This window comes from Candoia aspera, chromosome 3, assembly GCF_035149785.1.
Source record: "Candoia aspera isolate rCanAsp1 chromosome 3, rCanAsp1.hap2, whole genome shotgun sequence".
In the NCBI taxonomy this organism is placed as follows: Eukaryota; Metazoa; Chordata; class Lepidosauria; order Squamata; family Boidae; genus Candoia; species Candoia aspera.
The window spans coordinates 47,440,887-47,729,244 of record NC_086155.1 but is presented as its reverse complement, the minus strand read 5'-3'; the positions used below and the strand labels follow the sequence as shown (position 1 = coordinate 47,729,244).

At 40.5% G+C, this 288,358-nt stretch overlaps 6 protein-coding genes and 1 long non-coding RNA gene across 12 annotated transcripts; 4 read left to right on the top strand and 3 right to left on the bottom strand.

The window, feature by feature from the left end:
• Positions 1–68,601: 68,601 nt before the first annotated feature.
• Positions 68,602–80,525, top strand: TAF8 (TATA-box binding protein associated factor 8). Of its 2 annotated transcripts, none has more exons than XM_063297571.1 (8): positions 68,602–68,667; positions 71,161–71,317; positions 72,270–72,368; positions 72,872–72,934; positions 74,099–74,223; positions 74,541–74,688; positions 76,499–76,632; positions 77,640–80,525. In XM_063297571.1, the coding sequence occupies exons 1-8, from the start codon at positions 68,626–68,628 to the stop codon at positions 77,781–77,783; spliced, it is 912 nt and encodes a 303-aa protein (XP_063153641.1). In that variant the 5' UTR covers positions 68,602–68,625; the 3' UTR covers positions 77,784–80,525. The 2 variants fall into 2 exon arrangements, with proteins under 2 accessions (XP_063153641.1, XP_063153640.1); XM_063297570.1 differs by having other exon boundaries at positions 76,499–76,641.
• Positions 80,526–92,450: 11,925 nt separating this feature from the next.
• On the top strand, positions 92,451–101,605 carry LOC134493204 (acidic mammalian chitinase-like). Of its 2 annotated transcripts, none has more exons than XM_063297569.1 (7): positions 92,451–92,530; positions 95,849–96,014; positions 97,311–97,435; positions 97,768–97,891; positions 98,826–99,008; positions 99,829–99,945; positions 101,436–101,605. In XM_063297569.1, exons 2-7 carry the CDS (start codon positions 95,859–95,861, stop codon positions 101,568–101,570), a joined length of 840 nt encoding a protein of 279 aa, XP_063153639.1. In that variant the 5' UTR covers positions 92,451–92,530; positions 95,849–95,858; the 3' UTR covers positions 101,571–101,605. The 2 variants fall into 2 exon arrangements, with proteins under 2 accessions (XP_063153639.1, XP_063153638.1); XM_063297568.1 differs by lacking the exon at positions 92,451–92,530 and adding an exon at positions 95,649–95,723.
• Positions 101,606–112,394: 10,789 nt separating this feature from the next.
• CIMAP3 (ciliary microtubule associated protein 3) lies at positions 112,395–124,903 on the bottom strand. The gene is made up of 6 exons (XM_063297567.1): positions 124,734–124,903; positions 120,616–120,758; positions 119,200–119,298; positions 116,901–117,034; positions 115,575–115,692; positions 112,395–114,167 (listed from the first exon to the last, which is right to left on the bottom strand). The coding sequence occupies exons 1-6, from the start codon at positions 124,771–124,773 to the stop codon at positions 114,096–114,098; spliced, it is 606 nt and encodes a 201-aa protein (XP_063153637.1). The 5' UTR covers positions 124,774–124,903; the 3' UTR covers positions 112,395–114,095.
• An 11,796-nt stretch (positions 124,904–136,699) lies between these two features.
• On the bottom strand, positions 136,700–150,184 carry LOC134493201 (chitinase-3-like protein 1). Its single transcript, XM_063297564.1, has 10 exons — positions 150,021–150,184; positions 149,612–149,641; positions 148,230–148,431; positions 146,314–146,370; positions 145,102–145,252; positions 143,984–144,111; positions 143,342–143,477; positions 140,599–140,781; positions 138,585–138,701; positions 136,700–137,120 (listed from the first exon to the last, which is right to left on the bottom strand). The coding sequence occupies exons 1-10, from the start codon at positions 150,043–150,045 to the stop codon at positions 136,986–136,988; spliced, it is 1,164 nt and encodes a 387-aa protein (XP_063153634.1). The 5' UTR covers positions 150,046–150,184; the 3' UTR covers positions 136,700–136,985.
• Positions 150,185–160,248: 10,064 nt separating this feature from the next.
• On the bottom strand, positions 160,249–284,645 carry LOC134493202 (chitotriosidase-1-like). 4 transcript variants are annotated; one of them, XR_010067563.1, is made up of 13 exons: positions 284,638–284,645; positions 182,349–182,387; positions 179,214–179,243; positions 177,459–177,660; positions 176,840–176,896; positions 172,721–172,886; positions 172,018–172,142; positions 171,706–171,796; positions 169,722–169,904; positions 167,622–167,738; positions 163,350–163,494; positions 160,890–161,036; positions 160,249–160,858 (listed from the first exon to the last, which is right to left on the bottom strand). XR_010067563.1 is itself a non-coding variant. In XM_063297565.1 (11 exons), exons 1-10 carry the CDS (start codon positions 182,371–182,373, stop codon positions 163,354–163,356), a joined length of 1,137 nt encoding a protein of 378 aa, XP_063153635.1. In that variant the 5' UTR covers positions 182,374–182,515; the 3' UTR covers positions 161,009–161,033; positions 163,350–163,353. The 4 variants fall into 4 exon arrangements, 1 of the variants encoding a protein (XP_063153635.1); XR_010067562.1 differs by lacking the exon at positions 284,638–284,645 and having other exon boundaries at positions 182,349–182,515; XM_063297565.1 differs by lacking the exons at positions 160,249–160,858; positions 284,638–284,645 and having other exon boundaries at positions 161,009–161,033; positions 182,349–182,515.
• On the top strand, positions 207,512–212,504 carry LOC134494849 (uncharacterized). Its single transcript, XR_010067711.1, has 3 exons — positions 207,512–207,531; positions 208,439–208,546; positions 212,475–212,504. It is a non-coding gene; the product is annotated as an uncharacterized LOC134494849 (long non-coding RNA).
• Positions 241,326–246,308, top strand: BTG2 (BTG anti-proliferation factor 2). Its single transcript, XM_063297562.1, has 2 exons — positions 241,326–241,707; positions 243,341–246,308. Exons 1-2 carry the CDS (start codon positions 241,533–241,535, stop codon positions 243,676–243,678), a joined length of 513 nt encoding a protein of 170 aa, XP_063153632.1. The 5' UTR covers positions 241,326–241,532; the 3' UTR covers positions 243,679–246,308.
• Positions 284,646–288,358: the final 3,713 nt, after the last annotated feature.

Below are 288,358 nucleotides of genomic sequence, written 5' to 3'. Positions count from 1 at the left end.
TCAAGCTCCAGCACCACAACAAGGTAATGATCCTTTGCTGAAGCCAAAATGTAATAATTGATTTGATTTCCTTTTATACATAATTGAACAAGTAAAGGTATGAGAGTAAATAACTGGGGAAGGCTATTCTACAAGGAGAAATTCAGCTAAATAAACTGAAAATGAAAAAGTTTAGATGTTATATACACACCTAGCTTAGGAATAAAAAGTGCTGCCCTCCTTTTGATTGAGTGTACCTGTAATTGTGTATGTTGTTTTTTTTTGTGAGAGGGAATCTCTTTGACATAAAAGGATCATCCTTATATCAATATAACAATTGTCTTGAGAACCAAAGACTGGGTTCACATATTATGCTAAGTCATAGTGTGCTTGGTGTTTCAGCATAGTATGTGTACCCAGCCATTATGGTGTATAAGCCATGGCTTATGGTTATTATGTGAACCCAGACAGTTATAGTTTATGAAGCCATACTTAACACAATATGGGAAACCAGCCAATCTGGATAGAAAAAGCATCCAAGGGAACAACCAAGTCTGATAGAGTAGAGTCGGATGGACATTTGGATGAAGACTAGAATAAAGTTCAGTTGATTCACTTCGTTGGAGTAGCAACAGAAAATCTGTGCTCTAAAATAAAAAGTGGATTTACACTACCAGAAAGTTTTAAAAAAAATCAAGCTCCATTAACCACTGCTTAATTAGATTTCTGATTCTGAGACTCTTAATGGATTCCATTTAAAAAACTATTCCACAATGGATCTCCATGAAGTTGTCTAGATCCAGTATGGTTTTCCTTTCCTGTAGTAATACATAGTTAAAATATCACTGGTGATATATAAATGAAACTTCTTAATATAGCACAGGGACATGAAAACTTAGCCTACATAAGTCTTCATAACTACAAGCCTCAGATAGGAAATGATGACTCCTTTAATGACAGGTAGTTTGTAAAGTGACTTGTAAGTTTCCAGTTTGGATCTCAAAATGTTTACAAAGTTCAATTCATCTCAGCACCCTACCCCTCTTTCCAATTTCAGAAAGGTTTTCATGGACAAAGTCATAACTCTATGGTATGACCTTCCCCCCAAAATGCAAGAAATGTCAAATGGGACCCACCAGTTTATCAGGCTCAGTTCCAGTGAATTCAGAAACATTTACTGTTGGCAATTTAAGCTAATCAGCAACCTGGAATGCATACAGCCTTTGGTAACTGACCAAGCTGCAGGCAGGTCTGGGATGGAGCAGTAGAGATCAATTGTATACCGGCTGTAATACTGTGATATTAGGGAAAGCTTAGGTGGAATCCTTCAGCCTGACATCCAGGTATCTGTGTTCAGGGATTTATCTGTTTATTTAAACATGTTACACAGGCTCTGCAGAGGACAGCCAGGGGTAAAAGAAGACAACGCTTTTACATATTTGATAGCAGTGTAAAAGAGGACATTTTAGCACCCAATCAGTATCTACTGAAATTTCCATTCTACCTAACAGAAGCTGCTTGGCTGTCTCAGCTGTAGGGCATCCCCTGATCCCCCTTGAAAATTTCTTCTGACTGAATGAAGCAGCCAGTACATTTGCTACTTGCTTGATTCTGAAACCTGTTGATTGCTTCATCCCCATTAGGTGTAATATAACCAAACTTCTCTAAAAAGGTTCTAAAAGTAGCTGTCTTTCTGAAGAATAATTCTGGAAAGACTGATCAGAATTTGTCAGCAGTCTAGGAATGAGAAAGTATTATATCTATTTTATTGAAAACTAAGGGGAGAAATGACTAAGGTAATGACTAAAAACAGACTATATTCATATGCAATCTATATTGTCTGTCTATCATCCATCCATCCTATATATATACTTATAGTGATGCAGTTTTCCATTCAATTCTCAGTAAAAGTTTTCCTTATGCCTAATGGATGGATCCCCAAAATATGTTGCGTAAGACTCACCTCCTAGCAAGTGCCCTTAAAGTTTCATCCTAAAGTCGTAACTACTCCACTGCATGCCTTGACTGCTTCAAAGTCCTTACATCTTACTTGCCCTTTTTGCTCCATTCCCCATTCTGTCCCACTCCCTAAGTCTAAGAACCATAATGTCATCTCCATTTTAAAGACCTCAGCCAAAGTGCCTGGGGAAATGGCAAGACCAAAAAGTGTATCTCCTCTATCACCTTCATTCCGGTATCTTACTTAGTCCTTCACTTGTTAACTCCAACAGTGGGGGAAGCAAAGAACAGAGATGAACTCCTCTTCTTCTACTTAGTTTGAAGCAAGAAGTTGCCCATGCTTTTTAGTATGAGATCAAAAGAGTTGGAAAAGTATTTTAGAGAATATATACCATTTTTAGTATGAAAGGATCCTTTAAGGGTGATCTTTTTGGTTGTTTAACTTTTTGAGAAATCTGAAAATTTTAATGGAGAAGACAGTGATGCAAAATGGACAGAGTTGTGTCACATCCATAGAGTAGACCAGAGTTTTCCAGGCTGGGTCTTTGGTTTTTGTGGGGTTGTTTTTCTTTTTCCTTTTTCTATTGTCTTAAACATATGTTAGGGAATGCACAACAGTTTTTACACTTTCCATACCTCAAAATATCAGGAGACACACTGCTGAAGTTTGGTAGCATGATTAGAAAGGGCTCTAGGGCTGCTAAACCCAGATTTGGGGTCTATTTGCAGCCCTGAAGCTATACACTGTCCAACTTTGCTTTAAATTGTAAGGGGGAGTGCTCCTTTTCCACCTTCACTTATACATTTGTTCTTTGAGCATATTTCTTTTCATCCATAAGATCTTTTCAAGTTGCAAGGAGGATTGCCCTCTTGAAGCTGATAAAAATAATAAAAAGGTTTTTATAGTGTAGCTTTCCCAATATTGGTGCCTTTCAGACTTGTTGAGATTACTGCTTGTCAAATATATGAAAACAGTCTTAATCCAGCAAGGATTTTCAAGTGTTATGTTCCTTTTATGCTGCAAACATATATTTAAACATAAAACACACATATACATAGGAACCATTACATTCTACTTAAATTTGTCTTGGCTTTTTTATGGCATTAAAAGAATTATTTAAATTGTTTGCTGCTTTAGTGTATCTGATAAACAGAAATTGTAAACAAGATTTTTTAAAATGATGAAATACAAAAAAAAATACCAACAGAAAAAGAGATAGTGATTATATAGTGAGGAAAGAAAAGCTAGATATATTATAGTGATTAAAATAAACAAAACATGGCAAAAGTGAAAGAAAACTAACCGAAAAATTTCCAGAAAATAACTGTAAAGAATATATAGTTATTTCAATCCTTAAGTTTATCATTAAGTATAAATCATATAGAAACATACTGTATCATCTCATTTTCAGAATACAGAGAGTTTTCAAAAATTTATTTATTTATTTATTTATCAATCAAATTTATTCTCCGCCCATCTCACCTGGAGAGCAACTCTGGGCAAACTTGTCTCCTGGATCCATTCCTTAAAATCAGGAAAGTAAGTTACTTTCCAGTTACATAAAATTACCTTCTTTGCCATGCCCCAAATTCAATGTTACTTAAAGTTGTCTCAGCTATTATGGCATTCACAGGATTATTTAAATTGTTTGCCACTTTATTATATGTTTGCCACTTTATTATATGTTTTGTTTTATACTTTTCTGAAATGCCCAAGGAACCTGGGCATCTCAATAGCTTCTATTCTTCAGATGTGTTTTACTGCATTGATCAGTATCAGGGTTGCCAAGGGGAAATAGGGTTCTATCTAGACCTTATGCAACTGAAGGTAAGTCAAATTGTATACATATGCACCTATGGCACATAGGTATTGCTCATGTGGAATAACACCACCACCACCACTAGCCTTGGTTATTCTAGGTCATTTTTGGTAGCCAGTTTGTAATCTGAACAGCAGTTTTACTATAGGAGGCCAGAGGTCCCCAAGCTCTTGGGCTGGTAGGCATATTTGGAATCTTGAAAATATGTTGTGGGCACTCTGATATATGACTGCAGTAGAGCTTTTGGGCTCATAGAATAGTGGTTGTGGGGGACATAACCAGTTACAGTGCACTAATTTACAGAAAGTGTAAATTAGTTCATACTAAATTAAGTATGAACTAACTGCCCAGAGTCCCTCATTTTTGGGGGAGATGGGCAAGGATAAAATTTGATAAATACATTAAATAAATAAAGTGCCTGTGACTCTCTCTAGTCCTTCTCCTGCAGAATGTTCCATGCTACTCATGCTAATTTTGTCAAGCAACTCAGCATGCTTCCAGAGCATTGGTCATCAGTGTCCTATTGTTTTTATCTTTCAAGAAAGTTTATAGGTCTCATTTTATGCTCAGAGCATTACTGGAAATAAGATGATACTGGAGACCAGTACTTTTCTTAGCGGTATGCCAACTTCCTACTACTACTACTACTACTACTACTACTACTATTATTATTATTATTATTATTATTATTATTTCAGATGATTGAGCAAGGAGACTGGCAGGCTCCAACTGAAGCAACTGCAAGGAACTTTTATATGTAGGGTACAGTACTGAGAATCTGAGTGCTAGTTACTGTGCGGCTTCAGAATGCAGAACAGTTTAAAGTCACTGCTCATTTTGTGGAAAGGATTGCCCCAACTTGCTTTAAAGCAAATACTGTATTTCTGAGAGAAACACACTTTCACAGAGTTAAAAGCAATATATTTGGTTTCAGGAAGCCTGAGGTTCATCCTTTAGATACCTCCGCTTCTGCGATGCAACTGTAACATGCAGTGTGTGGTTGTAGGAATTATCATTGACCTTGCTTGAATCATTTCTGAAATAGCACCAGCAGCACCTGTGATAATCACAAAAATCTTCTTTCAGCAGTGTTTAAAACAGGACTTCTAAGTGCAGCTTTTGTCAAAATACTGGGCAAACCGCCCAGCATCCCCCGTGCGGGGGAGATGGGCGGTCAAAAAAATATGATAAATAATAAAAAAATAAAAATAAAAAGTTATAACAAAATTGTAGTAAACAGGGTAAAGCTCTGTTGGGTTCACTATAGATGCAGCACCATACAACTCACAGATATTCTAACTTGGTTCACAAATTGTGCAAAACTATAACATGGGTTTGTTTTGCTTTGGCTTAACGTATAATGTAAACCCACTTGTTATAGTTTGTAAATAATGGCCTGTGGGTTAGTGCAATATGTGTGCAATGTGTGAACTCAGCCTGTAAGTGACTTGTTGTTCTTCCTCTTTTTTGGTTTACACGCACCCATAGCTTTATAGGCAGGTGGAGAATGCAGGACTCTGTCAACTTCATATGGTATTGTGTGAATGACAAAGCAGATCCAGTATGTCCCAGAGGAAATAAACCAAACAAAACATACAAAGTGATGCACAGGAGTAAAACAGCAGCAAGAATGTGAATAATAAAAATAACATGTTCCTTAGTTTTTTAGCAGATGATTGTATCATTCCACATTGGGAATTCAAGATCTAGCCTTTTGTTTAGAAACAAACACTGGTAAAGCTCTGTCATTCCTCATAGCAGTGCTGTATGATTTTAGTAACATTTCTTAAAACTGCATATTCCTTTCCTCCAACACTACAACATCAATTTAATGTTTGAGACTGTGATGTAATATCCTTGTTGTACTATTGCAACATCTTGGTTGGGATGTACTAATGTAGCAATCAATGTTCCCCTCCTCAGTATTTATTTGCAAGTATTGCAAATCTCAAGACCAGGATATTCAACTTAAGAAATATAACAACTTCTCTCATTACAAGGAATAACTGCAGGCAGTTAATTTTTCTATCTAAAGGAGGTTGAGTCCAGTCCTACCCAACTGCTTCCTAAAAATAAAAAAAAGATATAGACTAGTCAGATACAGACTATGTAGAGTTCCACTGATATATTTAGGAAACATGAGTTTATACTAAAGTTCTCTCCTCAAATCAAGGACTTAACTAGTCTATGCTACACATCCTGAACACATACTCTTGATAAAAGAAGGTAAGAAATGCTCTTCAGGATCAATTTCAATTATCTAGAAGGTGGTGGTGGGGGGGTTCAAGCAGAGGTTAGACAGTCATTTGTCATGATTATTTTAATTTGGATTCCTGCACTAGGTAGAAAGTTGGACTCAATAGCCTACATGGTCTCCTCCAATTCTATGATTCCTCCTAATCTACTACTCACCACAGGAAATCCACAACCAGCCATCAGGAGCTAGGCAGAAACTGGCCAATGATCTATGGTCTACTTGCTACCTGTTCCTTATTCTCTATAACATCTGCAAAAACCAGTTAAATTAAACTAGAAACTGTAAAAGCTGAATGAGCACTGGAAAGCCCCTTGAGTATTTTTAGTTAATTAGGGAGCTTTCTGGTAAGTTTATGCAAATTTAGAAAGAGTTTTCAAATAAGGAAACATTTTTAAAGTGCATTCCTTTCAGTCCATCTGGTTCTTTTTTTCCTGGGCATTAGATTGAATAACCTCCATAAAGAATGAAAGAGAGTAGGCACTGACATGATCTTACAGTTCTTTAACTGCAGTTGCAGTTGTAGAAAGATCACTTTGCAGTCCCATATTGTAATATGTAGAACTCAACTCTTCTAGCTATATTTATTGCAGATGAAAGGGCTATTGATCTGAATGGGACTTGCAAGTTTCAAGGCTAAGTATATGAAGTCTGATAAGGTTCATACATCATACAAAGCCATGGCTTGTTTCATCCATGGTTTGTTAAACAAATCACAATGACCTGTTTCACACATAAAGCCAAACTATAAATCATGATTTACAAACTACAGTGGATGGTTTTCTATAGTATGCTAACCCAAAATTTAACTAGTGACATTATAGCTTATTTATGTGTGAACCAGCAATCTCCTACACAGGATTAGTACAGTATGTCTAACTTTGTTTATATCAATTGTCTGCAATGCATATTTCTTCATTACGGTTGCAGAAGGAAAATACAGCCACAATGAATTATACATTGAGAAATAGGTAGAATTGCTTATGGCTTTTGATTGGTAGCGTAGAAACCCTTAGTCTTAAGGATTGCTCTGTTTACCCACATCCAGATGCTTTCACCTGAGCCATCCACTATAGGTTTTGGAAGATAGGATATGTGAAAACAGGGTGAGGACAGTAAGAGCTGATCTATGCCCTAAATCTAAGTACTGTAGAGATTTAGCCCTTTCCATAATCCAGCAGCAACTACAAGGCTAAGGAAAAGCATTGATAATCAGCTCCCAAAGATGTCCACCAGGCCCTATCCTACTTTCTGTCACAGATTCTGTCTTCCATTTTCAGTGAGAGAGTAAAATGTTGGACCTTAAATTGGGCAGCCTTATTCTTTTCTTTTGATCCCTCCACTGAAGCTGCCAAGGGAAGCAAAAGGAGATCATTCCTCCGTGATGATACACCAGCTGTGGAATAGCCTTCTCTTAGAAAAAACACCAGAAGAAAAATTACCTGTGGCTTTTTTAGCACCAGATCAAGGCCTGTTAACTGCTTGGGCTTTAAATAATACACAGTTTTTAAAATACATTCTTAATGTCTAATCTGTGATTTACTCTTCAGTTATTCTGTCAATTGGTTTTTCCTTCTTGTGGATTAAAAAAAACCCCTAAAAATAACTTAGGTTCCTTTATTGCTTTTTTATATTGTAATTTCTATCTTTTGTGATCTTTCTAGAGAACATACGTTACTGCATAGTTTAGGTAAATATGGCACATACATGCACACAAAGGAAGATAGACAGACAGCATATACATAAACAGATATTTTTAGCTAGTAGCTTAACAAAATTCAAGGCAATTGAACATGGAAACTTTGGATTTCCAGAGAAAATACAAATTTATCTTTTGTGAGCTACAACTTCATGTTTTCAGAAATAAATTGTATCCTCAAGAAAATCCCAGTAATATACTGTATGTCAGTCCCTCCTCCAGCCAGGGGTGTTTGCACTGGAGAGGTGGGAAAAAACCCCCAAAATGGTATTGTTGCAGCATGATCAATCTTCACCCCTTTGTCCATGCATACATACAAAAGGGTCTGCTGCAAATGCAATCTTGACTTTTTTGGCCAACATTCCTAGACTGCTACCTCCAGCCATCCCTTTCCCATTAAATCTGTTTGTTCATTCAAGCTGATCTGAAGCAAGCACTGATTCAGTTTGCATCTTGGATGAAAAATACCATTTGGAAATTAAATTCCATGGTTGAATAATCATGCAGATATAGACAAGCAGCAGCTTTACTTCTTAGATTGTGACACAAGTATTTTGCCACTTGAAATGAATGGGCAGGTAACTTTGTTGCATGGATATGCAGAGAGGGAAATAATCAAACTGTTATTTGCGACTCTTGAAAAATCAGAGCGGCAGCATATTGTTGATTATGTATTTTTCTTACTGCACAAGGTTACATGATTTTTCATAAGAAAGCTTCACTAGATTAAATGGCACTTACTGAAAGTCAATATATGTAAGTTCATAGCCTGAGCACTACATTTTTCATTCCTTAGATTTTCCGTCTCCTGCATGAAATGCCTTAAGCTGTTTAAGTAGCTTGTTGGTTTTTGATCTTCAAACAATACAAAATCAATCACTTACTTTGAGATGGGGATGATAGTAATATATCTAGACAAAAGAGCAGGAATGGGGAATGATTGCACCATTACTGTAGCCCTGTATTATATAGGCATAATAATAAGAAATAAGGATAGCTTATGGTTTTGTGCTGGGCATGTGAAAAAATTGTATTATCTCATTGTTTGTGTTGCCCCAAGGACTATTTGGTAGCTAAAATTCATAAAGCCTCCTTACAAAATGCTAATTCCAAAATATAAGTAACGTAATGAGAACACACTGTTCTGCTATAGACAAAACATATATAATTCATAATCCTTTAAGTTTATGAATAACAATAGTACTGAGTTAAAGGTCAACTGGAGAAACCTGATGAAAAACAGAATATGATCAGTATATATGATCCTTCCTCAGCTACTGCTCTTGAAATGTGTTGAGTTTCAATTCCTATAATCTCTATCCACACAACAACAAATGGTTAAACTATGGGAATGGAAGATGAACACAACTGGAGGATACCAGGCTGGGGAATGATCACCTATACCATGTAAGAGTGATAAGTATTAGCTGTTAACAAGACTTTTCTACCTTGTTTTCCTTTTTCTCACATTTAGCTATTGTTTTATATGAAATGTGTAATCATGCACAGCTACACTTCTAAGTATACCATACTATTCCTGCAGTGTTTGATGTGTTAAATGATTCCATGCTGAACCATTATCAACACAAAGGGTAGGTGTCAATGGTTCCCATATGTGCATGGTCTGGAGGTTTACGCTTCAGCACTAGAAAAGTATACTATGTTCAAAGGGATTTCCAAAACTTCAATGGGGTATATTTTATATAATGATTCCACTAATTCCCACCCCCACAAAATCCACCAGTTCCTGTAACTGGTAAGAGCTTGAATTCAGATTAAATTCAGAGTGGTGTGGCTTTAATTAAAAACATTTGTGGAAATCCAGAATTATTTTGCTTAAGAAAAATGTTGCTGAATTCTTCAGAAAATCAAAGGATATCTGCCTCATTAGTATATTTCTGTCAGAATTTTTCCAGCATGAATCTGTATTTCAATTTTTTTGTTCTTTTTTTTACATTGCAGTGGTACTCCTCAACTCATCTTTGCCAGGCCCTCAAACCAATGACATTTTTATACACTTGGCAGTGCACTGCCAAGTAACACTTTCCACAACCACACCCTGAAGTTCTCCTAAAACCGAATCTAGTCATTACTCTAATATGTGAGGAATGTCTCATTCTTCTTTAAACAAAAAACAAATTAAATGTCATTGTTGACAACACCACTCAATTGTCTGAACAGGAGAGAAATTCCAAAGAAGAGATTAGTGTTGTCAAAGATGACAGTATCAATGGCCTGTTTATCACTGCATGTAATTTAATATGCCAGTTAGTAAAAAGAGTCACATATAACTGGCTGAATGCAAGAAACCAGCAGTGGAACTATGTTCATAGCAGTACTATGTGTTTATGGAAGATTTGAAACACACATGAAGGGTGTCACTTGCTGAATTAGAATTGTAAAAAGGCATAAAGTACACGCATAGAACATATACACAGTAAAATAAAAATAAGCATTTCACATACCAAATTGTTAATGTAACAGAGGGGGTGGGGTGGGGACACAGAAAGAGACCTCTTGTTTTCAAACCTACTAGTTACAAATATTATTCTATATACATTTGGAAATAAGGAAAGGTTCAGTTTACACAGCTCTTACAATACAATACAATATCACAGACTGATGACCAAACTTTAAAGAATGTGAACATTACCATTTCAGGAGAGCCCTGCTGGACCAGGACAAAGACTATTTAAGTCACGCATACCCACCAGAAAGGCTGCCCAAAAAGCTCAGAAGTGGAAGATGAGCTTGACCCTCATGGCCTTGCAGAAGCAGATGCAAATATGGTTCTTCTGGAGGGCCTTTGGGGATTTATTGCACATGGCGATACAGCTTCTTACAGTTGTATAATGTCTCAGCTTTGTATTCTTAATTATATTTTAATCATTTTATTCTGATTCTGTGCCCTGTTTTTGACATGTAAACTCTGTAAGCCACCTAGAGTCTGGCCAGTTTCAGGCAGTCAACTAAATTTCATAAATGAATAATAAATAGCCCCCCTGTCAGTATTGCTCCCCTAGCAAATAGCATAGGGCATGCTGCCTACAGCTGTCAAGATTAGTTAGGTGCCATACTGATGTCTTGTAGGACAAGAACACTTTCTTCGTTAAATGTAACTATAACCCATAAGTGCCAGGATGAGGACAAAACAAACAAAAACAAAAAACAAAAACCAGAAACTCTGAAAAAAACCTTCCCCCCACTGACAACAACCCTTCATAATTCCTTAACCCAACACCAGTTCCTTTTGGTGCTAATGACTTCACCAGATCATCTAGAAGTATTTCTCTCTCTGAGCTTCTTTTTAGGCTTTCAGGATAAAGCTTCTGAAGAAAGTACCTTTACTTTATGCTAATCAAGACATCCCAGTTTTTGCATTATCTAACTTCCCCAAGGACACCCTGCAATGTGACACCCTTCTGTCACAGAAAGGTTTGTGATAAGCAAAAGGGGGGTTGGTGCCTTTCCTTCCCCTGCCCATTTGTTGTCACTGTTTCTTAGAACCCATCTGCTTTAAAAAGAAGAAAGTAAAACAAACAGCACCATATTGACAGGGACTGATAACTCTTCAGTCAACTGTTGGTTGTGTCCCTTATAGCACCTCCCCTCCAAGACTGAGAGAGGCTTTCTTCTTTTGCTAGCTGGTGATGCTGTTAAGTAATTTTAATATTCTTATGAGGCTTCCCTTAAAACAGCCATATTATGTAACTTTAGTTGTGAAACACACTATTCATATTTCTCTTACCTGCCTCCCCAACTTTCCATGCTTTCAAACTTCTTCTAATTCAAGGGAAAGAGAACAATACACTGCTTGCCAATCTTTAAAAAAAATAATCTGAGGATGTATATATCAATAGTTTAAACTCCTATGTCTCCTATTTGTATATTGGGCATAAGTCCTGTTTTGTGGTACAAAGTTACAAGACCATTTTAAAATTATTTTAATCCTTGGTATCTGTACGCCGCCTAGAGCCTGCTTGGATTGACGCATGGATAAAGCTCAGAAGTGAATAAAACTGTTGGCATCTAACCACGTACACACCTTCTTTGGCTTCACTGTGATCAGCGCATGGATTGCTGCCTTGACAGCTGTTTGGCAATTGGTAGGTGACACAAGTGGACTGAAAGAAGCCCATCCTAGTCTATAGGATGTCCTTATTTTTCCTTCTGTGGAATTTAAAAGCGCAGATAAGGATTGCTTTGAATTCAGTAGCAGCAGTTACACAAGACATGTAAAAAAAAAGGGTAGGGCTTTGATTGTGTGGTTGCAACTGTCATCTTGACTTTTTTGCTCTCTTCCAGGGACGTCCTGACACAGGAGACTACAGACAAAAAGTTAATCAGCACCCCAGTAATTGGCATGGCATATGTTCAGTTCTAGTTGGTAGGCTTACAATTTGATAGTGGCTTTTTGAATATCCTTTTTTCCCCCTTCTACTTTCTATTCTGGAATAGTCTCAGTTCTTGCTGCTGCAGGATTGGTTGGTGGTGGATGGTTTTTTAAATTTCTTCCTGTTCTGTGTTAAATTCATACTTGATTGCATGTGATTTTTTAAAAATTATTGTATGCCTTGGGGCTGGGTAGAAAAGTAGAATATAAATCTAAAGAACAGAGAGACAGACCTGTGTAGGAAGGCATTATAACTGGGCATCCCTGCAAACTGAGGCCATGAGATACATAGTTTAAGTACGTGTTTAGGGATAAATATTTCTTTTTATGAAATATGCAAAGTCTGAGTTACCTGGCTTGTGGAAGAAGTTTAGTACCACACCTGTAGCCAGATTTTTCTCTGTGATGGTGATGGGGAGTGAGTGGGCTCATGTGTAAGGGATAGGCTGGACAAGCCATTTAAGTCAATGCAAAAGAACAAGAAAATTAATACAAGTTGCTAATTTATTTAGACACATGTTTAAGTTAATAAATATATTCATAATATATTTTAATAATAAAACTTTATACTACCATTTCAATACTGTTCTAAAGTGCCAATTGCTTTCCAATAATTTCAGTGTTTCCACATTAACTGGCTATTATACTAGATCATTGCACAAAATATTGTTGAGTAACCAGGTAGAATATTAATTGCTCAATTTCCTTTAGATCTTTGTAAGAAAACTTACCTTTCAAAAAGTTAAAGTTCCAACTTCACCATTTTTAAAAATAACAATACCACAGAACAAACCTGACTTATTTCTAACTGATTGCCAAACGCAGATGGTACCACCACTCTGGTAGCCCTACTTGGCCCGATTCCTAGATGTCTCTGAATGATTTAAATTAATTGATACATGTAGAGATTATATGTAAAATGTATCCATGTAAGTTATCATAATTAAATATCATTTCCTTGCCTGATTAACACCTCAGAATTAGTACTCATTTCAATAAGCATCATCTTATTGATTTTCAATGTCCTATAAATTATCTGGACAAATGCTTTGTAGCTTTTTTTTTTTTTGGCTTTGGCATTATATCCCTCTCTCTCCTCCTCCTCTTCCTTTTCCTATCATCTTTATCATGCTTTTAATCTGTTTGTTGTTTTGTTACTTAACTGTGTGAATGTTTACCTATTCATCACTCAAGGTCTATTTAGAACTTTGTTTTCTTTTTCTGACTTTGAATGGGGGACCATGTATCTTGTTTGCCCTGACTTCACCAGAGAGTTCTTTCTTTAATAAATCCTACAAATCCTGCTCTTCCTTATGAAAATGGATGTATGGCACAACTATAACAAGAAGAAAAAGGCTTGAGTGAATATACAAAAGGATTAAAATGAATTTGGGACAAGCTTTGACTGATTCTATGGAAAGACCATGTAAAAACATGGGCAAAACCCAATTTACCACACTGTCATATCCTGATTCATAAGTACATTATTTGTGCTTTCAAAACACTTGAAATTCAAGTGTACCTGGAACTTTTCAGAAATGGTGAAAACCTCTTACAGTATTATACTTGATAGACTACAAATATATTCCTGATCACTCCTCCAACCATCTCACCTGAGCCACACAACTGTCCAAGAAGTGAGGAGGTCTAAAAAGTGACATGTATCACTTAACTTTCTTGATCTGCTGAATCATCTTCTAGCATGCCAAATTCAGGTTTGAGGTAGGATGAAGTACTTGCATGAAGTTCTTTCTCCTGATAAGCTGATCTGGTGATGTGAAAAACAGAGAGCTAATTTTCTGAGTCTCAGACCCACAATTCTGAAGTTATATCTATGTAATACACATTATAGATATGTCTACATACATATGTCTGACCACATGCAAAGCCCATGCTTCAACTACATTATTACAAGCAGAACTAATGTGATTTCAGATTAATTATTAATACACATTACTGAAGATCACATAGATTTCAACTAACTTTTCAGAATCAGTTTCTTTGTGGTAATCTGAGCCGTTGCTTGCTTTTTTTTAATTAAAGGAAACCCATGCTGCAGTAGCTTGATCACACTTGTGGTTTACTCCAAATATCATATATGCTACCTCAGCTCAATCTGAAGTCTGTAAACTGAACCTAGCTACTCACGGCTAATATTACTGTTCAAAGGACAAATTAAGCTAAGCATCCTGAAAAGTAACATAGCAAGACCTTTCTGCTGATGACTAATCTTTCTGGAGATTGCAGATGTAGTTCAGCACATAGTGAGGGTACTGGGTTGAAGAAGGCAGGCCTATTCAGTGTAGCTTTTCAGTTCCATTCATAGACATAAGAAACCCAACATTAAGTACCCCTTATGAACAAAGCTAAGAATTTAATTCTTAGTTTTTCCATATGGGACAAAACAGTTCTTTCCCTGCATTGTTTATTCAGCTGAAATAATTCTGATAGCTGTTATTCTGTTCTTTTTCTTCCAGGGTTTCCATGTGGTGTGATGAGGATTGCTGCTTGAATCAAAATGGGACATGTAAACACTTGCAGTTGTTTTCAAACTGAGAAAGTCAATTGCATATTTGTTGTTTATCAGATTATTTTAGTCTGAGCTGTCTGATTTTATGTTTTCAGTTGTTTTTATGATTTTTCTAGTTTTCTACACTGCCCAGAGTCTACTGGAGTTGGGCGGCCAATAAATTTGATTTTTTTAAAAAAAATATGTCCCATATCTCCTTAAAAGCAGAGTATCATAAAATAAACCTGTCAATCTACCATCCTTCCTTCTGGAGAAAGATAGATAGGTGGCAATGGAGAAGAGAAGAAAATTATGGGAAGTGTTGTTGTTTATTCGTTTAGTCGCTTCCAACTCTTCGTGACTTCATGGACCAGCCCACGCCAGAGCTTCCTGTCGGTCGTCAACACCCCCAGCTCCCCCAGGGACAAGTCCGTCACCTCTAGAATATCATCCATCCATCTTGCCCTTGGTCGGCCCCTCTTCCTTTTGCCTTCCACTCTCCCTAGCATCAACATCTTCTCCAGGCTGTCCTGCCTTCTCATTATGTGGCCAAAGTATTTCAGTTTGGCCTTTAATATCATTCCCTCAAGTGAGCAGTCTGGCTTTATTTCCTGGAGTATGGACTGGTTTGATCTTCTTGCAGTCCAAGGCACTCTCAGAATTTTCCTCCAACACCACAGTTCAAAAGCATCTACCTTACTTCTCTCAGCCTTCCTTATGGTCCAGCTCTCGCAGCCATATGTTACTACAGGGAACACCATTGCTTTAACTATGCGGACCTTTGTTGTTAGTGTGATGTCTCTGCTCTTAACTATTTTATCGCGATTTGTCATTGCTCTTCTCCCAAGGATTAAGCGTCTTCTGATTTCCTGACTGCAGTCAGCATCTGCAGTAATCTTTGCACCTAGGAATACAAAGTCTTTCACTGCTTCTACATTTTCTCCCTCTATTTGCCAGTTATCAATCAAGCTGGTTGCCATAATCTTGGTTTTTTTGAGGTTTAGCTGCAAGCCAGCTTTTGCACTTTCTTCTTTCACCTTCATCATAAGGCTCCTCAGTTCCTCTTCGCTTTCAGCCATCAAAGTGGTATCATCTGCATATCTGAGATTGTTAATGTTTCTTCCAGCGATTTTAACTCCAGCCTTGGATTCCTCAAGCCCAGCATGTCGCATGATGTGTTCTGCGTACAAGTTGAATAGGTAGGGTGAGAGTATATAGCCCTGCCGTACTCCTTTCCCAATCTTAAACCAGTCCATTATTCCATGGTCTGTTCTTACTGTTGCCACTTGCTCGTCATGCAGATTCTTCAGGAGGCATACAAGATGACTTGGTATCCCCATACCACTAAGAACTTGCCACAATTTGTTATGGTCCACACAGTCAAAGGCTTTAGAATAGTCAATAAAACAGAAATAGATGTTTTTCTGAAACTCCCTGGCTTTTTCCATTATCCAGCGGATATTGGCAATTTGGTCTCTAGTTCCTCTGGGAAGTACATTTCAAAATAAGAGCCTTGTGTGGCGCAGAGTGGTAGGTGGCAGTACAGCAACCGGAACTCTCCCCACGACCCGAGTTCAATCCCAGTGGAAGCTGGATTCTCGGATAGCTGGCTCAGGTCGACTCAGCCTTCCACCCTTCCGAGATTAATAAAATGAGTGCCCAGCTTGCTGGGGAAGGTGACTACTGAGGAAGGCAATGGCAAACCACCCCGCTATAGTCTGCCAAGAAAACATCACGAAAGCGGCATCCCCCCAAAGGGTCAGATATGACTCAATGCTTGCACAGGGGGCCTTTCACCTTTCACATGATTCAGAATAGGGATGCTTATCATTCTGAATTCTATTTTCCAAACAGAACTGGATCTGCTTCTTCTTGCAAATGATGCTCAGGTTCCAAAGTGTATTTATAGTTTATTTAGACTGTAGCCTGTCACAGAAGCTTAGGCATATACAGGTAATGACACATTAAAAATAAATATTAAATATTAAACTAACATACTTCTAGTTCTATGCTTTGTTTTGAACTGTGTGGGGCAATAGATCTATCATATCCTCTATGGAAAGGAATTCCAAAAATTAAAAATAAACTATTATTTTACCATAAAGACCTGACAGCCACTAGCCCAATCAAATCTTACTTTTGATTCTAGCAGTACCCAAACACACTTAGTCATCAAGTGCCATTTAGGATACAGAGTTAATACCCAATTTCCCCCGGAAGTGCCTAACATCCCAGGAACTGTAAAACAAAGAGTTTTAACAAAATCTCATTATATAACTAGTCACTTCCCCATTGGCCAGGCAGATAGGAATAGGGATGGCATTGCTTGGCTTGGCAGCTGGTCCATCAGTGCTTTCAAAATGCGTTCCAAGCTTTCACACTTTGGCAGTAAGCTCTCAATGGATAGGCTTGTTTTTTCAGCCTCTCTTTCTTTCCAGCTCTTTTTCTTGGAGGACTAAATAGGTAAAATGAGGCAATTTAGTAGATTTGGATGTTCCCATGAAACAACTGACTGGATCAACTTACTTTAATTCCGTTTTGGGTTAAACCTAATCCCTTTGGGGCTAGTTGAGTAGTTAAATGAATCCTTGTTCAATATTCTAATACACTCTAGTGCCCTGCCCACAAACACACACTAATCAAGTTAAGCATTGTATGTAAACTGGAACTAATGGTGCAAGGAAAATGTTATGACATAAACTCTCTTTTCTTAACCCAGTGCTCCAGATGTGGACTTGAATTTTAATTCTCAGAATTTCTACACTAGCCTGAAAGTTGTAATGATCAATTTGTCACAGGGAACTCTGGAAGCAGTAGAGTGGATTAGAGGAAGGAGAAACCTGAAATCAATTAATCTTCCTTCTTATAAGGAAGGATATGGTCTTTCTTCCAAAGTCAGTGGTATATCTAGGCCATTATGTTGATACACAGACTGAGCTAGTGATCTGCATCATAGCTTGAGACTCCAAATGTTTTTAAAAGCTGGGAGTGGAGGGCTGGGTGTGTGTGAAGGCAACCCAACATTAAGAACACGGAGAAGCCTAATATTGAACTGAAATCTACATTCAAAATGGATCCCAACTAAACTGAAAATATACAATTCAAGAATATTACAGAATGATAGAAGTTCAGTGTTTAGGATTCCATCTGTTCACTCTGAACCTGAACTGTTTCTTTTTTCAGCTCTTCCCAATGAAATCTGTTCCCAAGGTACAGTAATTAAGATGATCATTGGGTCTGTCAGGCCCAGCCCAAGAACAACAAAGAGTCGATCATTCAAACTCCAGTTCTTTATTTGCTCACACCGTAAAGACAGAATCTTCCCAGACTAAAGCTACTGTCCTGACTAAGCAAGAACCACGCCGAGATGAGGAAGAAGTCTCTAGTGCTTTATTATTGCTATAGTAAAGGTAAAGGTTTCCCTTGATGTAAAGTCCAGTCGTGTCCGACTCTAGGGGGCGGTGCTCATCTCCGTTTCTAAGCCGTTAGAGCCGGCGTTGTCATAGACACTTCCGGGTCATGTGGCCAGCATGACGACACGGAACGCCGTTACCTTCCTGCCGAAGCGGTACCTATTGATCTACTCACATTTGCATGTTTTCGAACTGCTAAGTTGGCAGGAGCTGGGACTAGCAACGGGAGCTCACCCCGCCACGCGGTTTCGAACCGCTGACCTTCCGATCAGCAGCTCAGCAGACAGAAAATCCTATCAAACTGAAGAAGCGTGGGAAAACCCAGACAGATAAACCCCCAAAAGTCAAGGCGGGTCTGTTCTGTGTCTCTTTGAATGACAGCTCAAAGTCTCTAAACTACGCCTGTGTTTTTGCCCCTGGATAGTGGCCCCCTCCTGTTCACCATCAGTACTCATGACAGCTACCCTACCTAACCTAAGGGGAAATAACCTGGGAGACTCTAGGGCAGGGCTATCCTGAACCTTTTTATTTTCCCACCATTGCCTCCTGGACCGTGCCTCCTCTTATCTCTTCCACCTCCTTGGGAAGTGCTCCCTCCTTCCAGAGAACCAGCAGCACTGCCGAAATCCACCTCAGGTCTTAGAAAATGGACTGTAACTCTTCATCTCCTTCATTAATTAGCCTTGACAACAATTGTATAAATTTTTGCATAATGGTCCCTGGGGAGCTGTAGGTGGACAACTGTTACTCTGGACCCTTCTTCCAGCATGGTTTCAACACACAATGCTTCAAATGATGTTCAGGATTTAAACTCCACGCTGGAAGACTTACTGATGCCATTGTCTTGCAGTCTAGGTAATATTATGATATTTCAGCTTCAATATCACCCTTGTATCAATATTCCATAACCTTCTTCCCACATGCTAAAGCAAGAGGGGTAGAAAGAATATGAAGGAAAATACGTATTTTCCTATGAGTGTCTTCTTCTCATTTTCATTACTGATCATTTTGGCCACATACAGAATTCATATGGATCTCACCCTTGATCCACATCACCCTGCTAAACAGGAACATTTTATTAAACAACAGGTCCAGTAGAACGTATATAAAATTGCCAGCTGCCTCCTATGTCCTTTAACATTTTTGATCAGTTAAAAACACCTGTTATTTTTTTCATGTTTATGGCCCAATAAATTAAATTTCTTCTGCAGATAGAAACATCTTTTTCAAACACCTGCTTACTTAAGAAATAACATGTGAATGCAGAAATCAGACAGTAAAAAAACCAGATTAAAAATATTTGTTTATGAAACACACCATTGCGTATAGCCATATTGAGCACCTATTTTCTGCTTCTTCATTTGCACTCCTGGAGGAAGTAAATTGAAAAATAATGCAAGACCACTGAACTGAACATAGTTCTGCTTTTCTTTGCATCAACTATCAAGTTGATGGGGTTACATGTAATTGATAGCCAATTTTGGTTTGGTACTTTATTCCTTTGTATATAAGTCTGCTTCCCCCAACCTGTTGCCCTCCAGATGTGTTGGACTTCAACTCCCATAATTTTCAGCCAGTATGTCCAAAGGCACCAACTTGGGGCAGGCTAATATAAGAAACTCCTTTTCTTATGTAAGAAGATATAAGAAACTTCCTTTGGTAAAAAATAATTCTCAATACCTGAAACAACAGATGTACACTGCAACCAAGATTTTGCTGACTATTATTAAGCAGATAATATATGTCAACTAGATTACACATTGTGTCAAGCCAGAATTAAGCTTACTTGTCTCTGCTAAAAATGAAGTTAACGAACTTCCAAAACAGAATTCTGATTACATTGCACCATGCAAAGACATTGGGAAAAGAGAAAGAAGTCTCTTAAGTTACTTTCTTCGGAGGGCATATCCCACACTGTACCCTTAAACTGTTCATGTCCTATGTTGATGCTGACTAGACTCTGAGCTGGCTTGAGAAAACTGTCACCTGATCAGGATGCCTTGGCAGCTACCTGCCAAATGTTCAGTCTGGATTGCAAACAGCCTTGGCTACCTGTTGGACAATTCCCCTGCTGCTGTGTCCTCCCAAATTTCCATGCCAGGAATTCCTTTCCTTTCTGTGGGCAGGTCTTACTGGACATATGTGCTTTTCTATGTATAAAATTACATGGAGTTAAATTAAATGTATATATACAAAATTAAAACAGAAAAATGCATATATATATTTATGCAGGCACAACAACCATAATTAAAATAAAAATTCCTTTCTTGTATTTTTTTCAGGTGTGGTTCAATAATGTCTATTGCAGTTACTATTACAGGAGTCTTTCAGTAGTATAATGATTATAAAGCTTGCCTGATGTGTAGGACATCACTAGTTTGAAACCCAGCAGAACCTTTTTAGTACTAATTTTCTTTCCCATTGATGTATATATCCATACTTTTTCTTTTAATTAATTAAACATAAATAAATACAAAAAACTAAGTTGTTATGATTTTTAAACCATAATTACAGATAATGTGCTGCAAAAATTTTAAAATTGTAGATTAATCTACAAACCTTGGTTAAGCAAATCATGGCTTAGCACAATGTGTGTACAGTCATTCTCTATTGTCCTTAGATATATTCCATATGAAAACAAAAATAAAAATGCAGGATTCTTGCAAATATTTCTGTAAGAAAAATGATGAAAAAACCCAAATCTTTAAAATCTATTCAGTGTGCAGTGTGATTTGAATAAGAGCCTGTTCAACTGTGAGAGAAAATCTATCTATGTGGTCGCTAGGAGTTGAAAACAACTTGATGGCACATAATCAGTCATCTGTAAGAAGTAAATTACATATCACAGAACAACTGGAGGATATGAACTAAGTGATTATTACAAACCATCTTTGATCTACACAACATTTAATAAAGCCAATAACCACTTCAAATTTTCAGCAAGAGCAAAGCTAGTTAAATTGAAAACAGGCCCCAGCATCAGAATATACCAATTTTTATAAATATAATCTGAGTAAAACATCAATTGTGAAATGAGAACGCTCTCATTGGAAAGAATTCTTGGGAGTTTCCAGGTCATGCATTCAGCGAGTTTAAGGCTTTTGATATAAGGTATATAGTTATACCTTATATCAAAAGTATACCTTATATACTTGACCTCCCAGAGTCCCTCTGGTGGGAGGAGATGGGTGGTCACAAATTTAATAAATAAATAAATAAATAAATAAATAAATTCAGATAAAGAGCTCTACTGTATGTTCAACATGCCAAGCCAATGCATGTAGTATAGGAATCAAATGTGATGCAGAAAGCCCTTCAACAACCTCTTTGTGCTTTGTTTTTATTTTCACTCCTCCTTTACTGAAGAATAAAGTTTTGATGGGAGAAAGAGGAATTGAGGGGGTGGGGTTAGATCAGAAAAACTCTGGCTCTAAGACCCTTCCTCCAAAAGCTTCTGGTAGCCTCATATATGGGAAAATATCACTATCCACCCTGAGAATTTTTTCCCCTAGTAAGCTGGTAGACAGGCAATAGATTGGTAAATGGCACCAAAAGAAAAGATGCCTCTTTTTCCAACAACTCTTTCCCAGCCAGATTAGTAGTACGCTGCAGTTGCTCTTGGATCAAGTAATAGATTACTTGCATCACAGATAGTTTGGCCCAAGGTGTTGTGCAACAGAAAGAGGTAGGCTTAAACTAGGAACATTTAGGAACAAATTTCTTTTCAACCTAAGAAGCACAGAGGGAGACTTTGGGCCAGGAACATTCAGCCTTACAGGTAAGGTGAAAATGGGGTTTCTTGATCTATTTTAGAAATATTCTCTTGCCAGACCTGTAGATGAAATGATGTACAAATGATGCAATTTACATTTTGATCACAACGGAGTGATTATTAGATTAAAAACAAAAACTCCAGTAACACTGTAGTAAAAAAATTACTTAATAGGCAGTCATGTTAAAAAGTATAGTACTTTCCAACAGAAATCGAGACAAAGTTGCTATACTGTACACTACAGTCTCAGGGGGCAGAAATCCACCGTAAAGTAAAAATTACCCTGGAAACTTTCTTCCCAACAAGTTTTAAAACAAGAAAGCTAAACTTGCCCGACAGCACTTACGCAGTCTTATTTATTATTTCAGTTTATACCAAACTTTTTATCCGTGTAGACTCAAGACAGCTAGTCACCTACATGAAAAGAAATCATTACATTAAAATATAAACAAATAAAATTGAGTTAAAAACTGCTAAAATGATTATTAGTCTGTTTCAAAGATCAAGGCTGAAGGTCTTGGTTGTCTTCCTGAAAGCAAAAGAACAGGCTGAACTCTGTGAGTGCTTTCCCTAGCTTTACTACAAAGCTGCAGGTAGACAGCTGGAAGCAAGCATGTTCCGTGAGTGACCGAGGAAAGGAACATATAGAGACAAAGATCTTTCAGATAGATAAGTCTTAGAATACCAATCCAATCTGGAAGAAGTGACAGGAAAAAACAAGAGAGTTACTAATGAAAAGTGATATCTAAATTGCTTGTAAAACTGCACGAATGAAGTGTGGTGACTGCATTAATAAAACCTTGCCTGGAAGTATCCCAAGTCTTTTCCATCTGTGAAGGGTGATTAAGAAGTAAATGGCTGTTGCTGTGAACTTAACTTCCCAAATAAGCCAGTGAAATCCTTCTCCCGCCCCTCACCTCTCTTTCTCTCTTTGGGTAAAAAATCTACATCTGATCTAGAGGGGTATCTGCATTTTACCATGCACAAATTAGCAGGTCATTGTGTAACTGCACCTAGCTTTCAAAGTACAGATAAGGAAATTTTTAAATGGTGACAATGGCAGCTCTCTTTAGCCTCACAGTGGAAGAGGAAAAACACAATGCGTGCTTGAAAAGCTCATCAACCACATTTTAAAAAGCCCTCGTTCTTTAAAGATAATAATTTGTTGTTGTTGTTCAGTCATTAAGTTGTGTCCGACCCTTCGCGACCCCATGGACCATAGCACACCAGGCCTTCCTGTCCTCCACTGTCTCTTGGAGTTTACTCAAATTCATGTTCATTGCATCGGTGATGCTATCTAACCATCTCATCCTCTGCCATCCCATTCTCCTTTTGCCTTCAGTAATTAATGGTCATTAATTATTTCTTGCTATTGACAACTGGTACTCAGGCATATTCATATAAAAAATGCAAGATGAAGTCCAAATCCATGGACCCACTATTAATTGAAATCATAGGCTTATGGGACTTAATTTTTTTTAAGATTGGAATTGTGAAAATAACACCAGGAAATGGAGTCCAATGAAAAGTTGTGGTTTTTATATACCTCCTAGACTTCATCCTAGACAGCCACCAATCTCCATCACATTTACTACAGGTTAGGGAGTTTATTTATTTATTTAATTTATAAAACCACCCATATCACATATGTGACTCTGGGCAGCTCACAAACAGTATTAAAACATCAAGAACAATAAACAAAATGCAAATAAAAAACAACATACAAACCATGTTAAAACACACAAACACCATCAGCAGTTGAGTACAAACCATTCATAACATTCAGTACACCCACTGAGCAGGCTCTACATCGAAACCAGATTCCTAAGAGGAATGGCAAAGCCTTTTTTCTTTAAAGCCTTGTGAAAGGCCAGTAGAGTTGGGGCCTGTCTAAACCCTGGGGGGGATGATGTTCCAAAGGGTGGGTGCCATGGCAGAAAAGTCTCTCTTCCTGGGCCCCATTAGATGGCACTCTTTAGTGCAGTGTTTCTCAACATTGGCAATTTGTGTGGACTTCAACTCCCAGAATTTTCCAGCTGGCTGGAGAATTCTGGAACTTGAAATCCACACATCTTAAAATTGCCAAGGTTGAGAAACACTGCTTTAGAGAATGGGACCCATAACAAACCTCTCCTGCCAGACCTGATGGGATAGGTTGATGTAACCAAGAGAGGCAATCCCTCAAATAACTGATTCTAATTTAGACAATGGAAGCCTTTTAATTGTTGCTACTATAAAACCATTAGCAATGTAAAATCCTTTCCAATCTACTCTTGATTACCTGGCAATCTAGAAATAGTTTCCAATCCATCTTTTGCTCACCCCCAATTATAGAGCACCATGCTTTTTCTTAGAATGTTAATGTCAGATCTCCAAACACCTGAAAAAAAGCCACCCTGCCACAGCTGTTACGATGGGGTGGTATATAAATACCTTAAACCAAACCAAAGAAATATGGATGCTTGAGGTTTTACTATTTTTAAAATGAAAGGCTACACAGCCATTGATACTTATTCAGTGCTAAGGCAGCTCTGTGTACAGTTCTGCAACAGAAAGCAATTTCAATGTGGCCTCACCTCTGGTATAGTAAGAAACTTAATGTGGCCTTACCCTGAGATAAATGTTAAAAAGGGAGCTGAACCACAGGCTTTATTTTAAAGATAAGAGGCTATTTGTTTCTATAAGCATTTCCAGCAGAAAGGTTTCATCCCACACACCTGCGTATGTCTCTACCCATGATGCCTATGTATATGAAAAACTGGGGCCATTTGGGCCCGCTGATCCCATCCTCAACATCCTGCTGCTCCAGCCCTGTCTTCTAGGTCCCTAGTCTGCAAAAGATGCATTGCCTTCTGTTCACTTGGATGTGAGTAGACGTTTCTGCGTCACCTGGGATTGCTTCTACTACCAGGGATTAAGTTAACACAAATAATACAGGGAATCTGGAGTGGTGATGGGGTTAGGCAGCAAAACAGTGGACATACGACCTTGAATCTCTTACATACATTTCTGTATACCCAGTTGAGGCATTATGCCTCAACTGAGGCACTGGGGGCAGGCCTTGAATAGGTAGCCCCATACTTACATGCTCATCCATATCCTATTCATGCATACCTCTGCCTCTCTCTCATGGAAAATATTACACTCCCTCTCTAGAATGCAGGCCATGTAAGGATTAACCAGTCTGATATCACTATTTTAACCATGAGAAAGATCCAAAACAATATTGGTTTTTCAAGCATGCAATAGTTCATGTATATATTGCAGTGTATATGAGTACTTCAGATGTTCTCCATAGAGTTTGAGTACAGATCTCTTTTCTGGGTTGGAAAAATCAATTGCCTAGGGACAATATTAGGGAAACCTGGCTTGGTAGGTTTCCCTAATAATGTGAAGAAGAGCTGGCAACACTAATGAATGCCATCTGAGAATGAACAAGCAATGCAGTGCAGCAGCTAAAAACATGAAATTTTGGGCTATATGAAGAGAAGCATTGGACCTGCACCAGCAGGAAACATTCCAGTGTACTCTGCTAGGCCCCACCTGGAATACTGTATCCAGTGATGGCACCATACTTTAAAAGGGACATAGAGAAGCTACAGCAAGTTTAGAGGTATTCCAGGACCATAAGGGGTCTGGGAATCAATGTTATTATGAATGCTTAAAGGAGGTAAGCATGTTTAGCATGCAAAAGAGAACATGGAGGAAAGCACTGATAGCAATCTACAAAATCTAAGGGTCTTCCACTTGCAAGAGGAGATAAATCTGTTTTCTGCTGAAACCAACAAGGACCAGTAGGTGAAAATTAAAAGAAAGGAAATTCAGTTGAATATTAGGAGGAATTTCCTGATGATAAGCCCTGTTAAGTGGTGGAACAGTCTGTCTACCTCCTGGTAGACTTTCTCTCACTGGAGGATTCATCAGGGGCTGGATGTCTACCTGTCGGCAGTAGTTTAGTGGATTTCTGCACTAACAGGGGTTGGATTGTGACCTCTAAGATCCTTTCCAACTCATACATTTTTCAGTACTGTTAATTAAAGTACCACTGTGTTTTTTGCTATGCCTACTTACAATGTATCTTTATAGTAACAAGGCTTCTGAATTGCCTTGTTACTATAAACATATCAGCTTTCTGTATAAAACAACAAAGCAAAACAAGAGACAAGTATCCATTGCAGCAGAAGAGTTTTAAAACATCCTTCAAATGTACCCCAGAAATCAGGATACAGACCACCATGACAGTAGTTGTAGACATTTAGACAAATCTACTTTAGAGCAGGAAGGCTAAAGTAATACTTCTGGAATAATGACAACAGAACAATGACCAAGGGCTAGCATGTGCACAAGTCTGCCCTAACTGGGCAGGAAGAGGGCAGAAGAAGCTATTCCAGAAAAAAGCACTGAACAGTAAGGAGTGTAGCAAGGGAAGGACCAGAATGTGCCGTACCAGGGAAATGCAGGTCTTCACACTTGGGAGATCTCTGGGTGACTTTTGGTCAGTCATTCTCTCTCAGCACAACAAACCTCATAGGATTGTTATTTTGGGGAAAACTTGGAAGAAGGAATGCTACGTATGCCACCTGAAGTTCCTGAAGTAAAGATATAAATTATATCAAATTATTTATTCTAACAAATAAATACATGAATTTGGGGAAAGCTGACTTGGATTATTTATTGTAACTACAGAAAGAAAGAATCTTGCCTATAGCCCTACTGTACTTCATCATCGTGTACTTCTGCTCTCAGATAGGAAGTTGATTAATCTCTATTGCAGAAAGAAAATCAGATTTCAAAACTTTACTGAACGTTCTCCAACCTTCAAAGCCTGGTTAACTCTTTAAAAGTGATGATATGTCTTTGCAGAGAGCTGCCCATGAGCCTTTCAGGGCAAGAAAGAAAAGTCAAGACAGATGACAGAGCTAAAGATAACGTTATTCATAGCACTGGCCCAGACAGAAGCATTGTATGAATATAGCCATGGGAGGATTCAGTTTGCCTTTTTAGTAATGTTGGAATGGTAGCCATTTTTCCCACTTTAAATGAGAGGTAGGAACCATTTTTTTTTGCCAAGGATCACATTCGTCCAGGGATAATCTCTTGGGGACTATCAGAGGGCTAGGGGCAGAGACAAAATTGGGAAGAGTCACCACCCTTCTTGCTCTGATGTCTTCTCCCTCCCAAGCACTCGGCCTCAGGAGTATGAATTGATCTCTTGCATAAAGGTTTTGTGCTTTGGCCCAAGCTGCTGTAAAAATTTAAATTGGCAACCCTGTGATTTAAAATATAGATGGTGCTCTCTAATGCCACAGAAGCTGCAGAACAACTGTAAACTATAACATTTTAAAAAAGGGAAATAAAAGAAGACCCTGAATGATAATGTAATATAATGGGGAAGGGAATATCATTGCTATTTTTTGCAAGGTATATTTCTTCGCATTGTCATAAAAGGATTAGGTAAGGGCTTTTGATTGAGCACTAGTGTCAAGAATAATGATTTAAAAAAAAAAACCTAACTTAAAATATTTCAAAAATGATTCAAAGAGTTTGTGCTATTATGTTCCAGGATACCCTCATGCCATGGCTTAAATCCACTAGGAGTCTAATTCATGCATGTTCATTCCATGTAGGGTTTGCACACACACGTTACACTATCATGTAAATGGCAATTAAGAGTGAAAAAATATCAGCACTTGTTTCAGTACAGTGAGATATGATGAGATCATATCTTAATTGGGCTGAAACAATTCCATTGGCTTCTGATAAGTTTTCAAGTTTAATTCAGACTGATAATTTTAACTCTGATAACCTACATGCCTTTTTTTTAAAGCCAGTATGGTGTAGTAGTTAAGGTGCTAGACTGAGAGTGGGGACACCTGAGTTCTCCCTCAGGGACAGAAGCCAGATGGGGAACTTTGGGCCACTCACTCTCTCTCAGCCCTAAACTGGGAAGTCAAAAACATCCTGGAAAAAGGCAACGGCAAACCACGTCTGCAATGTTATCAAGAAAACTGCACAGGCTTGCTCATAAAGTTGCAGGAGTCAAGACTTGAAGGCATTTCCCCTCCCACCCCGCCAGTATCTGGCTTAGGACACAGGTATCTCATGAACAACCTTCTCTGATTATCATTCTACTGTTCATCAGAGACGTTTTCCTCAGTATCCTTGCCATGTAAAGAATAGTAGTTGGCAAATGAATCAAATCAGTGACTCATGCAGCACAGATTTATTTATTTATATAGCCATCCATTCATTTTATTACTGAATCTATATCTTGTTTGTTTATTCCAACAATCAGTGCAGCTTGCAACAATAAAAAAATACAAAATATGAAGCAAATCAAAATTATTACAGTTAAAACAAACATTAAAACCAGCAATTAAAAATAACCATTAAAGGGCTGGCAAAAGAGACACATTTTTATCATCCAAATGCTGGGTGAGCAGGAGCCAAACATACCTCCATAGGGTGCACATTCCTTAGCCAAGGGGCTGCTCAGCAGATGGTCCTTTCCCATGTATCTCTTGGTGAACTTTTGGCAAAGGGGGCATCTTTAAAAGGTCTTTTCCTGCTGATCTAAGTAATTAGTCAGATACAGAGTAGGTAGGAGAGATGGATGGACCTTCTAGTCAGTGAAATAGAGTTCCTATATATTACAGCAAGGCCATCTTGTGTCCCTCTAGCTCTAGGCTACTGCATCCCAGGGTAGCCCAGTGGACAGATTGGAAGAGAATGACTTGTATTACAGCCTTGTTTCTGTTATACATGCTGGGTCAACATTTTCATCATGGATTAAATCGTGGATAATAGATGTTTTGCCAGAACCTGAACTGGTATTAAGCAGCTTTATGTTGGAGTATTCACCATCTATATCACCTATACTTTCTTGGTTAGACTGTTAGTGGCTCTCCAAGGTATTGGTTCCTATCCTACTTAAAGATGCTAGGAACTGAATCTGGCATCTTTGCATGAAACAAGATATATTATACTGAGGTATGACTCTTCCTCAGGTTTATTTGAGCCATTTTACTATCTTGATGTTCCAGCTCCCAACCTTTGTTGTACTACTATAATACTATCAGGGAAAATTCAGATACAACCTCATATAACATGCCTGTAGTTTAGCCCTTTGTCTTGTTTTTGACAGTTGTTTTCTCTATCTACCCTAAGACCATTCTACTGTGCCAAGCTTCCACCTGCAGTACAGTCTGATCTACATAGACTCCTATGTCTTACCTCTTCCCCAACAAAAAAAACAAAAAAAAAACAGGCAAACAAAAAATGGGCTGCTAATTTCTGTCCAGATGCCTTCTGTGCCAGATGTGGCTTTTCTTGGGTGTTCACAAGTATTTGGTTCACTAAGAAGTAAGCTCACTGTCTCAAATGGAACAGGTGTCTGGCCGTCTCACCCAAGATGCATTTTTCTTTTGATTATATCAACAAACTTATTTTAACTGTCAATGCCAGATGAGAAGACCTCATTTGTACAAAGAGGAAAAGAAACTGAGCTCATCAGCAGTGGCAGTTGTTCACAGGTGAAGCACTAACTGAAGCATCTTGCTTAGTTGTAAAAATGGAAGACCTGTGAGTTTTTTGTAACAGACAGATAAATGAAAATGTGGACAAAATAGCCAGTCTCATTGAAAGACAAGCTCTTCACCTCAAAAACAGTCTGAAATAGCAATATAGGAGGAGAGCTGTCTTAGTTTAGTAGTCAAAAAAGCAGAAGGAGCCTGGTAGCATCTATTTAGACAAGCACATTTTATTAATTTTATTACAATTGTATTATTTCTAGTATTAAGAGGCATAAGTTTTTGTGAGCTATAGCTCACTTTATCTGGTCAATAAAACTATGAGTCTGAATAGGTGATACCAGAATCCTCCTGGTTTCTGAATTAACAAGCAACCTCCCTGCCAACTGCTTGCCCGTTCACATCTGTGTATATTCATTGTATTCTTGACATCTTTTGCATCTTCTGACAAAATTGACACAAACCATGAGCATTTATCTTCGGTCTGACTACATATGTATTTGCTATAGCTTGTAACACAGCCAGATAATGGAGAAGAATACCCTTTTTTACTGGGAGCCTGTTCTGACAACCACTGATATGGCTGACATGAAAACAGTAGTGAAAATCTGTCAGTGTAAGAAGCCTGTAGCTGACTTTTAGTATACTAATGCCAATGTCAACATCATGTTTTTTGATGTTTATAATTTAGTTCACCAAAACAAGACAAATCATGCACAGACGTTTGGATATTTAGGCTTTGCCATTAATTGATTGCGGCCCTCTTCCAATTGACAGTGTTGATACTCGGATGCAACTTGTGCATAAATATACTGATATCTGTGCTTCTCTGTACATCATTTCTTATCTTTATAATTTTCTGTTAAATCCTTTCTTGATAGCAGACTTGGCATTTAAAACGGAAAAACTGCTGTACCTAATGAAGTCACTTCAGTCACTTCTTTAATCAAACTAGTGGCTTTGCTGTTATGTTTTTAATTGCCTTCATACTGAGTCCGCCCACCCCCCGCTTTTCTTTGGTTTTCTATGATTTCTGAGGAAGGCAAAGAATGATTCGAGACAGGCGATCTGTAGTGACAGCATCTTTGGAATGCTTCTCCAGGCAACTCAGCCTCATGTCCCCTGAGCAGTAGAATGAATATGTCCCATTTTTTGTAACTTTTTAATTTCATATCCTCATGACATCACTTTTGTATCATCCCCAATCCAGAATTGAGGCCAGTTAAATTTGGTTTTAGCTATTCCAATTTTAAAGTAGGGTTTCCCTCTTCTCCCAACATCAAGATAGCCATAGATAAATCTACCATGCTTCATTAATGATTTGGTTGCTGATGCAGTCATGGCTGGGATCTGTCCTGGCTCAGCTCCTTCTGGCCATGGTAGGCTGTTGTGGGCATGCCCCTTCCCTGGGCACTGACTTCCCTGGCCACTTTGGGCTGAGCTGCAGAACAAACTGAACACCTGGATTCCATAGTGGCATCCACCCACATAGAGACTGGCTGGCCCTTCCCAAGTCCTTATCAGGTCTTAAACAACACTTGTCCCATTCTTATAAACTTGGGTTTGGTATTAGATCTCTTTTTTCAACATGACTTTAGCACAATAGAACTTTGTTTAAAAAACAAGACTAGGACTCTCTTGAGAGTGCACTTCTCCTGTGCTGCAAAGAAGGTTGATTTAAATCCAGAAAGAGAAGAGATTCTGCCAACTATGGGTTGCTGATTCTTTCACCATTGTCTGCATTAGAGGTTGTTGTTCTAATTATTCTTATTGCTTCTGCCAACAAAGGGCATTGTGTGGCCATACCGTTTCGTTTTTAATGGGGGGACCATCATTGTGCTGTTCCGTTCTGGTTCATGGCTATCCTTTTTGACTTCTGGGAACTGCTGGTCATGAAAATAAAACTATACTCACTGCCGGTGCTGCCATTGGCTTGCAGCACTAGTCAAGGATGGCCCCCACTCGTTACTGATTGCTCCCTCACACTTAATTCCAAATCACTCATCCATGCCTGTGACCAGTCAGCTGGCTAATAATATGGGTTTAGCACTCTTTCAGAAGCCTGCCAGGTCACAGGCATGCACTTCTGCATCTGCCAGCTATTAGTTGGGCAACTTGACAGGTGGCTAACCATGCCATTCCCAGCATCTGCCTAGACTTGCCCAGCTCTGCCCAACCCATATTAGTAGGAATAACTAGTGGTTCTTTTTCTACTGGCAGGTAATGGTGGTGAGAAAGGAAATGAAGCCAGGAGAACTCTTCATTCAAGTTCCTTAACTGGTTCCGCATTAGACTAGTAAAGATAGCACATTGTTCCTGTGGAAGAATAGGGTTTTGCAATCAGAGCAGCAAATTTTATGTCAGCATACTTTCCTGCTGGCTAAAGAACTAGATTAAAAGTGTTCAAGCTTTTTCAAGCTGTGGAGCCTGGAAGTCCTGATTAAGAGGCAAAGCACTACAGAGAGCAAATTGGTTGAGTCTGAGTGAACCATTTTTTTTTCTTGTTCTTAGTCTCTCATGAACCCCCATCAAATTTTCATGGAACCATAGGGGGACAATTTGAAAAACCTGGACTACATGATAGCACCTTAATGGAGCCACCCATAGTACTGCCTTGCTACTTCTGACCAACAATCTCAACTTTGACAGACCTTTCTGTTTCTCTGCTGTGCATACTCCTTGTATTTTTGATACTGGCTTGTAGACTACGTACCATTGGACAGATAAGAATAAACTGATGTCTACAATATGTTCTGGAGGGGACAACACTTCTCCCTCAAAGAATTCAATTTGTAACTTTAGGATGCTTTTGGACCCACCTATTGGAGTCTTTATCAAGTGGAACTGTTATTTGTGGCCCACAGTGCCTATTAACATTTTAAGATGATATTCTAGTTAGGAGACTACCAGGAGATAATTTGGCAACAGAAATACATGCTAGAGCAATCTGACTGAACTACTATTATTAAGTTGTAAACAGAATTGCCATCAAATATGGCATCAAATATGGATGTGTGTATTTTAATTGGGAATGTGTGGTTTGGAAATAACATACTGGTCCCATTTCACCTGCACTGCTTCAAATTTCCTATAAGCTGTTTATAGCTTGGGACCTTGGTATCTCATAAACTCTTCCCATTTGTGCTTATAGTACCCTGGAGTTCACTCTGGCATTTGCCAGATATCCTTTGAAGTGTTCAGGTTGGTTTACTGTGGAGATAGTCTTTTGTGTTCCAAGAAAACTGATACAATAAACACTGGCTTGTTTTTAAAGTCTTTTTTTTTTAAAGATAGTAAGTTTATAGTTAAATCTGTGCAGTTCTACTTCACTGACTACTCAGAGTCCAGAAGTATTTCCTATATTTCCCTTGTTTCTCACATTGAAACTCTTGTTACTGAGAAAATGTGATTGTTTCTTCAGCTAACTGGGCCATCATGAGTTGGTGACCTATCTGGAATATGGTTCCAAAAATATCACTAGAACCTATTGACCATTGCTTCGTTTTGTTGAACACCATGCTAGGCTTCTTCATGAAAAAAGTGGCATAAAATGCAGTTAGTAATAATATTTATTAATTACATTTTTATTGTTTTACTGCTTTTCTTTTTAAAAATGTTTTAAGTAATACTCTACCTTGAAAACATTGATTACAGAATAATGACTGTACAAATATAAATAAGAAGTGTGTGTGTGTATTCATTCCTAGTCTTAATAGCTGAAACTCATTTTTTTAAAAAAAAATATAACAAACAACAGTGTGGGAAGTTAGGAATCTCTCTACACAAACCACCAAAGATGCCCAGAAAACTGGCCACTGAGATGAATCTCTAAAATTTAAGAGAAAAGAATCATGGCACTTTCAGAGACCCGCTAACAAGGTCTAAGGAGACAAATATAGACCCAGAGAGGAAGAGCAGATGATATAAAGGGGGAGGCACAAAGAAAAGAAGGATGAGATACATTTACCACAGTCCCCTGAGTGGTGAGGGTAAACAGACAAGTCAATGAAGCTTGTCTTTGTCTCCCAGCTGGTGCAGATCCCCAGGGTGGCTTGTGGGCTGCTGTCTTGACAGCCGGGCTTCACAAGGCTTTATTGGAAACTATTTTCACCCTTTCAACTGACTGTATAGCTCCCAAAAGGGCGGGAATTTGGCTGTTGTGGTGTGTTCCTATATTTGCCTGTTGTTGTCCTTTCATTCTTCTATTGCTGTCTGCAAATGACAATGCATACTGCCTATCAAAGGAGCAGTTATAATGGTTGGTGGCATTGACTCACAACTTTTTCTCTTTCCTCTCTGCACCCATAAGTACTAAATATTTTCTGACCCTGTCTTCTCTTGCCATTTGCATTGACACCCGAACACCTTGGCAAACTGAGTGCTAGTCCTGTACTGTATTTCATTCCTAGTCCAAGGTTTAAATAATCTTATGCCAATATTTTCTGCACTGTAATACAATTCCTGCTTAAGCCAACAGAAAGCTAGGGTTTGCAAACTGCAATGCACATTCTCTCCTCCCCACTTTTTGAGATGGTGTATACACATGTAAGGTAATGCTCAAGATCCTGCAAGGTAGACTTCAGCAATTCATGGAGCGAGAATTGCCAGATGTACAAGCTGGGTTTAGAAAAGGCAGAGGAACTAGGGTCCAAATTGCCAATATCTGCTGGATAATGGAAAAAGCCAGGGAGTTTCAGAAAAACATCAATTTCTGTTTTATTGACTATTCTAAAGCCTTTGACTGTGTGGACCATAACAAATTGTGGCAAGTTCTTAGCGGTATGGGGATACCAAGTCATCTTGTATGCCTCCTGAAGAATCTGTATAACGACCAAGTAGCAACAGTAAGAACAGACCATGGAACAACGGACTGGTTTAAGATTGGGAAAGGAGTACGGCAGGGCTGTATACTCCCACCCTACCTATTCAACTTGTACACAGAACACATCATGCGACATGCTGGGCTTGAGGAATCCAAGGCTGGAGTTAAAATCGCTGGAAGAAACATTAACAATCTCAGATATGCAGATGATACCACTTTGATGGCTGAAAGCGAAGAGGAACTGAGGAGCCTTATGATGAAGGTGAAAGAAGAAAGTGCAAAAGCTGGCTTGCAGCTAAACCTCAAAAAAACCAAGATTATGGCAACCAGCTTGATTGATAACTGGCAAATAGAGGGAGAAAATGTAGAGGCAGTGACAGACTTTGTATTTCTAGGTAGAAAGATTACTGCAGATGTTGACTGCAGTCAGGAAATCAGAAGACGCTTAATCCTTGGGAGAAGAGCAATGACAAATCTCAATAAAATAGTTAAGAGCAGAGACATCACACTGACAACAAAGGCCCACATAGTTAAAGCAATGGTGTTCCCCGTAGTAACATATGGCTGTGAGAGCTGGACCATAAGAAAGGCTGAGAGAAGGAAGATAGATGCTTCTGAACTGTGGTGTTGGAGGAAAATTCTGAGAGTGCCTTGGACTGCAAGAAGATCAAACCAGTCCATCCTCCAGGAAATAAAGCCAGACTGCTCACTTGAGGGAATGATATTAAAGGCAAAACTGAAATACTTTGGCCACATAATGAGAAGACAGGACAGCCTGGAGAAGATGCTGATGCTAGGGAGAGTGGAAGGCAAAAGGAAGAGGGGCCGACCAAGGGCAAGATGGATGGATGACATTCTAGAGGTGACGGACTTGTCCCTGGGGGAGCTGGGGGTGTTGACGACCGACAGGAAGCTCTGGCGTGGGCTGGTCCATGAAGTCACGAAGAGTCGGAAGTGACTAAACGAATAAACAACAAAAGTACATGTGTCTAGACCAGCCTTGATCTGCCATTGGTTAATTCCCTGGGGAAAATATTTTAAGTGGGAAGATGGCAGATATTTGCCATTTTCTGCTAATCAGCCAATAATATCATCGAAATATTTTCTCTCCTCTTGCTAACCAATGTGGACAGCAAAAGTCATTAACTATTCAGGGTGATAAGGAAAGTCACCCTATTATTATCTTATTTCAGTACAAGAGTTGAGTTCTCTGGTGAGGAAAAGCTCTCAAATGCAATCTGAAAAACAAGCAACCCCTCCTCTATTGTCATTTATTCGTTGAAAAGTAACACTTTTAAGGATATTTACACCAATTAGTGGTGTAAATGGTTTACAAAAACCTATAGAAATACAATATGCCAAGGAGTAGCTGTAGCAAAAGCAATGAAGAATCTTGTGGCTCATTAGTCTAACTTGTCATGAGTGCCGTTGAGCTGAAGACATCAGCGCAATGGCACACATGACAATAGCAAGGAAACAGGGGAAGGGGCTCAAGATAAGTAGCCATCAACTCACAAAGACTGAAGGACAAGAAACAATGGCTAAACGGATCGCGAGGCACACCCAAGCTGTTAGCGCTAACGCAACGGAGATCGCCCAGCTGACAGCAATCACCGGAGGAATAGAGAAACCGATGATGGGCGATCCCGGAACGCCAGCGGGGCCTCGCAACCCCTCACCTACCGGCAGGACAACGTGTTGGACAAAGGGGGGTGACGTAACCGCGAGTGAGGGGGCGCTGACCGGCGCGGGGTATTTAAACCCCGCACCGGTGCGCTCCTGTCACTCTCAGCTTTTTTCCTATACTGTACCTACACTGTGAATAAATCAGAGCCTGTTCCACAGAACCAGTGTCTGAGAATTATTCAGAGGTAGGCAGCGCATGACATAAAGCTGAGAGTCATAAACTCAGCCTCGCCGAGCCCCACCGGACGACAACGAGCCGCGGGAGGAGTAGACGGTGAGAAGACCAGGAAGATGAGGCCGGCGCGACGCGGACAAGGAGGGCGAGCCGCACGGCAAGAAGCAGAGGAGGACCGACCGAGGCCAGAGGCACCGCGGACTCCCGGAGCCATGGACGCCCACCCGACCCAACCCGAGCCTCAGCTCCAACCCCAAGGGGAGATGGCGACGGAGGCAACCCGACCACGGGAGGGAGCAACATACCTTCCGAAACCAGCGGAGAACCCCGCGCCCCACATCGCACCCCAGCAACGGGCGTGGAGCGACAGCCCAACGGCGGTAAGCACGGAGGAGGACGATGGAGACACCCAGCAGACGGCGGAGGAAGCGGACCAACGGCCGAGAGAGACTGAACCCCACCGGCAACCCACCCCCGCCGACACACCGACAGAACCGGCCCCAGCGGCGGCGCGGATCGTGGACGAGGAAGCACGAGCTGGTCTCGCGGCCATGCAGACCCAACTGGAGGAACTCCGGACCATGCTTCAGTCGCTCATGCCCCCTGCGCCGCCCAACGACGTCCCCGCACAGGTCCGCACCCCGAGCGAAGCGCCGAACCCCCACGGGCCAAATGAAGGTCAACAGACGGCCCAGGCGGACGACACCACAGGCCGGGAAGCGAGAGGAAGGGCCGCACAAAACGCCCGGGCCCCAAAAGACTTCCCCATCTTCTTTGATGGGAACCCCGCGAAACTGTCGTTCTTTATCACGAACGCCAGGGAGTTCATGGGGAGGCACGGACACTCCTACGACTCCGAAGCGGACAAAATCGCTGCCGTGGCGATCAAATTACAAGACCAGGCGGCGGACTGGTACGTCCAACTGTACGAGTCCAGCTCCCCCGCCCTCGCCAACTTCCCCGCCTTCATCAAGGAGATGAGAAGCTACTTCGAAGACCCACTAGCCAAAGTGAGGGCGAAGAGCGCACTCCAAAGACTTAAACAGGGCACACGCACTGTCCCAGACTACGCCCTCGAGTTCAAAGCCCTCGCGGGGAAGGTCAGTGACTGGTCCGAGACCACCCTGCTGGAAATGTTCAAAAGGGGGCTCAACCGCGACGTACTGCAATGGGCCCTCTACCGCGACGACCCAGAAACTCTACATGGGTGGATCCACCTCGCGGGGAAAGCCGAACACGCGCACCGCACCTTCCTCATGACAACTACGGAAGACGCGAACTACAGCTGCAAAAAGGTACCCGCACCACACGTGGGGACGGCCGGCCCCACATACCCAAAGAAGAAATTCAATCGGGAGCCCTGCGGGAGGTGTGGAAAACTTGGGCACAAGACGGCGGATTGCTTCGCCAACCGACTGCCGACCAGTGCACCTAAACCCACCCCGAAAGCTAGCCCCAAACCACCTAACCTGGTGCCGCCCCCTCACCGCCGAATGACCGTAGCCACAGCGACACCAGAGGAAGGCTGGGACGCCTACTGGGGGGAAGAGGACAACGTAGACCCAGACCAGCCGGCGGGAAAAGCCCCCCACCTGCCCTGAAACGCGTTGCGAGGCAGGCGGTGGGACAGCAGCGCGGACCACCCCGACGGAACGGCGAAAGCTCCGTGATAATGGCGGCAATTAAACTCTCTGCCGGCAACGGAGCCACCACGGCCGCGGCACTAGTGGACTCGGGGTGCTCAAAAAACCTCATCCACCCCGACTTAGTCGCCAAACTCAACCTCCGCTGCTTCCCCCTCCCCACGCCGCTGGCATTCCACCAGCTGGACGGCTCTACAGCGGGAGGGAAACCAGCTACGATGCAAACCAAGCCGGTCACCCTGCAAATGGGCACTCACACCGAACGCACATCGTTCGTTGTCACCCACATCGGACGGCCCATTGCAGTCCTGGGAATGTCATGGCTCGCGACAAACAACCCGCGCATCAACTGGGAGACCCGCACCTTCACATTTGGCGACGGCAAGTATCGGGCACCAGTTCCAGCAGGCAGAACCAACCCCACTGTGGGACGAGCAGAGGCGACTACACAGGACAACGCCGCTACCACAGCAGACCTACCGGAACAATACGCCGACTTCTCCGAGGTCTTCGGAGAGGCGGAAGCTGACCAACTACCCCCCCACCGCAAGACGGATTGCCGGATCGACCTGCTGCCCGACGTCCCCTTACCTAGACCGAAGATCTACTCGATGACCCCGAAGGAGATGGCAACCCTCCGGGAGTTCATCGATAAAAACCTAGAGAGGGGATTCATAGAGCCAGCATGCTCACCGGTCGGAGCCCCCGTCTTATTCCGGGAGAAGAAAGACGGCACCCTACGGCTCTGCACCGACTACCGGGGCCTAAACGCGGCTTCCCTGTCCAACAAATACCCCTTACCCCTGGTGAAAGACATGCTCGCCCACCTGTCCACAGGCAAAGTCTTTTCCAAATTGGACCTTCGCGAGGCGTACTACCGCATCTGAATCAGGGAGGGGGACGAATGGAAGACTGCGTTCAACTGCCCCCTAGGCGCCTTCCAGTACAAAGTGCTGCTGTTCGGACTCGCGGGGGCCCCCGGGGTGTTTATGCAGCTCATCAATGAGGTACTGCATGAACACCTGTTCAAAGGGGTCCTTGTCTACATAGACGACGTCCTTATCTACACTAAAACGCACAAAGAACATGTGACCCTAGTCAGGCAAGTCCTCGACAAGCTCAGAAGGGCGCAGCTCTATGCCAAACCTACAAAGTGCGAATTTCATAAAGCGCGCCTAGACTACCTGGGGTACCGAATCTCCGGCGAAGGCATAGAAATGGACCCCGCAAAAGTCGAGGCGGTGCTGAACTGGGAACGCCCCCTCAACAGACGCCAACTCCAGAGCTTCCTCGGCTTCGCGAATTTTTACAGGTCATTCGCCCGGGGGTTCGCAGAGATAGCCCTCCCCCTAACGGACCTCCTCAAAACCAAAGGGGTGGGGGACACCCGACGCGCCAAGAACCCGGGCACAGTATTGAATTGGACTCCCGCGTGCCAGACCGCATTCGACAAGCTGAAAGCGCTGTTCACCACGGAGCCAATCCTCGCACACCTGGACCCAGAACGGCCGTTCGTGGTCCAAGCCGATGCTTCAGACTTCTCCCTGGGGGCCATCCTACTCCAAAAGGACCCCACGGGACTCCTGAAACCATGCGCCTACCTGTCGAGGAAATTTTCCGAGACAGAAAGGCGATGGCACGTCTGGGAGAAAGAAGCCTTCGTGGTAAAATCGGCGCTAGAAACATGGCGACACCTACTCGAGGGAGCCACCCAACCATTCGAGGTCTGGACCGACCACCGGAACCTCGAGGCCCTCCGAACGCCCAGACGCCTTAGCCCAAAACAGGTCCGATGGGCCCAATTCTTCAGCCGCTTTAATTTCCAGCTGAAGTTCATGCCGGGCAAAAAGAACTTCCTGGCCGACGCCCTCTCCCGCCTGCCCCAGGACGAAGAACCCGCCCCAGACACCATTGGGACGGTCCTATCCGCCTCGCAACTGGGGATGGCCGTGACCACCCGAAGCGGCGCTCGGAGGCAGCTCGACTCTACGGCGCAGCCGACGGCGGGACAACCTGCGACCAGACGAAGCCAACCGCAACTACCAGGGGGAATACGCACGGACCTCGCCGCCGCCCTCAAAACCGACCCCTGGTTCCTGGCAAACCCCGACAAGGTAACGATGGCACAGGACCTGGCATGGGGGGAAGGCAGAATCTATGTCCCGGACTCGCAACACCAAGCGATCTTGCATAGGTCACACGACGCCAAGCAAGCGGGACACTTTGGGTTCCTCAAGACCCTACACCTAACAAGGCGTCAATTCTGGTGGCCCGCGCTCAGACGAGACGTGAAAGCATACGTAGCGTCCTGCCCAACGTGTGCTAAGGCCAAACGGGCACCAGGCAAACCCGCGGGGCTATTACAACAGGTGGCAGAACCCTCCCGCCCATGGGAGGAAATCTCTATGGATTTTATAGTGGACCTCCCACCCAGCCAGAAGAAAACGGCCATTTGGGTGGTGAAGGATTACTTCTCGAAACAGGCCCACTTCATCCCCTGCACGTCGGTCCCGTCCGCACAACAACTAGCCAAACTCTTCCTCATCCACGTGTACAGGTTACACGGATGTCCCGCACGTTTGGTGACCGACAGGGGCACACAGTTCACCTCTAAATTCTGGCGGGCCTTCCTAAAGCTGACGGGGACCCAACAGGCCCTATCTACTGCCTGGCACCCCCAGACGGACGGAGCCACAGAGGTCCTTAATGCCACCCTAGAGCAATTCATACGCTCATACACCAACTATCATCAAGACGACTGGGCCGAACCGCTCCCGTTTGCCGAAGTCGCATACAACAACGCCGTCCACACGAGCACGGGGAAAACTCCGTTCGAGGTAGTCTTGGGGCGTGACTTCGTCCCCATACCGGAGCTACCACAACCCCCGGAACCCCAGGTGGACGCTAGCGACTGGGGACGGAAGATTGCGGAATCGTGGCCAATAATCACGGCAGCGCTGAAGGATGCACAGGCGGCCTACAAAGAGCAGGCCGACAAGCACCGGCGCCAACAACCGACGTTCCAGGCGGGGGATATGGTCTACCTATCCACCAAATTTCTAAAGTCACCCCAACCCTCAAAAAAACTGGGGCCTAAGTACATCGGGCCATTCCGAGTCACGCAAATAGTGAACCCGGTGGCAATACGCTTGGACCTACCACACAACCTACGGAGACTCCACCCGGTGTTCCACACCAGCCTCCTGAAACCGGCAACCACCTCACGATGGCACCCAAGCACGCCACAGCCCTCACCGGTGATGATCGACGGGCAACATCACTTTGACGTAAGGGACATACTCGACTCTCGCAGGCAACGGGGAACTTTACACTATTTGGTCAGGTGGAAACACTTCCCCCACCCAGAATGGGTGGCGGCGCACAACGTTAACACGCCTGACCTGACCCGGGCTTTTCACCGGGCATACCCCGACAAGCCAAAACCAAGGCTAGTAAGCCGTCACCTGCAAAACCCCTCCCCCGCGGGGCCCCCCCGCCTACCATGCCCCAAGGGAAAGGGCCCCCCCAAGCCCGCGACTTGGGTGGACCTCCCCCCCCGGGACTCACTCCCCCTGCCCCGGGCCCACGAGGCAGTAACAAGCGTTCGCCAGCACCCTCCCCCCGCCCCGGGCCCACGGGGGAGTGGCAAGCAAGTCAACAGGGCATCCTGGGGGCAACGCCCAGGAGCACACAGAACAAAGGCGACGCACTTGGAATAAAAAAGAAGGGCCCTACCTGGAGCCGATAAGCACCTGACCAGCCACGCCTCTCTCCTCGCCGAACTGAGCCAAACTAACAGGGTGTGGCCGGAGCATGCGCACGCCAGGGCGTGACCTGGGCATGCGCACTAAGGACACACCCTAGGAAGGCACGTGGCAGAGGGCGGAACAAAGGGAGGGGCGAAAAACACTCCGGCGGGAATTTTTAAAAAGTTACTTTGACAGCTCCCCTGGAAAAAAAAAAAAAAAAACCCAGAAAACCGGGGGGGGGGGCACTATTCGGACAGGGGGCAGTATGTCATGAGTGCCGTTGAGCTGAAGACATCAGCGCAATGGCACACATGACAATAGCAAGGAAACAGGGGAAGGGGCTCAAGATAAGTAGCCATCAACTCACAAAGACTGAAGGACAAGAAACAATGGCTAAACGGATCGCGAGGCACACCCAAGCTGTTAGCGCTAACGCAATGGAGATCGCCCAGCTGACAGCAATCACCGGAGGAATAGAGAAACCGATGATGGGCGATCCCGGAACGCCAGCGGGGCCTCGCAACCCCTCACCTACCGGCAGGACAACGTGTTGGACAAAGGGGGGTGACGTAACCGCGAGTGAGGGGGTGCTGACCGGCACGGGGTATTTAAACCCCGCACCGGCGCGCTCCTGTCACTCTCAGCTTTTTTCCTATACTGTACCTACACTGTGAATAAATCAGAGCCTGTTCCACAGAACCAGTGTCTGAGAATTATTCGAGGTAGGCAGCGCATGACATAACTAATTTATTATGCTGTAACTCCTCAATGAGCAGTATGATGCCTGGCAACATCAGTGGATCCACCAATATATTCCTTGGTGCCTAACAAGCTCCTTGCTTTATTCACTTTTATTTCTTTAGATCTTTTAATTAAATAAAATGAACTGGAAGCTAGTAGGCTGTAAAGCACCAGTCTCAAGCATAACCAGTATTTCCAATGAAGTTTTTGGGGCCCAGATGGACTACTGAAGCATTCTTTGAAAACAAAATGATGGATGGCTGCATCACAGTGCTGGGTTTGCCTCTCGGTAAATGTGATTGGCTTTACCTCCCGTGGCAACTGCTTTGTGAGTGTGCCTATAACACACACTCAAAAATTCTAATACGCCCACAACCCTCAAAAGAGGACCTCTGAGAGAACTAACAGGAAGGGAGGAAGAAAATACAGGCAGCAGATTTAAGGCACTTCTACATCTCTGCTATTTCCATGGTCCAGGCCCTCCAAACACCTCATCCCCATTGTCTTAACTTCTGCCAGACTTGAAAAACAGAAAATGGGGAGAAATCACCATAAGCCAATCAGCCCTCCCTCGTGCTGACTAATGAGTGGGTTCAAAAAAAAAAAACACCCTTCAGTCTTCTGAAGAGAGAGAAAGAAAAAGAGAAAGAAAGAAAAGAAATCCAAGCTGTATTGCTACTATCCCTCGTTACTTGTAAAATCCTCCAGTTAGCTGTGACAGCAAAATGATCAAATGTGAATGGTTCTCCAATTAGGCAAAACTGTGGTATTAGAAAGTATAAAGTCCAAGAGCTGGAAGGCAGGATGAGTCATGAACTCCTTCCCACTGGAAAATGGATCACCCGAAAACTCTGTACATAGAGCTGCAGCACAAGAAAGAAAATAGAACTTGCTCCCATTTCAAATAACAGCAGCACAGAAGTAAAAGAGGACTCACCTTTCCAACACGTCATGTATGACCACACAGCTGTAGAGCTGGTTCCAAACTGACATAACTCTGGAGGTGCCCTAAATTACAAAGCTTTTATAACAGCAACTGGAATGCCAATAATTTAAGGAACATCCCCCTCCCCGATTGCTGGTCTCTCAGCAAAGCCGATTGAGCGGCTCTACTTTCCCATCTATTCCTCTGCTGAATCCTGTAGAGGGACTTTGCTGCTATGTCAGTGAAAGTCCTAGGCAGTCACAGAATCACTGCAATGGAAGGAGCCCTTTAAGCCATCAAATCCAACTCCGTGCTCAGGAATCCAGATTAAAGCATCCCAGCCTAGGCAATCTAGCTTCTGCTTAACATATCCAGTGAAAGGAAGCCCACCCTCTCCCTGTATAATTAGTCCCACTGTGAAACTGCTCTGAATATTAGGGGGAAAAAATCCTAACAGTAAATCACAATCTGTCTTCCTCTTCCTGTACCTTAAATCAATTATTCTATGTCTTACATTCTGGAACAATAAAGAACTGGTCTTTTGACTCTCTTTGTAACTTCCTTTCAGTTGTCTTTTCTCAAGGCCATAAATACGGAGGTCCTTTAGTGGATTTATTTTTACAGGACTTAGTTTCTAATCTTGTAATCCTTGTTGCCCTTTCCTGAACTTATTCCAATTTATTTGGTTCTTTCCTAAAGTATAGTGCTCAGGTCTGGACACAGAACTTGAAATGATATACGACTAAATTTTAAAAAGTGCAATGATTATTTCCCATTATTTGGTGCCTATTGTTTGTTGTTGTTGTTTATTCGTTCAGTCGCTTCTGACTCTTCGTGACTTCATGGATCAGCCCACACCAGATCTTCCTGTTGGTTGACGCCACCCCCAGCTCCCCCAAGGTCGAGTCCATCACCTCTAGAATATCATCCATCCATCTTGCCCTTGGTCGGCCCCTCTTCCTTTTGCCTTCCACTTCCCCCACCATCAGCATCTTCTCCAGGGTGTCCTGTCTTCTCATTATGTGGCCAAAGTATTTCAGTTTTGCCTTTAATATCATTCCCTCAAGTGAGCAGTCTGGCTTTATTTCCTGGAGGATGGACTGGTTTGATCTTCTTGCAGTCCAAGGCACTCTCAGAATTTTCCTCCAACACCACATTTCAAAAGCATCTATCTTCCTTCTCTCAGCCTTCCTTATGGTCCAGCTCTCGCAGCCATATGTTACTACGGGGAACACCATTGCTTTAACTATGCGGACCTTTGTTGTCAGTGTGATGTCTCTGCTCTTAACTATTTTATCGCGATTTGTCATTGCTCTTCTCCCAAGGATTAAGTGTCTTCTGATTTCCTGACTGCAGTCAGCATCTGCAGTAATCTTTCTACCTAGAAATACAAAGTCTGTCACTGCCTCTACGCTTTCTCCCTCTATTTGCCACTTATCAATCAAGCTGGTTGCCCTAATCTTGGTTTTTTTGAGGTTTAGCTGCAAGCCAGTTTTGGCACTTTCTTCTTTCACCTTCATCATAAGGCTCCTCAGTTCCTCTTCGCTTTCAGCCATCAAAGTGGTATCATCTGCATATCTGAGATTGTTAATGTTTCTTCCAGTGATTTTAACCCCAGCCTTGGAGTTATCAAGCCCAGCACGTCACATGATGTGTTCTGCATACAAGTTGAATAGGTAGGGTGAGAGTATACAACCCTGCCGTACTCCTTTCCCGATCTTAAACCAGTCCGTTGTTCCATGGTCGGTTGCTACAGCCTAAAAATTGCATTTGTCTTTTTTGTAGCTACATCCACTGGCAGCTCATATTCGGTTTGCAATCATCTATTTCAAGATCTTTTTCATATGTGCCATTACCAAGCTAGGTATCTCCCATTCTATACCTGCACGTTTGTTTTTTTCCCTAAGTAAAGAACTTTGCACTTGTCTGTTAAATTTCATTCTGTTAGTCCATTTCTCTAACCTATCAAAATAATTTTGAATTTGATTTCTGTCTTGTAGGGTAGTAGCTATCCCACTCCATTTTGCATCATTTGCAGATTTGACAAGCATTCCCTCCACCTCTTTATCCTTGTCATTATAGAAAATATTGAAGAATAGAGGACATAGTGATCCTGGAGGCACTTATCATTCAATACCTATCTCCAGCTCTGTATCTATTAAATTGTCATGCCATTCAGCCCATAGTTGCTAATCAGCCTGCTAATCAGCATGTTATGTGGTACTTTGCCAAATGCTTTGTCTACATCATTCCTATAATCCTATAATCTATTAAAGAAGTTACCCAACTTGTCCTTTTTGACCTGGTTTTCTGTCTGTCTATCTGTCTGTCTATCTATCTGATAAGTATCAGGTCAGATCAAATATCAGGTCTTCTTATACCAGTGTTTTCTTTCATTCTCTGAAGGAGAAAGTTATCAGTAAGAGAAGTCGGGAATTTCATGGAAGGATAATGCTCAGCAGAGTTGTCTCCCAATGGTCGTTATGGTAATTGAAGTTCCTTCTCACAATGATTTCATATGTTCTAAGAGAAACAGTTTGCTTCTGGAAGTATTATCTACATCTTCTCCTTGATTTGGCAGGTCATAGGCACCAATTCCTATTCTATAGTCCAAAGTCTAAAAATTTATTATATGGACTGGAAATTATCTTGAAACAGGAAGAACTTCCTTTCTTAGTATGATTTTTTCATCTGCTGTAGTAAGCCATTATAGGCTTTTATTATATGGAAGGAAAACTACAATTGAGAAGTAAAACACATGTTTTTCATAGTGTAATGAAGTTGATGTAATGCCACCTAACCTTCACAAGAAAGACAGCTACATCCCAGAAAGAGAATACACATCTCTTTATTTCAAACAGATCATCCTAAGGAAAGATGCTTACTTTACATGTAGCAAAAGGAGAGATCCTTCACAACCTTTCCCACTTCAGGAAGACCATTTGTTCTTCTGAAAACTGCAGGCAGTTCTTTGAGAAAAGAGAGAAGCAAGAAGTTGAACATTGGGGTAAGGGAACAGCATTCCCGAACTTTGAAGATAGATGCAATCAACAAGAAACTGAAAAAAGTCCACGGATATGAGAAAGGGACTTTAGCGTCAGGTATCAAGTCATCCTAGGAAACAGGAAATAAGTTTAACTAGAAATATTCTGTGAAATATTCTAGAAATATTTTTATTTTGACTACATGTGCTTTTAGTCTAATTTCTTGTCTCTGTACAAACTCAGTGATTCTGTATTTTTATGCAACTTGGACTCCCTTTGCAGCAGAGTTTCCTCAAAGCAGGAGGAGACCAACATTATCTTGTGGTCTGCTACAGCTTTATATTTTCCTGTATGTTTTCCTATTGGGGAGCCCCATAAATCACTGTCTGAGATTTGAACAACTCTATATTTTTATCTCCTTTGCCAGTAAACATTTTTGCATGGTAATATTTAAAGTTAAACATTTTTATACTCTCTCCCTTTTATTTTTAAAATAAAATTGGATTCTATTTATCCCTTGTGAGATTGATCTATCATCCCACAAAGGAGGAGAGGAAAGGAGGGGCTGATTTCCTTAGCCAAAAGGTTTAATGCTATAATGCCAGGAACAGGCACTATAGAATTTATTTTATCACTTTTTTTCCTTTTAATTTGCCAGAAAGCAACATGGGTTCTAAGGATTCTATCTCTGTCACACACTGGGCTAAGGGGAGAGGACATCACCTTGCCAGTTTTCTAGAAGATAGATGGTGGCAAAGCTATGGCACGCTACTCAGAGGACTTTTGAGAGAGGATGGTTCAAAGCTCCAACTTTTTACCATATGGGCCCAGCTGCGCTGCTATACAAGTTTTCAGATTTCTTGTATCATCTTCTGTTAAAAGGAGTGTGACTGGAAAAGACCTAACATGAAACTCTAGTTTCAGACATGGTGCCAAGCAGAGAAGACAAACTTATTCTGCCTCAAAGATAGCTTTTCATCCCAAATAAACATTAGAAGAGAATAGTCTTTTAAAACAAATTTGCATTACATTGTTTAAATCTCAAGACTACAAGTTCAAAAAACTGTATTTGAGAATTCAGTTTTATTTTATTAAGTGCAAGCCAACATCACCTGTTCTGCTTCATTGAAGAAATAAAGAATTTTCCAGCCTCAGTATCCAACAAGAAAGGTTAACAGTAAAGGTAATAGCAGGAGGGGCAAGTGACAAAACGTGCATCATGAAATTGCATCACAAGCTGCTCCTTACATACTTGCATACTGCACTGCAACACAAGTGCAAAAAGGTGGGACTTGTATTGTGATGTCTTGATATATGTATTTTTTCATTTTGGTATCACTGTAGTTAGGAACAGACACCTACAGTTAGCAGGACTGAAGGACCTCCACATTTTTATTCATTAGAGTTGATTTCACAGTAGATTCTTTAATGTTAACAAAGTGTTGCTTTTTCTATAACCTTCTGGAAGTGGAATTACAATCATGGTTCCATGTAACACCTTTATTTTCCTGATAAAAATCCAGCATTTTTTTCCCTTATGAACAAGATCTACTTAAAAATATATGGAAATATCTATTACACTTGTATCAGTCCCTCAGTAGCTTTCTCCTTGCTTCTGTGTTTTAAGCAAACTAATGGTTGCTTCCTTTTGTTCACTCATAATAGCTGCAGTGTTACTGAACTGGTGCAAAGATTTAAATCCTATACACACTAGTTTGAGAGTGAAAAGTAAACTCTCCTTTCAGTACAACTAAAACCCTGGTGACCTTTGAGAGTAAGCCCCCCCCCCCGGAGTTTTCTTCAGGATCAACATGCCTCAAATGATACCATTAATTAATTAGTTCCTGACCTAGCAGAAACAGAATGGCTGGTTTTTGCTTTGCTGCTAGAATTGCCTTTTATTGCTTGTCATTTCTGCAACTGTAAAACTGCCTCCTAAAAACAGAATGAAACAAAAGTGAGGAGAAACTGGTCTGACTCTAAGGAAGGATTTAATTATTAAAATCTTTACAGAGATGCCAGAAATAGAAACTGATGAAGGGGACTTCAAGTATGCAGCGGCCACATGGGAGAGAGCAAGAAGCAGGCAAAGAGCCATTTCAAAAGGAAAGGGCAAGGCAAAAAATACTACACTGCAAAGACAGCCTTATAAAGTCTCCGTGGCACTCGGTGCCGGAATAAAACTAGTTAGCAACAGCGATGTTATCTGGGTTCTCAAAGAAGCCAAGTCCTGTAAGGGTCCGTTTCAGACTAACCACTCATTTGGAAGCACTAAAGTCTCTCTTTTCTTCTGCCTTAGAGGACAGGCTTCAGTTGCAGGCCATGCCTGTTGGGAAGGATTCCCCCCTCCCAATGAGGAACACATACCCTGCCGGTGCTCCACCCTTTCTGTGGTTTCCTGAACACTTTGTCGTAGATTTGCTGAAGATCATTGTGAGAAACCCAAATGTGGTAAAATGCAAAGATAAGTGACCCTTTTTGAGAAAGAAGGCATGTCAATAAATACAGGTTGTGGGAGCAAAGCTGCCACTTCTGTAGCCTTGCAGCACCTTATTTGCAAAGCTTTCGCAAGCAATGCAAGAGCACCGCAGGAGAGCGAGCTCCCCACCCATCATTTCATCTGTGATGATGCAGAGGATACCTCCCTCCTTTCCACACTCCAGCAAAAGGCAATACTGCTTTGGCCTTTAAATAAAGATGCCCATTTAATGCTCTATATCCATCCTATAGCAGAGGGAGGAAACTGCAGGCCTACTTGTAACGTCACTTGCACAAAGTTGGCTCTTCTTACCTGCTTCGCCCGCTTGCACCGCTGTGCAAGATTCTCATAGCTGTTCCCTGGAGACTGGAGAGAGGAGAAAGGGGAAAAGGCAAAGGGCATCCAGATGGCCATTGGGAAGAGAGTGGGAAGATAGGAGCCCCGGCCTTGCCCCTGCACCGCTTTATTTCCTCATTGCATTTCCATTGCCATGAGGAAAAAGATGGGGAGCTGAAAACCTCATCCCTTCAATTGCCAGTGCAGAGTTAGGGATGGGGCAAGGAGGGGGAAACTCCAGCGGGCAGGCAGCAGAACAAGGCCGGAACTCCTGTCAATGGGAAACTGCTGGATCCCCTAGCTCCAGAGGAAAGACAGCAAAAATGTTCCAAAGCAGGAACTGGGCCAATAGTTAACCAATTTAGTTTCTCAAACCCCAGAATCTTTTTCTGTATTTGCTATGCTCTGATAACTATAAAAAGATTATTATTTTTTAATTCTGTAAATGAAATTGCATGAAGAGGATGTTAGGTTAATGTTATGAGCATGAATACACTGGTATTTGTAATCTCCAAATCCCAAACTCCTTGACAAGCAAATGAAGCCACTCTTTGCGTGCTGATCGAACGCCTTTCTGGAGCAGCCTGTATTGACTCTGTCATTACGCCTAAGCAATTTTTGGTGTGTAAATTTTAATCTGACATCCAGGGTAGATCATTAAGTAGCCAGTAGCATTACATTCATTGACATGTCGAGAACTTTACCATGTCAACTTGTCTTTCAAATATATTTCTTGACTAACGCTGATTTTCTTTTCCCCTTCCTCTTATCCACTACTTTGCATGTGAATGGATGAAAATTTATTGTATGTGTAAATGATATAACAGATTATCACCCTTAAATCCCCAAAGAAGAGATAGGATAAAGAGCTATTGCTCTTCTGACACAATTATTGCTACCAATTATTACCCAGACAGCTGAGATTTGGGGCCTTCTGTAGAAAAGGTAAGTCCACATATTTGTCTGATCAGACATGAATTTTTTTATTTTATTTTATTTTATTTTAATTATTTATAGAAATGATAGGCTTTTCCTCATAGCTGGATTAAAATGCTATCCACCAGTCCTGTATCTGGCAGAAAAGTTTGCTGGCATAAATTGTGCTGTCCCCATTGCCAATCTCTATTCTGCCACAAGCTGTCCTAACTTATTTACTGCAGGCCAAATTGAGAAAAGGGATTGATGGATTTCCCTGGAGCCTGTCATTCCTACTACAACTTCTGGTAAAAAAAAAAACACATCTGTCCCCATAATGTTGTGTGAGGTGGGCTTAAATGAGTATAGGTGGGGAGGGTGGAACAGCAAGTTTAGCCACCTGCCTATGCTAGCCCTCCTCTTACCTGTCAGCTGGGCTATTTCTGAAAAACATATAGTGCTCTTCTGAGAGAGTATTAAACATATTCAAAAGTAGCCCAGCTAATAGGTTGTAGATATAGAGGAGGGGTTGCAAGAACTATTAGGAACATTTGGGGGATCATCCCAGTGATTTTCAATGGCGTGTGCTATTCTATTAGCATGTTGTGGATTACCTTCCTTGCAGACTCATGCTTAGGAAGAACTCACATCTGCCTGTAGCCTAGGAATGAAGAAGGACAACTGAAAGCATGGTCAATAGTGAATGAGCTCAGTCCACCTGGAAGTAGCCAGGGGACAGACATGGAGAACAGGTGTGCTAGAGCAAACTTCAGAACTGCAAGTTGTAAATGGCCCACATGTAATAACAACAATTTTCACCCTGACATTTTGTGCTGCCAGAACCAGAATGGAGGGGGCAAAATGGTGTCCTCCCCCAAGTGGGACATAAATAACCAAGGTGCATTGAACAAACAGCTCTATGACATTGGTCCTTTTTTTTTTTTTGCCCAGTCAGGGTGACAGTTTTTTGCACAAATTCTCAGAAATAATTCAACTAATAAAAACCATTAAAATACAGCCACACAAACTATCCAAAGAAACTAAAAAAACTTGTAATGCATCCAGTTATGTCAGAACATTGGGATGGCAAAGTCCAGCTCTCTTTCCTGTTCTAATCAACCTTCTGTGTGGCACAGGAATGGCACTCTTTCCAAAAAGGGCTAAACCTGTGTCCATAAGGAGCCCATTTAAGACTGACATGTACTATGAAAGAATCAGCCAGGCATTTTGCAGGTAGAAGCCTGGCGTTTGTCTCTCCTGCAGCTCAAGCCACAATGGCCCCAGAGGACAGTGACCAACCACTGGAAGGGAGGGGAGCTGCTTTACAGCTGCCTAAAATGGCCAACAGGAGCTGGGCAGATCCCAGCCTCTGACCACTGCAGCAAACAAATGGTCAGTGCCATATGGTATCCACAGAAAAACCTGTGTTGGGATAAGAGGGAAACCAGAACATAACTTTAAGGTGCTCAACTATAGGCTGAGGATGAGATGCAGGCAAGATCATTACCATTTTGTTTTTGTACCCATGTGTGTAATCTATCACAGTATCACTAGTGAATGGATGATCTTGTCTGATTATGAAACACATGATGTATCCTGGACTTCAGAAGCTACTGGGTAAATTTCTCTGGCTGTGGAATGAAGGTCTTAGTTAAGATGATATAAATGCAAGTTATGGAATCAGGAAGACATGCCAGGGAATATTTTATTCATTTATTTATAAATTTATTCACCGCCCATCTCTGCCTCATGGGGGACTCTGGGCGGTTTACAATAAGATGAAGTTAAGGTTTAAAACCATTCCAATACAACAATACAATAAAATAAAAATATAATAAAAACTAAGTGGCAAAATATTTTAATCAGTCCACGAGTGTAACAGGCCCCTCAAAATCACTTAGGGTACTAGCCGTCCCCAGGTATAACTATTCCCCCTCCCACTCCAAGCCTGCCAGCAAAACCAGGTCTTTAATCTTTTTCGGAAGTCCAGGAGCGAGGGGGCCTGTCTCACCTCTGGGGGAAGGATGTTCCAAAGGGCAGGAGCTACAGCAGAGAAGGCACGCTTCCGAGACCCCGCTAGATGGAACTCTTTTATAGATGGGGCCCGTAACATGCCCTCCCTGCATGACCGGGTGGGGCGGGTCGATGTAATAGGGATGAGACAGTCCCTCAGATATCCTGGTCCCATGCCATGTAGGGCTTTAAAGGTGTTAACCAACACCTTGAATTGGACCCGGAAGCAAACTGGGACCCAGTGGAGCTCACGCAACAAAGGTGTTACGTGTGCAAATCTTGGAACGCCCAAGATTGTTCATGCGGCTGTGTTCTGGACCAGCTGAAGCTTCCGGATATTCTTCAATGGTAGCCCTATGTAGAGCGCATTACAGTAGTCTATATGGGAGACGACCAGGGCATGAGTGACCGTTCGAAGGGCTTCTTGGTCCAGGAAAGGGCGTAACTGGTGCACAGCCTGAAGTTGTACAAAGGCCCTCCTGGCCACGACTGCCACCTGCTCTTTGAGCAGGAGTTGTGAGTCCAAGAGGACCCCCAAGTTATGCACTGGCTCTGTCTGGGGCAGTGCAACCCCATCCAGCACTAAAGATGACAAGTTCCTGGCACCCAAGGTGCCGTTAATCCACAGCCACTCCATCTTACTAGGGTTCAGTCAAAGCCTGTTGTTCCCCATCCAGGCCCCCACAGCCCCCAGGCACTCAGAAAGGGTGGTCACGGCATCACTTACTTCACCTGGGATGGAGATATACAATTGAGTATCATCTGCATACTGATGATACCTCATGCCATGGTGACGGATGATCTCGCCCAGCGGTTTCATGTAGATGTTAAAAAGGAGAGGGGAGAGTACTGATCCCTGCGGCACCCCACAAAGAAGGGGCCGTGGGGCCGATCTCTCCTCCCCTATCAACACCGATTGGGACCGGCCCTGGAGGAAGGAGGTGAACCAGTGCAAAACTATGCCGCCCACCCCCAACTCCCTGAGCCGACCCAAAAGGATACCATGGTCGATAGTATCGAAAGCCGCTGAGAGGGCAAGAAAAGCCAGGATAGATGCACTCCCTCCATCCCACTCCTGCCAGAGATCATCCATAAGTGCGACCAATGCCATTTCCATCCCATAACCAGGCCTGAAACCTGACTGAAAGGGGTCTGGATAATCTGTTTCATCCAGGATCCTCTGGAGCTGCAGCGCCACCACTTTCTCAACCACTTTCCCCAAAAAGGGGAGGTGGGAGACTGGGCGAAAGTTGTCCACTACGCTAGGGTCCAGCGATGGTTTCTTGACAAGGGGGCACACCAGCACCTCTTTGAAGGCTGCTGGGAATACTCCCCTCTCAAGGAAGTATTTACCCTCGCTTGGACCCAACCACACGTCCCCTCCCAAGCTGCCTTCACCAGCTAGGAGGGGCATGGGTCTAGCTGACAAGTGGTGGCGTTTACAGTCCGGAGGATCCTGTCCACTTTCTTGGGCTCCACAGGCTCAAACCATTCCCGGATAACAGAGTAAGAACGTCCCCCAGGCATCTCCCCAGACACTGCCTCACGCTCAGAGTCCAACTTGGACTCAGAATATCCATTCTGAAAGAAATGTATAGGAGGAGGGGTACCTCCTGTAGGAAGAAAGGTATGTGTGTGTGTCAAAAAAGTCAAGATGGTACCTGTGCAATCAAAACCTTGCCCCGTTTTTACATGCCTTGCATGAGTAACATACATGAAAAAAGGACAGGACTTCAATTGCATTGGTGCAGATGCTATCTTTACCTTTTTGACCCCTCTTGGGCGGATGCCCCTGTATATGTGGTATGAGTACAGTGTAGAGATATGAGAAACTGTGGTGTGCTAGAACACCTCTCACAGAAGCCAAAAAAACAGAATGGTGTGAACAACAGTAAGACAGAAGTTACTAAGAACAAACTTTATGGGATTTAAATACCGTAAATGGGTAAAACTTTAGTGCTCTAGACTTTCATTTAGTGCTACATTCAGAGGCCATCCTGTTTTGTTGTTACTCACTGGAAACTTCTGTGTTCGTTTTATGTCTGTTTTTACTCTGCTCACTGGGATGCACAATTGTCCACTAAGCAGTTTATGACTAAGTATTTGGTAGTGGCTGGTTATGTAAAACTATAGTCTCTTGCTGTGTCTCTGCATACAAACTACTAACCTGATCTTGTTACTCAATCTATGCACAGTATTTATAAACAGGTTTCAGTTACAAGTGGTAGAAGTTTTTAAGCCCTGTATTGTAGTTGATGGAATCAAAATGTGAACAGAGGAACACTTTTCTGTGTCAAGATGTCCCTCTAGTGGTAAATATTTGTTAAGGGTAAGAAAGATAAACCATCCCTGTGAATAACTGCTCTCCTTTGTTAGCTCACTTTTTAATAGCAAATCCAAATAGCAATGGTGTTTCTGTTCTAATCTACAAATGCAATTACACGATTCTTTGTATGTCTTGGAGTTGACTGCCAATTCAGTACTGTATGTGCATTTTGCTATGTTCTATTCACATAGGACCAAGTTAAGGGCAGATCCAGACAGCTGGTTGAATGTGGTATCCTCCAATCCAAGAGGCAGCCCAAATACTTCAGCACAAGTGTGCTCTGTCCATACCCCCCCCCCTTCTTTTCTCCACCTCCCACTCTGAAGTAGGTAGTATTCCCTTTTCTCACCCCATCTCTTCTGAAAGGGTTGAAGCTGCTGTTTTGCCACTTAATACCTTGTTGCTTAAGGACTGAGCATGAGAAAACGTTCATATTTTCAACTATGAGCTACCAATGAAAATGCACAAAGCATCTTTAAAAAAGCCCTTGTGTTAATTCATTATTCTACTATTTTGAATTTACTTTTAATATTTTAAGCGCCAGCAGGGTTGCTGCTAACCTTACTTATGGATAAACCTGGATGCAAACTGCCTGAACTGTAGATTCCATTAATTTTCTCTGAAAATGCCTTTCTTTAATTTCATAACTGATTTTACCAAAGAATTTAATGCAGTCCTCCTTACAGGGCTGATAGAAAAATTCTCCAGGTTGATTTTCTCTGCTTATGAAAATGGTAGGGACCTCCCCATATTATTATATCTGATTTCCAGGGAACTGCTCAGGCTCCCAATTTCCTACCTGGTTGGGCAAATAACAACTTCTCTCCTTAAGCATTTTGTTTTGGGAATTCTCCCTCATGACATGATGGGGAGGAGACTCTCTGATATTGGCATATTTTCCTTTTAACTCCTGACGGTGAATTGTTAACTCAACCTCTTATTTTAACCAAGAAGCCTACAATATTTCCCCTCTCTAAGTATTAAAACAAAATTCTAATGATTTTATATTGTCACATATTGCATTGCATGTATTTTTTCCCCCAATCATCTGCCTATCCAGGGACAGTGCATACTGATGGTTCACCAACTGGGTGTTTTTCTTCCCTCCCTTCCCAACTGCATCTTCTTCACTGGCAGGTTGTCTACAGAAAGAAAAACGACAGGACAAGTGGTGGAAACATACAGGAAGATTATAAATGACAGACATCATCATCTGGGATTCTCCCTAAAGCATAGGGAACAAGGCATAACCATTGCATAATACAGTAAAACGCTTATCTGGAAACAAGCCAATAGCCATAATCTGTGCACTCAAATTTTACAGATGTTCCAAAACCAGCTTAGGGTCCAAATATTTAAAGATCACCTCCCTCAATATTACCTTACTGAAGCACTAAATTTCAGCTGAGGAGGCCCTGCTGATAGTCCCATTCATGACAAGGGTAGGGCTTTCTCAGGAGCAATTCTCAGCTGGTGCCCATCCTTTGGAATAACCTACCACCTCCAGAGATGTAGATGGGCCCTAACCTGCTGTCATTTGGAAAGGGTGTAAAAATTATTCTGTGTCCTAGAGCCATTGGGGTTTAATGTAGTTTTATTACTGGATTTCATTTTTATTGCTTTTATGGTATTATTACAATGATTTTATGATACGGTTTTATTTGGCATTTTTGTGGCTGTAAACTGCTGAGAGTCACTTTGAAGCCGGCAGAAAACAAATTATTTAATAATAAACAAACACTGGCATAGACTATTTTGCTTTCAGTTAGGAACTTCCTCCTTCTGGCTTGGTCCTTTAATCCTGAGACACACAGTTTAATAGCCTGGGGCTACATGTGACTCGCTGAAGCCTTCAGTTTGGCCTTGCACAGCTCCCTAAAGGCCCGGAAATTTAAAAGTCTGATGTGATAGAAAAGGAAAATGATTAAATCCATTAGGGTTAATACTGCCTGCTGTGTTTAATCAAGTAATATAAATTAATTCAATTAAAATTTATCTCTTGTCTTACCACTATCCTTTATCCTGGCACTGCCTACCTTTTGGAGTGTGATCTCTGGTATCCCACTCAGTGTGGCCTGTAAACCCCAGACAACTGCATGCTCCTTCTGTAAGCAGTCCTCAGCATGCTTGTTACTTGATCACTACATGTCTACTCATGAATAATAATAATAAAAACCTATCCCAGATATAGTAGTGAGTTAATGAATATGATTAGAACACATAAAACATGTTTTCTTTTTTTGGAGGGGGGAACTATATCCTGAGGTTATGCTGCGGGTGCTGTGGGTTAAACTGCTGAGCTGCTGAGCTTGCCGATCAGAAGGTCGGCGGTTTGAATCCCTGTGACGGGGTGAGCTCCCATTGCTAATCCCAGCTCCTGCCAACCTAGCAGTTCAAAAACATGCAAATGTGAGTAGATTAATAGGTACCGCTTCGGTGGGCAGGTAATGGCGTTCTGTGTAGTCATGCCAGCCACATGACCACGGAAGTGTCTACGGACAAACGCCGGCTCTTCGGCTTTGAAATGGAGATGAGCACCACCCCCTAGAGTCGGACACAACTGGACTTAATGTCAAGGGAAACCTTTACCTTTACTAACTATATCCTATAGAACAAAAAAGGTTCTAGTAAATATGTGTAAGCATAAATAGATGACGTGCTTCAAGTTATTTAAAGCTGGATCCCAGAAACGAAAATGCTGAAAACTATTGTTCTAAATAATTTGAGAAAAGGGAATCACTCACCAAGAGTGCTAATAACTGTTTCTATGTAGGCATTCTACATGAACCAGCAGTTTTCTTGCAATAATATTTACTACTAAATTTAAAAACCCAGCCAATATTCAGGCAGCTAAAGAAAAACACACACAGCTGTAATGCTTTGAACACGTTTTTCTCCACAGTGCACCCTTCTGATGCATGAAATGAGGCACTCACCATGAAATCAAATCAGACAATATGAATTGCACACAGTGTTTCTAGTAACTCACATACCTTAATTTATGAGAATATTGTAGAGAAGCTACTGAAAGACAGTGAAATGGGCATCAAGACTCTCAAGACCAGCTCAAAGTTGTGACAGCATGTTTAAATTTTTGACCTTAACAAACAAACAAACAAACAGAAAAGGAAGAATGGATAGGAGGAGAAAGGAAGAACAATTTTAAAACAGTTAAGTTCTTAAAGGTCAGGATGCCTGGTCAAGATTAACCTGAAGGTAAATTTCTAAGTATCTTCTAAAAGGAGAAAAATTCAGAAGCATAACAGATAAAAGGTTATGAATTCCATCACCATCCGAAAACTCCAAAAGGGCAAATGAAATAGGGATGCATGACTCTCCCAAAAGTCCTGCCGCACATTCACAATGAAATTGTATTTAACTGTTGGGATAGAAAGATAGAACATAGGCTATTTTTTAAAACTCTTTCACCAACATCACACAAGATCCTGGACCCTTTCTTTGCAGCAGTTCCTAACAGCACAAGAAATCACTATCAATCTCTATCTCCAATCAACCTCTTCTTTCACAGCAAAATAATATAGAAAAACTACAAGCAATAACTCTTTTCAGCTTTATTCCACCAGCTCAGCAAACACAAATGTTTGATCAGAAAGGATACCAACTGACTAGGTCCAAGGCAGCAAGAGTATGCAATACAGCACAATTTAGGAGTTTCATATTTTTATTAAAAATCAGTTATAAAATACAAAATTATCTGTGTGTATGTATGCATGCTGTGTAAATAATGCCCTGTATATATAAACCAGGATTTTGATGTCTAAAAAGAATGAGAATGGGCACATCATCCTTTTCAAATTATCTGTATTTTTCAGCAAACATCATTATGGATAATTTCATTTCTTATACCCAATTATTGAAAATGTAAAAGCTTTCTTTCTTTTTCTAAAGTATTTCACAAAATATTCATAAATATTTTACATGCAGGAGGGAGCAAACACAGACATAAGACAATACCCATAAATGCATGAGAATAGCATACCCAAGCACTTTAGTCTGGTATTCATTTAAGATACAATTGATTATGAGCTGCATCTAAACTTAATCATACTTAAGAATAAGCCTACCCAAATGAATGGGACTTAAATTACTGATGACTTAATATTGCAATAACTAATTTAAGTCACACTGATTTCAATGGTTTTACTATATCACTGGCTCCAACCTAATTATATACAGTATTACAATATCTAGGACCAGCCAATGTCAGATCTGAATATAGAAAATGCACACTCTTTTTTAATGAATCTATGCTTCCTAATTTCTTGGAAAATGCACTCAAGTGTTTTGCTATTTACAAGTTAAAGAAACTGAGCAGCTTCCTACCTTATTGTTGACTGTCAAGAACGGCAGTTCTCTGATGCTGTTTTTTTTTTAAAAAGCAGCATTTTCTACCTTTCAACTTACTTTTCAAAGTTCAAGCTTCCTAATGTTCTTGCTGCTACAAAACTTGTGTTGTTTGGAATCCTGCTGCAATTTAAATCCACCCAGAACACTTTCTCTGATAGTTGTTTACATTTCCATGTCTCAGCACTATCATTGGTTGGAATAATACCTTCTCTCTGCCACATGTGATAGTTAAACAGGAAGTGGGCTGTTGAGGGGCTGTAGGAGGTTTCCTGTTGTACAGTCTGTAATATACACATACATGCTTTGATACTCAGAAGGGCGCTGATAAAACAATCACTAACCTAGAAGAAGGAAGCAAAGCAGAAGAAAATATATTTGGCTTTGAAAGAGAAAATGAAACAGCACTGCAATTTTCCCACTGCCAGAATGATCCAGCCAAGAAAAAAGATGAGGATGTTTATAGAACAACATCTTTAAAAATTGTGCATTTATACTGCAGAATGATGGACCTGAACTGCTACTACTGCATTGTGAGATGTTATGAGTCCATTCTGAGCAATGGGCATTGGAGACAGATGATGCAGCATATGAGACTGGATGGGGAATACAGTGTAAGAAAATCGGCTGAAATAAGTAAACCAAGCCCAAATGGGTACAGTATTTACAAACTTGAGCAAATGATGAATGGAAGATAGTAAGTTTTTAGCTTGAAAAATGCATTCATCGGAACTACAACTGTGTTTTTCACTTAGCAAGTGGCTCAGGGACATCAAATGAAACTATGATATATGGCAGACTCTGATCTCCTGAATATACCTGGCTCTTGGCTTTGTATATAAATGACCATGGCAGCTTTTGCCAAAAGTACTTGAGTCTTTTTTCAAGGCACAGCTGACCAACTGGGAAAGAGGGTGCTATGCAGCACCATCATGCCAATTCCTTGAATTCCCTTTATGCTTTGGAGCCCAGCAGTAATTGAAAAGACAACCATCTTTTCTGCACCAGACTGCCTGCATACAGAGGTACAGAACATATAAAAATTTCAGAAACGGCTGTTTCTTCCCCTCATCCCTACGTTAAAAGCTTTTGAATAAAAGTATTAAAGATAGAGGAGCTCTGACCCTCTGTGCCCTGGAATATCCTAAGCAGCTGCTCAAAAAAAACCCTTCTTTAAATGACTGTGGGAGGCAGGTAAAAGTATACTCCTAAAATATTGCCACAGTTCTCTGCTATTTGCTCAACAATCTTGTTCTTTTCTGTGTTTGTTTTCCAGAAATTCTGAACACACAAAGAGAAGCCTACAGAGTGGGTAGGATGGACAGCCATATACATAGGACTCTTTCTTGAAATAATTCTTGAACACTGGCCAGTATCAATGGATAGAACACTGTCCTGCTGCTGAACTAGTGAAACTTACATTAGCTACATTTATGTACCGAACTTCAAAATACCATCCAACAATCCATGTTTCTTGTAAACTTCAAAAGATATCCCAAAATATGTATGAGAGCAAATGTGTATTAGGCAGCCAGCGTGGTTTAGTGGTTAAGATGCTGGATCAACACTGGGGCGTGCCTAATTGTACTGTATTCTTAACCACAGAAGCTCCCTGTGTGATTTTGGACCAGCCACTTTCTCTCAGCCCAATCTTATAGGATTGTTGTGGGGAAAAAGATAGGAGGAAGAACTATGTATGCCACCTCCTAAACTTAAACAAAAAGTGGGGTATACATCTAACATACAAACAAATAAATATTGTGGGCTGGAAAACAAGAGATAAGAAGCAGTGAAAATATCAGAGAATTATATAAATAGATGGAATTATCTGGACCCCTCTGTAAAATCCAGGAACAAGGCAGGGCTATTACAAAATAAAAGCATTAAGTGGACACATTCCAAATCATGGAAAATACTGAGAATGAAATATGTTCCTGAATTTTTTTTCCATTGGCACTTCCTCACAGAGTTTTGCACAGCTCTAGCATCAATCCTGAATCACTTTTCAAGCTCTTGAGCTTCAGTGAGGCTTCAGACATCTTCATAGTTCTTTCAAGAGGAAAGATGGCTTCATACCTTTGCAGCTGCCTCTCATAAGACCTGCCTGGAATTTTTGGCTTGCAACAGTGTGGAAGAGCAGGCTGCTTAGCAAAATTGCAGGTGCCTGTGCTGCCTTCTTTCCCTCCCCAAGCGTCAGCACAGCAGAGTTGCCAATAAAGCTGCAACCTTGACACAGGTTGGGGGGGAGATGTGTGTTTTGGAGCTCTGCAGCTACCAGCAAACAGAGTACAGCAGCCAAACAAAAGAAGGTGTTTTTCCTTCAGGAGTGGATGGTCCGAAAGAGAGGAAAAGAAGTATAGCAGCACAGCAAGACAAAGCACAGTGTAAAAAAGGTGTAAGATAGGAGGAAGAACTCTACATGCTGGCCATTAACAGAAAAAGAAGAAATCTCAGAGAGAGGGGAGTTAAGGCAGAACAGGCAGAACACAGTATATAGGTAATTGTAAGAGAGTAATAGTAACAGTATTGTCATGTTCATCGTTCCAATGTTCTGAATACATCGTAACGTTTCTCATGTCACTTTCCTGATACGTGTTTGCAGAGTGGAGATTTCCAGCCGTGCCAGGCTGTAATCTCATTACTGTAACTGTGGAATGTATGTTTGGGTTATGGAATGTCTTCAAGGTTACTTTCTCAGGCCGATGTGGGCAACCGTTGCTAACACCGGGGAGGGGGTGGTTGCTAAGCGGGAGCGGGGGCGGAACTGGGTTTGAAGCGAGGGTTTTTAGTTTGTATTTGGTGCGCTTTTGCTCATTCTCAGCTTTCTTTGTATTTGCACACTATTCTTTCAATAAATCAGTTTTCATTAAGAACCTGCTTGTGAGGCTGAGTATGTCAGAATAGGCAATCATTACATAAAGCTGAGAATCCTAAAACTCTTCCCACTAACCTCCTTCCAGGAGGTTACTGTGAGGAAATAAAGTTAGTGATGACTGAACCTACTTCTCACTCGGGAGAGAGTGAGGATTCCAGCATGGGGGAACCGGATTCCATGAGGCAAAGAAGGGAAAGGACCCTCACGCCGGAGTCGGAGGAGCTGTCAGAGACCTCAGACGCCAGCTCAGCTACTGCGAAAGCGGTAAAGTCCAAAGTGGTCAGGAAGGACGAGGGAACCTGGTCCGGAACGCCCCAGGCACCTGGGAAGCCAAAGTATCCGCTGTCCCCAGAGGTGGCCATAAGGGTGAGGAGTGGGTCGGACGTCTCTGAGGCCAGTGAGAAATCACAGAGATTGGAAGCCAGGGTAAAGTCTCTGGAAGACATGATGGCAAGGATGTCATTTGCAAGGGGCAGCCAGGATAGAGGAAGGAAGGAATATCGTTACAGATGGTTGTCTCCATCTGTTTCTCCTTCCCCCCCCCCCGAGCGTGAGGAGGAAAGACCGGAGGAGGTACTGGGGGGGATCACCACCGCGCAGTCCCCGGCGGGCGTCCCCGTCGCCCCCGCGGCGGGCCAAGGATGCCGGGAGGGAACGAAGCAGAGATTGGAGGAAGAGTCCCAAAATCGGAGCTGCAAGTCCCCTCCCCCCTTGGGAGAAGAGGTCTCCAGAGCCCAGGAGGAGGGCTGGGAGGAAGGAGAGGAAGAGCAGCCCGCAAAGAGCCAGGTATAGGGATTTCAATGTTAAGTTTGATGGGGATCCCACAAAACTGTCCTTCTTCCTGACTAATGCAAAAAGTTATATGGAGGAATTTGGGAGGCTGTTCCCTTCGGAGAGGGCGAAGATAAACGCTGTAGCTACCCAACTGGAGGGGAGGGCAGCTGACTGGTTTGTCCAATTAACCGAGATGGACGCCCTGGAGTTGGATGATTTCAGAGACTTTCTGTGGGCGCTAAAAATGCATTTTGCTGACCCGTTAGCAAAAGAAAAGGCTAAGGTGGCTTTGAGGGAACTGATCCAAGGATCAAAGTCCGTGGCAGATTATGCCCTAGAATTCCAAGCCCTAGCGGCCAAGGTGGATGATTGGTCGCCAACCACGCTAATAGAAATGTTCAAAGACGGAATGAGACCCGACTTACTGAGATGGGCGTTAGGAAGGGCAGATCCGCTCACCCTATATGACTGGATTCAACTAGCGGCGAATGTCGAGCAAGCCCAGGCTAGGTTCGCACAAACCAGGAGCGGTCCCAAGCAAACGGCCATGGCAAGGACAGCTAAACCACCGGCCACCACTGGCAGAGCGGGACGTATGGGCTGGCAGGAGGAGAGGGAGAGCCGTCTTGCGAAAGGGTAATGCCTGCTATGTGGGAAGGAGGGGCACCGAGCAGCGGCATGCCCACAAAGGAAGACCGAGGAGCATCGGGAAAAGCAGTCAGAGAAATCCCCCTCCGGGCCCAGGAAGATGAAGGCAGCGATGGCTGAAACCGAGGCTGAGAACGTTCCTTTCTATGGGGACGAAGGGGAGCTTGAGCCGTCTCAGCCGGCGGGAAACGCCAGCCACCTGCCCTAAGAGGCGCCGCTGGGCAGGTGGTAGAGGAGGGGCGCAACCACGCTTCGGTGAGTGGAAACTTCCCTACCCTGACCATGAAGGTGAAATTGGGGTCACGGACACGGACTGTGGAAGTGTGGGCAATGGTTGATTCGGGGTGCTCACGGTGTTTAATGCACCCTGACGTGGTAGCTGCATTAGAGTTACCCACGTTCCCTTTGAAACGGCCCATGATCTTCACCCAATTAGACGGATTATGGCGGGGGGGAAACCGGTGACCCACTCCACAGGGATGGTGGCATTGCAAATGGGGAGCCACTGGGAGAAGCTGCCTTTTGTGGTGGCGCCTATGGGGGGCCCATTTGTCATTTTGGGGATGCCTTGGTTTGTTCAGCAAAACCCACACATAAATTGGGTGCACAGGACTGTGACTTTTGCAGATGGATTTTACAAAGCCCCTGAGGGGGATGAATTGGAAAACGGCAAGGTGGGGAGGGCGGCAGCAACAACTCCGCATCTCCTTATGGGTCCACTGGACGGACTGCCGGAGCAATACCAAGACTTTGCAGATGTGTTTGGCGAAAAGGAGGCGGATCAGCTACCACCACACCGCAAAACCGACTGTGCCATAGACTTTATCCCTAATGCAAAGTTGCCTAAGCCAAAAATTTATGCTATGACCCAGAAGGAACTGGCAATGCTAAGAGAGTTTATCGATAAAAACCTAGCCAGGGGTTTTATCGAACCAGCCAGTTCCCCAGTGGGTGCTCCTATTCTATTCAGACCCAAGAAAGATGGGACTTTGAGATTATGTACGGATTTCCGTGGATTGAATGCAGTGTCAATATTAAATAAATATCCCGTCCCATTAATCAAGGACATGTTATCACATCTGGCGAAGGGGAAAATATTCTCTAAGTTGGACCTGAGGGAGGCATATTTCCACATTCGTATACGAGAGGGGGATGAATGGAAAACTGCTTTCAATTGTCCTCTGGACTCTTTCCAGTATAAAGTGTTACCTTTTGGGCTGGCGGGAGCACCAGGGGTTTTTATGCAACTGATCAATGAGGTCTTGCATGACCACTTATTCAAAGGGGTCTTGGTATATTTGGATGATGTGTTAATCTATACTGAAACAATGGAGGAACATATAGAACTGGTCAGACAGGTGCTCAGCAAGCTTAGGAAGGCTGAACTGTATGCTAAATTGTCCAAATGTGCTTTCCATAAATCTCAAATTGACTATTTGGGTTATAGAATTTCAGACAAGGGTATTGAAATGGATCCAGCTAAGATTGAGACCATTCTGGCATGGGAGGCACCACGCACATGAAGGCAACTTCAAAGTTTCCTTGGTTTTGCGACATTTTATCGGTCATTCATCAAGGGGTTCGCAGAAATCGCCCTGCCCCTCACTGAGTTGCTTAAAACTAAGGGGCAGGGGGACACCCGGAGATCAAAGAATCCGGGGGCATTACTAAAATGGACGCCTGCATGCCAGCTGGCTTTTGACAAGCTTAAGAAACTATTCACTGCAGAACCCATTTTACAGCATCCAGATCCTAACAAACCATTTGTGGTGCAAGTAGATGCCTCTGATTTTTCCGTTGGAGCACTCCTGCTACAAGCAGATGAATCAGGATGTCTAAAGCCTTGTGCTTATCTCTCTCGTAAATTCTCTGAGACGGAAAGACGGTGGCACGTCTGGGAAAAAGAGGCTTTTGCTGTTAAAGCTGCTTTGGACACTTGGCGCCATCTGTTGGAGGGGGCTACCCATCCTTTCGAGGTTTGGACTGACCACAAAAACCTCGAAGCACTCAGTGCGCCTCGTAAGCTAAACCCAAAGCAAATCAGATGGGCTCAATTCTTTAGCCATTTTGATTTCAAGTTAAAATTTATCCCAGGGAAAAAAAACTTTCTGGCTGATGCACTGTCCCGTAGACCCCAAGATTCCAGCACTGTACCTGATGTAATAGGAACTCTCTGGACGGAGCCACAATTGAGTCTGGCAGCTGTGACTCGCAGCCAGACTCGTGCGCAGCAACCAGACACTTCAATTTCAACCCCTCCGGGACGGTTGCCAGTTCCCTCAGATTTGCAACACCAGTTTCTTTCCCAATTGAAATCTGACACTTGGTTACAAGCAAATTTACACACTGTTGCTTTTGACGAGGGTTTGGCTTGGAAGAATGATCGCCTCTATGTACCTGAAGTTTTACGCAAAGACGTTTTGCTCCGTTGCCATGACAACAAACTAGCGGGGCATTTTGGATTTGTTAAAACACTTCACTTAGTTAGGCGCCAATTCTGTGGCCAACGATGAGGCATGATGTTAAAGACTATGTTGCCTCCTGCCCTGTTTGCGCTGCTTCCAAATGGAAGGTGGGGAAGCCTCAAGGTTTGCTCCAACCAGTCGCCAGTCCCTCTCACCCCTGGGAGGAAATCTCTATGGACTTTATCGTGGATCTACCTCCAAGTCAGAGAAAAACTGTGATTTGGGTTGTAAAATACTTTTTCTCAAAGCAAGCCCATTTCATTCCATGTGCTTCCATTCCCTCAGCACAGCAACTCGCCCGCCTCTTCTTTGTACACGTGTACAGGCTCCACGGAAGCCCCTCCCGTTTGGTGACTCACAGAGGCACACAATTTACGTCGCAATTTTGGCGGGCTTTTATGAAATTGGTGGGCACCAAGCAAGCGCTCTCCACCGCGTCGCATCCTGAGACTGACGGAGCCACGGAGGCACTTAATTCCATACTGGAGCAATATCTGCGGGCTTTTGTGAACTATCAACAAGATAATTGGGTCAACCTCCTGCCATTTGCTGAAGTCGCCTACAACAATGCAGTGCATCAGAGCACTGGTCAGGTGCCATTTCGCACTGTCTTTGGTCGGGATTTCGTGCCCATCCCTGAGCTGCCGCAACCAACATCACCTCCTTCTTCCCCTGCAGGCTGGGCAGCACATCTGGGAGACTCATGGCCTAAAATCAAACAAGCTCTCGCCAATGCCCAGGCTGCTTACAAACGCCATGCTGATACCAAACGGGCACCTCAGCCACCCTTCAAAGTTGGGGATAAAGTTTTCCTCTCCACAAGGTTTATCAAATCGCCCCAACCATCTAAGAAGTTGGCACCAAAATTCGTGGGCCCCTTCCCTATTGTGGCTCAAATTAATCCTGTTACTTTTAAGTTAGATTTGCCTCATAATCTTAAACGTTTGCATCCCGTTTTTCATTGCAGCTTACTCAAACCCTTCCACCAGTCGGATCGCTGGCACCCACAACCCGCGCCACCTCCCCCCATTATGATTGATGGCCAGCAACACTTCGAAGTCCAGGAGATTCTGGATTCTCGTCGCCTTCGTTCTACTTTGCAATATTTGGTCCGGTGGAAACATTTCCCTCATCCTGAGTGGGTTGCTGCCCGCGATGTTCACTCCCCTCTTCTAGTTACCCATTTTCATACTGCCTATCCTGCTAAACCTGCTCCTTAATTTCGCAATTTTTTTAAGGGGGGCGGTATGTCATGTTCATCGTTCCAATGTTCTGAATACATCGTAACGTTTCGCATGTCACTTTCCTGATACGTGTTTGCAGAGTGGAGATTTCCAGCCATGCCAGGCTGTAATCTCATTACTGTAACTGTGGAATGTATGTTTGGGTTATGGAATGTCTTCAAGGTTACTTTCTCAGGCCGATGTGGGCAACCGTTGCTAACACCGGGGAGGGGGTGGTTGCTAAGCGGGAGTGGGGGCGGAACTGGGTTTGAAGCGAGGGTTTTTAGTTTGTATTTGGCGCGCTTTTGCTCATTCTCAGCTTTCTTTGTATTTGCACACTATTCTTTCAATAAATCAGTTTTCATTAAGAACCTGCTTGTGAGGCTGAGTATGTCAGAATAGGCAATCATTACAAGTATAGAGTATAAACTTGTCATAATATATTGTAATAGTAATTATCATAGTAATAGTATAGAGATAGCAATAGAATATAGGAAGCACATATCACTTTTATATGCTTGCTTTTACAAAATAAAAAATCTCCCCAACCCTTATAGGGAGGTATAAAGAAACTACAGGGTCCACTGCTTTTGTGTTTCTTGAGTCTGGATCAATCTAATAGGATATAGTTTAAAAAAAACCCTGTGATCACTGGTGTGAGAAGTGGGATTTGCTTAGACTCAAAGGACTCATTAAGTACTGTGCATGAAAAGTAAACGTATTTTAGTATAGAAAAGATACAGCTGCCTCTCATAAGACCTGCTTGGAATTTTTGGCATCCAACATGAAGAAAGGACATGGTGTAGGGGAAGGGGATGCAAATAATTTATTTTACTTCTATTTATGTGAAGTGGGTAAGGAGAATTTTGTTGGGGACTTGCTCTCTGAGCTTGGTTGTTTTCTTGCAGATCTTTCATGACCAGGCTATGTAACATCAGCGTGAAGAAGAGGGGGGTTTGCTGGATGTTCATTTTGGACTACATAAATAACAGCACACAAATTATAGCTTCAGGAAGTAATTGAAACAAACCATGACTCCAGAACACATAAAGGTGCTGATAACGGCCATCAAAATCACATTTCTACGACAAGCTGAAAGAAAAAAAAAGAAAAAACAAAACTGAACCAAATTGCTCAAGCTAAATCCTACAGGTAAAGATGTAGCTGAATCTGAACGGGCGGTAAATATCTTCAGTTGTCTGTTATCTGCCCCAGAATAGAGAATTCTCCAGAAAGGACTCAACTACAACATAAAGAATGCAATCCAATTATAATTTTTCGCAGCCTTGGAAGCAGCGTTCGAAAGAACAGGACTGACCGCTGAAACACAAGAAAACATAATGCACACACAGCTTTTGATGTCCTGGCAAGTAGAAACAATGGTAGTGTGGAAGTGTCCTCATGTTCTCTGTAAATATACATGGATAAAGTCATATTTTATTAGAGCAACAGTCCACTTATATAGTATAATATAGATGTAACAGATGAATGTAGCAAGTAACTTTTAAAAATTGAGATTCATCTGGTGTTAAATAAATGAATAGATTTAACGTGGCACAAGCTTGGGAAGCTACTTTCTCACAAACATGATGTTATCTTCAGTTTGTAGATGTGTATTGGAGCTTTCAATTGACATTTCACGACAGTGTATTTCAGACTTACTGTTTTATTGGGACCTCTATTTACATCTGCCCCCCCCCCGACAGATAATACTTCAGGAATCAAATGGATAGTTATAAATAACATAGTTATCGATCAAATCATATACGCAAGGCACCAGTCACAACTCTTCCTAATCTGCGGTCCACCAAACGCACGGAACGGTCTGCTGAGAATTCCGGGAGCTGCACTTCCACGGGGCCGGATTACCCAATCACAATCACGTCCATCTCGGTTCACTTGGATTCACACTTACTGGAGAGGTACAATTAAACCTGCTTATTGCTGAGTTTCCTTTCTCAGCACATTCAGATTCCGCGTTTTACTGGCGGAGTAACAGCTATTACGTGGCAATTAGCATGAGTTTTAAGCCATCCCAATTCCCTGTAGGACCTAAAATGCACGCTTTCAGCCCGCCTTCTAAGTCTCGGAACTACAAGTCCCACAATACTCTTCGCAGCAGCGCATGCTCATATATTCTCCTATGGGTCCAAGATGGCAGACCCGGGGACCGGTGGATCTAGTACCTTCAGCACGGTAAGGGTGGATCCCGGGAAACTGATTTCCTTTTGGGGTACATTCCGTACGTTAATCAGATTGCAGTCGTGTGACTGGGTAGCCTTCTCGGGCTGACCTCGCAGCGTCTCGGTCGGGGTGGCGCGGGGTCCCGAGTGGAGGGAATTTCTGTTCTGAACCGGAGAATCTCTAGAGGCGGGCGGTTTATGATTTGCGGAATCCTTTGATTCTGATTGGCTCCAGGAGCTGCCTATCCACCTTTAAAACGGTTCCGAGTTGGGGGACGTAATTAAGTTGTTCTTCGGGAGGTTTCCTGAGTGTCTGCACAACGTGTGATAAACGCCTGGTGTGTACGACGGCATCCCAAAAGTGCACCGAGGCATCTGAGATCGGGGACAAGCATGCATAGGAGGCCAAGACTTAAAATGCATACCTTTTCTTTCCCACTTTTATTTTGCTAGCCCTTTACACAAGCGTTACCCACCTGGTGCCTTCCCGATGTGTTGGATTATAGCCCTCATCCCAGCAAACATAGTTGAGAGCAATTGGAAGTATAGTTCAACACATCGGGAAGGTACCCGGTTGGAGAAGATTATCAGTTTGCAACTGTTATTTTATTCCCCAAATTGAGGATTGATTCCCCCCCCCCCGCCTTCAGCAAAAATTCTGCTAGATTTAATGCACGGTCCTGTAGCGATGCAAGCTCTGCCCCTTTTGTACATGTGTGCAACATGATGCGTATACAAAAAGGGTGAAATTTAGATTTTAGCGTAGGGACCTTCGCTGCTCCTTTTGGCACATTCTGAAAAGACCAAATATTTTCTTGGGATTGCATAGTAGTCATGTGAGTTCAGGAAAATACAGGGTATACCAAAAGTTAGACCCCGTAGGCCAATCACAATACCTTTTTTATTTTTTTCAGAGGAAATTATGATACTTAGGAACGTTCAACAGTCGTGTCAAATGACTAAGGAAGTGTTTAGAAGAAAATGGCAACCAATTCAAATGTTTATTGTAATATGTATAATAAATTGTCTGTGGGGCCTGACTTTTGGCACACCCTGTATGTATCAGCATTTAGGAGGTGGTAAAAGAGTGATGACATATGGGTGCACCCTGCCAAATACCTCTAAACTCAAAATGAGTATATTTTGCTGAGCCTGCAAGGCTACCATGTAAGATCAGAAAAAGCTACAGCTCCAACAGGTAAGAGAAGGTGTCCACGCTGGGTCCAAAGGACCTCTAACTTCTTTGGATCTGAATAGTGTACATTCCCAATGTGCCCCCTTGAAACTTTTTTATAAGTGCACCCTCCATTCTAGAGTGAGAGCAGAGTTGTCATAGTGTTGAGTTCTAGTGACTAAACTGCATGGGTATTTATATAACCTTCTAGAGTAATAGGTCACCTGAACCTGGTATGAGAAGAAGAAAAAGCTTCTTGTATTTTACTGTACAATACTGTACTTATTGTAGCAATGTGTTATGGTTCTTATATCAGGTTCATGGATGAGGAAGAGAGGAGCATTTATCAGGGCGACTGTTGCCTTCTCTAGTGATTTGATGGTATCTCATTCAGTAGTCATCCAATGAGTACCTTGCTAATTCTTGTTAATTCTTGGTAATCACCGGAGAGCCATAAAAACATGACTCTTCAGAAAGGTATAAGTAACTGTGGAGTCCTTGGTGCTTTCTGGGCCTTGTTGTTTTCTTGCAGGCGTTTCATTGCCAGACTAGGCAACATCTTCAGTGCAAAGAGGGAGTGGGCCTTGCTCTCAGTTTATATACTGTGGCTTGCCCTGCTTGTGTTGGTAGGGGTGCTGTTCTCTCCTTGGGAGTTCTTTGATTATATAAGTAAGATCCTGCTATCTCCAAATGGCACATTGGATTGATAATTTGTAATCCATTGATTTTTGTTTTTAATCTTACATTAATATTGTAAGCCATTCAGAATACCTGAAATTGGAGTGGTGTGTAAGTTATGTAAACAAACAAAGTTTGCAGCTATAGTCACTGAAAATCCTGTTAAAATTGGGTTGTGAGAGAATGCCTGGGTTTTCACATCAGAAGGACTCTGGGAGCACCTTTTCTGACTAACAGCAGCTCATGAAAGTGTATGCCTTTTAATAAAATATTAGTTAGAAAAGGTGCTGCCAGACTCCTGATTTTTTGCCACTCAGACTAACATAGCTCCTCCTACAGTGGGTTTTCACATACTGTATAGCACTAAACCATAATTGGCTTTGCAGGAAGATTGGGTTAATAGGATGTAAAATATACACCCACAATGGCTTAATATTATGTACAAGTTAATCCAGTATGTCTTGTTCAGCAAATCATAGTGAAAAATCCTACTTTAGTGTGATGTGTGAATCAGCTCCTATACTGGACTCTTGTAGGCCAAGGATTTCTTTGGTTAATACCAAAAGTAACTCAGTAATTACTCTTGTCAGTTTCTGCATAGTTTTTGTGTGCTTCCTTCCTTCACCCTGTTTTGCTGGGTTTCTCTTTTAACAGCGTTCAGGTAGTAAACATTCTACAACCCCGGCAGATAATTACTATCTGGCTCGAAGAAGGACTCTCCAGGTAGTGGTCAGTTCATTGTTGACGGAGGCTGGATTTGAGAGTGCAGAGAAAGCTGCTGTGGAAACCATGACAGAGATGCTTCAGAGCTGTGAGTATTCCCAATTACATAATAGTGGCTTAAATGATAAGTTTTTCCTGTATGAAATCCATTAGTGTTTGAGAACACAATCATCCAAAACTGAGTGAATAACAAACACAGGCACTTCCACTTTGTGTAGTTGTGTTTATTTTGGAGTGTCTCGAAAGGAAAAGGTTCAGCAGTATTGGCTATATTTTCTGTGATGTTGCAAACATAGGAGCACAGTTCTGCATAGGAGGACAGACAAGGCATATGAGAAGAAGACTGAACAATCTTCCTACTCCATCTTGTGGGAAGCCCAACTTCAGTTATTCTCTCTGTCAAAACTTACTTTGAAAAACTTGAATTCTTTTGTCAATTTCTTGACATTCTTACTTAAAGGAAGGAAACTGTTATGGTCTTCTTTTGCCTCATAGGTCCTTTAGGAAAATAAACTGAAGCACCTGGTTGTTCACATTTCTGTTTGTTGGTGGCAAATGGATACTGGGCATTTTATCTTCTTACAAATGTTCAGTGTACTATATATATTTTTTGGGATTTGTAATAGTAGGAAGTGTTTCTGCCATTTAATAACTTAAATTGTTGTAGACTTGTTGGATCAGAATATAGAATGGAGCTTCTTTACTGTGTTTGTGCTACTATGTTTATAGAACAATTATCATTGTTTATTATGATGAACAGAAATATTTATTATGAATAATCATAGAATCCATAGCTTGCCTTACTTTTCTTTGAGAGCATAGGAATATCTCTGATACATATCACACCAAAAGGTTATCTAGTCCAGCATTCCATTTCCTATTCAGCCAACTAGATAGCCTGCTAACTGAAGCTGACTCCTGCTGTGGTTCCTTTGCTTTTCAGAGATTCAGTTTCATTAATTCAGAATTGGGCTGACACTGAGCATGTAAGTGACTCTAGGTTTCAAATCTAAGTACTGTGATGATCTCTCTCTTGTCAGATATTTCTGAAATTGGGAGGAGTGCCAAGTCTTTTTGTGAACATACTGCAAGGACTCAGCCAACCCTTTCAGATATTGTTGTCACCTTAGTTGAAATGGGTAAGTGCCAAGACAGTGGGTTTATTTTCATGTTCCTATGCTGTAGATCTGGGGATAGATTAGTAATTATGGCAATTGATATGGCTTACCTACGAAGGATATAGAGTTGGTTTCTTCAAAATGAATCCCAGATCCACTGGATCAAATCATGAAGATTAGCAGCCAGAGAATTTTGGGGAAGTTTGGGATGCCTTTCTTCACTCTGGGGTCTTCTATTTCCTGTAGAACAATGTTTCCTAACTGGGCAACTTTCAGATACATGGACTTCAGTTCCCAGAATTACCCACCAGCACAGCTACTGCTGAGAATCCTAGGAGTTGAAGTCCACAAATCTGGAAGTTGCCCAGGTTGGGAAACACTGCTGTAGAATCAAGGAGAGGAGAGTGAATACTGCTGTATTTTCCCCCAGTCCAACTAGTGTGTCAGGATCTCATTAATGGATTAATTTCAAATGCATTCTGGATCTGGCTTGCTAAAATGCTTTTTCTTTTTGTGTATTTCAGGCTTTAACGTGGAAATGCTCCCTGCGTATGCTAAACGTTCCCAGCGGATGGTGATCACTGCACGTACGTGAGCGTTGTCTAGTATGCTGTTATTTCTTTGTGTATTTCCTAATTGTGGAGCATTAGTTAAAAAGTATGTTTAGGTGATTTAGGATTGTGCTGTGTTAACATCTCTTTAATATGGTATTGTGTTATCGGGGTAAGAATGATTTCTACAGCAGGCATATACATTGAAGAAACATTTCATTATTTACCTTTTTTCCATTTGGGAGCCTGCTTTCCATGGAATAATTCTTATTAGCTATTCACACAGAATGAATGGTTAGCTAACCTGACTTAGGTCTGTTGTACATTATATGGCTTTTCAAGCTGTTGCATTATGAATACTTAATTAAAATTTTCTGTGGTATTCTTGAGCAATATATGTTTGCAGTTCTAAGCAGATTTAGTGGCAGCCAAACTTCTGTTGAAATCAGTGGTTGATGGGGCTTCTGCCAGGCGTTTTAAGAATCTCTCATTGAAATCAGAGTATCCATGTCTGGGTCGGACTATTTATGCCGGTTCAGGGCTGGCAATAGATGAGGGATCCAAAATCGGGCTGCAACAGAACAGAAGGGTTTGGTTTTCTGGGATTTTAAATTATCCCATTTCTAGAATATCCCGTTTTAGGAGCCATTACCAGGAAAAACAATTTGAAGTAGAAGGAATATTTTCCTGGACCTCTCTCAAACTTTTCTGGCGGGTGTGCTTCATCCACTGGCAGAGCTTTGCTTAGAAGACCGCCATGCCCCATGCTGATCACCTGCCATGGCCATTTTAGGATTTAGGATGGTGCCATTGAGCCCTGAATATGAACAGGTTGCATGTGGATCATGTTACCCATTTCCTTGTCCTAGTTCCTGGTTATTGAACTTGAGAAGACAGGAAAATGTACATGATGACATAGTGATCTGATATATACGGAAAAGAGGAAGACAGGAAAATGTAGAATTTTCTATGGTTTTGAAGGATTCACATTAGTTAGCATGTGATATTTCAGGATTGGTCTGTGTTAGAACTTTTGATTTTTTAATATTCTGCTGCCTGAAGGATGCTGTAATTTATTCCATTTGTGTAAACAAGTTTGTGATATTAGTTTGCACAGCCATTGTGTTCTCTCTCCTTTCAGCTTGACTGATAGCATTGTGGTAGAGGTTGTCATTATCAGATTTCCCTTTTTGATTGCAGCGCCTGTAACGAATCAGCCTGTGACCCCAAAAGCCCTGACAGCTGGACAGAACAAACCTCATCCTTCTCACATCCCGGGCCATTTCCCAGAGTTTCCAGACCCTCATACTTATATCAAAACACCAGTAAGTCTTACATAAAACAGTCATAAAGTATTGTTAAAAAAAGTACTATAAAATGACACAGGACTATGTGCAGTTGAAATTGCCTGGAGTGTTAAATGTGTGGTTGCATATTTCAGCCTCCTAGAATAATCACAGCATTTTCATTCTACTATTTCATTCTACTACTATTTTTGGAAAAGGCGCTATGAATAAAAAGCTTTGATTCTCCAATAGATGTGCATGAGTGGCTGGCTGTTTTGCCCCCAGTGAGTGTGAGGAATGTAAGTGTGAAATTAATGCATGTTCGTTATGTCTGCTTTCCCTTCTTTTGCCTGCAGACCTATCGGGAACCTGTATTGGATTATCAGATTTTACGAGAAAAAGCTGCTTCGCAGAGACGAGATGTTGAAAGAGCTTTGACCCGCTTCATGGCAAAAACTGGAGAGACGCAGAGTCTTTTCAAAGATGATGTCAGCACTTTTCCTTGTAAGAGGTGGCTAAGCTGCAGCTGGGGGGAGAATGCATTGTTTCAATAGGAAGCTTAGTGCTTAGGATCAAGGGCAGGTAACTTTTTTGTAGCTGACAGCCATCTGTAGACGTTAGGATGATGATGCTAGTGGAGATAGCGGGGGCTAGAATTTTCAGAAGGTTTTTTTTTTGTGCGTGTTCTTGAGGTATATGTGATATTTTAAAAATAAAAATATAAAATAGGTTTATTAAGCCTAGCGGAGCAAGTTTGGTCTAGAGGTTCAGGTGCTGAACCAGAAGTGGGGAACTTCCATTCCTGCCTTTAGCGTGGAAGCCAGCTGGCTGATTTGGGGCCAGTCACTTTCTCCAAGCCCCAGAAAGAAAGCAGTGGAAATACTTTCTATTGCCAAAAGGGGTTTAAGGACTGCACTACTGGCCTTGATCTAAGCATGGATCTGCCATTGATGGGTCAGTTGACTATGGGCAAGGGGAAAAAAACCTTAAAACAACTCTGTTGTGCTGTCCAAACCCAGTAGTCAATCAAACAAAAGCTATGGAAGATGCTCTAAAAGCAATACAGAAACAAGGATACAATAATATTACTAAGAATTTATCCTGCAATAAACTTACCTATCCATATTTAGCAATCTTTGTAGATGAAACAGGATTTGAACTTGGGTTGTCTTGATTGTACCACTGATACCAAAGAAAAATATTTGCAAATTGTTTTGGATATAATAATAAATGTAATATTTTAGTACTTTTATCATAACTTTAATTTGTTAATTTGCCAAGTCATTCTCTTTTCTGGGCTTTAATTCCAAAAGAAGTCAACTCTCAACATTATAAGATAGCACTATCTGGGTAGGAAGTATAATAACATTCACATGGAGGTATTTTTGACACATTGCAGGAAAGAACGTGAAATAACTTTTGAATATTGAGTATACTTCCATGTATGAAAATGATACTTATCCTGACTTCAGGTCACAGATACGAGAACAGTTTAGTCCAGGAGCTGGAACATTTTGGACTTAAGCCCCATCCTCACCAGCCAGCAGAGCCAATTCCAAGGAATTATGGCAATTGTAATTTAAAACTTACAGGGGATAATCATGTTGCCTATTCCTTGGTTTAGTCACAAAATGAAAGTAATGTTCTCCTCTTCTGTAAAGCAGCTTGGGATGTTGACTAAAAGTATTAACTAAGTGTTAGCTAATGGTACTTGAAGAATAATATTTAATTTAATTAATTTATACAATTAGGCAACGCCTGACTCCAAACAACTTTGGCTCATCTCACGTCCTTGGCCATTTATTACTTCTGGATAGAGATCAGAATGATTTCTCTCTAAATCATGGTTTACATTTTTGAGGGGGGGTCTCTCCTGCCATTCTCTCAGGCTCTATTATAACTCACTTATCTCTGAACACTGCTGCTATGCATGTGTACATTTCCTTAAAATAACTGCACCTCTTGTGTCCTTGCACTTGTTTCTGAATAACTTCCTTTAAAAGATCAGCATGTAGCTCAACATAGTCTAGTTGCCACTATGCCAGATAACAACCTTCCTGCTTGCTAGAGAAGGATAGTTTTAAATTGAAGCTGCTGACTGATTAAACATCCATTACACACAAAGTTGCAGTATATCTATTCACAAATCCTGCAGCTTGTATGGTAGTAAATAATCTGTTACTTTCTTTGTAAAATCAACGTTCCTCCTATGCTGCTTATATTTTAGGATGATTATCTGAGAGAAGGATCTGGAATCACTTTTTTGTGTTTCTTTGGTCTCTAAAATTATGACTTTTTCCTTCTTTATCTTCAGTGATAGCTGCCAGACCTTTTGCAATACCCTACCTGACAGCTCTGCTTCCTTCTGAGTTGGAGATGCAACAGATGGAAGAGACTGATTCATCTGAACAAGATGATCAGACAGACACAGAGAACCTCACTCTACACGTGAGCATGGTAGAACCCAAAGATATTTTGCTTAATTCAGTGTAATATAAGCTGTAGATTTCGGGAAATTCTGTATTGAATAGCCACGCTCTATGTAAATGAAATCTTGCAGCTGGAAAATGTGGGTCAAGTCCAAATTAGCCACATAACTCTAAGTGCTATGCTTAAAAGTTAGAAGAATTTTGGAGCAAGCCTGCCATGTGGCAGTGTGGCTTTCCTCTGTGTAATGTCACTTCCCCGCTTTTGGGCAGCTTTTGCACCTACAGAAGAGTGAACCTATATAAGGGAGGAGAAATGTGGAAGAGAGAGGACACATGCCCTTGGTGTTCACTGGAACAGGCTAATGTTACTGCAGTCTGATCCAGGCTTATACTGATGATAGATGAGAGCTATGTTCCATCTTCATTTGGCAGGAACCTGTGGCAGGTGGATTAACGGATGGATTAGATTTCAAGTTTTCCAGAAAAGGACTTGTGAACAATTAAATGTATAGCATTGCAAGATAAGGATCACTGGTTCAGTTGCTTGAGCAAAGATGATGTATATTTTCCATCTCCCTTAGCAGCTTGGTGAGCCTTACTTGCCCATGGCAACATCATCCGTTAGCAGAAGCTATCTGGTTAAATGCTAAAGTGGCAAAAATATCCATTTTTTTTTTGAAAAAGGTGCTAGATCACCAGGAATCAGGGAAACAGGGACTATGCACATCCTCCAAAATACATGAAAAAGTAGACAGTGGATTATTTTGCGTGAGTTTTCCCTCCTTCTCAACAGCTTTTAATCCTGAAAATTGAACCTAATCAGAGCTCACTCTTGTATTATTTTGATTCCAGAATGTTTTTTCCATTACTTGGCAGAGGGCACTCTGCTCTCTGGGATGTACCAGGGTTGTATGCCTGTTGCATGGGCTCCTGCATGTCTGTTTCTCTTCTGTCTTGCTTTTTCTTGTGGATACTGATTTTTCAGCTTTGAATCTGATATTGTTCATGTTATGTCTTACCTGCCAGGATGATTCAGGAGCTGAGAAGGAGAATGCATCAGTACTTCAGCACAATACCTCCCTTTCTGGCAGTCGAAATGGAGAGGAGAACTTGATAGACAATCCATACCTCCGCCCAGTGAAGAAGCCCAAGATTCGTAGGAAGAAGTGAAGTGAAACAAATTGATGGAGTGGAGTAAGAAGAAACAGTTTCTCGTGGTCCTTGTGCAGTTAAGATTAGGCACTGGAAAGGCAGAACAGCACTGCTGGTTAAGAGCCAAGTGGAAATATTGGACTCCCCAGTTGCTGTTTTCTTCATCTCCAGCAATTTGTGATAACGTAAGGTGAAATCTGAGTGTCTTAGAAGCACTGATGTCCACATGGTCTGAAATTTGTCCCTGCACAAGAATAGTATGCTGCTAACTTCCAGTATCTGCAACAGCTCTTCATCCTCAGGAGAATCTTCTTTCCAAACATTGCAAATGGATCAGAAGGCACTGCAGAAGTTTTTCCTCTCATTTTGCCAAGTGTAGAACCAAGTATAGAACTTAAGAACTGGAATCCCTTCTTGTTTTCCAGCTGTTTGGATTCAGGCCATCCCTCATTGTTGAATATAATTTACTAGGATGAGAGGTAGCCACTGGTGCCAATTGGATATCCACTGTTGTGCCTTTACAAAACTGAGGCTGTTCAGAACTACTCAGATGACTATTTTCCAAGATCTGTGTATACCTGAAACTGAAGGTTTTGGCTGATCCTTTATCTAGCATGAGCTATTGGGAATGGAAAGAAGGGCAAGTCCTGTCCAAGTGTAAACTCAAAGTTGCTTGCACATTTACCAGCGGCAGGGTTTAAGAATAATTTCTGCAAGTGTGTTTATACTTCAGCACATTGACTGTGACTCTTCTGTCTGGCTTCATCTTTTTTTGTTTTATATTTTGTTTTGATTCTGCATTTTTGTAGCTTACAGTCTTCAGTTTGTATTTTCTATAATTTGTCAGTAGAAGTATTTTATATCCATCTCTTATTTCCAATGTTTCTCTATAAAGCAAGGTACACATGCAACAATGAAGTTTCAGGAATCCCATTTGCTATCTTACTATCTTTTTAAAATGTCTTTCAGAAAATGCAAATACTTTTCTGGTAGGAAGCAAAAGAACAAGAAATACAGAGGATACCTTTTCCCTTCATTCTGAAATGGCAGCAGCTGCAATTTTGTTGAAAAGCTTTAAGTGTTGATCTTTCAGCAACTGGTGCTTGAAGTCCCTGAGATCTGTGGTTTCAGCTTGAGTCTTCACGTTTAAAAAAGTATATGGAAACAGCTCTGTTAACTGGCTTTCACTGGCTGATAAGCCTTGTGGCCCAAGAGGATTTTCTGCTGTTTCGCTGATTGAAATGTAGGATGTGTACTTAATTAGGGTAAATACCACGACTTCTGTCATTACATTGCAGTGTTCTTCAAAGCATGTTTTGCCTCTGAAATGAAGGGACCATTCCTTATTCAGTTTTCTCTCAGTGCTATGATTTTTCAGCATTGTGGATGGTGGCCGTGGGGGGGGGGGTGGACTGATTAAAATCTCAGTAAAGAAACCTAGATTTTACTGACCACATGTGTCTTTGTATCTGCTTTCAAAAGTAAAGTAATCTTACACATTTAAACTATTAAGAATCTCTCTGAAAGATTTTCACAGGAAAAACCAAATGCTGGAGAAAAAGTTGTCATTCTGAGCCAACAGAGGCTGCTACCCTCAGTTCACTCCTTTTTATTTGCTTAGAGAAGGTGGTTGTTAAGACACAATGTACATACTACATGCTTATAATTTATAAATTATATGCATATTAAGTTCTTGACTGAGTAGGAAAAAAATAAAACTATCTTGCTTTTGTTTTTTTTTCTAGTTTCTGACTGAATATGAGAATAAAAACTAAAACTTCAGATCAGTTGGATCTGAAAGGGAAATAGGAATAACAAAATCACCTAAAATAACCCGACTCTGCTCATGCCTTTATCGTCCAGACTATTCCACCCCCATCCTCATCCCCAAATATGGCAAATTGTGAGCAAGAATATTCAGATCATGAATACAATTGATTTGCACTATCCACTGTTTGGAAGACTATCCTTGCTGGTTTGTTCTACTCTGTAGTGATTATTGGCCCTTCTTTGTTTGGATGGTCTTCTGTTCTAACTGTGAAAACTCAGGTTAATACTAATTTTCTTTAACTATAGCTGGTAGGAAAGACGTGTTAATTTCCAGGTATAATGCTGAATTGCAGATTTTCCAGTGTAAGACAAATTGCAGTGAATCATTTGGAAGGTATTCTGAACCAGATTCATGATTATGACACTTTGTCTGCAGTATATTCCTATACTGCAAGTGTGAATTTTAACAGTCATTGTCTCTAAATCTCTGGGTAACAGTAAAGCATTTTTAGCCCCCAGTTCATGATTTTCTCTTAGTCAAAACAAAACAAAAATTGTTTATTTTGATCATTTTCCTCATTTTCTTCTGTGTTCCCAAAGTCTAAATTACATTCAGAGATTCTGGCTAATCCATCATTCTGCGTCTGATGCTTGCAGTCATTAGTAAATCAGCTGGAGCTCCAATGTTTTGCGTTGCCATTAAAAGGAACCCTTTGCAGATAGAAACCTTCCATAGAGGAAGACCTTGGGAAAATAAGTCATAATCATTTTCTTTGGCCCAAAGATATTAAACATTCCATGGTTAATAATGCAGTTATAATTGTATAGCCATATGTAAATATAGGTAACTGTATATTTATGCATTTACATATTTTTGGTCTTGGGTTAAGCATTTTTGTGATTTTAAAAAACTTGACAAATGCAAAAAAATAATAGCAAAAACAGTTTTTTTCCCTCCGGTTCATAATAAAATAGTACTTGAACAAGCCACTTTCATGTATTCTATTTCATTTTAAAGTAGTTGTTGGAATTGGTAGTCCATTCTCCTCAGTTACTGATTTGTTTTACTGTAAACGAGCTATGGAAGTTTGCTGCATGTCTTCTGTTTCACAGACTTTAAATTTTTTTCCTACAAAGAAGGACTGTTGCTTCCAGTTGAACAATGTTAAACCTGTAATTATAAATCTTTAGTTCATTCGCCTCAGGTAACTTGCTTTCTGAGGTCAGGATTAAAGTGCAGAAGATTAAGCTCTGTTAGTTACTTTAATGCACAAGATTATCTAGAGGAAAACTGCTACTGATTTAACTTCAGCTAAATGTATGCAATGCTGTACAAAAAAAATTAGCTTTCCATTGGAAAAATGCTTTAGGCAATTCATAAGAATATGATGAGTTAAAAGGACCCCCCCCCAAAAAACATCACAAATTAATTATTAAAATACATGATCAAAAGTGAAATGCTCAAGAGTTCTTCAAACTATTCAATGCTTGAAGGAATGCAGGGTGTATATTTTATTTTTATTAATTATTAAGAAACATGTAAAACATAAATATAAGAAAGAATAAATAGTAAAATACAGATGAATAAATGAGGGACTTAAAAATGCCATGGAGGCTATAATTTTCCAGTATAAATTATAAATGTATTAAATTGTTTTAACAGACCAAAAAAATCACAAATTTTAATGTAAGAATATCAAGAGCTGTGGTCAATACAGTATAAGTCACCAAGTAAAATCGTAGGCTGTAACAAATTCTATCCATATTACTAAAATCTATTTTAGATATCCAAATCAAAATACAGACTCCACACAGAGAAATCAAAATTTGGATGTAGGAATACATTTTTGTTCACTTGTCTTTCTCAAGCCAGAAAATCGTCATGCAGTATCTCCTAGAAGGAAGTTCTAAAGCTGCTGTTTTGTCAATAATAATGATCATAATAGCCATAATAGCCATTCCATTCAGGCACCTGGACAGTTTCAAAGGGTGATGGGGTTCAGAATATTTACTTTTTATGCTGGAATATTAATGTAGATTGTTTCTGAGTCCTTGTTATGTGTCCTACCTTTTGGAACAGGACAAACTGAACATTTTCAACTTACAGAAGATTTCAGTTTGAGTACTGAGAATGACTCCAAGGATGGTCAGTGGTTACCAAATGCGTACCTTGACGATCTGACCTGTGAATTGTGGAGTTGCTTTGAGAATAATACAGTCTGAAATTCTTTGGTCAGTTGAAGAGTTTGGTTCTGTTCAGAGAAAAATCACTAGTGGATTCCTTCTATTAAGACATTCTGTCAGTTCTGTGAGCGTGAGAGAAATGCACAAATTAAAATAGGCAGCATTGGAAATGGCGCTATTGGAGATGTTAGAAGAGTTAGGTTTTAGGACTTAATGAAGACAATAAAAAGCTGTAAATATAAAGACAAATAATGACATTTTGTGATTTGTTTATTCGTTTAGTCGCTTCCGACTCTTCGTGACTTCATGGACCAGCCCACGCCAGAGCTTCCTGTCGGTCGTCAACACCCCAAGTTCCCCCAGGGACGGGTCCGTCACCTCTAGAATGTCATCCATCCACCTTGCCCTTGGTCGGCCCCTCTTCCTTTTGCCTTCCACTCTCCCTAGCATCAGCATCTTCTCCAGGGTGTCCTATCTTCTCATTGTGTGGCCAAAGTATTTCAGTTTTGCCTTTAATATCATTCCCTCAAGTGAGCAGTCTGGATTTATTTCCTGGAGGATGGACTGGTTTGATCTTCTTGCAGTCCAAGGCACTCTCAGAATTTTCCTCCAACACCACAGTTCAAAAGCATCTATCTTCCTTCGCTCAGCCTTCCTTATGGTCCAGCTCTCGCAGCCATATGTTACTACAGGGAACACCATTGCTTTAACTATGCGGACCTTTGTTGTCAGTGTGATGTCTCTGCTCTTAACTATTTTATCGAGATTTGTCATTGCTCTTCTCCCAAGGATTAAGCGTCTTCTGATTTCCTGACTGCAGTCAGCATCTGCAGTAATCTTTGCACCTAGAAATACAAAGTCTGTCACTGCCTCTACATTTTCTCCCTCTATTTGCCAGTTATCAATCAAGCTGGTTGCCATAATCTTGGTTTTTTTGAGGTTTAGCTGCAAGCCAGCTTTTGCACTTTCTTCTTTCACCTTCATCATAAGGCTCCTCAGTTCCTCTTCACTTTCAGCCATCAAAGTGGCATCATCTGCATATCTGAGATAGTTAATGTTTCTTCCAGCGATTTTAACTCCAGCCTTGGATTCCTCAAGCCCAGCATGTCACATGATGTGTTCTGCATACAAGTTGAATAGGTAGGGTGAGAGTATACAGCCCTGCCGTGCTCCTTTCCCAATCTTTAACCAGTCCGTTGTTCCATGGTCTGTTCTTACTGTTGCTACTTGGTCGTTATACAGATTCTTCAGGAGGCATACAAGATGACTTGGTATCCCCATACCGCTAAGAACTTGCCACAATTTGTTATGGTCCACACAGTCAAAGGCTTTAGAATAATCAATAAAACAGAAATAGATGTTTTTCTGAAACTCCCTGGCTTTTTCCATTATCCATCGGATACTGGCAATTTGGTCCCTAGTTCCTCTGCCTTTTCTAAAGCCAGCTTGTACATCTGGCAATTCTCGCTCCATGAACTGCTGAAGTGTACCTTGCAGGATCTTGAGCATTACCTTACTGGCATGTGAAATGAGTGCCACTGTTCGATAGTTTGAACATTCTTTAGTGTTTCCCTTTTTTGGTATGGGGATATAAGTTGATTTTTTCCAATCTGATGGCCATTCCTGTATTTTCCAAATTTGCTGGCATATAGCATGCATTACCTTGACAGCATCATCTTGCAAGATTTTGAACAGTTCAGCTGGGATGCCATCATCTCCTGCTGCCTTGTTATTAGCAATGCTTCTTAAGGCCCATTCAACCTCACTCTTCAGGATATCTGGCTCTAGCTCACTGACCACACCGTCAAAGCTATCCCTGATATTGTTATCCTTCCTATACAGGTCTTCCGTATATTCTTGCCACCTTTTCTTGATCTCTTCTTCTGTTAGGTGCTTGCCATCTTTGTTTTTGATCATACCCATTTTGGCCTGGAATTTACCTCCAATGTTTCTAATTTTCTGGAAGAGGTCTCTTGTCCTTCCTATTCTATTGTCTTCTTCCACTTCCGCGCATTGCTTGTTTAAAAATAATTCTTTATCTCTTCTGGCTAACCTCTGGAATTTTGCATTTAATTGGGCATATCTCCCCCTATCGCTGTTGCCTTTTGCTTTCCTTCTTTCTTGGGCTACTTCTAGTGTCTCAGCAGACAGCCACTTTGCCTGCTTGGTTTTCTCTTTCTTTGGGATGTATTTTGTTGCTGCCTCCTGAACAATGTTGCGAACTTCTGTCCATAGTTCTTCCGGGACCCTATCTACTAAGTCCAGTCCCTTAAATCTATTCTTCACCTCCACTGCATATTCCTTAGGGATATTAGTGAGCTCATATCTAGCTGATCTGTGGGTCTTCCCTAATCTCTTTAGTCTGATCCTAAATTGTGCAAGAAGTTCGTGATTGGAACTACAGTCAGCTCCAGGTCTTGTTTTTACCGACTGTATAGATGTCCGCCACCTTTGGCTGCAAAGGATGTAGTCAATCTGATTTCGGTGTTGTCCATCTGGGGAAGTCCATGTATAAAGTCGTTGCTTAGGTTGTTGGAAGAGAGTGTTTGTTATGCAGAGTGAGTTGTCTTGGCAAAATTCTATCAGCCTATGTCCTGCTTTGTTTTGTTCTCCCAGGCCATGCTTACCTGTAATTCCAGGTGTCATTTGACAGGCCACTTAGCATTCCAGTCTCCCGTGATGAAACATTTTGTGATACTTTGCTTCAGATGAAAGCAATTAAATATACCAGTTTAGCTCATTGTATCAAGAAGTATTAAAACACAGGAAGGAAAGGCAGATATTGCTTATTGCTTTCTGGATCAGGAAGCCCTTCAGTCAGTCACTCATGTGTTGGTCACTTCATGACTGGATTACTGTAATGTATTCTACATGGGGCTGCTCTGGAAGACCATCTGAAGCTACCACAGGTCCAAACTGCGCAGTGCGGGCAGTGATAGGAGTGCCATGTTACAGGTATGTGCATATGACCCTGAGCTGCACTGGTTACCAGTTGGCTTCTGGGTGCAATTCAAGGTGTGGTTAGCACCTTTAAAGCCCTTTGTGGCATACAGCGTGGTTTTCTGAGGGACTGCCTATCTCCAGTCATCTCTGCTCATCCAGTATGGTCCAGCCGGGTGGATGCACTCCAGATCCTGTCAATTAAAGAATGTCATCTTGTGGGAACCAGTAAATGCACTTACTCTGTTACAATTCCTGCTGTTTGGAACAATCTCCCTCCAAAGGCTTCTGTGGCTCCTACCCTTACATTGTTCAGGAAATTACAGATGACCTGGTTGTTCTCCCAGGCCTCGGGAACAGGGTGACTGTAGACCCCCTTTTGTTTTGATATGATTTCCTTAATTTTGCATTGGTATTTTGCTGTTCTACTCAACTGTATTTTATGTTGTTGTTTTTAGTTGTAAGCCACCCAGAGTTGTTTGGCAGTTAGGCAGCCTGAAAAAAATAAAATATGCAGGAAAAAAAGTACAAATAAATTTTGTACTCAGAAATTTAGTTCTGTGCTAAGACATACTGAATGTTTGCATCTGATAGATTATGCCACTTTATACACACACACACCTTTGATTCATTTGCATAGTTCACTTTGGTCCTGTGAATTAGGTGGAGTTATGTTAATTAGGCAGATGGGCCTAATTAACTTAGATCTTACTATCTGCCTAATTAAGTCCAGTTAATTAGGCGGATGGTAAGATCTTGTCCTTCTGATCCAACTTAGCGCATGATGCAACTCAGCCTGTTTAGATCAAGTATCACATAACATGTTATTCTTCACACAGCAAAGTTTTCTTAAGATTATTCCAAACAGGAAATATTGGATGCCTTTCTGTTTCAAGAAGGCCAGTATCTAAGCCTGAGAACAATAGACTGCTTTTTGTTTTGCAGGAAGTGAACAAAATGAAGGTGAGGAAAGAAGCTCTTCTATCTGCTACCTTTCATGCAGAATGTCAGGTGTTTGAAAGGTCATCTAATGGCAGCTTTGAGTGTTGAACTTCAAGGGATTTAATCTCTTCTCCACCAAACGCAGCTCTTTGAGCACCCGTTGAACAAGGATCTACACAAAATGGCCTGGCTGCTTTCATAAAAACTGCTGGAAAACATTGTGGGCTGCAGCTACCTGATGGGTTCAAGCCTGATCCGCTAGCAGCAGAAATGAGGGTGCTCATTCTCCTCCCATGTGCTTACTGGTTATTTGCTTTGGTTTTCCTTCTCAAAAGAAGTCCATTGCAATTGTCTTTGGTTATAAGAAAAGACTTTGGTTCTAGCTATTGAACAAAGACTATAGTAAGAGTTTTCTGTTGGCAGAGTGCTGGGAACGCCTTTAGCCCAGGAGAGATCAGAAAAGTCACACACCAGGCATTTCTATAAAAATAATTTATTTACAGAAAGCAAAGCAAAAGCAAAACATATTTAAAGGACTTAGCTCTCATTGAGAGCTACCTGGCTTGCTACATGCCGGCACAGAAGAGAAAAAGGAACTGAAACAAGTCTGGGCAGGTTCCTCCCCCCAGGTGCAATAATTAACATTCGAAAAGGGGGCAGTTGAATTCAACCTCTGCACCCGGCCAAAATGATTAGATACAATAGCACCTTAATCTGTTAGTAGGAAAACCATTAACATTTTCATCCCTCTCTTCTTAATAAGCCCATACATTTAACCCAGTCTCAGAATAACCATGTAGGACAATAAACCTTTTGACGGTGCTTATTCAAGAAAATGTGTCAGGGTCAGTCTCACTTCGCAATAAGACACAGACTCACTTAATGGGTATTAAGGATTTCTGGTTTATTGGAATGATGGCTGACAGAATGAAAAACGGGAACGGGGGTTGTGGTGTGGAGGTGCCCCTTTTATACCCTCTCGTAGGGCCCCGGGCTCCTCCACCCTTCATTGTCCCAATCCCTCTTGATGGGATCCTTGATGGCTGCATGGGCGTTTTCCCGGTGTCTTCCTTTGTCCCCTCGAATCGGGAGTGTCCTCCAGGGCACCAGGTGTGGCTTATCTCTGCTCGTCCGATGTCCTCCTTTTCAGCCGTCTATGGGTCCATGGGTGTGGGTGCTTTGGGTGCTTGTTTTAATCCCTGGTTTAATTATCTTCTTCCTCTATTCCTTAATGATCATGATCTACATTGTGAGGCTCTTTTGTGCCTTGCAACGAGGTCATGACAAAATGCTACTCTTGAATATGCCTTATTATTTATTTATTTTTAAATCAAGATAGCAACTGCAACCATCTGATTGAAGCCCTCTTCTTTTTTATGCATGTCAGTGCATTGCTCCTGGGTTTGTGGGCATATAATTTGGGAGATTGTCCGCCACCTCCCAGCCTGAGTTCACAGTTCATTCTGGGGACAAACTTGGAAGTTGTATGGGGTAAGGGCAAAGCCAGAAGAACATGTACCAGCAGTACCCTCAAACAGGTGGTGATGTGGTAGCATGATCATTGTTTATATTTCCTACAACAGATAAAAACTTTTTGCATAAAAATCGATTCACTTTCTGTTGTTAGGAGCCAGATCTGTTATTGTGAAACACCAGCAAATGAAAGCACAATTGTCGTTGAAGGAAATTTAACAATGACAATATTTCATAAATCCCATATTGAAGAATAGGTTTAGCCCTATTTGAGCACCATTTGCAGGTTGAGAGGTTGCCTCCATTGGCAAAATACCATTTTGGATATTATATTCAATGTTGATTATCTGCTACCTTTCTCTATTATCCTCATTTATATTTTGAACTCCTAAGGCAAAAGCAGTGTTTCATATTTCTTCCTTTCTTCCCCTCCTCCTCCTTCCTCTTTTTGGTTTTGTTTCTAGATTTTTTGTTTTGTTTTGTTTATGTCTTCATATTGTGTGGGAATATTGTTTCTGCTGAGACCTCCAGAGAAACAATTTTCATTGGTATTTTCTGCTTAGAATCACAGAATCATAGGGTTGGAAGGGACCTTGAAGGTTTGTTAATCTAACACCCTATCTAGGATAGGAATCATCAGACCATCCTATCCAATCTTTGTTTGAAAACTTCTAGTGATGGAACATCCATGGCTCCAGGGGACAGGCTGCTCCATTGCTTAATAACACTCATGATCAGGAAATTCCTACTTAATTTGAGTTTGAATCTCTCTCTGTAAGGCTTCCATCTATTGATTTTTATCCCACCCTTGGGCACTACTGAGCATAAATCCACACCCTCTTCCCTGTGACTGCCCTTCAAGTATTGGAAGAATGCTATCATGTCTCCCCTTAGCCTTCCCTTCTTTAGGCTCTACATGCCAAGTTCCTTTAACCATTATTCTTCATAGAATTTAACTTCTGAGCCCCTCATCATTTTTGTTCTTTTTCTCTGTAATCTTTCCAGTTCCCCAACATCCTTCTTGTATTGTGGTGTCCAAAACTGGATACAGTATACCAGGTGGAGGTGCAGTCTGACCAGCGCAGCGTAGAGTGGAATTATCCCTTCCGGTGATCTCCACATTAGATCTCTCTTGATGTAGCCCAAAATTGCATTGGCTCTTTTGGCAGCTGTGGCAAACTGTTGGCCCATGCTTAATCTGTGGTCTGCCAGGACACTCAGATCCTTCTCACGAGTACTATTGTATTGTACCTACTGTATATATCTGGTTTTTTCAACCTAGGTGAAAAACCTTACATTTCTCATCACTGAACAGCTTTCTGTTGGATACAGCCCAATATTCAAGCCCAATATTCAAGCCTATCAAGATCTTTTGAACCTTGACTTCTGAGGTGTTAGCAATGCCCACTTTCCCCAGCCTTAGGTCATCTGCAAATTTGCTGAGTATCTCTTTTATATCCTTACTGAAGTAATTTATAAAAATGTTGAAGAGCATTGGGCCCAGGACAGAACCCTGAGGTTCATCCAACTATGAAACCCTCTGGCAGTAGGACCATCCATTCCACATAGTTCCATTTTGTAAAGGAACAGCTATGGTCAACTTTATCAAATGCCTTATAAATGGATGCCTAAGTATGTGGCATCCATAGCATTTCCTTGGTTTACTAATCTAATCAAAAGAGCAGTAAGATTGGGCTGGCATGACCTGTTTTTAACAAACACATGTTGGCTTCTAGTAATCGCCTTATTTCTTTCTAAATGCTTGCAAACCTGCTGCTTGATTATTGTTCTAGGATTTTTTCAGGTTTTGATGTCAAGCTGATATGTCTGTAATTTCCTGGGTCTGCTTGACTTCCTGCTTGATTTGTGTTTACTTATTCAGGACATAAAGAGCTCTTTAAAGAAAAAAAACAATCTGGGTGTGGAGAATGACATAGTGATTTCTATAGATAGGAGAAGTTCCTTCCTTTGCATGGCATGGGCAGCAACATAACAGCAGAGAAGGTCAGGCTGCTTTAACTGCAGAGATTTCCTCAGGCTGATAGGTATGCGAAGAACCATTTAAATGGAATTTGAGTGTTTAGGGATTTATTCTGCATGTTGATTATTATGCTGAATGCACAGAACAGCTAGATTACTTTCAGTGTTAACAGCATTAAACTTGAATGGGGTGGAAGGAATCATTTTTCCAACTCTGTAATTTTATATTAAAAAGAACTAGACATTAAATGGATAGCATTAAATGCTGTAACATTTATAAGAATGTGGTTTTGATTTTTAAGAAAATGCAGAAACATCCATGTATTTATTTTATTTGTATGCAACTGATTGGTTAGGAGCAGGTGTCCATATGAGGAATCAACGACTTGGGGTTGGTGAGTAAACTTGCATATTGGTTTTTCTGTGCTGCAGCCTTCACCTGCTTGTCTCCCATGTGTAAACTGGCTAGAAAGGAAGCCAGTTTAAGGAATCCCTTTCTGGATTTCAGTGCCTTCCTCCCCTTTGGCCATAGTGATGGCCAGGTTTTCTGTCTAGACTATGGTTAATGTGGTCCCTGATTGGTAATTCCCCTTGCTCCTTTTCCCCTCCTCCCCATGATCCTGGTGGCATTTGCTTTCTCTTTGGTGAGCAAGCCTTTTGAGGACTGAAGAAAACAAAATGACGACAGTTTTACAGTTCTTTCTACCTCTTGCAGCCATTTTAGAGTAGAGCAGCACAGGAATATCATAATAAAAATTATTTAAAAAGGGGAAATTTGGCAGAACTCTGAAAGTTTCACTTAGTTAAAAGGAGGGGGAAAAAGGAGGCCAGGTTGTCACAGTTCCACCACAGACTGTGTTTAAAAAAAGAAAAGAAATCAAAAACCCAGATCACAGATCCAGCCTTTCACAGCAGGCACCGCAGCTACCTGGATGAAATGGCCATTGAAGGCAAAGACCAGGGATTCATGGACGGGAGCCCATCACAGCACAGACCAGCCAACTGGAACAGAGGCATCTGTGTAGGATGGAATGAAGAGCAGAAGATAGACAGTAGATGCCCTCCTTATGCCAGCATAACAGAAAAAATGCTACTTTTGACACAGAGCCAGAAAATTCAGGTGGAGGTCCCCTTCCCAGCAGGTTGTGGGAGGGAGGGGCTGAGGGTGAAGCCATTCATTCCCTCTGCCCTCCCAAAATGGTAGAAGTGCCCATCCTAGCACTGGGCAAGTGGGAAGTATGGATCAGCCTTATAACAAATCAGTAAAATAGTGCTATAGAAATGAGAATGTTTTTTAAAATCCTGGACTTTAAAACTATAGTTTTAAAGATAATGAGTAATTTATTGTTGAATTTAGTTGATCTCAAATATTTATTTTGTCATGTTTTATGGACCTGTTTGATCATCTGTCTACATTTTGGGAAGTAAATAATAAATGTTGTCTATTGTAACCTCTTATCTACTTCTGATATTGAGCATTTTTGCTTTGCAGGTTTTGTTGTTTTGCTGAATCTGCAACTTGGTAAGAATATCTTTACTTTAGTTTGTTAGTTGTGGAGACCTATTCTAAAAATCTTAAGCAGGTTTTAATCATTTCTCCTTGTGGTGGCTCCTAGGAGTAGATACCTGCCCAGATCCCAAGCCCCTTTCATTTCTTACAAGGAATGCAGAGTGATACTGTAGCTTGTGGCTACTACCTTCCCCGTAATGCCCATACTTTTTCCAAAATATTCCTGTTTCTTAGCTAAAACTGCCAAATGTCTCATGTATGAAAAAAGTCACTTATCTTGTAACAAGCCACTTATTTTGAAAAGCTCATTATTTCAGAAACCTTTTAATCTGACTCAATTTAATCTTACAAATGAGTCAGCAATGCTTTTAAAAGTCAAGCGTGTATATATGCATGCTTTATAATCTACCATTTCCCACTATTTCAAATGTAGCAATTTGTCTTTTATATCATGTAGAACTGTGTTTCCACCTGGGAAGAAAGCAAATGTTGTGGTCAATGCAGATTTACCCATTCCCAGCATCACCCAAAGCTTCTTTTTCCAGGTTCTGCCTACAAACTTGTCTGTTATGTCACCAACTGGGCTCAGTACAGGGCAGGACCAGCCAAGTTCACCCCAGATAACATAGATCCATTCCTGTGCACCCACTTGATTTTTGCTTTTGCGGGTATGGAAAACAATCAAATTACCACTATAGAATGGAATGATGAAATACTCTACAGGAAACTCAATGCCTTAAAGGACAGGCAAGTAACTTTCAAGTAAATATATTTGTGTAGCAATAATTTTGCCTTCATCAAGACCAGATAAAACAGGAAGAAGTGCTTAATTCTGATCTTAAGGTTCATAGCTTAAGTTAGCTGTTGTGGACAATCTTTTAGCTATTGTTAATATTTTTGAGTGAGTCATGGGCCCAATGCCCAGGACAGATCTAAAGTAGGCAGGGCTATGTCATGTATGAATGAGATCCGTCTCCCCCAATTCCCAGTTCTGGATTGTGGGTATTTTTTTTTCTTTTCAAATTATGTTAAGGATATTTTAGAGCTTTCTCTACAGTTTTTGTGAGCTTCCTATCTGCGGTCCCTAAGGCTCCTTTGATACAGTCTTAGGGACCCCAGTTTGGGGAAGATTGATTCATGGACCATCTTTTACAAGCTGTAAGTTTTAGTCCATCCATGTTTTCTTGATGAAGAAACATTGGGTATTGCTCTGAGTGGATGTATTTCCTAGCAATCAAACCAATATATGCAAATAACTCATTGTTCCATAAGTCTTCTGCAGATATATCCTTAGTACATATTCCATATGGAAGAGGGAAATAGAAGGTCTTAGGTTAGAAGCCAGGGGTTCTCTTCTCTCTTTCTCTCTTTTAGCATTAAGAAAATGCAAATGTTAGATATAAGTGCTTATATATTTGTTTAGCCTATTACAAACATAACTGGCCAGCCAGAGGGTTTGATTTTTTGAATGTGAGATCGATAGACGCAAAGCTCCTTCATCCAGAAGAAAATAATAATTTAATGAATCATAGTAAATCATAATCTAATTAAAATAATGCTAGCACAAGCCTTGAGCTTTTAGATGTCTGTGAGAAATCCAGGTTATGTTGGAAATATCTGTGAGAAAGAGAAAGGGGAAAAGTTCTTCTCTATCTCTGCTTGGAACTGCCAGAGAAGCTCGGAGCATAAAAGCCTTTATGTTCTGCTCTGCCATGTATGATTCCTTTTATCTCTACTGTGGCAATAAAACCTGGCACAAAGTTTTCCCCAAAGGCTATTAACTTATGGTACAAGTATAAAAGGGGAACAAATAAATGATGGGAATCTTGGGATATTTTTTCAAGACATAGATTATTTAGTTGGTTGTTCATATACACAGAATGTTTATATTATTTTTCCTGCTTTCCAGAAACAACAACTTACTCACACTGCTGGCTGTTGGAGGGGGAACCTTTAATAACCAGAAGTAAGATTTTTCTCCCAATCCTTTCCACTGAAAGAGGCAATGTAGATGTAACTATGTGGTTTCTACTTCCAGTCTTAATCTGGTCTAAAACGGGATAGGAAGGGATAGAGATTCCACTTCTGCAATTGAGAAGGAATTCTACTGGCAGGAAGGTGATGGAGGCCACATTTACACCCACAAAAAGTTCTATGGGGAAGTCAAGCAAACTATGTTTCCTGCTCAGTCTAAAATGTCTCTGTTTCTCCATTCATCCTATAAGGCTTGGAGTTTGCTCCTCAGCCTGGAGCCTTCATAGCTACTTTCCCACCCCTTTGCTTTCACTGGTGGAAAACAAAACAAAACAAAACAAACCCAGCTGAAAACCCTGGCAGAGCCACACTTCTGACCTTCTGCCTTGGCCAGCTTAAGCCAGCCAGGCTTTGGAAGCAGCAGTGGACCTATGTGTTACTCCTCTTTTCCTGCAACAGCCCCTTACCTCCATTTCAAATTGCTTTGTGGTTAATTTGTAATGTCACATTTAAGGCACGATAGAGAAACTTGAATAAGAATCTTTCCTTAATTGTTACAGCATAAAAATGTTCTAACAACCTCTTTTTTTCTGCTGCCTTCATGACTTTGCCTTCATTTGATCTCCAGTCCACACCTGAATCAGTCTGACGTGCCTTTATTGTACTGGTCTTTGTGTTTTTCCCCTTATCCCAAAACGGATTTTACCAAGGATACAATCTCATATGCTTTACCATCCATTCTGTTGGTGACTCAGCTGGGAGGCCCCTACTGAGTGGGATCAGCCTGGCACCCATTGGCCATTTTATTGAGGTAGCACTTCTCCTCCCCTCCAGTCCCTGGGCACTATTTTCCAGGGCCAGTCTGCTCTGGGCAGGACAAGACTCTGGATCTTTCATATCAGACTTTCCTCTTATACCTGCTACAACTTTGATCCAATCAAGTTATAGATCAGCCCTAACAGCAGCTGATCTGTTTGGCAGTGGTGGTGGTGCATGGTAAAGAGGGAGAGAGAAACTTGCTTGTCTGTCTGATGTTGCATGGCATAACTCTCCTGTCTGCTGTTATTTAGTCTGCTTTTGAACACAAAGCTCTTCTAAAATAGCACTGACTCTCTGTCCCAAATGAACCCAGTTGATACCAGCTGTTTGTTAGGCTCCCTTTGGAAGCATCAGCAAAATACTTGCATGAAACTTGGCAGTCCAGCCATCTGTCAAAATACACCTTCTTACCCAGTCTATCCTCATTCCACATTAAGGAGAGTGAATGGCAGATGTTTTTCACTAACTGATGTTATTTTGTGGAAGGAGAAGGAAATAAAGTTGGAAAATCCACCAGTCTCTGTCCTCAATGTGTCCTATACATGGTAAATATGAGCAGCACCATTTTCCAGCATCATGCCTGTGGCAGGATAGGGACCACTAGTAGGGGCAGCAAATTTTATGCAGGTATAGTTTTCAGCTGACTGAAGGACTGGTGGATAACACTTTAATTCAGCCATGAGGAAGAACCCCAAGGCAGGGAGAATAAGTTTCAGTTCGTTAAATTCATACATATATACTTTCATACTCACCATGCTATTTCCTTTCTGGGCAAGCAGCGTTACACAAAGCATAGAAAAGGAAGAAGTAGTGACAAGCAAAAGGCATTCAATGTACTTTTATGTATCTCCTGACATATCCTCCTCTTATTTTCCTATAATCAAGTGGATAGGAACACACTCTTGTATACAGCCATTTTTGCTTATTTTGATAAAAATTCATTTGTCACAACAGACTAAACAATACCCACTATCTTTCTATGATCATTTCCTTGTTTTAAAATTTATCAATACATTTCCCCATCTTTAGTGAACATTCTATCTAGGTTCAAAAATTAATCTACTTAGTCTAGGTTTTGTTTTTATTATTTATGTATAACTAGGCATTGTTCATTCCATTCCCCTTGTCAAACACAGTTATCGTGGAATCTAATGCTATCTTAGGCTCAGCACTATATTCTTCATTATATTGTGCAATTTATATAATATTCACTGCAAATCATTTGAATTCTCAGACAACAGTAAGTAACAGTAACATCATGCATGCAGATGTATACATACATTCACATCCCCAGTCAGTGCATCTGTAACATCACCACACATATTTGTTTATGCATTAAACAAATAAAGGGACATCCAATGTTCTTGTCTTACTCCTGCTAAAAGTTGAACCATTTGCTAAACATTCCCTATATCTTCATGCATGATTTACTTCCATCATATACTGTCCTTGTAGCATTCAGCAACCAACCTTTCATTCCATTTTCACCGAAACATTCTATAATTCAAGCCTATTCACTTTATCATGTGCTTTCATTAAATAAATGTACAACAATGGACATCCATACACTTGTTAATGAACTGCTGAAGAGCAAAAATCTGGACCACACAATCCCTACCTGGCAGAAAACCACACTGTACTTCCCACATGTTGCTCATTGTCACCTCTTCTACTCTTTCTGTCAGAATTCTGTCAAACACCATCCCAGACACACTTAACAACCCCCCCCCCCTCCATAGTGTTTGCATTTGCTCTTCTTACATTTTATTTGGTAGGGAACAGTAACAGCATCCTTCCGATTGTCAGGCACAGATGCAGTCTTCTCATACATGTGAAACAGGCTGCGCAGCCACTCCATAGCAAACCACATTTGTTTTTTAATGTTTTCCCAATCTTATCCATGCATGATCCACAAGATTAGACTGTACATCATTCCCCTTCTCTAAATTTCCTTCCATTATACCTGTATTCCATTCCAAATTACAAAGTTCCATACACCACAACTGTCGATAGATAGGCCTATGAATACTGACCTCCACTGACCATCATGGCTCTGATCAACTGAGGCTTTCACAGAACACTTTTTAGTAAAATAGTTTACCATCTTTAACGGTAAATTGGGACATACAGCTTTCCCTGCTAACTGTAAGGACACAATACCAATCAGTTTTGGCACATTTTGGCCAGTATGCCACAAGAAAGAAGAGAAGGGTGATTCAGCAAGAACACCCGCACAGTAATTATAAACTCAATCCCCTCCTTATTTCATTTCTCTTTTCATTTTGCTACAGGGAATATTCTGAAAATGCTTCCTAGATCTGGTTGAACCTGGAAGCAAAAGGGGCCGTTCCTATTATTTATTAAGGGTGGGTAGGTGCTGGATTTTGTCTATTTCTAACAATGGTTCATGATGTCCTGTGAAAATAAAGGAGAAGCCCATGGCAATGAACATTAAAAATTAGGCTGTCCAAAAACAACGTATTTCTTCCAGATTTACTACCATGGTATCGTCTTCAGCAAATCGCCAGACATTCATCTTATCAGTGATAATGTTTCTCCGTGAGTTTGGTTTTGATGGTCTGGATCTGGACTGGGAATATCCTGGTTCCAAAGATAGCCCCCCAGAGGACAAACACCTCTTTACCATTCTGACTCAGGTGAGAGACTAGAAGCATAAAACTTTGATTGAAATTTCAGTAAAAGAATGTTGACATCCTACAGTGAACACCATTCTTAAATCAACAACAGTGAATCACTGCAATACTTATTTTAAGATTAAAATTGAAAATCAATGTCCAATTGATAGTTGCCATTCAGAATTTTGCTCTATCAGAATTTTGCTTTAGAACTCAGTCCTAGAACACTATGGATAGAATATACATATAAAAGGATGGCATATTTCTGAGCATGCGTGAAGTACATATGTATTTACAGCTAGCTCCCATTCATTTAGAATGGCAAGATATACAGTAAGAGCAAAGGTAGAAGTTCCAACTAAGCCTCTGATTTAATATTCTTTACAAATATTAAGCTCTTATACTCTGACTAACAGTACAACTCTGTGCATGACTACTTAGATATAAGTTTGACTGAATTCAGGGATGCTTACTTTCCAGCTGCTATAGGATTGGAGCTTAAAGCTACAGTCTGAAATACACACCATTGTTCTTCTCCTGGGAAGCTGCCTTAGAAACTTTTCAACCATCCTGGAATCTCTCATGTTCCAAAAGAGATTCCAGTATGCCTCTATGAGTCCAATATGCCACCAGAGATAGAGAGAAAGGAACATGTTGGAGCCATATTTGGATCCACCTCACTCTTTCATTCCTTGTTTAACACACCTCTAAAAGAGCTAGGGAGAGCCAGTTTGGTGTAGTGGTTAAGGCATCAGCTAGAAACCGGGGGACCGTGAGTTCTGTCCTACCTTAGGCACAAAGCCAGCTGGGTGACTTTGGGCCAGTCACTCTCTCAGCCCTAAGAAGAAGGCAATGGCAAACCACTTCCAAAAAACCTTGCCAAGAAAACTGCAGGGACTTGTCCAGGCAGTCCCTTAGAATCAGACAAGATTGAACAGATAAAAAAAAAAAAGGGGGGGGGGGCTAGAAGCTTGTATCAGTTAGTTTTCCTATGACAGATGTCAAAGGGAGGAAAAGGAAACAAAATGTGCATGCAGATGGTTGGGATGGCAGGAGCTACTCAGACGTTTTGCTCTGCCTGCACTGAGAACGTTAGTTGTTCCACCATGAAGAGCCTCCATCTATTGCTCTTTGACTTGATGTAAAAAGAAGATTCACTTATTTAGGCTATATATACTGAGCTGCATAGTTATGACTTAATAATTGGTTTGTATGGAAAATTTCTAATATGAGAAAAAGCAGCTTCCCTTTGAAACATACCCTGGTCTCTTGCAACTGAGCAATATTAACTGCTGCTGCTTCTGTTTCCCTCTCCAGGAACTATTAGCAGCCTTTGGGGAAGAGAGTGAAAAAAATGGATTCCCACGGCTCCTACTTTCAGCAGCTGTATCTGCAAGCAGAAGAACCATAGATGCTGGATACGAAGTTGCTGCACTGGGGAAGTAGGTCACATAGTCTAAGAGAAGTGGTTCAATGTGAAGTCATTTTGCTTTGGAATAATAACTGCACAGTCTGGTAACGGACTGTAGGAGGATGAGATGTTGTATCTGTCCTATCTCTTAGGGACCAGATTGGGAAAAATTGGTATAAGGTATTTCAATCAAGATTCCTGAGGGCTTTGTAAAGAGCATTAACAACACCCTGCATTTACAACAAAGAGCATTTACAAATATGTTTATTATATAATAACAAAATAACTATTGTTATTATCACTGCTACTGGCTATTTGCTTATTGTTCCTTAACCTTGACCATTATTTTTAATTTGCATTCAGGAATCTTGATTTTATCAACGTGATGACTTATGATTTCCATGGAAGTTGGGCTCCAGAAACAGGACACAACAGCCCCCTGCATAAGGGTTTAAAAGACTATGACCCAGTTCCCTTCTACAATTGTGTAAGAAAAATGGCAACATAAAGATCTGTGATGACTTTTACAGTACTTACAGTGAGAATTTGATCAGGCGATGCAAACATATGTAGAATAACTGATGAAACTCAAGATATGTGATGTATGTTTGTTTCAGAATCGAAACAAGTTTGAATTGACTGTGTTTCTGCAGAAGAAGCAGGATGCTAGCCGAAGGGGGTTTTTTTGAAAACCCACCCAGCTAAAATTGCCGTATTGCTGACAAAAGGCAAAAGATATGCAGAAGAAATGGAACTCTTTTGAATTTTCTAAGTATAAGACAGCTTGAGTTGGGTAACGGAGAGGGAAAGGATTAAGTAGGCTCTGGCTGTAGCATGATTTGCACCATATGATAAGACACCTAGTAACTAAGCCTAATGGATCCCTTGAATCTTGGCCACAAGTTATAGTTATCTATTTGAATTATCCCACTCTTTTACTTAAGAAGCACTAAGCGTGAAGTGCAAAGAGGAGTACTTTAACCACAGTTTGAAAGCATTGTTTGGTCACTAATTTACTCATTGAAACCATGGTCTGATTGATGATCTGAACCTAGAAAGAGAAGTGTATTAGTCTGTGGTTATCTGTCCCTTCCAGCCCAGAGAGAGAAAAAGGAGTCTGGAACCAATCATTTATATTATTTACTTGTCAAAGACATTTGCTCCAGTCACAGCTTCTTCTGTTTTCATTTCTATAAAACATCAAAATCAGACACTGAAGGACAGGAGTGTCTCCCTCCCTCCCTCCCTATGGTTTGCTATATTGTTTGTGGCCAAAATGAATAATAAATGACCATACTGTGTTTGACCTTCCTCTACCCTGCCTTGTACTGTGAACAGACTGTTGTGCAAGAACAGACAAAATACACAAACTCAGAAGGAAACATGCATGCATACCAAATTTGTTTATATCTATACTGCAGGAATACGCAATGAAATACTGGAATTACAGTGGAGCACCAGCTGAAAAACTCATGATGGGATTTCCAACCTATGGGCGTACTTTTAGCCTTTCTACTTCAAATACTAATGTTGGTGCTCCAGCCTCTGGTGGAGGTACTCCTGGAGTCTACACCAAAAATTCTGGTACCTTGGCATATTATGAGGTAAATGCCCTTCCTTTGTTTTATTAAAAGTTTTAATATGCCCAACTAAGTGGCAAACCCTGGCTCTCCGTTGCTGATCTCCAGAAGCTAAGAGGGTTTGGACATGGTTAAGGCTTGGATAGGAGATTACCAGGAAATTCCAGGACCATATGCTAGCCTGGAAATTAACTAATTTACTAATTAACTAACTTGCAGAAGAAGCCAGCTTCATGCTACTGTCAAGATAGACCTAAGTCTGAACATTCCACAGGTATAGAGATCATAATATGGTCTTGGGTAAATCATTCTCACTCAGCCTTACCTGCATTGTGAGTTTGTTTAAAGAATAAACAAGAATGATGTGAACATGTCCCAACACTTGGAAGAAAGATGGGATAGAAAATCAAAACCTAACCGCAACAAGAAAATCTTAGCATATAATTCTGTTCATGTTTATTGGGAGCAATGTCACAAGTTAGCGGAATTTACATCTGAGTAAATATTTACAGAACCAAATTGTATCTCTGGAATTCTGAGTACTATAATTAAAAAATGTTACTTAAATTGGGATTTTTTTCCAAACTTATGATCAGAACATTTTCTTGGCTATCAATTATCCCATCTTTTTCCCCCTACTATGGTACTATAGAGGTCTGTTTTTAGGAAACTATATACATTTGAAAATAAATAAACTGCTGTAGGAGACAATTTGAGCACACAAACCACAGTACTCTTTAATAGCAATTAATCCCAATGGGGAAATATTGTAAAAACAGTTCCGCTTTATTTTGTTCTCTCTCCTGAGCTGCTTTGTCTAAAAGGATCCTAATCATTTTGATAGGTATGTACTTTTTTACAAGAAGCTAGCAAAGCATGGATTGACAAACAGAAGGTTCCATATGCTTTCAAAAATGGAGACTGGGTTGCATATGATGATGAAAAAAGTTTTCAGTTTAAAGTAAGTTACCATTTTGTGCAATAGTTATTGGGTTAAATCTAGTTTTAGCCAATGAAATAAAAGTATGATTAACTCCCAACATACAATGTACATGAGAAAATTCCATCTGCTTGTCAAAGTTATCTTGTCATGCTCTCTTACACAGTATAAATTCATAACTGAGCCTGATGCCATTGAATAATATGATGAATTTTTGTCAATAGAGAGTCAGAGCATTAAGGCAGGACCATCATCTCTGGGTTGCAAAAATCCAAACAACTAAAAGGCTATAAAATGACAGCAAATGCTCTTTGTGGCTATCTAGTGATAGTCAGGATTTTTGCAGCTCAGATGCACTAGCCACAATTAAGTCACAAGTAGAACCGCTAAACTTTATAACAACATGTAGCATGGCATATTCCTGGTCAAATGTCCAGCCAACCACTTATTCTCTCCCCATGTCAGATCTAGACATCTTTGTATTGTTGCACAGTTTAAACATGCTCCTCTCTTGTTTCTCAGTGGTCCAGTTTTGACCACAGTATTTGGAGCACTTACCTGTTGAATACATCAGTAGTGGAATTATTTATTTATACATATATACATTTGCATGCCACCTATAGTACTCACAAGATTCTAGATTATTTATATTATAAAAGGTTGAAAGATAATTGCTTATTTTATTCATTTCATTTTTGGTAGTAAGAGAAATGAAATTCTTTTTTTTCTTTAGACAAAATCTATTGGTTCAGCAACAAGAAATGCACTGTAATATTATTCAGTTAGCAGTTCTGAGTGCTTTATAGCCAGCTGCTCTGGTGCATTCTAAATGTAGTGGAAATATTTCTCTCTTCCATGAGGAAGGTGGATTTTAAAGGGTTTTTTTCTTAATATTATTCACTCAATATAAATTTCCTTCAACTCAGCTAATTCTAAAAGCTGCTACTTACAGTTTGTTCACTTAGATGTTCATTCAGTCACCAAGACTATGACCTGTTTAAAGCAGTTAAGATGGAATTTGGAAAAGAGGAACCAAACTGTTAACAAATAGTTTCTGTTAAGCCTGAGGACCTGCATGTATTCAGATGAAATGTGGGCAGGGCTGCAGATGACATGGGAGGGAGAACGGTAATTGACTGGGGCAGCAAGAATACAATAATTGATTGGCGTGATTGGGAAATATTTCAACATTAACTTGTATTGGACAGACAATAGCAATCTAGTGAACATGACAGAGAGAATTCAATGCTTATTTGAATTTGTGTTATATTGTGACAGCATAGACTTGGATAATGTCATGAACTATTGTGGAAAAAGTCTTAAGCCTCTGTACATTGACTTAAACTGCATTTTATTTTAAAGAATAAGTAGTATATATTTTATGTGTGCTGCTTATCAGCCAATTCCATTGTTATGGAAATAGTATTCTGCCCTGGAACACCAAAAGTAGTCTTGGATTGTAGTTTTTTTACAAAGTTGCTGTTTACAAGATTTTTTGTTTTTCTTTGCAGACTGAGTTTTTGAAGAGGAAAAAGTATGGAGGAGCCATGGTTTGGACTCTTGGCATGGACGACTTCTCTGGCACCTTCTGTGATCAAGGAATAAACCCCCTTGTGAATAAACTAAAGGATTTTCTAAAGAACTGAGGTAATTTATTAATACTTTTATGTCAATCTTTCCATCTGCTCTTTAGCCAGGTAAACTCTCACTAAGAAGAGACAGTCCCTGCCCTCAGGTTTAAAATCTAAAAAGATATAACACAAAAGAAAAGGCTGGGGAGGTACCAATTCTTAAAGACAAAAAGGTCATATAATATCCAGCTGTAATGCAGATAGAAACCATTTTCATCTGCATTTCAGCTGGTTGCTATATGACTCATATCTCATTAACAAGAATATTAAAAATAACCAACATTAAAATATCAGCAATAACAAATGATAATCAAGATAGATGGCAGTAAGAGGTGAATTCCTAGATCATCATTACAAATCACTGCAATGTCCATTAAAGTTAGAAGCAGATGAAAGTTTAACCTTCCATTGTCTAAACCTTATTGCCAATTTATATTCTGAATTTAGTCTCAAGAGGATTTACCTGAGAAAACATGACTATTGTTAATGTCTTTCTAGCAGAAAAAATGTAAGCCAAGAAAATACAATACAATACAAGTTAATACACTGAAAGTCCTCAAATTAAAACACATAAAAAAATGAAAAAACCAACCCCTGGAGTAATTATATGCAAGCTAAGTTCTCCAATGTAGAGAACTTAGCTTGCATATAATTGTGTGAGTATGCATGGGACAAAACTGACCATTAGCAGACAGTCCTGCATAAGATATACTGTAGGTCTGACTAAGGCTAGTAACCATATCTACACATTTTCCTTTTTAAAGTGTAACATGAAAGCCTCAATTGAGAAAAGCCATGATGGGCTGAGGTCAGTATTTACCGGCCAATCTGGGAATGGTCATGACATATGGAAGATGGTGACTTAGAATGTAACAGGTGTAAATAGTAAAGAACTTGAATGTATGAATTAAACAGTTGAAAGAAAAATAGATATATTGTGTCTGTGTGAGATGCAGAGAAACTGAAAGGATGAAATAGATCTGAATAAATAGATCTGATGGTGTAGAGCTGAGTTGATAGACATATGCATAGAAGTGAAGGTGTATAAATGAAAGGGCTACAATGACAGAAAGTATGAATTGGTGTCACCTAGGTTGTTGTGGATGTGTATGAAAAGTAGGAACCCATAGTTTGGTGATAAATATTTGGTATGTTCCAGTGAATGGTGATAATAAATATGTTTTGGGGGACATTGTGCAACATTCTGAATGAATGAATGTATGAATGCGACCCAGGAGAAAACATAATTTTATTACATGACATGAATTTGTGGATAGAGACAACAGAAAAAGTGATTGGGCTATTCAGAGACCCAAGAATGAATAGGAATGATTGATGAATATCTGCTTAGAAAAAGGCATGCTTGTTTCAAATAAGTGACTTACACGTAAGTCTCATCATGGCATTGCACAGGAATGATTATACACATGGCAAAGTAATTATAAATCTGCAAGCATGATTGATTTCATAGCTTATGAGGAAAGACTGAATTAGTGAAGGATACGAGGGTGAAGAGTTTTGAACATGGGATGCACTATTATTTAGGCAAGAATGAATCTTGAGGGAAAATGGACATACTTAGAACTGATTTCCCCCTTATTGGCTCCAGACAGAATTCGTGGTTTTCCTATTATGAAATAAATAATATGAAATTTCTGTGAAAGTCATGGAATTCTTTGCCATTGCAACTATTACTAGAAGATGCTGGGCCTTACTGAAAAAGTTTTTGAAACATACACTGATTATGAATTTGGAATGATTGTCTTTCATTATTTCTATTGTTAAATCATTATGACCTTTATGTTAGCTCTTTATGACCTTTGGTCCATGATTGTACAGCAAATAAAATAAAAACAACAGAATATGCAAAAGCAAGGTCAATGATTAAATGTTTAATATGGACCAGCAAATAAATTTGAATGTAAATAATACTTTAACTTTGAGAAATCAGATCTATGCCTTTAAACCAATAAGATAATTGCCATTGCCCGGTTGTTGATTGATTGTGGAGGATGTGTGAGTGGAGGAGGAGACCCTTATTTCCACCCAGGGTTTCTGGAGGTCTGGGAGTGGAGGCAACCAGGCCTGGAAATTCTGGGGGCTATAGAGCGGGGTGTCCCATCGAGGTGGTGACGGGTCGGGGATGTTATGACGGGAACTGGAGGGCGGGCTGTGGGGGTCTGGATGGGGAACAACAGGCTTCAACTGAACCCTGGTAAGACGGAGTGGCTGTGGATTGATGGTGCTTCATCTTCCGGGAAATTGTCATCCTTAGTTCTGGAGGGGGTTGCACTGCCCCAGACAGACTCAGTGCGTAATCTGGGGGTTTTCCTAGACTCACGACTCCTGCTCAAAGAGCAGGTGGCAGTCGTGGCCAGGAGGGCCTTTGTGCAACTTCGGGTTGTGTGCCAGTTACACCCGTTCCTGGATCGAGAAGCCCTCCGAACAGTCACTCACGCCCTGGTTATCTCCCGTATAGACTACTGCAATGCGTTCTACATGGGGCTACCCTTGAAGAGTATCTGGAAGCTTCAGCTGGTCCAGAATGCAGCCATGTGGGTTATTTTTGGTGCCCCTAGGTGGGCACATATAACACCGTTGCTGCGCGAGCTGCACTGGGTGCCAGTTTGCTTCAGGGTCCAATTCAAGGTGTTGGTTATTACCTTTAAAGCCCTACACGGCATGGGGCCAGGTTACCTGAGGAACCATCTCATCCCTATTACATTGGCCTGCCCCACCCCACCTGATCATCCAGAGAGGGCATGTTGCGGACCCCATCCATGAGAATTTCATCTGGCGGGGTCCAGGAAATGGGCCTTCTCTGTAGTGACCCTCACTCTCTGGAATATCTTGCCCCCAGAGGTGAGGCAGGCCCCCTCATTCCTGACCTTCCGGAAGGCCCTGAAGACCTGGTTCTGCCATCTCACCTGGGGTGGGAAAGTGAATAACCATTCTTGGGGGTGGCTCGCACCCTAGAGTCCCTCCCACCAGCCTGGATTTTATACCTTTCTTGGATTTTATTTATTTACTGTATTTTATTATAACTGTTTTATGTGATTTTAATGTTTATATTTTGTGCTGGATTTTACCGTAAACCACCCAGAGTCCCTCTTTTGGGCGGTGGCTAAATTTGAGCAATAAATAAATAAATAAAAATAATGCTGAGTGTTTTTGCTGGCCCACTTTGTTGCACTATGTATTGTGATGCTGAAAAGAAAACTTTAAAAGGTGCCATCTGTTGAAGGTTATTGCCTGTGAAACATTGAAAAAATGGCTCATTTATTGTATAGTATTTTTTAATAGAGACATCCACACTCATTATTTGTTGTCACTCCTAAAAAGCAATCCAGACAGGTTGGGTAAGATTTATTTAGGCTTTTTTAAAATCAGACGTAAAGAACATCTTAGCATTACAAGATGAGTTGAGGAATAGATAAGCACAGTTGCAACTAATAAATTTGCTGAACTTGTTTAAAAGATCTACTTGTGTTCTGTCATGCCCCGTTCTAAGGCATGCATGCCTCACAATGTGATCATGCCTTCCTGTTGGAAGGGAGGGGTAGGAAGTATGCATAGGCTTATCCCCTCAAGAACAAATTGCAAGGGTGGCTCGCCCAAGGCCAGGCGGCCATCAACATAATCACCGGCCACTCCACAGGGCCCCAGAGTACTTGCCTGGGCCGCCCACAGGAGGAGGATAATGACAGTCGGACGGCACCCACCCTAATCGCCCATCAAGGTTATTGTCTCGCCAGGATCACCCATCAAGAGGGCCGGGAACAGACACATGGACAAGGGGGGGGGGCAGGAAGGGGCAAAGCTGACACACATGTGTATAAAGGGAATGAGCCCAACACGTGCTCATTCCCGTCTTTCTCTCGTGACTGTATCCTTTCCATTAAACCAGATTTCCTTAGCCAGTCTAAGTTCGAGTCTGTGCCTCATTGGGGAGAAGCTGCACATCACATAAAGACGGGAATCCAAAAAAATTTTTTTTCTCGCTAGCACCTTTCCAGGTTCTCCTGTGAGGGAAGAATGCAGCGATGACCCATCTCCCGACGCGACGTGGCGGAGACCCAGGAACCAGCGACGGCACCCCAACCCTCGCAGAAAGGGCCAGCGGACGCCTGGCGGGGGAGGAACCGAGCCGCAACGTCACCTTGACGTCCACCGGCGAGATGCTGCCGGAATGGGTCACCCTCGACGCAACGGGGGATTCCCTGCCCGTGATCTTCAGGGTGGTGTGGGAGCCATTGCACGCACCCACAACCAGTGGCAGGGATCGGTGACGGAGCGATCAAGCCGTGGGAGGCCTCCCGGACGACGCGGACTGCGGACCCACGGAAGCGCGCCTGGTGAGGATCGAGCGGCTACTCCACGACCTGGTGCAGGAACGCGGAGGCAGCGAACAGGGCGCCAGGAGTGCGTCCCCGCCCCCGCGCATTCCAGGAGCATGGCGGCTGCAGTGGCAGGAGGAAGCTGAGGACGCCGATGCGCACCGCACAGAGCTGCTGGGAAAGGGTTCCCCCCCCCTCTTTTGCAGAACGTCAGCTGGGAAGGGGCTGCCGACGAGTCAAGGGCAGCGAACGGGGTGAGTACAAACGGGGCACTGGTGGCGCATCCCCGCCCCCGCTCATTCCCAAAGCATGGCGGCTGCAGTGGCAGGAGGAGGCCGAGGACGCCAGCGCACACCGCGGAGGGCTGCCGGGGAAGGGTTCCCCCCCCCTCTTTCGCAGCGCGTCAGCAGGGGGAGAGGCTGGAGATGAGCAGAGGTGGAGCCGGCGCCACCCGGAGCCTGTTCGAGGGAATCCCCACGCCGGGACCACAGCGTCCTACCAGAAGTGGTGATGGCGGCGCGTCCAGCGGGGGAATTCCTGCCCGCAATCTTCGGGGCGGCGTGCGAGCCTTCCCACGCGCCCACAGCCAGTGGCAGAGGCCGGCGGCGGAGCAAGCAAGCAATGGGAGGCGGCCCAGAGAACGCGTGCTGCAGAGCCGAGGAAGCGCGCCTGGCGAAGATCGAGAGGCTGCTCCAGGAACTAGCGCTGGAGCGTGGAGGTAGCAAATGGGGTGAGTGTGAATGGGGCGCCAGAAGCCTGCCCCCACCCCCACCTGACCCCGAAGCATGGCAGCCACAGTGGCAGGGTGTAGCGCAGCAGGAGGAGGCAGAGGACACCGGCACACACCGCGCAGGGTTGCCGGGGAGGGTTTCCCCCCCCTCTTCTGCAGCGCATCAGCTGGGGAGAAGCTGGAGACGAGGGGAATCGCAGCCGGAGCCACCTGGAACCTGGCTGGGGGAACCCCCGCATCGGTACCACAGCTCCCCACTGGAAGGGGGAGTGAACACGCATCCGGAGGTGCCCTGGAATCCACCAACGATGGCAGTGAGAGACCTCGCGGCAAGATTCAACGGCGACCCAGCCACGCTGTCATTCTTTTTGATCAACACGAAGAACTACATGGCTGACTACGGACCCTGCTTCCGGACGGAAAGGGGAAAGATCAACGCTATTGCAAACAGACTCAGAGGGAGGGCGGCTGACTGGTATGTCCACCTATGCCAGGCAGACACCCCAGAACTCAAGCACGTGGATGCATTTCTCAGTGCCCTGGACTGCCATTTCCGGGACCCCCTCGAGGCCGAGATAGCGAAGAGAGCTCTACGGGGAATCCGGCAAGGGCAACACTCCGTGGCTGACTACGCCAGCGAATTCCAAGCGCTTGCGGGCAAAGTGCGGGACTGGTCACAATCCACCCTCACTGAAAAATTCAAGGAGGGACTCAACTTAACCATTTTAAGGTGGGCGCTGAATCGGGACGACCCCGCCACCCTCCGCAAATGGATTGGACTTGCGGGAAGGGCGGAGAACGCCCAGGAAACCTTTCGGCACGTCCAGAGGTCCCGGCAAGCTGCAGCAACAGCGAGTGGACCCCGACCCAGCGGCGCTCCAGCGAGACTGACGCCCCAGCCATGGGGGGAGGAACGAGAGCGCCGGTTTGCCCAGGGACAATGCTTCCAGTGCGGCAAAACGGGCCACGAGGCGGCAACTTGCCCAAACGCAAAGCCACCAGAGTGGCAGAGACGAGCAGCGAACAAACCGCCCGCAACAGAAAAAAAGACCGCAGCAGCCAGTGGAGTAGCAGGTGTAAAAGCCCTACATTACCCCACTGAAGAAGACGACAGTGAGGACGGCAGTTACATGGCACCCACAGGGGAGCAGGTCCCCCGCGCGGCAGTGGGGAGGGCGACCTCCACAACGGTACACCCAGTCCCAGAACCCCTGGAAGGCCTACTCCCCCCAGTACGCAGACTTTGCAGACGTCTTTGGGGTTAAGGAGGCGGACAAGCTCCCACCCCACAGGAAAACGGACTGCTCCATACAACTGATCCCGGACGCACCCCTACCTAAACCGAGGATCTACCCGATGTCCCAGAGGGAGCTGGCGACATTGCGGGAGTTCATCAATACAAACCTGGAGCGGGGTTTTATCGAACCCGCGAACTCACCCGTTGGGGCCCCGGTCCTCTTCAGGGAGAAAAATGATAGCACCCTGAGGCTATGTATGGATTACCAGGGCCTCAACACCATTTCTAACAAATATCCCATGCCAATCATAAAAGATATCCTCTCCCATTTGGCCAGGGGTAGGATTTTCACAAAACTGGACCTGCGCGAAGCATACTATCACATCAGAATAAAGGAAGGGGACGAGTGGAAGATGGCGTTCAACTGCCCATTGGGAGCATTCCAGTTCAAAGTCTTACCCTTTGGCTTGGCAGGTGCACCAGGGGTCTTCATGCAGTTGATCAATGAAGTCCTGCACGAACACTTATACAAAGGCGTCCTCGTCTATTTAGACGACGTATTAATCTACACAGAATCAGAGGAGGAACACGAACGCCTAGTGAAACAGGTGCTCAGGAAACTCCGCAAGGCCAGACTCTTTGCCAAACTCTCCAAATGCGGGTTTCATCAATCCCAGATTGACTACCTGGGGTACAGAATTTCGGAAAGAGGCGTCGAGATGGACCCGAACAAAGTCCAAGCCATCCTGGCGTGGGAACGCCCACGCACAAGAAGACAAGTACAAAGTTTCCTGGGTTTCACGAACTTCTATCGGGCGTTCATACCAGGCCTATCAGAAATCGTCCTTCCCCTCACCAACCTGTTACGCACTAAAGGTTTAGGAGACACGCGCAAGTCACGCAACCCAGGAGCGCTCCTCAACTGGACTCCGGCTTGCCAGACGGCCTTTGAGTGCCTCCAAAAACTCTTCACCACTGAACCAGTCCTCCTACACCCTGACCCCACAAAGCCCTTCGTGGTTCAGGTCGACGCCTCCGACTTCTCGATCGGGGCAATACTCCTGCAGAAGGACCCCAATGACCAGCTGCGGCCCTGTGCGTACCTCTCCCACAAGTTTTCCGAAACAGAACAGAGATGGCACATGTGGGAGAAGGAGGCTTTCGCCGTCAAGGCCGCCCTGGAGGCATGGCGACACCTATTGGAGGGAGCTGCCTGCCCCTTCGAGGTCTGGACGGACCACAAAAACTTGGAAGCTCTCAGTACCCCAAAATGGCTCAGCCCCAAACAAGTCCGATGGGCGCAGTTCTTTAGTTGTTTTGATTTCAAACTCAAATTCATACCGGGGAAAAAGAACTTCCTAGTGGATACCCTCTCCCGTCGGCCGCAAGACGCCAGCCAGGCATCTGACATCGTCGGAACTGTATGGACTAACTCGCAACTGGGCTGCCCAGTGATCACACGCAACCACACGGAAACGCGACGCACCAAAGCGCAACCACCAGCGAAGGGGGGGAGAGGCCCACATATCCCCTCCGATATGCAACAACAGTTCGCCCAGGCACTAGACACGGACGCCTGGATGCAAGCAAACCGCTCCAACGTCACCCTCAAAAACAGCCTGGCATGGCAGCACGACAAGCTATACGTCCCTGAACAACTGAGGCCCGAGATCCTGTGGCGATCACATGATGACAAAACGGCCGGCCACTTCGGATTTGTTAAAACCCTGCACCTCGTCAGACGGCAATTCTGGTGGCCTCTACTGTGGAAAGACGTAAAAGACTATGTCGCAGCTTGCCCCTCATGCTCCAGGGTCAAGCGCAAACCGGGGAAAACTCAGGGTCTCCTACAACCAGTGTCGAAACCCTCACGCCCATGGGAGGAAATCTCCATGGACTTCATAGTCGACCTACCACCCAGCCAGCGAAAAACTGTCATATGGGTGGTAAAGGACTATTTCTCGAAGCAGGCGCACTTTGTACCTTGCGCCTCCATCCCCTCCGTGCAACAGCTAGCACGCCTCTTCCTGACCCACATATACAGACTACACGGGACCCCCTCCAGAGTGGTCATGGACAGAGGGACACAATTCACTTCCAGGTTCTGGAAGGAATTCCTAAAGTTACTCGGCACCAAGCAAGCACTGTCCACTGCTTGGCATTCCCACACGGATGGGTCGATGGAAATTCTGAACTCCACCCTGGAGCAGTGCTTACGTGCCTTTGTAAGCTACCAACAGGATGACTGGGTAGACCTACTCCCCTTCGCAGAGGTAGCGTACAACAATGCCGTGCACCAGAGCATGGGCCACACCCCCTTCCGGGTGGTATATGACAGGGAGTTTGTCCCCATTCCAGAACTCCCACAGGCAGACACTCCGCCCTGCTCCCCTGACGATTGGGCGACGCAGCTGGCCAACGTTTGGCCAGTCATTCAACTGGCCCTCTCTGAGGCCCAGGCAACATACAAGTGCTTCGTGGATAACCACCGAGCAGCACAGCCAGACTTCAAAGTGGGAGATCAGGTCTACCTCTCCACGAAGTTCATCAAATCCCCGCAGCCCTCGAAGAAACTGGGCCCCAAGTTCATCGGCCCATTCCCGATCCTGGAGCGACTTAACCTAGTGACGTATAAGCTGGACTTGCTGCACAACCTGCGGCGTATACACCCGGTTTTTCACTGTGCTCTGTTGAAACCGGTCATCCCATCCAAATGGCACAGCGACCCCCCCCCCCCGCCTCCTCCCATTATGATCGATGGACACCAACACTTCGAGGTGAGGGAAGTGTTAGACTCCCGCAGGCTCCGCGGAACCCTCCAATACCTGGTCCGCTGGAAACACTTTCCCCATCCAGAGTGGGTACAGTCCCGACACGTCGCAGCACAAAGACTTGTAAACTGTTTCCACACAGCCCACCCGGACAAGCCAAAGCCATAGACTTCCTTGAGGAGGCAGTATGTCATGCCCCATTCTAAGGCATGCATGCCTCACAACGTGATCATGCCTTCCTGTTGGAAGGGAGGGGTAGGAAGTATGCATAGGCTTATCCCAATAACAAATTGCAAGGGTGGCTCGCCCAAGGCCAGGTGGCCATCAACATAATCACCGGCCACTCCACAGGGCCCCAGAGTACTTGCCTGGGCCGCCCACAGGAGGAGGATAATGACAGTTGGACAGCACCCGCCCTAATCGCCCATCAAGGCTATTGTCTCGCCAGGATCACCCATCAAGAGGGCCGGGAACGGACACACGGACAAGGGGGGGGGGGGCAGGAAGGGGCAAAGCTGACACACATGTATATAAAGGGAATGAGCCCAACATGTGCTCATTCCCGTCTTTCTCTCATGACCATATCCTTCCCATTAAACCAGATTTCCTTAGCCAGTCTAAGTTCGAGTCTGTGCCTCATTGGGGAGAAGCTGCGCATCACAGTTCTGTCTTTGCTTTAATACTTCTGGACAGTGGCTAAAATAAAAACAAATAGTATGGGTTTCATTATTTTTTTTAGTTCATCAGTTGCTCTCAGCTCTTGCTTTTCTGGCTCATCTATTAGAATTGTGCAGCACTATGGATTTGAATGGGAAAACGGGATTTGGAGCACACAGGATTGCTCATGTAGTATCTGTCAGCAACTCCTTAAAACACGTTTAGTATCATATAATGTTAAAAGTCAATGTTGGGGCCATCTATTAAACTCACAAAGCTTCATTTGGCATAGCAGATACATATATACATACATATATATTATTTCCTGACAGTGGGTCAGACTAAATTAAGATGATGGGATATCTATTATTGTGTTCCCACAGTTGAATAAAACATAACTGAACTCAGGCATAAACTTAGTTTCCCAAACTCATACATCTTTAGGAAGCTGCCACTTTGCTTCTGAGCAAAAATAACTTCGTGCTTATTGTGATTATCTCCCCAGAGCAAATACCAACCAGCAAGACAATTTAGATATTATAGTGTGGGTAAGCAAAAGGATTAATTCCTTCATGCTACAGCCCAAACCTTATATAGAAGGTTGCTATTAAACTTAAAAAAATTAGAAGGTCCCTCCTCCATTCTTCTCTCACTTCAGTTATTTTGCCCTGAAATTCCAATTCCAATTCATTTTTTTTACTTGTTCCACAGGCCTCAGCAAGAAGAACAGAGAGCCTAGCTCATCCCCATCAGCATATAACATCTTTGGACTATTTCCTGATTATAAATACTTCTTATAATATAACAGAGAATGATTTTGGTAACTAAATAAGCAGTTACATATTTTAATACTCAAACTCAAAAATTACTTATGAAGATGTACTGTTGGGGAAAAATGTGGTGATACCTTCCTATGACCACTTCTAATATAAAATGTATTATCTGAATCTTATGATAATATCAGCAAAAATTAAACGTGGTGCAGGCTACTATTACACAAGTTGAAAGGATAGAACAACATTAAGTGGAAGATTAACAGTCTTAAATTCTTCCTGTTCAAGTGATATCTTTCTCTGAAAAAGAAACATTAACAAATAAATGACTCAGAATCAGTTTCTAAGTTTATTTCACTGCAGTAATATAAAGACAGATGTTTAGTTTTTAACAGTAAGTTACCAGTTACTTTAATAAGTGGGTGACTGGATGGAGACATGCAGGATTTATGCTGTAAATATGTTTTCCCCAGTGTTTTTTTCATAGTTTGGGCCAAAACTCTCCTCATGCCAGACAGTTTGGTGAATGGGCAGGAGTTATGGGAGTTACATAATCAACATCTAAAAGACAGTAGGATGGGGAACACTACTGCAAGATTGAAACTGAAGGTTCTGCTTGCCAACCTATAAATTCATTCCATTTTGTTATAAGTGCTTCTATGTACCTTCTAGTTTAAATCCACTAGTTTACAGGATATACAAAGGATTCCATTGGAATCATAAGACTCTCTATGAAACTTCTAAGTGAAATCCAGTTTTTTGGAGAAATCAAGAGTATATAAAGGGAACTTTAAAACATTTTAAAGAGTGGTGAGCAGAAAAGTATTTAAGCATCATGCTGCATAGAAGACATCAAGAGCAGAAATTGCCTACTAGACTGGTTTAGTAGACTAACAAAACTGAATAGAAATTGTAACATGTTTTCTATTACCCATGTGTTTTCTCCCATAATGCAGAGCACAGAAGGAAAAAGATTGTACAGCCCATAACTCTTCATCTGCTAGGAGTATAATGTATATAAAAGGTACAAATCTAGTTCCTAAATATAATAGCTATAGCTCAGTTCAGACATAGCAAAGATGAAAAGCATGGTTTTCTCCTACAAGAATATGCCATGGAAGTCTTTCCTCACTTCCCATTTTGTGACAGAAAAAAAACGGAAAGCTTCTACTATCAAGTTTAGGAAGCTTAAACTATCAAGTTTAAGGCCAGAATTTATGATGCTGTGATTTAACTTACTAAATCATTGTTATTAAGAATGGCCAAAAACCTTGGCTTGTTTTAAATCCAAATTTGAATGTTACTGAAATGCATACCAATACATAAAAGATGAGAAAGTATGGAATATGAGTGGGAAATCTGTTTCTTGTTCAGTGTGAATCAAGCTTCGATCTTTTCTGCAGCAGATAGCTAAAATAAACCTCTAAAAATGTCACTGCACATATATTCCATGAAATTTCCACTCCCATGTGCAGGATATGCAGTGCAAGTAGTATCATATGATACATGACCATATCAGATCATATGGCACGTACTTCTAATACCCTTTGTGTTGCAAGTAATACTGGCCAGTGCAGTGGAACAGCAGGGCAAAATATTTTCAATTCCAGGTTTTCACCAGTACGTGCTTGCTCCAGTAATAATTTCTCCAATTTGGCATGCCTTTTGTGAGCATTGTGATCTTAACTCTCAAACTGGCATACCAACAGAAATGACACTTTGAAAATCTCAATTTCTCTTAAGCATTTCTCTAGCCGAATTATTCAAAACCATAAACATCTAACAGATGTGGTTGTTGGCCTAGTCCAAACCCCCTCATCTGAAGCAACTTCCAGATAGCTAATATTTTATATTGAATCAGTGGAGAGCATTAGTAAAATAGAAACATCTAAAGGGCTAACTCAGTCACCATTTATGAATAGTCTGGTTACTGAATCCAAGTAACAAATGAATTAAAGATGCTCTACTTCTAAGGATAAAAAAGTAAATAAGTGGTCTAAGCATACAGGAGAGGAAATAACTTCAGCCAGAAAAATTAATCACTATAGTATATGCTCAGATAGGCCACCAGGTTCCGATGTTTCTTGAATTCTTTATCTGTAAGCAACTGAAATAAACCCAAAGAAAAAATATTAAATATATGATGACAATTACTGTACAAATAATGAAAAAGTATCAATTAACTTGGAGGGCAGTTTGCTTGGCATATATGGATATAGTTTGTCATTTTCTTGTGGAATATTTTTTCAGCTTCCTTGTCTAGGCTGGGAATGTCTCCTATCCAAGTAGTAATCAAGACTGTGCCTTGTTTAGCTTTCTAGGTTGGCTAAGTGCTTCCTCCTAACTGTGCAAGAGAAAGCAAACCTATCACCACAAACTACTTCAAGCAAAGAAATTCTACAGGGACAGAAAGGAGTGATTATTAGCTTTTAAAAGATAACTGCCATAAAGAAATTATGAGCTAAATGACAAAGATTTATATTACTGTAATTTACAGTATGTACCAGAGCTAGCAAGGTGTAGTGATAATGTGCTGGACTGGGAACTGGGACACCTGAGTCCTAGTTCTCCATTAGGCATGGAAGCCAGCTGTGTGGCTTCGGGCCACTCACTATCTTTCAGCCCTAGATTGGAGAGTTGAAAAATATCTTAGAAGAAGGTAATGACAAACCACTTCTGCAGTGTTGCCAAGAAAACTTCATGGATCTGTCCATGAAGTTGCAGAAGTCAAGTCTGTTTCAAAGGCACCCCGCTCCTCACCAAAAGAGGTATTTAATTTCCATATCAGTTAGAGAAGTGTCAGTCAGGATCATGACTATGCTGCACAGTATAGAAACTTGACCCTTCCATCCCCTCTTCTCCCTCTCCTTTCTCGCTGTTGGTGAGAAATTGCTGTATCCATAGATCCTACCCAGGGAGCAGCACAGTTGGCAGAATCTCTATATTCCCTTCCCCAGCATAAACCTATTTGTTATGGTTCAAACATAGAAGGCAGAGGCCTAGAATAAGCATTTTCTTCTATTTAATCTTAACCATGCTGGGTTGTAGGACAAGAATGTATCAAACAACAACAAAATCACATAAAGGCCTGTAAACAGAACCATTTTAAGATCCTGTCTGAAGTGAGTAGGCCAAACATTTTTGGGGGGGAAAGAGGAAGTTCACAAAAGACGTGGGGCCATTATGGCCCTCGTTTGGTATCCACCAACCTGTTGGGTTTGTAAGGCAGACTTGAGAACAGGGCATCTATAACCAAACTTAGGACTTATGTCAACAGACCTTCAAATAATCTGATGCCAAGCCATTATAGCCTTTAAATGTTAAAACAAGAAATGAAGAAAGTAATTGCTGTATAATACCCAGAACATCTTACCCCCAACAAACAACTTAGTAGTTATAGGCTACCACTGTTGTTTTTTGTAAGCAGTTGCTCAAAGGATAGCATTAGTCTATTTCAAGAAATTAGCATTTCTGTCATTCCAAAATGTAACATTCTTAACCCAAAATTTCACACCTCAGCTCTGAAAGTTCTTTTCTGTGGCATTGGTACTAAAGACCAGTCTGGGGGACCAAACTTCCCTGGCCAGGTGACATGCCTGTGTGGCATCTTGTATGGGTTGTAAGTTCCAGGTCTGAAAAGACAGAACAGAGAAGTCTTTATTGTAAACTGCCCAGAGTCGCTCTTTAAGTGAGATGGGAGGTGACTAAATTTGAAATATAAACAAACAAACAAATAAGTCCTTCAATACATATATCACTTTCTCTTATATACTGCAGTTTTAATGCTATATACTATATAAATTAAAATAAATATATCATTGCATATTGTGTTCTTTCTTTCATAGTTGTGCTGGACTGGGTAAATTGTGAAAAAAATTGCTATAAGCTTCCATTCAAAATAGCTTGGATAAGTTATATAAATTAAAAAAAATAAAAATTTTGCTGTAGTACTTCATTTGTCTTTTCTTTTCTTTTTATAGCAATAAACATTAAAGAAATAAGATTATAGTGGGAATGGGGGTAAAAGTTTAAAACTTCATGATGAAAAAGAGTGTCTTATTTGAAGCATTTTTATTTAACTTTTTAGACAGAAAGGCTCCTAGAATGACTTACTCTATTAAGCAATCAATTAACAGAAAAGCAGTCTCTGCCAATAATTTACAATTGAAATGACTTCTTAATTTAATGCAAAAAGTATGCCTCATTATAAACAGATTAGCAAAAAAATATTTATATTTGGGTTCTGTTGATTTTCCCCCCACGCTGTTTTCAAATGAAAAATCCCACATGGCTTGTACAGTAGTAATTCTGCTGCTGCATTGGGGCAATTTTTGCATACAGTCACTGTCAAGATATATCTGTTTTCAGTTTCAACATAGCAAACTTTGGGAGAGTTACTAACATTTGTTAAAAGACTAGCTGAAGAGCCACCAGAAACAGTGTAAGTGGAGAATGTGGCACAGCAGCATGATGGCAGTTATGCTACCACAGCTTGCCAAGTACCTCCAAGGAAATCTGCAAGTACAGGAGTCCCACTGGCAGTACTGGGACAGGGGTGGGAGCCCCAGCTAGAATATGTTCAAGCATGTTAATGATGCCTAAAGGTCCTTTGGACCCAAGTCCTCTTGTTCCTCCAATGCATCCATGAGAAACTAAACCACACAATTTCCAGCTTTTGCATAGTTAAATCCTTTCCAAGACTTAAATGAACAACAAACTGAAACCCAAACCAAATATAATAGGATTTTCCTGCCCATCCTCCTTAGCACTGGACTTCTGTCTACTTTTCAGGTTCCATTTCTAATAAACAGTTTTTAACTCAAGAAATGAAAAATAGTACCCAGGAAAGAGCTCTCTGTCCTGAACCTGCTCTGAAAACCGGGGTATATTGCTGTGGAACGGGAAGTGTGAAGGCTTGTGCTTCTGCTCTTTGATCCATATTGACTGATACGTTGTAGGCGCAGGAGTTACGTGCTAAAAAAAACAAGCATAAATAATGAAATTACGAAGAACTTTGTCTTTTGAAATCTATAAACACTCCAATTACATTTCAGTTCTAAGCTAAGTGAACAGTCCTGATCTTTATCTTTGTCAAACCCTATCAGAATAGAATTAATAACTTCTATTTTGCAAATAAATCAGAAATGGTAATTAAAATTCAATTTAATATTTTTGTGAACTTTCATGCATTATCAATTACTCTAACACACCAGGGAATGGCTATGCAGCTGGGCAATCTTGGAAAAAGACACAGATGCTTTAATAAGTTCAAACAGGTAGTGTGTTCATGCTTCTGTGCATTATGAAGGATCTCTGTCTAAATGAATTCAAAATACTGTACAGCCATATTAGAGATTCCTTTCTAGTTTGATGAGTCTCACTAGCATAATTTAATGTTTAATATGTGGTTAGGTGTTTTGGGCATATGAAATTACCCAACATGGATGTTGCAAAATGGCTGAGGCAATGTCACACAAGTAAGTAAAGCTTGATTCTCCTTTTCTTTCTGGGGCTTTTCGGAAGTGGAATTGGGATGGTTCTTTGTTCTTTAAAAACTGTGTTCTTCCTATTGTCTGTTTGCTCAGTGCATTAATTGCTTAAACCCTAAGCATAAGAAACCTTTTATCTTTTCACTTTCATATGCTCAATGAAGATGCACAAAAACTGTTTTTTTAAAATTATTGTCTGTGCTACTGCATTCCATTATGATGAATTTATTTTTAATTATTTTATCTCTCTACAGCACAGTGTTACAGAATTTCATTTCAACTTACTTATGGGTAAACCTGGATAGAAGCATTAATTTGCCTTGAGCATCTCTCTTCTCTAGCCAATTTCACAACTAGGTGTATCAGCAAATCAAATTTTGTCAGCTTCACAGGAGAAAACGTGACAACTCGTAAAGTATATCTATGTTTACTATTTATTTCTAGAGAAGCATGAAACATGAATTGTGAAGGGTTAAATTTCCTTCTCAGCCACTCTGGGTTTTATTGCTGGTTTGGTGGTAGAAATATTTTGGCATTCTATTTAAATTGAAAGTCTTAGGGTACAAAGAAGTCCTTCCTTAAGCGGGATCCACAGTATAGGACCTGAAATTCCTATACGTATGCAAAGAACAAGCCATGCACTTCTGCATAGTATTAGAGAAAATTTAAATTGTAGCTGGTATAGGGTTATATTGCCTTCCCTTACTCTGGCTTTTGTGGGCACAGGATGCTTTACTTCGTACCCATCAGTAGTTCTACTGTAGATCTTCTTGCTGGTACATTTATAAACCTGAAGAGGCATTCACTAGCATAATAGCATTATAGAAGCTATGAAGCTGGAATCAGCGCCTTCTTCAATACAGGCTTTCAGTCTCTTTTTCAGCACCAATAATGAACATTAATGGATTTGACAAGGATTATAAAGTTAGAGATGCTTGTTACTTTACAGCTACAATATACGGGCTGCAAATATGCACCCCGGACAAAAACCTCATGGCCCTAAGCCTAGGAACTCAGCATAATGGAGGATGAAATCACAATGTACCATGAAAATACAACAAATGCATGCAATGATAACAATATCTCATCAGTTTAAAATATTTTGATCAACTATGAGATATTGAGTTAATCAACAGATTTTTAAAAATCATTTTAAATATTACCTATAGCCTTTAGCTACAGTTTCTTCCAATTTCTTTGAATTCAAAACCATACCAATATGACTGCTTTTATGAGCATGACATAACTACTTTGGAATTATTGTTATGGTCTATCAAGTTCATCTGGACTTCTAATGCTACAAGGATAGATCCATGCCATAGTTTTTCTTGGCAAAATTTTCAGAAGTGGTTTGCCAATATCTTCTTCCAGCGAGTTTTCAGCTTCCCAGTCTAGAACTGATTTAGGGAGACAAGCCCAAAATCATTCAGCTGGTTTTTGTGCCTAAGGAAGGACTAGAACTTGGATCTCCAGCATCTTTAACCATTAGTACACCAAACTGGTGTAAACTACCCTACTGCTCCTTAAAATGTTAGCATACATTTATAATGTTATTTGAGTATACATACAAATGGTTTTTAAAAATGTGCTTTATTTTAGCAATCTGTAAGACTAGAATTTGTAGAACACACACACTGAAAATGTTTTTACCTTGTTTATTAGTACAAAACGTGGTGTTGTTCTTGCTCCCATGGTGTAACCTTTAGTACTCTCTGGTCTGTGAGCCAAGTGATATATAAGGCAGTTCCTCTACATATTAAAAAAAAATGCTAAAGTTATTCTACTCTATAATAACAGAAAAAGCCATGTGTAGCAGCATAGTAGAGTCTGCAAAATGAAAGTCCTTAGGTTTCAAAATAGTAATAGTAGTAATACTAACTGAAATCATTTCTATATTCAGCTTGCTAGCTCTATAGCATAGAGCTATGTGACTAGAAGTTTCAGCCCTTCCTCATCCTTTAAGAGATAAATCTGACCTGAAGGAGATGAACAAAATCAAACTGTATTTAAAAGAATAAATAAAATGACCTATAAAACCTAATTTGCAGTATTCTCAGCTGACTATAGGATGATATGGTCTGCTTTAATTAATGAGCTGGGGCATGAACTCTATTTCCAGCTAAGATTTCTGCTCAGAAGAAGTTAATAAAAAGTAAAATAAATCTTGGGCACAGCCAGAGAAAGCACTCCTTGAGCAAAGAAAGAAGAGAGAATAAGACTTAATTAGAATACACAGACAACGAAAAAATCAACACTGGAGTTGGACGGTCAATACATTAAAACAAAACAAAACAAAACATAATGTAGTAACCCACCTAAACTTGATTACCTATTTTTTTCTTAAACAGAATTGTCTCAAAGCAATTGCCAAATTTTTTCCCCAGCTTCTTGGGATAATTCGAGCCACTTATCAGAGCTGTTGAGGAAATGGTACACCTTACCTGTTTTCCCAGTACAGTAACTTCCTGCACCATTTCCCCAGAGTTCTTCCCTACTTTTTAAAAGAACAAAACTTTTTCTGATCTAGGAGAGGGATGAGTTGAGGCATCTGATTATGTCCATTTGCCAAAGACATCTCTCTTTCCCATGTGACAGAAGACATTTTCCCCTCTTGAATATGGACTGAGACTCAGACAGTGGCCATAAACTGCATGTCTGTCAGTGAACATTGGGTGGGGGTTTGCAGCCTGCACATTCACTACACAAAATGTTAGGATTTGTTAGTGTAAATGACAGAACTTCTATCCACGGATTTTTGCTGGAAGCAATCATGTGAAGTAGGTGGAGCTGGAAGACAGTATCAAGCACAGGGTCATCTTGTGAAAATAATAGATGAGTGGGGTTCAGCTGTGGCCTCTCAAGTCCTTGAAATATTCTCTAATCAGCTATACTCTTTTGCAATATTTTCCAAGACAAGGGAGATTGCTTTTATTTACAATATATTCAAACTTTGGAAGCAACTCAAAAGGTAATAAACAGAATCTAAAGAGTAAATGTTCTTTCTTTACTTCAAATTAAAGATCTCTGGGGAGAAAATAAACAAAAATGAAAGTCAGCACTACTTACCTCTGCATGGTTATAAGCTCCTGGGCCACGATCAGGATCACCTGTAATTGGTGTATACTCATTACCTAATCGGTCTGGTGCATGAAAAAAGGGGAAAATTTTCTTGTCCTGACATGACCCAAATGAATTTCGCTTCTGTACACCTGCAAACCCCAATTAGAGTTTATGTCAGTCAAAACATTATGCTTTAGAATGTGCTACAAAATTAAGATACAAAAATGGCAGGGTGACACCTCTTATCTACTGGACTAACCCTTCAGTAAAACACAGAATAGTGTCAGCCAGTCAATTTCATTTCATTCAACCACCAGGAAATTACATAAAAACATTAATTAAAAGGTAGAGGCAGTCCACACTTACCGACTGCCTCATTCAGCAACCGTTTGATGTTACAACGGCACTGAAAAATTAGGTTTACGACTGGTCCGCAAACTTGCAGCCATTGCAGCATTCCCGCAGTCACATGACCGTGATTCAGGCACTTTGCAACTGGCCACATTTACGATGGTCGCAGTGTCCCGCAGTCATGTGATCATCATTTGTGACCTTCACAGCCAGCTTCCAACAAGCAAAGTCAATGGAGAAGCCAGCAGGAAGTTGCAAGTTGTGGTCATGTGATGTTGAACTTAATGACCTGCAGTGATTTGCTTAATGACTGCAACTGGAACTCATGTCTTAAGTCCGGCATGGTCATGTGACATTTCACTTAACTATCACGTTGCTTAGTGATGGAGTTGCCAGTCCCAACTGTGGTTGGTAAGTGAGAACTACCTGTAACAGTATTCAGACTTGCATCGACTGTTGTCTCAGCAACACAAAATTTAGCTGGTTGACAGATAATTTCATATCTGAGAGGAGGTTCATATAATAATTATCTGTTCTTACAGAGTATTGATGCAGCAGTGGTATATAACTATTCCAAATATCCTTATAGAAGATACAATATACAGTAGTAGTATACAGTAAGCTGTTTTTATATCCCTGGATCCGCATGTGCTTGGCCAATGAGGTTTTAGAATACCTACCCCACAAAAGTTCAGAGGGATGTTGTGCCTAACCTTTCCTCAGCCTGGGAAAAGTAAGAATGTTTAAATATTTTTGCAGCTTCTCAAGTACCATTTGCAACCCAAGTTTTATTTTTCAGTGACAACCTGTTCACCTCAACCTGATCCTCCGTGTCATTTAATCTTTGAGAGAACATTTGTTTCACCTGATCGTATCCCCCAAATATTAAAAATGCTGTTGGTAACCCATGTGATGCTAGTTTTTGTTTTATTGCAAAAGTAGAACAGTTTTGTTCTACTGTTCTATTTTTGTTTTCAAAAATTCCAGTTTGAAAAATAATTGGCTACAAAACCCAAAAGCAATAAAGCTGTGGGCAAATACTGGATTTTCAGATATGACCTAATCATTGCTCTCCAAATCTAACTTCAGTTTTGGGCATTTCCTCCATTAATTTGAGCAGAGCACTAGCTACCCCCTAGGGGCAGCAACTACTGTATAGACCTAAAACTTATGTTAGCTCTAATGAGTCTTTCTTAGGTCACTTGTGCACCATATAGAATTTAGGTGAGGATTTTAGCCTCAAAGTGGTACAAGTATTAATTTTCCTTCTTTGGTAAAAAAAGAAACACTTGACACAGTTGAAAATCTTGAAGCCAACTTGGGAGATGTGCTGTGATGTGCACTCCAAATCTCTCTGAAATGGAAAGATCCCTTTCAAGTGAAAACTAGAGCCAGCTCACTTGCTGTCATTAGCATACAATTTTAAAGGTGTTCCCAGATAAATCTAAATGCTAAAAGTTACCTTTTTAGAACTACTGATTCTAGAGTCTACATTTAAGTGATCACTGCCATCCATGGCAGTTTCTTCTGGTTCACCCAGCTGGCATAAATTGGCATAATAATGGAACAAGTATGGGGCTATATTATTTATTTTATTTTATTTATTTAATTTTTATCCTGCCCTCATTATTTTTATAAATAACTCAAGGCAGCGAACATACCCAATACCCCTTTCTCTTCCGCTTTTCCCCACAACAACAACCCTGTGAGGTGAGTTGGGCTCAGAAGTAGTGACTGGCCCAAGATCACCCAGCTGGCTTCCATGCCTCAGGTGGGAATAGAACTATATGATGTGCACAACTGCTTTTCCTCATAAAGAGGATAAGGACAGCTTGAAAAAATGTCTTGCTTTCCTTTGTTGTACTGAATTGAGGCTATGTGCTATAAGACCTGGCATGGACGAGACAAAATTGGAAACAAGTCATTTTGCAATAATGGAGGCAATGAAAGACACTGAACTCTCTCTCTTTCTCTACAGTGAGATTTGGTTATTAAGTGTGTATTTGGTAATTTTTAAAGGACCAGGAAGACTGGTAAAAGAAATGTGTTTTCTTTTAAAATATTAGGAAAAAAAATTCTAACAGTACAAGTGTCAGTCTTATTCTTGGGAAGCAAAATTTTGTTGAAACTTCCCAGAAACTTTACATCACACAGGGTTGAATCTTTATTGTAACTTATGCACAAAAGCCATTACATTTGACAATCTCTGTCCATTCAGACTTATTCCCAAAATTATACCCTTCTTGGATTCAGATTTGGGCCCCTTTCTTCCTATGTTTTCCTAAATACACATGTGTAAACTGGCTTTTTGTTTACCACACTCACTTGTTGGTGGCGACTGCCTGTTTACATTCTTTGCATTTTTGCCCTTGGAAATTCAACAATGAGGAGCTCTTCAACAACTGGGAGATAGCAGACTCTCCTTTTTGGAAAATAGTTAGCAGAGGCTGGGCAACCATCTCTCAGGAATGCTACAGTTAGAAGATTCCTACAGTAAATGGGGTTTGAACTAGATAACCTCCAACATATATTCCAAGGCCAACTTTCTATGATCTTTCTCTGCAGTGACTTAAGCCTGTACTCTAACAAACATGTTAGTTTGTCTCCTATGGTAATTTACTGATGAGAGAGAGGGGCACTCCATGGAAGTTTAGGGTACTGTACTAATTTCTTCACTTGTTCTAGGATTAAGCCCTGATGTTCAGATCAATTTCTTGATTACATCTTGGAAAGTCAAGTAGATTTTTCCCCCCAATTATCTATTCTGAGATAAACAATGGTGTCTATTTGCCAAGAAAGAAAATATATTGTTAAAGGTCCCATAATTTGATACTGGAATTTGAAACTCTATAGCAAATACATATTTGGCAGACAGGTGTTATATATCCATTTAATTTCATTACTTAAATGATGGGACAAAAGAACTTTGTTATCTTTAGTATTGTAACAGTCCCTTTAGATCAGGGTTACTCAACCAGGGTTCCACGAGAGGTCACAATTTATTTAAAAAATTATTTCAAATTCAGGCAACTTCACATTAAAGAGGTAGGTTTCATTCTTTATTTTTAGTTTAAGAACACTGTTAATGCATACATACATGCCTACACATGAAACGAATATAGTAATTTTGTAACTTCTGGCCTATATTTGAGCCTGAATGTGCAAGGGTTCCCCGAGGCCTGACATTTGTTCAAGTGTTCCTCCAGGGTCAAAAAGTTGAGAAAGGCTGCTTTATATAGTATTATTTTTAAAGAAGGCTATATAGAACCACTGCTTATCTACATTTATTCTGGAACCCGAAGCAGACAATTTCAGAAATGCTTTCCTCTTCCTTTCAAATTAGCAGTAAAAACACAGTAAATTAAATGTAATTGGCAGCAACCCCTTCATAAAACCCCAAATCGCTTGACTGAAGCAACTGCTCACCGCCCTGCTCAGAGCTCTAACTTTATATTGGTGCTTACTGCTCAGTTCCCATCCCGCGTCCGGCAATTTCGGAAATCCAACCGTGTCCACACCCGCACGTCAGAATGGCCCAATGTCGTGTTCCCCAGCTGAGTCTTGGGAATCCCGAAAAACAAAGTTCGCAGGATCGCGAAAATTACAGGACTTCCCTTTCTTCCACGCGACCATATCTCCGCAGAGGAAGAAAGCGCCTCGGGCGACCCACACCCCATTCCAGCTGAGCCACAGCGCTCCTCTCCGCGGGCTCCGGCGGCGGGGACAAAAAGGATCGCCACGAGCGCCTTCTGGCCAGTCCCCGCCCGACTCACCTGTGAGCTCCCACGCGAGCTGGCGGTAGCTGGGGACCATCGCGAAGGGGCCGATCTGTTTAGCATCCGGCGCTTGCCATGGAAACAGAAGTGGGCCGGGCCCCACATCAGAGTATTGACGTAAGGAACCTCCTGCCGCGTGTTGAGAGACGGTATCTGCAAAGGCGGGGAGAGAAACGCTGGAGAGGCACGCGGCGTGCTGTGTGGCGTCCTGGGGTTGGGGGTGGGGAGCTCAGGCAGGCTGCGAAATCCGGGCGACTTCTAGATCGCAGCAGCACGATTACTGTAGTTCTTTACTGCCACCTAGTGCTCGTCCGGTTTTTTACAGCGCGGTTATGGCTAACCCTACCTTTGCCTGGCAGCGGTAGGCGGCTAGAGTATAGCCTCGCCCCTATAGCTTTCGTGGCGGACTCAATGCCGAGTCGTGCTTTCGGCGATGGGGCTCAGCTCCGCCTGGGAGGGAGAAGCAGTACAGTCCAGCAAAGAAGCGGGCTATAAAGAAGTTCCGTGTTTACACTTCCCTCGCCCCTTTGGCAGCTAACTGTAACTCCACACCTTTGAGGGCGGTGGAGGAATACTCCCCAGTCTTTCTTGGACAAGGAAAAACAGAAATCGCTCTCGCCTTTGGAAATAAAGGGCTGGCTGGGCCAACGGAATTATTTTTCTTATTATTGCATCGTTATTTTGAAGGCCTTCTATACAAAGGACAGTGAATGTTGAAAACGGCTGCTCAGCTGGTTCAGAAATGCTACAGCTTGGCAGAAGGTGAGCAACAGAATTCCTGCCCCTGAACAAATTTGTTTGGTAGGTTTGAATTCCCAACCAGAGAGCTGCTTATCTATAAAGCACTATCTTCTCTAGCATATGCTCAACCCTAAACTATTCAGCTATACAGTACTTAAAAACAAGGGTAAAATGACAGGTCTGTGTTTAATTAATTAAATCAAGTTGTATTCTGCCTCAATCACAAAGCCACCTCTAGGCAGTTTATATTTTAGGATTAGAAACAACAGGATGATAATAAAAATAAACAATAATACCCAGTGGCAGATCAGAAGAAGCAAACAAAAAATTCAGTCCCAGTCATAAGACATAAATCAAATATTGATTATAACCCCCAGGGCCTTTTGCAAGAGCTAGGGATTTAAAGATTTGAGAAAGCAGCAGGGTCAGGGTCATATGGACTTAAGGGACAATGTTGTTCAGTGGGGCAGGTGCAACCACAGTGAAGGCCTAAGTCCCAGAGGATGTCATTGGTTGGGCAGAAACAATGGGAGAGAGGCTGTTCGTAAGCCATGAACAGTTGTACGGGTGACAACTAGCAGCTTGAATTGCAGCTAGAAGTCCACTGATAGCCAGGGCAGCTCACAAAGTAGAGGTTTCATGTAGGCAAAACGAGAAGTGCCCATAGCTGTATTAGCTGTAGCTAACCATTAGCTTCTGAATGGTTTTCAATATTAGCCTCAGGTAGATTGTGTTACAGTGTTCAAATGAGAGATGATTAAGATATGAGTGCTTGTGAGAAGCCCCTCTCCTTCCAGGAAAGGTCATATTTGGTACACAAGATGGATCAGTACAAAAGCCATCCTGGCCACGGCTGCTACCAGCTCATAGAGCTGAAAGTCCAGGAGGACTCCCAAATTACACATGAGTTCCACCTGGAGGCATGCAACCTCACTGAGAACTAACAATAGTCCTTGGAAATAGAAGGTCCTTGAATCCAAAGCCACTTGGACCTGCCTAAGCCTGTTCCTCCCCTTCCAGATCCTTTAAAGCCTCCTGGCACTGGGACGAGACCTCCACAGCATCACCTGTTCAACTAGGTGTAAGATGTAAAGCTGGGTACTGTCCATACTGAGGATACTTGATCCCAATGGCCTCATGAAGATATTAAATACAGGTAGTCCTCGCTTAACAGCCATTTGTTCAGTGATGGTTTGGACTTATGACAGTGCCGAAAAAATCGACTTACAACCGATCCTCACGCTTATGACCGTTGTGGTGTCCCCGTGGTCACATTATCACAATTTGGGTGCTTGGCAACCGGTTTACATTTATCACCATAACAGTGCCTGTGGTCACGTGATTGCCATTTTTGATGTTCCTGGCCAGCTTCTAGCAAGCAAAATCAATGGGGAACCATGTGATTTGCTTAACAACCATGTGGTTTGCTTAATGCCCATGGTGATTCACTTAATGACCACTGCAAAAAAGATTGTAAAATGGGGTCAGATTTGCTTAATGACCACTTCGCTTAGCAACCAAAATTCCAGTCCTAATTGTGGTCGTTAAGCGAGGACTACCTGTAAAAGTGGGAGAACCTTGAGCCCAGTGAGACCCTGCAGAAGAAAGGCCTCAAGCTTGATCCCTTCCCCCACCTACTGAAACCAACCCCAGATGAAGGAGGAGGACTACTGCAACAGTTTCCCCATTCCCAATCTCTGGAGTTGTTTATAAGGATACTATGATCAGTGATATTGAAAGCTGCTGAGAGATTGAGCAGGACCAGGAGAACTGTACCACATTTATCCCAGTCCTGCCAGAGATCATCCATAAGCACAAACAATGTCAGTACTGTACATGGGCTTAAAGCCTGACTAAAAAGGGTCCAGATAATCTGCTTTCTCCAGGCCTGTTTCATGATTGTCGTCTCTGTTAGTATATATACATGACTATACATGTGCTAGAAAGCCAGTTTGGTGTAGTGGTTAAGGCATCAGGTGTGAAACTAGGAGACCGTGAGTTGTAGTCCTGCCTTAGGCATAAAGACAGCTGGGTAACCCTGGGCCAGTGTCATGAGTACTGATGGGGAGCTGGAAGGGGCCTCTATCCAGGGGGGAAAACGCATGCGTAGTACTGAGGAATTAAGCAGCCATTCAAAGAGACACAGATCAGACCCGCCTTAACTTTTGGGGTTTATCTGTCTGGGTTTTTCCCACGCTTCTTCAGTTTGTTAGGATTCTGTTTTATGTAGCAGTAATAAACACTAGAGACCTACTCCTCGTCTCAGCGTGATTTCTGACTGTTAGGACAGCCAGTCACTTTCTCTCAGCCCGTGGAAGGAGGCAATGGCAAACCACTTCTGAAAAAACTTGCCCGGAAAACTGTAGGGACTTGTCCCGACAGTCTCTGGGAATTGGACACAATTGAATGGATTAAAAAAAAATACATGTGCTATCTCTAACTATGTAAGCTCCTCAATTAAATAACATTTATCTAGCAAATGCTGAAATGTTTAGTTTCTAAATATTTCCTTCACTAAAAAAGAAAGCTTAAGTACAATTGGATTGGATTGAATTTTCCTTCCCCATACTGATTTTGGTCAGTTACTTTGTTGTTCCTCATCTTTTCTATACACTCATGTTTTACAGATCCATTGTTGTCAGACTGCTTAATCTCTGTGTTATCTCTCCTTGGGGAGATGGGCAGTGATAAAAATTTAACAAACAGACAAATAATTAAATAAATAAGTAGTAGTGGGGAAAAAAGAATACTGTATTGGGTCTGATTGTGAGCTTTGAGATACTGAGAGAAATGAAACCACTTGGATAAATAGAAGCATTTTAAATAGAACCCATTATTCAATACTTCATGCATCTTCTCTGAAGTATGTTCTAGCTAAGGTGATAAAGAATTTCACAGTAGCAGTACTTATTGTACTTACCTGTATTGTGTTCTGGCATGGTACAAACTGTTTTGGGTGATCTAGGACCTGAATGATAGAAAATTTGATGGGAATACATCAGAATAGTGTCTCCCTCATCACTTTTCCCTCAAATTAGTGGTTATAGGACAATATAATCTCCAAGGTTGGCATAATATAAACTATATAGCTATAAGCCTAGGTCACTTTGGTTTAATTATGACACATAAACTACATCATATTTTTAAAACAGGACAGGCTTAAACTACCAGATTTAAAGCTTAGTTTTATTCAATTAATATCACAATTTCTTGAGTTCTGAAAAAAAATTACTTGTGCTACAAAACAAGTCATTATACTGGGAGAAAATCTGGTTTCAATTATTGGGAGTATGAATGAACTGTGCAGAAATTAGTCTGAAAGTATTCTGGATACTTAACTGTTGTGAATGGCAACTTTTTTGAATATTATCTGATCTGTAATAATTAATCTGAAGCTTTATCCAATATCTTTCTTTGGATTTGAGCAGAATGTTAATTTGTAATAGACCAATAACTATTGTACAATGACCTTAATTACTAGCAAAATAATACTTAGGATCATCCATCACAGATTAAAACTCTACATGGAAAGGGAGATGCCAAATGTTCAAGTTAGCTTTAGAAAGGCAAAAGAACACAAGACATTATTGGTGGTGCACACTGGATAATTGAAAAAGTCAAAGAATACAAAAAAGAAGTCAATATTGGCTTCATTATAGAAAGGTGGCACTCCCTGTGAGCTGTAATGGTGAACTGACATTCCTCTGAAAGAGAGGAACACATTATGGCTGATTTGGCACCTGACTGCAAGAATTGGGCTGCTGTAATCTCTCTGGAGTTAAAGAGAGATCATCAGATAACCCATATGCACTCTGAATAGCTGTTTTTTTGTGAGCGGGCAGCAGGAACTGTGTTTTTGTGGTCAGCTTGTGATTAGCTGGGAGTTGTGGGATTCCATCGTGCTTATAACCACTAATGTTGCCTATAGGGATTTTAAGTTTGGCTCATGTCTTAATCTCTTTGGACTTTTATGTTTTTTTGTCCCTTTGGCTTTTTTTAAAGAATGAGAACCTTCAGACTGGCAAGTTTTACTGAAATCACAGGGTGATTCTCCTTCAATCCTTTTTTGAAAAAAAAAAGTTTAGAATGTACAGCAAAAGGATGATTATTTTGGCTTTAGAAAGTTTTATACATATTAAGGGCTCAGATGGGCTTGATTTAAGACTTTGAAGTTAATTGAAAAGATCCTCTCCCATGGGAAAATACTTTGTTTACATCCTAAAAGACAACAAGACTTTGAAGATTAGGCACTAGAGGGCACCAGATGGCTACCTTAAAAGAAACGTTTAATTTATGGTGACAGGAAGTTTTTCAACTATTTAACTCCTCTGTAGCATCAGCCGGTATTACTATAGAGGAACAAACCCCATTGAATAAAACTGAAACTGACTGACAGTTAGAATTAAAAATTACAGCTTACAAGAAGGAGATCAAAATAATGAATTTACAAATGAAAGGTGATGACTTAAAAATTGAAAATGAAATACAAATTATAAATCAGATGAGTGATTTGGATTATTTTCTCACACTGGATACAAGAGGGATTTGCTGGAGTTGCTGCATTGGGAATGCAAAGGGGGTTGATAAAGATGAAGACAAGAATTTTGAGAGAAGAGGAGAGTATGAGAAGGCAGATACTAGAACTTTCTTTGAGGATTTTAAAGATTGTTTGCAGGAAGAAGAAAGAATACAGAATTAGTTTATTCGATCAAGGTTAAAAAAACAGGTTGTTATCTTGGGGGATGTTTAATGGTTTTTTGACCAGGACTGGATGATGATAGTTATTTCTGGTAATGTTTAATTGTTTTTTGAGTGGGACTGAACTTTGATTATTAGAAGAGAAGAAACAGGGGGATTTGCTTGAAGGGAAAGGATGGATTCAGACTGGGGGTAATAGATATAATTTGTAATATTTATGTTATTTTTGATAACCCTTGCAGGACTTTTGCTGTTTAATAGGCAGAGATGAGGTTCTAGAGGTGGGTTTATAGCAATTGGGGTGAGAAATGGAATGAAGAGATGTTTGGTTATATTTTAAGAGACTGTGATAAGTTATTAATGTCGATTATACTTGCTGGGGATGAAGGGGAAGTTTCTCTTTCTTTTTCTTTTTTTCTTTTTCTGCACTTTAAAAATTTTTAAACTTCTTAAAATGTATTTCTCTATTTGGTAGTTGTGTAAGTTTTACTTGTATAATATAATCCTAAATAAAATTATTGGAAAAAGATTATAGAAAGGCCTTTGATTGTGTTGATCATGTCAAACTGTGGAATATACTGGGAGCAACCTGACCTGAAAAGCATGGACCAGCTGTCCTTAGAACTCTCCACGGGAAAATATGACCTATAAGCATCAACAGCCTGAAGAGAAGCTGAAAATCACCACCATTTATACCTAACAATTTCTGATTATCTTTCATCCTATTACCAATAAAAAGAATGGGGATAGCTATGGTTAGGGTGTACAAGGATTTCCCAGTTTCCTATTGTTTTTTATAGAGAAAACATCTTCCATTTATCACATGGTTTCTTAATACAGTTAACAAAACTGGCCTTTTGTTTTGAAAAAATGAAGAACTAGAACCAGAAGCTGGAAAACAGATAAAAAATGTATCACATGGCTTATATGTGAGAACTTAAAATACTGGTGCTGATCCTAAGTACTAAAGTAGATAGGGTGTTAAATTTATTGTAACATACAGGTTTTTACATATGGAAATGTGGTTAGCTGGGTGAAGGGATTGTGATAATTGCAATCATAAAAGGAAGAAAAGGGAGTTCAGTTGTTTCTCACTATATTGCTGAGAGAATCCTTTCACCCAGAGGTATTACTTGCACTGGGACAAGTCCTCCAATGACCCAGCAAAGCCAGAAAGGATGAAGCTGGGAACAAGATAGGAATCACTTGCAGTGTTTTAAATAAGGAAGTTACTGAGGCTTTCTGTATGAATCTCTCTAAGTGCTATCCAACCACTTTAGTGCAGTTTAAAAAGCAAACCATTTGGATCTGTCTGCAGGACTGCTAAGATCTTAACTAGTGTTTCTTTTTTCTGGATGTATGGCAGGAAAGAGACTGAGAGTGGAAATGAAAAATAAGAGGCATTTAATGTCCTTACCAGCATAGCAGTTAACTCCTGGAGTATAGAAATGATGCTGATAACTTGTAAAACTGGAATAAGTTGGAAGGTGGAATTACTCACAATCTCACTGGGCCTCCCCTAATAGAATAATGACTCTCCAGGGAAATGCTTGTAGAATCCCACAAATAAATTTATTGAGGAAAACCGTTTTTTCCCCCAAATATAGGAAAACTGACTGACCAACCTAGTTTGAGCTAGGGTTAGAGGCCACATCAAGGGCATGGCACACAAATCTAAGTAATGAAGCAGTTCTTGTTATGGGTGTTTGAAATGGCATGTTTAGCTGCCTCTCAAGTTACCTGACTAGCAGGTCACAGGCACAAAGGCAAAAGGGTGCTCCTCCCAAGTAATAAAAAATAAATAAAAGCATGACCATATGAAACCCTTCATTGGCAGAAACAGTTGCAAACCTGTAATGCGTCCAGTGGTGACAGAACCAACAACTGACAGCTGGCAGAACCTTGGTCTCTTTTCCAGTTTAAATCAGTTAGAACAGGCTAGCTCAGGAATTCTGGGAGTTGAAGTCCATCTAGCTTGAAGTTGCCAAGGTTGAGAAACACTGCTCTAGACTGCTTTTTAAATACAGGCCTGACACTTTCAAAAAGGCATTAAACTAGCATTTAAGCATCTCAGCACTTTTGAAAGTGTTGGTCAGTTATGATGTAGGCAGATGTCCAGTCTACCCTGCACTTGAAGCTAAAATAGCTTTGGAGGGAAATTCCCAATTAGCAGAAGGGTGTGCATGTATAGGCCTGCAGCAGATTAAATGGCTGATATGTGCAGGCGGATCCCAACTTCTTCACTGTTTCAGTAACCACATCCAGGTCAAACAATGTGTTAGGGGAAGTGGGAAATGTTATAAAGAACATTTATCAGGTAGCCTTTTCTCTGCCCTGCTAATCGGCTCATAGATTTCATTCATTTCACCTGAATAGCTTCACATCAGTACAGTTTAGAAATCAGTCAAAAATACCTGTAACAAATAAAATAGTCCACATTAAATATAAATAAAGCAACCAATAACAATAACTAATCAAAGTTACAACAAAACAACAATAAATTATGATATCAATAACAAAAGATAAAACAACTAATGACAAATAAAATAAAATCATATCAATAAATAAATAACTGATAAGTAACTGCAAGTGAAAAAAATTAATGATGGTAGAATATTCAATCAAATGCACTTTGGAAAATTTCTGTCTTCTCTAACTTCTGCAATACTGGAAGGAATGGAGCAAGTTTCAACTTGAAACTGAAATTGTGAAAGCAGCTCGGGAGGTGACATGTGGTTGGGTCCAGGCAATGGTTAATACATCCTTGAGAGCGGGGGCATTTCCAACTGCCTTTAAGGAGGCGTTGGTGTACCCCCTCCTCAAGAAACCATCGCTGGACCCTACTGTGCTGGACAATTTTCGTCTAGTCTCCCACCTCCTCTTCTTGGGGAAAGTGGTTGAGAAAGTGGTGGCATTGCAGCTTCAGAGGGTTCTGGATGAAATGGATTATCTGGACCCCTTTTAGTCAGGTTTCAGGCCTGGATATGAGACAGAAACGGCATTGATCGCACTTATGGATGATCTCTGGCGAGAGTGGGATGGGGCAGTGCATCCATCCTAGCTCTTCTTGACCTCTCAGTGGCTTTCAATACCATTGACCATGGTATCCTTTTGGGGTGGCTCAGGGTGTTGGGGGTGGGTGGTGTGGTTTTGTGCTGGTTCACCTCCTTCCTCCAGAGCCGGTCCCAGTCGGTGGTGATAGGGAGCGAGAGATCCGACCCTCGGCCCCTCCTTTGTGGGGTGCCGCAGGGCTCGGTGCTCTCTCTGCTCCTTTTTAACATCTACATGAAACCACTGGGTGAGATCATCCGTCACCATGGGATGAGGTATCATCAATATGCTGATGATACTCAATTATACATCTCCATCCCGGGTGAAGTAAGTGATGCTGTGACTGCCCTCTCTCGGTGTCTGGAGGCTGTGGGGGTCTGGATGGGGAACAACAGGCTTCAGCTGAACCCTGGTAAGACGGAGTGGCTGTGGGTTAATGGCTTCTCTGTATCTGGGAAATTGTCACCTTTAGTTCTGGATGGGGTTGCACTGCCCCTGACAGACCCAGTGTGTAATCTGGGGGTCCTCCTGGACTCACAGCTCCTGCTCAAGGAGCAGGTGGTAGTCATAGCCAGGAGGGCCTTTGCACGACTTCATGTTGTGCACCAATTATGCCCTTTCCTGGATCAGGAAGCCCTTCGAATAGTCACTCATGCCCTTGTTGTCTCCCATATAGACTATTGCAATGCGCTGTACATGGGGCTACCCTTGAAGAGTATCTGGAAGCTACAACTGGTTCAGAATGCAGCCATGCGGGTTATCCTTGGTGCCCTGACATTGGCACAGGTAACACCCTTATTTCGTGAGCTTCATTGGGTACCAGTCTGCTTCTGGGTCCAATTCAAGGTGTTGGTTATCACCTTTAAAGCCCTACATGGCATGTGTCCAGGTTACCCGAGGGACTGCCTCGTCCCCATTACATCAACCCGTCCCACCTGATCATGCAGAGAGGGCATGTTGTGGATCCTGTCGGCAAGGGAGTTTCATTTGGCGGGGTCCAGGAAGCAGGCCTTCTCTGCAGTAGCTCCTGCCCTCTGGAACATTCTGCCCCTGGAAGTGAGGCTAGCCCCATCACTCCTGACCTTCCGGAAGAACCTGAAGACTTGGCTCTGCCATTTTGCTTGGGGTGGGGAGGAGAATAGTTACTCCTGGGGATGGCTGGCGCCTTAGAGTGCTCTTCATACACATTGACTGTGTTAGATCATCTGCCACTTAGATTTTATTCTTATTTTTTTATTTATATTTGATAACTGTATTTCTATTTTATGCATTTGTATTTGTATTTTATGATTACTATTTAACTGATCACTTTTATTGTAAACCGCCCAGAGTTCCTTTTGTGGGGGAAGATGGGCAGTGGCAAAAATTTGAATGAATGAATGAATAAATAAATAAATAATAAGGGGAGTGTATTCCAAAACTAGAGCAGCAATTGAGAAACAATGCCCCTCCCCTGGCCACCATTCTCCTTACTTCACAAAAGTAAAGTGTGACTGAAAGATTTTCCAGGAAAAATTTAGTGGATTCTTCAGGTAGAAGGTGGTCCTGTAAGTTCCTTGGTGGTAAGCTATATAGGGCTTTATAGGCCAAAACCAGCACTTACACTTGTACTCAGAAATCTATTATTGACCAATGTAGGGCCCAACACATAGGTATAATGTGGGTATTGGTGAGTAATGCCTGTCAGTAATTAGATTGCTGCAATTTGCACTAACTGCAGTTGCTGGACTTCAGCAAAGGATCGTTACCTTGTCGTGGTGCTGGAGCTTGAGCACCTCAATGATGCCATGAGCTAAACCGTGAAGGGCCACCCAAGACGGGAAGGTCATGACAGAGAGGTCAGACTAAATGCGATCCCTGGGGAAGGTAATGGCAACCCACCCCAGTATTCTTGCCGTGAAAACTAAATGGATCAGTACAACCAGTGAAGTCACGAAGAGTCGGAAGCGACTAAATGAATAAACAACAACAAAGCAGTTGCTGGATGATCTTCAAAGGTAGCTCCATGTAAAGTGCCTTTTGCAGTAGTCCAGGTGAGAGAGATAAGGACATAGTCACTGTTATAGTCCCACCTTATCTCTTAGTGGGAAGGCACTGTCCCCAAGGAGTAGGTCTCAAGGATTTGAGACAGATCTTTTCCAGTCATACTTGTAGATTAGTGGATATTGCTGTTGGGATCTTCAATGTGTTCTGTTCCATAGAAGCTAAGGCCATAATAAATGCCATAATCCTTTATGTTGTAAAACTCTTCATTGGTTTAGCATTCATATATAGAAGCATATGTTCTATATAAGCAATGAAGAACATGTATGAAGGAAGCTTGGGGCTCATATGCCATTTTGGCCTCCAGCATCTACATTCCCACTGGTGCTATCCCAAAACTTCCTTCTTTGACTGAGAACTCAGGGTGAATTTTCAAGTTCTGCTGGATGTGCTTAAAAACCTTTCCACACCTGGGAATTTTTCATGGATAATTTTAATCCACTTTCAGATCCTCTTGCTCAAAAGATCAGTTTGCACTTGTTTTAAAAAAGCTTGCAGGTAAATGGGTAAACACATTTGTTTCTAGTCTTCCTGATACTTGTGTTTTGTATATGTTTTTTTCATACCAAATTAATTTTTGCAAACAGAGCTTATATAGAACTATAAATAAGGGTTTCATGGGAACATTTAAGCTAGAGCTGAACGTTGCTGATGGTCAGTAATTAGGAACCATTTTGTCATCCATTTGAAAAAGGATATACGTGAACTCTCTGGGATTGAGAGCATTTACCACTGTATTATGGAAAAAGCTTAGTGTAGTTGCCCACTATGTGTTTAGTCATGCCACCAAATTTTATGGGCAGCTTATGCTTTAACTTCAAACCAATTAATTAGAAAACACATTGTCCATGTGCTCTGACAGTAGCCAATTCTTCTCTTCAACTTCAATATATCATTAGCCCTGTAACATCATGCACTTTTTCTCTCACTGGTATATTCTAATATGTTGAGACCAAAGATGTGGTCAGAGGGAGAGATTCCCTTTCAATGATACTGAAACAGTTAAATGCAAGAGATACTTGTAATAAATCCAGCCTGATAAAATAGCATTTGTTGCAGTGTCTAGCTTTGAAAATACTTTCATTCTATAAAAGTGATGTAGTGTTTTTCCTTAGCTCAGATTGAATTAATTTGCTGATGTTCCTAAAAAGAGGGGCAGCTGAATTATCCAGGGTGATTGTTTGAAGGTCACAAATGAAAACAGAACTATTTTGGAAAAAGGTGTGTTTTAGAGAAAAAATGTTCCACTTCCCCATCTTCCACTCATTACAAGAACAAACATAATTTCTGAGATATAAGAATATCAAAGTAAAAGTAGGCAAATCTTTTATTGAAAGTATTAGAAATTTTTTTGGAAACCACACAACTAATGAACCTTTATCAACATTTTTAATATAGTAAGAGCAAAATGAACCATATATTTATATAACTAAAGGCCTAGGCAATAATGTCAAAAGTCCATATAGTGCATGCAGAAATAGGTGGAAGTAATGGGAATATTTAATACTTAATAGGAAAAGAGTAATAGTAATCATGAAATAATGCATGTAGTAACTGGTTATTTGTAATATAACTTTTAGCACGTATCTAGAAACAAGCATGATAAGCACATGATAAGTTGATCATTTGTTTACATCCCTAAAAAAAGGCCTAAATTTGACCAAACCCATAAGATTCTACTGATACTTAAAATGGTCTTTTTGCAAATACAGGTTCTTATTTATTTAGTTCATTTTTAATAGCAGCAAGTAGTGGATAATTGCCCTTCTTGCAGAAAGTACCTGAAAAATCATCTTGATCAAGTGACCAAACCATAACACCTCCTAAATTGTTGTTCTTTGCATACTGAACCTAAAGGAGAAAGAGAAAGGAATGAAATAAAATCCCAAGCACAATGTCCACTTTGCAACAAATAAGAGCTTACATGAACTTTCTATCTCACAAACCACACATTAGTAGTGTGTCAGTCCTCACTATGTCTCAAATCTGCAAAAGGGCTTACTGTTTCCCAAGTTTGGATTTGTTTGCATGTCAGCTGCTAGAAGATCAAGAAGCAGCATTTTGACAGATACACTATTGGGCTCCTACATGGTACATTTTCAAATATTTTTAGTAAGGAAAGAATATGTTTTGAATGTGCAAATAGGGCTGTGCAGTGCTTCAGCTTGGAAAGCAAAAAGGTGCTTAGGAGTGTTCAAGGGTGCTTACGTAACACCAGTCTGCAATACCTTAAAGTATCTGGGTCTTTTCTTAAGATTGCATGACTTCCCTCTGCAGGAGCAGAGCAATTCTAGGAAAGGACACGTTAAGAAGTTGCAGACAAGTGCTACATGCATGCCCACGTGCACTCTGAAGCACCTTTTTGCCTTCAAAGCTGCAGCACTGCACAACTCTAGTCCTATTCATTCTAGTGCTTTGTAATTTTGTATTTGTAAACCACTCTGTGATTTTCCAACGAAGACAGATTTATAAAATAAATCAGTAGAAGTGAACATTGGTGCAGTGCATGTTCATTCAAGCATGCACAACATACAGTAGGTTACACCATGAATGGCCTCATTGTGTTATAGCACAGATAATAATGCTATGAAAATTCCTGCTTTTGTTTTTACCCAAAATGATTTTGCTACAATTTTTATAAATTACTTTTTCTATTTTTTGATGTTGGCATTCTGGCAAGTGGACAGAAAAAAGCCTAGGTTTATACATGTCTTAGTAAATCAAGATAAACTGTCTAATGGCCACATCACCACTTTGAAAAGTGGAGTACACACATTTTGAGTATTGTGCCCTGATGAAATCGAAGATTGGATTGAATCCATATTAATAAACTTCTTTTTTAAACTGATTGCCAGAGCTGTAGTTCTGATGCCTCTGGCTAATACCTATATGGAGATCTGGGGATTTCCAACAATTAAGCTTTTTTATCTATAATTTATTGTATTTGTAGCTGTATTTTTAGATACTGTATTTTAGATATTGTATTTTTATTGTTTTTGTTTGTTGTTGTGAGCCGCCCAGAGTTCCTCTGGTGGGAGGAGATGGGCGGTGACAAATTTGACAAACAAACAAATAAATAAATATTTTGAATAGGGTTCTGTTTTTCTGCTTGTCTATCTATCTATCTGAATGGGGTATAGCTCTGAATAAAGTTGCCATAATGTACAGCAGTGAGATTTCTTCTACAATATTTTTGTCTTCTTTTTTGAATAAGTGGAGTAATTCTCATCTTGCTGCATACCATCTGTATCACCTCCATTGGTATATCATATTACTTAATGAATAAGTAACAAATAATCATTCTGCAATACTTGCCTTAGTCTGAACACTTGTCTCATCTTCATATCCCACCCATTGGTTCCCTTTATAGGAATAGGGGACTTCTTGTTCTTCAATCCTTTCTTTCTTGGCATCATGATTAAAACTACAAATCTGTCAGTAATAAATTAGAAAGCATAAACATGTGTCAGTAGATTGTCTGGCTCTTTTTCCAAGTTAGGGAGGATTGTTATCAGGTTACCTACATTTTGTCTTGAGCATCTTTTTTATCTCCCTATCTTTATCATATTGGCAAAGGCTTTGGATTGGTGAGGAGATACAATGGATTGATCATTTCTAGATCTGGGAAATTGGTATATTACCTATTTACAATGGGAGATGTGCTTCCTTTATATTCAGCTTGTAATGTGTGGGTGTCACCACTGACATTGTTGTCACATGCTCAAGTGACCTCAAATTATTTAGACACTGTTTACCAATGTCAGATGGTTCGTCGTCGTCATCTGCAGCTTTTTCTGGATAAGAAAGACTGGTCAGCATGACCATGCTCAGATAATTCCAACTGGATTGCTGTAATTTTTTTAATGTGTGAGGCAGCATTTAATAGTAGTTTGGAAGCTTCAGTTAGTACAGAATTCCGTACTAATTCTGATTAATCTATGTATTTGTAACAGTTTTATAATACTTTTGAAATAGTTAATTTGGCTGCCAGTCTACTACCAATCTCAGTTTAGTTACACTTTCCTCTAATGTCCTAAATAGTTTAGGCCCCAAATATCTGAAAAAGTCTGATTCCATACCAATCAGCCTATATATTAAAATAAACAGAGGAGGACCATTTTTATATTCCATCCATAGGAGATGTACATTATGCACGTACAGAAGCAAGGATCTTCTCTGAGGAAGTACCCTTGCTTTAATTATTCAGATTTTATTGATGCTACCTTGGGAATGTCTATTCATTCTCTAATTATCAATGAATCAATCAATGTTAGCAGCTTAAGGCAATTTAACATGGTTCCCAGAACTAGCACATCCCCTAAAATAGCCCACAGTAATGAGTGTGTCCAAGCACATGGAGACTGTGTGCAAAAGAATTCTTAGAATGGATATGCAGATCCAGTTTTTCCTGATATTTTCAATAGCTGTCTTTCTAGCAGCCAAATGGCTCAAGTGTTTTTTGGAACTCCAGTCAGCTGTTTCTTCTTGCATCCTAAAACACAATATTCTTGCTTCCTAAACACTATGTAGCCTGAGACCTGATTTTTCCTTCTTTTGATCTAACTATCAATGGGGATTTCTTCTTCATGTATTGTCTTAATGCAACAGATTAAGAGAATTATCAAGCCACCCTCTCCTCCTTGTTTAGTATCTGCCTCCTTTAATGTTCCCCTTCTGTGCTTCCTTTAATTTGGAAGCAGTTCTCAGACTTTTCCCTTTGAACACAATGTCTTTTTTTCTCTAACAGTTTCCTTTCCCAGTGGAGGTCAGGGTTCTAATCAGAATGGAAAATTACGCAAATATAAAAGGTGCCTTGCTGCAGATGTTCATCCTCAGCATGGGAGGGTTTATGAGAAGCAAGACAACTATAATGCCAGGATTAAATATGGTACTGTGCACTATAACCCTGCCAGATTCCTGTTGTTCCTTCACATGAATAAAACTCAGAGTTAGGTGTTTGTATGTACTGTATGTGTGTGTGTACATATGTAGGATAATGACTCAAGGATAAAACTATAAAGGCATGAAAGCTGCTGTCCCCTTTGCCAATCCTGCCTCTGTTTCAAGTCATTGCAGTCACTTGACTTCCCTTCCAGGTTATAGATGACTAAGCCTAACAGATTTTACACATCTTGAAGCGATCCATAGTGTTGGAATAAGGGAGAAAATACTGCTTTAAACACTAGTAGAGCTAAGGAGAACCTAAGCTTGTCTCATTCATGGATTGGGAATGAGATGAAGGCAAGATCAAGGGGACATAGCAGAAAAAGGATGTTGCCATGATACCATGCTTAGGAGCAAGTAGGAAAAGCTGTAAAATGATTTTTACCTCATAATAAGCCAGTGTTCCTGCTACTTTTGTGAATGTGCCAGGTAACCCAGGGCCAGAGGCGGGGGCCCCAATCCCAGTCTGTGCAGAAGAAAGAGTGAAAGTCTGCCCATAGGTAGGAATTCCCATGATGATTTTCCCACTAGGGGCACCTTTGGTCTTCAAATATCTCACAGCATAGTCCTGGAAAAGAAGAGATTGATTATTCACTATGTGCTGTAGACAGTGTCAGCTACACAAGGTAGACCAGATCCAAAAAATCAACTCCACAGGAAGTCTAGGACTATACAGGTAGTTCTCATTTAGTGACCACAATTGGGGCCAGCAACTTGGTTGTTAAGTGAAGTGTTGCTAAGTGAAACTGTGACTGTGCTTATGATCTTCCTTCAGCTTTCCTTTGCTTTACAAACCTGAGAAGGTCGTAAATGTGAGGATTGGTTGCAAAGTTACTTTTCATCACCATTGTAACTGCAAATGGTCGCTAAACAAGGACTACCTGTACTTTTTTGGTAGCCTATAATAACAGAATCATGCCAGTCTGTTCTGCTTCTGCTCCCCTCCCTCTTATACCCCAGGGAGTCAGGGAGGGTCCAGCCTGAGTCTCTTCTTAATATTATCTCTGATCCCAGGACTTGAGAAATGGTTTGGTCTTCTTTGTTTACATCACAATATCAAGGCTACCTCTTTGCATCTCTACAGCCAGTTACTTCACACGGGTTAGTTCTGTTATACTGCTATTACTATTACATCATTTATATTACCAAATACTTATTATAGATAATAGATGATCAAGTGCTCTAAATGTTCTAACCTGTGCTGAAATAAATATGAAGGTGGCAAGTTTTATTCCAAATTTCAAATTAACATACAGTATTTCTCTACATTTTAGATTTCATCACTAATCTAGTAATAATTTCCAGAATCAGATATTGGCATCAATATGCTAACCGAAATTTCTATATTCAAGCTATGGATTAATTAAATTGTTTAATGTTTTATAATCACGTTTCCCCCAAAAAATAGTTTATTCCCTCCTGTTTTTGCATTTGTGATTTTTAAAAATCTCCATGTGAAAATCCATATTTTGCATGTACTTTTTTATCTTCAAAGTTTTGTGCATATCCTGAATATGCATTATGTATTCAATATATGCTTATTTTCTAATATATAAATGTTTGCAAGCATTATCTATGCAAAATGCTTTTTCCATGTTTGGATGGTCAACATTTTCCAGGTCTGTGGGCTCAACTCCTTTCCCAAGCAGTTGTAGGGCCACATATGATGTTACTGAAAGGATGGTGATATCATAAGCGTTGGAAGTGTTAGCAAATCAACATGCCTCAATTAGCATGTAAATGAGTTGATCCCAGGATGCAATGCACCGTGCTTCTTGAGGAAGCTGATTTGTTGTCACTCCCACTTCCTCTCTCTCTCTCCTCTCCTTCTTCCACAGATTGAGCAGGCAGCATGGATGCTGCTCTCTTCATCAGGGCCACGTGCTTAGGCCTTGATGAAGAATTCTGCCCCTATCCTGCATGCAGCTCTTGGCAGCTATAGGGCTGAGGGTTCATTATGTTTAGAGACAAAAGAAGAACAAAGATTTCATCTTTCCACCGAAGATGGATGTAACTGAACCAAGAATAAAAAGTCAGTAAGATATTCTTTTTACTTCTTAACCTACTCTGTCTAAGCATGTGGTTCTTTATGTTTGGGAGGGCTGAGTGTGTAAAATCAGTAACCTGTGTTTCTCTGACATGCTCATTGAAGCTATTTAAGTTAATATTCTTTTTCTGTGTGCAGCTTCTCAGCTGTGTTAAGCTCTACTCCATTAGGTGGTTCTAGCAGGCCACTAATGGCTTCAATAAGGAGGAGTTATGACAATTGTGAGGGTGTTTTTTTTCCTGGTTTTTAAGGGTAGAAATGGAAGCAGGGAACATCTGGGAGTGAAACTTCAATTTCCATTCTTAAATAGCCTCATCTCCTACTTAAATAGACTCAAATAACATGATTTCAGTCTATGCAGGATGTCATGGTTTCTTAATGGGTGGAAATGAGACCAGTTTGCTTCCTAGTGGCCTCCAGCTTACATTTACACATTAACAAAAATTTAAAATAAGAGAACTACAGTGTAAAATCTGTCATTACATAGGACATTAGATAAGATGATGTAGTGACAGCATGTCTCTTCTTCCAGATACGGCAAAGAAGATGTAGCATATGAACTCAAGATATAGCATATCAGCTAAAGTTAAGAACTTTAAAAAATTGGGAAGTATGACTTCTGAAGACTGAATATTTATGTGAATGTCCCTGCTCATGAATATACTTGGTGGCCAAATGTAGGGCTACAGTTCCCATCATTCTTCACTATTGGTCATGCTAGGTAAGGTTAGGGAATGTGGAATTGAACAACAACCTAACTTTCTCTGTCCTTACAACACACCATCAGGATAACAATAGAAAGATGAATTACTCCCCAGCCAAACAAAAGCTTGAAGATAACTTAGGCAGCATGCTTTGGAATTGCAACCCACAATTATTTTTCAATCTGCTTAATGGGATTGAGGTTGCAGGTGTGGGGTTGAATCTGTTTGTGTTGCCTTTAACTTCATCAAGTAAATTAGATAAGGATTTCAATATATCTATATCAGTACAATGATTAGACTAGCTATTGTATCCTTAGAGTCAAGGTCAATTATAACATTTCAAAGATACTTGAAAAGTTCATGGCTAGAGAACTTACAACATTATAAGAGGATGCAGATCCTTTGTCAGCTTTGCTCTTTCTAAGGGGACTTCCATGGCCGGTATAGGGGTGACTATGATCTGGCCAATAACCATGAAAATCAAAGGACTGGACATTAAGGAAATCTGCAAATCTACAGGGAAAAAAATAAATAATAATTCAATTCATTTTAGGCAATGACTATATTTTTATTTGGTATCTGTAAAGGGCCTAAAAAAAAAAAAAAGAAGAGCCATTATATCACATCAGAATTCCAGTAGGAAATCTGAGTGTACCACATTTAGTCTTTATGAGTACAACCAGAGATAAGATCCACATATTTTTGGAATTTGAATTCTTAATTAAAACCTTAACATCATTCTACTTAAAGGACTTTAAAAGAGAAGATTGTGCAAGTAATGCAAATTAGCTGTTTATTCTCCTTGCTGCACATCTTGAAATGGCTTTGAACCATTTATTTATTTTGCTTTGTTTCATTTATTTAAAAAAGTCCTGTTTTCATTGGTAAAACAAATTCATCATAGGCTTTTGAACTAGGCAAGTATAAAAATAAGGAATTGGAAATGTTCATTTGGGATAGCTTACTAGTGTACTTGTATTTGTATGTATTTTAATGGTCATGATGATAAGAGTACTTGCCTAGAAATATTCGGGATATCATAGCCCGTATCAATGGCTTCTTTTCCAGCTGGTACTGCTACACTCAATGTGAGTTTCTGCTTCTTTGGATTCCGCTGGGCCTCATTGTGAAATGCCATATTCAGATCCTAAATGACATTAACAGGTATTATTGTGATTTAATAAATGGTAAAAAGATTTAATTTGCAAGTTCTTGAGCTGTATAGAAAAGCAGCAACAGTCTGTAATATTGCAAATATTTACACTTTTTCAGCACCTTTCCTAATAATTTCTTTCCTCCAAAGGGCTATGTTGTCTAATATTAGGAACATCTCTGGATAATCTGCTCACGCTGTTATTTAAACCCTGCAAACGCAGGGCAAATGCAAAGGAATTAGCTTTGAGGAGTCAGCAAGATTTCACAATTGTTTTGATATTTACAGCACTATATTCCACCCATGTGAGACTGGTGACCAGTCTGGCCAACAGCTGCCCTCACAGCCTGTCTGCAGATCCCTTTCCCACTGTATCAAAGCATGGATGAATCCTGGAGCTGCTGAACTCCACAGGAAAAGAAGAACACAGCTTGAAAATTGTTTGCTTCTTTCCCTTTCCCCTACACAATCCTTCTAGATGCCTATGGAAAACAAATTCTTTGGAAGCCAGAGGATGATCACTTGAGCCCTAAAGTATTACATGTGAGGGTGGGAGGAAGGACAAGTGAATTAAAATGTGAGGGAATGGATTCCTTGGACATAATATCATGTAAAGACTGCCCATTGGGAGTAGCACTCTGAAAGTTTTAACCGCCCAGAGTCCCCACTTTTGGGGGGAGATGGGTGGTGATAAAATTTGATAAATAAAATAAATAAATAACTTTGCAAATTTGAATGATGCCAGAAATGTGAGTTTTTGAAGAAAACCTACTGTATATCATCTTCATGAGGAAAAAAGACACCAGAAAGTGGAGACAAACATTAGAGGAAACTGGCATCATAAGACAATCAGTGCATTTGAATAAATGAGGCATTCTTCTGGTGGAATAAAATGGCTGTACAAGTCTCTGATATGTATAGGGAAGGGGAAAGTCACATCCCGACACTATTTACAAGGAGACAATTTATAATACTTTGATGTACCTGAACCAGGTTAACCAAAAGCCTTTTATCATTCTGGCTTGCCCCATGCCAAGCAATATCAAGCCCATCGAAACTATTGCTCCGAAGAAAGCTTATCACAGACATCACAAAATCGGAGCGTGTTTTAGGAGAGGCATTTATATTCCGGAAGCTATTATAAATGGGAGAGAGAAAATCAGATTTTAAAAAGACAACTGTTTAAAGGAATATAATTGACTCATTTTAACCAGATGTGTGTCATTCCCTCTAATAGCTAGCATAGTACTCCAGTAGTAATGGAAACACAGCCACATTCAGCCCAAATTGTACTCTCAGGCTGGCTTTTTTACTGACCAATAAAATCTCTACCTTTTCTAAACTAACTTGCCAGTTCCCTTCCAGTCCACTATTGTATCCAAAAACCTCTCAAAGCTTCCACAATATCTTTGGTATTAGTGGAAAAAGAATTTAAAAGCTGATCATCATCAACATCATTAAAAGGTGCCAGAGGACATGAATTTTAAAAACCCAGAATTCTAAAGATCCAAAATTCAATAGCTTGTCTATTAAATTTTGCACAGGTACAAAAGATCTATAATGTTCTCTCTCCCTTTTCATTTTCTGTCTAGCATTGTATAGCTGTAGAATAGTGGTGACCTGCTATACAGCACAAAACGGCCTCAGTTCAGAATTACCCTTTGTGGATAATTCAGTAGAGGTAATTTATTTCAACCAGAAGCTTTTGTTAGGTTGGATATAAATTCTCAAAGTTGCAGTTCCAGCACATTTAGACACCACTTCTCTACATGTGAACAAGGTAGAGACTAAGGGAAGTGAGGAAGAACAGGTATAGGTTAAGATTTCTATTAAAAAAATATTGTATTTATTTATCAAATTTTGCCACCGCCCATCTCCCCCTGACATACATATATGTATGTATGTTAACTTTAAGGGATCAGCTCACTGTGAGAGGAAACTACATAATGACCAAACTATACATTAATGTACAAATATAGTTTGCCATTGTATATGCACATTTTTTTCCAATGGCAGTTATAAAGACCCCTGACCAGAGTTGGAACTGGTGCACAATAAAGAACTAACTCTTTCTCCTTCTGCTGCAGTTACCATGAAAATCTCACTGGAAATAGCAACTGCCTCAGAAGGTTAGCAATTCAGTCACATCTGAGTTGGGGGTCAAACAAACAAACAAACAAATAGTTCTACACTTACGGTACAGGGCCTATGTTATATCCACCAACAGACAGAAGAATCTTCAATTTGGCATTCCTGAAGAAGGTAAATGTAAATTCAATGTAATAATATTTTCATTTCTGGCCCTCTACCCCTTCGTAACTATTACGTTCAAAGTAAAAGATAGAGGTATACAGTATTCTGCCTATAGTGCCAATGATCTTTTGGACAGCTGTCTGCTAGATTGCCTAGTTATTTGACTTTATTATTATTTTAAATCTATTCAAGTAAAAAATAAATAAATGGGAAGCTGGCATCTGCAATGCAAAGCAGTGATTCTTCCATTATCTTCCATCATCTTTATTTACAAGAATGCTTCTACACTCAGCAAAGACCCCTTCAGCATTGTTAGAAAAGAGAGCAGTACTCGTAGCCTATTGCTTTACTTGGAACTACCCACTTGCTCAGAAAAAAACAAAAGAAAGATGTTTATGTGAGAACATCCCTGTAGGCTTCAAGAGATGGAAAAAAAAATAAACCTGGTTGGCTTCTGGTAAATAGATACTTTGTGATTAGCCATGTTCACCATGGCAGTCATTTTGTGCAAATACCCCATAAAATACTTTCAGAATTCTAGATGCTGGCTTACATTGCCTCCCTTTGATCTAAGATTACCCATGCACCACTAGTAGCAAATTTTGAATTTTATGAATAGTGTGGGTAAATAAATAAATGCTCATCCTGTCATATACTTCAGTACAACTTATGCACCTTTAACATTAGGCAAAGAAGAGAGACTGACATTGGTCAAGACATTCAGACACTCAGTCCTAAAAAACAGAATTAGTGCACTTGATTTTATATTTCTCATTATACCTCAATAAATTCTTGCTACTATTTGTAATAAAATAGTAAGTTGAAAAATAACAGGATGCAAGAGTTAAGCAGAACTTGTCTATATATTCTTCACTTTTTCTTGATTCAGCTTTATACATGATTATTTTGTCAAACACTAAAAAATCATAGGATTCTATATAATATAACATTTGTGCCCCAAGCTCTTCTCAGCTACAGAAGTTTATTCATTAAGTTAGGACTTCTTTTCTTTCCACAAAACCCCTCCATGTTACTGATTCTATTATACTGTGAAAACTAAGATGGCTTTTGATACAGAAGTTGCCATGGGATTTGATAAGTAGTAGGAGATGCATAAAATGGAGAGCTGCATTACAAATATTTAACATTTATTGTAATATTACAAGAATATTTGTAATTTGTGCTGTGCATATCATAGATATATCTACGAAAAATGCCATTCATTGTCCAGTAATCCTTCCAGTGGTTTTCAGTTTCCCCTCCCATTTTTAAATTAAACCCCAAGGGTAGACTTTTTGAGGGAACTCAACTCATTGTGACTTTTTAGATTGAGAAGTGTAATAGTCAGGAAATGATGGGAAGATGTGTAGAAAAAAAAGAGAAAAAGAACCTCAACATAAACTGGGGATGGCAATCAGGATTAGAACAGTGCTGGGCAGGGTCAAGCAGTTGAACCAATTCATGGAAGAAGTCGATCTTTTTCCTCTGCCATAATTCTTACAACACCCGTTTCCCTTGCCGCCAAGCAGTTACAACATCAGGAAGCAAGCTTTTCCTTCCTGATATAAATACTGTAACAGCATGAAGAGAGGATCAGGATCAAGGTAGAGGAAAAGGATTGACCTCTTCCATTACTGCTCTTGCCCAGATGCCAATGGCTTCTCCCAGGAGCAGCTATTCTGTTAGAAATGTTGATGTGAGGCTAAACCACATATGTAATGTCTCTCAGTTTAAGAAAAGCCTCACCTCAACAAGTGTCCTATGAATTGAGCACCTCCCATCTCAATGTTAGCAGCTGCTGTGGATATTGTTATCTTTGGGTGCTTCAGATACTGTATGAGCCTCCCTTCTGTACCTACCTAGTTTTAAGTTCCCTGAGATTTGCATAGGTACTCTCATCGTTCCATTCAAAGGTGGTGATTCGATTGTCTGATATTTTAGCAAAAGCATAAATGAGGTGGGTACAAAGACCTGGCTCAATGTCATCAGTGACAAAGCGCCCTGGGGCTTCCCTGTACTGGGACCAGCTGGTGAAGTAACAAACCAAGTTAAAGGCAGAAACTGTTATAAAGAGAAAGAAAACAAAGTTATAAATCTTAAACAAAAGGCATGAGATATTCACACTATCTATAGAATGCAGACATTAAGGTCAGGTCTACTGATACTATCCTGCTTCTCCTATGTTTGCACACTTGCCCTGAATTGAAGGTACAAAGGCTATTGTTTGCATACACTTAAGACAATTCCAAGCACATTAAAAATAAATGGTGAAATACTTTTTCTATTAACCTTACACTAGTTATGAATTGTAAGCAGGAATGAGCAAAGAGTTATAATTGGGACTGGAATTTCCATTGCTAAGTGAGGCAGTCGTAAAGCGCAACATCATGTGACCACACCACTTTGTGATGGAAATTCTGGCGCTTCTGATTGCCATTGTTAAGCAAGGATGTTATGTGGTTGCCGTTTGCGACCTCCTGCTGGCTTCCCCAATGAGTTTGCTTGTAGGAAGCTGGCAAAGGAGGTTGCAAATGACAATCATGTGACCGCCGGATGCGGCAATGTTGTAATTGTGAGCTAGGTGCCGAGTGCCAGATCACAGTCATGTGATGCGGGGGCATTACAGCCAATATAAGTATGAAGACTGGTCATAAGTACCACTCGTTCAGCCCCATTGAAAGTTTGAACCGTTGCTGAATGAGTATTCATTAAGCAAGGACAACCTGTATTCCTGGGTACTGATTTGACAGGCCTATGCAAAGCAGTACAATTTATTTCAATGAGACACTTCGTGCAGCAAAAGTGATGCTATTCACTTTGTTGGGGAGCAGAGATGACATTATTTGCTTTGTTGAGATACTTCACATTGTTCCAGTTGCCTCCTTTGGTATACTCAGAAGCCTGTGCCAGCTATCATTTGTAGGTAAAGCGACACAAAATGAAGTGATGTGTTGCTTCACCTTTCTCTCTAGAAACAGGGTCTTATTCCAAGAAGTGTATCACATGAAGCATCGTTCGAACACAAGCCCTCTCTAAAGTAGTTCTCACATTATTTGTTCAGCTGTGCTATTTAGCAGCCAAAGTTCCATTAAGATATTTTGCTTTTACTTTTTCTTTCCTCATGATGTTTGAAAGGGGAAAGTGAGAGTTTCTCATTCAAATAAAGCTTGAGAGAAGATATTTTAAATTTAAAATTACTTGAAATGTCTCCCCCACACCACTGCAGGAAATAGTGACATACCATTTTGAAGAAGTATCAGCGCAGCTGTGCCTAAGGCAGAACAAACAAAGCCAAGAGGAGAAAATTTAAGTTCCAGCAAAGCAACAAATGATTGTAATGCTCAGTTCACAGAAGGGGAAGTTCCTCAGATAATAAAAGCACCTGAAATTAACTGGATCATCTTAAACTAGGCACCAAGACATTTCAGACTTCCTAAGCTAGACAGTCTCATGGGACTTTTCCACCCATGGCAACAAATTTTCTTTTGGCAACTTTAAAATATAACATCATCAATGTTTAAAAGATTATTTCATCTAATCCATGACTTGCTCATATAATGAGCATGAAACCATAGTGTCACCTGAATTGCCAGTCTAAATCATGGAGATTTTGCAGATCAGAATTTTAAAGGACAAGACCAGAAACTTACCAATCCACATCGACATCTGCCCCATCCTGGTTCCAAATGTGCAGCTGTGCCACAGTTGTTGCTTCCTTTACAAAACAGTACCTATACTGTTGTCCTAACCTAATTTATAGTCACTGAACAGACTTGTAATCTCTTTTAGGAGAGATCGTTTCTCTGTTCCTGGAATGATTGTTGTGCAATTGCTGTTATGTTGCAATCACGGTTGTGGAGTTAGGATTCATTTAAATTTCTTTACATCTGCCTAAATGGAAAAACACAACAGAACAAGCTTCAAGACTTTACATCTCTTCCACCTTCAAGTCCATGTCAACTTCATCCTTGATCCCTCTTTTTATTTTATGCTTTATTTATATTACTTATATTAAGTAAATCTGATAAAAATTACAGATGCTATTAAGCTCATCTGAAAAGGCCTGGCCGAAGAGAAGAGCCTGGAGTGCATTCCGCAGATTCTGGAATGCAGAGAAGTCCGTTTTCTGTGTGACCAACAGATGACCCCTAAAAAGCAAAGGCATCTTTAAGAAGACTGATCCTGATGGTCTTCACATTCAGACACATTCAGAGCAAGATGAGCAGTCCCTCAGATAATCAAGCTTTAAAAATTAAAAACCAACTCTTTAAATTATGCTCAGAGAATACTGTAAATGATAGCCAATTCAGTCATTAAGACTCGAAATCAGTCTAGGATTTGGGCTATGCTACATAGCCAGGTCCCTTATATCCTGGGCTATGCCCAAAATGTATATGTTGATATATCCATGTATAGTTGCCTGAGTGAAGACACGACTGGAGCCCCAGTTATGCAGGGTGGCTGATTGTGTGGAAGCTTTCATACAGTAGCTGTAGATAGAAAGGCCTCCCCTTTGCAGGTGGGGTAAGGAGAATGGAGCTGTTGCACATACAGCAACAAGTCAAGGGGAAGGAACAGAGCTATGGACAGATAGAAGCCAAGCCTTCGCTAACAGCCTTAAGCAAAAAATCAGGAGAGACAAAAGCTTTGCTCTGTGCTCTGATGGCTGTTCTCTCAACGCTGTGTTCTTCATGGCTTTGGGAAACATTCGGTTTCAACTTTAATTTTGAAATTTTATTGGGTCTTTAACTTCTGAACACCTGTTTGCAGCTCTTATTTTTGCCCCAGGTCAGGCCTGCAACTAGGGTCTGTGTCACCTGGGGCAAACATGGATTCCGTGCCCATTTCGGTGCCCACCCACACTCATTTTGTCACCCCTCCAGTGCGGCGCCTGGGGCACATGCCCCGCTTGCCCCCCCACCCCCCAGTTGTGGCCCTGCCCCAAGTTCACCCAGTTTACTGTCAAAGACCTGCTCACTTTGCATCATGCCCCAGCCCACTGCAGCCCTCAATCCCTTCCCCCAGAAATGAATAAGCTTCTGTACATGGAACAGATCCTGCCACCCTGTCTCTTGCTTGTGGCAATAACTCAAGAAGCGAAACTGAAAAAGCAAATTAGGGAAGTCAGGTGGAGAAGTAGGTCAATCAGCAGAGAAGGATCTGTGGAAACGCTGAAGTTCTTTGGATGGCTACAGATGCAGGACAAGTTCAGAAAACTTCCATAAGGATTTCAAAGTGAGACAGCACTTTTCCTGGCCCAACTAGTGACAGTCTGTCCTTTTGCCAGCAAATGATTGTCAGAAGATGGTACAGAGCTACACCAGTCCAGCCCTGCCCCACCTGCCTGATGGAAGATGCTGATGCTTAAATGGCAGAGACATGTCTGAAGCAAATGTAATTATTTGTTTTAAGAAATTGTATGCTACTTTAAATCATAGATGCTAAGCAGCTTACAACTAACACTGCAAAACAACCATAGCAGAATAACAACCAATAATGATTGAACTAGCAAATCAGTCATCAGCATAATGCAGTGAGATCCACATGTGTGGACAGGCCTAGACGTATTTAGTTAAAGGAGACTAAAACAAAAAGGACTGTATTTTTAACTTCTAACTTTGGAATTATCGCTCATTGCTTAGTACTTTTCTAAGAAAGAAAACTGCATTGAATGAGAATATTTTAAAAATGCAAAAATAAAATAAATAAATGTGGAGATGTACCCCTGACACAAATTTCTAGAAAAAATGTTGCTTTTTTCTTTTCTTTTTTAAATAGCTGCATGAAAAACAGATCTAAAAAATTAAATGTCACTGGAGCTGGTTTGGTGTAATGGTTAAGGCACCAGGCTAGAAAGCAGGAGACTGAGAGTTCTAGTCCCACCTTAGGCATGAAGCCACCTGTCCTTGGGCCAGTCACTTTCTCTTAGCCCTAGGAAGGAAGCAATGGCAAACCACTTCTGAAAAACCTTGCCAAGAAAACTGCAGGGACTAGTCCAGGCAGTCTGAGAATTGGACATGATTGAATGGGAAAAAAAATCAGTGGTATTTTTAAAAGATTTTTTTTTATCCTGCCTTTATTATTATAAAAATAATAAATAACTCAAGGCAGGGAACATACCTAATACTCCTTCCTCTTCCTCCTATCTTCCTCACAACAACAACCCTGTGAGGTGAGTTGGGCTGAGAGAGAGTGACTGGCCCAAAGTCACCCAGCTGGCTTTCAGGCCTAAGGTGGGACTAGAACTCACAGTCACTTGGATTCTAGCCTGGTGCCTTAACCACAGACCAAACTGGTTTTCCTTTATTAATAGTCTCTGTGATGAAGACTTACATAATCAAAATAATATGTCATTAATGTTCTTTTGCAGCCTTTATTAATTTTGTGTTCTCCAAGTATGTTGGATGACAAGAAATTCCATAATCTGCCAGTTCTGGCATGCTTGTTTGTTTGTTTGTTTACAGTGTGTGTGTCTGTGTATGTATATACACACACACACACAAACACATCAAATTTATATGGCCGCCCATCTCACGAAAAGTGACTTTGGGTGGCATACAACAGAGTTATAAAACAGTAAACATATAAAACACATTATTTAAAAAATGTTAAAAATCACAAGGCATAAGAGATAATAGATATTAACAGCAATAATGGAGCTACCTCAAGATCTCACCGGTCCCCTGGGAGCCCCAGGCCTGATGACATAGCCAGTTCTTCTGTATGGCCTTTTCAACTGCATTCCTATGCAGATATGCATAGAATTAGATGTTTTTGCCATGCAGGAGAATATGCATTTCTCTGTCCTACAGATAATTTACTTAATATATTCCACTTTCCCTTTTTAATAATCATCCTTTTTTATGTCCTTAGGTCATATGGCTGGGAGTTTTGGAATCTGTCAGCCTTACCAGGTAGACCAGATAGGAAACACGACCAGATGAGCTAATTCTACTTTACTGTAAGGCTGCATTAACAGAATCTTGCAAATCTGAAAGTACAATTCTCCCCCATCTCCTTTACACCCCGAGAAATCAGGGAGGGTCCCTTCTGAGCCTCTTGCCCCGCCTACTACCCAGCTGCAGGCTATGCTGGCTCTTCTCTGACTGTTCTGTAGGCAGCATCTCTGGGCCCAGCCTCCCAAGGCCATTTTCACATACTATTTACATCATCTGCAGTGAAATGGGAATGTTCAGGCTCAGCGAGGACAATAACTCCTGTACTTTCCAAAGGAGGACAAACAGTAAATGTATGTTATTGAAACAAAGATACTATGTGATGTTTTTAGGCCATTTATTTAATAACTTATAGAAGATCTGTGTTGTTGGGTTAATTATTAAGCTTATTCTGGCAAACTAGGATAAGAGAGCCAGTCTGGTCTAGTGGTTAAGGCGCTGGGCTAGAAACCAGGAGGCCGTGAGTCCTAGTCCCGCCTTAGGCATGAAAGCCGGCTGGGTGACCTTGGGCCAGTCACTGTCTCTCAGCCCAACTCACCTCACAGGGTTGTTGTTGTGGGGAAAATAGGAGGAGGAGGGAGTATTAGGTATGTTCGCCGCCTTGAGTTATTCATAAAAATAATAAAGGTGGGATAAAAATTAAAAAATAAGACTAACAAATGTGGTAGTTGTAATGCTTATTCTGGCAAAAGTTGCCCTTTTGTCTTGGACAGAAACAAAATCTGTTTTTTGTTAATAAATAAATTAGGTATTAAGGAAAAAAAAACTGCAATAAATACAAGTCAAAACAAATTATTCATTGCCAATCCTTTTATGGCATTCCTTTCTTTGCTCTTGAGTGTGTTGGTGTACTGCCCTATTCCTAGTTGGTAGAATACAGGCAACAGAATGGTTTCTTGATGGGAGATCCTAGCTTGCATAGAAAAACTTGAACATTCTTGAGATAAATCTGGGCGTTGGTTGTACTTGTGGCATATTGGCCAAAATGTGATGGGTTTGCCATTAGCAGTGAATGAAGCACGTGGCATGGATATCACTAAGGTTGATAACCTAGACTGCTCTTGCTTCCTCTTACTGAAGCTGATCAAAGCTACAATGGGCAACAGAGGTCAGTATCTGTGGGCCTATCTGGTGAGGACCTTGGCCTATGAAAGATTGAGAGTTGGAATGTTAGAGAAATAAATGGTAAACGCCACAGATTAAGGAAAGAAATGAAAGAAGAAAAATAGATACAGTATGCTGGTTGTCTCTGAAATTAAGAGAAAGGAGAAAGATATATTAGATCTGAATGAAGGTGGTCTGATCTGGAGTGGAGGTGGTGGAAACATCAGTGGAAGTGAAGTATAGGCTTTATTATGAATTAAAGGGCTAAAATATATGGCAGAAAGTATGAATTAGTGTCATCTAGATTGCTGCTTAATAGCACACAATTGTAGATCAAATGGTGGGGCTAACACAACTCCGTCATTTGTAGAAATCAAATAATGTTAGAGAGCAAACCATGTCAGATATTAGTTGCTGTAAATTGAGCCATATACCTTTTTTTCTTTTTCCTTAAAAAGCACAATACATACCATTGGAGCAATTGTTTGTGTGATCCAGGGACCACTGGTGATCTATGAGGCTACTGCAGGTTGTCCCTGCTTCGGAAGCCTAAACCACATTTTTATAATGGCAAAAAATTCAGACCACCAAATGTTACAGAAATTTGATGTACCAACTGCAAGGGTCCAGATTAAAACACTGAAAGCTCATTACATCTGATAATCTTGGTAGATTTCAGAATTCCATTTGTTAATTAATTAATTTTTACTTCATATTGGGCTCCCTTTCTTCCTGTCTGGGAAGAGGTGTGATACAGTGTCTGCTGGTAGCACATTGTTGACCCCAGCTTATGTTCCAGCCCTCAAGAGCTTTCAGTGGTGATCTAGAGGTTCACACAATGGGGAAACATCAGGGATTCTGTTTTAGAAGATATTGGCCTCATTTAACAAATGAGGAACACAGACTTCAGAGATAAGTAACTTGACCAATGCTATTCACTGAATCTGTGGCAAAGAATTCTTAAGCAGAAACAATAAGTATGCCAGGGACTTTTCATTCATTTATTTTAAATATGATTTATGTGATCTTTGATAAAATAACTTTGGAAAAGTAGAATGATAAACATTATCCAATATCCACCATCCATCCAGACAAGGAGTCATTTAGAAATGGAGCAGACAATTTATCACAGAAGATAATTGGAGCAGACAATTTATCACAATATCACAGAAGGTATCACAGATATCTGTGATATCTTACAATAATATCTTTCTAGTAGTGAATTGGTAAACCAGTGACTATTGGTAAGTATACAATATAAGACAGATTTTTTTCTTTTCCTTCTTAGTTTGTATTTTTAGTTTGTACTTTTAGTTTTTAATTTTTTCCCTAAAAGATTAAAGATTGTTTTGTTGCAAAAAATAAAGATATTAAATAAAAAAATGAATAACAAATAAAGAACATCAGTGTTTCTGGAGTTCTCCATGCAACTATGTTTAATTAAATGAAAGTGTATAATTTAAGATGGAATGTAAATGAAATGTCTGTAACCTCATAGTTCCAAAGAACATGTTGCTTGCCACCCTAATCGTAAAATAATTCAGTACTAGAGAAAAGTGGCCAAGCCCTTCTCATCTCCTTTCAATGGAACTCTCTGCATAACGATTTCCCAAGACTGGAATACTGACAGTTAGGCCTGTCCTGGGCAAATAGGTATAGTAGAAGGGCTAGGACGTAACAGTTAGTTGATGCATGTATACATTTTCCATTCCTGAATGATATACCAAGAGAGAGAGAATCTCCATCTAGTAGCAGCTATATAATAATGCAAATGGGCATTCCGACATGCATTTAGTAAATGTACTGAAAAGAAGAAAGACTGCCTCCCTGATTCCTGTGTGTTGAGTATAGATGACTGCAAAGAGGAACCTATGCCTGAGCTGCTGCTGCTTGTATTAGGTAGTCTATATAATGGGAAGACCCAGCTGTGTAGGAATCCTGGGGTACCTTTGTATCTTTAATTGCTCACATGTTGGTGCCTATTACAGAAGAAGGCTACTCCCTTACATTGGTGGCTTTACTCCATCATCTACACCAGCGTTTCTCAACCTCAGCAACTTGAGGATGTGTGGACTTCAACTCCCAGAATTCTGGGAGTTGATGTCCACACATCTTCAAGTTGCTGAGGCTGAAAAACACTGATCTACACATTTAATAAATGTTTATGGAAGAATGTCCAAACGTGGCTGAACTCTGAATGGATTGTGAGTATTTTGGTTTAGATCAAGACAGGTGTTTCCTTATGACTGTTTTTCCGTTTCCACCACAATTTCCTTGTTACAGTTTGTTTGGTTTCCACCATTTCTTAACTTCCCTATGATATAGTTGGGGTGCTTCCGGAGCTGTTGCCCTGCTTCATTCCCTGAATTTCTCCCGCTGCTTCTTCCTTTAGATTAAGGAAGGCAAAGGGAATCCCGTTTGGAGTGGTAGAACAAGGAGCCCCTGTTCAGAAGCACCTGGGAAACAGGGAGAACTACAGCGTGTTTAAATGCAGTCTGATCCTGAGGACCAACTCAAGTTTTGAAGAAAAGGAGGAAAAGCACCAATCTAAGAGCAAGAGCATGATTTTGGCCAGTGGAGCTGGAGTGGCCCTTAAGCTTTTGCCAGAGAATAACAAACTCACATATTACTGTTTGTCTCTGCCAAGACTTGCCACCTCCTCTCTTCTCTATAAGTCATCTTTGTGTGCGTGTGTGTATACACAAGAGAGAATGCATTAAAGAGAACGGGTTTTGCTCACATTATGAAATTTAGGAATCCCTGTTCATGATGTATGTGTGTTAAAAATTATAACAATTATATAATACATTGATTTCAGTAATAATAGCATTTAATTAATTTAATCCGATTTCATTTCCTCACTTCCTTTTAAAATCTTTTTATGAGGTACCTCCATTTTTGCAGGGCAGCTTCTACTGTATCCTTTTTATGTCCCATTCCTGAGTGGGAGTGACATATATTTAGGGTATGGTTCTTACACATTACTTTAGGCTTTAAGAAGTTACCCAAGGATTCCTGGTTCATAACAGTAATCCTTTAAAAGTCTGGAGTAGAACCATTTTGGCATAAGTTCAGTAACTTGTTTTTTGAATTCATAGAATCATAGATTTGGAAGGTACCTCAGAAATAATCTAATCCAATTTCCTGTTCAGTGAAGGATCTGCTAAAGCATATAGCAAATCTTATTCTCTAGATAGTCATATGTGAAAGTAATTTCTGAATCACCTTGCAGTACTCTCTTTCACTCTATAGTATGTGTCTGTCTGTATGTCTCATGTGTTTTTAATTGTCACTTGAACAGGAAAAGTATGGCATAGTTCTGTTCCTCGGAGGTAAAATTCTATATACATTGCAAAACCAAATGTGAACAATTGCTAGAATGCTCAGGATATAATCAAGAGCCAGATTAAGTATAGTATCACAAAGACCTTGGTTCTTAAGTTCTATTGGCTAATTGCCTTGGGAATTTACAGGGCCAGCTACTATTTTTGCATCACTGAAGAGAGGTGGGTCAAATCCTGTCTCTTACTAGCATCTATGGTTGAAATGCACCTTGCACCTACAGTAATAAAGACTGTTCCACAGTTAAACGTAAGCAATAAGCCTCTGTGATATGGGCTCACCAGTTAGGGAATTGCTTCCTACGTGCCAGCCTGCTTCCCAAACTAATCCCACAGGACTAGATCCATTCAGACAAGCTGATAAAAACAGGGTGCTCTAGCCCAAAGTTTCTCAACCTCAGCAGCTTTAAAATGTGTGGACTTCAACTCCCAGAATTCTCCAGCCAGCACTGGGAGTTGACGTTCACACATCTTAAAGTTTCAGAGGTTGAGAAACACTGTGCTAGCCAAGCCTCCAGAGGAGAAGCCTACTTCTTTCATGAAACCTAACCTGTATCTCAGGGATGTCCGCAGAGTATAGTCAAAAAAGTAAAGATGGCAACAACACTCCAATCAACCCTCCTCCTGCTTTTTTGACACATATAAAGGTGGATCATCCATCACACTCTTATGGCCACCATCTTGACTATTTTGACTACGCCCTGCAATCACTCCTGTTTCATCTACTTTTGCGGATGTGGAATTTGGAAATGGCATATGGAAGAATAAATGGCTGAGGGCCACAAAAGCAATAATATAAATACTTTAAAGCTGTAATTTTTTGTTTTACAACTTATTAGATGTAAGTCTCATTGAGTCCAGGAGGGAGTTGCTTTTTACTAAAAATGTATAGGATTGTGCAACATGTTGTTACCCTTGCTCTTAGCCAACAGGCTGAGAAGCAATGCAACATGTTAAAACAGGTCTCCAAATATCTCCTCAAAAAAAAAAAAAATTGGTATGATTTCATAGAAGGTGGAATGAGCACAAAGAGAAAAGGTACAGACAGGGCTGCAACTGAGAGGGGGCAAGTGGGGCATGTGCCCTGGGTGCTGCATTGGGGGGGCACCAAAATGAGCGTTAGGGGGGGCGTCAAAATGGGTGCAGAATCCATGTTTGCGCCAGGTGACACAGACCCTAGTTGCGGGCCTGGCCTCAACTGGGAGGGGCAAGCGGGGCATGTGCCCTGGGCGCTGCGCTGGGGGGGCACCAAAATGAGTGCTGGGGGTGCCAAAATGAGCACTGGGGTGCCAAAATGAGTGTTGGGGGGTCGCCAAAATGGGTGCGGAATCCATGTTTGCCCTGGGTGACACAGACCCTAGTTGTGGGCTTGGGTACAGATGAGGAAATGATTCAAAAGGATTTTTTAATTTTAATTCAAGATGTATGCCATATGTTTTTCAACCCACACAACTCTATTACATATTATGAAACAGAAGGAAATTTATCTTCTGAATCTGTGACCTAGTTCATACATCACAGTAAGCTTATTTAGTTTTGTCCTGTTGTGTTGTATGAATCCAGCCCTTATAGTTTATGTATGGCTGAATATGTTTTGTGGCGCTAATACGTTGTGATTGATTCAATAAATTATGGTTACCAAGCATGACCAAGGTTTAGTGCTGTGAACTCAATCTTTTTTAAAGAACTGTTTGATTCTCTTTTAGAGAATTGTAAGCAGAACATTCACAGACACTGCTTCATTGAATACAGTAACATTTTTGACTCCTGCAAATTCCAGGATGAGAACAACACATAACTGAACGCTATTCATGGACCATTTATTGACAGGGCCAAATAACTATAGAAATTTTTAAAAATTGTCCACTCATAATTAAGGTGCAGTTCAAATCCTCATTGGCAGCAATTATGCAAGTTCTGTCGGGACTTCCAGGATGAATTCAGCTTCAATAATGAGTCAGTTACTGTAGAATAGGCAAGGAACTTTTAAATACAGACACTCTTTTTAAGGAAGTAGACTTGACCTATGACACAAACACAGTTGAAGTAATCCTAATTTCAACATCAGGAAAGCCCATGTAGCCCACAGTTTATTCTAGAAACTAAAACTCAGGTTGTGCTATAAATGTAGAACTAAATAAGTGATGATTCTCTTATAACTAATCAAATAAAATAATAATGAAAGGAACTAGTTGGCCAGATATACTACCAAGAGAAAAGTAGACTTGTGCATAGTTTAATGTCTATATACTGTATCTCAGATTGGGTCTGGACTGTTTTGTGCCTGCGATTCTTGTATGTCCCACAGCGTCCTCAGATAATGTGGTTGGAATTGGTTCTTTCATTTGGAAGTCTAGCAATAGTTTGTGCAGCCATTGATGCTCCCTGCATGCTTGTTCCTCAGCACAGTATTCAGCTTCTGTAGATGACAGAGCTACAATGCTTGATTCCTTGCTGCACCAGGCAACCGTCATGCCCTTGTAAAAGAATACGTACCCCATAGTTAATTTTCTATCAGATTTATCTCCAGCACAAATTGGATCTTGTGTATCTGTTTATCAAATTATCCTACTTTGGACACATTATGCAAAGACCTAGCTCTCTAGAGAAGTCTATAATGCTGGGAAATGTGGAAGGAAAGAGAAAAAGAGGATGAGGAGAAGAGCAGCAAGGTGGATGGACTGAATTACAGAGGCCATTATTGTTTAGTGTAATTTGCTGTCTGTAAGGATACAAAGAAACATATAACTGCCAAGACTGAAATTAGTTTATTTCTGATCCATTTTAGCAACAGAATATTACAAAATAAAGACAGAGGGTAGAGTAAGTGACAACAAATACTGTTCTCTGAAAATTACTATGAAGTACTATTATCTTGTTGTATACACATTGGAATAAAGAATCAAAGGATAATATGCATTTATTAAAGGTTAGAGAGATGTGTTGATGAATACATTGGAAAGAATGGATAATTTAATTTAGAGATAATACACCGCTAGTTACGTAATATGCCTATCTTCCGGACTGGTGGGGGCCAGTGCTTCAAGGAAAATAGTTGCAACATCTGCACCAATTGTCAAACGTTAGCTTTACTGGGCATGGCATATGGAAATGGTACTTGTTGGACCAGAAATAGTACTTTTCAGTACCTTCTAATTCAGTGTATTGTAGATCCCTTTAGCCTTGTCAAAGTCAAAAGCAGTTTGCTGCTGGTGAAGCAGGTTGCGTTGGACCCAGGCGTGACATTTCATCTTCAGGAATGCTACTGAAATTGAAAGTGAAACATAACAGTTTAGCAATATTTCAAGTTACATCTCTCTCTCTCTCTGTCTGTCTCCTTTATTTCCAGCCCCCATCTAAAGACTCTGGGTGGTTTACAGCTTATTAAATGCTTTCTCTGTCACTACCCCCACCCTCTGCAACAGTGTCCCCCTCGAGATACATATGGCACCCAATCTGCTGGGTTCTGGAAGGCCCTTAAGACCTGGCTCTGTGTTTATGGAGCTCTCTCATGTTTTTGATTGTTATGGCTGCTTCTTAGTTTGGGCTGTTATGTTTTGTTGTCATGATTTTAACTTTTTAAATTCTATATTCTGCTGTTGTAAGCTGCCCAGAGTCTTTTGGAGTGGGTGACCATAATAACCATCATCATCATCATCATCATCATCATCATCATCACCTACTTACCAACAACTGCATGAAATAGCATTCCAAAATTCAAAAGCATGAAAAAAATGATTCATTAATTTCTATATAGTATAATACAGTTGTAACTTATTGTTCAACCCATTTATTTGGGTTACATTTACATTACCCTTAAGAGGGCAAATATCATTTAATAGTTGTTCTAAACTTGGTTTTCTGGATTAAGCCCAACAAATGGATTATGGGCGTAATAAACCTGGATAGACCTAAAGTAAGACTGAATGGGATTGTTTTTCAGCAGTTTGGAGATTTTTTTTTGAGAGAAAGATAGTTGTAAAGATAAAGGTAAATATTTGCCTATTCGGATAATGTTTCTATCAACCTCGCTGGGTTTATTTGTTCTCAGTGACAATAGCAGGTGGCTAAGTCTGATTTGCTGCCAAAGCAGCAAGAAAGGAAAAAGGGGAACAGTAACAGTAACATCTTTACAAAATAGTAGTATAGTTAAAGTGGCATTTTAGAATTATTTATGTTTTTCCTCGAAGTATATTTATCTCAAAAATCAAAATGGGAGGACGTAGTATACATACCACATTATTCATCCTAGCCAATCCTTTGCAATGAAATAGGCTCCTCTAAACTCAAATTTTGCTCTAGAAACTTTTATATAACTTCAACTGCTGCAATTTCATGAATCTCTCAGAAATAATGTGTTTTGATTACCAAGAATGTTGGTGCAAAAACTATGTCTTGACGTTTTAATTGCAATTATTATATAGCAAGATCTTAGTAAACTCAGAGAAATCAATGTATAATCTATCCTTGATTACTTATATTCTAATACATAATTCATTTTAATGCAATGCTTTGAATATGATTACATATGCTTCTGTATAGTCTACTACAATCTATTGTTTTCCAGTCTTGCCCATGATATTAAAAATACAAATCACTTGTTCATTTGTTCTTTGAATAACTTGGACAATAGAGTTTGGCCAGCTGGCAGCCTTTTCTTGCCTGTTCATGCTGCGTTGACAAATATTGCAGGCACCTGGCTAGGAATGTTCTCTCAACAGAACATGCAATCATTATTTTGTGTACTGATGCCTTTTGTGTGGATTGTACTCAATGGGGGCAATGATCCCGAGTGGAAAGGGAAAAGGTTTCCTATGCTTTTCCCCTCCCAGCACCCGACTTCTAACCAGCAATGCATGGAGGTTGTGCTTCTTTGCTTTTCTCAATAACAGGAGCTTGTGCGCATGCAGATGCAGATGCATGCACAGAAGCCGCTGCTGCCCCTTTTGTGAAGTAAAGCAGGTGATCAAGGCAGATTGTCTCCTTGTTAATTTCTTGTCAAGGAAGAGTTACTTGCCTCCATGAGAATGAGTGTCTTGTTAAGGTTTATCATGGCCAATCTGCGCAAGTCTAGTAAATTAAACATAGCAAGTCTCACTTTTGAGTAAACATTGTTTAGGACTGATTGTATTTAAATATCTCCAGTACAGGAAAGCAAAATCTCACAGACTCAGCATATGTCTGTGATGTTCACAAAGTAAACGGAGATTTTTCTTTCTTTCTTTCTAATACTAGACTCCAGAGTCATCCAGTGAAGCTGAATGGTGTAAGATTCAAGATTGTCAAAAGATGTGGGTTTTTTTTTTCTTTGCATAGCATAGTTGTTCCATTGGAGGACAAGATAACAAATACTTACTAGTAAGGTTTACTATTTAAGATGGCTATAGATGTTTGTATTGGGGAAAAGTGCTAATAAGATCTTGAACGTTATGGTAAAGAAAACACTTCCCTTTTACAGAAGTGTCAAAAGTTTACATGCCTTGACATTGCTATATAATGGGAAAAACCAGTAGAATGAGAGTGCTTGGTTGGCCTTGTGGTTAAGATATGACTTTGAGGAAAAAAGGTACAATATTACCTAATTAACTGGTGGAGCCCATCTGTTTCTTCAGGGTGTGAAGAAGTGGGTATCTTCCGTCTTTGCAAAAGGAACCACTGAAGTCATCTAGATCTAAGGCCCACACCATACCACCACCCAGGTTTTCTTTCTTCAAATACTGGACCTGAATGAAACAGAAAACAGGGATTCAAAGGCTTGAACTCAAATATAAATCATGTTGTTCAACAGTTTCAACTGTCATTTGCCTAGGGTGGCAAATTTTAGGGGGCTCCAAAATTGCAAAGACTTCTGAAATACACAATATGAATATGTTTGTTGTTTATTCGTTTAGTCGCTTCCGACTCTTCGTGACTTCATGGACCAGCCCACGCCAGAGCTTCCTGTCGGTCGTCAACACCCCCAGCTCCCCCAGGGACGAGTCCGTCACCTCTAGAATATCATCCATCCATCTTGCCCTTGGTCGGCCCCTCTTCCTTTTGCCCTCCACTCTCCCTAGCATCAGCATCTTCTCCAGGGTGTCCTGTCTTCTCATTATGTGGCCAAAGTATTTCAGTTTTGCCTTTAATATCATTCCCTCAAGTGAGCAGTCTGGCTTTATTTCCTGGAGGATGGACTGGTTGGATCTTCTTGCAGTCCAAGGCACTCTCAGAATTTTCCTCCAACACCACAGTTCAAAAGCATCGATCTTCCTTCGCTCAGCCTTCCTTATGGTCCAGCTCTCGCAGCCATATGTTACTACAGGGAACACCATTGCTTTAACTATGCGGGCCTTTGTTGTCAGTGTGATGTCTCTGCTCTTCACTATTTTATCGAGATTTGTCATTGCTCTTCTTCCAAGGATTAAGCGTCTTCTGATTTCCTGACTGCAGTCAGCATCTGCAGTAATCTTTGCACCTAGGAATACAAAGTCTTTCACTGCTTCTACATTTTCTCCCTCTATTTGCCAGTTATCAATCAAGCTGGTTGCCATAATCTTGGTTTTTTTGAGGTTTAGCTGCAAGCCAGCTTTTGCACTTTCTTCTTTCACCTTCATCATAAGGCTCCTCAGTTCCTCTTCACTTTCAGCCATCAAAGTGGTATCATCTGCATATCTGAGATTGTTAATGTTTCTTCCAGAGATTTTAACTCCAGCCTTGGATTCCTCAAGGCCAGCTTGTCGCATGATGTGTTCTGCATACAAGTTGAATAGGTAGGGTGAGAGTATACAGCCCTGCCGTACTCCTTTCCCAATCTTAAACCAGTCCGTTGTTCCGTGGTCTGTTCTTACTGTTGCTACTTGGTCGTTATACAGATTCTTCAGGAGGCAGACAAGATGACTTGGTATCCCCATACCACTAAGAACTTGCCACAATTTGTTATGGTCCACACAGTCAAAGGCTTTAGAATAGTCAATAAAACAGAAATAGATGTTTTTCTGAAACTCCCTGGCTTTTTCCATTATCCAGCGGATATTGGCAATTTGGTCTCTAGTTCCTCTGCCTTTTCTAAACCCAGCTTGTACATCTGGCAATTCTCGCTCCATGAATTGCTGAAGTCTACCTTGCAGGATCTTGAGCATTACCTTACTGGCATGTGAAATGAGTGCCACTGTTCGATAGTTTGAACATTCTTTAGTGTTTCCCTTTTTTGGTATGGGGATATAAGTTGATTTTTTCCAGTCTGATGGCCATTCTTGTGTTTTCCAAATTTGCTGGCATATAGCATGCATTACCTTGACAGCATCATCTTGCAAGATTTTGAACAGTTCAGCTGGGATGCCGTCGTCTCCTGTTGCCTTGTTATTAGCAATGCTTCTTAAGGCCCACTCAACCTCACTCTTCAGGATGTCTGGCTCTAGCTCACCGACCACACTGTCAAAGCTATCCCCGATATTGTTATCCTTCCTATACAGGTCTTCCGTATATTCTTGCCACCTTTTCTTGATCTCTTCTTCTTCTGTTAGGTCCTTGCCATCTTTGTTTTTGATCATACCCATTTTGGCCTGGAATTTACCTCCAATGTTTCTAATTTTCTGGAAGAGGTCTCTTGTCCTTCCTATTCTATTGTCTTCTTCCACTTCCGCGCATTGCTTGTTTAAAAATAATTCCTTATCTCTTCTGGCTAACCTCTGGAATTTTGCATTTAATTGGGCATATCTCCCCCTATCACTGTTGCCTTTTGCTTTCCTTCTTTCTTGGGCTACTTCTAGTGTCTCAGCAGACAGCCATTTTGCCTTCTTGGTTTTCTCTTTCTTTGGGATGTATTTTGTTGCCGCCTCCTGAACAATGCTGCCAACTTCTGTCCAGAGTTCTTCCGGGACCCTATCTACTAAGTCCAGTCCCTTAAATCGATTCTTCACCTCCACTGCATATTCCTTAGGAATATTAGTGAGCTCATATCTAGCTGATCTGTGGGTCTTCCCTAATCTCTTTAGTCTGATCCTAAATTGTGCAAGAAGAAGTTCGTGATCTGAACTACAGTCAGCTCCAGGCCTTGTTTTTACCGACTGTACAGATGTCCGCCACCTTTGGCTGCAAAGGATGTAATCAATCTGATTTCGGTGTTGTCCATCTGGTGAAGTCCATGTATAAAGCCGTCTCTTAGGTTGTTGGAAGAGAGTGTTTGTTATGCAGAGTGAATTGTCTTGGCAAAATTCTATCAGCCTGTGTCCTGCTTCGTTTTGTTCTCCCAGGCCATACTTACCTGTAATTCGAGGTGTCATTTGACTGCCCACCTTAGCATTCCAGTCTCCTGTGATGAAAACAACATCTCTTTTAGGCGTGTTGTCCAGTAGGTGCTGCAGATCCTCATAGAACTGCTCTACTTCAGCTTCTTCAGCATTTGTGGTTGGGGCGTATATTTGGATCACTGTGATGTTAGATGGCTTGCCCTGAATTCGAATTGAGATCATTCTGTCATTTTTTGGGTTGTATCCAAGCACTGCTTTAGCCACTTTACTATTAATTATGAAGGCTACTCCATTTCTTCTGTGGTCCTCTTGTCCGCAGTAGTAGATCTGGTGGTCATTTGATGTGAAGTGGCCCATTCCAGTCCATTTCAGTTCACTGACGCCCAGAATGTCTATCTTTAATCTTGACATCTCACCAATAACCACATCCAATTTGCCCTGGCTCATAGATCTTACATTCCAGGTTCCAATGGTGTGTTGATCCTTAGAACATCGGATTCGCCGTTCACCACCAGCACCGTCGGCCGCTAGCCGTCCTTTCGGCTTTGAGCTAGCTGCGTCATCACGTCTGGGGCTAGTTGAGCTCATCCTCTGTTCCTCCCCAGTAGCATTTTGACCATCTTCCGACCTGGGGGTCTCATCTTCCGATGGTATACCGACATATCTCTGGTTGTACTGATCCATTTAGTTTTCACGGCAAGAATACTGGGGTGGGTTGCCATTACCTTCCCCAGGGATCGCATTTAGTCTGACCTCTCTGTCATGACCTTCCCGTCTTGGGTGGCCCTTCACGGTTTAGCTCATGGCATCATTGAGGTGCTCAAGCTCCAGCACCACGACAAGGTAACGATCCTTTGCTGAAGAATATGAATATAAAATCTGAAAATCTTTCCTTGGTGCTTTAGAACTTTTTCTTGCTACACTTTTTGAAAACACCTACAAAGTCAGTCGAGCAGTAATGAACAGCACACTAACCAGACATTGCAAGTCATGAAAAAGAAATTAGTATTACACCTATAGACCTCAGGAAGCTGATAATATTACCAAAGCAAGACCAAGGTCTGATAGGAAGGTATTGAGCGAGCGAGTCACATGATACCAGCTAATTGAAGTTATACCCATGTACCAGCATGCCCACTCAAGGGTTAAATATCATTTCACAGAATTGTTGCCATATGACGACAATGGGTGCTGATGTAATTTAAATTATTTATTGTGATTCAGCGTAAATAGGGTGAAAATGTCCAAGAAAAGAGAAAAATAGTCCAGGGCTGAAAATTGTAAGTGTGAAGCAAAAAAAACCCGGAAGAAAAAAAGAAACAGGACACATTTTACACAGGGGCGCCAGAATACAACTTTCCCTAGGGCTCCAAAATGTCTTAAGCTGGCCCTGCATGGTTACAGGGTTATATGCCTGAGGAAAGCATGATTAACCATCGGTTTTCATTGCATATATGCTTAGTAAAAACCAGGATTATTGTAATTTCTGCAAAAATGCCTTTCACATATAAAGGACCTTTAAGCAGTCTATGTTGCTACCATCTTGTGATTTATGAACACAATGGTTGCTGAGCTATGCTGGAAGAATAAATGAGCATTACATTAAAATATATAATCCTTACCTTAGTGGTAATGCTCTTGACATCATCGTATCCTACCCACTGGTTTCCTTTGAAGGAATATGGAACCTTCTGATCTTCAATCTCTACTGTGGTAGCACCATTTTTAAAGTCACAGATCTGAAACAAAGCATATATTTGACCTGAGACAGATGTATTTTGGCTTGGCAAAGGAGTATGAATAACCCAGGATATTCCAAGGATGCATCTTCAGAACTTGGCCAAAGTTTTCATCAGAAACTTTTCAGACAAATTGCAGGAGAGAGGGAACAGCAAAAGAGGTCAGAAAATTGGCAATGTTTTTGGAAAGAGATGGCTGAAACTGTGTAATTGTTGCAGGCAAGGATCTTGATAATGGTAGCAAGAAGCCTTTTGGCTAAGATCAGGTGTATCAGCAGAAGCTTCACAGATGCCATGCTGCTAAAGTAGTTGCTTTATTGTAGGCCAGAATAAACATATACAGGTGACCCTAACTGTCTACAGTCTTGTTATTTGTGGTTGGTAAATAGACCTTGTTATCTGTGGTAATGGATTTTATGCATCTATCATTTTTCCTGCATCTGCCATTTGGGGCATTTATAAAAGTTTTCATCAGGTCTCCACACATGCATCTTCCCAACAATCTGTTGCTGAATTTCCCATCAGCTGGCCCAGCTTCACTCTTCCAACTGCACACCTATCAATCTTTGCGGTTCCTTTTTGGTAACTTTCTGGGAGTCCAAAACTTACCTCCCCCCACCCCCACCCCATTCCCATAGACTGTCATGATCACCGTTGCGATGCTTGTGACATCGCAACGGCTCACATAACAATACAGGGAAATGGGTACCGGGCGGATTAAGGGAAAAGGCAACTAGCTAACAAAAGAGAGCAACAGGTGCTGGCAACAAAGTATCGACTCTAGCCGGAGGCAGGAAGAGAGAGATACAATGTTGCAAAGAAGGCAATTGACAAGACCAGACCACGAGGCGCGCCCGAGCTGTCAAAAGATTAGGAACCTGATCGCCCGGCAATGAACCATCACCGGCCGGGAAAACAGTCAAGGAAACGCCCGAGGCACAGGAGGGGCTCCACGACCCCTCACCTACCGGCAACGGAACCAACGGGGCTCAGGGCGCACCCAGAGTAAGAAGGGGTGGAGCGCTGACCGGCGCGGGCTATTTAAATCCCGTTCCGGCGCGCTCCACTCACTCTCAGCTTTTCTAAGGGCATGCATTCTATACTCAAATAAAACCAGAACCTAAGCCTACACTAGCGTCTGTGGTTTTACTGGGTAGCAGGCAGAGCCTGACATAGACTCACAGTCTCATTATATCAGTATTTTGTTATATGGTTGTAGACCAGAAGCTCTCTCTTTCTGTCTACACACACACAAAACTAGATATATATATATACACTCAAATACACACATACATACACACAGAACATGCACATACATGCACATACACACAACATACACACACACACACACACACACATACATATGTTGGGCACCCCAGGTTTAAGTCTAAGGCCTTTTCCTCCCACCCTTTTGAGTAAATGGATTTTTGGTTGTTCTTTCCTGGTCTTGAAACTTAGAGATGCCTATTCTTTATTTATATAATGGTTCTGTCTGGCCTGAGAATGGTTGATTCCTTTCTCCCTGATTTCACCCCTTATATCTATTAAGATGTGAAGTTTTCAATAGAAAAAATGAATGATAAGAGAAGGCACTCTCCTTGCAACCCCATGATAAGGAAGTTGTAATCTAGGACTTTGTTGGTCTGCCCAAAGGAATCAAGGGGCTGATTTTTAACTTTTTTCAAGGGGGCAGATAGGGAGGGAGAGGAATAGTCAGATCTATGTCAGTCCTTTGAACTCTATCCACTGACAACATCATTCTAGAGATCTGTTTTGGAAGCAATAAGTATACTGATATTTTTAAATGGCCTTTTCACCTATATCAGTCTGTATATTTGTAAATGTACACAAATATTGTAAAACACCAGAACATTTCGTGCAATATCTTCAAAAGGGAGCCAAACATGGGGAAGTGTTGGACTTCTTGGAATTTATCCTTGCTTAGAGAAGTGAAAAGGGCATAACTATATATCTTTTCCTTACCTCATAATAAGCCAAAAATCCCCTCTCTTTTGTGTAAATACCAGCTGTCCCAGGCCCTGAGGTTGGTGCCTTCACTCCATTCTGTGAGGTAGAAAGGGTGAAGGATCGTCCATAGGCAGGAATTCCCAGAATGATCTTTTTAGATGGTGCTCCCTTGCTCTTCCAGTACTTCACAGCATTGTCCTTTGGTGCAATAAATGAATAAGCATGATTTCAATCAATTTTGTCTGGTTTTGATGCTATACCCTTTTATGGTCCAAACAGTTATGCTATAGTCCTAACATAAATATATTGGGGAAGATACAGTCTCATATACCAGGGAGAATGCTTCCATTCTGAGACATTCAGAGTGCCAATTTTCCTTTCCAACTTTCACTTCATACTGTGGAAAAGTTTATTCCATTCCTTTGCTTCCATATTTATGTGGCTGCTAGCCAATCAAATGTCACCTTGCATCAGCCTGCTCTGTCATTGTCTTGTGACTGTCTTGTGCTGGACATTGCATCAGACATTGCTGGACATTGCATCACACCATTAGACAGCACTTTTTCTCTGCCTCGCATTCTTACATTTCCCAGATTGCTTTGCCATGGAAATAACATCCCTGTGAGGAAGTTTTAGTTCAGAAACATCTGGAGGGCCACAGATAACATGTTATATTGATTCCTACTCTAGAGGATCTTATGAATTTATGCAGCAGCTTTGTAGGAAATGCAAGAAATGATAATGGAAAGGAACTGGGGATAAAAACTCTACTGTCACTCAAACTCTCTGGATCTCACTCACTGTTATAGTTATGAAGTAGCTGGAGTGTGCAGGAAACAAATAGTACTGCTTTAGGAGAAAGGTTAACAGCTTGATATCATAATATCCTATTTCTGTTTACAAATGCTAAAAGTATAGATAATAGGAAAATAATATGGCATTCTGAAATTATATTTCACACACATTATCACTGAGAGTAATGTATAGGCGAAGTACAAACATTATAACAGATAGATATATTTTTCTGAGATGCTTTACATTATTTTGAAATCTGTTTTTCTATCTGACACTGAACTATAGTTTTATGTATTGAGAATTTTTCTCTTCACAAAAATACTCTGCTGTCGGAAGGAATAGTGTATGTTCCTTAATTGTCTAGAGAATAGTCTAGGTATTTCTAATTCTAACAGGTATGATTTATGAACAACAGTCAATATTTTGGATTCATGTGTACAAATGAATCTAGTATAGCTAAGCACATTTTGAAAACAACTGGAAAGTATTTTGGGAGGAGATGGGTGGTTACAAATTTGATAAATAAATAAATAAATAAAATAAATTTGGCATAACTACAATTGGGCTCCTTAACGCAGAGACCCTCACCTCATGCAGAAGCCTGAAAAGAGAGGAGGGGCTGCCTTAATAAATAGTAGAGAGGTGCTGTGCTTACATTTGCTTGAAGTCCAAAGCACTTCTTCCTAATCATTTTTGAAGTATGCACAGCCCTAGGATCTTTAATACATTCAGTTTAAATATTTACCACATTAGGTTTATACTGTGTTCTAATACACCTTTCCTGCTGGTATGTCTGAATTAGCAATCATTGCTGATACTTTAGCAGCATTCATGCCCATTTAGATATTCACAAACATCTCAGCAAAATCAGTTAGCTTGACTCTTTAGAAAGAGAGTGATAGTTATTAAGAAAAACACCTCTAACAGATCTTTTCATTAGCGGTTTTATGGAACTAGAAATTGTTGAGAGTCACTGTTTAGAGAACCAAGATATAATTTTTCAGGTACACAAACATGAAAATAATTAAAGGGAAAGTGTTGGATAAAATGTTTTAAACCAGCATGCTGACTCTCAATTTCTCTGTTTATAAAACTGTTTTCTGGAAGTAACATAACAACTGTTGAATAGGTAATTACTTTTGATCATTTATCTAAATCTAAATGTAAAGAGTCTCTGTCAGGTGAAAAGGTGTTTATCACATACAGTGTCAGGGAAGAGGGGGCTGACGTGTCCTGTGACTCCTTCTGAGGCTCCATGAAAATCATAAGCCATGAGGTTGATAAAGTCCAGAGATCTACAAGGAAAGTAAGAAAATATATCTGTGAATTCCATCTTTAACATCACAATTTGAATGGCTCCACAAAGCATGAAGATTCACAACTAAGAGATAAGAATTTGTCAACTTACGAAGTTGGAGCTAATGGATCAAATTAATTTAAATGTGAGCATGCTTGCTTTAGTCACTTATGGGTGATTTTTCCATTTTAGTTAATAATTTTTCCAGCATATACTCACTCTGAGATCTTGTCCACTTCGTAGGCATTATCAATAGTTTGTTTTGCAGCTGCAACAGCAGCACTAAGCAGGAGTCTTTTCTTTCCTGTCCTCTGGGCTTCTGCTTTAAATTCTTTTATCATTTCCTAAGACAAAAAGTTGGACAAGCAGACAACAACATCATTAGTTTTGCTCCGGTCATCCTTTATAAAATAAAATATAAACTAAAAATGTAGAAGAGGTTACTCAAAAAGATACAGGGTGACTGAATGAGCAGATAGTGATACTGAGTCAATCACTTTTGTCTCCAAAGTAATTGAAAATCCAGGATACTTGTTGTTTGAGTTATATTTTTATTAAAGAGATTTTTAGTTACCTATTACATATTGCTTACTTGCTATGTTTATTAGAGGGTTTACACTGCACATCTGATGTGTGCCATCCTGTTGTGGGGTCTTGGCTTCTGATAAAAAAATGTGTCCTTATATTACATTTTGGAATCTAGTGACATTGCATATGCAATTCAACTGTCATGACTTGATTCTAATAATAAAGTAACTAATAAAATAGCATTCATCCTGTACAACTTTTGGGATACTCCCAGATGCTTCGATTCACTAAGACATAGTATCATGCATAGAATTTGCTAGTGCAAAATAACACTGCAGCAAGAAACATCAATCTGTGATTTGCATTCTATGATCAACTTAAGGTTTTCCTGTACCTGAACTAAGAAGGTAAAACGTTGTTTATCCTCTGGAGGGCTGCCTCTGGCACCGGGATATTCCCAGTCTAGGTCTAAGCCATCGAAGTCATGTTTTCGGAGGAATGAAACCACAGAAGAAATAAATGTCTGGCGGTTGGGAGCAGTAGCTACCATTGCAGAGAATCTAGCAAGGAAGTAACATATGAGCATATCAAATAAACAACATACCAACTGACCTTGTCTGATACCTGTATCAGATGTGTTTCCATCCAATATCAGTACCAAAACTACAGAATATAGATTACCCTTTCCATAGAAATTAACCTGTTGTATTAGTCTTCAGATGAGGAAGACATAATTAGTATCTTTTTTTTAAAGTTTTTAGTCTTCTGACTTGCAAGGATACTTTGTCCCAAATAATATATTCCCTATCCAATCTTCCTTCAGCTTGATTCTAAATTTTTAATTTTAGATCCAAACATTATTCGGTGTATTTTAAACAAGGTTTGAAACATATACTGTATTACTACATGATTAAGTATGTGCAGTAGGCAGTCTTAGGCACATTTGCCATCTTTCCTTATTCCAATTACATATTTTTCATTTTGTGCAGTCATTGTTATTATCAGTATGATATGAAATGCACAAACCATGTACAACAATAAAAAAATTAGGACATTGCGACAATAAAGTAGGACCCTCAAGAGGGCCTGTTCTGCCAAGTGTCCAAGCAGTGATTAGGTGCTCAGGCAATTGGTTCTTTAGATCCAGAGACAATAAGCATGCCAGTGGATAAAGAAACTTTAAGCTTTATTATAAACTTAAGCAAACAGAGTTAAACACAACACAGTTTAAACCAGAAACACAGTTTAGGCAGATTAAACAAAAGCATAAAAAGCATAGCATAAAGAAAGAAATCATACCTAAGCAAGTTGATAATCCCTTTTATGTTGCCAGGAGCCTCCTGACCAAGGCAACAGGGATGCCCCTAGGGTGGCAAAATTGTTCTACAGCACCCAGTGCACTGGATCTGTACAGAAGCTCCCAAAACCCCAAAAGCAAGTCCAGGGGTTTTATCCAAGTCTGGCCCTTAAACCTCGTGACCATGTTTCCATGGTTGCAGGCTATGAGACCTGACCTTGACTGGCCGTTTCTCAGGCCAAAAACACCTGTCTATAACATCATCCAAAAGCCTGGGAAGTTTTACAGATAAGCTAGTGCTTAACAAAACAATCTGGGGGTTTTCTCTTATCTCTCCCCTCCTACTCCACACTCTCTGGAGGGCTGTTGGAGGAGTGGGCTTACAAACTTTCAGTCTTGTGGTTTTATCTCCCCCCTCCTCATGCCAAGCAGAAATAAAAACAAGCCAATTAAACATCAGCATAACTCCACATACACTCTAATCTTCTTTGTGTGAGGGAGAAAATCAACATATGTCACTTAACTCCTCGAAATAACAAAGGTCTTCTGCATACTTCCACTACACGGCCATAGCAAGAACATCCCAAGAATATGTCCCATGTTTTGGCAGTTGCCACCTAGGCATTGTTCATCATAGCATAATGAACAAGGTCCCCTCCATAGATCTCCCCAAGGCCCTGATATATTTTCAGTAGTTATATAAATATTAGGCTTTAGAACTTCCAGCATATATTTGAGTCAATTAATCCTATCAAGCTCCTTGCCTATTACATCATCTAAAACATATTCCTAGTTTTGCCCACCTACAGCAAGATTTATTATTTCTTTGCAGATGTGTATTTCAGCCTCTCCTAACTTGGTGTACTTCAGGTGTGTTTTGGTTTTAGCTTCCAATAGGAACTGACAGAGATACCTCCACAAAATGAGCTTGAGGCAGCTTGAAGCTAATTTTGGACTTTGCATATATTGGCTCAACATGACTGGCAGTTTGTGTTTGTGTGTGTGTGTGTGGCTTCTATGCCAATTTATCTGAAACCTGAGTGAGCTGGAGTTATTTCTGCAATTTTGTGACTAAAAGAAACTTGTGAGTAGTTTGTGTTTCTACTGCTGGGAACTCCTCCCATACCCCATCTCCTGTTTTCTGCTTTAAGCCAGCTTTAACACAAATATGGGAATTCAGCAAGCTTTTCTTGAAGCTTGAAATACGCTTTTGTCTCTTCCTTTCCCCAATTCATCTGTCTGCTATTATGGTTAAAGATATTGAGAGAGATGCCCAAATGTTAAACTACCAATACTGTGATATTCACTTTCAGGGGCTGTTCATTACAATGAAAGAATACAGTCAAAGAGATTTGGATGTTTCCATTTTTGCAAAACATTTTCCATCATAAGGGACGCGGTGGCGCTGCGGGTTAAACCGCTGAGCTGTCGATCGGAAGGTCGGCGGTTCGAAACCGCGCGACGGGGTGAGCTCCCGTTGCTCGTCCCAGCTCCTGCTCACCTAGCAGTTCGAAAACATGCAAATGTGAGTAGATCAATAGGTACCGCTTCGGCGGGAAGGTAACGGCGTTCCGAGTCGTCATGCTGGCCACATGACCCGGAAGTGTCTATGACAACGCCGGCTCCAAGGCTTAGAAACGGAGATGAGCACCGCCCCCTAGAGTCGGATTCGACTGGACTTTACGTCAAGGGAAACCTTTACCTTTACCTTCCATCATAAACAGCAACTTCCCAAACCTTCCTCATGCCAATCCAAATGGAGAGGTGCTAGCATTTTTAAAATTTATTTTTCAGCATGGAGTGGAGAATTGGAAAGTTTTGGTATCCCAGAGTTCCAAGAGGTAAGGACTGATCGAATAACAACAAAAAACACCCAGCAATAATAACAGTAATTATGTTGGTCAGTTTGAAGGAGAACTGATTGGTTTATAGTGTTCCTGGCATTCTGTAAGTGCCCAGAGGTAGGCAAAAGTTAAGATGATTGCACAGCTGGCTTCAAAACAATTTTGAAGATTTGGGAGAATGCAAACTGGACTGTCTAGAAATGCCTTAAGATTTCTTGGAGTAATATTTCCAACTTACTTAGAAGGTACCAGGTTACGGAAGAATGGTATACTTGATTATGCACAAATGGAAAAAACAATGTGGGTATTTTATATATGCATAAACAATCTCTAAAGAAGAATGGGATTCTTCTACCTGTTTTTTAAAAAAATATGATTAACAATCTAGAGAACATGGCTGGAAAGAGCAGAATTATCAGTTATAAAATCACACATTTAACCAGGAAATATCTAAAATGTCCAAATAGAACACATGTGCATATAATATTTCTTCTGGTAACCAGCAAAGAATCTTTCCAGGCAAAGGTTTTACCATGTTTTCCTGCTACCTCATTTATAGAATGGAGGGGATTCAAATGTAAATTCCTAGGCTTCTCTGCACGTCTACCTTTTTTCATGATCAGGATAAAATGTATTAATTGGGAATGAAGAGGATAATTTTATGATGCTTTTTGGGGGGTTTTGGTAGCACCAGATTCCATCCATCAGGGTGCTTCCAGTTCTTCAATGAAGAACTGAACTGTAATTGGCCTTGTAACAGTGACAAGATCATATACAGTATATGATCCAATCGCTTTTTATTGTTTCATACTCCAGAAGGAACACCAGAGTTCAGTCTCTTCCTTTGGGTGATTTATTTCCATAAAACGTACCTCTGCTCTAAATTGCCTCCCGTATTTTTTGTTTCAGATGTAATGTTCCATTTTAACATTTATTTATTTATTACATTTGCTAGATGGATTTGAAGGATAACCATGGGTACTGTTTTTGTAGTAATGTTAACATTACGCTTATACTGTACTGTATGTTGAGATGGAAGCTCTTATCCTAGTATGCCTATTTACCGATACTTCATTTTCACGGTCGTAACTTCTGAACTTCTGAAACTGTTGGTCTCTCAGAATGACCAAGAACTGATGATCCTAATCTGTTGACAGTATTGTTTCTTCCTTACCTTACAGTGTTGCTACCCTATTTAAAAAAATACCTACATCCATAAAAGTTAGAATTTAGCTTTAATTAACAAAACGCCAGGATCTAGGAATTGGAGAAAAGTCTCCTACTTGCATTTAAATTATCAAAGGAAATGCACGTGCTGGACATTTATGAGAAAACTCCTCTTATAGAAAAGAAATGTTTACCCAGGTCTTACTTTGTACTACCGAAAGTCCATCCACCAATAGCTAAAAGTGTATTCAGTCCTGGATTCCTAAATGAGAGAAGAAAACTTTTAGTTAGTAGAATTCAGTTTCTTTTCTTAACTAGCTGATCTTGCATATATGTTTTTTCATGCTTAGAAAACTTCATTGGGCCTATTCCAGCTTGGTGCATTACAATGTACATAAAATAGGCTTCTTGCAGTTTTTCCCAGCTGCATCAGTGTATACAAAAGGAATTAAAAAACAAACATGATTTTCTGGTTCAATCCTTGGGGCTGGAAGAGAATGAGGACAGAGCTGTATTCACTTCCTGCATTGCATTCTCTATTGAAAAGTCTTGGGGATTGTAATCTTTTTGAATAAGCACCTTGCCTACAATTGCACTATTCTATATTTTTATTTCTCTTCTTTAGTAGTGATTAAAACAAAGATGATTCTATATGGAGACTTCTGCATTATGTCAAGTGGTTGACTTAATTACATTTCCTCTTCAGCTCCCATGAAGTTCCCTATGTAGAATTTTTATATACTTCCTTCTCTTATCATGTAATGCAAGGTCCCAGTTCCAGAAATTTCTAGCAAGACCCCTTTTCTCCCCAGCACGCTCCATACATTTTTTTGAGGTTATTGAAATCCTTGTAGAGCTGTTCATCATTCCACTCTGCTGTTGTGATCTTGTTGTCTTTCATTCCCGCAAATGCGTAAATGAGATGAGTGCACAGTTTGGGATCAATGTCTTCAGGCAAGAATTTCCCTTTATCTTGCCTATACTGAGCCCAGTTGGTGAAATAGCAAACCAGTTTGAAAGCAGAACCTGTGGAAATGAGACTGTATGTGAAAGACATCTTGGTCTGTTTACTTAATCACTCCTCCCAAGAAAATAAGATACTTCTCTTGTTTTATCTGTTTAATGACTTATTACCAAACTAGCAAAATCCAGATATACTGAATGACAACTCCCTAAAATCCCAACCAGGATGGTCAATGTTGCCTGGGAATTATAAGAGTTATAGTCCAACCTATCTGGAAGAAAGCAAATTAAGAAACATTGGTTTTGTAGTTTTTTTTATCATGATCAGTGATCAAAATTAAATACAGGTTTAAAACAATTAGGATAAAAAGAAATATAATAGGACATTAAAAATACCCCAACCCCCTAAAATACACAGAGCTAATTTGCTAATTACTAAAACTATTCAGCAAATTACTAAAATACTTAAATTTTAATGCAGTAGTGACTAGTATTTTAAGCTACTTAAGGGTAATTAGTAAGATAGATATAAATGAATCTCTCTCTCTCTCTTTCTCCTCACTGTCTGTTATTTAAACTGTAAAATCACATACTGACAATTTAAAAATTCTATAAGTTTCTAAACATGATGAATAGCAATGGTGATAAAGCAGAATGTGGCCACTGTCCTGGAGTTCCTTTCTGAAGTGTCTGCTGGAAGGGGGAGAATAAGATCAGCATCTGTTTTATTTTGACTAGTTCTTAAAAGAGGTATGGTTAAGTTTTTAGGCCAATTTGAATAAAAGAGACAACACAAAGCCACTGGGTGAGATCATTCACTGGCATGGGGTACAGCATCATCTGGGTCCTATTTATTTATTTACTTTTGATATCACTTCCTATATAAAAAACATTTTGGTGTGTTGATTGAATAATAACATCATTAAATAACAGTATAACAAAACATAACAGTATAAAGCACTTACATATTTTAAGACTAACAATATTTATCCAAAGCATTTATTAAAATGCACACATATATCTATATATACTATTCATAAAAAAGACCTAGATGATGAAAAGATGGGTCTTTAGGAAGTGTCTAAAAGATATCAAGGTTGGCTGCTCCCATGCGGGGTGCCACCATGGAAAATCACAAATAGGTAATGACACAAATAGCAGAACTTCCAATAAATTACTTCTTAATGAAGTTGAATATACAAAGTTCTTTGTTCAGAGTATGTTCCTGAAGAGATAGTTCAACCTACCAGAATGTGTTCTTCACTGTTGCTTATTATTTCTCTGATTCAAGAAACAGCTTCTATTGGGCCCTCTCCCGATCTACCTTTCCTCTTTCTACACCTGCCTCCAGGTTTGAGGGAGTCCTGAGTAAAGTGTCACTTGTCAATGAGTCCTGCTTATGTTGCTGCAGTGATTGGGGAATGTCTAGATCTAACTCCTCATGCTGCTTGGGGTATCAAACAGTGGGCCCATGAAGGGTACCAGCTGTCTTCATGCTCTTTTCATTGTTGATTCCTTTATGAAATATTTTATTAGAGCCCAATAAATTGAGCCTTAATCTGTCCTGTTTTCTCATGATTCATTAGGAAATAAGTTGGTATGATTACTTTACTTACTGCAGTGAAGGAACAGCAAGACAGCTAAACCTAGAATAAAAGGAAAATAGAAGACAAATTAGCTAAATATATAGTGTCTTCGGATCTAAGATGATGTTGTATAACACGATCAATATTTAATATCAGTGCTTCTATTATATTTTACTTAGAATGTGCCAGTAAACTGCTTGTATTTCCTCTGGTGGGACACAGGCAACTGTATGTTGGCCCTGCAAGGTAGTCTGTAGATTAGAGAACTTGATTTGCACAGATTAGTGTGAGTGTGCTTGGTTAAAATTGTGGCATCTGGCCAAGGTGTGTCAAAACTGAGTTGTACTTACCATTAGCAGTGCATTGTACACATAACACAGGTATGACTAAAGCTGGTAACTTAGTTTACTCTTTCTTTCTGTTACTGCATTATGTGAACACCTCAATCGGTTGGGCAGCAGAGGTCGATACTTATGGACCCATCCAGTGATAGCCTTGGCATAGGGGCGATTGTGACTTGAAATGTATGATGAGCAAATGATAAAGGAGATGAATTAATGAATGAAGTGAATGCAAGAAAAATAGGTGAAACTGAGAGAAAGGGAAAGGAGTGCTTGGTGTAATGATGAAATGAAAGAGAGTGAATTAATAAAAAAAGCATATAAAGATTTCCACAAAAAATGTGGATAGAAGGCTATATCTCATTGTGTGTGTGTGTGTGTGTGTGTGCGTGCATGCATCTATCCTTCTTGTGGGAAAATGCTTTTGTTTTAAATTCTTTTTAAAAAAATCATATGGGATGGGACTTTGAAGGTTGGACATTAGAGGAAGACAGAAGGAACTAAAGATTACAATTTAAGGAGAAGAATATTTAAATTTGACTTACTAATTCAGAATGGAGTATTAGTATTTGGAGTATTTAACATTGGACGTATTGAAGGATAATTGTGAACAATAGACTGAGAAGTTAATTTTAAGAGAGTCTGCCATTATAGATACTGTGTTGAAAAGATGTTATGGAAGAGGAAGAGGAACAAATTATACCAGACAAGACTGAGACTGAACTGAACTGAAAGTGGATTTAGAAGTGACAGGCTGCAAGAATGATATGGAACAAGATGTTACACTGAATATACAAATGAAACCAGCTGATATCTTCATAATTAAAGGGATATACAAATGGCAAACCAAAAGAGTGACCTGGATAACTTTCCTGTACTGGATTTACAAAAGGGACTTGTTAAAGCTTTGAAGAATTTTATGAGAAGGGACAAAGAAAAGTAATCAAGTTCTAGGAACCTATTTGAAGGGATTAAAGGTCAAGATTGTTAAAAGTAAAAGTTGGTTTATTTGATCAAGGTTAAAATAGATAAGTTGTTATCTCTGGTAACCCTTAGTGGACTTTTGCTGATCAGGACTGAACGAGGCTTTAAGGATTTGTTTATAGATAAGTGATGGGATATGGGAACAAGAGACCGTTTGTTGTATTTTAAGAGAAGGTGGTAACTTACTAAAATTGTTTATACTTGTTGTGATGAAGGGGGAAGTCATTTCTTTATATATTTCTTTTCTTTTTCTTTATTATATCCTTATTTTTTCTTCCTTTTCTATTTTTCTTTCTATTTTTTTCTTTTCTGCACTTTCTATTTTTTCCTTTTATTCTTTTTTTAGTTAGTATTAGTTTTTATCTTTTTAATTGTAATGTTTAATAAAATTACTATAAAAACAATGAAAAAACAGTATCTTTTGGGTTCTTTGATATATTTATGTCTAGAATCACTGGAGGGATGTTAGCTTGGGATGGAAATGTATGTCTCCTTTTCTATGCAGACAGTGCTGTGACTGAAAACCTGAATGATTTGTGGCAGATGTAAGATAGCTTGTTTGAGGCATAAGAATCTGAAATTTAATATATTGATGACCAAAGTTCACAGGAAAAATGGATTAACTTTTGCAATCTATTCATATCAAAAATTTAGAGCAAGTAAATGAATCTGTGTGCTGTGGAGAAATGTTTACTAAAGATGGGGAAATGAATGGATTCATTTTAAGATGTGCAACTGCTAGTTCAACAATAGTGGGTAATATGAGGTCTCTTATATGGAATGTTTGTTGAAAGAAATGAAAATGTCTGTGTATACAAAATGCTTCTACCTGCATAGGAAGTGAGAGTTGAGTATGTCAGGAGAGAAATTATATGGAAGTGTAAGTGGAGTATGTCACTGGATGCATCCTTAGCCTCTGCATGTCACTTCAGATCCTCTCATCTATCTTGCCTAACTTAGAATCTCCCATATAGAGTAAAGGCTATAACCAATCCACACCACAGCTACTTAAAACCTAAACTCCTTGATGCTGCCCATGCCAAGCCTGGATAAGAACCTAATTGTCAAGTCCCATAGGACATAGGGCAAGATCAAGGAAGCAAGAACTACACAGATTTCACTAAGGTAACTTTAATGCTAGTCTGGGATAAATACAGAATTTTGGAAACTCTTACAGGAATTTCCCAGCCTTGTTTATAGTGAGTTAATTAAAGCAGAATCTCTTTGAATGCTTTTTCCCAGATTCCTCTCCATCTGGACTAAGTTGCTGTTTACAAGATAAGCTGTCAACTGACTCAACTGCTATCTCTTGATGTCTTCATTTTCTTCCGTTCCTTTCCCAGCCTCCCTACAATCTCTCATACTGATTTATAGACATCCCAAAGTACACTGATTGTACCAAAGATCCTATGGTACAATCCTTTGGCTCCTGGGCCAGGAAGGTGAAAGACTAGCACAAATATCTTTTTGCCTATATTTTTAAGATCTATGGAATCTTGGATGCTTCATCATTAGAACCCTGCAAGAGAGAGCTGCGTAGATTGATCTGCCTAGAGTAAAGCAAGCAAGCAAGCTGTGCCACTACCATTGCTAATGGTGAACCCCAGACCAGCACTGTACTTCTTCTACTATTCCATTGATAGAAACACTTGAAAGTACAAATAGTGGCCTTTATGGTAGAAATAATTATTTAGAGTAAATTAATGTATCTTCCCATTAATTTCATACAGAAAAAGTATATTGCATAGTTGCATAAGAGCACAAATAAGTGAATGAAATTTTGTGAAGCAACACAGCATCAACACCCAACATAGAGACATGCTATTGAATCAAAGGTTACCTGTCCAAATAAATGCTTGACCCATGCTGAGTGCAGATGATGTCCAGTTCTATTTGCAAAGAAGCAGATCTTTGTGTTCACCTATGTGTTATATATATACCAGCATAATATCAATCAAGTGTGATGTCACAACAGCATTTCCTGGCTGTCCTTTTGTCATTAATGTTGCAATAAAATGACAATCACAATGAGAACAGCAACTTTCTTGGGAGGCACTAGCATAAACCATATTAGTTGACTTTACACAAGAGTTTTGATGCCAAAAAAAAAAAGAAAAAAAAATCAGAGGAATTGAAGAATGAATATACCCAAATCTCAGTACTGTACCGGAAAGTAAATAAGGGCTACAAACTGAGGAAAAGTAGAAACCTGGGACAAATGCAGAAGCTGTAATCAGTTTCTATTCTTACTAGATACAAACAGTATTTTAAGAGAGCATTGGGTTTGCTGGCCTTGACCTTCATTCAACTAAACACGTTTTTTAAAATCTTTTCTGGATTATTGTGCTATCATCTGGCAGGTTTGTATGAGCTGTTTATCGTATCCAAATCATAAAAAATGTTGACCTATGGTGAATTTAGTGCGTGTGTGTGTGTGTGTGTGTGTGTGTGTGTGTGTGTGTGTATGTGCATATGGATGTGTAGTACACATGTCTGCATATATGCACACTCAGTTAATAATGATAAGTTCTGTGATCTGCAGGTGGCAGATAATCAACACTGATAGGGTTTGCTTTTTTTTTTTAGCTATTACTAGGCTAGAAAATATAATCCTTGTGTATAAATCTCAAAGCTATGGGCTTTTCCTCACTGGTGAGTTAAAGAGCTCAAATCAGAAAACTATAGCAGCATGAATTTGCTGCCCTCAACTAGTCTTTCTCCTGCCTCTAAAGCTTCTGTGTTGTCTTGCTGTCAGATGGAGCAATTCTGATGCAGCATGTGCAAGGCCTGTTAGGCCAAGTTGTAGGTTAAACCCTTTGGTTTTGCTGCCCTGCTCCTTTCTCAGTGTCACCCCTGGTAGTAGACCATCTGCCAAGCACAGCCCTACTGTGTTTGGTGGAGGGTTTTCACAGATGGCTAGACCCTGTAGATAACCATCTGTTAAAACCTGGTACCAAGATAGCTGGTGCACAGGCTGCGTGGGGACTGCCTGGTAAGCAGGAGAGCTCTGATGCTTTACTAGGCAGCCCTCCCTCACCTTGCAGATAAGGTCCGGAGGTTGAAGCTGATCCACAGGGTGGTGGAGGCTGCCCAGTAAAGCAGGAGTTTCTCCTGCTCACTGTACAGTCTTCCCCAACTGCAAATGACTTGTAAGGTAGTAGAGGCTGCCTGGTAAATTAGCAAATCCATTTCCTATCATGAGGATCAGATGAATTATCAGTATTCACAGGGTAGCAATGGCTGCCCAAAAAAGCAGGAGTCTCTTTTTTTCCGAATGGACAATCAATCAATCAATCAATCAATCAATCAAATTTATGCAGTCAATGACCAGAAAAATTTAAAAGGACAAAAACAGAGCGAGACAAAGAGATACAATAATATACTATCAACTAATAAAATAGACGTGGTGGCGGTGGGACGCGGTGGCGGTGGGACGCAGTGGTGCTGCGGGATAAACCGCTGAGCTGCTGAGCTTGCCAATCGGAAGGTCGGTGGTTCGAATCCGCGCGACGGGGTGAGCTCCCGCTGCTAGTCCCAGCTCCTGCCAACCTAGCAGTTCGAAAACATGCAAATGTGAGTAGATTAATAGGTACCGCTTCGGCGGGCAGGTAACGGTGTTCCGTTTAGTCATGCCGGCCACACGACCACGGAAGTGTCTACGGACAAACGCCGGCTCTTCGGCTTTGAAATGGAGATGAGCACCGCCCCCTAGAGTCGGACACGACTGGACTTAATGTCAAGGGAAACCTTTACCTTTACCTAATAAAATAGATCATATAATAATATAGCATTCACTCCTCTATTACTATATTGATACATTTGTTACCCAGGTAGTGTGAGTCTAAAGCATTAATAAGTATAAAATAAAAAATAATAAAAAAATCCCCTAACAATTTATTAATTATTTCAATTTAAAAGTAATATTTAAAACAAGGGTAATTACTTCTTTAGCTGGTTTTGTCTTATTTTCATTGCAGCAACACAAAATTTGGCTACTGTACACATAACGTATGGTTTTAGATCCTGAAGAAGATGGTTCACGTAAAAATTATCTGGATTCCCAGGGAATTTATCTATTAGGTTTTTCCACTGGACAACCTGCCCCCATCCTACAGATGGTATGCAAGGTGGCAGAGGCTGCCCAACTTCTGCTATCCAGAATGGCACTAGTAAAAAGGGAAAGGGGCATGCCCACACCACATAAAGAGACATTAGATGCTGAGCTGATCTCACCTGCTCCCCACAAGGGTTCCCTGACTACAATGCCAATCAAATAGTTGGAAGAGCACACCAGACTGTACCTATGGCAAAACTGCAGTGGTTTGTTGCTTGCTTATGGTGGACAACCCAACTTTAATACCAGAAGAGCTAAGAATATTTTAAGCTACCTCTTTATGGGTTGGGGGTGAGATGAGAGCAGTTTATGAGGACATTGTAGGACAAAAAAGGATTGCTGGGACATGTTTCTGTCACGTTTAAGCCCAAGTGAAGAAAGGCCTACTTATAGACATGAATATAAGGAAAGGGATGAGTTATCAGACAATGCTAACATTGTTGAAAGATTTAGCTAGTCCATGCAATACTGTAAATGGTTTGTAAAGAAACACACAATTGTATGCAACACTGATTTACATACAGATACTAATGATCACAGGGAGGCTCTGTGAAATAAGCATGGCTGGAATAGAGCAATTTTATGACAGGAAGTGTGAATGTACAATGTGGCAATTATTTGCATTCACAGAGAAACATAAGCTTCTTTTTTAGAATGCCCATTACTCTGCCATTTTAGATCTGAACTTTATATTTCATAATGGTCTATAAATAATTTCAAACTCCTCAAGCAGAATCATCCACTGTACTTCAAGAGAAAATTCAGACAACCTGTCCTTGGAATGACTAATCTTGATTATCTGGCATCCCATCCTTAGCCAGCATATTTGAGAATGGAATTATAGACTATGACATTTGATATTCATGTTCTAACACTTTTTTTTTTGGCTGATGTTGGAACTCTGCAGAATGAAAAATAATTAAGCATATAATTATGTACACACACAAGCTCAATTTTTTCTACATTTCCCTTTTCAATGTAGTGACTAGGTTCTCCTCAGTGATGCATCTAGGGGTTGGGACATCCTTGATTGCAGAAAGGAGAAATTGGTTGGCAGAAATTGGACCTGCTCTGTCTGAATGTATGGAAACCTAAGTGAACTCTTGCAATTCTATTGCTAGATGTTCTGTGCACACCCTTTCAGATTTAAGAGGCCCAAACCACTTCCAGCTTTTGGGCTCCTAACTATAATAAAAATGAAATATGATAATGCATGAATTCAAGACATGGCCAAATAATCAAACAGACCCCACCCCACCCCACCCACCCATTATTTGAACATTTAAAAATACAGTGATCTAAAATTGAGCTTCCTTTGAGCATGATGCTCAGGATAAATGGCCCTCTGGCCTCTAGTTCTGACTGGGTTTGGTGCCATATTCATATATGCATGTGCAGACGGATATGCATAGATATGGACTCGCAGACATCAGAATGAAGAATAGTTTTATGGAAGTAAGTCACACAAACAGCATACCTGTTCATTGTTGTTCTTGTCAGAAAGGCAGCCACACTTCACAAATGGTCTATTTTTTTTTCACTGGGGCTTTAGATCAGTAATCAGTATGAATTTCTCCATATGAATTTACTGGCAGATGCAGACTTGCAATTACAGGCAGATCCTGGAACCTCTCTGGAGATTTTCTTCTAATTAAATTAGTGGAGAAAGCACAGCAGTTTCCTTAATATACCCACTAAAGAAGCATCAACAATGACACACCTTTTGTACCTAGGAATTTCACACGCCTTTTAGCTTGGCTACCTTTTCTAGAACAAAACTGGAAAGGTTGAGCCAAGGCATCTGAATAATGTCCAAAGAAAAATGCACGGTATGAATTTCAAATAGCAGAGAGTAGCATACCTGAATTCCTTTGAAGCAAATCTCAGTAAGCAAGGTACAGAATTATGGGGTTAGTTACCAATTACCTTCTGTTTTATCCAAGTTGAAAAACAATCTGCCTGTTCAATTCCTTCTGAGCACCTGGATTACTTGGACACACCAGAAGAAGAAAATGTTGCAAAATAAAGATGATTGCAACGTGTAATGTTGCAATTGCAACGTATAATTATCTGCATGCATGAATATTAAGCAAGATGCACAATGGAGAAATCCACTACTATATTGTTAAGCAATAATCTTAAGGAAGGGACTAATTCCATGCTGGGTGATGGGAAGGGATGGAGAGGTGCAAAGGGATGAAGTTGTTCCTCATAACATGGAAGGAGCCCGTGAGTATGATTCATCTGTCTTTCTAAAAGGCACTTTGGGAGTTCCCCAGCAATCTGGCAGGCAATTTCTCTACGCATTTAGTCGGCATCTGGAATATGGAGACAATGAAGGAGGTGGACAGGATTGCCCTGAGCAGCATCTTCTTGAAGCATTATGTAAAATAAGTTTGGCCCGTTTGGGAATGATGAGCCTGAAGAACTTCCTTCTGACCTCTGTGATCTTTTTGCTAGACTTGGAGATTAATCAGATTTAATCCGTATAGTGGCAACATGGAAGACTATTGTATTTTGAGGAGTTTAAGTGACATATTTTTATTTTTCTCCCTCACACAAAGAAGCTTAGAGTTTATTTTGAGTGATACTAATGTTCAGCTGGCTTGTTTTTTATTTCAGTTCAGAATGGGTCAGGGAAGATAAGAGAAAACCTGAAGATTGTTTTTGTTAAGCACTAGCTTATCTATACAGCTTCCCTGGCTCTTGGAAACAGGTGCTCCAGACCCTGGGAACTATTCCGTCAAGTCAGATCCTGCAACCATGGAAACAGGGTCACAAGGCTTTAGGGCCAGACTTTGATAAAAACCTTAGGATTTTTTTTCTGAGTTTGGGAGCTTCTGCACAGACTTGAGTGCTGGGTGCTGAGGAAATTGAGCCATCCTGGGGTATCTCTGCTGTCCTTATTAAGGGGCTCCTGACAGCCTATGGGAGATTGGGTTTCAACTTGCTTGGTATGTTATGACTTTTCGTTCTTTATGCTATGCTTTTTATGCTTCTGTTTAATCTACCTAAACTATGTTTCTGTTTAAATCTGTTTGCTTAAGTTAATAATAGAGCTTAAAATCTCTTTATCCACTGGTGTGCTTATTCTCTCTGGATCTAAAAGAACCAATTGTCTGAGCACTTGATTGCTGCTTGGATACTTGGCAGAACATAATTGGCAACGAAGGTGGGATCCAGTGACAACGCCCTGGTGGGAAAGGAAATCTGCTAAGCAAGGTGATAGTGGCCAGAGCTGTATTCCTGGTTGGCCCAGTACAAGTGTCTGGGGACCAGTAGCTCAAAAATTGAACTGGCTGACCCCACCGGTGTCATGTGAGTATGAGTAGACAGAATTTGGAGGTTCAACTCCCAATGCATTGCTTAAAGGCATGCAGTTATTGGGAGTGGGAGAGAAAAAGGGGCAGCATGCAGAGGGGAGACTTGGACGGATCTTTCTTACTGCACTCCATAATAATGTTTGGGAATTCAGAGGAAAGTGCAACAGGAGGCTGAGCAAGTGACTGCTTTGAAAGATCAGCAGGCTCTTCTGGAAGAAGTTGATGGGGCTCAGGGAGACATCCTGGGTTGGCCATCCACGTTATACTGGAGTTCAATTATGGACTGGCTTGACCAGTTAGAGACCTTGAGAGATTGGGGGGGCACTCCCAGTTTCCTGGTAGAGACTGGGCAGTGCCTGGAAATTTTAAAAGTTTCATCAGTAAAAGTTGACAGGAGAATGCTAGTTGCTCGGACTGGATGGCTTTTGCCCTTAAAAGGGTAGGTGATGAAAATCAAAGCCTGAGGGTAGAAAGTAAGAAACTGCAGGAGGAGTTGGAGCAGGAGGAGATTTAATTGTTCAGTTTAGAAATTTTGAAATCAGTGAGCACATGTCTAAGTAGAAACCTGGTTAATTACTGTTGTACACTCTTCAACTACTGGTGGAGGATTCTCCCAATGGAACATGATAGACTACCAAAAATGTGCCTTGAAGAACAGATGGGCACACCTCAACCCTCCACATGGATCAACCAACTCCTCCAAACTATCGCATTCCTCAGCTTTTCATCACAATACTTACTTTCAGCCAGAGACCAGGCCAAGGCAATATTCAAACAAAGAGTCTTGGATGTTAATGCTCAAACAGACATTGAGTCACTTGCACACAATAGGCTGAAATGGCTGGCCAAGAATAAACTGTCCTTTCAAATAGAAAAGTACCTGACAATGGGTCTGATGCAATACCACAGGATAGCTCTTACTAGAGCAAGATTTGAGCGGTTAGATTCTATGGTCAAATACGGACGATTTCACCAAGTGCCTCACCTTGAGAGGACATGTGTTTGTGGAGCACCTGAAGTAGAAGACATTGCACATGTCCTATTTAACTGCCAACTATACACCCCAGCAAGGGCTCAGTACCTTCAGACACTTATTGACAGAACCACATACTGGGATCGTAACAAAAGACTATGTTACTTCCTTCAGGGCACAAATACATATGTGGTCAATAGAACTGTTAAGTTTATAGTTAGGGCTGTCCAACTGAGAACGCAATTTATAGAATGCATTGGGGTGGCATGTAAAGGTGACAAATTCATTTAAACTCACATTGTTTCTGTATTTTATCACTTGTTTTATCACATCCTGCATTTTTATCTTACAATTTTATCTCTATTTTATCCTACCGTATTTTATCGTATTTTATCTCACCATAGTATATTCTAGTTAATTTTCCTGTTTTTAGCTGTTTTATGGTATCATATTTTATATTTTATAGTGGCTGATGCCCAACTTTCTGATATGGTCATTTGACTATATGTCAGTAAAGTTATTCATTCATTCATACTGTTGTTTGTGTTTCTGTTCTGTTCTTAGTAATGCATTTGAGGGCATTTTAGAAAAAGAACAAAATGGATGAAGTTTGATATGCTTTTGTTTTGTAAAGTTTATAATTCAATGTGTGCGTTTGAAACTCCTTGCCATTGCAAAAGGAATGGCAGGCTGTTGTCAAATGTGTGTATTTTGTTCTTCTTTTCTTTCTTTTGAAGCCAGGGAAAGGAAGAGCTAACAATTGTTTAGGGAGAGTCAGTTTGGTGTAGTGATTAAAGACACCAGGCTAGAAACCAGGAAACTGTGAACTGTGTTCTAGTCCTGCCTTCGTTGTAGGGCATCCAGCTGGGTAACTTTGGACTAGTCACTTCCTTTCAGCCCTAGGAAGGTGGCACTGGCAAGCCACTTCCAAAAGAGTTGCTGACAATGCTAGGAGTCAAGACTGACTCAAAAAAAAAAAAAGCAAGAGAGGTTAGGAGAAAATCCCCAGCCTAATGTTCTCAAAAGGAGGTGGGAACAGAGCAGGAAAAGTAAGCTGTTTGCAAATGTGGTGGGATTTGTTAGCTGCAAGGGAAGCAGCTGTCCCCAAAATGCAGTTGGTGAAGCAGCAAACCCCACCTGCTCTGCTAGCTCAGAATGAGGATAGGGTCATGTATCTGTCTTTGAGTACATGGAAACATCCCTCTCCTACAGACTGAAGGGGTGGCCAAAGTCCACCTGGGGAGACAATTATTACCCCAGGGGACCAGAGGTTGTATATTGAATTAGCCATTTATTGAATTTTTTAAAAAATGGCTTTAGTGAATACAGGAGGTGAGTGCACCGTTGTGCATGGAAAGCCAGCAAGATTTCAGGGACCTACAGCTTACACTAATGGCCCTGGAAGTTCTGGTTCCCTGGAAATAGCAGAATCCCTGAAAATAATTGCTTTTTAGTTTGTTAGACTTGAAGGGGTGGGGAGAGGCTTGCTTCCTACTCTAGTGTAAAAATGATTGTAATAAATGGGCTGGACTTTAAGCCCTTTATCAGAATGACATCTGAATCTTAAGTTTTCTTGTAAATGTCTTTTCCCACAGCTGTTACTGTTAGGGAAAAGTGATTGCTCCTCTTGAGCAGACCTAGGCAGTCTCAGAGAGCAATCATTTGCTTATTGCCATTGCTTATCTGTTGTGCTGCCCCAAGAGTGCTTTGCATTCCAGTTTGTACTCTTTCTCCAGTATTAGCAAACTGTCATCCAAGTACAAAGTTGTCCTGTCCCATGAAGTAAGACTACGAAAGATGAAAATGAAAGGAGTTGAGATGAAGTTGTCCACAAGAGAAATTATAGCAGAACAGAAAAAACCCCTTTTTCTTATAACACAATGGTGCCACCTACTGATGCTTTATATGTTCTGTAACAGTTGAAGCAGGTTTTTTTTTTTTTTTTTTGCCGAAGGGCAAGTGATGGGCAGAAGGGAAAACAAAATGGATCTGTGGGTAGATCTACTGGGTGTTTTGCAGCAGATCAACCACTACTACAACATTCAATTCTCCAAAACAGCAGCACGATTACTGGAAATTTATTTTCCTCAGTAATTTAACATATGTTAAGGAAATGAAAATAACCTTAGAGTCACTAAGGGAGAATATTTGAACTGAGAATTCTTTACCTGTTCCAGTACTTATAACAAATTGATTATTCCAAACTCTTTAAGTATGTGTTGTTTGTATCAGGCTCCAGCTGTGAGTTGTGAAGTTTTAGGAAAAATTAAAGTAGTTCCTGCAACCCAGAAGCCTGCTTGTTGTTGTTTATTCGTTCAGTCGCTTCCGACTCTTTGTGACATCCTGGACCAGCCCATGCCAGAGCTTCCTGTCGGTCATCACCACCCCTAGCTCCCCCAAGGACAAGTCTGTCACCTCTGGAATATCATCCATCCATCTTGCCCTTGGTCGGCCCCTCTTCCTCCATAGGTAAAGGTAAAGGTTTCCCTTGACGTAAAGTCCAGTCGAATCCGACTCTAGGGGGCGGTGCTCATCTCCGTTTCTAAGCCTTGGAGCCGGCGTTGTCCGTAGACACTTCCGGGTCATGTGGCCAGCATGACGACTCGGAACGCCGTTACCTTCCCGCCGAAGCGGTACCTATTGATCTACTCACATTTGCATGTTTTCGAACTGCTAGGTGAGCAGGAGCTGGGATTAACAACGGGAGCTCACCCCGCTGCGCGGTTTCGAACCGCCGACCTTCCGATCGACAGCTCAGCGGTTTAACCCGCAGCGCCACCGCGTCCCAGTCTTCCTCCATACCTTAATGTAATCCTTGCTTTCTTACAATGCCCTAGCAATTTATTTTTAATTATGTTTGTGTGTGTGTGTGTCTCAGCTGAAGCAAAAAGCCTGCAAAATGACAAAGGGGAAATATCAATCAATATCAAATTTCTCTCCTACAGCTGTTCACTTCTCTGGTGGAATTGGGAGCTGGAGTTGGGCCACTTTAAAGACTTCATGGTCAAATAGAAGAAAGTAGTCTTTCAATCAGGTTGGTCCAAAACCTTTTAGATAAACATTTAGTCCATAGACTGTATTCTTTTCCCACCAAAACTGTACATTTTCCCCTATGGGTCAAGAAAATGGAAGTTACATGCAAAAACCCCTTCAACAATGCCCTCTTAGAATAGCTGACCCCTGCTGAAATTCCTGAAGAGAACTGAACTTCTATTTTATTTTGGTTTGGTTTGAAGCTGAACACAACTGACTTCATAATCTTTACTTCTGTCAACACTGAAAGGCTGAGAACAACATTATGGTCACTGAGTCTCTAAACAGGTGATGGGAGTCAAAAAGCCAGTGATTTCCCACCAGTGGGAGGATGGAATATCCATAATTTCTGCAGAATTGCAGTGTTTCAGGTGAAAGGTCTAGCTTTGCGGTGTTTTCAGCAACACTGCAGCAAAATTAGCAGTATATCAACGTAGCTGATGTCATGAGACAAATAAGTCTAGACCTTATTCTGAATTGGGACCTCCATGTTCCAAAGTATACCTCAGACATATTTTTTTAATCTCTCAGAATAATTTATCCAGGCAGAGCTGGCAGACTGCTTTTCATTAACTGTAAAGTCATCAAGAAGACAGTATATGAAGTATCATTATTTCAAGTATATTCGCTCATTCCACTTTTTGCTTTGATAAACGTATTTTTTCAGGTTTCACAATTCTCCTCTTGCAAACCTCTCTGACCAGAAATATCAGAGGAACAGAACTGATGCTTCTTCTCATACTCCTTTTAATTCTTTTTAAAATTATTATCTATCTACAGTGGCAGCAGGATCAATGAACCCTAAGAAAAGACTGCAGAGCCTGTTTGTATTATTAGCTGGGGAGACAGCAACTTATTAACTGAATAGAACAAATGTATGTGTGTGTGAGGGGGTGGTTCTTGAAAATACTTAAGCTTGGTGCATCATACGAATCAAAGCCTTCAACTCTCTTGTGATGAACCAAGGCCAAAAGGCTGAACTAGATGCAATAGATGCTTGCTTTGTCTGCATGAATTGATGTGTTTACAATCAATCAACTTTCTGAGAGGGGTCAGTGAATGGATGTGTTGCTGAAGGAATAGAAAGGTCTTGTATGTGCAAAATACAGTCTCAATTCTTGCTTTAATTAATTTTAAAAGTAGCAGCCCAGGTGAAAAGTTAATCAAGAAGAGGGTAGGCCTGCTATCACCTTCCACTGCTGTTCATCTCTTAAAGTGATGCCACTATAGTTACTAACTGAAAACATAAACTTCTTGTTGACTCTCCCTGTAAGAATAGAGACCTTGGAATGGTTAAGATCAGAGTGTTGGCATGTTGAGAGAAATAAACAGCTGCAAACAGCATTTTTATGTCAGAGGTGTTCATTCCTTTTTCTAAATATTTGGGGGGAGGCTTTGGAGAGTAGGAGGTACAGTATGTTGAATGTACATGCCTAATACTTGTAATTCACAGCTGACCTGAACTGACTCCTAGACTAACAATTGCATCCAGCAACCATAACTCAAAACAAATGGCAGTAACGGTACATTCTTTTATTTATTTCATACAGTGTTTATATAACACCTTCACATAAACAACACCAAAATGGTGTAAAGCAAGTTAAATAAAAAAGGCAAGACATGAACATTTGATCTATATACTTATAAAGCCACTTAAAGCCCCTAACTGGCACACAAAAGGCATATGCATTCATGTGTGCATTGTTCGTAAAATTCTTTCTTTGCTTACCTTCATGTTTTATTAACACAGGGCCATGGTCAAAATCGTTTGGAAAGCTTCTGAATGCAGGTTTGCACTATGTTGCCTCCACACCCACTCAGAAAGTATTTTTAATGCATTTTGTTTACATTTTTTAAAAAAAATATATAACTCTTCTCTTATAACTTCTTATAGCAATCTTGTAGAAAGGTTTTTTCTTTTTTTTGCAAACTACCAAACAAATATGCCAGGATAGAGGATGCTACTGTGTTATTTTATTTTTGTGAATTCATAATCATTGCACTGAGTTCAAAGGATACTCAGTTATTGTCCAGCCTGGAGTCAGCTATGGCTAATATTGATTGGCTGATGTTCTCTGCAAGCTCTAACCCACAAAAATGGAGATATATCCAGTGATTATAGCACTATAAATATTAGCATACTGTAGGTCTGAAAGACAACTTGGAAAGTTTGGTGGCCTGGAAAGTAATATCAGCTGATTTGTGTCAACACCACATTTGAATAAACTAATTTGCAAATGGATGAACATCAATTTAAGCATACAAGCTTGGCATCGTTCATTAGGGCTGTGCATAGTTTTGAAGGTTGAAGAGGTGCTTTGGAGCCTGTTGGGTCACAATTGTACCACTTGTCTGCAACTCCTTAAATGAGCCACACTTTCTCCTGGGATCATATAGGTACTTAATGCTAGGGAATTTCCAGCCTCATCCTTGCTTGAATAGTTCAGCTAGGGCCAATTCCCCACTATAGTGATTTACAGCATCTTATAGCATCACCCAAGCAGTGCTGAGGTGATATAATGCCTGACCTCATGGTTGCTGTATTGACATAACAATGATTGACTAAAAATCTCTATCCCATTCATGAGGAAGAGTCTTTGCCGTACATATACATGGTCAACCCCGAGGCAGATGACAGACAGGAAGACTTAAAGAAACACCAAAATCTTCCTCTCTTCTTTCCTCATTTTGTCCCAGCTGCTGCCTCATCTTAATAAGGTAAAATGATACTTCTCCCATGCAATAATCCTGCCTTAATATTTCAGTTCTCTCATTTTTAAAGGGATGAAGGGCTAGTCATAGGTAGATCAAGAGGCTAAGGGAACAAACCTTCACTGCAACCAACGTTGCCTTCTGACCCCACCCCAAAATACCTGCAGTTTTTGCTGCTGTACCATTATACGTTGTGTGGGAAGATGGCAGCTGAAATTCCTACCCAATTTTCCAGCAACTGCCTAACAGAAACGATCATTTAAAGGCAGTTTCTTTTTGAGCCTTGTCTTTGGCTCTCCAGATGGGACTGCCTTTTGAAAACTGCAAAATGGGTAAGCACTCCAGCATGCAATATGGTATGACAAGTATTCTGGAGCTGGCCTGGGAGCATCCAGAAGGAAAAAGCCTGCCAATGTCACTCATGGCAGAATGAAAACTTTCTTTCACCCACCTCATGTCCGAGGATGATGAATGGAGAATTAGGCAGCATTCGCTTTCATTTTAGACTGGTTGCACAATGACATCAGAGCCCACATTCAGCTGATTGTTCCCCCATTAAAAAGATATTGATCTAGATCAGCCCTCTCTAATCTGGTGACCTTGATATGTGTTAGACTACAATGTTCATTATTCATGCTGGTTTAAGATGCTGGGACTTTTAAGAGGGAACCAGATCAGCGAAGGGTGGCCTAGATTAATCCAGTCATTTTACCCATTGCTGGAAATGAGAGTGCACAACTGGAGACTCCAGAGCTCAAACCCGGGGTCATCTATACCTGTTTTGGGGTTCTTTTGTGTGGGGGGGACGCCATTAAAAATAGGGGGAAGTTTATCTGATATTTTAATGATACATTAAAATTAGGAGGAACAGAGAAAACCGTCCTCTGTTGCCAAAGAGTGTGCATGCCAAAGCCTTAATCTGAAAAAAGTTGCATACTTCTATTGCAAATAATCAACGTTACTTTTTCTTTCATTAAATATTAGATATTTTAAAGAAATAATATTATACATAGAGATGTAAACAATATTAACTACAGATTTCTTTGAGATTGGATTTTCAACATTTTGTTTTATAGGTTGTGCCCCACTAGTTGGCTTTTAAATATTTTTGTAGGTGGAAGATAGGCATTTTTTCCCCTAGTCTGTTCTTGGCATGCATATATACACTTAATATAGACAATCTTTTCTTAGTGTAACTTTTAGGTTTTGCAGAATTCAGAATGCACACATTTGAAACGGGTTGGCAAGAAAAGGAAAAAAAGTAAGTAAGAAGGAGAAAGTGGAACCTGTGCAGAATTTTGAATCTTCATTTTTGCATGAAAGGTAGCTGTGTAAATTGCTCTACTTAGTTCTTGGGCATTCAGGGGATATATTTTCATGAGTTTACCTATGTTGGCAGGGTAGAAACCTGCCAATAATCATTACAACTGTTTTAAAAATTAGGCAGCTAAAAAGCAAGAAGCTACTGTAAATTTCTCAGTGAATGTAGCCAAGTAAATGTCACAGCAAAGCAAAACTGTATTACTTGTTCTATAATTTTTAGTACCAAACATTAGCAGGCAATTGCTAGTTTACTCTTTACTTAAGGGCCATTTCCCCAATACCAGCCTTCAGGAAGAAGAGATGTTCATCTTAGTCCTTGAAGTTTGGCCTCCCTATATTAAGGGTAACAGACCAAAGCTAATTAATGAAGCTTTTGCCAAATGTTCCCATCGTTGGCACCCATGGAATCCCTGCCTTTGAAAACCTGAATTCTCATAAATATGCTATCTAATTACTTCCTAGTTTCTTGTGCTTCGCTGGAATGATGTCTTCTGCAGGATATCAAATACTGTCAACTTTATGAGGTGAGAGCTTCCCATGTGCAGAACCATATGCACTGCAACAAACTCAGTGGGGAAGCAAACTTGACACAATGCTCAATGAGGTATAGAATCACATTTCTGTCTCTTGAGCTCGTCAGGGCATTTATCTTCTCCGATGCCAAAGAGAGCAGCTATAATTAGGGTCTAGTAAAGACAGGCTGCAATTTCCTCAACTGCTGCAAAATGTGTTCGCTTGAATTGCTAAAGTTTTTAGCAATTTCCCCAAGTAAATCTGTCCTCGGTATTTAGGCAATGTGCTGGCATTCCACAGAGGTTGTAACTAACATTTTCTCCATCGCTGCCGTGACTCTAAAATCATGGATTTCATAAACTAAATGCTGTTTACTAAGCTAGTTCTTGTTTGTTTGTTTTGTTTCTCTTTTACAGTTCTTAAAACTATGACTTACTCGTTTGGATCTTTCATTCAGTTTGTATATAATACCTTCCAAAGAAGGAAGGAAATCATTTCTGCCTTCTCACTATCCTGACACTAACCCTGATTTAGTTCTCTGGTCCAGTTCCATTGTGATTGACCAGCTGATAGAACTGGATAGAAGTGGATAAAGAGGAGAATAATTGTGCTCCCTTGGTTTTTTAATTAAAGCTGGTTCCCCGTGAATTTTATAAAAATTAATAGAGGTGAAATCAAGACTAGATCCCAAGCTGCTTCTGGTCTGTTAAGTGAAAGGTTTTGCTGATTGGGGATGAAGACTTTGCCTCTTCTTTCCTTCCTTCCCTTCCTTTTTGCCTGATTTACATGTGTTTAATAATAAAACAATGGTTTGGCAGCCATACAGACTACATTATAAGTAATGGTGACAGCTATGACTCAAGAGGTGCATAGATGTGGAGTCCTTGGTGCTCTCTGAGCTTGGTTGTTTGCTTGCAGACGTTTCATTACCCAACTAGGTAACATCACTCAACAGTTCATCCCTGAGCTGGAGGTACATAGTTGTATTTCAAGTCTGGGAGAACATTTGGATAGAGCCAAATACTATTTGGTGTTAGAAGATCCAGAATCCCTAATTTGACAAAGGCCCATATAGGACAGATTAAATGAAAATCAGGACCATGAACCTCAGGCAGTTCTGTGGTATCACCTTAGCCTGCCCCCCAAGATTCAATTCAAATGTTTTAGAAGAAGATGATGATAAAATTTTGTCTAGTGGTTAAGGTGCTGGGCTAGGAACCAGGAGGCTGTGAGTTCTAGTCCTGCCTTAGGCATGAAAGCCGGCTTGGTGACCTTGGGCCAGCCACTCTCTCTCAGCCCAACTCACCTCACAGGGCTGCTGTTGTGTGGAAAATAGGAGGAGGAAGAAGTATTAGGTATGTTTACTGCCTTGAGTTATTTATAAAAATAATAAAGGCGGGATAAAAATTAAATAAATAAATAAATAAATAAATAAAATCCTTTCCTGGCAAGAGAACTTTAGAAGGCACACAACAGTTTGTTTGACATTCTCTTTCAATCCAAATCCCTCTGCAGATGGAAAGTTGGCATATTAGGGAGAAATCTTCTGGAAAGAAGAAATCTGTAGGTAGATCTGAACCCTAGGATTAGATTTCTCTGTCATAAAATCCAGCCCATAATTAATCAAATTCAGTAGATTTAGCACACTGGAAAGACACTAGCCTTTCCCTAATGTCTAAGCACGTCAACAAATATTATGAGAAGGTGACAAGCTATGGACTTTGAAGATGCAATTGAGTCAGGGAGAGGGTAGAAAAAGGAGTCTAAGGGAGACTCCAGTCTTAAATTAAGTGTTCAAGGTTAAAACCTTTCAAAGGCCTCTTATTAGTAACTTCTGCCCCTCCCTTTCTGAAAACTAGAATAACACCGTTCGGTTCCTTCCATTATCTCACTTTAATTACTTACTTATTAAGCTCTTATTCTGAATGGCACTATGGTGCAGCCAGCCAACATCTGCCAGCTTGTAATTAATTCTTGCAGACAAGCTTGGAAACCTAAAGCACCTCTTGAGATAGGAGAGATCAGCTGCCTCCTATCAAATATTTATGACCCATAAAGAAAGTGGATTGAAGCCACAGGGATGAAAGATAACAAATTGGCAGAGCACAGCTAGAAAACAGCCCTCTGTTGTAACTCAGAGAGAGAGATTCACTCCAGGGTAACTTTAAAAACTGTCATATATTCATAGCATGATATTTACACAGAATATAAGGGTTTTTTCCTCCCTCCAAAGAAAAACTTTGTAATAAGGTGATCAAAAGACTAGATGAGGCCTGATATAATTAAACCAATTAATTTAGTCACCTTTCCCCAATCTAGAACTTTTCAAATGTGTCAGAGAAGACTCTGAAAGTCAGCCATATTGGAGAAAGCTGCCATGATGGTTCAGGGTAAACTTCTGTTTTTTTGCAAATATTTTTAGAAAATACAATCCCTTTTTATTCACTTATCTATGACAGTAAGTTGCTGCCCACCATGGCATTCTTATTATTCTGGAATCTTATCAGAAATCTCAAAGAATCAGTTAAACAAATCATATGGCATAGTGAAACCCTATTCATATTATAAGTTTATATAGCTATTTTAAATTCTCTGATATTTGAGACTTGCAAGATTGATTCAGCCCTTTGAGGTAGTCCAGACAAGAAGCACCAACCATAAGTACTAACACTACCTTTATTGTAAGGTTACAGTAGCAGAATGTTTCAAGTCTGAAAGTACCTCTCCCCTCTCTTACTTTTACTCTCCTGGAAACTAGGGAGGGTCCCTTCTGAGACACTTTCTCCACACCCATCCCTCCTTTGGACTTAGATTTAGTTTATCAGACCATTGTCAAGGCTGTGGCTCTTCCTCCTGTCTCCCAAGGTCATTCCCACATACCATTATAGCTTCAGAGAAAAGTTGATTCTGTTCAAATTATAGTAGCTTGGAAACAACAACACAACCAATTGGCGGTCCATGTACCTTATTCTTTCTTTAATGTTGGCTCTGTATTTTCAAACCTGAAAAATCCATACATTTGGAACCTAGCTTCCAAAAGCTTACTCTTTATATTTTATTTTGGATTAAACTGGGAGTGTTTGAATGTCACAGTTGAGATCCTGTTTTCTCCAAATCATGGTTTGCACATAGAACGACCCTAAAGTAGACTGGTGTCATGATTCCTGTATTAAACTGCATGGGGGATGGGAGAAGAATCAAGAGACATTGTCCTAAAGAGATCTATAAGAACTGCTGCTGTGGTAAAACCTGAACAAGGGTCACCTTAATTCATTAGTCAATGGTTTGGTAAATAAACCATGTCATTTGTTTGTTCCTCTAGTGTTACATGTGACTGTGATACTAACCACTGTACAGTAAGTTATCATATCAAGACGAATGGCCTACAGCAAGGTCTAAACACAGTATTATATTAATTTAATGTCTTGCAATCTATCATAGCAGCCACCCCAACCTGGTGAACTCTTGATGTACCAGGTCACACCTCCCATCTCCAAGCCAGCACTGATTGCTGGGTTCACTGTATTGTTTTCATGCTCTCACAGTTGTAAAAGTAGAGAGTCTGCAGTTAGTTTGGTACAGTGGAAACCTGCTTCCACGAAGCTTCACTAATCAACCACAAGGAGGTGCTGACAACTAACTCTCATGCAATGTTAATGTTTAAATAACTCTTGTTTAGTCTACAAACCCTTTTTGCCGAGTTGACATTTGTGACTTTTTCATTATCTTATCAATAAGCAAAGTACATTTACAATCTGTAATATTTTCCCAATGACCTTAACCATACTGTATTTATATCATCTTGCTATATTTTCCATTGCAAGGACTCAATCTGTTCCTTTTCTCTTCCTTTCCAGTTCCTTTGTGTTTACTTGCAGTATTAGAATAGAAATTATATATTTCTGAATACTTGATTTGCCTTGTGTGGCCAAAATCTGTTTTCAGAACAATGAAGGTGGAAGTGAAAGGTCCCCCGTGCAAGCACCGAGTCACGTCTGACCCTTTGGGGGGATGCCACTTTCGCGACATTTTCTTGGTAGACTATAGCAGGGTGGTTTGCCATTGCCATCCCCAGTTGTCAGATCAATAGGATATTATAAATTAATATGATATTATGGTTCTTTAAACTTGGTTTAAAGTTCAATATGAACAAGTATAAATACTGAATTTGGTTAAAAAAATCAGATTTCACTTAGATCCTCATGGAATCTGAACAGCTAACAATTTACAGTTATCAGGAAAGAAATCTAAGAAATGAGAATAGCTTGACGGAAATGCTGACCCAGATAGTAGCTTCTGTGAAAAGACAAACTTCCTGTTGGAGACCTTTGGGAAAGGAATTAAAAATAAACCTGCCAGTAGCAGAAAACAAATCTAAAGCAGGATTCTTGAAATACTGTGTACAGTTCTTGTCATCAGACCAAAGATGGATATTGTATAAGTAGGAAAGTTTTCAGAAAACAGCAATTGAAATGCTCAAAGATCTGGAGCAACTCCATTATGAGAAGAAGGCTACATTTTGATTTTATTTTGCTGAGAACAAAGGTAGGTTGGGCCTATGTAAAATTCTCAGTGGTGTAGAAAAAGAGGCTATAGAGATTTTCTCTCATATTAGAACCAACCAATGAAACTGAATGGTAGGAAATTTGTGACATAAAATACTTTGCATAAACTTAGTTGTCTTGTGGAAATCACTACCGCAAGATGTGTGATGACCACTCTGTGTGAGAGTATTATTGTGTTTATGCCCTCACGGGGCTTTTCATAAAGCCCTGGCTGGCTGGAATGGGTATAGAATGCTGAATTAGGTCACCTTTTGATTGATTCAACAAGGCTCAACTTATGATCAATCAACACGGATTACCCACACACGTATTTGAGGCCTCTTTTCTGTTGTTGCAACGCTGGGTGAACTCAAGGTGCTGGAAAAATACAGCTTGTATACCTATCCCTTTTCCCTGTATAAACAACCTCTCGTCATCTGTTCAAAACAAAATATTCTGGAGGAGATGGCCGGCTGGCAGGTGAATTAAGGAAGCGTGTGTGGGCATGGTTGTATTAACAATTCTCTGGGCCCTGCTCCGAACAAGCATGGCCCCTCCCACACTTCCAGGCAGAAATTGCTTTTACTTAAATTAACTGTAAGTCCTTAAAGTATTAGAAGTCCATATTTGTTCCATAACCATTGAAGGAGATACATTTTTTTACTAGCCCATGTTCCTCAAATGCAGTTAAATGTAAGTATTTTGAGTTTGAAAGTATATAGCCAAAGGCAATAAAAAAGCAAAGCAAACCAAACTGGAAGAGGACCAGAAAAGTTCTCCTGAATTAACTGTATACAAACTATGTATAAGAAAATAGCTTTGGACTGATTCACTCTCCAAGCAGACTTAATTTTAGCACATCTGATAACCTCATTTATATTCAGTAATATTTCTTTTAAAAAAACATGGTATAGTCAATTCTCATCTGTAGCTTGGCATGGCAAAGAGACCATAATCCTATGAGAGAAATAGGGGAGGAGGACTACAGCAGAAATCTTAAAGGACTTCCAAAAGTTTGCTTAGAAATGCTGGGAAGAAAATAGCAAGACTGTTTTAAAACATCTGGTGGATATCTTGTTTTCCCTTCTGAAAAGTGGGTAGTAGTCTCCAATTAGCTAGTAGTTGGAGCTGTTCAGCTCAGCACAAGGCAAGTTTCCCACACTCCCCTAAAATCTGTAGTTGGTCTGTCTTTCTCCTCTAGCCAAGGAAATACCTTATGAAATGATTTCGTTTCAAACTGGAAATGCCGTGCTATGTTTAAAGCATTATGGGAAATTTCTTGGAATCGCAATTTATGGATAAATCTACCTACATTTCATGTCAGTATCACATACATTTGAGTGTTAGTCCTTTCCACTAAAGTTCCATGTTCTGCAGATTAAAAACTGTAAGAAATACTTTTTGTGTACCACATTCCCCAATACATACACTTTGTGGGTCTTTTATTTGCAACTTTACCTGAATGTATGCTTTTCTATATAAAAACTCCCTAAACATACATTTCTGAATGAATAGGGAAATATTTTAAATTGGATCCTAGTACAGTCTGAGGATCCTTTGCTGGTTCATGTGGCAACAGATTCCAGTTTGATGAAACTTGCTTCAAAATAAATCTATGATGGATTATTTTTTGACACCCCTGTTTTATGAGATAGTAAAAAGTGGAATGATGCCACCATATAGTATATGCATGGACCAATGTATATTGTCTATAGAACTGATGTTGCTGGGTATTTATGTTGCATTTTGTAAACACATGGGACTTTTGAGTGTGAAACCAGAAAAGAGCAGAATCACACCTCAGGAACTAAATTGGGAGTAGCTATATATGAGGGAGCAGAGAGGTATGGGAAGGTAATTCTAGCCAAAATTCCAGATTAAAAATCTTATGTACTATTGAGAAGCCCAGAAGTAAGGAAGAGTACTGATGCTCCTCTGCAGGAATAAAATGTATGACAAATAAGGCAGAATATGATATCCCCTCTATGCTGGCCAAGTGCAAAATATTGTCTTAGCTACTGTAGTGAAAAAGAAAATGGTTCTAGTAAATGTTGACTGAAGGTAAAATGTAAAATATTTCTAATACAACCTTTATAAGGCATTGGAATGGAGTGATGATTAACCGAGGGATTTTTCTTCCATCTGAAATCTATCTTCTGTTCTGCAACTCAATTTTTTTTTTTTCCTCTTATGAACTCTTTAGCTTTAAGAGAAGGACACCCACACAAATCCTGTCATTCACTGCTTTTATGCCAAAGCCATACTTGTGAGGATTTACAGTAATTCTTTCAATTTATATAATTCAATAGGGCTGAATAGCTAAGAATTGCTTACTGAGTAAAACAAATAACTTGCAGTAGATGGGATTTAGTTTGATATTCAAGTTTTCTACAAATGAATTCTTTTAGAAATTTGTCAGTCAAGTTTGTACAATATCCCATGATAACTTATTAATAGGACTTTTCCCCCAATCCCTTCCAGTGCGGAGAAAAAAAATATCTGCTGTTCATAATCCAGAAAGACCAGCTGTTTACTGTAATAATCTTAGCTGAAGCATTGTCATCATCTTAACTTTAATTTGCATGATTAAAGGTTGCAGAAACCTCACAATTCATCATTCAGTTGTCCTCCATTTAATTCTGAGATGAGTGCATGAGTTTGAGTTTGCATCTAGAGAGACTCATTTTTGGCTCATGTTAGGTAAAGGACAAAGAAGATAGTATTGTTGAGGATGTACGAGCTCCCACAAGGTTGGAATAAGACTGAATAAATTTGATGACCTATACTTGTCATCAAAGTAGGTAAAAATGTATCATGTCTGATTCTGTAAACACATTTTCCTAAGATACATGTTTGTGTGCATCTGTGTCCCAAATGTGAAGTTTCTGCAACTAGTTCACTTCAGTCAGAGCCATATTGGTGCACACTTTTCCTTTAAATACCTTTGTATGCATTTTTGAGAAGCATACTGCATTGTAAAATTAGAAGTGTATATATATTGATTTCCATTATCTGGGAAATGCGAAATGGAAACGTCCATGCTGAAATGCACATTGACCTGGCTTAGTAAATCCCACTGAATTTGTGGGTAACAGTAAACCATTTCTGTATTGCTCAAAAAAAAATTACATAGACGCATCCAGGCAAGTATATCATTCCAGACTATGAGTCAACATTTTCTAAGCCACCTACTTTTCTTCCCTTAACAGTACCATGATTTACTGAACTGATAACAATGCTTATTTCCATCTCTGAAAATGATCCAGCTGCTGATCTTTGCAAATTAAACTGCTATTACATGCAGAGGACTAGCTGTTTATACCTCATAGTTTGGCAAACCTGATCAAGAAAAACAATTGCCATTTTAGCAATTAAATTCTGAAGAAGGATGGCCAGTGAATCTTCTTCCTTCTAATGAGTTCTTTATTACATTATTGTTTGTAAGTTAGCCTGAGAACAAATCAATGAAAGGATCAGTTGGGGTCTAGGTACACAGATACATAGAACTTAATTTGTGTAAGGGGCTCCAAGGTGCAACCCTAAAACTGGCTTTTGAGATGGCAAGCTCAATCTGGAACATAGAGCATTCTGCGATGCCATGGCCCTGCAGCACATGAAGAATGTAGTTGACTTTCCAGTCTCTGCTATATATTTCAGTACGGCTTTCAGTTAATGCGTGTAGTTTCTGAACAGGTTTAACCCTGGCATTTCTCTGCATAACATTCAGGGCTCTTCCTCAAACCTTAGTTAAAACATTTTCTTCCTGTCTGTGAGCCAGCAGAAGGCCAATCCCATCTGCTTCTGTTCTGGCTTGCAACATCATCAGGCAGCAGGAAAACCATTTGCCAATTGTTTTGACAGATGACTAGACCCACAGGTCTAGCTATCTGTTGGAACTTGCCCCTAGCCATTTCACCTACTGGATCTCCCCATCTGGGGATCAGCTGCCCAGAATAACAGGGGTGGTGGGTGAAGTGGGAGAAGAGCTTCTTTACCCACCAGGTCTCTGATCTAATCCCCAGTTTGAAGACTGATCAATCTGAAGAGCAGAAGGCTCAAACAATAGTGCAATAGTTGCTAGGCATGGGGGGGGGGGGAGTTGCAGAATTGCAGGAGTTTACTCTCTGCCACATCACAGGAGATAATACTAGGCAAAATAGTGTGACCCAGTACAAGGCAAATTCAGATTGTTTACTTAAAGGATTTATAACCCTTCATTTCTCTAAGGAAAGAGTGGCAGGTCTAAAGTTATCTGATTACCTTTATGACTGAGTGCATCTTTGAACTGCAACCCAAGGTGCATATGAATTTGTGAGGGCATATCACAAAAAGGATTCCCTACGGCAGTGTTTCTTAAACTTTTTGCTCTTAGGATCCCTTCCCATTTTTAAAAATTATGGAAGACCCCAAAAGAGTTTTTATTTCTGTGGGTTATATTTATCAATATTTACCATATTTAAAATTAAAATTGACACATTTGTAGAAAAATAACAATATAAGCCCATTAGATATTAACATAACATATTTTTCATGAAAAAACCTACAGTTTTTAAAATAAAAATGAGTAAGAATGACATTGATTTAAATTTTTGCAAATATCTTCAATATCTGGCAAATAATCTTGACTTCACAGACCCCTGAGAGAGTAGGAAATATGTGTGTTCACAAAATAGCTGGCTAATCACAGAATATCAAATTTACCCTAAAACGAACTGGTCAGATGCTCCCTGCCACTCCGTTGAATCCCCTTTCTACTACCAATCTTGGATTTTCTTCTCTTCTGCCGAAATGGACACATTTCCAAATAAAACACTGGGTTGCAGCTGCTCACCATTTTTATTCTCTAAGAATGCTGATGTAGTCTGTCTTGAATACAAAGATAAAGCTGATGATTTACGGCATGACACTTTCCCATCTGATTTTTCTTTATGTTAAAGAACCTAACCGGATAAAATAAGGTGGTACAAGGAAATGGCCCTTTGGAATAGTTTCCCACCTGAGATTTTGGGGGCCCCTACCTTTTTAGCCTTCCTGAAGGCTGTGAAGATCTGGCTCTTCCAGCAAGCATTGAGCTAGGATGGGGCTGATTCAAGGGGTCTACATATGAGTTATCCAGCGCCTTGTGGCAAGAGTCTGATATGGTTTTTGTTGTTGGTGGTGCCTTCAAGCCAGTCTCAACTCCTGGTGACTGTCTGGACAAGTCCCTGCAGTTTTCTTGTGTGACTGGCCCAAGGTCACTCAGTTGGCTTCTACCTAAGGTGGGACTAGAACTCAGAACTCCTCTTCTCCTGGTTTCTAGCCTGATGCCTTAACCACTATACCAAACTGGCTCTGATGTACCCCAACACAAGGGTTTTCATAAATACCAGGTTGCCTGTTCAATCACAACTCCATACTACAATAGCATGATTTGTCTCCAGAGATTGAACCACAACAGATATGGCAAAATTTCTTTATTCCCGTGTTTCTCAACCTTAGCAACTTCAAGCTGTTGGGAGTTGAAGTCCACACAGCTTTAAGTTATCAAGGTTGAGAAACGCTGCTTTATTCAGATATCAAGCCTCACTTTTACACTTCAGGCAGCTTTAGACACACAAAATTAATAATCCACTCCCTCTCCTTCTGTACCGTTTGCAAATTACAAATAACAACTGTGAGCACGGATGGCAAGAGCAGAAGCTGCGTCACCAGGTTTCTTTGAGGACTGGGACTCAAATGGAGCAGGATCCAAGACTTTCACAGTTCCCTGTACCAAAGATCTAGGTGTAAAGATGACCCACGTTATATAATCTATTCTTTTTAATTTAATTTGCATTTAAAGAAAAGTACAGCTCAGGTTGGATTATCTCCCACCAGATATTTCCCATAATTCGAAGAAAAAAAGGGGGGTTAACAACCGGTGCGTCCCGTTTTGTTTGTCCCCTACGTCACATGTTTTTCAAAAGCGCTTACCAACCACCTCCGGCTAAGCTGCGATTGCTGACGCGCACAAGCCTGCCACGTCAGAAGCAGGAAGGGAAATAAATTCCTAATTTGGGCTCGGAGTGCGGCGACGTTTGATTGGCTGCTAAGGAGAGGTGGGGCGGGTGAGGAAACAGCTGGTCGCAGTTACTGAACTCTAATCCTTTCAATAATGAAGTGCATACAGTAAACTCTTCCGAGAGCTGGAAAATCCCTGCCTTTAGCTCAGCATAATTTGAGCCTTTGGAGATACCTGTTGATAATTTACTTGATCGCAGTCTGCTTCCTAGTATCGTTTAAAAATAAGCAAGTAAGCAAATAAATATAATTTGCTCTTCCCAGCATATCTGCAAGCGTTTTGAAAAGGGTTTTAATTTTTGATTACAGTTATTTCATGTGCTGAAACACAAGGAACTATTAACTGCACTATGACCTGCAGTTAAGGAGTTAAAAATGTGCTCAGTTTAAGATCTGATTCCTATTCCAGTTTTCTCAACAAAAGGTAACGACCTGTATATTGTAAGCAGGTAGGATTTTTTTTAACAAAACAACATAACTGTTTAGCTGTAATTGGTTTTCAGACAATAATTCCACCAGGAATGTTAGATTTGTAAGATAAACATATATGATGAAGATATTTCTTTGGGATCTAGGGTAAAATAATAATAACTATCCTGGAGTTTCAGTTTTGTAACAACTGAGAATATATTTAAGTTTTGCTAGTGCAATTCCTAAACAAAGGCTGGGGGAGCATTCCCTGACAGTGTTCTGCAAAAGCTCTGTGAATCTCTGCAAAGTTCAAAGTCTCAACATGTTTTTGAATCATTAACATGGTCTAGCATACAGTATATTCTAGAGGTGACGGGCTCATCCCTGGGGGAGCTGGGGGTGTTGACGACCAACAGGAAGCTCTGGCGTGGGCTGGTCCATGAAGTCACGAAGAGTCGGAAGCGACTGAATGAATAAACAACAAAAACTAGCATACAGTAAGTCTGGGTCAATAATACTGCTCTATGCTTGCTGGTGGAAGCCTCCCATTTTCTCAAAATATAATGACCAACAGAAAGATTATAAATCTGACTTGTCTGTGTCAGATTATTCATAGTTTAAGCTAATTTACCTCTTCCAACCCACCAAACCTGTGCAAATAATGAAGGCAGAGTGGATCAATTCTAGCACCACATACTAAGGGACGATAGATTCATATATGCTCCTAAACTATAATTTGGTTGGTTTTGTTTGTGTGAATCCAGCCATTAGAATTTTGAGTCACACCTTATTATGACAGTGCAGGGCCTGAACCCAGCCATAAAAGAAGCTTCCTTACCATCTTCACTTGCATTTTTAAGCAGAAGAGGACACTTTCAGAAAAAAAAAACTTGCACTAACAAGGAAAAACTTGGTGCAGCTATTTTATGTTTTCCTACTTGACAGACATTCCATGGTAAGAAATACCACAGTTGTGGGAATATCCTGGAGAGTCAGGAGCAGAAGATGATACGGTCTGGATTCCCCATGAAATTCCATGAATGAAGCAAAAGAGTTGCATAATATAAATCTCATTTGGTAGTGCCTGGGGCCAGTACTGTAGGTGCTCAGAACAGATATAAGCCAAATTAGAAATGACTCACAAATGATTATGAACAGGGTTTTCTTTTTAAGTGTTACTTGCAGCCACAAAGCAGTACCATAGTGGGATTTTGGCATCACTGTAAAGAGCTTAAAGTTTTTCCCTTTCCACTTGAAAGTCCTTTAGGGGAATAAAAAGCTGTTACTTGTTCTGTGAAGTCAAAGTAAATGAATAAAACAAGCCTCTATCAGTGAAGTACAATGTCTAGTCTTAGATTACAGGTCTATGGTCATTTGTATTAGAAGCCCAGACTTTGTGGGGCTCACTTCTGAATATAGTATAATAAGAAAACTTGGTTTGAGCATTTATTTTAATCCAAAATAATTTGAATCAATTTACTTGGCAGTTTTTCCATATGAATTAAGTAGCAATTCTAGGTAAGTAAAACTTTGTTGCAACTCATCTGAAAAAGAACCAGACTAAACTAGTAAAGAGTAGACCAAAAGTATCTCTACTTCCCTCTCTTGAGGCTAATATGCAACACTGAGTTCCTGGTAATGAGCATTTTGCCATAAATTACAGTCACTCCCTGCTTTCTAATCTAAAAGAAGCCACAAATTAAAGCCGCCTGAAAGTATCAGTGGCAAAGGCCAGTGAGGCTATTGTGTACAGCAGTTTTTTCTCAACCTCAGCATGCCCAGAATTCCCCAGCCAATATGCTTAAAGTTGCTGGGATTGAGAAACATTGGTATACAGCAGCGGTTCCCAACATTTTTGGCACCAGGGACTGGTTTCGTGGAAGACAATTTTTCCACGGACCGGGGGGGATGGTTTCGGGATGATTCAAGCGCTTCCTCTTTTTCCCGACCTTTTATTCTTTTTTCTTTGCGCTGTTTGGAGATAGCAGCCAATGGGCTTGCTTTCTCTGACAGGAGGCAGAGCTCAGGTAGTGTCATGAGTAAGGATGGCGAGCAGGGGGCTCCCATCCAGACTGTCAAGCGCATGCGTAGCACTGAGGAATTGGTCAGCCATTCAAAGAGACACAGATCGGGACCGCCTTAACCTTTGGGGTTTATATGTCTGGGTTTTTCCCACGCTTCTTCAGTTTGTTAGGATTCCTGTTAAGTACTAGCAATAAATATTAGAGACCAGTTCCTTGTCTCAGTGTGTTTCCTGGCTATTAGGACAGGTAGTAATGCGAGCAATGGGGAGCGGCTGTAAATACTCAGGCTGTAAATTTGCTCACTTGCCCACCGCTCACCTCCTGCTGTGTGGCCCAGTTCCTAACAGGCCACGGACTGGGACCAGTCCACGGCCCAGGGGTTGGGGACCCCTGGTATACAGGATATGTTCCATCAGCGGAAATTTCAGCTACAGTTTACATTCTAGGCATTTTTCAGATGAAGTTTCCTATCAACAGTCATTATGAAGGTCTGTGTAAGTGTGGAGCAGGAGCCGAAAATAGACAACTGGATATATAATCCTGATGATTGTATATTGTTAGAGTTAGTAAATGCTCAGAATTAGGGCTGTAATGCATTAATGACTGTTGCTACAAAATGCTGTAGCATATGGTCCCCCAAAAGAAATGCTCTATGACTAGGACTACCTGATTTGGGCTGCAAATATCTAGATTGGCCACTAGATGGAAGAAAGCACTTTGCTGACATCTAGTGGATGTCCAGAGATTTATACTCCCAAAGTGGTAACCCTACTTATATACCATTACAATTAGCAATTTCTTCTAAGCACAGTATTTTCTCCTCTTCCTCCATTCTCTTCCTCTACCCCCACCCCCTGTAATGCTCAATCTACATGCTGTGGCTACCAGGCATGATCTAATGGGTTGGGATTCTGTGAAACTTTTCATTTGAGACTATCGTAGAACTCAAACAATTCTGGCTATATTGAAGAAAGACAGAAGGTATTATAAAAAGGAGGCTGCTTAATACCAGCATACAACAGCCAAATACTTTTGCAGAACATTCCCCACAAGTTACAACAATTGGCATGTCTGCAAATCACAATAGTTTTTCTGTACTATATAGAAAAGAATGGCCACCTTCAGTGTGCCATTAAAACCTGAAATGTGTTTGTGGTAATAGCTGATCTTAAAAGATATACATGATGGCTCCATTTGGAATTTGTTTCAAAACTCAGGGGAAATATTTAAAAGTGAAGAAGCTACTCCCATTTGTCCCCATTTGGGATTTGATTATTTTTTTGAGTCTCAAACTCAGATGACACACTAAAACTTCTAGAGAAATCTAATCTAACAAACATGTCCTGTCTGCAAAAGAATGTCTTCTCCTGTCACTGAATTTAGATAACTGGAGACAAAAGTATTAGGCCAGGATAAAAAAAACCAAAACAAATTCTGCAGCCAAGGAAGTCGTGGATTTGTGTTACCAAAGAAGCCTGTGATCTGGCAGGGTGGCTGCTGTTCAAAAGTGGGTGGGGAGGGGTTATAAAAATATTACAGGACATGCAAGTTTTTAGGCATAGCTGACATGTCTTTTGGATCCAGACCATGTTCAAAACCCCTTTTAGAATATGTATTTTCTGAGCAAGGCAGAACAAGCTTTTCTAATCCTGTAAATCATCTGCCTCTTGCACTATTCTGGGCTTGCACTTTCTGTTCTCCTGTTAACTGTTTGGCAAAATTTATGTTCCCCACCCAAACAGCTGGCCTAACTTTAAAGAAGTTTGATTCTCATCTTAACGGATCCATCATTACAGTTTCATGACAACATCATTATAGTTGAGGGAAACAGTAAATACTCCACAACAGGGCAACTGCTGTACATGTTCCTGATTTGCCAAAGTATGAGTGAGGAGTTGTTTTGCATTCAACTATTACAGTCTTAGGAACAGTTGGTGATTATGTGGGTAATTAAGTTCTCTGCTTTTGACTCCAGATTCTAGAATCTTAGGAAGCATTTTCTGTCCATTTCTTTCCGTTCTCCAAAAGTCATTGACAGCCATGTTCTTTAGGCAGACTTTCAGTGTGAAGCAATACTTTTTCTTTGTAATAATAGAACTGGAAGTAGACCAGATCTGGTCTGCAAAAATCTGGATAGCAGCAAAACAAAACAAAACAAAACAAAACAAAACAAAACAAAACAAAACAAAACAACACCAAAAGCCTAAGTCTGTACTGCTATTTAGTGGTTGACTAAAGTTTTGCAGATTAGATCTGCAAAATTCAGGGAGGGGAAAGAAAAACTACCTGCTAGTACAGCACCCCTGTTACCTTAATAAAAATTCCAATGAGGGATTTTTAAAAAAAAAAATCTAATTACCATTACAACAGAAGGATATCAAAGTAGCTGTAAAAGCCAAAACCAAAACAAAGAACTTTGTATTATTCCCAATAAGTTTCAAGATCTGTTTTCTCATCAATGGAAACATTTCACTTGCTTCTGAAACTTCCTAACAAATACTCAGTAAAACCTCAGTTCTAATCTACCTGTTTCCTGAATATTTTTCTTAAGAAGAAAAAAAAATCCCCTTGATATAGAACTATATATTGCAATGTGTTGAAAACACAACCCTTCTCTTTGTTGGATTTTCATTTGATTCTTGTGTTGTTCTGCTGTTATTCCCATTTAATTTTTAATATTGCTGTGTTGATATACTCGATATTTTATTATTCTCCATGCCGGATCTTGCCAAAATGTAGATTATAAAACCACAGTAAATTAACACAAATGGCATAAAAACTCTGTGGAATAGAAAACTTTGTATGGACAATAACACTGGAACCAATAATGAAACCTGAATACAATTCAAATCCAATGTATTTCTACCCACCAATCTACCCAAAGCAGTTTGAAACTGACCCCAGTTGTGTTCACTGTTCCCAACTTGGAAATGCAGAGAACATAATTTTCCTTCCAGCTGACCAAAAGGGGAATGAAAAATATCCAGTAGTAGCACTGATGGCAAAGTTGAAAAAAATTCCTTCATCTCCATTCCAGACAAAAATGAATTAGATAAATAAATTGCTAGCATCCACCCCCAGGCTGGTTTTTATGTTTTTAGCTATATATATATATATATATCTGTGTGCATTTATCTGTGGGTTTGCTCCCCCCCCACAACAACAAAAAAAACCCTTGAATGTTTACTATGAAGGGAAACTGGGAAGCTTAATAGTAAACAATGGGGAGAAAATACTGAAATCCCTCATAGATTTCATGACCACCCAACTGCCATTCCCTGCAGTTTTAAAAAGCCCTTGTGACTTGTGGAGGTAATCTGATAGTATGGATACTTTTCCAGATAGCTCTGGTGGGGTTGCATGGCAGAGACGCAGAAATGGCAGAGAGGTGTACATTCTTTGTTATGTGGATGATTTGATGATTTGCCACAATAACAAAAAGGACTTTGATGAAATTGTGTCCAACCCGAACAAAGAAGTAGAAGTCAAGCATCTGGGCAATGCCAGCTACTACTTGGGGATACAGATCGAAAAAGAAGAAGATGGAAGTTTTCTTCTAAGCCAGAAGCAAAAGATCCTAGAACTGTTGGAGAGCTTAGAACTGCAAAATACCAATCCTATGCCAACACCAATGGAAACAGGTTTCCACAAGCAACAGGAACCTAGTGAACTTTTACCTGAGAATAATGGCTATAAAAGTGCCATTTTATAAAAGTATCTAGCCACTACCACTAGGCCAGACGTAGCAGCTGCAGTAAATGTTCTATGCGGAAAGACTAGCACATCCACAGAGAGAGACTCGACTGGTGTTAAGTGGGTGGGAAGGTACCTAAAGGGCACTATACACCTAAAACTAAAGCTACCAGCCACTGACAATCCTAAACTAGTGGGGTTTACAGATGCAGATTGGGCAGAAGACATTACTGACCGTAAATCCACTACTGCGCATGTATTTTTCTATGGGGGTGGAGCAGTAAGCTGGGGAAGCCATAAGCAAGCTACAGTTGCATATTCATCCACAGAGGCGGAGTATGTGTCAGCAGCAGAAGCATGTAGAGCAGTTTCATGGCTCAAGCTACTGCTTGAAGACATGGGAATAGAGGAATCTACCCCTATTCAGATCTACGAAAACAACCAAAGTTGTATTAGACTCTCACAGTCAGAAAAGATTAATGGGAGAACTAAACATATTGATGTTAAGTATCATGTAGTAAAGGACTTGCAAGAGCAAGGAATAGTCAAACTAGACTATTGTCCCACAAGGAACATGACTGCGGACATTCTCACGAAGCTGTTGCCGAGGAGCAGTTACCAAGAACTGCAGAAGAAGTTGAACCTTGTAGACTCTGAGACATGCTAATGTGAGAAAGGGTGTTGGAATTATCAGGGGTCAACTCAGCATTGTCTCATAAGCATAATGGGGTCTCTCTAGCAAAGGCATCTCTATTGTGCTTGTGGGATGTCACATAGGTCACCTGATTTCCACTTCCTCCTCCTTGGGCTTGGGAATTAACAATCTCTATTACTCTTCGGGCAGACATGCAAGGAGGAGGTGCTGCTGCATGTAGCTCCTCCCCCTACCATCTCGCTTGTGCGCAGACTTTTTATTCCACATAGAAAGTGTCTACAAAGAACCAGTGATGATTAAGTGCTTTCTACTATGAATCTACCTGTATCCAGATCTACTGAATAAAAGTAAGCTATCTCTATTTTTCTTTAACTACAGTGTGAAGACTGAATTTATTTCTGAACGCAATTAAGCTTAATGTGCAAGTTCCTTTTTTGGTTCACGCTTCTACTCTGCAAGATTGCTGTTTGCTGCTTGGAGTTCTTTTATTAACCTTTAAAAACTCCATCAGCATGTTCATAAGGGAGCTAGATTAGGAGAGGAAAGAGATCAGTTCCTAATTCTAAACAGTGCATTTAAGAAAATACAAGCTCCAGGAACAGAATGCTCAATTTTGCTCAGGAGATGGGGTGAGGCAAAAATGGACCTCCCACAAGAACTGCAGAAGCACAAAGATGCAAAGGAAAAAACCCAGCTTTGCTGAAGTTTCAGATAAACTGGAAATGTCTGCTTTGGGAACTGAGCCAATGTTGTGAAATCAAACAGGTCTGGAATGGATCCCAAAGTGGTACAAGTAATGGTGTGGAAGGGCATCCTCAGTCTATCTGAAACAATTTCATTGATGCCAGCTAGATCTCTTGATTCTTCAAAGCCAACGCCCAGCTAATGGCCTGTTACCTGTTTTGACCAACAAGCCAGTATCCCAAGGCAAGCAGATTTGTAATCTAAGACGGGATGGGATTTGTAATCTAAAATAACAGGAGGGCAGCAAGGTTTGTTTCAAAGAACAGTGACAATGTGAAGGTGATGAAGAAGACATATAAAGATAAGGTGGGGAATATATGCCTTGGTGTGATTTGTATTTCCACCCTCGGTGGAAACATTGCAATTCTCATATATGACATAGGCATGTTTCCCCCCTACCCCCAGGAAAAAAGTAGGTTAATTGTCACCCTGGGCCCTCCCACTTAGACTAACTTTTTAATATAGCTAGTATCAATAATTGGCAAGATAAGTGCAAGTCAATACCTGGAGTGCATGGCTATTATATAAATACGTTGGATTAATCTGTGGATTCAGAGTGATCCCTTGTTAATTCTCTCCAGCCATGGACTGGTGCCCAGAGATTAATATGAGGCAAATGAATTATGGATAGGAAAGTAATATGAATGGCACACTATGAGTTTTTTGGGAAACTGGGGGATGCATTAACATTTTTGATTAGAAAGAGCGTGCAGTAGGAGGAACGATTGTGAACATTTTCATAAATTTTCATTACTTTTCTCAGTTTTTTTTTTTTAGAAGGTAGGGTTGGCTTTTTTCTTTGGAAAGAAATGTCTTTGAGTTTCCTATGCTTCTTTTAGGAGTTATATTATAGATTTCCTGTTTCAGGTGGGAAATGGTGTGTAACTGCATTACTGATTTTCAGCAACTGAATTTGAAAAAAGATTCCAGAAGGTGGGGGAAAAAATAAAACAAAAACAAACAAGGGCCACTTTCGGCAAAGCAATGGTTGGAAACATGCTTTGCATGCAAAAAGAAATGCTTCCTCCCCAGCACGTCTCACAAAGGCCTTTGTCTGAAAGCAGCTGCAAGATACTGTACTGTAGTCCACCTTCTCCCAGCCTAGCATCCTCCACATGTTTTTGCAAATCCCAGAATTAGAACCAGTTTGGACATGCTGGTTGGGAGTTGGTCCAATACATCCTGAGGACATCAGGTTGAGGAAATATGGGAGATTCTTAAAAGAAGTAATATTACTTTTTAGTTACAAACTTTGTTTCTCACAAGAAAAAATGCTGGCTCTCCCTCCATCCTCTCACAGTTGTTGACTATGACCTTTCACTTTGAGCATTCACTGTTATTATCTCACATTCAAATGGAAGTGGTTGACAGATGCAGTTTTCAGTATGTTTTCCAAGTAACCTTGGTCTTCTTCAGATATTGCAAGTTGTTTCATATGCTGTGGAGAAGGGGATCATGTCAAAACCAGCATGTTTAAATCTGCCTTGTCATCTGTGAAATCCCAGATGTTTGCTTTATGAATTTATCAAAATGAGATGTGTTCCTTTAAATTATAAAATACCACATTTATGTTGCTTTATAAACTAAGCAAAACATTCTCAATGGCATGTAATTAGCCTAAGCTATTTGTCTAATGCAGTGTTTCCCAATCTTAGCAACTTTAAGATGTGTGGACCTCAACTCCCAGAATTCCCTGGCCAAACATGCTGGCTGGGGAATTCTGGGAGTTGAAGTCCTCACAGCTTGAAGTTGTCAAGGTTGAGAAACACTACTCTAAGGCAATATCAAAGAAGCCACCTTATATCTTAGCATGTTGGGTAAAACACTCCTAGAGTGCTAGCATAAGTCCATGTGCTGCCATCTTTTAAAACTTGGGTTCAGATTGTATCAACTGGGCACAACCCTACCTGTAGTTTAGACTTGTGGAATGATGGCACTAGGGTTCAGTTGAAAAACCATCACAACACAATTAAGAATTATAATTAGTTTTTACCAACGAGCATCTTGCTATGATACAGTACTGCTAATATCCTTAGCCCCTGTGAAAATATGTCAGATCAAGAAGGGAAATAGAACACATCATACTCTTCTCCTTTAGCTTTAGTAGTCAAAGGTTACTGTTGATACTGTCCTGCACAGATGAGTATCATAAAGACATCTGAACTTTGATTTAAAGGTGGTTGGAAATGACACTGGATATAATTATTACTGAAATGTTGGAACTGAGTTGGAACTGAGCGGCACAAAGCACCTGTGGAAAATTGCAAAGAGATATTATTACTCTTCAGTGGAGTGGACTATTTTAAGGACTGTTAGAATCTCACTGTGGGCTTTTTCTCTCTGCCAAGTTAGTGCTAGCAACCAATCCTTGAGTAGTTAAAAAAAACTATATTAGTGCAGAATGTGCTGTTTCCATTCCCGATCCCTGACCTGCATCTATTGCCTCTGTTTTGGCTTGTCACCAGATAGAGTGTCCTTGTTTCATGTATGCAGAGCACATTAAGCAAAGCAAATGGTTTAACTCTCAGGCTTTCCTGCCTTCTCCCTTTCGGAATGTCACCAGCCGGTGGGAAACAATCTGCCAATCATAGCACTACAGCAAGAATGGGACAGGATTTGACACCTGAAGTCCAGTGCCTTTTATACCCCATGCTTCTCCTGTTTACCACTGAAATCCAGCAGGATCATAAAGAGAAGTGAAGAGGATGGATGGGGAAGAGAACTGAAAGGGATCATGAAGAGTGCTGAGTCATATGAGCAGGCACATACATTTAATATATAGACTGTAGTGTACAAAGCAATCTAATGGCAACCCACCGCAGTATTCTTGCCGTGAAAACTAAATGGATCAGTACCACCAGAGATATGCCGGTATACCATCGGAAGATGAGACCCCCAGGTTGGAAGATGGTCAAAATGCTACTGGGGAGGAACAGAGGATGAGTTCAACTAGCCCCAGATGTGATGATGCAGCTAGCTCAAAGCCGAAAGGACGGCTAGCGGCTGACGGTGCTGGTGGTGAACGGCGAATCCGATGTTCTAAGAATCAACACGCCATTGGAACCTGGAATGTAAGATCTATGAGCCAGGGCAAATTGGATGTGGTGATTGGTGAGATGTCAAGATTAAAGATAGACATTCTGGGCGTCAGTGAACTGAAATGGACTGGAATGGGCCACTTCACATCAGATGACCACCAGATCTACTACTGTGGACAAGAGGACCACAGAAGAAATGGAGTAGCCTTCATAATTAATAGTCAAGTGGCTAAAGCAGTGCTTGGATACAATCCAAAAAACAATAGAATGATCTAAATTTGAATTCAGGGCAAGCCATCTAACATCACAGTGATCCAAATATACGCCCCAACCACAGATGCTGAAGAAGCTGAAGTAGAGCAGTTCTATGAGGATCTGCAGCACCTACTGGACAACACGCCTAAAAGAGATGTTATTTTCATCACAGGAGACTGGAATGCTAAGGTGGGCAGTCAAATGACACCTGGAATTACAGGTAAGCATGGCCTGGGAGAACAAAACAAAGCAGGACATAGGCTGATAGAATTTTGCCCAAGAGAACTCACTCTGCATAACAAACACTCTCTTCCAACAACCTAAGAGACGGCTTTATACATGGACTTCACCAGATGGACAACACCGAAATCAGATTGACTACATCCTTTGCAGTCAAAGGTGGCAGACATCTGTACAGTTGGTAAAAACAAGACCTGGAGCTGACTGTAGTTCAGATCACGAACTTCTTCTTGCATAATTTAGGATCAGACTAAAGAGATTAGGGAAGACCCACAGATCAGCTAGATATGAGCTCACTAATATTCCTAAGGAATATGCAGTGGAGGTGAAGAATCGATTTAAGGGACTGGACTTAGTAGATAAAGTCCTGGAAGAACTATGGACAGAAGTTCGCAACATTGTTCAGGAGGCGGCAACAAAATACATCCCAAAGAAAGAGAAAACCAAGAAGGCAAAATGGCTGTCTGCTGAGACACTAGAAGTAGCCCAAGAAAGAAGGAAAGCAAAAGGCAACAGCGATAGGGGGAGATATGCCCAATTAAATGCAAAATTCCAGAGGTTAGCTAGAAGAGATAATAATTATTTTTAAACAAGCAATGCGCGGAAGTGGAAGAAGACAATAGAATAGGAAGGACAAGCGACCTCTTCCAGAAAATTAGAAACATTGGAGGTAAATTCCAGGCCAAAATGGGTATGATCAAAAACAAAGATGGCAAGGACCTAACAGAAGAAGAAGAGATCAAGAAAAGGTGGCAAGAATATACAGAAGACCTGTATAGGAAGGATAACAATATCGGGGATAGCTGTGATGGTGTGGTCAGTGAGCTAGAGCCAGACATCCTGAAGAGTGAGGTTGAATGGGCCTTAAGAAGCATTGCTAATAACAAGGCAGCAGGAGACGACGGCATCCCAGCTGAACTGTTCAAAATCTTGCAAGATGATGCTGTCAAGGTAATGCATGCTATATGCCAGCAAATTTGGAAAACACAAGAATGGCCATCAGATTGGAAAAAATCAACTTATATCCCCATACCAAAAAAGGGGAACACTAAAGAAGGTTCAAACTATCGAACAGTGGCACTCATTTCACATGCCAGTAAGGTAATGCTCAAGATCCTGCAAGGTAGACTTCAGCAGTTCATGGAGCGAGAATTGCCAGATGTACAAGCTGGCTTTAGAAAAGGCAGAGGAACTAGAGACCAAATTGCCAATATCTGCTGGATAATGGAAAAAGCCAGGGAGTTTCAGAAAAACATCTATTTCTGTTTTATTGACTATTCTAAAGCCTTTGACTGTGTGGACCATAACAAATTGTGGCAAGTTCTTAGTGGTATGGGGATACCAAGTCATCTTGTATGCCTCCTGAAGAATCTGTATAACGACCAAGTAGCAACAGTAAGAACAGACCACGGAACAACGGACTGGTTTAGGATTGGGAAGGGAGTACGGCAGGGCTGTATACTCTCACCCTACCTATTCAACTTGTACACAGAACACATCATGCAACATGCTGGGCTTGAGGAATCCAAGGCTGGAGTTAAAATCGCTGGAAGAAACATTAACGATCTCAGATATGCAGATGATACCACTTTGATGGCTGAAAGCGAAGAGGAACTGAGGAGCCTTATGATGAAGGTGAAAGAAGAAAGTGCAAAAGCTGGCTTGCAGCTAAACCTCAAAAAAACCAAGATTATGGCAACCAGCTTGATTGATAACTGGCAAATAGAGGGAGAAAATGTAGAAGCAGTGAAAGACCTTGTATTTCTAGGTGCGAAGATTACTGCAGATGCTGACTGCAGTCAGGAAATCAGAAGACACGTAATCCTTGGGAGAAGAGCAATGACAAATCTCGATAAAATAGTTAAGAGCAGAGACATCACACTGACAACAAAGGCCCGCATAGTTAAAGCAATGGTGTTCCCTGTAGTAACATATGGCTGCGAGAGCTGGACCATAAGGAAGGCTGAGCGAAGGAAGATCGATGCTTTTGAACTGTGGTGTTGGAGGAAAATTCTGAGAGTGCCTTGGACTGCAAGAAAATCAAACCAGTCCATACTCCAGGAAATAAAGCCAGACTGCTCACTTGAGGGAATGATATTAAAGGCAAAACTGAAATACTTTGGCCACATAATGAGAAGACAGGACACCCTGGAGAAGGTGCTGATGCTAGGGAGAGTGGAAGGCAAAAGGAAGAGGGGCCAACCAAGGGCAAGATGGATAGATGATATTCTAGAGGTGATGGACTTGTCCCTGGGGGAGCTGGGGGTGTTGATGACCGACAGGAAGCTCTGGCGTGGGCTGGTCCATGAAGTCACGAAGAGTCGGAAGCGACTAAACGAATAAACAACAAACAAGTGTACAAAGCACACAAAAGGACAACTTCCCCTAGTTTTCAAAGTTGGCTAGACTCACATTCTCCTGCTTTCTCCTGGGGAGAGTACAGGTTTAACACCCATTCAAAACTGCACTCTGCAAGATGGTGGTGGTCTGGCAGACTCTGGCATCCAACTCTATTGCCGGAGAGAGAAAAAACCCAAGATGATGATGCATAGGAGTGCCTGCTTAGTGGATCAAGGCATAAATGTACTAAGTATGCACTGGGTTGATCCCCTGCCTTATTGGCAGTGGTGTGCTGGTAAATGATTAAGAACTGGCTCTCCTAGCTCCATTGTCATGCCACTAACAATGGAACAGCTGATTAGTGTGCCAGGCATTGGGGATCAGCTTTGGTCTCAACTGGCTTCCAAAATTCCCAAAAATTTAACAATCAGCTCTTGTGAGCTGGTATGAACTGGCTCCAGCACACCACTGCTTATGGATCACCTGACTATGCCACTGATAGAATAATTGGCAAACTATGTCAGATTTTTTTTACACCTTGAAATGGCTGAGGTACTGTCTGCTTAAGGGAGAAAACATCAATTTAACCCCAGTCCAGCTAAGGACAATTTAAGGCTGTCTCATACATGGGTTAGTGTTGTTGGAATTATCAGGGATCAACTCAGCATTGTCTCATAAGCATAAGGGGGTCGCTCTAGTAAACACATCTCTATTGTGCTTGTGGGATGTCACATGGGTCACCTGATTTCCACTTCCTCCTCCTCCTCGGGCTTGGGGATTAACAATCTCCATTAACCTTCTGGCAGACATGCAAGCAGGAGTCGCTGCAGGAATGCAGCCCTCCCCCTACCATCTTGCCTGCATGCAGACTTTCTATTCCACATAGAAAGTGTCTACAAAGAACCAGTGATGATTAAATGCTTTCTACTATGAGTCTACCTGTATCCAGATCTATTTAATAAAAGTAAGCTATCTCTATTTTTTCTTCATCTAACTACAGTGTGAAGACTGAATTTATTTCTGAACATAATTAAACTTAATGTGCAAGTTCTCTTTTTTTGGTTCACAGTTCTATTCTGCAAGATTGCTGTTAGTTGCTTGGAGTTCTTTTATTAACCTTTAAAAACTCCATCAGGTGTCACCATGGAGATATGGCAATAAAAAGATGTCGCCAAGGAATGGTTGTCCCATGGTTGGAACAGAGTGAGACAAGGCCTGTATACCTGCTGAGCTTAATATATTTATAAACAAACAATATTACAAAATGCTATATATCTCCCAAATTCTCTTTCTCAAGGAAATTAAACCTGTGATACGGCCCTGAGATTTTCTAACACTTAGAACAGTGGTGAGTGTGAAACAGATTGTGGTCAGCCCAACTCCTCTGGGTGTTTCCCCAGTAGCATATCTATTCACCGAATGGATAAGATTAAATAGCCCAACCCATGTTTAACTAGCTAGGCAAGGTTCAGTTTAGAATTAAAGTTGGGCAGACATGGTTGCTAATTTAGCCACCCTATAATAATTTTACCTTCCCTATAATAACTTAGCAAATATGAAAAACATTCTGGATTTGTTTTGGATAAAAGCTTTTGTTCCAGGTGCCACTATTTCTCTTTGGCTTGATCACTGAAACTTGCTGCCAAGAATAAGCAGGTAAATGTTTCTGATCTGAGTGCTCTTGTTGACATGGCAGAACTTGCTGGCACCAAACAGGATCAAAAGGAATAGGAGGCCTGCCTTCCTCCTTCTCTTTTGTTTTCTGTTGCTTGCTTTAATCCATTTGTCTCATGATATCCAACCAGCAGCCACAGTACTATGATAACAGTGGTAAAAAAAGCAAGAGATGGGAAATGTTCACTTGTTCATACTGTTCATTCACACTTACAGAAGCATCTGTGAATGGTTCTTGACCTTTCTAATTTATCTTCTTGACAAATTATGAGCTATAGCTTCCTGGAAGTCAATCTGTGTTCCCCAAGTCCAGTCCACAAGTTGAAAGACTGTCAGGTAACAGCTGAGACCAAATTTTGGAAATCTATCTCTGTTCTGATGCTTGAGACTCCAACTGAAAATTCCAAGCCAACATGGCCAATAGTCACCCTAGCTGTGAATTCTTGGAACTGAAGTCTCAATAGATCTAGAGAACTCTAGCTACAGAGCTGATGTAACTTATATTGGTCAGATAGACATTGTCTATCTGACCAGTATATTGATGATTGATTGATTGATTGATTGATTGATTAATTATTAATGAATCCTTAAAAAAACAGACACCATGGATAATTCTGAGAGACAGAAGCTATTGGCCAAGTTCTGAGATGTGGCAAGACTTAAGCCTTGACTACATACTGCTAAAAAGATTAGGACTTGCCTTTGGATAATGTTCTTTCTCATTGTATAGTTTGTATGAGTCACATGTAATATTTATCCTGTTATAGAACTGTTTATTTCAACATTTTATGTTGTCTTTCAACAATGATAGTCTTACTAGTGTGATTTGGAGTAATAAACAGATATCTATTGGCTGGGCTAACATGTTCTACTAATCTACAATATGACTGATTTGATAGGTTGTGTGAGGCATTATTGCTTATAAGTATAGATTAGGGCCTAGCATATTGAACCCAGGAAATTATGTTTTAGTCAGCAAATAAACAAATCATGGTTTAGACTGATACATGAATCCAGTCATCAGTAATGAATCACATTATATGTATATATATATTTATTAAGGGACAGACAGAACTATTTTATAATGACTCTAGACAGTAGATTCCATCACTTAGTGGCTTTTCCATACTAAGACTATCCCTAACATTTCACATGTACTGGAGCCAGCAGCACTTAGCGAACCCTGGTTGATCTTGAAAAGTAAGTAGGATTGAATCTGGTTATTACTTGGTTGGGAGATAACCAGAGAATCTTGGGCTGTTGGCTAGCCTTGGAAGCCAAGTAAACATTCTAGAAAAAGGCAATGACGAATCACTCCCATATAGTTGTCAAGAACATTACGTAGACATGAAGTCACCAGGAGTCAAGTGCAATGTGACCGAGACTTTACTGCTGCCATTTCACATAGATCAACTGTCGTGTAATTTAAGCTCTTCTCAGCGTAGTCCCAATTTATTAGGTGTCAAGTTGGGAACAGATGGCAATCACACAGTGTGGCAACCTGAATGTGTTAAAAGTTATATAGAAGTATGACTTGTTGATACTAGAATTTTCTTTTTTTCTTTGTGGGACATTGCCTCATTTTTGACTCTGGCTTTTCGGATTGAACTTTTTCTGTGATGCTATTGCTTTTTAAGTAAGGTTCCAGTCATATTGTTGGTTGTGATGGTTATAAAAAAAGAATCAGATTTGTTTCAGGATTTTTGAGTAAGCTACTTATTTGTCTGATTATAATAAGCATACTAGAAAGAGATGAAAAGTAACAGTATGGAATGAACCAGAAAATCTGACAATACTGTCGCCTCTGAGATTAACACCATTAGACACAAACATCAAAACAAAAGAAATCCTAGCATTTCCAAATCCTTGGAAGCTTAATTAAAATCACATGTCTGATGTTCTTTAGCCTGGAAAAGTTGCTTGCCCATTCTAAAATGGCTACAGAAGTTGTACTATTGTATCCATTCTTGTTATTTTCAATCTCACTGGATAAGTAATCATGTTTTCCTTGATCACAAAACCTCTTCGTTTTGTGGGGAGCCCCTCTCTTAGCTCCTCTTTAGTTGCCTAAAATGGAGCTGATTTATCTGTAGTATTGCCTATTCAATGCATTCTTTTTAAACTGAATTTTCAGAACTGCTTGGGATTCTGGGCATACTAGAGCCCAAAGGCTTTTCTACAAATTGTCTGTCAAATTGTGCCAGTTGTCAAGGGTAAGTTAAACATACCTTCTTAGACATTCAGGTTGGATCCCTTGGGAAATACCCAGGAGGTGGGTATTGCTGCTATTTAGAGAAGATTGGGACAGGGGAGATGAAGGGACAATCAAATCACTTGCCTCATTTTCCTCAATAAGGTGAGATGGCTTTTATTTCTATTGCATCCATGGGTATAAATTAGCACATGTCATTTACATAAATTTGAGTCCTCCTGGCTTTGATGAGGGTAAATGTTTGCCTTAATCACTGAGGCTTGGGCAAGTTGTTGGATGACAGATATTTATGTGCAGGTAGTTCTCAAGTTCAGCAATAGGATCCTGCCATAAAGTGAGAAACCAGGAACAATTAAGATCATTCAAAACTCACTTTCCCCCCCAAAGAAAGCTGTTTGCAAAATGCTTGTTTGAAATGAAATTTAAAATTGGAGTGCTGAACTTTGGATGATGCAAGGAAACCTATGAACCTGAACCAAAACAGTCTTATCTAGGCTCTGAGAAAACAATGCTCCCTTAGAGCCTGTAGACTGCAAGGGATTATTTAGAAAAGAAAGATAACAGTCCCTGACTATCTTTATATACACACAGCAGAACAGATGTAATTTGCTTTATCGCTGTATCTCCCTGCTAAGGATTGGGAGGTACACCTGTTGTCACTCATGCTACAATTAATTTAAAGGCACAGAAACTCAGAGAGAAAGAGAAGGCGGGTTTGCCCAGAAAAACAGAAACCAGAACACACAAACTGTTGTGTTTGAATCAGACAGTGGCTGTTGATGCAGGGGTACAGTATATGGCTCAGCTGTTGGGCGTTCTTCAGTGGGGAAGGAGAGGCAACATCCTGCTATGTTGGTTTTGCAGCTGTTTAGATAGCAATGCCTATCACAGATGTGAAAGGTCTTGAAGACCCATGTCAGCAGACACTGCTATCCAGTTAGCAGTTGTGCCTCTGAACAGTGAAATACTGAATAGTGAAATACAGTATGTGTAATACAGAAGGCAGTGTTTCAGTTGTCATTCTGGAAAGAGTATCGGCAGCAGAAGTTGGTAATCTTCCAGGAAATCAATGTATGAGCCCCCATGCTTTTTTTCAAGTAGAGCGAATGACAGACTTCCATACTCTGTGATCTGAGTTGCTTTCTTACAGGACTGATAACCGAGACTTATAACTGCAGATAGTTAAAGGCCTGGGCATAATAGTTTTGTCATGAGAAAACGTGGTATAAGACACTGTAATAATTCTATACAAAAAGACAAGAGACTAATAGTACAAATTTTACCATTCAGACAACCTGGAACCCTCTAAATACCCATAAGCTTTAGTCAATTAAAAGATCTAATGGTTGTTGTCAAAATATTGTGTGTGTGTTTGTGTGTCAGGTTGCCATTCTGAGAAAGGGCATCTGGCGAGTGAAAGATATTGTGTTTTGCATGTAGCAGGTTGCGGGTTCAATCCCTGGCATCTCCAGTTTAGATTAGACAAACTGCCCTGTAATACTGGAGCATTTGCTGCCAGTCAGTATCTAGATCAGTGTTTCTCAACCTTGGCAACTTTAAGATGTGTGGACTTCAACTCCCAGAATTCCTCCAGCCAGCCATGCTGACTGGGGAATTCTGGGAGTTGAAGTCCACACATCTTAAAGTTGCCAAGGTTGAGAAACACTGATCTAGATGATCTGACTTGGGAAAAATGACCTTCCTATGGCCTGATAGAGTGGATTTTGTTTTGCAAGACAGATGTTTTTAATGAAAACTAGATTTATCCTCTCACAAAAGTGAAGGAATTGCAACTATTGCTGCCAAAGAGTAGCTCATCCTGTCATATTGTTAAAGCAAAGCATCCCTCTGAAGTTTTTAGTACGTGTAACAAGAAAACATTAAATCTATAAAATTCCAAAATATAAAAAGGGATATTTAACATACAATATTACAATATTGTTCTACCGAGAAAGCGGGCTGCCACCCCTATCAGTTTGGATTCAAGAAATGGTAAAATACTGGGTGTGTTTAACAATCACACAGATCTTTTAAGTTGACATACTGTATTAGTCTACAATAGTCATTCCATTTCCATTATTTTCCCCACTTCAGATTTTTGTTAAATCTGAACAAAATTGTTAAGTTTACAATATCCAGTACGAAACATCTGTCCTTGTTATTATGTTCTACACCAGATAATTTTAAATACAAGATTGAATCTGAGGATTCTTTAAGAGATTCAATGAGCCTTATCTGCAGTGCAGTGTGAAGCTGAATGAGTACCCAGGGCCGCAACTAGGGTCTGTGTCACCCGGGGCAAACATGGATTCCGCGCCCATTTTGGCGCCCCCCCCAGCACTCATTTTGGCACCCCACCAGTGCTCATTTTGGTGCCCCACCAGTGCGACGCCCAGGGCACATGCCCTGGTTGCCCCCCCCCCCCAGTTGCGGCCCTGTGAGTACCCCTTGCTTGCAATAAGCATCCTTTGCCATTTGTAGCTACCTAACAAAAATCTGAAGTGGGGAAAATAATGGAAATGGAATGATTTGACTATTGTAGTCTAATACAGTATGTCAGCTTAAAAGATCTGTGTGCCTTGTTAAACACACCCAGTATTTTACCATTTCTTGAATCCAAACTGATAGTGATGACAAACCCCTTTCTCATTAGAACAATTCACAAATGTCACTTCTTTAGTAGAAGCCACTTACTTGCTCTGAGTTCCTCCCTGCCAGGTGTTTTCATAAAAGATTAACAATACAGGTGACAAGCCCAGTTACACAGTCACCTGCAGACAATAGAAGCTTTCAGAGTAACCTGGCAAGACCCACCTAGGTGTGGCACCTCCATTTCTCCCTAAACAATCCCAGGGTGGTATTGGGAACTGTCAACTACTTTTAGACTAATTCAGACTTCTTTCTCCTTTCACTTCTCAGTTAAGAAGTCATAACATTTAGGTTCATATGAATCCTTCAGAGCAGTGTGTAAAAGGATCCTAGTATATATTCCGGCCCACAAATAATTATATTGTAATAGATGTGTTAGTCTATATGGTCACAAGACTTTGGTGGTACCAGGTCCACGGGAAACCAAACATTGTTGAATTCTTAATTCTCTGGACCACTGTTAAAATTTATTATACTCACAAGATTATCCAAAAGGTGATTATTCAGCATTGATTTCAAGTTTGTAAGAACACATGAAAAACCTTCATTCAGATCAAAGACCTCCCTAATACAACATCCTGTTTCCCATGGTTGTCAGCCAGAAGCCTCTAAGAAGCCTACAAGCAGGACATGAAGGCATTCGCATCCTCTCGTTTAGATATCTCAGCAGCTGATCTTCAGCACTCTTGGGTTTCCGTTGCTGGAAACAATACGAATTTTTAAATAATGTACTGGCCTTTTCTCTCTCCTTTATTCTTTCCTATGTTCGCATAGAATTGGGGAGCAATAGTGGAAGATTGCTTTCCATTCAATCTTGTGAGCTTCTGAATGTTGAACTCTGGTTGTGACAGAATAAGCTCTTGGTCTAATCCAGCTGTTAATTATCATACCATGAGTTTGGCAGCCTGGTCATAATATTTATTCTGAAATAATGCCGTGTGACATTGCAATTTATTCCAAGTTGTTCGCTTGGGATGACAACCTTAAATCCTGAATGCAGACCTCTTGATGCTCCCTAGGATGCCTAAGAATTTCAGCTTCCCCTGGTGGAACCTAGTAGTTCTCCCTGGTTGCAGTATTGTAAACTGTTCTAAATGGGTAGGAGTCACCATTCAACATTTCTTCAACAGTTTGGAGTAATAATACATTGAGGGCATTGTGGAAGTTAAGTAGACTAATAGATTTTTTAAAAAATCTGTTTAGAAATTGGTAAGTTGTGCAGCACAAATAGCAAAGGAAAAAACAACCCCTCCAAATCCACCCCTCCAAACTTTTAAAGCACTATCAGATCTTTCAAAAGCAAACAGTATATCTTTCCAAAGTTCCTTTTCATCTTTTTTATTAGTATCATTTCAAATTTCACAGTTAACAGACTAAGCAAATAGTGTATTTCCAGAAACTAGTAGCCACTAGCTATCAGAAGTCACTTCCAGTAACTTAAGGAAGCTGGCAATGTTCTTAAATTAACATGTTCCACTAGTTAGGACTAAATGCAATTGTCTTTTCTCATTAGAAATCATCAGGTTCAGACTGTCTCTGAGCTATTGAGTTTGCAGTGCTGGATCTTCCATAAGGAAAGCAGATATTGCTCAGCAGCAGTATTTCTGGTTTGCACAGAATAGGATGACATTCCACATTACCCAACTGGAGAAATGTTTTCCTTCAGCATTTGTTTCTGCTAAGAAGTGTGCTGTTTTCCCTGTACAGGAAAGATTTCTGACAGATACCTTTATAGCACTAGGTTTGAGGAACATGTTTGTTTGCTATTTTGCTCACTGCTAAACCAGTAATGACTTTACGTCAAGGGAAACCTTTACCTTTAAACCAGTAACTCCAGTGCTCAGAAAGTTTAGCCCCTCTTCGGTCACCGGTAGCCATATGGCAGGAGAAAATTCTGTAGATGCATAGCTCTATCTCCACAGCTGTTACTTCTAAGCCATAACATTCTTTGCTCTGTTTGTAGGATTCCAGCCTTTATGCTTGATTCTGGAGCAACCAGATGCAAAAGAGATCAGTACCTAAACTTCTAGCAACTAAGTAGAAGAGGAAATTTCATGAAATACAGGTTTTCTCTTGTCTCTTATAGCTTACATTTTATTCTCTTTCCTATATACAGTATGTTAAAAGAACAGACTATGCTGTGTTGAGTCAGATCACTGGGCTATCTAGCTCATCCATGCTAAAACGCAGTAGGTTGTCTAAGACCACTGATCCATTTATTTTGCAATGATTGGAACCTAGTCTCCAGGATTTTAAGACAGAATCTTTTCCAGATTTACCTGTAGATGCCAAGGACTGGACCTGAGATATAGGGCAGGTGTTCAGTCATAAAGCAATGGCTTCTGTTATGCCCTCTTCCCTATCTACTGTTGCACTCTTTACTGTATAGGCTGTAATCTTACACATGTTTATTTTGGGAGACAGTCCAGTTAAACTCAATGCGAATCACTTCCAAGTATACATGCTTGAATTGCTACATTCCATGACTAATCCTCTGGATTCTTGCCCAACTTGGCTTGCAACCTCTGGCTTGACTGTTATTAGAGACATCTTAGCTGACATCATAAATGCCGGAGAGAGGGGAGGATATTTCCTCATTAAAAGAAAGCAATTATTAAACTGCTTCTAAAGAAGCTTGTACTGGATCTCTCAGAGATAGCAAATTAGGCACCGGTCTCTAACTTTATTTATTGGTTAAGATGACCAAGGGATTTATCCATTACAGCTTTTCAGCCACAGGCAATCCTGAAGGCAGTAGATTATCTTGAGCCATTTCAACTGGTTTCAAAGTGGGCCACAATGTTGACCAACCTTAGTTGGTCTGATAGAGGATTTTCATTTGGGAACTGATAGAGGAAGGAACCTACTTATAGTGTTCTTGTTGTGATAAAATGAGAGGAGTCCCCTTTGTGTGATGCCTTTAACTCCCAGATAAAAGGTGAGAAGTAAATGCAATAAATCTCCTCCTCCTCCTCCTCATCTCTATCCACTGTGCCTAGTTGTTGAAAAAGAATATTGTAAAGATATGTCATGCACATGTTAAATGCATGAGTAGAAGCAAGGGCAGGGGAGCATATAAGCAGAAAGAATAGCCTGAAATACTCAGAAAAGCCAAATACTTGCATTGTCTCTCATGGACATGATTTATATGGCCTCTAGATTTTAAAGAACTGCCAGAGATTCTTCCTACACATACTTGTATATGTAATGGCCTCCTGGTCACTACTGGGTGTCTAAAATACCACCAGACTAGATTCTTTCCTTTCCATGTCACATTTACTTTTAACTGGAATGCCCTTGCAGCCCTGTAGCTTGAGGGCCACTCCCCCCAAACTTCCTTCACTCCCCCCAATTTCTGGTTAAATATTCTGGCCCATGCTAGTCCAAGCAAGCTTCCTCAATTCTTTGGGTGCTCCCCCAAAATTTTTATGCTAGCTACAGGCTTGTGCCTTTGCAAGGTTCTTCTGAGAAAAAGCTGTAGCAGAACTAGCAAAACACCATGGAAAAGGAAAATGTATAGGAATATTTACTAGAGGATGGTGCTGAAGGAGAGGTGTGTTAATCTATGTCAGAAGGAGTCTGGTAGCATCTTTTTTGACTAACACATTTTATTAAAAGGGGTAAAATGCAGCTCATTTCATCAGATGCATAGAGGGGCTAGAATGATAACAGGATTTAAATTGGGGTGAGGTGGGGGGGGAAAGAAAGGGGAAGACAAGTTGGTTATACAGATATAGATTACATGTGAGACAGATCACCAGTTACCTTATCAATAATTGTAATGTGTTAAAAACCCATTGTCTTTGCTGAAATCTTCTGAGATTGCCTGAAACTTTTTGATATATGTGAGTTTAAAAGAGGATCAACAAAAAGAACAACAACAACAACAAAAGTAACAATAATAGATGAGTCAGGCGTTAAATTGTTATGTATGTATTTATATGTATGCACTATATTCCTTTCCCTTTTTTGTTTTTTGCTTTTTTGGGGTTTTTTTTTGCTCAATTAATTTATCTGTGTCTAAATACCAAGTCAATATGGTGGGTATTATAGTTTCAGTCTCATGACATGAGGAATGCTCTAGAATAGAGAAGGCTGCCTTATATACAGTATATTACTTTTATATATTAAGAAATTCAATATATAATAAATGTATAATATTGTAACCCCATATTTGGTAGGATATATTTACCAACTGTATGTGCTTGTTTAAAAATCCTTTGTTATTAATTTATTAGACATGTTCTGTCAAAAGCTGCCATAATGTTATGGTTTGGGGAAAAAAGATGGATAATGTAGGAGCAAAGCCAGGTCTGAAGGGCCTCAGCATAATAACAAGCATATTTCCCTCTGGCTGCAACTGCAGACCATTATGAACCATCATTTCACACTTTCCATCATGCCTTGGAGCATCATTTCAGGGCCCTGTGAGAAATCTAAACCGCCCAGTGCCTAAAAGAACAGTAGTGTTGCTGAGCCCTGCAGATGGTTCCAGCTTCAGTTCTAGCTTTCTCCAGTTGAGAAGATTTAAGAGGAACCTCAGTCTGAATGCTGCTTTCATCTCGAATGCAGAAGACTGGGCCTAGGATTTTTCCATCTGATGGCCCAATGGACTGATTGCAGATATAGGAAAACTATCATGTACTGAAAAGACTGCAATGGTTTTTATCACTTTATTTCTCATTTTAGCACCTGCAAATGAAGATGTGAACTGGTTTCATAGGAATGTGAAGATCTGTGAAAGTTATATTTTTGATGTTAGACCATAAAGGTATATATGCACATGTAGAACACCTCTTGCTACAGAGACACAGGTTTGCTTTAACCACTCTTTCTTGCATAATGGTCGGGGTGTATCAGTTATAGTGCTATAAATGAAGCTATAGTGTTATAGTGCTGGAACAGTTATAGAGCTCTAAAAGATGGTCTATACACTATATCGTAATACTGTAAGCAAAAATTAAATCCAGCTCATTATGTCTTAGTCCAGTATGCAAGCCCACTCACAGTATTGCAGCAATCTCATTATATGACTGCAGTATCAAATCATGATTGAGATGTGTCATATTAATGACATATTAATGAGTCTCTGCTAATTGGTTCCACTGCCACATTGCTTTTACAGCTACGAAGTTTTTCTCAGTTGGAATCTGCCTTCTTATAACTGAAAACTATTATTTCATGACTTGCATTCTAGTAAATGACAGTAAATAGGTCTTGACATCTTTTGGTATGAAAAATGAAAATGTATCTCCTGTTTTCTGAAGGCTAAATATTTTCAATTCTTTCTATCTCTTAAGACTTAGCTAAGTAATCAGCTTAAGACAGAAACCCTTATTGTACAACAAATATTTGATGTAATTTGCAGTGGTTTGTTAATGTTATATTCAGTTTTGGTCCAAAAAGCTAAATAATCTTATGCCTATTAACCATGACATTTTAAATCATAGTTAATACCAATATAATACTTCTGTTTTGTTTTTCTGTCTTCAGTGGTCTAAGTAAGTTGTTCTAAGGTGGTAGCTGACCTGTGCTGAATGAAATGGAAAAATTTAGTAATTCCTGTTATTTGGAAACTATACTTCAGTTGTGGCCTAAACTTGCATTTGCCTGTTTGTGGCCACCTTATATTTGCTGGCTCATATTCAGTTTGTGGCCACCTTATATTTGCTGGCTCATATTTTAGACACATTATTGGAAAACTCAGCTACCTTGCAAAATCCATAATGCTGGGAAAAGTGGAGAGATAAGAAGAGGATGACCAGCAGTAAGTTGGATGGACTCAATGACAACAGCAAAGAATGCACTTTGACAGACTAGGTTGAGTACAAGTAATTAAGGCCAGATTGGAAACAGATAATCTTAACGAAAGTCCACCTAAATTGACGCCAACTTGATGGCACTTAATCAATTCAATTTCTAATCAGCTATAATCTGAGGGCCTTTTTATATATAATATTACCAAATAAGATATCCTCTATCCTGTAACTGTGCATTTGATTTCTGTTTCTTAAGTGAAGAACTTTGCATTCACGTTTATTAAATGTCCTTCTATCCTTTACAATCCATTTTTCTAATCCAGGAGTTGGCAAACTATAGCTTGTGGACCAAATCTAGCCCACTGCTTGTTTTTGTATGGCCTGCAAGCTAAGAAAGGATGGGCAGGCAGGCGACAAATCGCCAGGCCTGAGCTGAGCTTTCTGGATGAGGCTGGAGGTGGGGCATCCTCAGTGGCAGCCTATCAGTGGCCTCCTTGCTGGTGGGCTAGCACTGTCCAATGGCTGCCACACTCCTCGGCCTGCAGACCTACCAACTGTACCCATGGAGCCAGTGGAGGGGCAGGATGTGGCCCTCTCCAGAAAAAGTGTATTGACCCCGCTCTAAGCTAGCAAGATCATTTTGAATTTTATTTCTACTAGGATATTAGCTATTCCACCTAATTTTGTTTAACCTACACATTTGAGTTCCATTCTTAAGCCAGGTTTATATATACTTAATTGTCATGCTATCCAGCCCACATTTAACTAGAATGTTAAATACAGTAGAGTATCATAGGGTAGATTGTCAAATACTTTTGCTGAAGTCAGTATAGATTGTATGTGATTCATTACCACAATTTACTAAAATAAGTTAGCCAACCTCCCCCAACCCAACACACCCAAAACAAATAATGAAAAAAAATGTTCTTGACAAGTCCATCATTGCATGGTTCGCAAAGTGCTCAGAGATTGAGGTCTTTATGATCTTCTCTAGAACCTTCCTAGGTATTGGTGTCAGCCAACTTCTTTATAGTTTCCCTCATCCACATATTTTCCCTTTAAGACAGGAACATCTGCCCTTCTCTCACATAACCAATTCATAATTTGAATGACAATTACTCTAAGTATCACCAAATGTCCTTCCTGCAGAAACAGTATACATGTTGAAAAAGCAGAAGGCATATATTATGAAGGCTTGAACTGTTGACAAGCTCTTATTATTGCTGAAACAGTAATCTAGGACAACACTGTCATATCTATCTAGTACTTTTTTGGCCTCATTTTTCTTACAGTACAATGAACAATCTTTTCCTGGATGCAAAGGTCAAAACAAGTTCTTTTAAAAAGACAAATATGAACAAAACAAACAGCTGTCCTTCTCCTACTCCTCTACCAATTCTTTTGAAAACTCTAGCTAGGATTGCTATTTTTTTTTCTTTTTGTTAATTTATAGATTATTCATTTCCACCTTTGTTTGAAGCCTGACACAAGGAAATAAAGGATTTTTTTTTCAATTTCCCCCCTCTTAGGACGGAGATAGAACTCTTAAGGGACAAGCTTCATTGGTTTAATTCCTATGTATTGGGCTGCTTTTAAAAGAATTGAAGCAACTTAAAAATGCTAGCATTATAACTGGTTATGATCAGATGAATGACTGATTGATTGATTATGTGCCACCAAATCACTGTCCAGTCTTAATGACCACATAGATAGATTTTCTCCACAACAATCTGGGCCTAACCTGGGCTTTCGGGTCTTCTGATGGTGCACCCATCACCACTGTAACGCAGTCCATCCAGCTTGCTGCTGGTCGTCCTCTTCTTCTCTTTCCTTCCACCTTTCCTAGCATTAGAGCCTTTCCCAGAGAGTGAGTTCTTTGCATAATGTGTCCAAAGCAGGATCATTTGAGCCTGGTCACTTGTGCCTGGGTGAGAACTCTGGGTTGATTTGTTTGATGATCCAGTGGTTTGTTTTCTTGGCTGCCCATTATATTCTCAGGAGTCTTATTCAACACCAAAGTTCAAAAGCATCAACACTCTTCCTATTCTGCTTCTTCAAGCTCCATAGCATAAACTACACTATGATAAAAATTAACAAAATACAAGCCAGAGTTATTAAACTCTAGCACCAAACTTTATTTTTTTTCAGGCATCAAGTAAAACTTTTCTTCCTAAAAATCTCAAGAACATTTACTAGAAGTATGTCGAATCTAACAACCCACCTTGATGAGCTGCTTCAGCTTGCTGAAGGGTATTGCCTTCCCCCAGCCGGGCTGTGATCCGATATATGAGGCTGTGATCCTATATATGCTTACCTAGAAGCGTATTAAGCATGCCAAGACTTGTCCTGCAAATTTTGTAAACTGCCTACCTCTGATATCACACACACACACACTTTTAAACTGGTAAGAATTTGATCTATTTTTAAAACAACACTTCTAAGCAGTGTTCCTATGAAGATACATGATAAATGTAATAAGCATGAAATAACAGGCAGTGAGAAAATCTCTATAGTATATATATATTTTACCATTGTTTGACTTCTTTTTGCTACAGCTTATGACCTGATCTGTTGTCATTGTGTTCTGACCCCAGTTTGAAAACCAGATAATATCTTTGATATTTATAAGTGACTCCAGCTAAGCCAGCCTTAAACCTGGTCTGGCTGGTAAACAGACACAAAATTACAAGCATGAACTCAGTTGCAGTGACTCTCTTCCCCTCCCCCCAGCAGAACCGGTTTCAGAGCCAGTTTGATTTGTTGATGTAAACTGATATTTTAAAATTGTTAAAGAAGGAAGGAAGGAAGGAAGGAGAGTGGGTAGTGGTTGATAGGGGGAGGGGGAAGAGATTTTTAACCACAGTTCAGTCCAATAATTTTCCAACCTCAAGCAAGCTTTTTTAAAAAAATAATTATGTTAAAAAGCATTCCCGTTTACATCAGAATTCCTCCATCATTTCAGTAAATAGAGCATCATTGTGCAATTCCATCACTTTATGCAGGCCTATCCAAAAAAAGCCCCTTTGAGTTTATTGGAATTTACTCCCAGATTACTATAAACTGTATGGGTGAGCATATCTTGCCATAGAATTGCCCCTTTAGAAAACAAGGTTTATTTTCACAGATAAAACATACAAAAAACCACTTGTTTTTCAAGGCTTATCCACAATTAGGTTTCCTGCCATTTTAAGTGGTCAATGAGATCCATATTATAGAGCTTTCATATTTCATCTATGACCTTTACCTATATCTATTTATCTTAAAGCTTTCAAATGTAACATCATATACTCTACTGACAATGAGGGGGGTAAAAAGCCTTTATGCCAACCTAAAACTTTACCCACACTAGAGCTTTTGCAGAAATACATCTGTATTAAATAAAAGAAAAGACAAAAGGAAGAAAGAAAAACCGGAACTGGAGAACAAGGTAGTATTGTATCAGATGAAAATGTTCTGCAGAATGTTTTTTTTAAGGCATGTTGAGGAAAGAGGATTATAAAACAAAATGCTGAGGTGAGAATCCTTTTAAGTATACTATATTGAGTTAGAAATCTCTAATGGTTCATTGTTTGCTGGTACTAAATATACAGAAAAAAATGTAAGAGCAACTCAGAATTGTGTTGATGGAATTAGAATTTTGGTGGCACAAGTCTAAAAAATTGAATCTATGCACTACAAGCTATGGAAGCTCAACCAATCAGTTGCCACATCTCAGGATCAAGTCACACTATAGTAATAGTATGTGACTCATACTATTACCTCAAAGCCCAAGTTGCAGGTGCTGCTGGTAGAAATGTAACCTAAATAGCAAGAAACCTCAACTGATGACTGTCAACGTCCTCACTGTAATTGCTTACATGAACTCCTCCCATGAGTGCTACGATTTAAAGTACAAAGCCATTAAATGAATTTAATCCTTTGGTTCATTGCAAAGACTGCAAAGACAATGCTAGTTAAAATGAAAGATATGGTTTATACCTCCAATTCAGTGATGCAGATGATGAATGGATGGGGGAAGGAAAACTAGGGCTACCCTTCTGCACTATTGCTTAATGAGGATGATCTGAAATTGACTGGTATGGGTATCTTTCCCTCATCTGCAGTCACCATTATTGTATACACAGAGTGTTTGTGATTGTTTTAAGAGCAACAGATTACCCAAAACTCTTTTGACACCCCAAACCACTATGTCATGAATACAGATGGTGAGCAGGAGGAGGCCCCTATCCAGGGGGGAAAACGCATGCATAGTTTAGAGACTTCGAGCTGTCATTCAAAGAGACACAGAACAGACCTGCCTTGAGTTTTGGGGTTTATCTGTCTGGGTTTTCCCATGCTTCTTCAGTTTGGTAGGATTTTCTGTCTACAACAGCAGTAAATAAAACACTAGAGACTTCTTCTCGTCTCACGTGGTCTTTGCTTAGTCAGGACACACTACCTGTCATGAGTACTGATGGTGAGCAGGAGGGGGCCCCTATCCAGGGGGGAAAATGCATGCGTAGTACTGAGGAGTTAAGCAGCCATTCAAAGAGACACAGATCAGTCCTGCCTTAACTTTTGGGGTTTATCTGTCTGGGTTTTTCCCACGCTTCTTCAGCTTGTTAGGATTTTCTGTCTAATGTAGCAGTAATAAAACACTAGAGACCTATTCCTTGTCTCAGCGTGGTTCCTGGCTGTTAGGACACTACCTGTTCTGATGTGGTGGTATAATATTAGTTGGTTGCTGGATTCTATGACAGATGACCTGCAATACTTGCATTTCAGTATGGTGCTTCTGGGTTTTTCTTCTTATGAAAATAAGCCTATTGAAAAGGCAGTGTCTGCTGAGAATGTGCCCAACCTTACCATACTGTACCATACTGTACCATACTCTTGTGTCTTGCATTATTATATTTTTATCAGCACAGGGGAAAAACTAACTCTTCCAAAATGTTTTGGTCAACTCTGGTTGGGGAATAAATGTATTTCCTGTTGGAAGCCCTGGCAAATCCAGCATGCCTCATTAGCATATGGATGGTTGCTCTAGGATGCAAACTCTCTGGGCTATGAGGAAGCTGTTTGCTGCCACTCCCACTTCCTCTCTCTCTCTTCCTCCTTCTTCCACTGGTTGAACAGGCAGCATGGATGCTGCTCTCTTCATCAGGGCCACATGCTTGGGCCTTGATGGAGAATTCTGCCCCTTTCTTCCATGCAGCTCTTAGCAGCTGTAGGGCTAAGGGTGAATTATGTTTTGGGACAAAAGAAGAACAAAGATTTCATCTTTTCCACTGAACATGGATGTAACTGGACCAAAAAATAAAGTCAGTAAGAATTCTTTTACTTATATTTGTCTGTGTGATTCTTTATGCCTGGGAGGGCTAAGTGTGTAAGATCAATAACCTGTGTTTCTCTGACATGCTCATTAAAGCCATTTTTAATAATATTCTTTTTCTGTGCACAGCTTCTCAGCTGGGTTAAACTCTGCTCCATTTCAGTGGTTCTAGCAAGCCACTAAATGGCTTCATTTCCCACCTGCTCACTGATTCTTTTTAAACAAGGTAGGAAAATCATGTAATGTCTGGCTACTGGGATTTTTTTCCCCGATTCCTTTACCAGCAGAGGATATGGCAGGAATCTCTATTTTGCTCTGTGTAACAAAGAGTTTTGTGCAGGTATGTGTGTTTCTGCTTTCTCCTTGTGTTACTTGTATGTATGTGTGGACAAAGGAATGGGGGGGGGGGTGCCTATGCTCTACTCTGAGTCCTTTGACTGGGAGGGAGGAGGGGGGACTTAGAATGGAGCAGTCAGCAACATTCCAAGCTGCTGTCCAACTGCTTCTCCCACAGAAATGCACCCGAAGACTTTTTTCCTGATTTTTTTCTCCACAACTCCTGGTCCAATCTGGCCCATTTTAAAATTCAATCTTTCTTTTGCTGGCTTCTCCACTTACAGCAACCTTGGCTCCCTTCTGTTCAGTTTTCAGAGACTTATTTTGCCAAAAGACAGACAAATGGACAGAGTCTTGAGCCTCTTTACATTTTATTTCCAACATTCCATTGGGTTGGAAGAAATAAAAAGAAATTGATTAGAAATGTCCTGAAGAGACACAAATAAACTTTGTAGCTCGAATTTGGTCATTCTGCACAGATTCTCATTTTGCTCTTATTTCAACTGTTCCACTGCAGTAAATATACTAAACCCATACCAACTCCTTGTTAGCATGGCACCAATACAAATCCAGCAGGCAAACTGTCACCCAGAGGTCTAAAAATATGAACTTCTGGTTCTAAATCCAGTTACTTCTAATACTGAAAGTTTCCATGATGTCTGTTCAAGACCAAAACACTTGTGTTCTCATTAATTTTAGGATGAGGTGGCAAATAGGCCAGAAAGAAATCAAGACAGGAGAAAAAATCATAAGAAAGCTGGAACACTTTATGTATCCAGGAGCAAATATTTTTAAATGCAAGGTGCTTACTTCTGAGTTGACATGTACAGAATGACACTGTATGCTGTATTCTGTTCCTATTTGGTCATCTGGAGGAAACTATTCAGGATTTCACAATACATGGCTGTGCTGTTATTGTGTCTATTTCTAGTTTATGACTTGATAGATAAGGGTGTGCACAAAAATACTCATCCCAAAAGCAAATTTTTAGTAAAAACAAATATAGTCTGGCCTGCAGAGGATGGAGATAATATTCATTATAATTGTTTTTGAAGCAGCATAGTTTGAAAATATTCAGCCCCTTGGTAGCATTTTTGAGCATTCAATAAAAAGGGGTTGGTGGTGGTGAGATAGAGAAATAGTCAAAATGCAATACTGTACATATAGAGCACCCTTTCTCAACCTTTTGACCCTGGAGGAACCCTTGAAATATTTTTCAGGCCTCAGGGAACCCCTGCACATTCAGGCTCAGATATAGGCCAGAAGTTACCAAATTATTATATTTGTTTCATGGGTATGCCTGTATATATGCATGAACAGTGTTCTTAAACTAAAAATAAAGAATGAAACTTACCTCTTTAATGTGAACTTACCTCTTTAATGTGAAATAATTTTTTAAATAAATTGTGATCTCCCAGGGAACCCCTAGTGACCTCTCGCAGAACCTTGGGGTTGAGAAACCCTGATATAGAGTAAAAATGTATCCTGACAGGATCACTGAAGTATTTAGACAAAGACAGACTAGGGATCTTTGGCCAAGTCTGGGGAATCAAACTCTGTCAGAATGGGATATGGCTAATCAATGGATGTAATATTTGCAATTCTTCTGGTAGAAGTTAACATGTCAGAAGAGGATTTAAAAGATTAAGGTCCAGATTGGCCAATCATTTTTTCAGTGGAACTTCCATTATAGTGTTGTTGTGCAATGACCTACCTAATGTTGTAAAAAGACCTATCAGCTGACCTCCAAAGAGATGGGAAGATCCAATAGTCAAGGACTTTGGCAGAAGCTGGAGAAGAAAAGCCAGGAATTGAGACAATCGGAAAGCGAGTTGTAACCAGCAGGACTCTGTCCGGCGCCAGTCTGGTCAATCAAGGTGATTGAGGTGTATAATGAGGGAAGAACTTCGTACTTTGAGTTCTGTGGGAGAAAGGTTGAGCATAAACAAACAAACAAAAGCATAAAGCTAACGTTATGCTAATACTGTTTATGATCAGGCACTGTGCTTTTTGACTTGAATTCTGGGTTACATTTTGTGCCTGTGCTCAGCTTGATGGGCTAAGCAGCTTTTCCAGTGCAATTTTAAATGTATAGCATTCAACTGTAACCTCAGCTTCAAATGGCATAATCTTTTACAGATATAAAATTGCTTATTTGTCATTTACAAGTGGTTTAATTCATGCTGCAATGTTCCAAGGAAAGCAAGGCATGAATACAACTTAAACTAAAAGTATCTCCCCTGACAATTTATTCTTTAAAAAATGAAAAAGGACAGCTGAACCTTATTCCCATACTTTTAAACTATGATCTGAAGGAATAATTTCTTGAGAAGCAGCAGCAGCAGCCTGAGCCTATTACAAGAAATACGAGGGCAGACTGTTGTGCTTCTTTAAAGACTAACAGATGTATTCTAGCACAAGCTGCTGTGAGGTCCATCCTATTCTATTTTACAAAGATACGGGTCTTTCTAGTGAACGGACAGACGATATGCCATTAATGTATTTCTGTCTGGGAATGGGGAACCGATGACAAAGTCCAGGTTTCCCTGGGGTCTTTTGCTAATAAGTAGCGACAGTAATCATTTGTCGAACTGTTAATCAGCGCTAGTGCGCCTGTGACAAGATACAATTTCTTCCCTTAATGCTACAGCTCCCCTGCTAGGCAAAGCCCTATAAATAGCCCCAAAGCAGGCGCTTTCCCCTCCCCCCTCCTCCCTCCTCCCTCCTCCCTCCTCCCTCCAGCTGCTTTGACCATATTCTCAAGGCGTGACTTTCCCAGCACTCGCGTCACTACTTCCACCCTGCTGAGGTCACCTATTAGCATATCAAGGAGAGCTCAGCCAATCAGAAGCGAGCCGTCTAGTGACGGCTGCGATTTCCAAGATTATTAAGAGTCGTGTTTGTAGTAGGAGCATGTCAAATAGAAGGTGGGTGGCGGACGTGAGAGAAGCCTTCTCGAAACCCATCGTTAAGCAGTCGCTCCTGCTGCTGGCGGGTCAGCCACGAACCGACGGACCGGCCCATTGGTTCATCCTTTCCGTGTTTGTCCCCTTTCTCTAAGCACTGCGGAGCCTTAAGGGCACCGACCTAACTACGGACGAAGCCAGACATGAGCCAAGGCCAGCGCTGGAATGGAAGCTACGTTAACAACTGCAGCCGGGCGGATATGGTGCCGGAGATCGCCGCCGCCGTGGGCTTCGTGTCCAGCCTATTTCGCACCCGCGGCTGCGTTAGTGAGCAGCAGCTTCAGGTTTTCAGTGCGGCTCTTGAAGAGGCGCTTACAGGTGAGAGACGGCGCCTCCCTGAAGTGGGCTCGAGGGATCTTTGGCCAAGTCCGGGGAATCAAGCTTAACTTTTCTGCTCCTAGACAAAAGTGGGATATCCATTGGACCGTTGGATTTTCTCTTTCTTCTTTCCCTCCCCCCCCACTTTAATTTAATTAGTCTCATCTCTGAGTTTCCCCTCTACCACTCAAAATACTTTAATGCTATTTTCAGCGTTCAATATTGCCTCTCCTTTAGCTTGTGACATGTCCCTCTTCAATTGGAGTTTTTTTTTAAAAAAGCAATGCATTCTTTAAAATATTTTTTTTTCCTGTAATAGCTGTGCCCAGGTAAAGTTTTTTTCCCAACATTATGAGAATCAGGAGAGCTATAGTCCAGTGCTTCTAGAAGCACCACGTTGGGGATTGCTGCACTGAAGCCTGAGGATTGAAATTTTCTGTCCTAAATTAGACTGGAAAAAAATGCTCTTTGTTCTGGTGCTCAAGGAAACTAGATGAAGGCTTTTACAGTCCATTGGCAAGCTACTTTGCAGAGGCATGACGCTCAGCAAAACAAAAGGGAGAAGCGTAGAGCATAAGAGTAATTAGATCTTATGCAGATGAAGCCCCTGAGGATTTGTTTGGGGACTGGTATGATCAGCTGCACAAGATCTTGCATGGTGGGCATATCTGTTCCTTCTGAAGCTGGTAGAAGTTGAAGAGTACTGTTCTACAAGTCATTTGAAGCCCTGGGATGAGAGTGAAAGGGCTGTGCATTGCTGCTCTGTCAAAGTCTTAAAAGTCATATCTGAAGGGTTTTTTTCCCCCCCTTATAGCACAATTCTGTTCAGCAGGCCTTACTTCCAGGTCAGGGGAAAGGTGCAGCGCTGCTTAAGACTGTGACTAGTCTCATGTTACAGGGATCCCTTCATCTGGTTGCACTATTGTGCTATTAAGTATAAAATATACTCAGAAGGATTTCATAACCAAATTTATTATGGGATAGAGCTGTATACTTGGAGTGCGGAGGAGGTTGCTCTGGCTATATGCTAATTGCACTGTCTGCTAAGGAGCTTTCAATAATTACTGAAATTGTATGGCTAATGCATTTAGTTGACCATTTGGACTCTTCCACTCCAGGCTTTTGAGTTTTGGGTCATTTGATTTAAAAAGGCTGTTTACTGCCATGTTTCAGATAAATTGGATTTATTTGTTGGTCTGTGAGTAGGATTTTTTTTTACTGTTCTTATTGGAAAATGATTGGTTGTTGTTGTTTTTTTTGGACCAACAATTTAACTCTACATTGTGCCCTCATTCTTTAAGGGAGAGAGGGACCTCATACCAGTCTATCAGACATGCTCTAGTGGATCCTACACTGAGAGGGGGTTGGACCAGATGAACTCTAAGGTCCCTTCCACCCTTATGATCTGTGATTCTAGAACTCTGATATTATATTGCTAGAAAAGAATGAGAGTTTGATTAGATCAGACCCAAAACTCGTAATGTGAGCCTCTCTGCGTTTTTCTTTAAAGGCACTCTGCAACCAACTTTAGCTGAACATTTCTTTGTGTGTAAAATGTACTCTATCTCTTGTTTGGCCATTAACCCTAGTGATCTCTTACCATTTGTGGTATTTCCTTTTTGTTCTTTTGCAGAGCATTACAAACATCACTGGTTTCCCGAGAAACCATTCAAAGGGTCTGGCTACCGCTGCATCCGTATCAACCATAAAATGGACCCTATCATCAGCAAAGCAGCTAGCCAGATTGGACTCAGCCTTCAGCAACTGTACCAGCTCTTGCCTAGTGAGCTCACGCTCTGGGTAGACCCTTATGAAGTATCCTACCGAATAGGGGAGGATGGATCCATCTGCGTTCTGTATGAAGCATCAGCAGCACCAGTGAGCTCCTACGGGATGCTCACCTGCAAAAATCAGATGATGCTGGGGCGCACTAGCCCTTCCAAAAACTACATGATGACCGTCTCCAGCTAAGCACTCCTTGTTATCCGTAACATTGCCAAGACATGGGCTACTGTATACCTCAACTTGAGGATGTATTTTTAAAAAAATGAAGAGCTATTTATATTTTTTTAAAAAAGAAAATCCAAAATGAAATTCAATAGCAGGTACCGCTCTTCTGTAGAGTGGTGCTAAGGTGCCTTTTAAAAGCTGTTTGCAAGCTTACAAGTTTATTAAAAAAAAAGCCAATAACTACCTAATTAGTGTTGGATGACAATTCTGGAATGTTGACCTGCCTTTTTGGGAAATGCAGGGTTGGAAATAAAAGTACAGGGGGCTGGGCAGGGCATAGCACTTTTAAACAGTGACTAACAATGGGGTAAATGCTACTACAACTGTGAATCTACAGGCCAGGATGGTAGTAAAGTGAGGAACTGTGCATGTGGATCAGGATGGCATGACCTCATTCTAGCTGTGGCGCTTTTTTCCATAAAATGTTTCTTTTCATCTGATTATACTGACAAGCCACTATATCACCAGCTTTATATTCTGTTCCAATTAGCAATGGTTTTGTTTTGCTTTATGGCATAATCATTTTGCTTAGACACCCAGTCACAACTACAGCAACTTTATTTTTTGTCTAGTGGGTGGTGGGTTTTTAAAAGTCTGACCATCATTTTGCACCAAAACCTGTTTTCTTTCTGCACTTGATCCCAAATTTCATGCTTAAGTAATATTCCTACTGGTGCCTGAACATGTGGTTTCTGATGATGGAATTTTGTTGGTAAAAGGGTTTCAGGATGTGGCCTGTGTAACTGGCTAGCTGGTTACTCTTAACAGTTAACTCCTGACAGCAAAAGTGCAATGGCCAGGCCAATATGAACAAAATCTATCTGCTGGAAACATGCCTTCACCACAGTTTTGTCTATTCCACTGCCTTTAATACAATCTTGTAGAATTCCTGACAATGCTGCCAATAATTATTGCGGAGAAGTGATTATATAACCAGGGCACTTAACTTTTTTGAAAAACAAAAAATCTTCAGAGCACATGATTGGCTTGGTTTTTCTTTGTTTGCTTCTCCAGAGCTCCTCCTCAGCCTGTTGCAAATTGAGTTCTCAGATACTGTGCAATATGGATCCTAAAATTTGGGCACTCGGAGGAAGAGCTGTTTTTGTGGGAAAGTTTCCTGTTTGCAAAATGACTATTCATTTTGCTCCTGAATACTGCTCAGATGATTCCTAAAATGTCCTTGAATAGTCAGAGGTCTGAGTAGGCAATATAAACCTGCAGTGGCATATCTTTTATGGGGTGTGAAGGTTTTTTTCTTTTTCAAAAAAGAACACATTACTATTCCTTTTTGGGAAAGGCATGGATCTGCCCCAGGTTGTTCTCTTCCTGAGCAACTCCTAGTGAGATGGAGAGCTGTGCAAGGGTATGGTTAATCATCTTGTGAAATTCTGATTCATTTCAGTGGCTTGCATAGAAAAACTTAGTTGTATCCCCAATTTTCCAACTTTGAAATGGTAGCCACTATTGTACAGCTGTCCATCTAATTCAGTGTTTCTCAACCTTGGCAAGTTTAAGATGTGTGGACTTTAACTTCCAGAATTCCCTGGGAATGCTGGCCGGGGAATTCTGGGAGTTGAAGTCCACACATCTTAAACTTGCCAAGGCTGGGAAACACTGATCTAATTCCTTCCAGTTTACTATGAAAAGCTTTTGTTTTATGTAGGCCAGAGCTTATGTTCAGTTATTGCAAAGGCTGTAAAGCACTAAGTTCCCCTATGAGATTAAAAAAAAAAATAGTGCCACCACTCCGTTAGCAGACCTGTGCAATATTTGGTGGCACAAAGGGGAACACTTTCTGCACTGTAGCTTTCCCCTCTCAAGAAAAGTTTCTGTTCAAAGTCTGCCTAAGAGCCTTGTTCCTTCTTTGGTATCGTAAAACCCGATAGGAGTGGGAACTGTAAGATAGCCTGCAACAAAAGTTTGTTTAGCTGTGCTCCCTGCCTCTATTCGGAATTTCCCAAATACCAGTAACCAGGTTGGCATGCTCAATGCAACTCTGATAAAGGTATCTTGATGGTTCCCCTTAGTCCTTCCTTTCCACTGAAGCATTCTGTAAAAACCAAATTGTTATTCTATCTCCTCTGGTTTTCTTTCCCAATATCCTTGAAGAGTTGATAGAGAAACAGAAGAGGTTACCAAATATCATGCTGTTACACTTGGCATTGAATCGAGTGTTAAGGTTTTCTTTTCTTTCTTTCGTCACATTAAGACAACCAAATTTGGACCCAATCTGTTGTGTAACTTGTGCATGTAAAAGCTGTGAATTGATGTGTGCTCTTTGTTGCCTTCAGATTATGACATAATGAGTGCTGAAGAACTGTACTAGAAACTGCCTATGGGGTGTGAGTGTGTGTCTTTTTTTGCCTCCTCTTTTCAAAGATGTTTGCAAAACTTGAGCTGGACTGTTGAGCGGGACCTAGTTTCATAACTGGTGAAAATAATACCAAGTTTGTAAGCTATTGTGTGGGGGAGGGATGATTATTGTACAATGGTGTTTTTATATGCAAAATGTACAGATATATTGAGAAATGTACACTTTTGATACTTTAATAAAAATGTAGCAATTTAAATACATAGTTGGAAAAATCAAAGGGATTGGCTCATTCTTTATAAAAACAGGCCCTACTCACGTAGTTCCTAAAGAACAACATTGGGATGGGAAAGCAATTGTCTCCATGTGGAGGTGGGGAATGTCAAAGAAGAGGAATCACTATTTCCTAAATTCTGCTAATTTGCTGGGTGTAGGGTTTTGTGTGTGTTTGTGTGTGTGTCCTTTTTCTTTCTTAGTCTGAGGTTTTGTTTTAACTTAATTTCTCTTCTGTAGAAACCAATGGGAATGAAATTTGCTAAATCAAGTGCTGGCCCTTGTTTACTGTGTGTTGGGAAAGCAAAGATACGTAGGATTGCAAATTCAAGGCCACCCTCTCTCTCTGGCTTTGATGGAGGTCTGTGGCATTCTGTGGCCCTCAGCTGATCTCCCAAGGACTGTAGGAGTATTCCCTGAAGGGTTTTTTTTTATAGAATATATATAATTTTGTATTTAGTACATATAATTTTGTATTTAGTACACATAATTTAGTCTATATATAATTGAATCAATCAAAAGGAAATATTATACAGACATAATGTCTTGCAAGATGAATACTTTTTAAAACTTTTTGCCTGCTGTGGTCTTTGATCAAGCTGGTTGTGCAGGTTTTTGAAGTCTTAGATCAGATGTTTGGGAATAGTTGAAATACACATAATCAGCCTTGGGGCTTCAGGTTGTTTGCAACTTTATAAAATGTGACTCTTAGAATGTTCTTTGCAGAATGTTCTTTTTTTGCAGGAGACAAAAAAAGTGAGATTACTTTCAGAAATGTATTACTTGGTGCATCACAATTTAACATCATTGTTTGTAGCTCACTTACTGATCATAGTTGTGGCATAGCATTTATTTATTTATTTATCAAATTTTTATCACTCCCATCTCTCCCCACAAGGAGAGACAAGATATACGAGTGGAAGTTTTATGGTTTCCTGGCACATCCCTGGTTTGCTTTAGTGTCCCTTCCAATATGCTAAATAATGTACAAGGCAACAGCAGCTAAAAAAAAAAAGTACAGATTAGGAGTTAACCAGAAAAGCCATATCTTGTTTGTGTGCAATACTGACATTGGCTTTAACCATAGTTAAAACAAATAATAGTTTAAAGTAGTATATGAATGAATTCTGAATAAAACCTGTTTTTGATGCACACAAAACCCCAAACAGAAATTCCAGAGTTATTTGTAAATTGTGACAATAGCAATTAACTTCATGTATTCATACATAATCACTTGAGATTGGAAGAGGTAGCTGGTAAACAGCTAACTGGCTCAAAAATATGCTGAATGATAAGACTGGCTGATAGGCAGTATTCTCTTAGGACTGCAGAGGATCTGGCTTTGCTCTGCAAGTCCCTGATAGACAGACAGACAAAAGCTGAGGACGTAGTTGTGGTGATGCCAGTAAGCAGACAATCCTGTAGACTACGTATATGCCAAACAGTGGAATCAGTTAGCGTCACTTCCTAAAAATAAAAAATACTGAAAGTTGCCCTGGACATGATTTTTTATACAGTAGTTGTTTTAGAAGTGTATTTTATCTATCTGCAACTGTGCAAGGATATTGTGTACGCAGTGTTACTGTTTCCAGTTAAAATCTATGACTCCTTGGAGGCTCACTATTCTGTTTGGTGCTTACCTATTCTCACCTTTGTTTACCAGTGTTCTCACCTATTACGTGTACATATTTATCTAATGTAGATGCAAAAGTCTAGGTTGTATGTAGTGTGAAAGTAGAAAAGAAACTAAAAAAACCACACATTCCTTTCATCAGTTGTCATGGAAATAACAGCTGGAGGTCTACTGTAATTCCATTTTTCCCATCATTACTCTGACTTTCTTGCCAAGACTGTGCAATTTCAAAATAACTAGTTAAGGAAAACCTTAGAGAACTATTCTTCAGAAATAGCATTCTAAGAATAGAGTAGTAATAATAATGATTTTTGTTATTTTAACCCATAGGCTGTAACAACTTTAAAATACACATTTAAAATGATGCACAGAGCCAGAAATTACAACTGATAAAATACATGCACATATATAAACCAAAAGAAATGGAAAAAAAAGGATAAATATGGCTAAAGTAAAATTTACTTTACAAATTTCCTGAACAGATTTACATATGATCAAAAGAACATAAAATGTTTGCCTTTCTTTAATGAGACTCTCCTCTTGTGTCTGAATTCATACTTAAAATAAGTCCTGTTAAAATCAGTGGAATGTAAATTTGTCATTACCTTAAATCACAAAGATTTCAGTGGGTTTCCGTTTAAATATTACTAAATTTGGGGTCAGCCCAATATATTATGCATCCTTTTCTGTGGATTAATATATCCTGGCACATAAAATTAAAAATCATATCTGGCCTGGAATACTTAGTACAGTGCCTGATACAAGAATAAGGCTGCCAAAGATAAGCATGAAAATAAAATATTTGAAATTTGTACTTTTATTACAAAGTTGAACCTAGTATTTTGGAAATAAGCATTCATCTATATTTACTATTGGCTACTTTCAACATAGGCTTTCTAGTCCATGGGAAAACTCAGTCTGATGATATATTAGATTTATATCCCCCTTTTTTTGTTCAGGAGTTCAGTATGGTATACGTAGTATTCTCTTCTCCCACTTTTTTAAAAACAACAATCCTGTCAGATAGTTTGTGCTAAAAGAGAGTGACTGGCCCAAACACATCCAGTGAGTTTTCATGGTTGAGGATGAAGCAAGATATCCTGGCACCAGTCTAATGTCTCAACCACTACGCCAAACCAGCTTATCCCATAGTCCTTACAACATAACCAGTCTTTAGCCACTGGTACAGCCATTGCTAATTCTTCAGCAGTGAAGGTTCCCCATGTAGAACCCCTATCAGTCTTTTAGATGTCACAGTAATAATATCAAAGAAGTTACATAAAGCGATTTTATGGTAGTATTTAACCAGTAACATCTGTACAATGCCTAGCTGGGTTAGTGGTGCAGCATTAGATTATTGGTAAATCATCCTGAAGAAATCATGCAAATATACCTGTTTGCAACATAACAATATGCGTTAATTAACATTCAACCAAGCTGTGCTTTCATAAGATTCAGTTACTGTACTGACTTATTTTGGTCCTGCACAATAATGCATTTTTGGGTGGGAGGTTACAATTGTGCCAGTACAGCTTCACAACAGAGCATATAAATTACATCTCTCACTGAAGAATTGTCACTGAAGCACAGCTTTGGGGGAAAAGAATCCTGAAATATATGGAGCAGGTCATGTTTTTATATTCATTTGCAGGTTTATCATTGCTTGTTTAAGATGCTGATATTCAAGAGTTTAGAATAACATACTCAAAAGGAGGTTAACAACAGTGCCATATCAGACCCTGGTTTAAATCTTTCTTCAATAGCACTTCTTTGGATGTTTGAAATATTCTTAACTTATGAAATAGGGCTTTCTAAAATAATGGCTGATTACTCAATACTTGTATAGATGTCAAAGATTTATTAAAATTGAGATACACCTGGGACGCGGTGGCGCTGCGGGTTAAACCGCTGAGCTGTCGATCGGAAGGTCGGCGGTTCGAAACCGCGCGGCGGGGTGAGCTCCCGTTGCTCGTCCCAGCTTCTGCACACCAAGCAGTTCGAAAACATGCAAATGTGAGTAGATTAATTGGTACCGCTTCGGCGGGAAGGTAACGGCGTTCCGTGAGTCATGCTGGCCACATGACCCGGAAGTGTCCTATGGACAACGCCGGCTCCAAGGCTTTGAAACGGAGATGAGCACCGCCCCCTAGAGTCGGACACGACTGGACTTTACGTCAAGGGAAACCTTTACCTTTACCTAAGGAACTTCAACCCAAAGATTGGGTGAACAATCTCAATTAACAGAGTGATTCACCATGATATACCTTGAGTCACTAGTGATCAAGGCTATTAAAAAATTGCAGCTTTATTCTCAGTGTTAATGCATACAGTAGTTAATTATATTCGTGTAACATCTATCATGATTCCCTCAATTGTTAAATTTCTGCTGTATCAAAATACATCCTGATTGTATACGATTCTTTTACAGATAGATGGATCTTTGAGAGTCCATGAGCAACATTAAGGGGATTTTGCTGTGCAAAATGTTATTGCTATTCAATATACCCCTTTCCTGAACTGATGAAAACAGTGTCCTGTGTAGCTCAATACCCCAAACTGGCAAAAGCTTCACTTCCAGCTCTTTTCTCCACTATGGCTCTGGATATAAAGTCCATCATAGACAGTATATCAATATATTGTTGTTGTTTATTCGTTTAGTCGCTTCCGACTCTTCGTGACTTCATGGACCAGCCCACGCCAGAGCTTCCTGTCGGTCCTCAACACCCCCAGCTCCCCCAGGGACGAGTCCGTCACCTCTAGAATATCATCCATCCATCTTGCCCTTGGTCGGCCCCTCTTCCTTTTGCCTTCCACTTTCCCTAGCATCAGCATCTTCTCCAGGGTGCCCTGTCTTCTCATTATGTGGCCAAAGTATTTCAGTTTTGCCTTTAATATCATTCCCTCAAGTGAGCAGTCTGGCTTTATTTCCTGGAGGATGGACTGGTTGGATCTTCTTGCAGTCCAAGGCACTCTCAGAATTTTCCTCCAACACCACAGTTCAAAAGCATCGATCTTCCTTCTCTCAGCCTTCCTTATGGTCCAGCTCTCGCAGCCATATGTTACTACAGGGAACACCATTGCTTTAACTATGCGGGCCTTTGTTGTCAGTGTGATGTCTCTGCTCTTAACTATTTTATCGAGATTTGTCATTGCTCTTCTCCCAAGGATTAAGCGTCTTCTGATTTCCTGACTGCAGTCAGCATCTGCAGTAATCTTTGCACCTAGGAATACAAAGTCTTTCACTGCTTCTACATTTTCTCCCTCTATTTGCCAGTTATCAATCAAGCTGGTTGCCATAATCTTGGTTTTTTTGAGGTTTAGCTGCAAGCCAGCTTTTGCACTTTCTTCTTTCACCTTCCTCATAAGGCTCCTCAGTTCCTCTTCACTTTCAGCCATCAAAGTGGTATCATCTGCATATCTGAGATTGTTAATGTTTCTTCCAGAGATTTTAACTCCAGCCTTGGATTCCTCAAGGCCAGCTTGTCGCATGATGTGTTCTGCATACAAGTTGAATAGGTAGGGTGAGAGTATACAGCCCTGCCGTACTCCTTTCCCAATCTTAAACCAGTCCGTTGTTCCGTGGTCTGTTCTTACTGTTGCTACTTGGTCGTTATACAGATTCTTCAGGAGGCATACAAGATGACTTGGTATCCCCATACCACTAAGAACTTGCCACAATTTGTTATGGTCCACACAGTCAAAGGCTTTAGAATAGTCAATAAAACAGAAATAGATGTTTTTCTGAAACTCCCTGGCTTTTTCCATTATCCAGCGGATATTGGCAATTTGGTCTCTAGTTCCTCTGCCTTTTCTAAACCCAGCTTGTACATCTGGCAATTCTCGCTCCATGAACTGCTGAAGTCTACCTTGCAGGATCTTGAGCATTACCTTACTGGCATGTGAGATGAGTGCCACTGTTCGATAGTTTGAACCTTCTTTAGTGTTCCCCTTTTTTGGTATGGGGATATAAGTTGATTTTTTCCAATCTGATGGCCATTCTTGTGTTTTCCAAATTTGCTGGCATATAGCATGCATTACCTTGACAGCATCATCTTGCAAGATTTTGAACAGTTCAGCTGGGATGCCGTTGTCTCCTGCTGCCTTGTTATTAGCAATGCTTCTTAAGGCCCACTCAACCTCACTCTTCAGGATGTCTGGCTCTAGCTCACTGACCACACCGTCAAAGCTATCCCCGATATTGTTATCCTTCCTATACAGGTCTTCTGTATATTCTTGCCACCTTTTCTTGATCTCTTCTTCTTCTGTTAGGTCCTTGCCATCTTTGTTTTTGATCATACCCATTTTTGCCTGGAATTTACCTCCAATGTTTCTAATTTTCTGGAAGAGGTCTCTTGTCCTTCCTATTCTATTGTCTTCTTCCACTTCCATGCATTGCTTGTTTAAAAATAATTCCTTATCTCTTCAGGCTAACCTCTGGAATTTTGCATTTAGTTGGGCATATCTCCCCCTATCACTGTTGCCTTTTGCTTTCCTTCTTTCTTGGGCTACTTCTAGTGTCTCAGCAGACAGCCATTTTGCCTTCTTGGTTTTCTCTTTCTTTGGGATGTATTTTGTTGCCACCTCCTGAACAATGCTGCCAACTTCTGTCCAGAGTTCTTCCGGGACCCTATCTACTAAGTCCAGTCCCTTAAATCTATTCTTCACCTCCACTGCATATTCCTTAGGAATATTAGTGAGCTCATATCTAGCTGATCTGTGGGTCTTCCCTAATCTCTTTAGTCTGATCCTAAATTGTGCAAGAAGAAGTTCGTGATCTGAACTACAGTCAGCTCCAGGCCTTGTTTTTACCAACTGTACAGATGTCCGCCACCTTTGGCTGCAAAGGATGTAATCAATCTGATTTCGGTGTTGTCCATCTGTTGAAGTCCATGTATAAAGCCGTCTCTTAGGTTGTTGGAAGAGAGTGTTTGTTATGCAGAGTGAGTTGTCTTGGCAAAATTCTATCAGCCTATGTCCTGCTTCGTTTTGTTCTCCCAGGCCATACTTACCTGTAATTCGAGGTGTCATTTGACTGCCCACCTTAGCATTCCAGTCTCCTGTGATGAAAATAACATCTCTTTTAGGCGTGTTGTCCAGTAGGTGCTGCAGATCCTCATAGAACCGCTCTACTTCAGCTTCTTCAGCATTTGTGGTTGGGGCGTATATTTGGATCACTGTGATGTTAGATGGCTTGCGCTGAATTCGAATTGAGATCATTCTGTCGTTTTTTGGGTTGTATCCAAGCACTGCTTTAGCCACTTTACTATTAATTATGAAGGCTACTCCATTTCTTCTGTGGTCCTCTTGTCCACAGTAGTAGATCTGGTGGTCATCTGATGTGAAGTGGCCCATTCCAGTCCATTTCAGTTCACTGACGCCCAAAATGTCTATCTTTAATCTTGACATCTCACCAATAACCACATCCAATTTGCCCTGGCTCATAGATCTTACATTCCAGGTTCCAATGGTGTGTTGATCCTTAGAACATCGGATTCGCCGTTCACCACCAGCACCGTCGGCCGCTAGCCGTCCTTTCGGCTTTGAGCTAGCTGTGTCATCACGTCTGGGGCTAGTTGAGCTCATCCTCTGTTCCTCCCCAGTAGCATTTTGACCATCTTCCGACCTGGGGGTCTCATCTTCCGATGGTATACCGACATATCTCTGGTTGTACTGATCCATTTAGTTTTCACGGCAAGAATACTGGGGTGGGTTGCCATTACCTTCCCCAGGGATCTCATTTAGTCTGACCTCTCTGTCATGACCTTCCCGTCCTGGGTGGCCCTTCACAGTTTAGCTCATGGCATCATTGAGGTGCTCAAGCTCCAGCACCACGACAAGGTAACAGTCCTTTGCTGAAGATATCAATATATACTTAGAGATAATTTATGTGAATGTAATCCAACGTGGTGAAAGGGATGTGGTGGCGCTGCGGGTTAAACCGCTGAACTGCTGAGCTTGCCGATTGGAAGGTCGGCGGTTCAAATCCGCGTGATGGGGTGAGCTCCCGTTGCTAATCCCAGCTCCTGCCAACCTAGTAGTTCGAAAACATGCAAATGTGAGTAGATTAATAGGAACCGCTTCGGCGGGCAGGTAACAGCGTTCCGTTTAGTCATGCTGGCCACATGACCAGGGAAGTATCTACAGACAAACGCCAACTCTCTGGCTTTGAAACAGAGATGAGCACCGCCCCCTAGAGTCAGACATGACTGGACTTAATATCAAGGGAAACCTTTACCTTTACCTCATCCAATGCCAGTAATTCAGTAGGACTTTCCAGCTGACTTAATAGACTGCATCCTGTATCTCTGTCCCCATCTATGTGAGGAAATTAATAGCTTCATGTGCCTGAGCTGTCTTCTAGGGCCTTTTTCTATCATGTGCCTGGCAAGCAGTTCCAGATTCAATTAAGCTCTAGATGAGATGCCAGACTTCAATCTCTACTTGATTCAGTAGCTTTGACAACTGATCTGGTTTTCCACATGGTCAATATTAGGTGCATATTCACTTCTTTCACACTACAGTAAAACCCAGGCAAAGAATTCCATCTTATTCTTATTTCAGGAGGCCAGTAGACTTGCTATGTTTATTTGTTTTTAACTGAGAAGATGCTATAGGAGCATTCCTGCTCTTTCAAATGTTCTGTACGTTCTACAATGGTTATCACACCACTGGTGTCACTGCCTATGCCTCTGATTTTCTTTTTCAATGCATATTATGGTTTAGTATTATAGTGGTTGGTTAACAGTGATAACAAATAATTACTGTAATACATGGGTAAGCATTTCTATCAGCAAAAGACTTTTATAAAGCACTCATGGTAAATGATATACAGCACAAACACATGACTCTGAGTTTCTTGGTAGAAGAGGATACAAATACATAAATGTCTATTTGAATAATTGCTTTATGAAAATGAACACTGCAAGCAACAATAAATTGCAGAAGCAATTACCATCTTAGTCTGTACTTGGATTCTGGAAAAACCCAGTTTCTATGATAACTCAGTAGTGCCAAAAATAAGAATGCTTACACTAGAATTTAGAGCAATGTGCAATGTTCAAGGTTATGTGTCAACTTCTTTTCTTTCCTTTATTTCCTTATTCAATTGCTCCTTCTGTCCAATATATTGTTCAGTCCTATGAGATACAAGGATTCACCATTTTCTTCTTTGGAAAGTATGTCAATATCCAGAAGGGGAAACATCATGCCAGCAAATAACAAATGAGGTGAAATATACATCACAGAGTGGATATTGCTTATTTTAGGAAACTGCTCAGGCAGTGTGAGAAATTATTCATATACACATGAGCAGAAAGACTCCATTTTGTGTAGATTGTTAATAGGAGTGGTTCCTCCCCCTCTTATTCATCCAATATGGGGGTGGGCATGCTTGTCCCTGATATGCATAGTGGCAGTTCTTTGTGAAAGGCTGTTCAAATAGCCACTGGGAATGTTGCCAGCACATGACTCAGTGGAGCAAGGAGGACAGGGCTGTGCAGTACGACAGCTTGTCCCTCACGTAGACTTTCAATATGTGAGAGGGTTTGAATGGATTAGTTCTGGGACCAGAACTATTGTAGTGGGTTGCTCTACAGCCTCCTGAGTTCATAAATAGTATAGATGCATGTGACTTTCACATCCTCATCTATTCCACGAAACTTCCCCACCCATATAATGTTATACAACAGTCCATTTAGATAATGTGTTTGGGTTTATATGTGTGAAGTAGAAAGAGAGAGAGAAATGGCCCTTACAAAAACACTCTTCAAAGTTTTAAATTATACAGGGTGGTGCCTAGTTTTGTAAAGACACCCACATAATCTGTAAGCAGCAGAAATCCCAGATGAGTCAAGAAAGGAGGAGTCAAAAAGGTTGTGGCTGGGTGGAACAAGTCACAGCTGACAACTTCTGTCCAGTGCGCTTTTACAGAAGCATCTGTAGGTCCTTATTATCAGCTCTTACTAATCAAACAGTGAAACTGTATGTAAAGGGATCTTACTAAAATAATAATGGCCCTGTTAATAAGAGAATGCCTTACTTTCAAACCCATTTCCAGTCATGATTTTAATATTTTTGTAAAACAAAGCTTAAAAATGTTACCTTTATTTGTAGAAATAAAAGTTTTCTCTTATTTTGTCACACACAGAATGATTCTCAGTCCTGTTCATCTGGATATGAAAAGTACAAGAGTGTAGGTTTGCTTTACCTGGGAAACAACTAGAGATATGTAGAATGCATCTCCTCTGCTCCTGATCCTTTATCTAACTTGGGTCACTCTGGAAGTAGTCCAGTCTGGATGCCTAAGATATTTGGAAAAACAGTGCTCTGTGGGAAAACAAAAAGCCAGGTCTTTCTTTCTTTCCTTTTTAAAAAATTCTTGCTTTCTTTAGACTGGATGAAATTTCCAGGCAAAGTCTTATGATTGAACAAACCATTTCTTCAAGCAAATCTGTAATATTCACAAGCTATTGACAGTCATATATTCTATCATCTAAAATAACTGTGAGAATTCACAAGGTATCATTTGTTTACTCTAGCTTAGCACAGTCTGTGCTCAATTTATGGGTTGATGTATTGTGTATTAGCCAGCCATATGGATTACTTAACAAGTCTTAGTTGCAACAACCACGACTTAGTGCAGTGCGTGAATCTAACCTATGTACGGGAGCTTCCCCAGAGAATTTGTATTTGAGAGTTAATGATCATAACCCAAGCAATGAGAGTCTATGACTGATTATGATGTACCTCCTTAAATCTGCAAATAAACTGATGTTCCTAAATATGAACTAATGGGCTGTAATCCACACAAGTTTACATTACAACTAATGTCTTAGATTTTAAGATGCCACAAGATTTTTTTCTGGTTTGCTGCAAGAGACCAACATGGTCACCCATCTGGAAACTCCTTAAATCTATCATAGCTGGTTTAGAATATCTAAAGCAATTTCACTACTGTAGAAAAAGATATATTAAGCTTACAAGTTTGATTTACTATAAAATAATATGGATCAATGGAACTCAGTCCTATAACTGAGGTTTAAGTGGGATGTTAATGTAAATGTAAAAGTTATTTTGGATGGATGCTTGCTTCTACACTGAATCTATTTCTACATTAATATTTATGTGGAATGTCCAGGAAATCATCAGTAGTTCTTTTATGTCACATCTAGAAGTATTCTGAGAATTGTTGCATTATTTATATTATTTAATACTATTTGCATTATTTGCATAAGCATCTGGAGCAAACCATAATGTTGCTCAAATGACAAAATGTGCACACATCACTGTGTGAGTTTTTTCCTTTTCTATTTGTGTTGCAGTGTTGCATGGGGTACATAAAGATGAGAGTTTGTGTAACAGTGTCACTGTCTGCATTTCATTCCTTGCCATCCTGTAGATATCCATGATTCTTTGTGTTATATTATTTGTATTTCTCAAGAATCATGCCAGTGTGTTAAGAAGTCTTTTGAATGAAAGGACGTTCATGATCAGAGGTATGAAATTATTTTGCTTCTGGGAATAATAAACAGATGGGTCATCCTTTTATATTTCTTTTATTGTACACTTCTATGGAATGATAGTTACTGGGTCACTATTGCAACAGATGGTATGGTAGATGAGATGTCTTACATGCACTATGATTTTGTTTGTGAACTTTGAGTGGTATTAATGCACAGATGGGTCTGCAGCAGATCCCATGCTCCCAACATCATATATGCCCAGCCCTGTTGACTGGTATACATGTATCCAATGTAAAAGTTTGCGTGGACAGACCCTTCATATCCACAGTATGAGGGTTTTGGCTCTGCAGATATTTAAACTCTATTCATAGATACAAAGAGGTATAACTCTGTTTATGTACCAAGATGGCATGAAATTTAAATCTCTGAATAGGGCTTTGTATTCTAGTTAATTAAAATAGAGAAACAGACCATCATGGAAATATTTTCACCTCCGTATTTTCAATCACTTGCATGCAAATTCAGTTATTACCATGTGGAAGCCTGGTAATGCCATATCAATTGCATTGACTACAGCTGCATGTGTTTGGTGAGCTATCATTCCCATAAGGCAGAGCATTACAATCTTGGAAGGCTGAGCTGGTAATCATATCAGAAGCAAACATTTCATGGCCCTGGAATGGGGCATTGATGAATGATTCAGCTTGTATTTTTAAGCAGCTGGTGCAGAAAGAGAGAAAAACCAGCTGAAGAGGCTTGCTTTTGAGTGGCGTGTTCCATTCAGCCAGCCTTGGCCTCCAGATGTTTCCTGCATTCGCTTTGTTTTCTGATGGAGAGTGCTGGGAGGGGGAGGAGGAGGAGGTGTGACTCTGGGCTGCATTATGACCAGTCAGACAACAGTCTGAGCAAAGCTTTCAGCTCTTGTATCTGGGGAAATCAGTCTGTGGCCTAGAGCACAGTTTCAACACCTGCCTGCCTGAAACCTACAAGGGGAGGGGGAAGTATTTAATTCACAATATGGCTTCAGCGCTTCCTTTCCCACTAATTTCAGCATGGGGGCATAACAATTTATCAAAAGTCATTCACTCATCAAATGAGAACTTTTGTGGCTGAGATATATACATTTCATAAATTATCCTCCCAGCAGAGGTAACTGAATTGTGATCCTGGAGTGAGCATTTCCCCTAGAGTATCAATTTAAATAACAGTAGATAACATTGAAGAACCATAATAGGATGCCCTTATCTTTATTACTGAAGCAAAAAAAGTCAACTTTTGCAGTTCAAGGCCACAGCTGGGCATGTGATTCTGCTGCTTAGCTCTTTATTTTGTATTACTGTATATGCCCATATGCATGCATCCCACTTCTGAGTGCTGAGGAGTTTTAGGGTTCCATCATTGACCCAGGATTTAGTTTCCTTATATGAAGGTTAGGGTATACCCACAGAGGCAACTAGCTGAGTATTAACTCTCATACCATTTGTTCTCCTTTGCATCAGATTCTAGGGCAATTCATAGTATCAAAGGATTTCTTGTGGAGAGGGAAGTTAGCTCTTTGTCTCCTTTTCATATTCAGTTCTAAAAGAGACTCCTTTCTAGTTGGTCAAGACCTCACTTGCCTCTTCCTCTAGATTAATAGTATCAGGATAGCAATATGCATCCTCAGACCACTAGGACTGTGCAGATTCAGTTCCACAAAGTACCTCAAAGCATGCAGGCACATAAAGGGAGTACCTCTGTGAAGCTCATTAAAGCCGCCGCATCTTATCCTGGGTTCAAGTGGCAGCAATAAAAACCAGAGAAATTCTGAGAAAAGACATGGTTGCTTTCAAGAATTACCAATGTGCTAATTCACACTCCAATCTACTCCTGAGGGTTTCCCAATGGGGATCTTGATGTTGTGGAAGGCCTTCCATGAGCTCAGTATTTCCCCTCCCCACCAAAATAATTTGCCAGGTAAGTTTCTGTTGTGTCCAGCAACCAAAGCAGAAATGGCCATGGAGGTACAGATGGCAGGGGGCAGCCCAGCAGGTTGCTGACCTCCAAAGATGACTCCTCTACATGATGTAGAACGTTCATATATAAGTTCAACCTCTGCTTTCCCATGGAAAATATCAATTTATTTATTTATTTATTTATTTATATTTATTATTGAATTTCTTTGCCACCTATCTCGTACACAGTGACTCTGGGTAGCTTACAAAGAATAAAGAATTTCCTGTTGAATCACCTTAATCCAGCCTCAGCCTGCCTCAGCAGCAGTCTATCACCAAGAGGAGCCACAAAAACAAGTTTCCCTTCTGATAGCCATTCCCATAAGCAAAATGAATATATAAATTTCTAGCATCTATTTATTTATTTAAATGTGTTACTGACATTTCTATGCAGCTGTACTCCAAGTGGCTCTGAGCAGCATATTATTTCCTTTTTCAAAATAAACACTAGAAGGTTATAGTTGGCATTCCATTTCTATGTTATTCTTCTACAACAGATAAGTATTGAGTTAAGTTAATTTTACCAGTTGCTATAGAGTTATATCTCCCAGAATCCATTGCTATTAGATATGCAAATTAGGGCTACTGGAAGTTGTAGTTCAGAGGCTCACACATTGTGGAAGTCCAGCTGAATTTGCACAACATGTTTAGGCATTGTTTGCCTAACTATTCCTCTCTTATAGGCATAATAATACTGTTGCCTTGAAGAGCTGGGATGACTCACATTATCTGAACAGCCATCCAAGTGTTTTGCAATTGTATATATGGATTTTATCTGCATACTGTAGCAAAATATTTTCTATAAGGTTTAGAAAGTCAAAGAAGTCAGCATTTTAAAAAAGTAATACCTAAATTAGAAATAATATCACATTTTATTGCATCTTAAAAAGGGGGAAATCCAAAACCCCCACATATCTCTTATGTAAAAACATGTATGTATGCTCATGTCATGTTATACAATTAAAATTGCCAAGACAGTTTAATAGACACCAAGGAGGTTAAAAAAAAAAGGAAATGAAACATCTCTCTGCAGTCTACATTTCTGAATAAGTCTCCAAATGTGACTCCATTAAAATGCCTATTCTGACACAGAAAAAGTTGTTCAGATCACTGCAAAACTGACAGAATGGATTTTCAAAAAAGCAGTAAATAGTCTTTGTGTTGTGAAGGTGAATCAATGTGTTTATGGGCAAAATCCAGCATTTCAATATCTTTAAACAAAGATTGTTGGTTTTTAGATGAGTGACTCTGTATCAGTGTTTTTCTAGCATGGCAACTTTAAGATGTGTGAACTCCCAGAATTCCCTAGCCAGCATAATTCTGGGAGTTGAAGTCCACATGTCTTAAAGTTGCTAAGGTTGAGAAACACTGCCCTATATACACACTCAGCTGGTTTCTAATATTACTGTTCATCCAGTGAATTATATTAGATGGCTGGTGGACCTGCTTAATGTCTGTCTGGGCAGTTATAATAGTAGGTGTAATCTGGGAGAAACACTGTGTCTTGAAGAAAAGCTTCCAGTGTATATTTCTCAAGGGCATCTTTATCAATTGATTGGAGAAGAAGCATCTGTTCAGTGTCTGCATGGATACATCTCTCTGTAGCCCAGAAGTAACCTGAAAGGCTAATGGCACTACCACACAGCATCCTTTCTACTCCTTTCAAAGCATTTTGAAGCTATCTGTGCAATCATCTTCCCTATGCCTATCTCCAAATGCTCACCATGAGCCAATCAGTACTCCCTTCAGGTGGTCAGTGGAGGGTATAAATATAGTTATTTAGTTAGCACCCAATCTCCCAAGATGATGTGGATTCTGGGGTAGCAAACATTTGCTCTCCATAATTTCACACCAAAAAAAGGAAATTTAATAAAGACTAACAGCAACCCCATCTATGCTACTGTAATGAAAAAATATTATTTATTGTATTTTACAATATTTGTCATCCACCCAGTCCAAAGACACCAGGCTTATGAGACTGATGTTTATTGTAAAAAAAAAAGTGTGTGTGTGCAGGAGTAAATATCCAAGCCACCTTGACACCATTCTTTTGTCTCATTTAAAAGCCTCTGACAATTAATCTTGGTTTTGTAGTGGGTTGGTTTCATGATATCCTTAATTATGATTGTAGGAAGCTGGAATGGGACAGTGGGGGGCAGAGGACACTTAAAGTTGCAGGAGTGAGAGGGAGGAAAGAATTAAGGCTCATTTGAACCCAGGCACTGGATTATGCACAAGGCAGGACAACTTCCTACAACTTCCTTCAGTGTTGACAAAAATACTTGTTTTTACTCTGATTTCAAATAAAACAGTGCAGACCAGAAAAAAACTGACTCAGATTTTCAGTGGAGCCAATATTGTACCAATAGGTAGCGCTGATGTTGGCTTGAAACTGGTTTAAAGACTTCAAATGGAAGTCATATGGAAACATCATATGACTAATACCAAGAGTGGATGCCTGGATTATTTCTTGCAAAGCCCTCCTATGAGATTGAACAGAGTCTTTACAATTTATGTGGCAGAGATGATAAATTATATAGTTTAAATTCCAATTAAGAAATTTAAGTCTTATAACATCTGTATAATTAATTTTTTTTTAATTGTTGAATTAAAATGTGCTTAGAAGTGTCAGTGTTCTCAGGTAAGTACTTAAAGAATTTTGTGATTGTCCCAAGTTGTATGAGATCTTTCCCTAACTAGTTTTTCCAAGTGTTCTCCAATTATTATCTCCGTCAGCCCCAGCCAATAAAACTAGTAGTTGTGCTCCTAGGATAATGAAACCTACTGTCAAGCACATCTCAAAGCTGGAGAAGTTCAGAAGTCTATATTATGACAGTTTTCTTTCCCATTGTGTTATTGTTCAGCTTTTGCACCTGCATTAGTATTCATATGTTATCAAACTCATCACCAGGACTTTGCAATAGTTAGTGGTTTCCTGGGTATACAAATTTAGAACATATCACTTAATGGTAAAAACATATTTTATGATTTATTCCCTGAAATATAGGAACCTATAGATCTTACTTCATTATAAGCCTCTCAACTCAAGAGAAGCCATCATTAACCTGATACCCTCTGGATGTGTTGGATTCCAATTCCCATAATTCCCAACTATGCTAGCTTTGAATTGTGGGGGTAAAAGTCTAACACATTTATGGCAGCAGTTTGTGGAAGGCTGATATACACTTCAAGTGTCATGAAATCAGGAGACTTGAAATAAGCTTATGAGAGCTAACAATACAGTACTAAATAAGCAATACTATAGATTAGACAGCTGGTAAGCAGAGGCTTCTAACACTCATCGTGCTGACCTATATTGTCTTATTGTTTCTGCTGTGCTTGTCTGGTTTCTTGTCTCATATTTAACATCAAAGCCCATTGGCAAGCAGAGTCCATTTTCCTGTTCTGTGCCTGGGTAGGTTGGGTCTGGTGTTTGATTGCCATGGTGCATTCACAGCTCTTCTAGGCTCTGCTGCAGTTCAACATGTATACATGCATACACACTCATACGCAGACCCATTCTGGAAGCATGTTCAGGTCCCTTAGTGTGTGTATGAGGCTGCTTTTCCAAATATGATACTAAGTAAGTGTGGTTGGATTCAGTGGAATTTATCTCTGAGTAACATGAATAGGATTGGTTTGCTAAATACTGTATATTAACTTCTGTTCATCACCCTGTTATGGGTGAATGTGATAATATACGATCAAGACTTTTAGTACTGAATGAATCTCATTAACTGCTGTAGCTTTCATGCCCTATTTTTCTATAGCAAACCATGCTTAAGGAAGCTTATAAATACTGTATATATGCATCTCAGCAATTCTTTTTTAAAAATTCTAACCGCAAAACCAGGATACAGCAATAAAAAATAACAGAATCATTAAACCAAACATCATCAGAAACCCAACTGCAAATATATTATAATAATAGTTGAACAAAACTTCCCACCACAGTAACCCAGCTATAACAGCCTCTTTTAAAGGGGGTGAAACTTCTTGGAGAAGCTGACATTGTGTTAAAGACAATGTCATCTTATGCACCATGCTGTGAAAATTAAAAGGTTGTAAGTGGGAAGGCAAGTTCGGAGTATTATCTTAGCTTGATGGAACAGTCACTTGTCCATAAATCTGTTTCGACAATCAACAACAACAACAACAACAATATATTTGAAAAGCACATGGGAGAAGTTGCTTCCAAAACCAGACAGATGGACTCACATGGAAGCGACTCTCAGCTTGCTTGAATTATTTTCCTTTGGACTTTGAAACAGGAGCGGACTTGCCTCCCTGCCCCCTCCTCACACCATCCCTGTCTGCACCATTCTTATTTATGACCTGTTGGGGGATAAAAGAGGCTTGTTCACTGTGACACATGCAACTGGTGTGGGGGCAACTGTTGCCATCTGTCTAGTGGGGGAGCTTAGGAGCAGGACTGGGGAGGAGGGCTTTTCCTTTTGTTCCTTCTTTCATGCATCACTAAGCTGCACCTTTTGTCTTTTGGGAGGTGGATGGGGGTAAATGGGCCAAGGGAGCTTGGGAGCAAAGTGGCCTCTTTTTATTTGTTCATTATACAGGTCAGGGCAGCAGAACTTGCTCACATCTTCAGGATTTGCATGTTGATTTCTGTGTGCAGAAGTGTTTCAAGGGCTTGCTGCTGAATGGCAAAACTCAATCTTACTTTCCTAGCCCGGCCATATCTGACGCTCCCCTTTCTCATCCATCACAAACTCTTTTGAGTTTGGTTGGCCTGTCTCTGATCCTGTGTCCTGAGATGGCTTGAGGGGTGTGCTTTAAAAGAGGGTAAAAAAATCCTCCTCACTATTCTTTGGGGAGGGGTTGTATGGCCTGTTCGGTTTTGTCTGGAGAAGACTGGTTTATTGGGTTCATTCACTGCCCAGAATGATACTGTGTGTCTGTTGAAGGTGTGAAATCAGCAAAGGAATGGTCTGAGCAGAGTAGATTTGAAGATTAGATGGGTGTGCTTAACACTAATCATCCCCTAACAAAATCCCTTTGAAGATGAAGGCAGTTTCTTCCCATTTTACAGGTGGGAAATGAAGGTGAGGTGCCCAGGTCTGCCTAGACAGTAACTAGTCAATTCAGCATGTCAACACCCTTCTTTTAGGTTGTTCCTCATTTGGTGAATATAAAAAGGGTGAGTAGTCTTTAAACACAGCAACAGTCCTTAAGCATGGATTGCAAAAAAATAAAAAATAAAAATGCTCCAAATATTTAAGTTTAGAAAGCACATGCATGAATCATGGCAGGAAGATGCCACTACATATATAAACAAAAGCACAAAAATGATTACTCTGGTTTCACCTTCTTTCTCACATAGTAAGGGAGTAAAAGATACAGCCAGCCAGAGGAAAACTGCCAGAACAGAAGAGAAAGCATGCACACAGCTGGGTGGCTACAGGGAAGAAGATCCTATGGTCTTGGGCAGGCAAGAAAAAATGAATTGGAAATTAATGATTTGGTTCATAAGTACAAACTTTAGCACCAATAACTTGCTGCTCTTCCCTGTTTGCCTCATCTTTCACTGTCTCCCCTTCTCCTATTGCAATCTTCTCCCAACTAGAGTCCTCCAGATATATTTAACTGCACCTCCCATCCTCTCGAGTCAGTGATAGTGGTCGATACCTCTGGAGGGCATCAGATTGGGGGGTTGGTGCTCTTTCATTCCCTCTGCCGCAAATTTGAGAAGCATACATTCCTCAGGGAAGGGAACTGTCTTCTGTAAAGTCTCATCAAGGAAAGGCAACTTGGTATCCTCTCCTTTAGATATTCTCAGTTACAGAATCACTTGTCACTGGCCAAACTTGCTAAAGCTAATGAAAATTGAAATCCAGAACATAAAGCCACCATGTTGCCTGTCTCTAGAGTCATGTATGATGATGTTATCTAAATGAAGGATGCTATAATGTGAATCACCACTGTACGTGACTCCTTTGCCAGTTAGAGATGTTTCAGAAATGATTATTTATGTCTAAATCTCTTTTCCATTATAAATCTTAAGGTGACATGGATGAATTCCCAGTTTCCCATCCAGATGCTTAGCTTCAAGCAAAGTCATTGTTGCATGATGTGCCCTGACACATGATGGAAAGTTGTTGGTAGTTGTGCTTAGAAGCACACCACAAGATATACAAACATGATGTACAGATTGTCAAATTTTCATCTAGCCCTCCTCCCATATCCACAACTAAGGAAGTTGAACTTGCCAAGAAATCATGTGTTCCTGGTTCTTATTTTGCAGATCTCTTGAAAGCACAGAAGTTAGAAGAGGAACAGCTCATCTTCCAAATGTTTTATTTGCAGCTATATGGAAAAATCATGTGCATTACAGCACTTTTAAGCTGTGATTGACCACAGCACATCCTTCCAGGAATGTACTTCCTATGGCTCTCTTTTAATTTCTTCATGATGAACATGGTTATTTTTCTCCTAGTGATTGTTTTTTTAAAATGTTCAAGCATAGCATTGTCTGGATGTACAAGGAATTCCAGTAGTCACTGGGAAAGTTTTTATAAGCTGTTTAATAAGCAATGACTGTGAAGCAGTGTGAGCATTGTGATTCTTCAAACAAAATAAAGTCCATTGTTCTGCAAAAGTCAGTGCAGACTGAGAAAAAAAAGCTAGTTGTCTGAATCTTTCTTAACTGAAAATCAATGCAGGTTGGGAAAAGACTACCACTTAGATTCCCCCTGTTTTCCCACAACAGGTTCTAGGGAAGGTTAATATTATGGACAAAAAGGTATATAGTTTTTTTTTAAGTCATAGTAAGCCATATTACACCTGCCACTGTTCTTACTTCTGTGAAAGAGCAATCATTTGTAGCTATCACTTCATGAACTCTGTGCCACACATTCATTCCTTTTGCAAACATTCCCAATCCAGCCTGCATTTCTGTCACTTTCTCCTCACCATCTGCAGATCAAAGGCATGTTCAGTTTGGTGTTGTCTATGTGCTTGTGAGTTTGGAGCTTCAAGGCAACACCTTTAGCCAATTATTGCTCAGTTCAAATTAGCCAGAAGCCATCAGTGCTAGCTGTTTAAACTTGCCCACTGCTGAGTTTATTGCCCCTTCTCAGCTTCCTGCTCCTGGTTAAGTAGCATGCATCCTTCACTCCTTCTTGCTCAAAAAGAAGCAAAAAGGTTTCTAGTAATATCCACCCCTGCAACACTCAGATAGCCCAAGTGTTTGTCCACATTTATTTGTGTGCATTTCTCTGGTGGCTTGCTAAATGTCCTCTTGATGGATTGTTCTGTGGCCAGGGTGATGGAAGGTTAAAATTTGAAACTATTACAAATGCTGAGAAGCCACAAGCTTTTTCTTCCACCATGGCATCAGAACAAGTCCTGAAAACCAAGCAACAGAGGTATGGTAGAATCATTGCGTAATAAGGCTCATTGACAAATTCTAGAAGCCTTTTTGCAACTCCATGCCGTCTTTAGTCCAGTGTTTCCCAAGCGTGGCAACTTTAAGATGTGTGGACTTTAACTTCCAGAATTCCCTGGGAATGCTGGCTGGGGAATTCTGGGAGTTGAAGTCCACACATCTTAAAGTTGCCACGCTTGGGAAATAGTGCTTTAGTCCCTTATACTCTTCTTTTTTTAACTGTCAGATAAATGATAGCTTCAAAGTATCTGCACATTCTGGGGTTTTTTGTTTTTTTTTGTATTTTTATTAAATATTTTAGAGGAGAATAAAACAAAAAGAGATGAAAGAGATAAAAGGAATAAAATAGAAAAAAAACACAAATAAGTAAACAAGGGATCTACAATGTCATGGAGAATGTTTTCCTATATATCATTAATTACTTATGAGTTATAAAATATTACTTTAAAAAACTAGAACTAAGCTCTAAGCTAAAAAAAAACATAATAGGAACCATGGTCAAGATAGTAAAAACCATTGACCGGAATTATAAGCTATTATATATTGAACCAATACTGAGAACCTATTCAGACTGAAATATCCCATGAATATCTTTGCCATTTAATGTTTCAGCAATCCAGTACAGGAAGTATTATAACTTCTCTGTGGTAGGCAGCAATAATGGTTCTAGGGTCTTCCAGAAAATGTCAATAAAACTCCACAGGCACATGCAGTTGCCTGTAAAAAAAAAGATATAGGAGACACTTTAGCTGAACCGCAAGAATACTGAGATTCTCCTGAGGACAACTCTTCTCAGAAGAATCTGTGGAAAACCAGCAAAAGAGCAGAGTGCAAATGACTGCAGACAGCGCTGCTGAATGCCTCTGAAGGTTTTAGCCAATCCTTGGAAGGGTTTGTTTGCCAGGGGAATTTCACCCTTTTCGTCATTTATATCCAGGGATTCTCTCTTTTCTTTCCTCCTCAGTCCAGCGATCTCTTCCTTCTGCTTGTACTCCATCTCTTTCTTCTTTTTCCTTGATGTCTCTTCTGAGAGGGAGGATGGATGTAGGAGACTGAACATGTAGTCTGTCTCTTTCCATGATTGTGGTTTGTATGTGTAGGGGTGTGACAGAGAATGGTTGATATACTGTATGCAGATAGGGGACTGATGAAATTTATCATTTAATTATAAAGAGGGTATGTATAGGCAATTAATTTTAGTCAGTAATTCTTAATGATACCCATATATAATATTCGTCCTGGCTCTGCTGTTTCATGTTCTGTGGCTTCACACATATGCAAGCATGGTGTATACAAACAGGAAAGGGGAGAAGAAATTTCCAGGATTGTTTTGACTGAAGTTTCTAGATGGAAAAAATTGACAATCTGGGCACCACACAGTTTTTTTTCTCTCACTCTCTTTTTTTTCAGGGATATTGTCTTAAATTCAGGTTATCTTCCTTTAAGGGATATACAGAATATGCTTATAACATAAACTGATTAAAATGTGCCCATGTGCAGGAGGTGATAAAGAAAATATTAAGCATTCTGATGAAGAAGATTGTGAGACTAAGGTATGCCAGATCTCAGCATTCCTGACCCTCATAGCAAATACATGAGTTTTTGTTCTGATCTTCCTTCTGCCTCTAACAAAACAGCTCAACCACCATGGATGGCACAAACAAGTGGTAAAAAGTCAATTATTGTAATTCCACAAATCTTTGACAGATGTGGATGCATACTTTTTGGAAGCTATTTTTATTCTGATGATACTTTTAGATAAGAGAATGCTATCTGGATATGCTTCAGCAAAGGATCGTTACCTTGTCGTGGTGCTGGAGCTTGAGCACCTCAATGATGCCATGAGCTAAACCGTGAAGGGCCACCCAAGACGGGAAGGTCATGACAGAGAGGTCAGACTAAATGCGATCCCTGGGGAAGGTAATGGCAACCCACCTCAGTATTCTTGCCGTGAAAACTAAATGGATCAGTACAACCAGAGATATGTCGGTATACCATCGGAAGATGAGACCCCCAGGTCGGAAGATGGTCAAAATGCTACTGGGGAGGAACAGAGGATGAGCTCAACTAGCCCCAGACGTGATGACGCAGCTAGCTCAAAGCCGGAAGGACGGCTAGCGGCCGACGGTGCTGGTGGTGAACGGCGAATCCGATGTTCTAAGGATCAACACACCATCGGAACCTGGAATGTAAGATCTATGAGCCAGGGCAAATTGGATGTGGTTATTGGTGAGATGTCAAGATTAAAGATAGACATTCTGGGCATCAGTGAACTGAAATGGACTGGAATGGGCCACTTCACATCAAATGACCACCAGATCTACTACTGCGGACAAGAGGACCACAGAAGAAATGGAGTAGCCTTCATAATTAATAGTAAAGTGGCTAAAGCAGTGCTTGGATACAACCCAAAAAACGACAGAATGATCTCAATTCGAATTCAGGGCAAGTCATCTAACATCACAGTGATCCAAATATATGCCCCAACCACAAATGCTGAAGAAGCTGAAGTACAGCAGTTCTATGAGGATCTGCAGCACCTACTGGACAACACGCCTAAAAGAGATGTTATTTTCATCACAGGAGACTGGAATGCTAAGGTGGGCAGTCAAATGATACCTCGAATTACAGGTAAGTATGGCCTGGGAGAACAAAACGAAGCAGGACACAGGCTGATAGAATTTTGCCAAGACAATTCACTCTGCATAACAAACACTCTCTTCCAACAACCTAAGAGACGGCTTTATACATGGACTTCACCAGATGGACAACACCGAAATCAGATTGATTACATCCTTTGCAGCCAAAGGTGGCGGACATCTGTACAGTCGGCAAAAACAAGGCCTGGAGCTGACTGTAGTTCAGATCACAAACTTCTTCTTGCACAATTTAGGATCAGACTAAAGAGATTAGGGAAGACCCACAGATCAGCTAGATATGAGCTCACTAATATTCCTAAGGAATATGCAGTGGAGGTGAAGAATAGATTTAAGGGACTGGACTTAGTAGATAGGGTCCCGGAAGAACTATGGACAGAAGTTGGCAGCATTGTTCAGGAGGCGGCAACAAAATACATCCCAAAGAAAGAGAAAACCAAGAAGGCAAAATGGCTGTCTGCTGAGACACTAGAAGTAGCCCAAGAAAGAAGGAAAGCAAAAGGCAACAGTGATAGGGGGAGATATGCCCAATTAAAGGCAAAATTCCAGAGGTTAGCCAGAAGAGATAAGGAATTATTTTTAAACAAGCAATGCGCGGAAGTGGAAGAAGACAATAGAATAGGAAGGACAAGAGACCTCTTCCAGAAAATTAGAAACATTGGAGGTAAATTCCAGGCAAAAATGGGTATGATCAAAAACAAAGATGGCAAGGACCTAACAGAAGAAGAAGAGATCAAGAAAAGGTGGCAAGAATATACAGAAAACCTGTATAGGAAGGATAACAATATCGGGGATAGCTTTGACGGTGTGGTCGGTGAGCTAGAGCCAGACATCCTGAAGAGTGAGGTTGAGTGGGCCTTAAGAAGCATTGCTAATAACAAGGCAACAGGAGACGACGGCATCCCAGCTGAACTGTTCAAAATCTTGCAAGATGATGCTGTCAAGGTAATGCATGCTATATGCCAGCAAATTTGGAAAACACAAGAATGGCCATCAGATTGGAAAAAATCAACTTATATCCCCATACCAAAAAAGGGAAACACTAAAGAATGTTCAAACTATTGGACAGTGGCACTCATTTCACATGCCAGTAAGGTAATGCTCAAGATCCTGCAAGGTAGACTTCAGCAGTTCATGGAGCGAGAATTGCCAGATGTACAAGCTGGGTTTAGAAAAGGCAGAGGAACTAGAGACCAAATTGCCAATATCCGCTGGATAATGGAAAAAGCCAGGGAGTTTCAGAAAAACATCTATTTCTGTTTTATTGACTATTCTAAAGCCTTTGACTGTGTGGACCATAACAAATTGTGGCAAGTTCTTAGTGGTATGGGGATACCAAGTCATCTTGTCTGCCTCCTGAAGAATCTGTATAACGACCAAGTAGCAACAGTAAGAACAGATCACGGAACAACGGACTGGTTTAAGATTGGGAAAGGAGTACGGCAGGGCTGTATACTCTCACCCTACCTATTCAACCTGTATGCAGAACACATCATGCGACAAGCTGGCCTTGAGGAATCCAAGGCTGGAGTTAAAATCTCTGGAAGAAACATTAACAATCTCAGATATGCAGATGATACCACCTTGATGGCTGAAAGTGAAGAGGAACTGAGGAGCCTTATGATGAAGGTGAAAGAAGAAAGTGCAAAAGCTGGTTTGCAGCTAAACCTCAAAAAAACCAAGATTATGGCAACCAGCTTGATTGATAACTGGCAAATAGAGGGAGAAAATGTAGAAGCAGTGAAAGACTTTGTATTCCTAGGTGCAAAGATTACTGCAGATGCTGACTGCAGTCAGGAAATCAGAAGACGCTTAATCCTTGGAAGAAGAGCAATGACAAATCTCGATAAAATAGTTAAGAGCAGAGACATCACACTGACAACAAAGGCCCGCATAGTTAAAGCAATGGTGTTCCCTGTAGTAACATATGGCTGCGAGAGCTGGACCATAAGGAAGGCTGAGCGAAGGAAGATCGATGCTTTTGAACTGTGGTGTTGGAGGAAAATTCTGAGAGTGCCTTGGACTGCAAGAAGATCCAACCAGTCCATCCTCCAGGAAATCAAGCCAGACTGCTCACTTGAGGGAATGATATTAAAGGCCAAACTGAAATACTTTGGCCACATAATGAGAAGACAGGACACCCTGGAGAAGATGCTGATGGTAGGGAGAGTGGAAGGCAAAAGGAAGAGGGGCCGACCAAGGGCAAGATGGATGGATGATATTCTAGAGGTGACGGACTCGTCCCTGGGGGAGCTGGGGGTGTTGACGACCGACAGGAAGCTCTGGCGTGGGCTGGTCCATGAAGTCACGAAGAGTCGGAAGCGACTAAATGAATAAACAACAACAACAATCTGGATATGAAGATAGGTGGGGAATTCTTTGAAGTCCACATCGCAAAGTTGCCAAGGTTGAGAAACACTGGCCTAGTATATATTTATATATTGCAATAATGTTTATACTATGCCACAATAAGACACATATATACCATGCATGATAATATACTTAATTTTTAATCCTATTAATTACTAGTATGTTTTGAATGTGTTTCATGCTGAAATTTAACTGCTAATTATATTTCTAGCACAGCATTTGAGAACTCAAGTAACACAACCTTGCATGTGTATGATGTAAAAAATCCTGTAAATGCTAATATTTGGGAATATTATATGACAATACAATTGTATAATTTTATCTCATTTATATACCTACATTTGCTTTTGAAATTGTTCTGCAAGACTATACATTTAGGAGTTCCCTTAAAACTAAAAGTTTGTTTGGCTTGATTACTATAGTAATATTAATCCTTGCCTCTTAATTTTTTGAGCTCTCTGTGTCCATAAGCATAAATATGGTGATGCCTATTGAAACAAATGTCCAAAACATTACTTATTTAGAGCATTTTAGAACTTCCTTTGGCTTAGAAATACAGCTAAAGTCAACACCCTAAGACACTGAGCTTAATAAAATCAAGAACAGGGAAAACAGTGTTTAACATGAACAATAGGTGAAGAGAGGAGATTTAATGATTTAAAAACAATGCAAAACCAAAAAAAGGATTAACTGGCAGCTTAAAATCAGATACATTAGACAATTTCAGAATTATAGTGCCATCACAATAAGGTTCCTTTCCATGTTCCTATGAACTAGAAACTGGGAGACTGAATTCTAGTCCTCCCTTATATATGAAAGCCGGCTGGGTGACTTTGAGCCAGCCACTCCCACTTAGCCCAACCCACCTCACAGGGTTGTTGTTGTAAAGAAAATAGGAATTAGGAACATTATGTATGCTGCCTTGAATTGTACAAAATAAAGGCGGGATATGAATCTAATAATAAGCAAGCAAACTAACTAACCCAGCCTTAGTAGGTGGTGGGGTATATGAAAGGTTTTGAAGCAGTCCTTAACTGTATGGGAGGATTTGATTTTCCAGATATTCTGTCTCCAGCCCACTTAAGAATCAGCAGCTTAAATTGTGCTGAAAAACAAATTGGCAACTGGTACCATTTCCAAATAGCTTTCACTGGTAGTGTGTTGTATAGTATATTGTAATAAACTAAATCGGAAGTGACCATCACATGGATCAATGGAGCATTCAGAAAGGAGACCAATTTATTAAAGATTGGGGAAAGGTATTCCAGCACAGCTGCCATCCAATTTTTTAAGGAGCAATCCTAAAGTCCAGCAGCACCCCTAAATTACAGTCCTGATCCTTCAGCAGTAAGGCAATCTCATTAAGAACAAGGGATATTTAAACCGTATTTTAGCATTCTCTTGTGTCTGGATTGAGCATCAAATTGTTCATCACTATCCAGTCCATCAATATGGGTCTCCCTCAGTGCTGAACTGAAGTACTTTCCACCCATCCTTGAGTTGGCAGAAAACTATGCTGGCAGGAAATTTGCAGTTTCCAAAAAACAAACAGAGAGAAAAAAGTGCCCATTGCTGATCCCTGTCCTCCCCACAACGGGTCAGACATGACTCAGTGCTTGCACAGGGGACCTTTCACCTTTTTTTCACCACCCTGTCCCTATGGCTTCTGTTGCCAGTCATTCTTGGAAACTGGACTTCCTTCCAAGATAATGGGTGACAAAGCATAAGAGGTTTCACATACCCTGTAGCTTGTTCTTGGATGGTATCAGAATAAAGAGAAAAACACTAATTATAACCAGGTGGAGCTACAGATGACTTAAGCCTGTCTTACTGTTGGGCTGGGGACAAAATGAAGATAAAGTTGTGGGACTTTATTTCTGTAAGCTGCCTGGAGTCACCGTGAGTTGGGCAGCCTTATGCAATTCTTTAATAAATAAATAAATAAATAAATAAACACAGCAGGAAAAAGATACTGCCAGGGTACTCTTGTGCCATGGTTACATGCAAGTGGAAAAAAGTCCTGTATCCAAACAGAACTTGCAGAGCTTCCTTGGCAACAGCTGACAAACAGAACTAATGTTCAGGTATGAAACCCAACTTTAAAACTCCAGATGACTTTTTCCAATAGTTTCATGTACATATTTAGAACTTATGAAGAGAAGTTGGCAGCTGTGACTAGGTGTCATGAGTGCCGTTGAGCTAAAGTCATCAGCGCAATGGCACTCATGACAATGACAAGGAAATAGGTGAAGGGGTACAAGTTAAGTAGCCATCAACCTACAACGACTAACGGCCAACAAACAATAGCCAAAGGAATCACGGAGCCACCCAAACCATCAGCGGCAATACAACGGGGATCGCCCAGCTGAAAGCAATCAGCAGAAGAATGGAAACCTGATGATGGGCGATCCCGGAAACCCTCACCCACCGGCAGGGCAACGCATGGGACAAAGGGGGGTGACGTGACCGTGAGCGAGGGGGCGCTGACCGGCGCGGGGTATTTAAACCCCGCACCGGCGCGCTCCTGTCACTCTCAGCTTTTTTCTACCAACGCTGTACCTGCCCTGCAATAAACCAGAGCCTGATTCGCAAACCAGTGTCTGATTGTTATTCAGGGGGAGGCAGCGCATGACACTAGGACAGCCTCGCCATATCTTCATCTAGTGTGCCAGTTATAGCCTTTCCTGGACTGGGAGGCACTGGTCATGGTCACTCATGACTTAGGCACCTCTTGTTTGAACTGTTGCAATGCACTTGACATGGTGCTGGAAACTTCAGTTGGTCCAGAATGCAGTAGCTCATGTAGTGACAAGGAACTCCTAGGTCTTCCCATGTGATATCTTTACCGCAAGTGGTCCACCAGTTGCACCTAGTTCTCTTTCAGGTATAATTCAAAATGCTAATTGTTACTTTTAAAGCCCTATATGGCTTAGGACTTGGACATCTATGGGACCGCCTTCTCCCAGTGGCTATTGCCTACCCAGTAACATCAGGAAGGGGGTGCTACATCTTGAGCCCTTCACTTAAGGAATGCCATCTCCAGGGGCTACAGGAACAATTCTTTTTGTCACTCTCCCCCTTCTTTGGAACAGCATTTCTTCTGAGATTAGCTCTCACCCTACTGGGTGTGTGTGTGTGTGTGTGTGTGTCTGGGACTCATTAAAATCTGGTTTTTCCAGAGAGCCCTGTAATTGATTGGTGGTGAAAGGTACCTTCCTGCTATGGATTTGGCTGTTGTGGCTATTCCTCAAAGTGCTGTTGCTCTGATTTTGTTAGGTTTATGATGGTTTTTATCTTAACTTTGTATTTCTTTTTCTGCTGTAAGCTGCTTTGAGCCTTATGGATTGAGTGGCATATGAAAAGTAAACAAACAAACAACAAACAAAAATGTTCTGAGAAACTCGCCTAAGTCTGTGGCTACAGTGTGAGAAATAGTTCACTAGAAATTTTTACTTGTAGTGCTTGGTCAAGTAAGACCAAAAGCACTATAAAAAACTATGTTCCCTAGACCCCAAATTTGTCAAGGACCCCAGAAAGATACCGTACTCAGTGATGCTGAATGCTGCTCTGAGGTTCAGTAGAACAAACAAAGATGTTGACATTCACATCAATGAATACAAGACTCTGTATTATGAAGAATTTGTTTCAGTGGTAAGTAATTGGATGAATCTTATTGGCTTTGCCCAATTTGATGAATATAGGGCACCATTTTAGGTGTCCTATCATGTCATAAGCCACTGACTGTGGATATCATGATAGTATACAAAGGAGTAGGCAGTATGCATTGTTTGTTTGTTATATTGTTTGTTTTTATTGACTGATCTTGGATTTAAACTACACAATTGCATTTAAGTGTCTTACATTAAGAAAAGTGCAGTTCTATGCATGTATATTCAGAGAAGTAAGTCCTACAGTTGTGAGGAGAATGTATTCCCAAAACCGGGTAACAACTTTGATTATTCTACAGTATCTAGAAAAGGTGAAAGAAGAAAGTGCAAAAGCTGGCCTGCAGCTAAACCTCAAAAAAACCAAGGTTATGGCAACCAGCTTGATTGATAACTGGCAAATTGAGGGAGAAAACGTAGAGGCAGTGAAAGAGTATTTCTAGGTGCAAAGATTACTGCAGATGCTGACTGCCGTCAGGAAATCAGAAGACACGTAATCCTTGGGAGAAGAGCAATGACCAATCTCGATAAAATAGTTAAGAGCAGAGACATCACACTGACAACAAAGGCCCGCATAGTTAAAGCAATGGTGTTCCCTGTAGTAACATATGGCTGCGAGAGCTGGACCATAAGGAAGGCTGAGCGAAGGAAGATCGATGCTTTTGAACTGTGGTGTTGGAGGAAAATTCTGAGAGTGCCTTGGACTGCAAGAAGATCCAACCAGTCCATCCTCCAGGAAATCAAGCCAGACTGCTCACTTGAGGGAATGATATTAAAGGCCAAACTGAAATACTTTGGCCACATAATGAGAAGACAGGACACCCTGGAGAAGATGCTGATGGTAGGGAGAGTGGAAGGCAAAAGGAAGAGGGGCCGACCAAGGGCAAGATGGATGGATGATATTCTAGAGGTGACGGACTCGTCCCTGGGGGAGCTGGGGGTGTTGACAACCGACAGGAAGCTCTGGCGTGGGCTGGTCCATGAAGTCACGAAGAGTCGGAAGCGACTGAATGAATAAACAACAAAATCTAGAAAGATAGGAATGATTCAAAATGAAAATGGTTACTAGTAGCACATACAACTGCCTCATTAGTTTACGGGGCCCAAAAGTTGGACATATGTAGAGAGAAATAGGATGAAAACTAGTTGTCTTACAGCAAATGGAAACACAATCTGGCATTTATTTGTGCAACACAGGCAGCCAGATAAAACACATGATTTGTATTTTCAGGCAAGAGTTTTATTGAGGGAAGGGGATCTGGAGACCAAAGCATTGCATTTACATGTGGAAATTGTTTGGAAAAATTGAAGTTCCCATTGTCTCCCTTGATACACAATATACATTAATTATTCACTGCTTTTTGGTGATGAATATTGTTTTGTGCTAATCCATTGCTGTTTTAACTATTTCTTTGTAGTGGCACTATATAGATTTCTGCTCTATATCATCTGGTCCAGAAATCTGATACACTAGCAAGAACTATCACTAGCAATATCTGCTACTCTAATTTGTATACTATTGTATAGAATTTCAAGTGATATGACAATAGATGCTTGCCTGATGCTGTCCAGCTAGCAGGTAGATTTTATTTTAAAGGATTACCCTTTTGAGTAGGAAGCCACTTTCATAACTTCCTACTGAATAATGCACTTTCTATCCAGAAGATTATGTGTCTAGCCAATAGCATTACACAAGTCACTGCATCTCATCAGTGTCATTACTACTTTTGAGATGCTGACTTGAGCCAACTAGCAATTATATCCAATATGACTCTATGGAGTAGGAAGAATGATTGAGATTGTGCTTCTTAGTACTGCCCCCAATCTTCATATGTTTGTTAGAAGGCTGGAACACTGGATGTATACAAAGAAATGTGGTAGTTCAGTTCCGGTTTGGAATGGCGGAGTCTTTGAAGTGATGAAACCCTTTTGTGATCTTGGAACTCTGGCAAATGACTGCCTGGTGACCTCATTGCTCTTTGGAGATTGTCTTGTAAGCCTTCTTACTCAGAAGAAAATCCCACAGAATTCAGCGAGGCTTATTCTTCAATATGTGGGCCTCTGTACACTCTTAACACTGGGACATACTTATTAACAGAAATATGGAGTATTGCAGTGTTAGTATATTCCAGCCAAACACCCTTCCTCTTTGAGTGATTCATAGATTATAGCATTTGGCAGTCATTTAATGGAGGGGAAATTATAATTACAACAACACTACCTTAGTATGCCTGATCTTTTGATCTCCCAGATATAGCTAAGAACAACTGCACAAATATGAATTAAATGTTCAGTAGTGCACCACCTGTGTGATCCAGGTGTATGATTCTAGATTTTGTGAACAGTGTTTGCTGTGAACAGATATTAGGTTTTGCTGAAGGGTAGATTGGTTGGTGCAATTACCTCTGCCTCTCTATTAGCCCTATGAGGTAGTCCAGACAAGCACAACCAGGAGTACTTGCTCTATCTTTATTGTAAGGTTTTATTAACAGAATCTTGCAAGACTGAAAGTATTTCTCCCCTCCTTTCCTTTTACTGTCCAGAAAACTAGGGAGGGTTCCTTCTGAAATGTTTCCCATGCCCTCCCTCCTGTGGGCTGAGATATCTTTTACACGAGTGTCCAGTCTTGGGCTCTTCCTCCTTTCTCCCAAGGTCATTCTCATATACCATTACATTCTCTCCCATTCCCCATTTTCACCTTGGTTTTTAAAAAACAAGTTTCTTACCACCTAAACATATTTTCACTTTTTTTACAATGGTAAGATTTAGATTGTTTCTATACAAAGATAATTTATCATGCTTCTTACTTTTATAAAACTATATTCATTACTTGTACCTTTTACTGTAAAATGATTTCTTTCCACCTTTTACTTTACTAGTTTACATTTATATATACACAAAAATAGCAAGCTTGGTAATATGTGCAAAACCGCACTTACAGTTTTTATACTGCACTGTCTTATATATGTTGTTAGAAGTAAGTTCCATTAACAGGGCTTAGTAGTCCTCAGGAAGTGATGCAGGATTGCAGCCTTTAAAGTTATGAAACTTTTGAAGAAATGAAAATAATTATCATGTCTATAACCCATGTTTTATAAACAAACTATTGCAACTATATTAATCAGTTCCCAAGTATGGAATCCATTCATATTTTTATGTACATAAGCCAGTCCATCTTTTTTAACCATGATGCCAAGAAAGAATTTTCTCTTCCCCTGTATAGTAATTAGTAACTGGATTTGTTTAGTGAGTATTGTTCCAGAAAGTAGTGAATATTGTTAATAAAAATCATAAAAGAAAGATGCCAGCCACGATTTTTCTTAAACCCCTCATTTATTAAAAACACATCTAGGGTTTTATGCAGACATATGCATGATTTGATATCTTGAGACCTGGGTTTTGCTCATACTGAAGCAAACAGGAATTTAATGCTGTGGGCTGCCTGTCTCCAACAAAATCCTTCTCAAGGATATGTTTGCCTTCTAATAAACTTATAAATACTGGGGCAGTACCAAGAAGCACAATCTCTATCCCATGGTTCTAAGATCCAAAACAGTCGTGATGGCCTTGCATGCTTGATCTATTTAAAACAAATTGGAAGGTGGCTAAACCAGATTGAGATAATGGAAGTGGGACAAAGGGTTACAATTCTTTCTAGTCTTGATTGGCATTATCTCACCCCTACCTGTTCTTTGCAATGAGAAGAAACCTCCTATTGGGCCCAAAGGGAACTTTCTTCCTTTTATGACAGGGCAAAAGGCAGGACAAAAGATTAATCTCTCTCTCCCTCTCCATAGTCTCAATCCAGTTTAATACATACATGCAATTTATATTAGGGCAAATCATAGGAGAAATTTCCATTTTCTCTGGCTTTTAGAGAAGATTTTTTTTTTTGCAAGATACCTGGAAAGTTCTTATCTTCAACAAGCTACAAACTTCATTTTCTTTTTGGCATGGTGCTTTCTAGCTTCTATTTCCTGGTGTAAAACAGATAAGCATATTGGCATGGAAACATGCTTATGGTTTATGTCACCAACTCTATGTGCAGTGTGGCGTACCATGTTGTGAAAAATCTCTCTCCCCCCTTTTGAAATGCATATTAATCTTTTTATTTGGTTTTTATAAGCAATTTTTTTACATTTTGGTTTTTGTTTTGCAAGCTGGTTAAATAAGCCTAAACTGATGAAAAATAAATTGCAACTACTCATAAAGTTCTTTTTATTTTGTAAACTTATAAAAATGACATAAATATAGATAATTATTGACTGAAAGGAGAAATAGCTGCTATAATCACTTTGCTACAAGAACAGGTACAAACTGCTTGAATCAAGCAACATCTCCTTGTTCTTCACTGATTAAATATGAATTGCAACTACTAACATGGTTCCATTTTATTTTGCAAATTGCTGAAAACTATGTAACTGTGGATCTCTATTGACTGAAAGGGGAAATAGCTGCTATAGTCACTCAGCTACGGGAACAAGTAAAATTGCTTGAATCAAGCAAAGACCAATACTGCAACCATCTCCTTGTTCTTTTGTTGATTCTCCAACCATGCAGTCTGAAACTAATCAGGCCCTGTCCCTTCCCTTCCCTTCCCCACACGAGAGGTGGCCAGATAGGAAATTAATAACTTGTGATTGGTATCACCTCCATCCCTCTTCATCCCATCCCAACAAACCTGAGGTACCTTGGAGAGGTGGGACCTTTAGAAGGCAGAAGAGGTAATATAAGCCTACAGAGCAGGGAGGTATAGGAGACAGGCACAGACTAGATAAACTATCAGTTAGAAAAATTGGACATGTTTTTTTTTTTTTAATCTCTGGGGCCTCATTGATTCTCCCTCTCCTCCTCCGTTTTCCCCTTCTCAGAATGCTTTGGATTTTAAGGCTTAGAATCCTGGCTCAGCAGATATCGCTGTAATTCTTGCACTAATCTCCATGCTAGCTGTCTTCTCTGTCTCCTGTTTTGGTTCAGCCTGCCTTACTGACTAGTTGAAACTACATCGCCCTGTGCCCTAAAGGGAGCTTGAAGTATCCTGGTGCTAGCTGGCAGAGGAGGTGAGATCAAAAGGCTCTCCCTTCCCCCTCTCTCAGGCAGTGCCAGACACCCTCAATGAACCCTCAGCTGTTATTTTTGTAGGAATTATGCTCCTCAGCAATAAAGGATCTATTTCCCAACTCTCTCCTCTCATAAAGTTAGCATACAGGAGTCAGTAGCAGCACAGGGTGTTATGCAATCTCATCTCACTCCAGTTTTCTGGGCATATTTAACATTCAAGAATGGAAGACAGGCTCCTGCTTTTGACCAACTCAGAATGTACCCAGGAAAGATCAGGAACTTTTCTGGTCCTAAAAACTGTCTTCCCCCAAATTCTGGTTCCTGTTTTATTGCCCACGAAATGCACAGCTCTAGGGGTTTTGAAATGAGTGATTCAGTCATGTGTTTCCCCTAACAAAACAACACAAATGTTTAGGATGGGATGAGCAAACTGTACCTTTCCACAAACCTTTGTCTGTAGAAACCCTTAAAAAACTTCCACAAAGTTTCAGTTGTTAATGTGCAAGGAGGAAAAACTATTAAAACTATGTGGTGGGATTAGTCTATCAGTTTTGGATTTCGACCAGGCCCAGTAAAGTTCCTTGTCTTGGATCTTGCCAGTTCTTGAGCACAGCATTCGGCATACCCTCCACTGACCAATGGGGCTGCTAGCCTTAAAAAACAGAAAGCAAGCAAGAAGGCAAAAGTGCTCATCTTCCCTCTGTGTTTTGCCACTGTACTGGAGTATTGCCCTGGATACCTACTGATCAATGCATATGAGTATTTTCTACATTTCTTAAAACGATTTGTGTATGGTGTATTTGTCTGTGTTGTAATATTATAACCATGCCCTGTACAGTCTCATAATGAGGAAGATAAAGATGGCAAAAAGTTGGTATGATTTCCCCCTTTCTTTTGTTTGACTTAAGGGAAAATCGTTCAAAATAGTCAGGAAGGCAGTCATCCAGGCCTATCCTGAGAACTGTTTTCACCCGTTGAATGAATGTATTTGCTTATCTAGGATGGAATGCAGAAATGAATTGGTTTTCTTTCAGCAAGTTCCATTCCAATCAATGTGGACTCTACATTTGAATGAGAGGTGTGGGAAATCTGTATTATTGAAACAACCACCCATGTGTCGAATGGCTCTCGGTGCTTTGGGCAAACGGCATGTGAGCATGTGAAACTTCCTCCAGTTCAGTGATATCAGGCTACCCACATATAGCTGAATTGAGCAGGACCAGCTATTTATGATAAAAACCAGAAATACTGGGCTTTTTCACACCTCTGCTTGAAGCACAGAAAAACGTATCTGCCTTTTTCCTCTCTGGCCCTAAAAGAACAGGCATGGCAGATGTTAGCTGAGGCACTGTTTCCAAGGGTAACCATGAGGTCCACATACACACGCTTCCAGCCAGCGGGACTGGGATGGTGCCTTTTCACTCAGTACCTTTCCCATGCAGCGGGCCTTGTGTGCTAGCAAGGGGACAAATCCAAGCCAAGCGGGGACTCAGAATGACTGTCCCCTTTTCCCTGGTGTCAGAGTGAAAAACTGCCAACTTTAAAGGAGGGAAGAGCATAAATGAGCCCTGGCCTGCCAGAATCCTGACCCCATCAAGTATCATCATGCAGGAAAGCCAACTCAGAATAGGATTTTCTGCAGGTGATGCCAGCGTTTACTCTTTATCTTTCAAAGGCCCCTTTTGGAGCCACAGCACAGATCACCTACATTTCTTTTTGACAGCCAAATAAAGCACATATCTTGATATTTATGGCACAGGCACTGCTGGCGCATAATGGTGCATGGTGTACAGTGCAGCCTGACAGATGGTCAGTTCAACAAAGGGGAGAAGGAATGAATAGAAACTAAGGAGACGGGGGAATTCTTATTGACAAAATCTAAAAATACTTCTCAGCTTGTTTGTTTTACGAAGAGAACAGGAGGAATATTACATACGCTTGATGATTAGATAACATTCCTGAGTACCACAGAAGGAAACTGCATGAAGGAGTTAGAGATGGGAAGAATCAGAGCTTAATTCTAGTCTCCATACTACAACTATGGTGGGGTTTAAGTTGGGTTCCTGATCCAGGCTGCAAAAATCCAGACCTAAAGGCTTCAGTTTCTTGGGCCACAAGCTTCATCCGTGTTTTCTCTGTGGTTTGGATTATATGGTGGTTCAAGTTTTTGATCAGAGACTTAGACCAGTGTTTCCCAACCTTAGCAACTCTAAGATGTGTGGACTTCAACACCATGCTTCATGCTGTCTGGGGAATTCTTGGAGTTGAAGACCACACATCTTAAAGTTCCCAAGGTTGAGAAACACTGACTTAGACAAAGAGGTGAACGTTAAAGCACAAAATGCGCAGTGCCCCTTGCAGAAGGAATGTAATTTCTCAGTTGCTGCAGGGAGCAGAGATATGGCACTGAGCTTGCGTTTGCGGAAGAATCCACAGATCCTGCTCTCCACCCCCGCAGGGTGGAAACAAAGCTGCTGGGCTGACAAGCTGTTGATGGATGGAACTTTGCCCACACCCAACCCTGCAGGGTCGCCTGTTGCATCAGGAACCTCCTCTCTCTGGAGACTGCCTGCAACAGAAATAGGGAAGTAAAAAACCCCATCTTTTTTTCTCGCCCCTCCCAGCAGACACCAAATCAACTCAGCTGCAGCATCTTGGCAACAGTTCTATGATTGGTTGGTTGGCAGAGGCCAGTGGGCCAATTGAGGCTTCAGCACTTTGGAGGGTTAAAAGGGAGAAGCATGATTTCTTCCTTTCTCTTTTCCTCCAGGGCTGTGGAAGGGGAAAGAGGCCCTTCAGATTCAGCCTGATGGGCAGTTTAGGGAGGGGTGGTTGGCAGCTGCTTTGTGTTGAGGCATATTTTCCCACCTCTGCCCCACTTTTCCTAAGGCCTGATCTTGTTTCATTGAGCTGTGCACGAAAGGCTTTTTCCCTTCTTGCATTCCCACCCTTCTAAATTGTGCTGATGTGGCTAGATTAAGCCTTGAGCACAGCGCTTACCTCTCTTCCAATCATTTCTGTTTTCAGGTTTGCTTTTCAGACACAACAAACACACAATAGCACTGGAGGCATACACAGATACGTTGGTGGGTCTGGATCACTCAGAATGGAGAAATTAGTTTGGAGGGCTAAAGTCCCACAGAAGATACAATTATGGTTGCTGGGAATAGAGTTGTTTTCTCAAGGCAGTTTAAAGAAGTATATAACTGCAGAGCAGTGTTTCTCAACCTTGGCAAGTTTAAGATGTGTGGACTTCAACTCCCAGAATTCCCCAGCCAGCCAAGGTTGAGAAACACTGCTTCAGAGGATTTTTCTTTAAATAATCTTAGATGAATAAACAGCATGTTTGTGAGCAGTTGAATAGCCATGCTCTAACTAACAAGAACCAGAATGGGTTTTGGGCAAAAAAATTGTCCCTGCTGCCCCTATCTCCTGCTTTGACAGGGTTACTAGGTTAATATATCACAGGAATATCTTAAACATAGTTTACCTGGTCCTTAGCAAGCCTAGAGCAGAGTGTTTTATGACATTCTCCTTATTAAAGTGGGATAATATGGGTTAAATGGTGACTATTGTTAGTTGGACTTACACTTGGCTGAATGATTGTATCGAAGAGTGCTCATTAATGGAGTGAAAGATTGAGAGAAGTGCCACTGGATTATGTCTGGGAACCTGGCCTGTTCAATATTTTTATCAATGACTTGTATGAGGGATTTGAGAGTATATTTACTAAGTTTGCAGATGACAGAAAGCTGGAAGGGGTGCTTAATACTTTAGAGCAGAGAGAGAACATTCAAAAAGACCTAGAACAGCTTGAAGAGTGAGTGAAATGAATAGGATGGAATTTAACAGGGAGAAACTAAAGGTCTGTATCTGGATAGAAAAAAGGAAAAGCACAAGTATAGGATGGGGAGACCTGACTTGGCAGTACTACATGTGAAAGGATTCAACCTTGTTGGTTGCAAGTTAAACATAAGCCAGCGGTGTAATCCTGCTGCTAAAAAGGCAAACAATATCCTTGGGTGTATTAATGGGAGTATAGGGTCTAGATTATAGGGAATATTTGTTCCAGCCAGACCACACTTGGAATACTGTGTCCAGTTCTGTGCACCACAGTTCAAAAAGGAAAACGAGGAATTAGAGTGAGTAACTCAATAGGAGGGCTATCAAGATGGTGAGTAGTCTGAAAATCAAGCTATATAAGGAATGGTTAAAATATCTGGATATGTTTAGCCTACAGAAGAGACAATTTAAGAGAGATATGACACCATTCTTCAAATATCTTAAGGGTTGTCACATAGAAGAGGGGCTAGACTTATTTCTGTTGCTGCGAAATACAGAGAAAGAATTGGTTAAAGTTACAAGGAAGTAGATTCAGGCTAGATGTCAGGAGGAACTTCCTGACTGCACATGCATCAGCCTGTGGGACATGCTGTCACATGAAGGAGTCAGTTCTCTGTTGTAGGTTGTCAGGTAGAGACACTGCACTGAGTGGAGTTGGACCAGATAACTTTCAAAGTACCTTTGAACGTTCTGATCTTGGACTTATTCATAAGTGAATCGAGGAAAAGGACTGTTCGGGTCTTCTGTGTATTGTGCTTGGGTATGAGACTGTGACTGCAGCTAGTATAAACTTATTCAGGTTAAGCTGGGTCTACTACTCCAGTCAGGTTTCACACAATCTCTTGAGACTGTGGTGGTGGGAAAAGTCAGTTTAAAATGATTTCCTCTACTCCCCAAAATCCCATCATCATGGCTTAAAAAACTTTTGAGGATGCAGTTATCTTCTATAGCCAAGCTCAGTTTTATCATCTTCAGCAGTGTAAACACTGCTGTCCAAAAATGCAATTAAATCTAAAATTACTAAGAATTATTACAGATTTGTGTGTTTTTTTTGGAAATAGCAACAGGAAAAGGAAAAGAAAATAGGTGAATTTCCTACTGACAATGGCTTATGATCTTGAAGATGGTTGCTGTGCAACCTACTACTGCATTCTCCAATCTTTACATCAGGCTCTCTTGTCTATGCATAACCTGAGTTTTTGGATGTAGAAGACTTCCTGCTCATAGAAGCTACTTGAACATGTAGATCTGTTAGTCTGCATGAAATATATAAACAACTCTTATGCACCAAATTTTGTTGTGTGGGCATCTCTGTTATTCAGGAGTCATATGTGCTGCTGCAATGTCTACTTTTTTAGTTTTAAATTTAAACATTCTGTGATGTACAACTTACACCTCAGTTTGAACAATGATTTTCTTCAGTATCATTCTCCAGAACAGAAGCTTGACTCCAAAAAGAGATTCTTGAGGATTATTTACTTATATGTATTTGATTTATACCCTGCTTTCCTCCTCCAATAAAGTTTTTAATAATGGCTAAGAAATTCCAAACCCAATCGTAATACACACACATATAAAACATATGGTTAAAAAATGAAATAAGTTGTAAAATAGTACTACTTAGCCAAAAACTAAGTAAGTCAACTTATGAAGACTAATAACAAAAGCTTTCCAGAAGAGAACTCCTCTTTAAAAAGTAGATGAAACTCCAATAAAAAAAGGATATTCTTTTCACAAGGGATAATACATTTAGACCACTGTTGCAGAAATGACCCTTTTGCATATAACTGTTAGTCAAACCTCAGAAAGCCTTAGTGTGTATATGAATGCTCAAACACCAGGTCTTAAAAAACAGAAAGATTCCAGAGTATGAGATACCTTCTCAGGTGACATAGCCTAAGCCAGAGTATTATGAGTAATAATTAGAATTTTGAATTGCATGTAGGAATAAATCAATGTCCAGAATGGTTCACCCACAGTGATTGTCATGTTCTGTATAGGCCCAAATGACATCATTGCTGACCTCTCTTGTAGGACTATATGAAGGTTTATGATAAACTTGGCAAAAAAGAAACAGCTGGGGTTGGTTTAGCCTTTTGAGCTAGGATCAATATATTTTGAATTTTGATGGGTTGGTCTAGGTGGTCCATTGGCATATTTTCTAGTTCCATGATTCTTATCTCATTCTGAGAGAAGAGCTGTCAATGTGGGTTGCCCTGAAGCAATGCTTTTTGGGGCTTTGTCACAAGACTGTTGATAGTCCATAGTATTGAGGTGAGGTCTATCAGCAGGAGCTAAGGTGGCCTCAAAATTTATTATATGATGGGCAGAGAGAAATCATCATGATTCAACAGAAGGGAGAGGCCTGGGCACTATTCTGTATAAGCAGGAAACCTGCACTGGAGTGAGTCTGGGACTGAGAGATAGAGATTTTAGTTACCCTCTGAAAATCCCGTAGGGTTGATAGGTCAGTATCTGTTGAGATGTTAAAGTAAACATCTCAACAGATAGCAAATAAATTACATCTCAGGAAATCACAATGAGCCTCCAGTGACCTCATTCCAAGGAAACAACTCAGCAATGACCATATACCTGAAGTACTTCTTACTCAGAGATCTGGGGTGTGAAGTGTTAAGAAGATCTCTTTCATTGGTTATGGGACTCATCTCTATGCTACATTGCTTCCTACAACTGCTCTAACCCTTCTTCTGAAGCAAACCTCTTGGAAAAGGTGGGTGGACCACAATAGCACTCCACCGCCCAAGAAGGGTACTGTTACTCATCCATTTGCTTCTATACTTGTATTTAAGCCAAATGTAAAGGCCTCAGGGCTGCAGGGTGGCTCAGCAAATGAGGAGTCCTCTACTAGAAACATGTATATTTGTGTGTGGGGGGTGTTGCCTACATTTCTTTGCTGCTGTAAAACTGTGTTAGTTTTGTAAGGGATCTTGGCACTTTAAGGCCAAGGAAAAAGGCAAGAATGTATTGAGTTTCCCGGCACAGGAAAAGGGAGGGTGGTACCAGCAACTGTAAGAATCTGCAATTTTACTTGAAGCACAAGTAGTTTGTGACACAAATGCTATGTGCTCTCCCACAACAGCAGATTTCCAAGCCTACTAACTTAGTTGAATGCAAGCTGGATACACTGACACTCTAAGTAATGAAAAAGAGCCTGTTTTTGTGATGGCCTGTTTCTAGCAGTGATTTGGGGAAAAAAAAGAAGCTTTATGCAACTTTTAAATGCCAGTTCAGGCTAGATTTTTGCTACAACTCCTTTATTACAGTTCCAAGTGTTGCTAAAGCTAAAAAGGAAGGAAGGAAGGAAGGAAATATGGCAGTATATTCCTTGTGCACAGCAACATGTAAGCAAGGTCCTAGCCTGGCCACAGCCTAGCATGAGATCCATATAATTTCTCATTGACTGAGTTCACACACACTAAGCAATGTTTTGTTTAACCATTGTTTATTGACTAAACCACTATGGTCTGGTATGTACAACATACTAAACAAAAACCCTGATTCATGGTTTTCCAGAATGACTGTAAATGCAACATGTGAAACCAGAATCAAAGAAACCACATATTAGAGCATTTTAATAATATGAACGATGAGTTTGACAATGTAGCTGCCTACATGTTTTAAAACAGAAACAATATGCATTTTCCATTGATAGTTTTTACAGGCAAATAGGGATGGCTTAAAAATGGAGGGTAGTGAAACTTTAAACCAAATTACACACTCATGGTATGTACATTACAGACATTGGGAGTGCTCTTGCTTATTCAGGATGTATTCCACCAAAGAAAATGTGATTATTCATACTACAGGAGTTTTATAAGAATGTATATTGTTTCTGTGTAACATTATAAAATGTAAGAAGATGTGTTCCTCTGTGTGAAGAGAACCATAGTAAGGTATGTTCTTCTGTGCACTGGAACATAACCCCCTCCCCTCCAATTTTCCATTAAACC

Bases quoted from the DNA above. Each gene is read 5' to 3' on its own strand.
- TAF8 (XM_063297570.1), top strand. From the start codon at position 68,626: ATGGCAGACCCGGGGACCGGTGGATCTAGTACCTTCAGCACG. The intron at 68,668-71,160 runs GTAAGGGTGGAT...CTCTTTTAACAG, and splicing joins GATCTAGTACCTTCAGCACG to CGTTCAGGTAGTAAACATTC. The intron at 76,642-77,639 runs GTAGAACCCAAA...CTTACCTGCCAG, and splicing joins TCACTCTACACGTGAGCATG to GATGATTCAGGAGCTGAGAA.
- LOC134493204 (XM_063297569.1), top strand. From the start codon at position 95,859: ATGGTATCGTCTTCAGCAAATCGCCAGACATTCATCTTATCAGTGATA. The intron at 96,015-97,310 runs GTGAGAGACTAG...TTCCCTCTCCAG, and splicing joins TCTTTACCATTCTGACTCAG to GAACTATTAGCAGCCTTTGG. The intron at 99,946-101,435 runs GTAAGTTACCAT...TTTTCTTTGCAG, and splicing joins AAAAAAGTTTTCAGTTTAAA to ACTGAGTTTTTGAAGAGGAA.
- CIMAP3 (XM_063297567.1), bottom strand. From the start codon at position 124,773: ATGGTCCCCAGCTACCGCCAGCTCGCGTGGGAGCTCACAG. The intron at 117,035-119,199 runs GTAAAAACATTT...TGTTTTTTTTAG, and splicing joins GTTTTGTACTAATAAACAAG to CACGTAACTCCTGCGCCTAC. The intron at 115,693-116,900 runs GTACTATTTTTC...CTGTCTTTTCAG, and splicing joins GACAGAGAGCTCTTTCCTGG to ACCTGGAACTTACAACCCAT.
- LOC134493201 (XM_063297564.1), bottom strand. From the start codon at position 150,045: ATGGGGCAGATGTCGATGTGGATTG. The intron at 149,642-150,020 runs GTAAGTTTCTGG...GTTCTGCCTTAG, and splicing joins GCAGATGTCGATGTGGATTG to GCACAGCTGCGCTGATACTT. The intron at 137,121-138,584 runs GCAAGTATTGCA...TTTCTCCTTTAG, and splicing joins AGACAAGTGTTCAGACTAAG to GTTCAGTATGCAAAGAACAA.
- LOC134493202 (XM_063297565.1), bottom strand. From the start codon at position 182,373: ATGGGTCAAGCATTTATTTGGACAG. The intron at 177,661-179,213 runs GTAAGTAAAGTA...TCATTTCCACAG, and splicing joins CTTGCTGTTCCTTCACTGCA to GTTCTGCTTTCAAACTGGTT. The intron at 163,495-167,621 runs GTAAGGATTATA...TGTTTCATTCAG, and splicing joins TCAAGAGCATTACCACTAAG to GTCCAGTATTTGAAGAAAGA.
- BTG2 (XM_063297562.1), top strand. From the start codon at position 241,533: ATGAGCCAAGGCCAGCGCTGGAATGGAAGCTACGTTAACAACTGCAGC. The intron at 241,708-243,340 runs GTGAGAGACGGC...GTTCTTTTGCAG, and splicing joins TCTTGAAGAGGCGCTTACAG to AGCATTACAAACATCACTGG.